Source organism: Bos indicus x Bos taurus, chromosome 15 (assembly GCF_003369695.1).
Source record: "Bos indicus x Bos taurus breed Angus x Brahman F1 hybrid chromosome 15, Bos_hybrid_MaternalHap_v2.0, whole genome shotgun sequence".
Taxonomy (NCBI): Eukaryota; Metazoa; Chordata; class Mammalia; order Artiodactyla; family Bovidae; genus Bos; species Bos indicus x Bos taurus.
In genome coordinates, this window is record NC_040090.1 from 39,042,644 (window position 1) to 39,330,055 (window position 287,412).

Genomic DNA, 287,412 nt, shown 5'->3' on the forward strand with positions numbered 1-287,412 from the left:
GCTCCTGCTGCTGCTGCGTCACTTCAGTCGTGTCCGACTCTGTGCGACCCCAGAGACGGCAGCCCACCAGGCTACCCCGTCCCTGGGATTCTCCAGGCAAGAACACTGGAGTGGGTTGCCATTTCCTTCTCCAATGCATGAAGGCTCTAGAAATCAGTAGGGTCAGTTAATATGGAGGCACCAAGCCAAAGGACCACCAGTGATGAAGATAGCAAAGAATTCCAGGAGGACTGGGAAGCTGAGTGAGATCAGCCTCAGTGGGCTGGTTAGGCTGGGCGTTGATGTGTCCAGTTCTGACTTGTCCCTTAAGGAAAAATAGCAACTCAGGGCTGGGCTTACAGGTCAAGGACTAGTGACTCAGATCCAGCCACACTGGGGACATGGTCGTAATTGTCAAGGGCTTAAGTTTCCTCTCTCAGGATACCAGGGCAGGAGAGCAGAGGATCACAAGTGTCACACACACAAGTGTTAGTCTCTCAGTCCTGCCCGACTCTTTGCAACCCCATGGACTGCAGCCCACCAGGCTCCTCTGTCCATGGGATTTTCCAGGCAAGGATACTGGAGTGGGGTGCCATTGCCTTCTCCAGGGGGTCTTCAGTTGCAAAGGAGAAAAGGGAGTCACTGTGCTTGGCCACTGTCCTTCCTAAGGAGATTGCAGCAGTGATCAAGGCCAGAGATTAAATGTAAGGGAGGCAGAAGGGCCAAATGAATGATTTTATCCCAACAGCAGGCTGAGGGCACCAGGCCATCTTTTCTTTCCATTGAGTTAAGGTCTGCTCTGAATAAGAAAGGCCACGGTTGGCCACTGTATATCAGTCAAAGCTGTGATTATCTCTGAAGTGAGTTTAATTTTCCTTTGTGAGATTTCTGGTCATAAGAACATGAGGGTTTCCATTCTGGTTCTGCCTCATGGCTCATCAATCCTAATGGGTTAGGGGTTCCAGCTGCAGACTTTACTGCCTTGGGAATCACGAGAGTAAAATCACCAAGCAAGACCAGGTGTGGGCAGTTAGAGGTCAGAGGCCAGGTGTGTCTCTATGAAGCAGGTGAATGAGGAGAGAGCGTGTGGGGCAGAGCGGGAGTGTCTGCCAGGACTGAACTAAGGGCCTCTGAGGCCAAGCTCTTTGGAGCTCCTTTCAGAGGCATGTGGACAAGGGCAGCCCTGGAAGCAGCCCAAGGACACATAGTACAATAAGGCCTCTTGCTTCGTTCTGAGTCTCCAGTAATCCTCCACATGCCATTAGTGTTGAATATATGTGTGTGCATCCATGCTCAGTCTTGTCTAACTCTTTATGGCCCCATGGACTGTAGCCCATCAGGCTCCTCTGTCCATAGTTTCCCAGGCAAAATTACTGGAGTGAGCTGCCATTTTCTACTCCAGGGGATGCTCCCAACCAGGGATCGAACCCGCATCTCTTTCATTTCCTGGATTGGCAGGCAGATTCTTTACCACTGTGCCCTCTGGAAAGCCTCTAGTATTGAATGTATGCTGCTGTTACTGCTAAGTCTCTTCAGTTGTGTCCAACTCTGTGCGACCCCATAGACGTCAGCCCTCCAGGCTCCCCCGTCCCTGGGATTCTCCAGGCAAGAACACTGGAATGGGTTGCCATTTCCTTCTCCAAATTGAATGTATATTTCATTGTAAAAATAATGTAACCATGCTATAGAAAACCAAGAAAAAGTGTACCCCAGGAAAATGCCGCCTCCTAAAAATTGTGTTTCACCTCCGCTGGATCTTATCCATCTTAGTTCACTATCTCACAGTTAGGAGTTGAGGCATTCATCAAGAAAATCAACCAGACACTGTTGACATAAAACTTTATTTTAAAAAGGCAAGTATGAGAGTTTTCCAAAAGAGCCTTCTTACTTGGGGAAGGAGGCTGAGCGGGCAGTATTTTTAATGAGAATTTAAGAGGAAGGGTGAGCAGAATTTCATCTATTTCAGAGAATTTCTTTGCCTCTTGATGTCCACAGAGAATTTGTTCTAGGACCAGCCCATTCTCTGTCCTTCATCCCAAAGACACCAAAATCCCACAGTACTCACATCCCCTTACATGATGTGACTTAGTACACTTACATCCGCAGACATAGGGGCCTGAACGTTGTCAAAGATAGTTCTTAGAAATAGGGATTGTTCTTAAGGATGAGGAACTGTTGTCTGAGATGATACCAAGAGGGTGAGGAGGGACAGTTAGGGGCTAAAGTCACTTGAAAGAGAGGTAGAGGAACAACTAATGGGAACAAGGACATGCAGGGGCAACGCTGGAAAATTCTTTTAGTGTCTCTTGCAGGGATCAAATACAAACCCAGGTCTCTGACTCCTGGTCAGAGTTCTTTTCACTTCTCAAAGATGCCCCAACCTTCTCCACTTTGGTGATTGAGAAAGAACCATGAGTATACTGGACCCAACCACAGAAGGAGAGGTTAAAATAAGTAGGCCTGAACAGAAAAGGCAAAAAATCGAAAGAATTTACCACTTTGTACTAAGAATGTGAGTTGAGTCCTTTGTATGGCTGGCTTGTTGCTTCCGGTGAAGGGAACTCTGCTACTGGAGAGTGAAAAAACTCAAGGACTTCCTCACTAAGGAAGAGTTAGTGATGGTTTGGCTCTGAAAGTGCCCCTGTATCAGCAATTGTTTGGTTCTTAATGAAACTCTTCTGAGCTTGAATTTCAGATTCCTCAGCTATCTCCCTGGGTGGCTAGGCATGTGGCCCATTGGAGCTCTCTTTCCCAAGGGGCAATGGGGCCTGTGCCCTGCCTGCTCCAAGACGGAGGTGTAAGAGAGCTTTCATTTTTTTTTCCCTTGCTGTGCCTTTAAGAGCTGCAGGAATGCAAAGAGAGTCTGGAGGCGGGGTGGGGTCTCCCATCAGGATTTCTGGGAAAAGGATCTCGGGAATTTTGGCCAGAAACTAAAATGGGAGTCCAGCTCTGAGAAGTTGGGGGTGGTGTGTATGGGGTCAGGGCTGTGATTGGACTGCAGAGTTCTCTAGGGAGGAGGAAAGCAAAAGTAAAAAGAAAAGAGCGGGGCAGAGGGGAGAAATCCTCCCGGCCCCCCTCCCCACCCCAGGCACACTCACCCATGCCTGAAGAGGGGGCAGCCACTATCTGCAGAGGGTCCCCATGTGTCAAAGGTGATGGCAGCAGATGCTGGACCCAGGGAACTCTCTACCCCGAGTTGGCCTGCAAGGCCTCCAGGGACGACTTGCCAACAGCTGGACTTGATCACCAGTTTGCAAAGTGAGATCACGCATCAGAGGGAGTAACTAGCAGACTTTGCTGTCCGGCTGTTTTTGGAGGATTTTCTCAGCAGCGGCTAGAAAGCAGGAGACCACCACCCTAACCCTTGAGTCTTCTTCAAGAAGCAGCAGCAGAAGAGATTCCCGCCCTGGGTGGTTTGCAGGATGATGCTGGCTCTTAGGCGAGCTTGCATTTTCAGGGCTCTGGTCTTCATGGCCTTCCTGCCCCCACCGCAACGCGCCCAGGACCCGGCCATGGTGCACTATATCTATCAGCGCTTTCAAGTCTTGGAGGTAGGTGGCATCCATGCCCCTGACCCAGGGAACCTGCCTCCCAGAAGTCACTTTTTCTTACCCATGCTTCCCTACCTACTGGGATGTGTTTTTCCAGATAGTGAATGATAAGACTGCTAAGGGTACACTGAATATTTTTCATTGTCTAGTGGTTTCTTGAGCAGTTTTCTCTGTTACCTGATCTGGCAGTTTCTCTCATCTGTAAAATGGGGCCATTAATAGAATTTACCTCTTACTAATATTCAGAAGGTTTAATAAATTAATTCCACTTAGAACCTTGCCTGGCATGGTGGTAAATGTCTAAAATGTTATTATTCAATTGCTCAGTTTTTAAAATAGGAAAATTAAACATTTTGGTCATGTTTTCTTCATGTTTTACTATATCAGGAGGACAGCACATTTTAGTTTTCTTTGTATCTTTTAATGGTGAGACTTTAGGTCACTGTAAATAGTCATGATATTGGCTTCCTGAGAAGCTCGTGCTTCTTTTGCTGAACTGGCTTTGGTTTTAGAAATGAGCAGGTTTCAGCAGTGTTAGAGAGGAAGTTTCAGGGCCTTTTTCCCAAGTGTTGTAGCTGCCACTTCATTAAAATTTGCAAAACCCAACATTTTTGCGGCAGGGACAGACTCCCTGGGGCAAATGTAACCCTCTGCCCTAACCTTTAACACACCCTGGCATGGACATCAGCTATTTCTTATGTCCCGCCTTGCTTTTGTACAAGTTAAATTCTGATAAATTATTTCCCTTCTCTGAAAGACACGCTTATCTCTGGTATTTAGTTTCTACATTTCCTGAAAACTCTTTAAGTCCAAACTATTTGGTTGAAATAGAACTAAGTGTTCTATTCCAGGGTAGAACACTTCCTCAGAGCAGGCTGCACTGGGTTTCTGAGGTCCTGTGATCCGAGGCCTGAGAGCCACAGATGGAATGTTCCCAGGCCAATGGCCTCTTGCCGCTGCCTCACTGGTTCTCTCCTCAGAGACCTTCCCGATCTCACTTTCTTACGTGTGCCTGAATTACGCTCAGCTGTGGTCCTTCTTCATTTGCCGCAGCCCTGCCTTGGGGTTCAGTGCCAGTCTCATCCCTGCAAGCTTTCCACAAGACTTGAGTCTGCCTGCAGACAAGGGTATTGAGTACAGATGGATATGTTCATAGCTATGAATGTGGACTGAAAAGAAGAGGGTGTGATTCATGTAGGTCTTCCCACCCTGACTGTGGTGACCTCAGGAGGAAGCCAAGCCCTGGGTGGCTCCACTGTTGGCCAGGCAAACATGTGCCAAGTGATGCGATCCCACATCCAGGGGTGTGTGGGGTGGGGGTGGGGTAAGAATAAAAGAGGATAGATTTAGGCAATTTCTCTCTCCTCTCTCTCTTTCCCTCTCATCCTCTCTGTTTCTATCTCTGTCTCTCTCCCTCCCTCTCACACACCTTTCTCTCTCTCAATCTCTCTTTCATTCTTCACTGAACAGTCTTACATCCTGCTGTCCAAAGTATATATTTTTACAGCTTTTGTGGAGAGCATTTTGGTAAACCACCAGATGGTCTTTAAGTATACATCCTGATCCAGAAACCCATCCCATTTCCTTCATTCACTTATTCCTTTTTAAAAAAATATTTTTTTAAGCTATTTATCTTTGGCTGCTCTGGATCTTTGTTGCTCTGCACGGCTTTTCTCTGGTTGGAGCTGGTGGGGACCACTCTTAGTTGCTGTGCTCGGGCTTCTTGCTGTGGTGGCTTCTCTTGTCGAGCACAGGCTCACAGTGAGCCAGCCTCAGTACTTGCCGCACGTGGGCCCAGGAGTTGCGGCTCCAGGGCTCTAGCGAGCAGGCTCAGTAGCTGTGGCACATGGGCGTAGTTGCTCCATGGCATGTGGAATCTTCCTGGACCAAGGATTGAACCTGTGTCCCTGCAATGGCAGGCAGACTCCTAACCACTGGACCACCAGGAAAGACCCCTTAACTTATTCTTTTATTCAGTAAGTTCATATTAAGTGTGACTATGTGCCAGGTGCTGGGGATGGAGCTTACATCTGGAAATGTATCCTAAGCAAATAATCAGAGAAGTATAAATGTATAAAGACAAAGATTTTCTTCACCATTGTTTGAGTGGCAGATCATTGAAAATTATGTAAATGTCTGTTATGTTTATGTGTATGTCAGTCGCCCAGTCACATCTGACTCTTTGTACCCCATGGACTGTAGCCCACCAGGCTCCTCTGTCCATGGGATCCTCCAGGCAAGAATACTAGAATGGGTTACCATTTCCTTCTCTAGGGGATCTTCCCAACCCAGGGATCGAACCTGGGTCTCCCACATTGCAGGCAGATTCTTTACCATCTGAGCCACCAGGGAAGCCCAAATGTTCATTAGAAAGACTCTAATCAATTTAATGGAATTATGTTATTAAAATTATGGTATAAATATATATTAATTTGTATTGAAATATGTTCACAATATATCAGCAAATTAAAAATATGTTATAAAACAAACATGTAGCAAAATCACATTAACATATGTTTATACGTGTATGACTAAATGCATAGGAAAACCTAAAGATGTGTACACCAAAGTTTCAATAGTTCTTTGAGTTAAGGAATTATGGGTGATTTTTTTTTTAAATTTCACCCCCTTTTAGCTGTTTGTATTTTAAAAGTCTGTTTCTATGAATAAGAGTTATTGACATTACTTGGGCAATTTAAATAACTGGAAATAATTTGAGAATTTATTTTCTGACTGAAGCAAGGACTGCAGAAATGTACCCAAGCAACGAGAGCATACATTCAAGATTTCCAAGAGTTCTCGAAAAACATCTCCATTATGTTGGGACAATGTCACACCTACACAAGTGAGTACAAGAGCGCAGTCCACAACCTGGCGCTGAGAGTGGAGCGCGCCCAGCGGGAGATCGACTACCTGGAGTACCTGCGGGAAGCTGACGCGTGTGTAGAGTCAGAGGACAAGGTGCTGGCAGAAAAGCTAGTCCAAGAGGCTGAGGAAGACCAAAGGATCCGGATGCTACTAAATGCAAGTAAGAGAGCCACATCTTTACCACCCCTTCTGGGGACTTTCAGAACACAGACCTCACATAGGTAGGGAGACCGACCAAGTAAGAACTGGGTGTGTGCTCTTGTGGGCACGTGCTGGGAGAGAAATCTTATCAAGGAACAGGTATCCAAAGGAAAATGTATTCTCAGAAAGCAGCTTTCCCTTTTTCAGAGAGTTCCTAAAACCTCCATAGAAGATCAGGGTGATGGTGTCAGAAGTCAACCCAGAAAGGGCTTAGTTTGGTAGAGGTGTGTGGTCCCATCCTTCCATGGAGAGTGGCAGGTGGGTGGATTCTCTCAGTGCCCTGGGAGTAGGGAGAGTGTGCCAAGAAGCAATATAAAATTGGAAATGGCAACAGCCAATCCTCAGGGCCAAGGACTGCTGTGAATTATTATTGTTTGTGCTGTTGGGATGCTGATATATTCAAGATATTTATCTCCAATCTTAGGATCCATCAGAATCACTTCCAGGCCATTAAGAATAAGGATTAGGAGCTCAAATGAAAATAACAAGTATCAAGCAACAAAATCATAAATGAGAAGGAAAATTTCCTGTGCATGAGTCCATCTCATTAAAAACAATGAGGGAGATAAGTCCATGCCTCAGAGGCTGTATTCTGAGATGGTTTCATTGAAAATAGAAAAACTTTATGCGCTAACTATGCCTGCCCCAAATATGAGAAAATTCCATCAGGTAAACAAGATATAAGCAGCTGAATGCCATCTTTAGGCCAAGCGTTGCATGTATCTTTTCCATGTAATCCTTGTAAAAGCTCCTTTGGTCATTTATAAGAAAGGTCTTCCCAAATGAGGTGACTTCTGATCTGAGTTTCGAACATAGTAGAGAGGATAAGCAGAGGCCGAGTCAAGCGAGAGTGGCAACAGATCAAAAGCAAGTAGCACTTGCACACACAGATCTGCAGGGACGGCTGAGTGGAGGCTGTGTGGGGCAGGAGAGTGCCGGGGGGGCAAGGCTGAAGGGTCAGTAGCACCCAGATAGTGAAAGATCTTGCTTGCCAAGTTCAGAGGGTTGAACTTGACTAAAGAAACTACTGAGAACCATTGAACAATGTTTGAAGGGTGTTTAAGATTTTCGTTTTTTTTGTTTTTTTTTTTTTTTTTATTGGAGTACAATTGCTTTACAACATTGTCTTAGTTTCTACTGTACAACATGAGAGAATCAGCTATATGTTCAGTTCAGTTCAGTCACTCAGTCGTGTCCGACTCTTTGTGACCCCATGGACTAAAGCACGCCAGGCCTTCCTGTCCATCACCAACTCCCGGAGTTTACTCAGACTCATGTCCATTGAGTCGGTGATGCCATCCAACCATCTCATCCTCTGTCGTCCCCTTCTCCTCCCAACTTCAATCTTTCCCAGCATCACGGTCTTTTCAAATGAGTCAGTTCTTTGCATCATGTAGCCAAAGTATTGGAATTTCAGCTTCAGCATCAGTCTTCCAATGAATATTCAGGACTGATTTCCTTTAGGATGGACTGGTTGGATCTTCTTGTAGTCCAAGGGACTCTCGAGAGTCTTCTCCAACACCACAGTTCAAAAGCATCAATTCTTCAGTGCACAGCTTTCTTTATAGTCCAACTCTCACATCCATACATGACTACTGGAAAAACTATAGCCTTGACTAGATGGACCTTTGTTGGCAAAGTAATGTCTCTGCTTTTTACTATGCTATCTAGGTTGGTCATAAGTTTTCTTCCAAGGAGGAAGCGTCTTTTAATTTCATGGCTGCAGTCACCATCTGCAGTGATTTTGGAGCCCACGCCCCCCCCCCAACACCAAAAAAAAAGTCTGTCACTGTTTCCCCTGTTTCCCCATCTATTTGCCATGAAGTGATGGGACCAGATGCCATGATCTTCGTTTTTTGAATGTTGAGCTTTAAGCCAACTTTTTCACTCTCCTCTTTCATTTTCATCAAGAGGCTTTTTAGTTCTTCTTCGCTTTCTGCCATGAGGATGGTGTCATCTGCATATTTGAGGTTATTGGTATTTCTTCCAGCAATCTTGATTCCAGCTTGTACTTCATCCAGCCCAGCATTTCTCATGATGTACTCTGCATATAAGTTAAATAAGCAGGGTGACAATATACAGTCTTGATGTGCTCTTTTCCCAATTTGGAACCAGTCTGTTGTTCCATGTCCAGTTCTAACTGTTGATTCCTGACCTGCACACAGATTTCTCAAGAGGCAGGTCAGGTGGTCTGGTATTCCCATCTCCTGAAGAATTTTCCACAGTTTGTTGTGATCCACACAGTCAAAGGCTTTGGCATAGTCAATAAAGCAGAAGTAGATGCTTTTCTGGAACTCTTGATTTTTCAGTAATCCAATGGATGTTGGCAATTTGGTCTCTCGTTCCTCTGTCTTTTCTAAAACCAGCTTGAACATCTGGAAGTTCACGGTTCACATATTGCTGAAGCCTGGCTTGGAGAATTTTCAGCATTACTTTACTAGCATGTGAGATGAGTGCAATTGTGTGGTAGTTTGAGCATTCTTTGGCATTGTCTTTCTTTGGGATTGGAATGAAAACTGACCTTTTCCAGTCCTGTAGCCACTGCTGAGTTTTCTGAATTTGCTGGCATATTGAGTGCAGCACTTTCACAGCATCATCTTTCAGGATTTGAAATAGCTTGACTGGAATTCCATCCCCTCCACTAGCTTTGTTCGTAGTGATGCTCCCTAAGGCCCACCTGACTTCACATTCCAGATGTCTGGCTCTAGGTGAGTGGTCATACCATCGTGATTATCTTGGTTGTGAAGATCTTTTTTGCATAGTTCTTCTGTGTATTCTTGCCACCTCTTCTTAATATCTTTGGCTTCCATTATGTCCATACTGTTTCTGTCCTATATGTATGTGAATATCTATGTGTATATACACATATGTGTGTGTTTATTTATATATATATATATACACACATACACATATATACACACACACCCTCCTTCTTATGCCTCCCTCCACTATTGAGCAATTTTAAGCAGAGCCCTGCAGAGTGGGCAATGGCACCCCACTCCAGTACTCTTGCCTAGAGAATCCCATAGACGGAGGAGTCTGGAGGGCTGCAGTCCATGGGGTCGCTGAGGGTCAGACACGACTGAGCGACTTCACTTTCACTTTTAACTTTCATGCATTGGAAAAGGAAATGGCAACCCACTCCGGTATTCTTGCCTGGAGAATCCCGGGGACGGGGGAGCCTGATGGGCTGCTGTCTATGGGGTCGCACAGAGTCGGACACGACTGAAGTGACTTAGCAGCAGCAGCAAGCAGAGCCCTGAGAGGTGGGAACAGGGCAAGACTAAAGAGACACTAATTAGGGAAATGCTGCAGTAAATGGGCAACAAGTTATCATCTCTGCATGAAGTGTCAGTGGGGTGGAGAAGGACAGATGGATTTGAGAGTCATTGAAAGTCGGCATAGGCATGGCTTTGTGACTGATAATTGAATGTGAAAAATAAGTGAGAAGGGTAAGTCCAAGATGCTTCCTAGGTTTGGTGCTTAGGCCTTTGGGTGGTTGGTCTGAAATATGTTGAGACAGGAAACCCAGGAGACATTTTGGAGCACTTACTACTTCACTCTTTTGGGGTTTTTTTTCCTGGAGCACTTTTTACTCTGAGGTCTTCTAGTTCATTTATTTGCTTGCTGTTCATTTTATGCCTCCTCATCTCATATAAGAGCCTGGATCCTGTGTTTCACATTCAGTGCTGAGTCCCAGCGCCTAGAATACTGTCGATGTTCAATAAATATTTGTCAGTGAGTAACTAAGTGAACAAATGAATGAATGGGCAGGGGGATTATTAGCATGGGCAGAGGAGTTATTAGGTTTTGGTAGATAAAAGAACATCTTATCTGTGAGTCATAAGACAGAGAGGAGAGTGCCTTATCTACAAGAAGAAGCACTTAGTCAAACTGGTCAAGTGAGTGGTCCTTTTCAGCCTTGTCTTGAGATGAACCTCCTCCTTCTGAGAGGAAGCATGCGTGCATGCTAAGTCACTTCAGTCATGTCCACCTCTGTGACTCTATGGACTATAGTCCTCCAGGCTCCTCTGTCCATGGGATTCTCCAGGCAAGAATACTGGAGTGGGTTGCCATTTCCTCCTCCAGGGGATCTTCCCAGCTCAGGGATCAAACTTGTGTCTCATAAATCTCCTGCATTGGTACACATGTTCTTTACCACTAGCACCATCTGGGAATACTCAGAGAGGGAACAGCTGAGGGAGAACATGGGTCTATGGATTAGGCATAAGGGTAAGGATGAGCCAGTGGAAAATGAACAGCTCCCTAAAATGCTGACCAGGAGGGAAGAGTGGCTGCTAATGTAGCCTGAGCTAGAATGTGCCTGAACTTTCATGCTGAGGGTCAGGGAGGACCCCAAGCCTGAACCGTGGTGCTGGATTGGATCCCTGAGACACTCTAAACCCCTCAGGCCTTGAGGTGGCCCCTTTCTATTCCACCTAGAGCTCAACAGAGGTCCTGAGTCTGGACTTTCTGTTTTTACAACCCTCTCCTCTGCCTCATCCCTCACACCCCGGATGCCTAAAATATTCCCTCTCCCAGCTCCATGGTGAGTGAAAACTCCTTCAGCGTTTTCAGAATTGCTGCTTCCATGCCCGTTGCCTTGGGAGCCCTCTTTTGATGATCTGTCCGTTTATGATTCAATAAGCACTTTTTGCCCCCTACTCTTGGGTGGGCCCTGTGCTCATAGCAGGGACAAAGGAGCAAGCGGAAACACACCTGTATCCCGCGCTGGCCTTCTCACCGCTTCTCTTGCCTCTGGTCTTACCTCCTGCTGCCGTCCGCTGTTACGTGCATCTTCCCACAACACACACAGATGCTCTCACTCCTCGGTGTAGACTGTTTTTGTTGTTTGTCATCAATTATCAACAGCAACAAACCCACTCAAATGTCAGCATTTTACATGGGGAAGGCCCATCACAAAGTGGCCTGAGCTGATGTCCCTCTTTTTCCCGCATAACTCACTCACATGCAGTAGCAATTTTTGTACATATATATATAGGGTAGCCATTCCCTTCTCCAGGGGATTTCCTTGACCCAGGGATTGAACCTGGGTCTCCTGCAGTGCTGGCAGATTCTTTACTGTCTGAGCCCCCAGGGAAGCCCTGGTGGGGAAACCACTCTAATATATATATAATAATTATATATATATATATTATATATATATAATATATATATAATTTTTCTGCCCACCCTTTATGACTCAAAATTGCTGTGGACTCTCCATGAACATTTCTGGGGCCCCCACTAGACAGGTTGGCCCCTAGTGCTCCCAGAGCACCTCATTCAGTCTTCTGAGGCAGCACTAACACTCAGCTACACACATCTGTGTGTAGTTGACACCTTAACCAGAATGTGAACATACCTGACGTCTTCATTCCTGTACTCACAGATCCAGGGTCAGGACCTGCCAAGGAGAAGTCTGTAAAAATTGTCTATAGAAGAGATGCCGATAGCGGGCCCCTCAGAGCTTGGTTTAGGGAAAGATGTAAACAATCCCAACTGTGTGGTTAGTGGGCTTCCCTGGTGGCTCAGAGGGTAAAGAGTCTGCCTGTAGTGTGGGAGACCCGGGTTCCATCCTTGGGTTGGGAAGATCCCCTGGAGAAGGAAATGGCAACCTACTCCAGTACTCTTGCCTGGAAAATTCCTTGGACTGAGGAACCTGGTGGGCCCCAGTCCATGGGGTCGCTCTGACCTATTGTTTGCAGAGGTTCTGTGCCCAGGGATGGACTTTGGGGTGCCAGTGTATTCCCCTTCCATGCACTGTTTGTGTTTTAAATATTGTCCCCTCCCCCATTCCTTGAGCTGTTTCTCTTAGTAGCTTTGCCTGTGTTAGTTGTGCTAATACTGTGTAACAAATTACCACAACTTTAGCAGTTTAAAATAGTATACATTTATTGGCTTAGAGTTTCTGTGGATTCAGGAGTCCAGGTACAGCTTATCTGGACATTTCGTTCAACAGTCTTTCGAGGGTACAGTCAAGGTGTTACCTGGACTACATTCTCACCTTGAGCTCAGGTCCCTCTTCCAAGCTCATTGATGTTGACAGAATTCACCTTCCTGGGGTTGTAGGATGGAGGCCCTCAGCTTCGAGAAGCCACACCTCTCCACAGGCAGCCCACAATGTGGTTGTTGCTCCTTCAAGGCCAGGAGGAGAGTGCTTCTCTTTGGGAAGTGCTCAGCCCCTGTTTTTTATCTGATTTAGGTCAAGCCCACCTATAATCATCTTCCTTTTGATTAACTCAAAGTCCACTGATTCGGGACCTTTAATATTTTTTGGCTGCACTGAGTCTTCGCTGTGGCACTTGGGCTTTTTCTCCAGTTGCAGCACATAGGCTTCTGATGTGGAACATGGGCTCTAGAGCATGTGGGCTCAGGAGTTGCAGTGCCTGGGCTCTGCAGTTTGTGGCACACAGGTTCTCTAGTTGGAGCATGCAGGCATGGTTGCCCTGAGACATGTGGGATTTTAGTTCTCTGACCAGAAATCAAATCCACATCCCCTGCAATGAAGGGCAGATTCTTAACCACAGCACCACCAGGGAAGTCCCTGGGACCTTAATTACATCTACAGAATTTCCTTAGTTTTGTCTTGTAATGTAACCTAGTCAAGCAGAACTATCATATTCACAGGTGCTGCCCTCACTCAAGGGGAGGAAGTTTGTAGGGCATGACCATGGGGGTGGGAGCCTTAGAATTCTGTGCATCCCAGCTGGTGCTGTTTCCTCTACCCACCTTCTTCCCAAAAGGCTCCCATCTTCCTGTCTTCTAACCTTGGCCGCTGGAACTGTGCCAACTCTGGAACTTCCACAGGAATTCTTAAGACTCAAGTCAAAACCCTTGTGTAGCCAAATATGGGATTATGGGCTAGGGAGGGTCACTAGAGGTCACATTAAGAGTTTCATTCATACATACGTGCCGTCTCAGAGAGTGTCTTTGAAAAACTTAGAAAGATAGGATATCATAACTTTCTCAGAAAGTTCAACATTATGCCTTAGGAGATTTCCTAAGAAATTTTGACCATCAGTCTAAATGGGATGCTAGGGATAGTAAATAAGGTAGAGTTGCTCTGTAATTAAGCCATTTTTTTTCTAGAGGTGTCCTCTAGTTTTAGCCTTTATTTAGAAGTAATCCTCAAATGATGTTCATGTGAGGTCTACAATTCCAGGGATGTTTGGGGATAAGGTAAAATTCTTAGAATCTTAACTCTAACTCATACAGACTCTCCTCTTTCTCTTTCTTTCTTTCCCCACCACCCCCCCTTTCTGTCTAACACACAATTTAGAATGCAGTGAGTGAAAGTTACCTGAATACAATTTAACTTACAAAGTCACTCCAAGTCTTTGGTACTATAATTGCTATAAGTAAAAAAAGAAATTTTGCATTGCACTTGGCAACTTACGGCAAAGCACCAGTGGCTCAGATGCCCAGATTAAGAATCTATCTAACTAACAGTCTTTGGCAGATTCCACAGGCTCCATTCTTGTGTGAATCAGAATAGTATTAACCTCTTTTTAACTTGTAAACAGCTTGTAAAGAAAAATTCTTGAGGCAGTCAAAACAAGTCATTATAGCATTATTTTATTTCCTGTTTTAGTCCAGCTCCTTTATTTGCAAGGGTGCTTGCAAATAACCTCCAATAACCCTCTCCCTACTGAAGTAAATAACTCATATCTTTTGTTAGATCATGTTTCAGAGAAAAAAGTGTATTGCTGCAAATTCACATGCCTCTGGGATCCACTCAGCTAGTATAAATGTGAGTGCCTCACATTCAAAACTGTTAAAAATCAAACAAAATAAAGCAAACAAGCAAAAATCCCACTGGAAGCCAAATAAAATGTATTTGTGAGCCAACTCCCAAGGTCCATTAGTTTGTGATGAGTGCAACAAAACATTGAGAGATGTATAGCTCTTAAATTGTAACAGAGAAGAATATCTCCCACAAAGGTGTATACACAGGTGTAAGTGCAAGAGAATATGAGAGTACTTGTGTTTGTGTGTGTGTGTATGTGCACACATACACACACAGCAGCTGCATTCACAAGTCCTGGGCAGCAATACCAAAAGTGTACATCCAGCTTATTCTATGCTGCCTACTGGAGAGTCCCATAGGTCACTGTGCTGCATTCAAAAAGGCCAGTCTACTTCTTGTGCACCCACCTGGAAGGCCTGTGATCTATGAGGATACCACTAGGACCATCACACAGGTATTAAAAGAAGGTCCCAAAATTGTTTTGGTTTTTTTTTAATATATTTATTTAATATTTATTTGGCTGTGCCGGGTCTCAGCTACAGCACGCAGTACCTTCAGTCTTCGTCGGGACATGCAGGTTTCTTAGTTTAGGCATGCAAACTCTTAGTTGCAGCACATGGGATCTTAGTTCCCTGACTAAGGATCGAACCTGGATTTAATCTCACATTGGAAGTGTAGAGTCTTAGCCACTAGACCACCAGGGAATCCCCCTTAAGTTGTTTTAGCTGATGGCTTTTGGCTCCAGGTGGAGTGAACCTCCCCATTCATTCTCCCTATGACTCATTCATTTATTCATTCACTCAACAGAAGTCTAACTGAATTTGAGAAATATGTTGGCATTATGCCAGGCATTTGAACTGGAACTTTGACTAGGATAACATTCTTGTCCTCAAGAGGCTTGCAGCCAAGTAGGGAAACCATCTAAACAAACCCAGAATAATAGATGGGATGATGGCTGCTCTGATGGAAGGTGTCACAGAAGCACAGGGGCAGGCATTAGTGTGTGGACACAGCAGTCGCAGGGCAAGGGCTTAGTTGCTCTGTGGCATGTGGGATCTTAATTCCTTGAACAGGAATTGAACTTGCATCCCCTGCATTGCAAGGCAGATTCTTAACCACTGGACCACCACAGAAGTCTCAAGCTGAGTTTTAATGTTGGAAAAGAACTAATTAAATGGAGAAGAGAGTAGAGGGCCTTTCAAGCAAATGACCAGCATATAGAGGTCCATAGGCCTAATCGGGCTTAGTGTTCTGCAGACGTCTAGTGTAGGGAGAAGTGGTAGAGAGGAGATGAAAGAAACAGACAAAAGCTAAACTCCTTTGTACCGAGCCTCTTCACCTTCTAGCTGTGGAGGATGAAAATACAATGAATAATAGTAGTTAATAGTGAGTGCTTATGATGTACCTTGTAATCTTTAAGTATTTAAAGGAGCCTTATTGGATTATATCAGGTAATTCTCACAACAAACCTATGTGATAAGTATTAGAATTAATCTTCATTTTATAGATGTGGAAATCAGGGTACTGCGTGAATAAATCATGTGAACTGTGAGGAGCTAATAATCCCAGAGGAGGATTCAAACAAAGACAGGCTGACTCCTACATGTACTAACCGTTCCCACCATGCTGTTTTGCTTACTCCTCTGTAAGCATGTGAGTGTCCGGACTCAGGTCGGTGTTTTCAGATCATTCTGGCCCCAGCGTTCAGAATGGACTGGCAGTAGGGGAGTTTGGGTGCTCATAAGAGGGAGGGACTGGAGCCAGGCAGGCCATCTCCAGGGCTGTCACAGAGGTCCTCAGGTAGAAGCCCTCTGCTCTGAGACTAAATGCCTGCACCCAGGGACCTCATTATTGTGGGACATGCGTGAACACCATATCACACCTCTTGGTCATTATTTGATGATTCCTACTCATAAACAAATTGCTTTAAATCATTCTTTCAAATCCTGGCCAAGAAGGGTCAACTCCCCTCTCCCTCTAACCCTTGGTTTTTAATTCCCTGCCTTTCCTTCACTTATTTTTAAGCAATGACATTCCTTTGCTTTCCCCACTGTTTGCTCAGTTAACAGAAGAGCCCCACCACACACTCCTGGGGTGGGAATCTCAGGAGCATTCCTTTGGGCCTCATCTGATAAGTCACCATATCCAATAGATTCTTCCTTCTGAATATCCCTCAACTTTATTCTTTACCTCTACCCTGCTCTCTCATCATCTCTAGTCCTGATTATTGTACAAGACTCCTAACTGATCTTCCTGTTCCAGGATTTCATCTTGTATTGCTACCAGGGTTATCATTGCTTTATCATCTTTCAAGGCAACTACATCCTACAGGGTAAAGCAAACCCCATAAAATAACATTAAGTCCTTTACAATTGACCCCAGTCTAACTTTCTTTAAATAATTTGTTTTGTTATTCTCTCTGAAAGTAATATCTGCTGATTAAATAAAAACCACGGACATAGTATATACTGTATCTATTGTATTTACCATTTTATAAAAGTAGATAATAAGCCAACAATTGAACACAGCACCTTTTTTTTCGTTTTTAAAAAAATTATTTTTTTATTGAAGTATAGGTGATTCACAGTGTTTCAGGTGTACAGCAAAGTGATTCAGTTTTATACATAGAAAAATTTGGTTATATGTATATATTCTTTTTCAGATTCTTTTTCATTATAGGTTATTACAAGATATGGAATATAGTTCCCTGTACTATAGAGTAAGTCCTTGTTTTTTATTTAATATGTATATTACTGTCATATCTATTAATCCCAAATTCCTAATTTGTCTCTCCCTCCCTTCCCCCTTTGGTAACCATAAGTTTTGAACACAGCAGCTTTGAACATTTCCCGCTTAGTCTTGTCCCAGTACTGTCTATCCCCATCTACCTGATTCTCTATGCTATGTTGAACCTGCTATTCTGAAAGCTTACTTTCATATAGTATATTGAAGTATACTCCATGCCTCTCTACACGGTGCATGCTCTTTCCCCAAGTCTAACACAGTGCCTGGCACAGAGTAGGGTTCAGTATTTTCTGACATTGAGGACCAGTTTATTGGAAAGTGGAAGCAACTATTTACCAGGGATTCCATTAAGCCTCTTTTGTCTGGTATGTTGTCCAATACCCATGACAACTCAGCTAGGTAGATACTATTATGACTTCTATTCAGATGATGAAACTGTGACTCAGAGTTTCCTGCTATGTTGAAGACTAAGCAGCACCCCCTAGATTCATCTCAGTTTCCCTATCTGCTCACAGTTCCCTTACCCTGGCCCCGCACCAGGTATCTGCCACAACAGTGCTATATGACAAACCACTTTGAAACTTAGTGGACTAAAACAATCATTGATTATTTCCCAGGAGTCCACGGGGCAGCTGCGCAGTTCTGTCAGCCTGGGCCAGTCTTAGCTGTTCCCGGCAGACTCCCTCGTGCATCCACCGTTAGTGGCACGTTCCCCAGGGGATGACCGGCTAAGGACGGCCTTGGCTGCAGTGGCTTGGTTCTTCTCCAGGTGGCATCTGATCTTTTGGAGGTGAACCTGGGCTTGTTCTCATGGTTGAGGAAGATGTCTGAGGGAGAGGGCACATGCATACCAAGATCTGGTTGCTTTCACCAAGTTTTTTTTTTTGCCAAAGCAAGTTCAAGTCTGGCTCTGGAGCCCATCCTTCCAATAGAACCTCTAATAACATCAGTATGAGACTTTTGGTCTTGCTGCTTTGGGAAAGAGGCAGTCATCAAGATGAGTTTTTAAGTATGCAAATATCTATATGAAGGCAATGGATGGAGCACCAGTGTGACTGAGGGGAGACTGAAGAACCTGTAAGAGGGCTGCTGCAAAGTTTAGGATGAGGTCAGCAAGTGCTACACCAGCCTACTTTGAGAAAGGATAGAACAGCATCAGTATGACTGATTGTATAAGAAGAATTCATGGCAAAATGTCAAAATGATTCTGTTTTCTAGCTAGATAAATGGGAGGATGGCAGTATCACACCTTGACACTGAGAAAATTTTCATCCTTTTCAGTTTAAGTAAGAATATTGAAGGAGAAAAAAAAAATAACCCACTATGCAGAAACCAAAACTCAGCTCAGTCTTTAAATAAAAATTAAATAAAAGCAGAAAGTTCATAATTATAAGCTTGAAATGCTTAAGATGTCGCAACAGTTAGATAACTAATGCAAAACAGAGGCTGTTTGATCAGAAATTCCTTGGAGGACTGCCAGTTCCATGCTTCACTTGTGCATGAGTGTTGACTAGCCTGGATCCTTTAGGACAACAATTCTCAAACTTTTATCTCAGAAACTCATTACATTTTTTAAAAAATTATTCAGGACCCTAGAGAGTTTTTGTTGATGTATGTTAACATCTCTAGATATTTAACATATTTACAATTAAAATAGAGAAATTGTAGTATGTGCCAGATGCTAATCTAGGACAGGATATCTAGCAGTGAACATAGCACATTAGGCAAAAAGCCCTGCCCTCATAGAACTAATATTCTATGCTATGCTATGCTATGCTAAGTCACTTCAGTCGTGTCCGACTCTGTGCGACCCCATAGACAGCAGCCCACCAGGCTCTGCCGTCCCTGGGATTCTCCAGGCAAGAATTCTGGAGTGGGTTGCCATTTCCTTCTCCAATGCATGAAAGAGAAAAGTGAAAGTGAAATCTCTCAGTCGTGTCCGACTCTTAGCGACCCCATGGACTGCAGCCTACCAGGCTCCTCTGTCCATGGATTTTCCAGGCTAGAGTACTGGAGTGGGGTGTTAGTGTGAAAATTTACAATATGTCAGATTGAGGTTAAATACTACAGAAGAAAACCAGCTAAGGTAAGGAGGTTATGGAAAGTTGGCCTCTTCTGAAAGGACACACATGAAGGAGGTTGGCTGTGTTGAACTCCAGCTATAGAGACCCACAGTGGAAGCTGTGCACTCACTACTGCTCACAGGTCTTCCCAGCTTCCTCACACTCCATGCTGTTGAGCAGCACATAGCCATACAAACCAACAGCCATGCATCCTCTGTTTTCTTCTCAGACTCAATGGCTAATCACCAATAAAGGAAAGCTGGCAGGGCTCTGTACTGGGTGCCATGAAATACTTCTAGAGTTGGGAACCTAGATAAACCTTTGATGTGGTTTTGCTGGGCTTCCCAGGTGGCGCTAGAGGTTAAGAACTTGCCTGCAATGCAGGAAACATAAGAGACACAGACAGGTTCAAACCTTGGGACAGGAAGATTCCCTAGACAAAGAAATGGCAACCCATTCCAGTATTCTTGCCTTAAAAATCCCATGGACAGAGGAGCCCGGCGGGCTACAGCCCACAGGGTCGCAAACAGTAAGACATGACTGAAGGGACTTAGCATGTGGTTTTGCTAAAGAGTTCTGTGCAACTCATCAGAATACATAGAGCATGTATTGTATGCCAGGCTCTGTTTAAGCACTCACCCTGGACTCACAGCCCTTCTGCAGAGCCGGATCTTCCCATGGCTCACTGAGTACCATTCCATATAAGCTGGTCCTCCTGCCCTCCTGTCTTCCATCTAATCAGGCTTTCTAGACAGTGCAATAGCACTTGCTGTTGTCCACATGTACCTCTTGTGATCTGAATCTACTTGATTTCTAAGTTGGCCTAGCATGCATTGTGGTAGCAACTGACTAATACTGCATCATCTGAACCTAACTGATTCCTGAGTTTGGTCAGTAAGCAATAAGAATTTCAATAGTGAGTGAGATATGTACCCTGTCCCAGGCCCTGTGGATAAAAAGACAAATAAAGGATAGATTCTGCCTAAAATGCTTGCAAGGAAACAGTGAGCAGGCAATTCCAATTCAGCCCAAGAATTGCCCTGGAAGAGGACTGCACAGAAAGCTTTGGACACACAAAAAAGAGCAAGTAGCTGCTTTGCAAGAGTCAGAGATTTTGTTTTGAAGGACAAGAAGATGTATCCTAAGTTAGCGAAGATGAGCTAAGGAAAAGTAGAGGCAAAGTCTCAAACTTGTGAGAGGCCATGGCAAGCTTGGTGATTACTGATTAGTCCAGTGTGGTGGGGAAGTGACAGAAGAAGTCAGCTTGGTGATTACTGATTAGTCCAGTGTGGTGGGGAAGTGACAGAAGAAGTCAGCTGAAGGACCCTGGGTACTATGCTGACATACCAGAAATGCATTCTGTGGGAAACAGACTCACAGAGCAACTTATGGTTGCTGGGGGAATGGATGCAGGGAAGGGATAGTTAGGGAGTTTGGGATGAACATATACACACTGCTGTATTTAAAATGGATAACCAACAAGGACCTACTGTATAGCACAGGGAACTCTGCTTAGTGTTATGTGGCTTCCTGGATGGTAGGGGAGTTTCAAGGGGAATGAATAAATCTATATGTATAGGTGAGTCCCTTCACTGTTTACCTGAAACTATTACAACATTGTTAATCAGCTATACCCCAATACAAAATAAAACTTAAAAGTTATATATATATATATATATATAATATGGGGGAAAAGCATAACTGCCACTAGTTTCCAGGACACAAATAACTTGAAGTTTTATTATTGACTACTCATCTGAGGGCTGTCATTTTTTACATCCTCATGTAACTGTCATTTGCTAGGTACTGACAAATGTTTATTAACATGAATACAATTCAGGTGGTTGAAGGAGTCCAGATTTATTTATTTTTGGTTGCAGTAGGTCTTCCTTGCTGTGTGAGGGCTTTCTCTAGTTGTGGTGAGCGGGGACCTCTTTTCGTTGTGGTGCACGGATTTCTCATTGCAGTGGCTTCTCTTCTTGCAAACCTCAGGCTCTAAGCACATGGGCTTCAGTAGTTGGAGCACATGGGCTCAGTAGTTGTGATTCGTGGGCTTTAGAGAGCAGGCTTTGCCGTATGTGGCATCTTCCCAGACTAGGGACCGAGCCCTTGTTGCCTGCATTGGCAGGCAAATTCTTAACCATTGGACCACCAGGGAAGTCCCAAGAAGTCAAAATGTTACCTTTTGTTGGTTGGCCTCAGCACTGTCATGGCACTGGTGGCGTGCGTTTAGCTTGCTGATGTATTACAATGAGCGTATAATGAGGATCAAGGCCTAGTGGAAGTCAAGTCTTACGCCATCTTGGGCCTGGTCGGTTCTGATCAGTTTTTGTCATGTCCTCAATGCCATTCTCTTAAAGGTTGTGCTCCGTCCCCTTCCCTCCTGTCTCACAACCTTGAGTCTGGCTTGTCACTCAGTTCCCACAAACTCATCAGTTACCTGACCTCTCTTTTTCTGTTTCTTGAATCTGTGCCCATTTTTTCATTCCCATCACTATAGATTTTTCTCATCTGGATTACGCTTACAGACTCTCCACCTGTCTCCCTGTTTCCCCTCTCCTCCACCTCTACCCCAAGTTAATTCTCTACTAATAACCAGCACAGTTTTTATTTTTTCTTTTTAAATATTTATTTGGCTGTGCCAGGCCTTTGCTGTGGCATGTGGGATCTTTAGTTATAGCATGTGGGATCCAGTTCCCTGACCAGGGATCAAACCCTGGCCCCCTGTAATAGGAGCACCAAGTCTTAGCTACTGGACCACCAGAAAGTCCCACATCACTGTTTTTAAAATATAACTCTGATTGAGTCATTCCTTATGGAGGGAAAAGTCTCACCAAGTCTAGAGAGTATTACTATTGAAAAAGGGGGAAAATATTAAGAACTTTCAAATAAGTGATATTTATAAATGAATTCACTCTGAGGCCTTGGGCCAAATTCTACCCTAATTGCTTGTCTACAGTTCTGCCTGAGGGGTAAACCACAGATTTTCATTCTCTGATTTGCAAAATGTCAGTATCTCTGTTAAATAATTTGCATCTTGGCTGGACTCAAAGGTTTTCAATTTATTTCTTAGCCTTCCTCAATCTTTTAGTCCCGCTAATTATCTCTTCTAAGAGAGGCACAACAGGGAGTTTTAACTTTCCCCATTATTCAAACATTGGAAGTATATTCTCCCCAAATTCCAAAAGAAGAGGAATTTATGAAAAAATTATAGAATATTCACCTGAATAAACTGTACAACATCCAGGCTAAACCTCTTATTTTACAGGTGGAAAAGCTAGATTGACCAAGGGACTTTTAGGGAGTCACACAGAGAACCAAATGGAGTTCAGACCACTGAGATCTCTACTCCCAGTGCCAGGTTCCAGCTACGAGCGATAGGAGAAAGCTGAAGGGAGCACACAGGGGAAACTTCTGTGCTTTCTCCCCCAGAACTGTGTTTCCATGATCAAAACCATCTAGCACTCTCGTGTTTTGCTATTTCCTCAAAGAGGAGTAGAAGGAGGAAGAAGAATGTTTGTATTAATTACTGCTGTATTATATTATTTAAAAAACTATTTATTTATTTGGCTGTGCCAGGTCTTAGTTGTGGCATGCAGGTTTAGCTGTGGCTTGTGGGATCTAGTTCCCTGATCAGGGATTGAACCCTGGCCCCCTGCATCGAGAGTGTGGAGCTTAACCAGTGGACCACCAAGAAAGTCCCATTTCTGCTGTATTTTAAATGAATATTTTATCACTGATGAGACATAGATTGTTCCTTGTTCTTAGCCACAGTCCCTCATAGCTGGCTGCAAGTCTGCTGACTTTCCTCCAAGAGGAATGGGCAGGCTGGGAGCTCCCTAGTCAGGACAGATATCTTATCACCCTGCTAATAGGCCCTGGGGAGTCCATTGCCTTCATTTCTTCCTCTCTAGGCATACCCAGGCTCACCCATTCTCCACCCCTTCCCACCATGTCCACAAGCCCATCCACCATGTCCCTTGGGCTGGCTGGGGGTGTCCGGGCTAGGGGTGTCTTGGCTGGCCCTGCCTTCCAGCTCAGATTCAGCTCAGAGGCTCCCTTAATTGGGTGATCTATCAGGTTACTTATCCAAAACTTTGCTTTTTTTGCTTGGAAGATAGAGATTAAAATATCTACCACTTAGATGAACTATAAGATCTAGATAAGCAAAGAAGTACCTAATCACAGTACCAAGCATATTACATGTATTTGTAGGTATTTATTAATTTTTCAAGCTTTTGGACTTGTTCCTCAATAGGGAACAGCTTCTGAGCTTCTCTCATGGCCCATGGGACCACCCCTTTCCCATTAAAGGTATCTGTGATCACATACAGTCCTAAATCCTTGTTCATTCATCATCTGTCATCACAGAGCTTGTGGGAAGAGGAGAGCATTCACATGAGACAGATTTAGCTGGTGAAACTGAGACAAGGCATACTGAGCCCTGGCAGAGATAGGTCCTGGTAAACAGGGCAGCCCACCCCCTCTCTTCCACACCACAGTGCATAGTCCTCAGAGTTCAGCATGGAGGGAGATCCTTCTGTTAGCTGCTCCTGCAATGCAGACAAAGGACCTTGAGTGCCATGTTGAGATATTTGAAACTTATTCTAAGGTTCCCAGCTGTCCCAGGCTTCTCTACCTTTCCTAGGGATTTGGTCTCTATAACCCAGGCCAACCAGGATGAAACTGACCCAGAGGCCATAGGGAAACAATCCCCTAGTCTGGTAAAACAGGTCAGTAATGGGGCATGGTGGAAACCATTGGCTGAGAGACTTCCATAATGATGCTGAAAAGTCAGCCTCTGTGTACAGTGTAGAATTGAATCTCAGAGACAGAGTTTTGGGTGAAGTAGAAAAGAATAGCTTTATTGGTTTGCCAGGAAAAGGGCACACAACTGACTGGTCCCCTGAAAAACTGTAGTCCTAACCTGGGAGGATTTGGTGGTTCTAGAGCAGTAGCTGACAAGGATCAAGGTGTGTGCAGGGCCTGCCCTCCTTTAATACGGCCTCAGGTGGTTTCTTGATGAGCTTCTCAACGTTATCAAACTGTGACCTTCTCTTGATTGAAGAATGCTAACATCTTCCAACCTGACCAACCTAGACAGCAGGTTAAAAAGGAGAGACATTACTTTGCCAACAAAGGTCCATCTAGTCCAAGCTATGGTTTTTCCAGTAGTCATGTATGGATGTGAGAGTTGGACTGTAAAGAAAGCTGAGCGCCGAAGAATTGATGCTTTTGAGCTGTGGTGTTGGAGAAGACTCTTGAGAGTCCCTTGGACTGCAAGGAGATCCAACCAGTCTATCCTAAAGGAAATCAGTCCTGAATATTCATTGGAAGGACTGATGCTGAAGCTGAAACTCCAGTACTTTGGCCACCTGATGCAAAGAGCTGACTCATTTGAAAAGACGCTGATGCTGGGAAAGATTGAAGGCAGGAGGAGAAGGGGATGATAGAGGATGAGATGGTTGGATGGCATCCCCGACTCAATGGACATGAGTTTGAGTAAACTCTGGGAGTTGGTGATGGACAGAGAGGCCTGGCGTGCTGCAGTCCATGGGGTCGCAAAGAGTCAGACATGACTGAGCTATTGAACTGAACTGAACTGAGTATCTTCCATTTGTTAGGGATTTTAGTTCTGCTGCTAAGTCGCTTCAGTCTTGTCTGACTCTGTGTGACCCCAGAGACGGCAGCAGGAGAGCTCAAAGATACTATTATATGCATCTCTAGAAGTCAACCAAGACCCTGCCCCAAGGCTGCACTACTGTTTCTTGACTTCGCCTCCCTCTTCCCTGGTTAGCAACTGTTCCAGTCTGCCCTTTGGAACTCAGGGAAGGTCATGGAGGCTGGAGTCTATTCCCTAGAAACAGGGGATACAGAAAGTCTTCTGAGCCTCGGAGCTCCACAGGGTTCTATTCAGTTTCAATAGCTTGCCCCAAAGTTTGGTCCTGGCCATGGTATGAAACATGCAAGTCCTCTGGGAGCAGCCACAGATGGCATGACTGTTGGAAGGACTGACTCTCTAGGACTTGGTTCTCCCTAGCCACATCCCTGCCATATGCTGCCTTGGTGACAATATTGTGTCACGTTTTTAAATTAAATAATGCATTTGAAAGTATTATAAAAACCCTAAAGTGCTTTACAAATTATTATTACTTATGACATCTGCAGTCAGAACTCTGGGTGTGCAGCACTATTTAAACCCTAGAAAAACATCTGCTTGAATGAACCTACCTTCCTTACTAATTCAATAGATGTTTGTTGAACCCACAGAGCTCTCAGGCAGTAGAGTACAATAGCAAACATGAACACAAAAGCCTTGCTTTTGTGGATCTTATAGTCTAGTGAAGGAGAAGGACAGTGCACCAGTAAATAAAACAGATAACATAATTACAAAACTCAATAAATGATCTCAAGGAAATAAGAGAGATGCTACAGAAGATCATTTTAAATTTAGATACAGTAGTCACAGGAAGCCTTTTAAGGATCTGAAATTGAAACTGAGGTTTGAAGGATGAGTAGGAACAGACTGTGGAGGATCAAAGAAAAGAACACTTCCAGCAGAAAGAATTTCAAGTGCAAGAGCCCTGAGGCAGAAACAAACTTGACAGCTCCCAGAATAGCAGGAAAGCCAATGAAATCTCCACACAGTGAGGCCAGGTACAGTGAGGCCAGGTGGGAGTATAGGGAGGGAGTGGAGGATCAAGTCTGAGAGACTGGGAGAAGCCAAATCAGATAGATGTTTTAGGCCAAGTTAGTGGTAGGGAAAAGCGTTTAGCAAGTCAGTCACATACTTCATGTTTTTATACAGATCACTCGTCCTGCTTTGTGGAGAACATTCTGTAGATAAGCAAAAGTAAACTCAGACAAATTGGTGGTAGTAGTCCAGGCAAAAGGTGAGGATTCACAGAGTGCCGGGGGAAAGGAGGGGGTGGAAAGAGGAGGATATAGAAATATAGTGAGCATTTTCAGTGTAACATCATAAGTTAAAGAGAGGTTTACTACCAGCACTTGCCAGTTTGGAGAGATGGAAAGAAAGGAATCAAAGATGACTTCTGGACAGGTAATTTGAGTGATGATTTTTGCTTGAAATGGGGAAAGGAAGAGAGTTTGGGGAATAAAAGCAAGAGTTCTGCTTTGTACAGAGAAGTTTGAAGGTAGCCAAGGAGGAACACGGAGTAGGCAGTTGGATGAAAAAGTCTGGGGCTAAATAGACATCCAGATAAGATGTCATTCCAGATAGGAATTCTTATGTATTCATTATTCAGAATTTACAGTGCTATTCAGAGCCATGGGAAAGAATGAAGTTACTTGGAAAGTTATCATAAATAGAGAAAAGAAAAAGTCTGAGGACAAAACACTTAAAGGTGGATGATAAGGGACCAGTTATGAATGCCAAGAGAAAAAAAATCCAGAAAGATGGGAGCACAAAGAAAACCAAAGGTGTTCTATAATCAAGAGAGAAAAGAGTTTCAGGGAGAAGTAGCAATCAGGTCATCAAAGTTTACTGAAAAGTTAATTAGGATGAAGACTGAGAATTGACCCTTAGATTTTGCAACATGGAGGTTGTTGGTGACCTTGAGAAAAGCTGATCCAGTGGAGCAGGCAGGGGAATTTAGACCTGTGGAGACCTGGAGCTGATCTGAGTAGCTTAGGGAGTAAGTGGAGGTGAGGAACCTCCTCTTTTAAGGAATTTTATTATAAAGTGGAGCAGAGAAATGGGGTCACACTAGAAAGCTTCTAAGATGATCTGGTAACCTGTTTGTTTACAGAGGGGGAGGAAGAGACTGTTGGGCAGGAGAACAGAGGTAATTTCAGGTGCTAAGCCCTTGTGTTGGTGAGAGGAACAAGATTCATTGCAAAAGTAAAGAGAGCAGGAGGGAAGGCAAATAGTGTGGGTTCATGTGAAATTGATTAATAGATTGGTTAGTTGGAAAACTCATCCATTCAGCAAACACTGGCTTCCTATGTGCCAGTTGCAATCCCAGGGGCAAGATACACAGCAGTGAATGAAACAGATGAGACAGTGCTCATGCCCTCATGGAGTTTATGGTCTATTGAGGGGAGCTGAACAATAAATATGTTAACAGATGAATTTATAATATATCAGAGAGAAGATGACAAGCACTAGGGAGAACGATGAGCTAGGGTAAGGGGGTTGTGCGGAGCTGGACAAGGGGGCTGCCATTTTTAATAGGGTGATCAGAGGAGACCTTGATAATGAGGGAGCATTTGTGAGCAGACCTAAATGGAGCGAGGGAGGAAGGCATGTAGTTATCTTCAGGAAAAGGGTTCCAATCAGAGGGAACAAAATGTGCCAATTTCCTGAGGCAGGAGTGTGCTTGGCACAGTCTGAGGCACAGCAGGGAGGCCAGTGTAGCTGAACAAAATGCTCAAAGTAGGGGAGTTTGCAGAAATCAAGGCAGAGAGGCAGTGGGCCGGCAGCCCCGGATGGCCAGGAAGGTAGAGCTGAGCTTTACTCTGAGTCAGATGGGAAGTCACTGGTGAGTTTTAAGCAGACAGGGAAATGATCTGACTTATATTTTTCAAAGATACCTTCGGCAGCTGTGGAGAGTGGCCTCTGAGGTCAAGGATGGAAGTGTGGGAGGCTATTGCAGTAATCCATACCAGAGATGATATTGTTCTCTGATTGCATCTGTTTTCTTAGTGAAATCAGAGGTGAGATCTTCCTAGGAGAGTGAGGAGGCTATGATGGAAGCTTGAGGAACGAAAAGAAGGTACGGTTATTGTGGGTGATGAATTGATTAAAGAACTATGGTAGGGTTCCTCACCTCCAATTATGCCCTAAGCTACTCAGATCAGCTCCAGGTCTCCACAGGTCTAAATCCCCCTGCCTGCTCCATTGGATCAGCTTTTCTCAAGGTCACCAACAACCTTCACGTTGCAAAATCTAAGAGTCAATTCTTGGTCTTCATCCTAATCAACTTCTCAATAAACTTTGATTACTTGATCGCTACTTCTCCCTGAAACTCTTTCTTCTCTTGATTGCAGAACACCTTTGCTTTTCTTTGTGCTCCCATCTTTCTGGATTTTTTTTTTTTCCTTGTCATTCATGACTGGTTCCCAAATAGCTGGCAGTACACACAGTTTGCCAAATGCTTACTCACCTCCACCTCGGGGACTTCTCTGGCCATACATCTTTCCTACTGTGTCCACTCTCTCTCCTTTCACCATATTTCTTTTCCTCTGACTCCAGTTGGCCTCCAGTTGGCCTGGAGAACCTATGTATTTATTAAGAACAAAATGACAACCCACTGACACATCCAGTTTCTTATATTGAAGCTTTTGGAAGGATTTGCGGAGGCCCTTGGAATGTTCAGTTCTTAAGAGACTGTTATACATTCGACTGTCACTCCACCACTTCACCCTATAGCAGTCAGTGAGGGAGACCTAGAGACTTCCTGTGCTTTTTTAAGACTTTCCTCTCCTACCTATGATATAGACCTCGGCAGGATTGGAGGGAGACATACAGGATTTCTCATGCTTTTAGTCAGGCCACCACACCCTGCCTCTGTGACATGCCCATCTCACAACAGACATAAACAGGGCAGTCCCAGCAACAAGCTCATGACTGGAATTGATGACCCACTTTTTCTAAAATGGCAAGTGGCATTCATCTAATCTTGACCCATATCTCTCTCTAACTTGTGAGAATCCCAAGACCCTGAGGTCTTCTTGAAGATAGCAGATGTAAGGGCCAGGTGGAAACGGCTTACACCACTTCTGTCTACATCCCACTGGACAGGACATAGATCAATGGGTACAGCTTATGTACAAAGGAGGCTGCGAACGTGTGCCTGGAGAAGAGGAAAATGAAATGGTACCTGATGAACGCAGATATTTGTCTCTGTGGTGACACAGAGATCAAGGGAGGGCTTCTCTGGTGGTTCAGTGGTAAAAAATCTGCCTGCTATGCAGGAAACGGGGGCTCGATCCCTGATCCAGGAAGATCCCACATGCCGGGAAGCAACTAGGCTTGTTCACCACAGCTATTGAGCCTGTGTTCTAGAGCCCAGGAGCCACAGCTGCTGAGCTAGTGTGCCACAACTACCAAAGCCCGTGTGCCCTAGAGCTCACGCACTGCAACCAGAGAGTAGCCTCAACTTGCTGCCTCTAGAGAAAAGCCCGCACAGCAACAAAGATCCAGCTCAGCCAAAAAATATAATAGAAATAAGTAAATATATATATATATATATGTTTAAAAGATCGAGGGAGAAAAAAACCTTTAATAAGGAGGAACTAATCAATATTGCCATTCTACAGAAAGGTCAGCTAAAATACGGACATAAAAGGTTGACATTTTCAGTTAGGAAGTCTGTGGTCATGCTTTAAAGGGTCATTTTTGTGAAGTTATGGTGAAGTGAAAGAATGGGAGGTGAAGAAATGGGTGCAGAGAGTACAAACTATAGGAGAGTCTAGTTCTATAACATGGTAGAGTGAAGGAAGTTGGAAAAGGTGTCTAATTGTGGGAGAATTGATATTTACAAGCTAAAGAACTGGTAGTGAAGGAGAAATCTGAGATGGGAAGGGGGATCATTCATGGAGGGAACTAGAAGGCAGGAAAGGATGAGACAGGAGTGTAGGTGAACTAACTAGTCTTCACAGGAGGAATGACATGGCTGCTTCTAAGATATGTGGGAGGGGAGCAAGGTTAGGAGTTGAAGAAAAAGTCTATAAGTGAGGAGCAGGAAGTCAAGGAAGTTCACGTCTAGTAGTATTTATGTTTGCAAAGGCGTTATTATGAAGGATCGGTGGGCTAGTTGTGGGGCAAAAGGAGGGCTTTAAGATAGCTGCCATGTGGAAGATGGGCTGAGCATGGAGAGCAGTATAGTATTTAGGGCTCAGTTGACGTTGGAGACCCCTTAGTGTAATGATACCAGTAGGCACCAATGTGAGATTTTTTTCACCAACACACAGCTCTCAAGGGCAGAGGCAGATCTTTGAATTGATCTAGGATCAAAGAAGGAAGGGTTTTTTGAGAGAGTAATAGTCTGAGTGGCAGTGAGGAGCTAGAGAAATATAGGCCCCTTCTTTTTACTCCATCTTCCTCCACCTAGTTTAGAGCCCTTCATCCTGTTTGGATTACAGAAATACCTTCTGCTTGGTTTCCCTGATTTTAGTCTCTTTCCCATGTGTCTACTGTACACATGACTATCAGCTTAATTAGTCTTGTAGAACAGTGGCCATGTTTCATTCTTATTCAAAAGCTTTAGTAGCTCCCTACCTTCTTGGAGAATTAAATCCATATTCCTTAGCTCCACCCTCAAGGTTCCAGGCACAGAGCAGGTTTCAACTAGTTTGTTTTATGCATCTAGTTTTATACACAAAGGATTTAGCTTATACTGGATGAAAAACTGTACTACTTCACTAAGTTTGAAGGACTTTCCCAAATGCAATTTTGTTAACTATTGGGAAAGCTTCTCCTACCCCTCTCAGAATGTCCTTCAAGGTGTCTTTCAAGGGCTAACTCAAAGGCAGGTTCTCCCCTGTATCAAATGATATGTCTCTTCTCTGTCCTCTTTTTTGAAAAAAAATTCATTTTAAGCTTTATATCTAGAGTCAGGCACCTATTAAGCAAGAACTGTGCCTAATTTATCATTGTACCCCAGCCCATTGTACCCCCAGCTCATAACACCTAGCTTAGTATCTTGCTTTTTGTTGGTATCCAGAGTCAGCTGACTAAAGGCATGCATGCATTCATGAGTAAATAAGTAATGAGTCAATGGACATGAATTTGAGCAAACTCAAATTTAGTGAGATAGTGAAGGACAGGGAAGTCTGGCATGCTGCAGTCCATGGGGTCTCAAAGATTCAGACACAACTGAGCAACTGAACAATGACAACAATGTTCTAGAAAGTTTAAGAATCAGAATCCTTCCTGGAAGGTCATCTTCTCACGTTGTAGGGTTGATATTATAATTGTTATCCTTAGTACTTAGCACTGTTCTAAGACAGTACTATAAGCTAAGTATACAGCAGAAACCTAGTAAAATCTTGGCAAACACAATTGAATTAGGTGCTTCCATACTCAGTGCGTCACCTGAAGTGCTCTGGAGAGTGAACAGGGCCTAGGACACAGCAAATAGTTGTTTATATCTTGATTTGATTAACTTAACTAATGAATGCTCTTATAACCGGACAGCAACTCCCTTCACAGACTCAGTTATTCTTTAAAATCTTTGATTCATTGAATCCTACAATCATTGACTGATCTTTATGTGATAATTTAATATTAGACACTGAAGGGAAAAAAAAAGCAATCTGTGAGAAAAGCAGACATCTCATATGTTCATAAAGTAACCTCTCCTTTTCCTCCTTTGTGGCTAGGCTGTGACAATATGCTGATGGGCATAAAGTCTCTGAAAATAGTGAAGAAGACGACTGACACAGATGGCTCTTGGATGAAAGATGCTGTCAGTGACTCTCCAAAGGTTTATGTCTTCATTGGGTCCAGAAACAACACTGTCTGGGAATTTGCCAATATTCGGGCCTTCATGGAAGATAGCATCAAGCCAGCCCCCCGGAAGCTGATTCTAACACATTCCTGGCAGGGAACAGGCCAAGTGATCTACAAAGGTTTCCTATTTTTTCACAGCCAAGGGACTCCCAATGAGATCATCAAATATAATCTGCAAAAGAGGATTGTAGAAGACCGGATGCTTCTCTTTGGAGGAGCAGGCAGAGCCCTGGCCTACCAGCACTCCCCTTCAACTTACATTGACCTGGCTGTGGATGAGCACGGGCTCTGGGCCATCCACTCAGGGCCAGGCATCCGCAGCCATTTGGTTCTCACAAAAATTGAGCCTGACACGCTGGGAGTAGAACACTCATGGGACACTCCATGCAGAAGCCAGGACGCTGAAGCCTCGTTCCTCTTGTGTGGGGTCCTCTATGTGGTCTACAGTTCTGGAGGCCATGGCCCACATCGCATCACCTGTGTCTATGATCCTCTTGGCACCATCATGGAAGAGAATCTGCCCAACTTGTTCTTTCCCAGGCGGCCAAGAAGTCACTCCATGATCCATTACAACCCCAGAGATAAGCACCTCTATGCCTGGAATGATGGAAATCAGATGATTTACAAACTCCAGACCAGGAGAAAGCAGCCTCTCCAGTGATGCATTACAGTGGGGAGGGAGATGGCCAGGGATGCTGCGCTCCAGGATGGGGGGCCAGGGCCCCTCTGCAATATACTATAGTATTAATATATTAATAGCATCCCACTAATGGCACACAGGGAGATGAGGGGCTGCAAGTGGGGATGCACATACATTCTTTTCTAGATGATGTTGCCTTTGGTATCTTCTAAAAGCTTAGATGACAGTCTGTCATTCAGGAATTTTCAGGAAGTTCCATTACCCATCCAACGCCCTGGTGCTCAAGGCCTTCCACATCCTGATCCAGCTTACTTCCAAACTTTTCTTTTTAGTAAAGCATTTTAGCATGTACTTTAATAATTCTCCCCACTCTCACCTTCTCAGCCATTAGAAATGTAGGCCACACCCTCATACTCCTGGCTTTTCTCCCCTCTGGCCTTTGCCCAAGCTCTTTCCTCTTTTACAGTTGCCTATTGATATTCTCCTATTATTCACTACCCAACTAAGGTACTATTTTTTGGATTAATTTTTATTGGAGTATACTTGCTTTCAATGTTGTGTTAGTTTCTACTGTACAACAGCAAAATGAATCAGCCCTGCATACACACTTATCCCCTCCCTTTTGGCCTTCCTTCCCATTCAGGTCACCACAGTGCATTAAGCAGAATTCCCTGTGCTACACAGTGTGTTCTCATTAGTTATCTATTCTATACATAGTATCAATAGTGTAAAGTAATATTTCTTGTTGACGTTTAATTTTGATTTCCCCTGGTACTGTCCCTACACCAAGCAAGGCGGTCGTAATAAGAAAGTGAAAATATTACCATTTGAATACCACTTTCCAGTTATAAAGTGTCTGCATCTGTGTTAGAACTCCTCTCACCCTTAGGAGATAGACAGGGACAAGCCTTTATAGACAGAGGGTTTCGGTGAGCCATTCAAAGTACCAAAGCTACAAAAGGAAAGAGCTAGAAAAGACCGCAAAGCCCATAATCTTGTCATTGTCCAAGGAAGCATCAAATATATGTTTGTTCACCCAACTTTTCTCAGCAATTTGTTAATCATTTCAGCCTAAAAATAACGGCCTGCCTCTTTAGCTAGTTTCATGCCTGCACAAGACCCTCCTGTAGGCCTTTGAAAAGCTACTTCCTCCAGAAAACCAGCCTAAGGCTGAGGACCGTTCTGTAGACTCATCTTGCCTTACCTTCCCCTGCTTCTTTCTTCCTGCCTGAAACACAATAAAAGTGACCCTAAGCAAATAAACCTCATCAGGTTCTATTTGCCTACATGCCCTCAGCATGAAAGTTTCAGGGAGTGCTGCCCGTGCCTGGATTTACAGTGAACAATCCCCAACTCACTGAGGCCTTCAGTAAGTATTCTGGAATCTGGATGGATGAAAAATAGCAGGCAAGGGACTCCCTGCCACAGCAGGCGTGCCACGTGGCACAGGGGACAGAGACCACCTGGGCCTGTCTGGAGGGGCTTCTTCAAACTTTCCCACGTAATTGTTCACTGCAGGCTGTTCAGGTCACAAGTGCAGGCTGTGGTGCCAGTCTGTGTCATGTGCTGGGGCCTCTGTCTTCCCAGGTTGGTCACATGAGAGGGTTTGCTCTGTTTGCAGCTGTTTTCCAACTCTGCCAAGCCCAGGCTGGGACCATAGGCAGTGAAGAGAGGGGTGGGGGTTTTTTTCTTTTTCTTTCCCATAGCATTTGAGTAGCTGTTTGGCAGAATGGAATTGCTAAGCCCATGGACATAGCACAGTTACCCACAGTTCTAACAGAGTGGTACAGAGAGCTCAAATCCATTGTGGAATGAGGCAGATATGAATAAATAAATGTGGTGATATTACCCATTCCATGGATTGGGGGCCATTTGCTGCCCCATGGGTAAAATAACATTACCTATTTCACAGGGAAAAGGAATGTGCCTCACAGATGAGGGTAGCAGGGGAATTAATCAGAGTGGGATTACTCATAAATCCTGCATACATGGTGGCTTTGGAGGCGCAGAGAGGCTACCTGTGTGCTGTCTACCATTCATCTGTGATAGGCTTTGCTTTGACAGTTATGCAGGGCACACCTGCCACTAACAACCCACTCTCATGCCTTAAATTTCTGTAGCTAGAATCACCTTTTAGGTTAAGACATTTTCTCCTGGAAGCCCCTGTTAACAGGGCACTTTGTTTCCTGGGAGCCAGGGGTAATCATGTAGGTCTGTGGACACTTCTTGGGCTTCTTTCAGAAGAACTTTTCAGTTCTGGCCTCTTGTTGGATTTTACTGAGGATTGAAGGTCCTAAGATCTAGACCAGTGGTTCTTAAACTTGACCGCACCTAAGAATCGCCTGAGGAGCTTTTAAAAATCCTGATGTCAAGCCATACCCTCAGACCATTCAATCAGAGCCTCTGGAGGAGGGACCAGACAGTGCTGTGATTTTTAAGTTCCCTCCCCTAAAATGGTCCCAAAGTGTGAATAAGCAGGAAAATCAGTGATTTACACCACTTAAAAAAAATTGAAGTATAGTTGATATACAATGTTGTATTAGTTTCAGGTGTACAGCAAAGTGATGCAGTATTTTCTTTTTCACATTCTTTTTATTGTAGGTTATTACAAAATATTGAATATAGTCCCCTGGGCTATACAGTAAATCCTTGTTTATCATTATATATATATATATATATATATATATATATATATATATATATATATTAGTGTGTATCTGCTAATCCCAAACTCCTAATTTATTCATCATTCCCCTTTCCCTTTCGGTAACCAGAATTTATTTTCAATGTCTGTGACTTATACCATTTTTAAAGATGATTTTTAAAAAGTAATGTATAGTTCTAAAGAACAGACTATCATTTTCTGAGGACTGCGGGTCCCCTAGGGCAATAACATGTAGGATTTGGAAACACCCATGAACTCGTGTGAACCATGGCAGCCTCCTCTATAAAAGCCTCTGAGCTGCTATTTTAAGGAAGTGAAAGTGAACTGAAGAGTGTCCTGTTGTAACACAACTCTTGTGGGCCCCAGCCTTCCTCTGCTGGCTTTGCCCTTGGCCTGCCTCTGGCCGGGTTCCTGCAGTGACCAGAGTCTCATGTTTGCCAGGGTGGCTTAAGTTTTGTTCGCATGTACAAGTCTTCTGGGCACACTGGTAATTTCAGACCTTCAGGATAATATAAAAAAAGATGTGTCTTGTGGAGTTGATGAACAATCCAGCCTGTAGAAATGTAGATAAAAACTGAGGTTAGGGAGATAGTGACTCCTGCCAGAGCTGGGGACTATGCCAGAGTCCTTGGTGTCGATGCCATCTGAGGCCCACAGGGATTTTAATCCGCTGAACTGAGCAACCAAGTCTTGTGGGCGCAGACAGGGCAACAATCTAGCAGTACCACCAAAGGGGATTCATGCCCTACACCGGCGGAAGGCCTTGGCCTAGGTCCCCAAAGGCCCAGTCCTGCCCCGATCCTACAATCCATTCCTGTGCTCAGCAAAGCTTTTGTTGTGCCTGTGGAACCCCCGCCTAAATGCTGGGCACAGGACAGGACTATTTGTCCCTAGCTGTTCACAAGAACGGGTGCCGGCGCCTTTGATTGACGCTGACCGCTAGAGGGACCTCCACTCCAGGTCGCGGGGTTCGAGAGCGGCCAGATTCTAGGGTGACTCAGTCTTCCGAACTGGGGGCGCTCAGAGACAAGAAATGAGATTGCCTTCAGGCCAACCTCAATTTGAACTAGATCGCCTGGGCCCAGAAGCTGGGACTGCCTCTAAAACATTCTTTCTATGACATCTCTTTTTGCAATTCTCGACACAAGTTCCCTTTCTGCTTTTCGCTTTTATTCCCTATGGCCAAAGAACGGTGCTCGAGGGCTGGAGAAGCCCAGGGAACCGGGAGCCCAGGACCGCCAGGCGTCAACCGGGGCCGGAAGGGTGCTGGAGAGGGAGGTGACAAGAGCAGGGGCGGGGCTCCTAGGGGCGTGGCCGCCAGAGAGAGGCGGGGCTTAAGGGAATGGTAAAGTCGTCTTAGGAGGCGGAGCTGGGGCTGGGCGGGGCTGGGGCTGGACCGGCGGGGGCTGAGCAAGTCTGAAGGGGCGGGGTTGACGAGGCAGGTCGCTAAGGAACTGGAACTCTTGGCGGTTGGGTCCCTGCGGGCTGCCACGGAGCCTAGAGGGGAGGGGGCGTGGCAGAGGGGCGGTCCCGGGGGAAGGTGGGACGGTCTGGGAGCGGGCGCTTCGGGACGAGCCTCCCGAGTCTCCCGTGGGTCCCCGCCCCCGTCACGTGGGCTCCGGACGCGGCCGCTGCCGGTCGGTCCGCTGGTTGGTCGGTTAGTTGGTCGGTGGGTCAGTGGCCTGCTACTCGTTTCTCGGCTCTCATGTTCGGAGGTTGGGGGGGACAAGTGAAAGGCCCGCACACCTGAGCTGTCCGGAGAGGAGCCCAACACTCAGGTCAGTGGGTTCTCCCCACGTCCCCCGGGCCCACTGCGCAGGCTGAACTGGGAGCCCCCGCAGGGGAATTGCCTTAGGAACCGAGATCGCCGAGTGTGTCCCAGACGCGAGGGCGGGGACCCTCCTCCCCTTCTCTTGCCAGATTGGGAGGCGAATATAACTCCTGGGGATTTGCTTCGCGTCTCCTCCCAGTCCTGTCCGAAGTCTACGGACTGTCCGCGCCCCTACAGGTGCCGGGATGGCCCTGGAGATGCGCGGGGTGGTTGGTCATCCCAGCTGTGTGTAGTGTGTCAGAGCTCTGCTCATTTGGTTGGAGCAGCGGCGTAGTCTAGAGAGATAGCCCAAGGTGGTCGGGAAGCTTACGGTCCGTTTTGCCCAAGCAAATCGGTGTTCCCCAGAGCGTGCGTCCAGCTGCAACGCCTTAGCAGAAATCAACTCTACTGTAATTGGGAAAATGCAACATGCTTTTCCAAACCTCAAGCCACTGCGTCCCAAAAGACGGCAAGACGGGGATGGTTCTGTGTTCCTCTCCTTCATGACATCCTGACTCCAGACCTTCACTTGTTCCTCAGATGAAAATAAGATTATATATTTAAAGACCAGGGCTTCCAAAGTGTGCATAAGATCAAAACAGGCACTCTAGCCAGCATTTAGTCCTCTTAAAAAACAAATCCAGAGCATTTTTACTTTTAGAGCAGCTGGATGTTTGTCTCCCTTTGTATATTTTCGTTCACTTCCTGTCTCATATCTCTTTCTCCCAGTTCCTTAATCAATTATACTACAAATCTGCAATGTTACCAAATTTTATGTTGGCATTCTATGACGTTTAATGCCTAACAAAGGCAGTTAGCTGTACACAAAATTCGTCTTCTGCGTGTTCAGTCTTTGATTGTTATTTGTACTACGTGAAAAAATACTTGATTTAGGGGTTATTTCTTTTTTACTTGAGGCTTAGGTAGTCTGTATGTAATCTGCTTAAATTCATATTTAGGTGACTTTGAAGTGGGAGATGAGGGGGACTGGTGAAATTTTACTACACTCATTCATAATTTTTACTTAATAATACATTGTTAGTATTGTTAGTAACAATAATACATTATTGTTAGTATAGTTAGTATTACTTAATACTACATTATTGTTAGTATACTTAATAATACATTATTGTTAGTAATCTAACAATAATACATATTGTTAGATTAATAATACATTATTAATCTCAAGTTCAGTATCTCACTGAACTTGAGATTCAGTGATGTGCCAGTTATTAGCATATTGCTACTACAGAGATAAACAGCATCATGGTCTCTTTACTGGGTCAGCTATGTGCTACAGGTGCCTGACAAGTAGAATGAAATAAATGCTATGAAGGAGGTATGAGCAAAGTGTTGTGGGAATTTATCTTTCATCTGATTGTGTAAAACCTGGGATAATTTCGGGAAGGCGGTGACATGTGCATGGTGGACCTTGAAGGATTTCTCCGGGCAGAGGTAGGTAGAGTGTGACCTGCCCTGTGAGAACTGTGTACGCAGGCAAGCACTTCATAGCCTGAGAAGTAGCAAGTGGCCCAGCTTGGCTGCAGCGGCAAGTGAGAGACAATAAAGCTGGTGATGAGGAAGAAACCTGTTCCCAGCGGGCCATGAAGGCCAGGTGGAGAAGTCAGGGCTTTGAAATCATGAGCCTCAATAATGGCTTTTAAGCAGGAGATTGATTGATGGTTCTCTGAATTTAAAGTCTGGGACCTTGGCCCTTGACCCTTTCAGCCTCCCAAACCTCTAGCCCGGTGGAGAAAACCCAGTAAATATTTGTGGAATGAATGATCTGGCAACACTTGGTAGCAGTGCTTTTCAACCTTTAACAAGCTTAAGAGTCACCTGGGGATCTTGTTCAAATGCAAATTCTGATTCCTAGGTCGGGGTGGAACCTGACATTCTGCTTTTCTCGGAAGTTCTCAGCAGTGCAGCCCCTTCACTTATCTATAGCAAGGATTAAAAAAAAAAAGTTTGCAAACCTGGCTGAGCCTCAGAATTGCCTAGGGAGCTTTTAAATTACTCAGATTAAGTAGGTCTGGCATGTTTTTACCAAATTCCTCTGTGATTCTGATGAAGGCCAAATGGAAACTGCTAGGTGAGAGACCCTGGGGTTGGACAAGCCCAGTGGAAGATCAATTAAGATAGAAGTGACTAGGGCCTGTGCTGGATCCCGGAGAGGATACAGGTAGGAGAGACTAGAGAGACAGAATCTGTGGGCTAGGGGGCCAGATGGAGAAGTGAGGAGGGAGGAACAGTCCTGAAAGAATTGCGCTTTGGACAAGGAATGGCGTAGCCTTTCGGCTGTCAGATTTGCGGTAATATTTGGAAGCTGTTTTTCACTTGGCTATCAATAACATTTCCTTCCTGATACATAGATTTGTTCATGACACTCCTGCTTGAAATCTGATGGATCCCCTTTTGCAAAACATGGGAAGGAATAGCTAATATGAACAGCACCGTTGAGGCATTTAAATGTTGAGGCAATAAACTTAAAGGTTTATTAAGTTCCCAGACTGAACACCCTCATTAAAGAAATATCACTCAGGGAAAAAAAAAAGATGTCACACTGTCATCACTTGGTGTGGGCACAACTAGGCTGAAACTCTTGGCAGCTTTGTGTTTTCCTGAGTCACTATTTTTCCTGCTTCCTCCTTCCTCAGAGCAGTTCCACTTGTTTTCCTAGCATCATTCTTCGGTTTCAACACTTGATGACACCTTTGTGTCTCCGTTTCTGCAGAATCCACTGCTGGTCCCAGAAGGGCGGGCTGTATCCTTTATAGACTCTGAAAGCCAGGTCTTGCAGATCTTCATGAGGGCCGTTCTTATCTCTCAAGCAGTGAGTACTCTGCTAAGAGATGCCATCTCAGAGCGTCTGTTTACCATTAGACCTAGATCGCCTCAAGGCTTTGAGAGTTCCAGGGTGCTGCTCACTCTCAGCTTTATCTTCGGGAAATTTATGATTTCTATTTAGTGCTCCTAGGTAGTCCTTACTACGGTGCTTCCTTGTAAGTCTTACTTTGATTTCCTCTCTCAGTCACAAACACATTTATGCACACAAGAACACAGCTTTCACTGTGCACAGTGCTTTTAGTCATCATGTTCCATGTTGTGTAGTAATCTTGGCTTCTGTAACACATTTGTAGATGGAAGGTATAGACAAGATGGGATAGGCTTGCCTCTGAAAGGGATAAAGTATACCATCCTTGTTTGGCATTCAGAGTTCCACAGAGGCTGGCAATAATTTGACTCATCAGCTGCATCTCCACTGTTCCCCAAACCGAGTAGCTTAACAATTTCTACATTTTGTGCCTCTCTACCTTAACATACACTATTTTCTCTTCCTGGGAAGTCCTTTTGTCTCTGTTCTGCAAGATGCATGAACTCTTGCTAATCCTTCAGGAGGCAGATCAAAGTCTTGAAACATCTCTCCCTCCCCAACCCCCAAGTCATTTTTGTTGTAGCATCCGGTTCCGATCTCTGCTGTGGTACATAATGCACATCGTTTGCATGTCTCTCTGTCCACACCGTCTCCAAACTCTGAGCTGCCCTGGGGCTGCGTCAGCCCTTATGTTCCACCCAACTCTCAGTAGATGTTGAGGAAGAGTTTGTGGCAGAGGAGGGCCTTGAGCTGGGTGGTGTTACCGTGTTGCCTTCAGTAAAAGGGGGAAAGGCAGATGGTTTTGTGCTGGAGATAAGGCAAAGAACAAGAGCAGAACCTGAAAGACTAGGACAAGCCTGATGAGTGGCCTGCAGGGCTGGAGTCATAGGGTGAGATGGGGAGAGGACTCTGGGAGAAGTGAGGCTGGAGTCTCAGGCTGGGGAGAGATCCTGGAAGGTCTTGAAAGCTGAAGTTAAAGAATTTAAATGTAATGTTGATGACCTTGAGACTAGGTGAAAGCTGTGCTTTCAGGAGGATTCCAGGCTAAGAAGGGCAGGTTGGAGAGACAGGGAGGGGTTTATGAGAATGTGCTGTTGGAATAACCCATTGCGGTAGATTAGGACCTAAATCAAGTCAATGGGTGGAGAGGAGTGAACAGAGGTGAATGAGCTTGCCAAGAAATCCTGCAGGATTTGGTGACTGATGGGATTTGAGGGAGAGAGAAAATAGTCAAACTGGACACTGACATTTTGTGCTAGTTTGCTGGGAGAAGAATGAAGCAATTGTTAGCAGCATGAAAGCATGGAGGAGCTCCTTGGAAGGGGGAAGGGAGATGAGGGTGGTTGACTCCCTTTGGAGTCAGGAGGGAGCCTTGGGTAGTTTCTCGCATGCTCCCTATATTTTTACCCGTGAGGATGATGACATCCAAAGACACCTACCCAGGGTCACCCAGCTGCTGGTGGCAGAAATCAGGCCTTCTGGCCCTCTGGCCCTGGGTTCTGTCCTATGTAGCTCAGTGGGTTTGAACAGATGAGCGCTATCGGAAAGTCCAGATGGAGACTCCATTAGGCAATGAAAAATGAGAAAGAGACCAGGTTTGGGGCAAATTCAGCCTGCAGAACAGCTAAGGCTGGAGACTTAAAGGTCAAAGACTCAGAGCGAAGTGTCTGTAGCAGCCAAAGCCACTGGGGGTGTGAAGGCTCATGAGATCTTTCTGTTTTGTGGTGATGGGAAGTAGGGAGTGCTTTATGGTATCAGCACTCTTATACTTGTTAGTGCTTAGTGCAAGTACATGGGTATTAAATGGTTTTTCTGGGAATGCAAGCATCAATCCGTCAGTTCCATGGAAAGATGTATTCTAAGGACCCAAATATCCCCCACCCTGCCCCCTCCTTACTGCCAGCAAGTTTTAGGGACACATCCAAACAGTTATGAGAGGTTGCCTGTGTAGTATTGGAGTGAGGGTGGTGGGGATGCCTATCTGGGGAAGGTGGTCAACCTTGAGAACCTTTTCTAGGCAAAGACCTATGTGTAGGGCCAGTGTCAGGGATTTAGATGGTTGAGTGAGGGACAGAGCTGTCCGTTAAGGAGGGAAGGCCTTTTCTAGAATCTACACTGCTGCCAAGAGACTCAGTGGCCCTGAGGTTGGATTTCCTCCCCTCCTTACCTTTCCCTTCCACACCTCTCTACCTGGCCAGGCTCCCCAGCCTTTCAGGATGAGTCCTACCTTTGCCCTGACACAGTGGTTACCTCGGTTTGCTAAGGCAGAGCTGGGTTAACACATGTGAAGCCTTTAGATGATTGCCTGGCATATGATACTTGCCCAATAAAAACAAAGACACAAGAAACGCTGGGATTCAACTTTGAGTCAAACTTGCAAGCCTCTTGGTTCTTTTGAGTTATGTAGCTGGGTCTGACAAGTTTCTAATTCATCTTGTTTTGAGTGTGTGTGTATTTTACTGAGACCAAAGTGTGTGCATGAGCCTGCTCACCCATGCTAAAGTATCAGTGACAGCCCTAGATTGCAGACTGGAGATTTGAGTTGTCCCTGTCTCTGAAACAGCTTATTCAGAGTCGAGTGGGTGGCAGGCCTACTAACAAACCTCCAGGAAGAGGTTGTCAAGCCGGGTGAGGCTATGGGGAACTGATCCTGTCACAGCCACTCCCTCACCTTCAGGGCTGTGCTCTTGAACACCTCTGTTTCCTCCCAGGATGAGGACAGGTGTAGGCAAGGAAGTAACCCAAATCCCAGGATTGCTCTGCTGGCTCAGGGACACCAGTGTCTGCTGGTCGCTGGGCATTTTTGGTGGGCATAGTCAGAACCCCCACCCAGACCCCAGCTAAAGACATAAATCCACAGTGCCTTGTGAGCATGGTTGGAATGGCCCACTCAGTTATGGCTGGGCAGGGAGCACTCTGACCAGGAGAACCATTCCTATGACTGCACTGGGGTGTCCTAAGAGGTCTTCTGAGCAAACGTCTCCCAACTGCTCCTGATAGAAAGGTCCAGAGAGCCCACCAGAAGGAACTCCTTGTGTTGACGGTATGTGTGTGTATATGAGAGAGAGAGAGAGATAGAGTTGTGTAGGAGCCAGGGGATCTGCTATAGGGACTAAGGGAGCAGAGAAGGGCAAAGCCACAGCTCAGGTTTGGAAGACCAAGAACAGGTTACTTTTGTTCCTTGCATGCACACGTGACAACTCCTCTCTTAGGGCAACTGTTTCCTTCCCGCAACAGGCTGTGTTTCCCCAAATCAGAGGTTTATGCATGAACAGCTAGCTTGACACTGAACTGCTTCCTGGATGAAACAGAGCTGTATGTAGACTGGCCTCAGAAAGCTGCCTCCAGAGGGAAGACAGAGAGGAACTTCTGGCTTTGGTGGCTTTTACAAAGGGCTAGTCTCCTGAGGCGGGCAGTGTTATTCCCATTTATGCGAGGGGAACAGGTGCCAGGGAAGGAAAGTGTGTGAGTGTAAGTTTCCAGAATATTCAATTTAATTTATTGTCCAAACTGGGACACAAGCGAAAGAAGGAGGCAGATGCTGAGCTGGATGTGATCCTGGGATGACCAGACTGTCTCAGGCATCCTGGGATGTGTGGTCTCAAACTCAAATTCAGTAAATAACTGGGAGAGGGGCTGGAGGAATGAGGGTTAGTGTAGGGTGGGGGCGGGGAGAAGTTAGAATTCAAATTCGGGTGAGAAAGGAGGATTCTTTTAATTCGACATTTTACCAAAGCAAAGGAGTAGTTATTGGCTCTGACACCTGACCTCGGCTGCTTGTCATGAGAAAGTTTTATTACATAAGCTCTTCCCGCAACCAGCCAAGACATCTGGTTCTTTGATGCAATGCCGCTCTCCCGGTAACAGCAGACACCACTGCCCTGTGCGGCCAGCTAGGTTTTCACTGCGTGGCTCACTGGAGCTGCACAAAGCCTCTGACAGAGGTGTTGCCCTGCTGCTGGAGATGAGGAAACTGACTCTTCACCCACCCTCCAGACAAGGGTATGGCGGGCGGTGGGTGTCTGCCACCCTGGGGACTTGGCTTATCTTGTCTCTGAGGGCTCTGCCAGCTCAGACAGTCCTTCATTTAAATCCTGGCTCTTCTCAGACCTGCTGTTGTTCCTTTGAGCCAGTCTTTCCCTCTCTGAGCTTGAAATTCCTCACCTGTCATATGGGAACAATAATAGGTCGGTTTCATTTGGATGTTGTGAGATGATGACGTGTATTAAATGTTGGCTACAGTGTTTGGCTCATCATAAGTACTAAGTGGCATTATTAGCCTCCTTGGCTCAGGAAGCCTAGCAGATCGACTCTGTCAAGAGGAGTGGGTTCCATCACCCAGAGGGTTTATAATGAAATTTCAGGGGGCAAGTAGTATCGTCTGGGCCTCCAGGTGTAACTCCTACAGTGGAGGTAAGCAGGAGGTCCAGGAGGCAAGAGTCCATGGCAGGGTGAGGGGACAGGCTGATTGCTGATGGCCAGTCACCAGCGTGCGGGACAAGGACAACAAACAGAGCTCAGAGCTCAAACCAGCTCGATGGGACGTGGCGGGGTAAAGGCAAAGTCCTGCCCTTAGGCTCCCAAAATCAATTCGTGCATTTTCACCCAGCCTCGTAGAAAAGCCCACAGAACTTGGCTTAGCTTGGCTGCCTTAATAGAAGTCCTGGCTTTAGACCTTGCTGGGGAGGGGGTCGTCCTATTTTTCCCTGAAGTGGCCAAGGCAGACCACACCTGGAGGTGGTACCCTGGGCACCACTCTTTGGGAGCAGGTAGAAGAGAGCCCCTTACTGCATCAAAACTGGAATCCCTGACTTGTAAGTCCTATAAGGTCCTGGGACAAACAGAAAATACAAGGGTTGTGACTGTGAATTTCAGCTGCCATCTCTGTGTTGCTCAGAGGGCAGGACTGAGGAGTCACGGTGGTGACGGTAGACAGGATTACAGAAGAGGCAGGTTTCAGTTTGACATGATGTAAGAGATTCCAAATAACTCAGTCTTCTCTCTAGGGCCAGGTGACTGTTTTAGAGCATGTATTGAAATCTACCTGTAGAGGGTTTTGTCCAGCCAGTATTGACTAGAGAGGAATTCGTAAAATAACAGAGGAGGCAGACTTTGCTATAAAGTTGGTTGTTGTTGTTGTTGCTAAGTCACTTCAGTCGTGTCCGACTCTGTGTGACCCCATAGACGGCAGCCCACCAGGCTCCTCCGTCCCTGGGATTCCCCAGGCAAGAACACTGGAGTGGGTTGCCATTTCCTTCTCCAATGCATGAAAGTGAAACGTGAAAGGGAAGTCGCTCAGTAAAGTTGGAGGTCTTCCTAAAAGTGCTGTATGGTCTGGAGGGATGAATGGTGTCTTCTGAGCAGAGAAGCAGTGACTTGCAGCCAGGGTAGGTGGTGGGGAACCAGGGTGGTAGGCTGGGGAAGGGTGGCCGTGAAGCTGTGAAGAAGCTTCTGCATAGGCTGAAGGTCACAGGCTGAAGTCCCACCCAGTGCAAGAGTTGAGAGACTGGAAAGGCTCTGAGGATGTGCCTTTGTGGGCTGAACTTTCGAGGCCATGATCCCAATGTGATTGCACTGCGTGTATTTCCTGCTGATGCCTTGGCCTGACCACCCAGCTGGGGCACAAAGGCTCTTACAGACTCATGGGCCCTTCCTTGAAGGTTTTGAGAACCCAGAGTCCTGGTACCTGGAGGACCAGGGCCACGTGGTCTGAGACACTGAGCTCATAGCATCCTAGAGGGAACGGCGGGTGTAGAAGGGAGAGGTCCAGGAGGGCGGTGGGCACAACCCCGGGAATTCTGACCGACTGTCTGCAGCCTGGGCCACAGAGCCAGCTCCCAGCCCCGAGAGGAGGCAGGGAAGGGCTGTGGGCAGCAGGGCCTTCTTCACGTAGGCTGAGGTTTTGGGTGGGACGTGCGGTGGGACGATGGAGAGTGCTGTGGTTAAGCAACGTGGATGCCTGACAGGCACACAGTCCCAGCCAGGGTGGCAGGGAGGGGAGCCTGGTAAGGCTGGTAGGAGGCCAAGGAAGCCCCCAAATGAGCATTGTCCCACTGGATCTAGGAAAACTCTTTTAGATGCAGAGATGGGACATAATTCCTAAGTATCCTAGAGTCAATAGACTTGTGACCTCATTTATTATTTCAGTCATTTTTTATGATTTTTTTTTTAAAATCATCTTCCATGTGGAAAACTGTTATGGTGGGAACACAAGATGAGTAAGAACATGTCCCCCACCTGGATGGAATTTAAGGAATGTACCCCCCACTCCAAGTAGACAGTAATAACCTCAAAGAAAGCACAATGGATGCTCAAGAGAAAAGAGAGGTTGGGGCACCTGGCTTGCCAAGGAGAGGGCATTTGAGGTGTGTCTTGAAGGAAGGTTGAACCAGAGACACCCCTTTCTATGGAGGTATGGGGGGGCATTTCTAGCAGAGGGAAAGGCGATGTACAAAGAAAGGCATGGATGGTGACTTAAGGGGCATGTGTGGAAAACAGCCAGTGGTTTGGTTTGGCTAGAGCTGGAGGAGCGAGGGAGGTTAGTGAGGGATCCGGGGACTAGAGACTGTCGTTTACTAAGCATGCAGCGTGCATCAGGTGGGCTCACTTACATCTCGCAGGAGCCTGTCAGGGCTCTAGCTGAGGAGGACACTGACTCAGGGTAAGTGAATTTCCCACGGTTCCCTGGCTGACGAGTGGCTGAAATAAGACTGATGCCCAGTGTACCTGATCCTCAAACCCGTGATCTTTCCACTGTATTGTGCCACCGCATTGAGAGTTCAGATTATTCAGTCTTAGGTTTATCAGGAAGATCAGCTCTTCATGTTGAGGCAGGAAGGTGGTCAGACGGCATTAGCCTGTTAGAAGCACTTGGCGGACAGGGCCAGGTTGACGTGATGTATACTGGCTCCAACGTAATATATGCACACGCTTGCATGCCCACACACATTTATAAACTAAATCTCTAAAATAGCAGGAGGTTGCACAGTAGTACATTGTGTCACAGAAACTGATGTTTCCTGAGCGCCATTGGCACTTGCTGATTTCCTGGCTGAATTCCTCTATTTTCTCTCCCACTCAAAATATAATCCAAGATAAGCCAAAATCTTTTCTAATTTATACAAAAAGATTCTTGACTTTAGCTGCCTTATCATTAGTAACAGGTTCCGTATACCCCACCTGTTAGGACCCCTATGGTGTCGGCTGTCAAGGGATGTTAAGCAAGATGGTAGGTTGGAAGAGTGGGGTCAGAGTGAGAGAGAAACCTGGGTGGTAGCCTAGGTGGAGGTGTGGAGGTGGAGAGGGAGAGGAGACTATTCTGGAAGCGTTTGCTGGGAGCCTGCCTGTGCAGGGGTGTGAGTGGGCACTGGGATACCTGCGTGAAGGGAGAGCATTGTTCGCATTGTTCCCCTAGTGTCGTGTTCAGGGTCTCAGCAGCTGGGTGCTGCTGGTGGCTGCCTGCTGCAATTGGGAGTTCTTTCTTCTCCTGTGTCCTGTGGAGTCTGCCGTCCTCACTGCTGATCAATCAGGCTTACACAGGGCCGCTTTTGTTCAGTTCAGCCTCCCTCCTGGAGCTGAGAACCCAGACCCAGCCCTGGCAGCCACACCCAGCTTTTGTCCTCAGGGCAGTCCTGGAGTCCTTCAGGCTTCTAATCAGAAGGCTTCCCTCAGCCCAGGGAGGAAGCCAGAGAAGACTGCCTAAGAAGGCTGATGTGCTAAGGAGGGTGTACGTGGGCTGCAGTGTCTTGGGATCTCGCGTTAACAGGGCACTTAAGGGGGGACAGTGCTCTACCTTCATGTCCTGTCTGCTCATCCTGAACACTTGGGAAACTGTTAGGGGCTGCTCCAGGGTCACAAATCCAGGCCTCACATGTCATGATTACTTACATTTCAAAGAAAAGTTTACTTTTAATTTTTTTGGCCATACCGTGCAGTTTGCAGGGTCTCGGTTCTCAGACCAGGGATTGAACCTGGGTCCCAGCAGTGAAAGCCTGGAATCCTAACCACTAGGCCACCAGGGAACTCTTGAAAGAGAATTTCAAATAAGCCTGGTTACAATCAAGCGAGGAATGGCATTCCCAAGAGGATTCTACAGGCCACACGAAGCACGCATCTCATTGCATCCCTGTCACACACGTGTATGGAAACTGTTCATAATGGAAACTGGGAGTGTTGCCTGTTTGACTCTAGGTGTCTGTGCGAGTGTGATGTCCACTGGGAGCAATCGTGGGCCTCTCTGGGACACCAATACAAGTTGGCTGTCTCCTTGCAAGGCCATTTCAGTGCCCGGGGCTGGGGACCTCCAGCTCCATGGATATGGTCAGGATTTGGTCTTTCCTTTTCTCGACCCCTGGAATTCAGCCTCCGTGTTTGGGATCCCCAAGTCCATCTCCCCAGCTGTGACTTCTCTGGCAGGTGCCTGCCTCCAGACGGCCCTTGAGCATCGTACACTCTGCCTCTCCCCCTGCCTAAGCTAAGTGCTGGGTGGGACTGGCAGAATGGCTGAGGACGGCGCCAAGGTGCCGTAAGAGTGAGCATGTCATCAATAGGAACCTTACCTTCTGAAGGCCTTGCTAGAGAGACTAGAAAGCCCAGAGCATGTGCACTACGTTGTATCCCAGGGTCCCCCTAATTAATTGCAGGCTGGCCTCAGGAGATTTGGCAGTTTCTTAAAGGGAGTCAATGTTGCATATGTATCTTTTCTGGATCCCAACATTTAAGCCCTGCTACGGAGTCTTGGCTAACAGAACAGTGCAGTGGGGAGACGGTCTCCAAGAGGGGCCAGGCTCTGAGCCATGTGGTCGACTCTCTGCCCACTCCTAACCCTCTGACCAGCCCTGTGTGAGACAGATGGTAATACCTCCAGTACACAGTGACCTAGAGGTTAATCTGTGTTACCCAAGGTCAGAAACTAGCCCAGCTCTAAGTAGTAGAGCCAGGATTGAACCCCAGGTCAGTCTGACTCCAAAGCCTGGACTCTTGCATTGTGCTCTGCTCCTTCAGGTGAAGGAGGAAGGAGCCACAGAGACCTGGAGCCCGTATTGGGCTGGGCGCTGGGCCTCTAGTGTCAGGACTGCCTTCCCCTTCTGTGGCCACTTTACAACACACAAGCTTCCACACCTTCCACTTTGAGACCGAGGAACTTTTCGGGTGTCTCCCATGGGGAAGTAATGGCCCTGCTTGATGGAAAAGAACGGTGGAGAAAGATGGAAGAGAGGCCCCCTGGAGCTCTTATATGTGCTCCCACTCCCCTGCCATCAGACTGACAGACTGCCAGGAGCCAGACCTCATGGATGCCCAGGGAGGCGACACCTCGTGCAGGGCAGTCCCCAGCCCACTGGCCTGTGAGTGTGTGTGCAAATAGGGGATTCCTGGATCGCTTTTCTTAGGAAAGTCCCTGAGCCACTCTGGCCTAAGTGCCCTTAAGGGAGGGAAATGATCTGAGTGGCAAGTGTCTTGTGATTGGTGAGCTGAGGTTAAGGGGACTGGCTTAGCCCCTCCCTTCACCCATCAAACGCTGGATTGTTGAATTGCCTTGAAGTGAAGAGGGCTGGGCTTAGGACTCGTGGCTCCTTGAATGCAGCTTGACAGCTGGTCAAGCTGTGAGGTCTTTGGGTTTCCTACCTACAACATACCAATGGCCTCATTGAATGGTCTTCATCCCCAGGCATGACTTGACTCAGAGCTGACTTACAAAGAAAAGAGAGAAAGGACTGCTAGAAACTGTCCTTACCTGGATGTTGTTTAAGGTCTGGAGATGCAAAGCCATCTCTCTTAGACTGAGAGGGAAGAGAAAACCAGTGGATGAGAACAGAAACCCTTGTCTCTGGAGAGGAGACTGCCTTCTTCCCATAGCTTTGCCCAGCATGCTTCCCAGATCAGATGGGGGCATGTGTTATGTACCCAAGATCAGATGGGGGAATGTGTCAGTTTGTTAGGGCTGCCTTAACAAAATAACCACAGACTAACTGGGTTAAGCAAGAGAACTTTTTCTTCTCGTGATTCTGGAAGCTAGGAGTCCAAGATCAAGGAGTCGGCAAGATTGGTCTCTTCCGAGGCCCCACTCTTTGGCTTGTGAATGGTCATCTCCTCCGTGTGTCTTCATGAGGTCTTCCCTCCATATCCGTCTGTGTCCTTATAAGGACACAGTCATATTGGATTAGGGCTCACCCTAATCATGTCATTTTAACTTAATTACCCCTTTAGAGATCTTATTTCTAAATACAGTCACATTCTGAGATCCTAGGGGTTAGGACTTGAACATCTGAGTTTGGGAGAGGGGGGCACAATCCAGGGTGTCCCCAATAACAGGGTGTTTCCCAGATTCTCAGGGAACAAGGCCAGGTGTCATGATGAGGGTTGGAGAGGCATCACTGCCAGTTCTGCCAAGGGACCAGAAGAGGCAGGTAGACTCAGCCCAGCTAGTGGAGGAAGTGTGATTGGCTTCATCCAAAGGCTCAGCCCAGAACAGTCTAGGCCAGACTATTCCCTATATTCTCTCTGGCAGCAGTGGGTTCTGCATGGTGTCTTCACCCAATTTCCATGCCCCCTCAGACCTCCAGGGAAGACAGAGTTGCTAATCCTCCACTAACACTCTAGCTGGGCCTACAGAGAGAGCCCCCTTCTCCGCTAACCGAGGCAGGAGCCAGGCTGTTGCTGGTGCACACATCCTGTCTTTAAGGGAATCTTTGGTTGTCTCCTACTGGTTTAAACTTTTTTATATACAAAAAGAAAGCTATTGCATTGTTTCAAAACTAAACTCTTTAACACATGTTGAAATGAAGGTTCAAAATACAGAATAAATGTTGATTAATTCAATTAGTATTTACCAGGAGCCTGCCAAAATTCTGGGGCCTGTGCTCCTCCCCAGGCAGCTTGGGAGGCTTGTAGGAGGTAGCTGGCTGAAGGCGAAAGTTATGCACGAGGCCCCGAAACTCTAGATGATAGAGAAAACTTGCCAGTTCAGATCTGTTTATTTCCTTGTTGCTTAGCACTCTCAAATAATAGAATCAAGAGAAATGCCTGGTTTTATCATCCATTAAGGGAAGTTACATCTTCTCCCATTGGTGCTTTGTGACTATAATTGCATTCATCAGTTAGCTCACGCCAACACCAACCATGGCCAGGTTCCTCTTATGGCACAGCTGCTTTCGCCTCTGAGTATCAGACCACAAAGAGAGGGGCTTCAGGCGTGGTGAAAGTACGGAAGTGGATACTGGTTGTGGTTCTCTGAGGAGACAAGTGAATAGCACATCCTCCTTGCTCTCAAGCATCTTAATTTGGAAGGGGAGCCAGATATATTGAGAAATCACATAAATAGAGCTGGAAGGGAGACGATAAAGGGGAGTGCAGGTGTGTCAGGAGCAGAGTGGAGGCAGTTAACACCTTGGGGCCCTGGCGGAGGGGTGTCAGGAAAGGCTTCTTCAGGTTGGTGCATTTGTATAAAGACTTAGAATGGGTGAGTTTTGAAAGTACAGATGGAGAAAAGCATCCCAAACAGAGGAAATAGAGAAACAGGAAAACCATTCTGTATTGAGGGAGTAGGAAGTGACTGAGAGGCGGCTCAGTGGTAAAGAATCCTCCTGCCAATGCAGGAGATGCAGGTTTGATCCCTGGATCTGGGAAGATCCCCTGGAGAAGGAAATGGCAACCCAGTCCAGTATTCTTGCCAGGAAAATCCCATGGGTTGGACGGACCACAGTCCCTGGGGTTGCAAAAGAGTCGGACATGACTGACTAACAACAGCAGGTGATGGAGAGCACGGTGAGAAGTGCAGCTGAGGAGGCGGGTCTTTCCCGAGAACTTTGATGGCAGAGCTTCAGCATGCAGCTTTGTTCTGAAACAGTGGAGAGCCATGAGGGGCTGAGAGCAGAGGAGGAATGTCAGGAGCTTCGGGAAACTTACCCTGCTTTCTCTGGGAAAGATGGGTTGAAGAATGGTGAACTAGAAGCAGGAAGTTGAGGGAAACAGCTTTGGAAATCAAGACGAGAGACAGTGAGGGTCTGGACGGTGGTGGGTGAGAGTTTGCTCAGATGTGAGGACTTTCAGCGAGGCTGAACGGCCCTGCAGAAGGAGCACTGTCTGCATTGTCAGGAACTTAGGTTCATATCTCCATTCTGTTGATAACCCACAAGGGAAGGTAGAATCTGGTGTCACTCTCTGGAAAAGTCTAGATCCCTAAGTGGTGGATTAAAGAAATAAGCAAACTTGTGTTGTTTTTTAAAAGGCTTCAAACATACATACAAGTGGAAGGAATAGTTTAATGAATCTGCTTACCCAGAACCCAGCTTCCACACTAACTTCTCACTGGTTCTGTTTTTTTATGGGGTGATCTTTGAGATAAGGCTTTTGAAAGTATTCAAGCTGAGTCTGCATTGCAGCATGTCTCTGAATCTGTCTACCATCAGGTCCAGGTGGTGAAATGACTTGATGTCCATTTGTTCTTCCCAGGGCCTAAAGTTGTGTGCACGTGTGTGTGTGTGTCCATTTTCTCTGCCATGAGAGGAACCGAGAGGGTAGCTGCCTTTGGACAGTGTGTGCTGGGGCTGAGGAAACACCCCCCCACCCCACCCGCCACCAGAGGCTCCTGTCAGTGGGGTAGAGTTCTGTCTGCCCCGGGGACAGGTGGGTGTGGACGGGGAGAGGACAGAGGTGAGGATGATGTGGAGGTTGGTGTGCTGGGTCAGACACCCTCATCTTCCATTCATCCGAGGCTCCTTGTGGCCTGGGGTCTGATTCATGCTGACTAGACTGACAGGGCTGGGCTATAAACCAGACACCAACAGACGTATTTACTTTGGCCAATATCATCCAGTGGCTACTACAAATGCCTGTTTTCCCACACCACCTTCCTGGCATGACCACAGCTGGGAAAGTGAATTGCAAGGTCATCTGCAGGTGGCTGGGGAGCCAGGCTCCCAGAGAGAAGGCACCCTGTGGATGGGGGCATGTCACCCCAGGCTGCCACAGGGCTGCCTTGTAGTGATCACTGCTCGTACCCCCAGAGATGGTGTATCTGTGCCACAGACCCACCCTGACCAGTCCTTCTGTGGGCACTGTTGCTTCATTCTTCACTGAAAGTGACCCTGGTTGTCAGAGTGCAGGTGTGTGTGGTAAGTGTACCACTTAAATGCCCTCAGAGTTTGGCATTAATTGAAAAATAAGACCAAGAGTCAGACAAGTGGAGACCAAGATATCAGTTCCAGGGCTAATAAAGGTGTTTAGAGAATGTGGCTAATAGCACTCTCAGTGTATCCTTTTTTTTTTTTTAATGTTAGTTTATTTGTTCATTTTTGGCTGTGCTGGGTCTTTGTTGCTGTGTGGGGCATGGTGGGAGCTGCTCTTCATTGCAAGTGCAGGCTCTAGGGCATACAGGTTTCAGTAGCCGTGGCACATGGGCTTAGTTGCTCCGCAGCATGTGGGATCTCCCTGGACCACTTCCCTCTGGCAAGGCAGCCCTGGAAACAGAGGGAAGGATAAGCCTGGGCTGCACGGCTCAGTTCCTTCTCGCATTCCCACCAACCAGATACTCAGTTGCCCTCAGTGAAAACGATTAGGATAGACAGACTGGCACGGTCTTCCCACTGGCTCTCCCCAGTGGCAACACGAAATGGAAACGGAATGAAGGTGTGAGCATGTGCTCTGGGTCTCAGCAGAAGTTCTCTTGCACAGGTAATGGTAGGAATGCTATCTTAGAGGAAGGAGACTCATGGACCTTAAAAAATTAGTCCTGTTGGACAGACTGGAGAAAGGACCTTTAGCTTGAGGGGACAACATGAAAAGGCATGGCAAAATGAGAGTGCTGTCCTGTGGCTGGAGTATCAGGAATTCAGAAAGATGTAGTTGGAAGTGACCAGGCTTGGAAAAGAAGTGCTGCAGAATGATTAAGAACATGACCTTGGAGGGAACTCTGGCAGTCCGGTGGATAGGACTCTGTGCTTCCAGTACAGGGGGTGCGGGTTCCGTCCCTGGTTGGGGAACTAAGATCCTGCATACCACATGTCATGGCCAAAAAAAAAAAGAAAATGACCTTGGGATCAGACTGCCTGGGTTCACATCCCATTTCATCTACTCCCTGGTTGTGTGATTCTCCCATCGTGGTTAGTGTCTCCAAGCTTCAGTTTCCTTGACTATAAAATTTGGAGAGTAACAGTTCTGACTATTGAGATAGGAAATAACATACACTTGCTTAACTCAAAGCAGGGTGGGTGCTCAACAAATGGCAGCCATTATTATTACTGTCCTATGTCTAGGATAATTTGGGATCAGGCTTGGATGCCAGACTGCGGAGCTTGGACTGTCATGGGAGAGGCCAGGTATTGCTCAGGTGAGAGGAGGCCCTTCAGTGTCTAGTTCTGAATACCTGAACCCCAGCTGGAGTGGGAAGGTTGAGACCGAGAAGCACACCCTTCAGAGAGCGAGGCCCAGGGACGTGGCCTCTGTGTGAAGGTGCGGGAGGCAGAGGGGAGAACCCCAAGAAGTTCAGGGTATGCAGTTCCAGGAGGCTTGGAGCTCTCAAGTCGGGGCAGGACCATGCTGAGTGTTTCCGATCATGCTGAATCTCAGGGACTGCTAAAATGTAGCCAGAAAGCTGGTGAGTCTTTGGGTATTTGGGTCTGGAGCATATAGGAACATTCTAGTGTTATATGAGTTATAACCACGGAGATGGAATATGGTCTGTCCAAGGGGGAAACCATAGAAGGAAACAAGAATCAGCCCTCTCACCCGTGCAGTGAGAGCAGCTGAAGTGCAGGGCATTCAGTGAAGGAAGGACCCCGAGAACACTTGTTCCCAAATGCCAGAGGAGGAGAGTCCCTGGGGTTTACCAAGGAAGGCAATCCCAGCTGATGCTGACTGATCACTGGTCTCATTTAACCTTCACGACCACCTTTGAGGAAGTACTTTTATTATTCTCATCTGTATGAGGAAGCGGAGGCCCAGAGAGCAGGCGTCCTACCCTAGGACTTGTGCATAGCCAGTGAGGGTAGGGAGCGGGTATTCTGACCCAGGCAGTCTGGTTCTCCAGCTTGTGCTTTAAACTCACCCTGCACGTGCTGCCCCTCAGGGAAATCAGAACTGAAAAAGCTCTGATGAGAGAGCCCTTCAGGTGTGAAAGTGGAAATCTCATCAAGGAGGGAGTGGGAGGTGAGCTCTTTGGCAGAGAAGGAGCATGAAATGGTAGCTGTGGGATGCGGGCCCAAGGAAGTGTTTTAGGGTGGCAGAGGCTTTGATGTCTGTAGGGTTTAGGAGGAAAGAGCAGAAGCGGGGTAGAGAGGGAATAATTAAATAATAAAAAGCCCAGAGAGGGAATAATTAAGAGGTTGGGCCTCAGGGGTGACAGATTAGGGGGTCAGAGGGGACGCAGGGGAGGTTTGAGGTGGAAAGAGAATTGAGGGATCCCGTTCCTAAAGATGCATGGGCATTTGCTCAAGAGGAGTCTGAGAGGAAGGAAGTTCGAGGTTAAAGATTGGGTGCAAGAGTGTCTGATGGAGCTATATGCGTGGTTTCATGTCGGTGAGCAGGAGGAAGGGGAGACACCTGCTCTCTAGCTCACTCTGCCTTTCTGACCACGACTCGTCCTGACTCCTCCCGACCGACGCCCCCTCATGTCTGGGAGGCAGAGTGAACCCTGGAGCAGGTTTGGTGCAGCTGGGGGTGTGGGAGGAGAGAGGCAGGCAGAGATTTAGGGGATGGTCCTGTATGCTGACTGCAAACGGCCCGGAATAAGAGGCCTCCATCCTCACTGTCCAAATGAGGGTGTGGTGAAAGGGGAAGGTGAGTCAGAGAAGCGGGGAGAGTGTTGGAGGATTCCTGAGGCGGGGAAGGGGAGGGAACAGGCTGCCACAGCCTGGTTTACTCCGGGAGGAGGCTTCCATTGAGCCCTGAGAGCTTCTCTGAGAAGGACCCTTCCCCCAGGTCCTTGCTTTCATTGTTGTTGTTCAGTCACTCAGTCGTGTCCGACTCTTTGTGACCCCATGGACTGCAGCACACCAGGCTCCCCTGTCCTTCACTATCTCCCAGGCCTTGCTCAAGTTCATATCCATTAAGTCGGTGATACCATCCAACCATCTCGTCCTCTGTCATCCGCTTCTCCTCCTGCCCTCAATCTTTCCCAGCATTAGGGTCTTTTCCAATGAGTTGGCCCTTCGCATCAGGTGGTCAAAGTATTGGAGCTTCAGCTTCAGCATCAGTCCTTCCAGTGAATATTCAGGGTTGATTTCCTTTAGGATTGACTGGTTTGATGATCTCCTTGCTGTCCGAGGGACTTTCAGGAGTCTTTTCCAGCACCATAATTCGAAAGCGTCAATTCTTCGGTGCTAAGTCTTCTTTATGGTCCAACTCTTACAGGCATACATGACTACTGGAAAAACCATAGCTTTGACTATACGCACCTTTGTCAGCAAAATGATGTCTCTACTTTTTAATACACTCTCTAGGTTTGTCATAGCTTTTCTCCCAAGGAGCAAGTGTCTTTTAATTTCACGGCTGCAGTTACCATCTGCAGTGATTTTGGAGCCCAAGAAAATAAAATCTGTCACTGTTTCAATTGTTCCCCCATCTATTTGCCATGAAGTGATGGGACCATATGCCATGATCTTCATTTTTTTAATGTTGAGTTTTAAGCCAGCTTTTTCATTCTCCTTTTTCACTCTCATCAAGAGGTTCTTTAGTTCCTCTTCGCTTTCTGCCATTTAGGGTGGTGTCATCTGCATATCTGAGGTTATTGATATTTCTCCCAGCATTCTTGATTCCAGCTTGTGCTTTATCCAGCCTGACATTTTGCATGATGTACTCTGCATATGAGTTAAATAAGCAGGATTGCAATATACAGTCTTGGGGTACTCCTTTCCTTGCTTCTGCATTATTGCTGAAGAAGAACAGGCAGCTTCTAGGTAGCTCCTGTCAGTGGTTCCCCGTGTCTGATGGATAAAGGCCAAGTTCTAAGGGTGAGATCCTGTGAGAGGCCCTTCACAGGCTAGTCCTGGGCTCATTTGCTGCCACTCTTTCCCAGTTGTTCTCTGGCCACAGGGAGCTCTATGTATACCCACCTCTCCCCATACCTTGAAAGTATGCTCTTTAGTCTTGCAATGTATTTGCACCAATGCCTGCAGTCCACCTGGAGAAATCTCACTTCCTCCATGAAGCCTTCTAGGATTTCCCACATTGCACTGGTCCTTCCTTCCTCCTGCTGCTGCCCTGCTCTGACTCTGCTGAACTTCCCTCTCCCAGGAGCACACCTCCTGCTGTGTTGTTGCTTTGTGCGTGTGTGTGCGTGTCTGTCTGTCTTTCTCCCTGGAAATCCCCAGGGTCTCCATGGTGCCAGGCACCCAGGAGCTTCCACTTGGATGTTGATCAGCTTGAATGAATGGATGACAAGGTGAACTTCATTGTCCATAAGATTCTCAGGAAATGGCTGATTTTCGCAATTCCACTTTTCTGAAACTAATACAAACTTACTTGTTGAGCTAGTGACATCGGAGAATTGACATCTCACAGTTAATTGCCATCTGAACTTAATTTTAGAGAGGATGGGAATTTCAGGGAAATGATGTTTTTCTTTTCACAAAAGCATACCATGGCTGCTTTAAAATTAGACCATTAATTTATGAATTTCTGAAGTCTAAGCTGGCAAAAGACAAGATTTGTTAGCTTTGGCTCACAGATCCTAGATAGAGGCCAAATTCTACACGAAGCCTTCATAGTCTAATTGACATGGATGAGAGATGAAAGATTCGTGGTCTGGGGGAGAGAAATCACAGTCTTAAATTCACTATTTTTTTTCCTCTCATAGCATCTACCACAGTGTTTCACTGATGAAAGGGGGGGAAATAGTATTTGTTAAATAGATAATCCAAAAGAAATAATATATTGATTTGCGAGGGGGTTGTACATTTTTATGAGAACTGTTTTCTGTCTGTCTTTTCTCAGGTAAGATACTGTCTTGTAACAGAGCTAGAGGCGGGCAATGGGCAGAGTCCCCATGAAAAATCGCAGAGCAGTGATTAGTCTCATGTTTGTAGCGGTTTGAGCTCTTCTGGTTTGGACATGGAAACCAACTTGGCCATCTTCCAGCTCTTTAACTGCATTGAGCAAATCAGCAGGTTAGGGCAGTATGGCTGGGAGAGCAGATGCGGACTTAGGTGAAAAACAGGACCTTGCGGGTAAACTTCAGCTGTGGGACCTTGGCGCTGTTTTAATATCTTTGTATCTCAGGTGCCTCTTTTGTTGGTGGGGCTGATAACTGTACTACATCCCTCACAGGATTCTATATTACCAAGAAGATTAAATGAGATAATGACGACAAAATCTATTTACAGGGGCTGTTGCCTCTGTAAGAGGGAGGGTGGAAACCCTCTGTGACCTTCGAGACAGGTGGCTTTTACAGCTAGATGGAGACTGCACTAGTGTGGTGGGAACTGCCATCATTTGATGGACGGTGGCTGGCCAGCTGTGGGGCTCACCACGGTCTCAGTTACATCTTCCAGTGGGGGAGATGTTTGTTGTCTGGTCTGGTCCTTCACATCCCAGCCTTGATGGGGACACCCTCAGACAGACTCTTCTGAGACTCGGCAGGAAGGAGAAGAACCTCCCATCCCGACTTCTCTGGGTGGCTGTAGTGAGGATACGGATGTACTTGTCGTAAGCACAGTGTTGAGGAGCAAACTGATGGGGGGCTTGGTGATGCTCTGCCCCATGGACACTGTCCAGCTCCCCATCCCACTCCTCCCAAAAGCTCAGATTCCTGCCTCATCACCTGGTCTCCCAATTCCTCTCCTTGATGGAGCACCTGTATCCTTTGTCCTTTGAGATCTGCCCAAGCCATTCGTTGACAGGCTCACTTTAAGGCCCATGGCCTTGATCCCTGAGATTGTTGTGGCCTCTTTACACAATAATAAATCCTTGAATTGGGGGAAAAGACCAGCTTGGGGGCGGAAAGTCAAGAGCAGAAAATGGGAAGTGAGAACAGTCAGGCAGGTAAAGCAGAAGCAGTGAAGGAAACTCAATGTCGGCTCTCCCTGTCCCTTAGCCTGGATGTCTGCTGTGCTGTCTGGGTGTGAGCCCGACAACCTCGCACCTTCTCACACCTTCTCACACCCATTTCCCAACCAGGCCCCTTGCTCCTCCTTGTGGGTGGGGCTTGTGTCTCATGCTCCTGTCTTTGGGGTGGCGTTTCTCTGAAGAAGCCTGCCATTCCAAGGAAGAGAAGCATGCCAGTCCTGCATCTGGGGAACAGCTAAGCTGAGGGGAGTCAGACTCTGGTGTCTGGAGGTGAGGTTCAGTACCCGGTGCTGTTCGTTCCTTTCTTCAGAGAATAGTGTTCAGCTTTGGGACTGAATCCCCTATGACGCATTGGTGGAAGAGCTGTTTGGGATCATGCAGCCCTATTTAAAGGGCTGTGGTTTGGTGAGAAGGGTGAGTGCTTTTGGGGTAAATGCTAAGTGGAAGCATCTGGGTTCAGACGTGCCAAAGGAGGCTGTTGGAGGAGCAGTGACGTGACAGGAGCTGGGCAGGGCTTTAAATGGAAGGGCCAGAAAGCAAAAGGACTCCTTCCTGTGGGTTCAGCAGATCCGGGCTCCAGCACAGATATTCTTAGGGATCTTTTGGAACTCGCCCAACAGGGAGTGGCTGGGAATGCCCAGCGCACATAACTCACTAACCTGGTACAGCAGGAAAAAGACACCAGGCAAGAAATATTGCATCTGTCCGTTGTTGCCAGCTTGCAACTCCAGCCTGCACCTAGGTTTTGGACCCTTTGGTGAGTCTGAGGGATCTTGGCACCCACTGGGCTCAGCTTAACTGTGTCACTAATCTGAACAGTCTGATCTGGGATGTTTAGGTGGGAATGAGAAGCCTTGTGTGTGAAAAACATTTCTGCAGCCAAAAGCTTTAAACAAATGCTTGTTATTAGAGTGACTGATACAGTGATTAGATGAGGACAAGTTAAACATGCTTGTTCACCTTAAGTGGCATTCTTTTATTTTCTTCTGTGCAGTTTTTCTTAGGCTGTTTAAGCTTCTATTCACTGACAAAAGAAATCAAGGCTCCACCTCTTTGCTTTTATTAGACTCAGAAAGGCAGTCACCAATTCTGATGGTAGCTTTCTCAGTATCCAGGTCCCTCTACCCTGCTCTAACTCCTCTGGAGTGTCCTGACAGGATGTCTCTTTGTGTCTGCCTCCTCTGTCCTGGTGGAAAAATAATGGCCGTGGCCTCGTCCTTGGGTCCTGATACTGCGTAGGTGTCTGTGGGCCCTGCCATGGCCCTGCAGCCAGGTGTGATGCTTTTCTGCACCATCAGGCCCGTCACCTTGTAGACAAAGACGTCAAGGCTGGACAGGACCTCAGCCGGCCTCAGGGTCCCGTGTGCAGACTTGCCTGCCATCCCTGGAGCCTCTCAGCTTCCAGTCAAGACTGCTGCTGCTGCTGCTAAGTTGCTTCAGTCGTGTTCAACTCTGTGTGACCCCCATAGGCGGCACCCCACCAGGCTCCCCCGTCCCTGGGATTCTCCAGGCAAGAACGCTGGAGTGGGTTGCCATTTCCTTCTCCAATGCATGAAAGTGAAAAGTGAAAGTGAAGTCACTCAGTCCTGTCAGACTCTTCGCGACCCTATGGACTGCAGCCTACCAGGCTCCTCTGTCCATGGGATTTTCCAGGCAAGAGTACTGGAGTAGGTTGCCATTGCCTTCTCCGCCAGTCAAGACTAGTGACCTTTATTCTTCCATTTTTTCCCTTCTGGAATGGGAATGTCTATCCTGTCCCTGTCCAGCTGTATTTTGGAAGGAGACAACTTGTTTCACTGATACACAGACAGAAAGGAATTTTGCTCCTGGTCAGCCTCCAGCTGCCTTCCTCAGACAAATGTGTGGTTCTCTTCATCCATCCAACAAGTGTAGCTGACTGGCTGCTATGGGCCAGGTGCTGGGCCCCACTCTGGGCTCAGAGACATGGCTCTGCCCACTAGGAGCTACTGCTCAGACAAAGGACCCCACATGGCTAGTGCTCTAGAGAGTTCTATGAGGGAGTGTGGCATGAGCAAGGAGAGGGGAACCGAGCCTGGGCAGTCACTTCTATCTGTGGGAAGAAGAGGATCCTGGAATCAGTGATGCTGGAATTGGGCCTTGAAAGAGGAGAGAGAATGGAGCAGGTGGGAAGGGGGTCTTGGCCAAAAACATTGCATCCTGAGCAAGCCTTAGAGTAAAGGCAGTGAGGGTAAAACCAGTTTGGCTGTTGTATCTAAGGAATTTTAACTGCTGTGGTTGTAAACTCTCACCCAGTTATATGCAAAGGGCTTCCACATGCATTGTCTCATGGAATGTCCACAATCCTACCACATGTATGTTTCCACCTACATTTTGTGATAGGGAAATAAGCTCAGTGTGCTAGGAACTTGTCCAAGGTCTGGCCCCTGATGGGAAAAAAGTGGCTTCAAACGGAAGCCTGGCTACAGAGCACACACTCGACTATCTCCTGGGTCCTTAACTTCCTCTCTGGGTGGTTTCCTGGGTAACAGGAAGCAGGTGAATTATTGTACAAGAGCTGAGGTACTATGGTTAGATTTGTGCAAGACTCAATGTGGAGGATGAGTTGGGCATGGGTTTTCCTGCAGGCAGGAAAACCAGCCAGGAAGCCATTGCAGCCATTCTGATGGGAGACGATGGGGCCTGAAGCCAGACAGATGAGGATGAGAGGACAGATCAGAGAGTGGGTGAGGAAGAAGACTTTACTGGGCACGGTGACCAACTGGATGTGGGTGAGGGACAGGAAGGCTAGGGCTGACCCCTGGGTTTCTGGCTTGGAGACTGTGGTGGCATCACTGAGGTGGTTTGGGGAAGACCCTATGTATTGGGGCCTGCTGAGTGTGAGGCCAAGAAGGAGGGAGGTGGGTGTCAGGTGTGGGGAAAGTGGTGGGCCACCTGCTGCCACTCCTCCTCCAAGCCCCCACAACCTTCCAGGCTTTAGTTTCCTGCTGTTTTATGTTTGTTGTTCAGTTGCTAAGTCGTGTCCGACTCTTTGCAACCCCCTGGACTATAGTCTGCCGGGCTCAGCTGTCCATGGGATTTCCCAGGCCAGGAGGGGGGATGCTCTCAGGGGCCCAGTCACAAGGAAGGCTTGCAGGGAGATGGCTGTGCCGAGCTGCTCTCGGCCTTTTCCTGCAAGATCAAAGATGGGGTGATCACATTTAGGTGAGCAGGTTAAGCATGGTGCATTTTGTAAGCCTGTAAGGCCTGTGCTTGCCCAGCTTCAAGACCAAAGAAAGAGCCCAGAGTCAATAATAGAGATACAAACATGAGTAGTTTAACAGAATTGCTTACATGTCTGAAGCAAGGTCCTGGAGCGACTCCCTACCCTGTACAGCAGACAGCAGGCAGGACATGGTGGCAGTCTTTGCTCCCGGGAGAAAGAGATTACTAATTATAGGGGGAATTGATGTCAGGTGGGCTCATTAGTTACCGGGAAACCACTAGAGGGACACGCCCCTCACCAGCCCTTTGATACACTATCATTACCTGGGGCAAGTATGCAGGAAGGTCAGTCATGTACTTAAGATAAGGGTGAAGCAAGCACTGGTTGGGCAGAGGATGTACAGAGAGCAAGAGAACAGCCATCTCAAGTGACCTGACTGTACATAGGGTTTTCTGGAAGAGTTGGCTCAAAGAGAAGATGGAAAGTTAACCAGCATGGGCATAAAAGCTGGAAAGCTCCTGGATTCAGACAGTTAATGCTTAGAATCTGCCTGCTAATGGTAAGACATTGGTTGGGATGGGGCTGAGGTTTGCCATGGTGTATGATGGACACGTAGAGCTGCAGCTGAGTAGGTTGAATCAATTTGGTAAGAATCATAATTCTACCCTGGCTGGTGGTGGGACCCTGAAACTCTCCACAAGCAGTTGAGTGCCCGGTTGGGAGCTGTGTTTGCATTCCATCAACTTTGGTCAGTCTCAGGATCACCTGAGCCTCTTGCGCCATTAACTCTCCAGGTGCTTCTAACACGAAGGTTTGAGGAGCGTTGAGTCAGTGAGCCTGCAGTGCAGGGCGAGTGGAGAGGCTGTCTGGAGGCAGGGCAGTCAGTCAGGCTCTTGCCGTCCAGGGTGTGGTAAGGCCGGGGCAGGTGAGGTTGTGGAGCAGGTGAGGTCACCCCCAGCGAGTCGCTGGAGAGAAGATGGCCTCTGGGCTGACTCAGCAGCACGTGGCACCCCTGGTTTTGTCCTCGGCTGCTAACTTTTCACATGGTTTATGCTGCACCCCTGTCTCAGTTCTCCTGGCTGTTCCTCCTCCGTCCCTTTCATTGATTCTCCTCCCTGACAGCACATTTGGAGTGTTTCAAAGAGTCCTGGAGCCTCTTTTTTTTTTTTGTCTTACACTATTTTTTAAGTTACTTCCTGTGGTTGTTCAAATACTGCCTTTATGCAAACGGTTCCCAGAATATCTCCAGTCTAGATTTCTCCAAATATCTTGAATTTCCAAATGGCTACTGTACTCAGCATCTCTCTCTAGGTGTCCCTGGGCATCTTAAACTGAATATTTCCAAAACCAACCTCCTAATTTCACACCCTTCCCACCCCACCCTCTCCAGCATTGTTGCTCCCACAGTTCTCCCCACTCTCCCAGAAGCTCAGGGCAAAAGCCTGGGGTTTCACTTTCTCCTGCCCACACCTAGCCTATCAGTAGAGCTTACAAGCTTTGTCCTCAACATATATTAAGGATCAGAACATCTACCACAAGCATTCTGGTCCAAGCTACCTTTATCTCTTGCCTAGTTTTCTTGTGTTCACTGCTGCACCCCTTCCCACTTCTTCACCCCGCTACCCCCAGTTCAAGCAGCAGCCAAAATAATCCTTTTAAAAGGTAAGTTAGACCCTCCTGTGCTCAAAGCCCTCTACTAGGTGGGTTCCTACCTCAAAGGAAAAGTGGAAGGAAGGGAGGAAAAATGGGGCGAATCCTCAGACACTTTGCTTTATCTGTCTGTAAAGGGGGAGAATAATTCCTAAGTGGCACGTGGGGATTAACTGAGAGAATGTTGGATAAACTCTCAGCAGGCAGCTACAGACACTTGCCTGATATACAGTAGCTACAAGGAGAAATGAGTACCCAGTAATCAATCAAATCTCGACTCTGTGCCAGGCACACCACACACGTTATCTCTTTTAATCCTTCTGATTGTTTTTTTTAATCACTACTATATATGCACAATATGAAGGCTCAAATAATTGTATACGATTTGTTAAAGTGGCCATCTCCCCATCTGCACACCCCTATTGCTCTTCCTGAGATGGAGCCACTTCAAACTCTTAGTATTTTTATCCATGATACTAGAAAAAATGCTTGTTCTGCTACTTTATTCTTTTTTCAGTTGTCATTATCTGGTGACTTCTGAATTCCCACCCTGGAAGATGAATCAGCTGTCCCTCCAATCTTGCTGCCATCACTCACAAGCACTTTTCCATCCCCACATCCGTCAGTGCCATTTCTGTTAAATCCATGTATATGCGGTGTTTTGGTGCAAGGACTAATGTTATTTTTGGTTTTCTCGGAGTTCTTTTGTCATTGCTTGGTTTGCATTTTCTTATCATGGAATTAAATTCTTCAACTTTATAAATTTCTTAAGCTGTTTCGATGCATTAGCTATTCCGTTAATTTCTTATTACTGAAGAAGTCTTTCAGAGCTTTTGGAAGCCCTCCCGCATGGACCCACTGCCCTTTCCTGCTTGCTGCATATCTATTGCCCTGGCATCTCCCTTGTGTCCCTTATCACATTCTCCATGTCCTTGTGGGCTTATGTCTTTCAAAATAAATTCCTCTACTATTGTTTCAGTGGTAGCTAAATTAGATGTTTGACTTCAATCTCCTGTATTTTTCTGAGCTCTGTCTCTTGTTTACTTTTGCCCATAACAATGGTGTCAGTTTTATACTGATTTTATAGATGAGACAGTTGAGGCTCAGAGAAGTTAAGTAATCTGCCTAAAGGCCCACAGTCGTCATGCAGCAGAGCCCAGGTTTTAACTCAAGACTGTCAGGCTATAAACCCTACGTTCTTTCTTATTTGTCCTTTAAAAAAGAACCTTAATCTTGGTTGATATGGGATATGATAGAAAATGTAGGCACTGCCATCAGCTGTCTTTGTATATCATCCTCCATCTTTATTGTTGTTATTTTTTAATGCTAAAAATGGCTTCTTGCTCTATTATCCCAAAGATAGAAGTTTCCCATATACTTTTAAGAAGCTGTCTCCTCAGCTTAGGAATAAAAACAGATATTCCTTTAAATGACCATTTGAAGAGCCAGCCGCTGTGGTTTATGGATGACCAGTAAATTGTGGGGAAAGTCTCCGGTTTGTGGCAACAAACCACAAAGTATGTGGTGATACTTCTTTACCACCTGTTGGCCGCTGAGGGCCGGAGAGGTCTGAGATGGATCTGAGTTCAGTGGTGGTGGGTTCTTGGCTGAGGGTTCCTCCCCGGGTCTTGCTTTGTACAGGAATGCTGGGGCGCGTCTGTCTGCTGCTGTGAGGAGTCAGCAGACGCTGGAGGGACCAGGACTGGAGACCTATTCCTGATTCCTCCAGCCAGGACACTCTGAGCCTGCCCAAAACACTTGGCATCTCTAACCACCTTTACTAAATGGAATGGCAGCTTGCATTTCAGCCTGGATGGAGACAAGTTAAGATTTACTTGCTCAAGCCTTACCTTAGTCAGCTGTTCCTGCCTACTTCTGATCCTCCTTTGCTGAACACAAAGGTAGTTAATACCGTATCTAAGTAACTGCCTTAGAGGCCACCAGGCGTTGGGTGGCTAATTGTGGCTCATTTTCTAAATGTCACCTAACCCTGCCCCTTATTCAAGTTCAAAGTGCCAAACAGCCCTCTGTGTGGTGCAGATCACTTGACTCTGGTACCTATCACAGCTGGACTCACAGCTGCACGGTGGTTTCCTCCCTGGCTGGTAGCAGAGGGGAGGGTCTGTTGAGGGGAGCCCAACATCAGGCACCATGACAGGTAGGAGGATGACAGCATCTAGAGAGGCCTGTGGGAGAAGAGAAGGATGCATGAGCAATGGACCACACCTTTCCTTAAACAACATTCCTTACCTTATCTCTGCAGCTCGGTGTGAGCCAGTTTCTTGGTGTGAGAAGACTGCCAGCTCGTCAGGGTCAAATGCAGGGCTCTGTTAATAGTCCAAGTGTCCAGAGAGAAAACAGCTTTTGGCCAGTTTAGCTACTGTCAGTAGACAGTAGATGGTGTTAAGAGCACCATGTCCTCCTCTGCCTGCACCTCTCTTTCCTGGGCTTGTGGCGGTGCCTTCAAGTCCTCAGGGCACACCATCAGTTCCTCTGCCTGAGTGGCTGCCACAGCCTGCTCTCACGGGTGACGAACACGATTTCACTTCCCCTCCCCACCACCTGCTTGGGGGCTGTCCTGGATCCTGCTCTCTTTCCCAGCCCTGGGGTTGCTGCCTTTCCCGGTGCACCCTCATCACCTTGCTTCTCTGAGGAGTCATCCTCGCAGGCAGCTGCTGGTGCTCTGTGCACTTAACCTCCACATCCCCGACGAACCCAGGTTCCTGGGGAGGTGCTGTGTCACTGTGGGGGTGAACAGACACACTGAGTTCAGCTGGATGACACGTTTGCTTCTGAGACCCCCAATTCCTTGAGAGCAGGGACTGTCCCAGGGTGCGTTACTGATGGGGAGCTCCAAACTGGTGAGGGGAGAAAATGGCTGAGGCTGCCAGAAAGGGAATGGTTGGCAAACGGAATCATGGCTTCCCTGTTCAATCAGAGTGTCCGTGTTCACAGATGGGCCTGGAGACGTCACTCCTGTGGTGTGTTTGGCCCTTCAGCGGTTCCCCCGGTACCTCACACCACTGACTCCTCACGGGCTGGCAGAGCCTGTTCTCCCTGCATCCTGCCATCACCTTAGACCCAGTACTGAGCTCATCAGTTGCCCAAAGCAGGTTCCGGCTCCTGAGCACTCCCAGTCTTACTGGCCCAGGTTCTGGACCGTAAAGATGATACACCTTTGACTCATGTTTCACTTGTTGCCAGCTCCCACGGGTCCACCCAACTTGCCATCTGCCAAGTACACACTCATCCTTAGGCAGAGGGCCTGTGGGTCGTTTTTATGGCCCTTCTGTTGCAGGTGTCCTAAAGGGCTCGGCACTTTCTAACTGATCTCTCACCTTGCACCCCAGGACTAAGACCCCCAGTGGAGCCAGTCTACTGAAATACAAGGTCCTTCTCTTAAAAAAATCTCTATCAAGTTTACACCTGAGGCCACTTGAGCTGCCCAGCACGCATACAGGTCCCTGATGCTGTGGGTGTGATTCCCAAGCTGCTCTTGTTGAATTGCCCGAGTCACGCTTACGTAAATCCCGTGGAGGGCTTTGACTCACAGTGAGCAGCTGGGTGCTCCTGTATAATCTTGCCGACCGTTTTGACGTTTGCCACCTATATCTTGTCTTTACACGCTTCCTTCCCTTTCACACACTGCCCCTCTCTGCCTGGAATCACCCTTATCTGCTGAGAAAGTTCCTCCTCAGCCCTTATGGGCCAGGGAAACTACATGCCAGCCTCTATCAGCATACCTCACATTGCATCCTAATTATTCCTAATTCTGTCTTCTCCACTACACTGCGTGGTCTGAGGGAATAGGGTTGAGGTCTGATTCATCAATGTCCCCTCCACACCAGTGCCCAGCACAGCAGGGTTTAAGCAGTGTTGCCCATACAGATCTATCATTTATTCACAACTATTTACTCTTAAGTTTCCTTGGGCCAGTCACTCTGCTGGGCACACAGCGGTGAACAAAGCAGACAGGGTCGCCAGCTTCCAGGCAGAGGGTTTGCAAGGCCAGTCAGCGAGGAAGCATAGATGGATGAGACACTTTGGAACTGCTGTGCTGCCAAGGGGCTGCTTCAGATGCAGGTGTGCAAGGAAGGCGTCTCTGAGAAGAGACTTCAGAGCTGAGGCCTGAAGGATGAGGCTGGATCAGCCGTGCAGAGACCCGGGAAGGTGATCTCAGGGCAGAGGAATGGTAGGTGCAGTTTCAGGGGAGGCAGAGGGGCTCGGAGTGCTGGGGAAGTGGACAGGGCCTGAGGCTGCCAAAGCAGGGAGGTCAGAGGGGCAGGCCTTGTGGGGTTGTCCCGGCCAGATACTGCCGAGCTGCTTCTGCAGGTCATGGTATGGACTTTGGATTTCTTCCTGGGAGTGGTTGGGGAGGCCTTGGAGGGTAGGATGGGTTTCACTCTTGTACTGTCTGTATGGCTAAGCAGGTGAAGGTGCTGAAACTGGCCCTCTTCTTTCCTTCCTTTTCCTGCTGCCTCTTCTCCAACCCCCACCCCCCAGCCTCACTTCCACTCAGACCCTGAGACCTACACTCGTGTGTGCTCTGAGCCACCTGGCTGCTCCTTGCTGCAGCCTGCCTGGCTCCTGCCATGGCCCCAAGGTGCCAGGGAGGCTCCCACCTCCTCCACGAGCCCCCATTCTCACTCCCCTGAGCTGACTGCACCCTGGTTCTTGCATTTCTGTCCCTTTTTGGCCTTTGCCCCTGTGACTCAGAGCCCTCCCCCTCCCCCCTCCAACTTGCTTACCTTGCTTTGCTGTGCCTACCTCCCCCACAGGGCCAGCCTCTTGGACATACCTAGGTTCCCCCTCCCTAAACCTGACCCACTTTAAAGTCCCTCATCCTGTGAACTATCCTGGCACAAATATGTCATTTAAAAATGGCTGTTTATTGGAACTTCCCTGGTGGCTCAATGTTTATTGAGCCCTTACTACATGGAAGGCCTGCATTTTTAATGAAATGTTAATTACTCATTTAACTGTGACATCAACTCTATGAGTTTGGTACTGTCATCCTCCCCACTTTACAGAAAAGGATACTGAGGTTCAGAGATCACACAGGAAATGGCAGAGGCAGCTTTGAACCCAGAGTATTTGACTGTTTCTGCCTGGTGCCATTCAGCATGGTTCTTTGTGGTCTGGACATCCTTATCCACACCCTCTCCAAACCACTTGCCTATGGTTGCTCACGTTCCTCTCTTCACTCTGAAGATGTAACTCTGTGGGGGAAAGGAGCAACAGATCTCGTGTTGCCTGACCTGCTCTATCCACCCTTGGATCTGGGAGCCCTGCCTCTGTTCTCCACAGCACTTATGCCCATTGGGCACACATGTGGGCTCTGCTGAATGAGCAGACAAACAATAGCACCTGCCTCCAGTTTACAGATGCGAATTAAATCTCAGAATTACAACTGCTCTTGTAAGTCTCTGCCTGACACCCAGGGAGAGGGTGGGAAGTAAGAAAAATGAGACGAGGCTGCAGGAAGACAGTCTAGCTTAAAGACCTTGCTGAGAGGCAGAGTTGTCTGGAGATGGAACCAATTGCCACCTCTCTCATTAGAAGGGAGGCCCAGCATCAGGGAAATGGCTAGACAGTGTATTTTTGGAGAAATTCTTCCGTGCTGAGAAGATGGGATTCTGCGCCTTGAATGGTCCTGGGTGGAGTAGGAAGGACTAAAATGGTAAGGGACTGTGCTCTCCCCCAACAGTGTGCCTGAAACCTTCCTAGACGGGGCCCACTGGCCCACGTGAGAAGTGAAAGTGGGAGCTGAGGCCTCTCAGCCTGGATCATACCTGCCCTAGGAGAGCACCTCAGTAGTGGGACAGATGCAGGTATAAGACCACAAATGCCTGCTGTGACCCAGGGCTGCAGGGCACGTCCCGATGGAGTCCTCGCTAGCTGTGTGCGATCTGCAGCCCTAGGGGAGCCTCGAGCCTTCCCCGGGGTGGCTGCAGCTTCTGGAGCTGGGACTGTGATGATGGTGGCAGTGGTAATCGCCACCTCGCTGCCACAGGTGACCCTGGAGAGCCCCAGTGGCTTTTCGTGACAGAAACAAGTGGGATCACCTGCTAAAGATTCATGGAGTACCCATGCTGGAAGGTGGCAGAAACCCACTGTGGGCTACTCAGATTCCTATGAGAGTGCAGTTACCGTGGTGGAATGAGAGGGCTCAGTGGTCTTGGGTATGTAACATGAAATACTCTAATTTTTCCTTTGTGCTGTGTTTGAATCTTCAGTAGAAGGAGACAAAGGAGAGACAAGGACTCATGGCTTCTGACGCCAGTCACGTGCTAGAAGCTGCCCTGGAGCAGATGGACGGAATCATCGCAGGTATGCTCAGGGGTCCTGGCGACCTCCGCACTGAGAAACCATTTTCCTCTCACTGGACTTCTCTTTTGGGTGCAGAGACAAGGCCCCTGTTGGATTTCTTTTGCGCTGTCTTTCAACAGTGCAAACTCAGACTCTTTGATAGCTGGTAAGGGTCTAGGTCTCTGCTGAGACTGCGGCTGCGCCGTATATTAGCACGTGAATAACTGTCCCACTTTGGATCCTGGCTGCAACAGGTGCAGTGGCACTGATTTTATCATGAAGTTTTCACAGTACGGCATGGTTTCAGTCAAGCTGAAACTTGCAATATTGCAGACTTTGCCCTCTAACACCGGTGTCGTTTCCCTTCCCTGGCTGGTCTCCAGTATGTCTGTCAGGAAGTGGTTTTGTATTGATTCACTTAATCACCTGAAGAATGTTCTTTATGCCATATTATTGCAACTGTTTGGCTTCATGTTTGTGTGAACCAGTTAGGAACATTCTCTTGAAAAGATCCAGCAAAGCTGTTTAATTGGAAAGGACTGCCATGGGCTGTTTGGGCTGATTAACTCATTTTTGGGGGACAACTGAAGCCCGTACTGATTGGAACGAGCCTGTCATTGGAAATTTTTCTCTGCAGGTCACAGGCCTTCTTTCTGTCCTTACTTGATACAAGTCAGTGACCTTATTTGCTGACTGGGCATTTCTTTGGGACTTTGCTCCTTGTTGTGTGGAGCTATGGCTGCAGGAGTCATGTTTGGGCTGAGTGTGACTAGAACCCAGGGCGTGCACAGGGCACCTGACATTGCCCGGTGTCTGTCCTTCCATCCTGCAGAGAGACACCCGAGGCACTGGGGGTCCTGGGTGTTTGCGCCTGGGGCAGAGGAGGTAGGTATTCCATGCCTTGAAACTTCTGCATGTTGTGGTGCACAGATGACGTGTTCCAGCTGTCATCTGTCAGGCTCTTAATTTCTCAGTGAACAGAAAGGGTCCTCAGGACGCCGACCAACATCCGGGTTTTCAGAGACTCTGGAGATTGGGATGTCTTGCTCCAGGTTAGGGTCCCGGAAGCCCTATTGAGAGGAGATGAACAACAGTGTGGGTTTCCTGGCAGTCTTTTCAGAGAGTCTCCCCCGGAAGTTTCCAGGGTCTCCTGTGCATCGAGATCATAGTCACAGAATCAGACTAGCTCAGGTGGTCAGCACTGCCGAGCCCCCAGCCCAGGGGCAAGAAGGAGACTGTGAGAGCCCCTGGAGCAGGCGGAGCTCTTAGACAGCTGGGACAGGTGAGTGGGACACCTCCTAAAGAAGGCAGCCTATGTGGGGTCACTTCCTCCTGCCTCTGAAGTTCCCCACGCAGACACCCCTGAAATGACAAAGCGTCTGGCACGGTCCCCTCCGTCTGTGAGCGAGGACTGTGGGTCTGAATACTTGGGGCCTTGGCTTGGTCAGGGACCTGCGGTGGGTGTGGTTCCTGGAGCAGAACCAGGAACTCCCCTCCTGTTCCCTTCCAGCATTGTGTGCTCCCTCCTTCTCCTGTTTCCTTAGGCCTCCACCCTGGCAGACTCCTTCTGGAAGGGCTCCCTGGGCGTCTCTGGAACAGATACAAGAGTTTTGCTGAGAGGTGGTCTAAAACATTCCAAGGAGTTCTTTGGTTGGAGGAACACCTGTAGCCAGACTGCTTGTTTCAAAACCTAGCTGTGCATCAAGTTACCTGCATGATATGTTCTTCAGCTTCCTCATATTTAAAATGGGTATAATAATAGAACCCACCTAAGAAGGTTGCTGTGCTTATACATGTAAGGGCTTAACACAGAGCCTGCCATATAGTAAGCACTGGATGGCATCACCGACTCGATGGACATGAGTTTGAGTGAACTCTGGGAGTTGGTGATGGACAGGGAGGCCTGGCGTGCTGCGATTCATGGGGTCGCAAAGAGTCGGACACGACTGAGCGACTGAACTGATAAAGTGTCAGCTCTTGATAAATTGAGTTCTCATGTATTCAGGTCCTTATTTCACCCATTTGCATGCTGTGGTTTTCATTGTCTAGCTAAGGCTTGTGCATGCCTCTTAGGCTCGCCTGGGGTCTACAAGATTAACGCAGAGTCTCTGAGTGGGCTCTGCTCTGCTCTGCTCTTGCCACCTTGTCTTCCACAGAGCAGTGGAGGAATCAGGTCACACCACTCTCCCCACAACTCTTCAGTGGCTTCGCATTTCAGGATAAGCATCTGAAGTCCCCATTATAAGCAGCAGTGCTGTATGCGCTTGGCCTTTGGCTGCCTGTGTGGCTGCACCTCCCACACCTCCCATCTGCTTGTCTTGCTTTAGCATAGGCTGTCTCAGGGCCTATGTGCTTGCTGTCCCTCTGCTGGAATGTTCTCCAAGTACACTGAGGTCAGGTCTCTGCTGAAATGTCACCATGCAGAGGCCTTCCCTGACACTCTCTCATGTAGCGTCCCTACATCCCTCCCCCCATCCTCGCATCCTGTTTTTATTTCTTTATAGAACTTACTACCATCTGACCCATTAGGTTCATATTCATCTGTTTATTATCTGCCTCCTGCACCAGGATGTAAGCTCTGTGGCAGCAGAGGCTTTGCTGGTGCATCTCCAGGGCAACACAGAACATGTGCTTAATAGATGTTTGGGTCCCATGTGTATTTGATTTACTTCTGTGAATAAGCTCCCCTTTTCATTTATTAGGTGGCAGTTACTGGTTTCTGTACCTATCCCCTGTCTGTCTGCATGCTGAACTTCATTGATTATTTTCTCTCTTGTGTCTTTGGCTCATTCTTGTGGAATAATAAATCACTAATTTTTTTTTTTTGAAGACTCTGTGGTTAGCATGTCCTGTGAGCCATCTCTTAAGCAGTAATTGGCTCACCCAGACATTTGACAGGAGCTATTTGGCAGATAATTCAACACTGAGGTTATTAGCGAGTATCTGGAGGGCATATGTTCTATGCCATTTGCGATGAAAAGAATAATAATTACTGAATGCTTTTGTATGGGATACTTTTCCTCAAGATTATTAAAGCCATCCTCATTTTCAAGTTGACTGGGCCAAAGAGCTTAGGGATTTTTGTGGTTATTAATGTAAACTGCAGTTAGACTGTTGGAGTTTGAATCCCAGCTCAGCCACTTATTACTGGCTGTGGAGTCTTTGCGCAAATTGCTTGATCCCCTTGAGCCTCAGTTTCCTCATAGTGTATAGACATTGGTAATAACAGTGCCATCTCATGTTATTGGGAGGATTAAATTAAGGTAAAGAAGGCACTCAGAATAGTGCCTGTTACCTAGTGAGTGCTCACCAGCTCTAAATTACCTTGGTTTTGTTGATATGACTACTGACAGTATTTTTGCCACCCGAGCTATAGTGCTGGTAAATGACGGAACTAAGATTTGAGTCCAGGCTATCTGAGATCCAGATGTCTTCCTGGCTCATTTCACTCCTGGGTTCATCTCATGGTGATGTGCAGCAGAGCCCCTGGGGTTCTGCAGGGCTGTCTAGGGAGTTCACTAGGAGGAGGGTCCAGTCCTGTCCTTGTCCCCAGTCTGTTGGTCACACTGGCTTTGCTCTCTTCCCTTCTACATTCAACTTCCAAGTAAGAGCTTGTTTGCTTGAGCATAGAGCAGCTAGAAGGAAGCTGAAGACTGTGGCACCAACATCATGAATCACAGATTCTGTAGGGGTTGTGTCTTTGTGTGAACATTTATATTGTCCTTTCTTTATTTCTATTCTCTCACTAATTTGAAGTCGAAGGGTGTCAAGTACTACTTCTAGCTGGTAAAGGACTCAAACCACTGCATCCTCTCACTTTATGAAAACACAGTTATGCTTATCTTAGTGAAGAAGTTTTTATGGGCTTCCTGCGTGCCCTAAATAGCAAGCATTTATGTAGGCTGTTAGCCTATTGAATTCTGAGATCTCTATGATGAGAAAGGCAGTGCTACACAACTGCAAGACCCTTGACACCTTACAGCATCTCAGGGAGATATCTGTGCTGTAACTCAAACTCAATGCTGTATTTTTGTACCTGATAAATCCTTTAATGTAACACATTTGAACCACATGAAAAATCAGATTTCTGCTGTAAGTGACCCATTTCCTAGTCTTGACAATCTTTAAAAAAAAAAAACTGGTGTGGGAGGCTCATGGCTAAAATATTTACTTTTAATTCCACTAGTGTTATTAACTATACCATTTGTATTTTGCTTGTTTCACAAGATTATTATTTCTTGTATTACCAAGTATATGACTGAGCCTTCAACGGAAATGATGACTAGACTTGAAGCAGTTGATCAGATGTATAGTTTGATATATGATCAATGATTGTAATAGTGTAACTCTAGAAGGCAATGGCACCCCACTCTAGTACTCTTGCCTGGAAAATCCCATGGACGGAAGAGCCTGGTAGGTTGCAGTCCATGGGGTCACTAAGAATTGGACACGACTGAGCATCTTAACTTTTCACTTTCATGCATTGGAGAAGGAAATGGCAACCCACTCCAGTGTTCTTGCCTGGAGAATCCCAGAGATGGGGGAGCCTCGTGGGCTTCCATCTATGGGGTCACACAGAGTCTGACACGACTGAAGTGACTTAGCAGCAGCAACATGTAGAAACAAATGGATTCCTACTCAAATGGACACAATTTCCTTCAGTAATGATTATTAATGATTATAACACTGTATAACCAGAACTTCCCCTTATTAATTACTGTACAGTATGACAGGCTACTCTTCACTTTCCAAAACTCTTTCCAAAAGAGTTTCCAGAAGAGTATACTTAGGGCATGTGATATCAATGTGTATATAATTAAGCCTTTAATGCAAAAAAAAAAAGTGCCCTCTTCTTGTGACCAATGTAAACAGTACAGATGGTGCAAGAGATGATCACTCGCAGAAGCAACCAGGCCAGGAGAACTCAGAGGACATCCTGATACACAAGTGCCCAATACGCCCCTGCAGAGGCAAGCATGGTGACCCCCATCATCAGCAGGCATTCGTCTGCTCTGGAGACATGAGACAAAGAAATGCCTTCTAAGCAGAAGTAGGAAATGAAGCAGAAACATGAAGTGAAAACAGCTGAATTCTTGAAATCTGAAGGGGTGTATCCCGAATGTGATTGTATTTAATTAGGACCCAAGAATTTTATACCAGAAAGTTAGGACAAGGTGACTTAGAAAACCCAGAACCTTTGTCCAAATGAGTTGTTTCTAATACAAAAGACCAGTATTATAAGTTCCAGTAAGATGTTAACCTTTGATCTGGTCTTCCTCTTGATTAGTCCCTGTGATTCAGCCTACAAATAATACCATAATTGAATTACAGTGTTGATGATTGAAATTGAACGCTATGCTGCTTAATTGCATCCCTGTGGATGACCCTAAGCAACAACCACATACACTAATATTGTGTAGGGCTTCATCTGTGGGCTAATGGGGTCAGTGGCTGCTCCGGGGGCTGTGTGTGTGTGTGTATGACCAGAGAACCCCTGGTCAGGACACAGAGGGCCACTTATTTCTCTTCACTGTGCGGGAGGTTACTCATGGGGTTATCTACAAGCTATACCCATCGATGGAGAACAGTTAAAAGGAATCTGTTTAATGACAGTTGAACAAAGAGGTTGCTCTGTCTGGGCCTTTCTTCCAACTGTTTCTTTTTTAAAGACTTTTTTTTGATATGGACCTTTTTCTTTTTTTAAAGTATTATTGAATTTGTTACAATATTGCTTCTGTTTTGCGTTTTGGGTTTTTGGCCTCAAGGCATGTGAGGTCTCAGCTCCCCAGGACTGGAAACTGTACCCCTTGCACTGGAAGAAGTCTTAACCACTAGACCAGCGAAATCCCTCTGCCAACTCTGATTAGTGTCCATTTTTTGGTTTTTTTGTTTGTTTTCAAGATTGTGTGAGGGCAGAGAAAGTTCTAATCAAGACTGGAATTATTCATGTGGGCCCATGAATGACTTTAGCTGTGGCATTCAAGGCTGATGATGCACCCACACTCTGAACAGTTAGTTGGCCTTATCTCCAGCCTCTCCAAGGCCAATCAGTGTGGAGTGGTCATCAGTAACAAAGCCACCTGTTTTCCAGTCAGGACTCAAGTTGAAAGTCCTCTACTTTGACACTGACCCAAGGAGAGTCGGCAGAATTTTGGAGGTGTCTAGCGGGCTGACACACGCAAAAGGCTGCCCTTTGCGTAAAGAGGTTGAGATGGCCCACAGTGGGGCCGGGAGCCCTGTTGAACAGCTACATTCTGTTTTTTACCTTTGCTGGCAGAGCCCACATCTCCAGCCTCCTTTTCTATTCTCTTAAAGTGTGTGAGTAAATTTGGAATTATCATTTGTTCATTAAATATTTGCTTATAGTTTAAATTATAGGAACTGACCTGCAAAACCATCTGGACCTTGTATTTCCTCATGTCTTTTCTTAATGGTTAGGGATAGTCAGGGTTTAATTTTTTTCTCTATTGAGTTCTGACATGCTGTATTTTTCTAGATATTTGTGTATTTTACCAGTATTTTCCATTTTGTAAGCATATGGTTGCTTATTGTGTTTTATCTTTTTAAGATCTGCTACACTTGTTATATCTGTATTTATTCCTAGTATTGCTTATTTGTTTACCTTCTCTTTATTTTTTGATCAGTCTTTCCAGAGAGTATTTTTTAATGACTGTTTTTTTTTTTTAAGTTATCTAATAGTTTTTTTTTTTTTTTTTTAAACTTTACAATATTGTATTGGTTCTGCCATATATCGAAATGTATCCGCCACAGGCATACACGTGTTCCCCATCCTGAACCCTCCTCCCTCCTCCCTCCCCATACCATCCCTCTGGGTCATCCCAGTGCACCAGCCCCAAGCATCCAGTATCGTGCATCGAACCTGGACTGGCGACTCGTTTCATATATGATATTATACATATTTCAATGCCATTCTCCCAAATCATCTCACCCTCTCCCTCTCCCACAGAGTCCAAAAGACTGTTCTATACATCAGTGTCTCTTTTGCTGTCTCGTATACAGGGTTATTGTTACCATCTTTCTAAATTCCATATATATGTGTTAGTATACTGTATTGGTATTTTTCTTTCTGGCTTACTTCACTCTGTATAATAGGCTCCAGTTTCATCCACCTCATTAGAACTGATTCAAATGTATTCTTTTTAATGGCTGAGTAATATTCCATTGTGTATATGTACCACAGCTTTCTTATCCATTCATCTGCTGATGGACATCTAGGTTGCTTCCATGTCCTGGCTATTATAAACAGTGCTGCGATGAACATTGGGGTACACGTGTCTCTTTCCCTTCTGGTTTCCTCAGTGTGTATGCCCAGCAGTGGGATTGCTGGATCATAAGGCAGTTCTATTTCCAGTTTTTTAAGGAATCTCCACACTGTTCTCCATAGTGGCTGTACTAGTTTGCATTCCCACCAACAGTGTAAGAGGGTTCCCTTTTCTCCACACCCTCTCCAGCATTTATTGCTTGTAGACTTTTGGATCGCAGCCATTCTGGCTGGCGTGAAATGGTACCTCATAGTGGTTTTGATTTGCGTTTCTCTGATAATGAGTGATGTTGAGCCTCTTTTCATGTGTTTGTTAGCCATCTGTATGTCTTCTTTGGAGAAATGTCTATTTAGTTCTTTGGCCCATTTTTTGATTGGGTCATTTATTTTTCTGGAGTTGAGCTGTAGGAGTTGCTTGTATATTTTTGAGATTAGTTGTTTGTAATGACTGTTTTCAAAGAATTATTTTTCCTGATCAGTCCCCATAGTAGGTGTGTATATTATTTATTCTATAAATAGATAAATGTGTATATGTATTAGCTCAGGTTCTTCACAGAAACAGAACCAATAGGGTGTGTGTGTGTATGTATGTATGTGGAGAGAGACAGAGCAAGAGACAGAGAGAAAGAGACATTTATTTTAAGGAATTGGCTCACATGAATGTGGAAGTTGGCAAGTTCAAAGTCTGCAGGGTAAGCCAGCAGCCTGGAAGGCCAGGAAAGAGCCAGTTTTGCAGTTCAAGTCCAAAGACCATCTGCTGGCAAATCTCCACTTCTTCCAGAGAAGTCAGTTTTTTTTTTTTCTATTAAGATCTTCCACTAATTGGGTGAGGCCCACCCATGTTATGGAGGACAGTCTGCTTTGTCAAAGTCTACTGATTTAAATGTTAATCTTACTGAAAAACATATCTTCACAGAAACATCTAGAATAATATTTGACTAAATATCTGAGTATTGTGACCTAGCCAGATCGACACATACAACTAACTATGCTTATATATATATAGACATTATGTATTTATGCTTTATATATGTACATACTTAACTTCTTTGAATATATATTCTTTATCATTTTCTGTTCTTACTTGAATCTATCTGTTCAGCTTAACAAATCAATAATATATAATATTATGTATTTAAAATTGACTAACTTAATTGTAGTGGTTAAAGCGGTTTCTGATCCTTTTTGGAACTTATTGATTCTTGCTTTGTCACTTTGACTAGAACATTGCCTGTTTCTGTTTTGTAAATAAGTTTATTTGTATCATTATTTTAGATTCCACATTTAAGTGATATATGGTTTTTGTCTTTCTCCTTCTGAACTTCACTTAGTGTGATAATCTTTAAGTCCATCCACGTTGCTGTAAATGGCGTTATTTCATTCTTTTCTGTGACTGAGTGATATTCCATTCTGTGTGTGTGTGTGTGTGTGTAGAAAATCTTCTTTATCCATTCTTTCGTCTGTTGATGGACACTTAGGTTGCTTCCATGTCTTAGCTATTGCAGATAGTGCTGCTGTGAACATTGGGGTGCCTGTATCTTTTCAAGTTACAGTTTTCATCCTTTCCAGGTATATGCCCAATAATAGGATTGCTGGATCATGTGGTAACTCTATTTTTAGTTTCTCCGTGCTGTTCTTCACAAGGGCCCCACCAATTTACATTCCTACTAACAGCACAGCAGAATTCTTTTTTCTCCACACCCTCTCCAAAATTTATATTTGTTGACTTTTGGATGATGGCCATTCTGACAGTTGTGAGATGATATCTCAAGTAGTTTTGATCTGCATTTCTCTAATAATTAGTGATGATATTGTGCATCTTTTCATGTGCCTGTTGGCCATCTGTAAGTCTTATGGATAAAAGGCTAGGTCTTTTGCCCTTTTTGGAATGGGTTGTTGCTTTTTTGTTGTTGAGTTGCATAAGCTGTTTGTATATTTTGGAAATTAATCCGTTTCAGCAGTGTCATTTGCAAATATATTCTCCTGTTCTTTAGGTTGTCTTTTTGTTGATGGTTTCCTCTGTTATGTGAAAGCTTATGTTGATTAGGTCTCATTTGTTTATCAACTATTTTATTTTTTTATTTCTGCACTTCTCTTTCTTCACTTCTCCTACCCTTCTTTTAATGTTTGAAAACATAGAATTGTTTATGTGTGTTCATATTCCAGCATCAAGGCCAAGATCAGTGGGTGATTTTTTCTGGTGATAGGCTGAGGGTATTGCCCTTTGCTTCCTGGCCTTATGCAAAGGTCTCCCATTTGACCTCTCCCTTTGCTCTGGCCCTACACTTTGTCTCCTGTCTCCTCAAGCGGCCCATTCAAGCCCAGGTGTGCCAGGAACATCAGCTCAAATGCTCTTTTTCTCCTGAGCTACTGAGCTCTGGAAATTTCCTTCAGTTCAGTTGCTTTAAAAAGTATATGTATTTGTGTTTTTAATTTTAGGGTGTCCTTTGGGATTTTTCTGAGTACAACTAGTCTGTCATGACCTGCCCTATTGTAGCTGTAATACCATCACCTTCCTTGGTTCACAACCCCTTCCTCCATCTTCAAAGCCAGCGGTGGCAGGGCGAGTCCTCATGTCACATCTCTCTGACCTATTCTTCTGCTTCCCTTTTCTAAGAGCTCATATGATTAAAAATCCAGGATAGTATCTCCATCTCATGATTCTTAATCACATGTGTAGAGTCCCTTCTGCTATATTAGGTAACAAACACACCCATACTTTCCAGGGGTGGGATGTGGACATCTTTGGGAAGGTCATTATTCTACCACAAAGGTAATAACGAACATCCCTTAAATGTTGTAAATCAACCATACTTAAATAAAAAATTTAAAAAGAATGCCATCCATTTATTCCCCTGCTTATTTGGTTCCGCTTAAGGAACAAAGGAGTCAGATAGAAAGAGATCAAAGTATCAGCTTTATCATTAGTTTAATTGACTAGGAACCTTAACTTGACCTGAAGCCACAGTCAAGATCTTGAATCCACTCATCCTACACCCTTCCTTGAATTGAATGTAATCCCAAACTTCTAACTTCCATCTTGCTGGGGGTGGAGCTGGTCTCAGAAAGCTTCCTTGGAAGATAATGCCTGCATATGGGGACAGGCATCTCTAGGGGAGAATTCCATCTTTCAGTTCTGTCATCAGAAGGGGTATTCCTCTGTTGAGGAAAAGCTGAGTGAGGGGAGATAGGTGAAACCATTCTCTCCTCCCACAGAAATATGGAGACTGGAATAGTACCCATAATAGCAATTCTTGATTTTTGCTGAGACTTTCTGGATGGCCTAGTCTATGGTCATTTTTGAAAAAAGGCTTTATATGTGCTTGAACACAATGTACCGTCTCCAGTGTTTAGCACATAGTTCTTTATATGTCTTTTGCTGTATCACCACTATAGTTTTTAATTTTGGGTCTGCTCGATCTGTCATTTCCCAAGGGAGAGGGTCTTTTTAATACACTGTGGGATTTGGTTTGTAAATTTGTATTTAGGATTTGATATGTAGGGCTTCCCTGGTGGCTCAGACAGTAAAAAATCTGCCTGCAATGTGGGAGATCCAAGGGAGAGGGTCATTTTTATACACTGTGAGGTTTAGTCTATAAATTTCTGTTTAGGATTTGATATGTAAGTTCATCAGTGAGAAGGCTTGTAATTTGCCTTTGTAAATTGTTTAGTGACAGGGGTCACCATTCACATTCTGGTTTATAAGTTGTACTGGCAGCTATCCTTACTGAAGCCGTTTGGAACAGTCCCTCTTTTTCTATACTGAACACAAGAATTAGATGAGAATCATTCACTTCATGAACACTGGCTAGAGCTAACTTGTAAAAGTATGTGGCCTGGTATTTTCGCTGTGGGAAATTATCAAATTATGGTTCAACTTTTTATAGGTTTGTTCAAATGTTTTTTTTAATCATTTTATCCAGAGATTGTGTGTATATGTGATTAGTCTTAATTTTTTTTTTGCTCAAAAGTACCTACATCAATGCACTCTCCTCTTTCACCATCATCAAGATGCTCTTCAATTCCTCTTCGTTTTGTGTCATTAGAGTTTGATTATCTGTATATTCGAGGTTGTTGATATTTCTCCTGGCAATCTTGATTCCAACTGGTGATTTATCCAGCTCAGCATTTCACATGATGTGTGTATATAAGTTAAATAAGCAGGGTGACAATATAAAGCTTTATCATACTCTTTGCCAATTTTGAACCAGTCTGTTGTTCCATATCCAGTTCTTCTGTTGCTTCTTGACTCACATACAGGTTTCTCAGGAGACATGAAGGTGGTCTGGTACTCCCATCTCTTTAAGAATTTTCATGATTTGAGAGAAGAGCATTGAAACATATACATTACCATATGTAAAACAGATAGCCAGTGGGAGTTTATTGTAAGATGCAGGGAACCCAAAGCTGGTGCTTTGTGATAACCTAGTGGGTAGGATGGGGAGGGAGATGGAAGTAGGTTTGAGAGGAAGGGGATATATGTATACCTATGGCCAATTCATGTTGATGACACAAATGACATGAATGTGATGGTATGACAAAAACATCATCATATTGGTAAGGCATTTCAGTTCAGTTGCTCAGTTGTGTCCAACTCTTTGCAACCACATGAACTGTAGCATGCCAGGCTTTCTTGTCCATCACCAACTCCTGGAGCCTACACAAACTCATGTCCACCATCAGTGATGCCATCCAACCATCTCATCCTCTGTCTTCCACTTCTCCTCCCACCTTCAATCTTTGCCAGCATCAGGATCTTTTCCAGTGAGTCAGTTCTTTGCATCGGGTGGCCAAAGTATTGGAGTTTCAGCTTCAGCATCAGTCCTTCCAACGAGTATTCAGGACTAGTTTCCTTTAAGATTGACTGGTTGGATCTCCTTGCAGTCCAAGGGACTCTCAAGAGTCTTCTCCAACACCAAGTTCAAAAGCATCAATTCTTTAGCACTCAGCCTTCTTTATAGTCCAACTCTCACATCCATACATGACTACTGGAAAAACCATAGCTTTGACTAGATTGACCTTTGTTGGTAAAGTAATGTCTTTGCTTTTTAATATGCTATCTAGGTGAGTCATAGCTTTTCTTCCAAGGAGCAAGTGTCTTTTAATTTCATGGCTGCAGTCACCATCTGCAGTGATTTTGGAGCCCCCCCCCCCCCCCCAAAAAAGTCTGTCACTGTTTGCCTTGTCATGTCATGCATGTCATGTCATTGCATTTGTCTGTCACTTATTTGCCATGAAGTGATGGGACCGGATGCCATGATCCTAGGTTTCTGAATGTTGAGTTTTAAGCCAACTTTTTCACTCTCCTCTTTCACTTTCATCAAGAGGCCCCTTAGTTCCTCTTCACTTTCTGCCTTAAGGGTGGTGTCATCTGCATATCTGAGGTTATTGATATTTCTCCCATCAATCTTGATTCCAGCTTGTGCTTCATCCAGCCCGGCATTTCACATGATGTACTCTGCATAGAAGTTAAATAAGCAGAGTGGCAGTATACAGCCTTGACGTATTCCCTTCCCCATTTGGAACCAGTCTGTTGTTCCATGTCCGGTTCTAACTGTTGCTTCTTGACCTGCATACAGATTTCTCAGAAGGCAGGTCAGGTGGTCTGGTATTCCCATCTCTTGAAGAATTTTCCACAGTTTGCTGTGATCCACACAGTCAAAGGCCTTGGTGTAGTCAATAAAGCAAAAGTAGATGTTGTTTTTTTTTTGAGTTCTCTTGCTTTTTCGATAATCCAGCGGATGTTGGCAATTTGATCTCTTGTTACTCTGCCTTTTCTAAATCCAACTTGAACATTTGGAAGTTCATGGTTCACATACTATTGAAGCCTGGCTTGGAGAATTTTGAACATTACTTTGCTAGTGTGTGAGATGAGTGCAATTGTGCGGTAGTTTGAACATTCTTTGGCATTGCCTTTCTTTGGGATTGGAGTGAAAACGGACCTTTTCCAATTCTGTGGCCACTGCTGAGTTTTCCAGATTTGCTGGCATATTGAGTACAGCACTTTCACAGCATCATCTTTTAGGATTTTAAATATTTGAGCTGGAATTCTCTCACCTTCACTAGCTTTGTTCATATTAATATTTCCTAAGGCCCACTGTGGAAAATTCTGAAAGAGATGGGAATACCAGACCACCTGACCTGCATTTTGAGAAACCTATTTGCAGGACAGGAAGCAACAGTTAGAACTGGACATGGAACAACAGACTGGTTCCAAATAGGAGGAAAAGGAGTACGTCAAGGCTGTATACTGTCACCCTGCTATTTAACTTCTATTCAGAGTACATCATGAGAAATGTTGGGCTGGAAGAAGCACAAGCTGGAATCAAGATTGCCGGGAGAAATATCAATAACCTCAGATATGCAGATGACACCACCCTTATGGCAGAAAGTGAAGAGGAACTCAAAAGCCTCTTGATGGGGAAATAGTGTCAGACTTTATTTTTTGGGGGCTCCAAAATCACTGCAGATGGTGACTGCAGCCATGAAATTAAAAGACGCTTACTCCTTGGAAGGAAGGTTATGACCAACCTAGATACCATATTGAAAAGCAGAGACATTACTTTGCCAACAAAGGTCCATCTAGTCAAGGCTATGGTTTTTCCAGTGGTCATGTATGGATGTGAGAGTTGGACTGTGAAGAAAGCTGAGCACCGAAAAATTGATGCTTTTGAACTGTGGTATTGGAGAAGACTCTTGAGAGTTCCTTGGACTGCAAGGAGATGCAACCAGTCCATTCTGAAGGAGATCAGCCCTGGGATTTCTTTGGAAGGAATGATGCTCAAGCTGAAACTCCAGTACTTTGGCCACCTCATGCGAAGAGTTGACTCATTGGAAAAGACTCTGATGCTGGGAGGGATTGGGGGCAGGAGGAAAAGGGGATGACAGAGGATGAGATGGCTGGATGGCATCACTGACTCGATGGACATGAGTCTGAGTGAACTCTGGGAGTTGGTGATGGACAGGGAGGCCTGGTGTGCTGCGATTCATGGGGTCGCAAAGAGTCGGACACGACTGAGTGACTGAACTGAACTGAACTGAAGGATCACAGTCTTGTCATGGCAAAGGGGCTTGGGTAACTGAATGAAGCTATGAGCATGCTTACAGCCACCCAAGACAGATGGGTCATAGTGAAGAGTTCTGACAAAACATGGTCCACTGGAGGAGGGAACGGCAACTAATCCCAGTGTTCTTGCCTAGAGAATCCCATGGACAGTATGAAAAGGCAAAAAGATATGACACCAGGAGATGAATCCCCTAGATTGGTAGGTGTCCAGTGTATTCCCTTGTGGCTCAGATGGTAAAGAATTCACCTGCAAAGCAGGAGACCCAGGTTCAATACTTGAGTCAGGAGGATTGCCTGGAGTAGGGAATGGGTACCCACTCCAGTATTCTTGCCTGGAGAATTTCATGGACAGAGGAGCCTGGTGAGCTATAGTCCATGGGGTTGCAAAGAGTAAACACTGGGGAAGATCAGAGGGCAATTACTAATAGCTCCAGAAAGAATGAAACCACTGGGCCAAAGTGGAAAAGATGCTCAGCTGTGTGTGTCGCTTCATTCAGTTACCCAAGCCCGTTTGCCATGACAAGACTGTGATCCTTCAGTTCAGTTCAGTTCAGTCACTCAATCATGTCCGACTCTTTGTGACCCCATGAATCGCAGCACGCCAGGCCTCCCTGTCCATCACCAACTCCCGGAGTTCACTCAGACTCATGTCCATCGAGTCAGTGATGCCATCCAGCCATCTCATCCTCTGTCGTCCCCTTCTCCTCCTGCCCCCAATCCCTCCCAGCATCAGAGTCTTTTCCAATGAGTCAACTCTTCGCATGAGGTGGCCAAAGTACTGGAGTTTCAGCTTGAGCATCATTCCTTCCAAAGAAATCCCAGGGCTGATCTCCTTCAGAATGGACTGGTTGCATCTCCTTGCAGTCCAAGGGACTCTCAAGAGTCTTCTCCAACACCACAGTTCAAAAGCATTAATTCTTCGGTGCTCAGCTTTCTTCACAGTCCAACTCTCACATCCATACATGACTACTGGAAAAACCATAGCCTTGACTAGATGGACCTTTGTTGGCAAAGTAATGTCTCTGCTTTTCAATATGCTATCTAGGTTGGTCATAACTTTCCTTCCAAGGAGTAAGCGTCTTTTAATTTCATGGCTGCAGTCACCATCTGCAGTGATTTTGGAGCCCCCAAAAATAAGTCTGACACTGTGTCCACTGTTTCCCCATCTATTTTCCATGAAGTGATGGGACCAGATGCCATGATCTTCGTTTTCTGAATGTTGAGTTTTAAGCCAACTTGTTCACTCTCCTCTTTCACCTTCATCAAGAGGCTTTTGAGTTCCTCTTCACTTTCTGCCATAAGGGTGGTGTCGTCTGCATATCTGAGGTTATTGATATTTCTCCCAGCAATCTTGATTCCAGCTTGTGCTTCTTCCAGCCCAGCGTTTCTCATGATTTACTCTGCATAGAAGTTAAATAAGCAGGATGACAATATACAGCCTGGACGTCCTCCTTTTCCTATTTGGAACCAGTCTGTTGTTCCATGTCCAGTTCTAACTGTTGCTTCCGGACCTGCATACACGTTTCTCAAAAGGCAGATCAGGTGGTCTGGTATTCCCATCTGTTTCAGAATTTTCCACAGTTTATTGTGATCCACACAGTCAAAGGCTTTGGCATAGTCAATAAAGCAGAAAATAGATGTTTTTCTGGAACTCTCTTGCTTTTTCCATGATCCAGTGGATGTTGGCAATTTGGTCTCTGGTTCCTCTGCCTTTTCTAAAACCAGCTTGAACATCTGGAAGTTCACGGTTCACATATTGCTGAAGCCTGGCTTGGAGAATTTTGAGCATTACTTTACTAGCATGTGAGATGAGTGCAATTGTGCGGTAGTTTGAGCATTCTTTGGCATAGCCTTTCTTTGGGATTGGAATGAAAACTGACCTTTTCCAGTCCTGTGGCCACTGCTGAGTTTTCCGAATTTGCTGTCATATTGAGTGCAGCATTTTCACAGCCTCATCTTTCAGGATTTGAAAGAGCTCAACTGGAATTCCATCACCTCTACTAGCTTTGTTTGTAGTGATGCTTTTAAGGCCCACTTGACTTCACATTCCAGGATATCTGGCTCTGGGTGAGTGATCACACCTTCGTGATTATCTGGGTCATGAAGATCTTTTTTGTACAGTTCTTCTGTGTATTCTTGCCACATCTTCTTAATATCTTCTGCTTCTGTTAGGTCCATACCATTTCTGTCCTTTATCGAGCCCATCTTTGCATGAAATGTTCCCTGGGTATCTCTAATTTTCTTGAAGAGATCTCTTAGTCTTTCCCATTCTGTTGTTTTCCTCTATTTCTTTGCATTGATCGCTAAGGAAGGCTTTCTTATCTCTTCTTGCTATTCTTTGGAACTCTGCATTCAGATGCTTATATCCTTCCTTTTCTCCTTTGCTTTTCGTTTCTCTTCTTTTCACAGCTATTTGTAGGGTAGTATATAGATAGGTAAGTGCTTACTTCTCCATTTTATGTTTTTGTTTCTTTTTAACTTTTTTTTTTTTAACTTGGTTTTGGTTTTGCCTTGCTGGCCTCTGTTGTATTGATCAAGTTGTTTTTATATCTCTGTTAGAAAGTCAAACATCTATTTCTGTATTTTTAATGCTCATCCTTACATTTTTAGCACAAATCCTTACCACAAAGGTGAAATACAAATATCTTTATAGAATAATTGTCTTCCTCTTCAGTAGTACGTGAGTCTTAGAATGCTTTAATTCCCATCAGTGCCCCGTCTTCCATAGTTTTGTATTCTGGTATCATCTTTATTTATAGTCCCCCAAGTATTGTGCTATTTATTATTATTCATTGAACATTTATTTTTTATCAGATATCATAATGCATTATTTGACCTAATCTTTATGAAAATTGTGAAAGATAAACAGTGTTGCTATCCCTTTTTTATAGACAGAAAATTGAGGCATAGATTAACTGGAAAGCATAATTAGGAAAAAATACTAAATCCATTGGATCTCAAAATCCAAGTTTTTTTCATCATCCCATATTTCATAAACTAGTCTTAGCTCTCAAAGAAAAATGTTGAAATAAAGACCTTAGGTCTAAGTAGTTGTTAGAGAATGTACAGGACATGTGGTCCAGTGGTCTCCATTCTGGGTCTTCAGTGGAGGTGTCTGGTGCCCGAGGGGCTGCAGATCTGTGTCTTGAGGGTGAAGCTGCAGCTTCTCTCTATTTCAAAGGCTCTGCCTAAGTAACGGCTATCTATAAATACTCCTGTCATATACATTTTGCCATACTGTATACCACTGAAGAGCATCAAGAAGAAATGGAAAATAGTTCTGGAGGCCGAAAAATCTGAGATCAAGGTGCCAGCAGGGTTGATTTCTGGTAAGACCTCTCTAACTGCTTGTGGACTGTTTTTTTCTCACTGTGTTCTCACATGGTCTTTCTTCTGCTTGTCTTGGAAGAGAGACAGGGGGCGGCTGCAGCTGGCCCTGGGGAAACAGACCCTGGGTTCAACCACTCTTCAGAGCTGCCCCTCTCCCCTGCCATGTGTGTTTTTTAAACTGACAGTGTTTATTTTGTTTAGTGAACAGTTTAAACAACTTCTCTGACAGAGTTGATTCTTCTATCCCCCTCCTTTTTAGTTGGTGCAGTTTTTCCTGCTTCATGAAGTAGATCTTTTAAAATCCCTTCAGAAATACTCTGCCAGTAATAAATTGCATGCATCATTTATGTGAAAAATGTCCTTATTTTATTCTTAAATCTTGAGTGGTAGTTTATCTTGTACAGATTATAGGTTGGTAGCTACCTGAAGATATTTTGTGGTCATCAGGACTTACTGCTGATGAGAAGTCTTTGACAGTCTAATTGTAGAATATCTTTTATCTCTGGTTGCTTTTAAATTTCTTTTATCTTTGTTCTTCAGTTTCACTGTGTTGTTGCTAGGATTTGTTTTAATGTATCCCTTTGGGGACTCAATGTGTGTCTTTAAACTGAGAAGACTGAAGGTTGTTTTTTTTTTTAATTTTATTTATTTATTTTTGGCTGTTCTGGGTCTTGCTTGCAGCGAGGGCTTTTCTCTAGTTATGTTGCACGGGCTTCTCATTGTGGTGGCCTCATGTTGCAGACCACAGGCTCTAGGGCGCTTCAGTAATTGCAGCATGTGGGCTCAGTAGTTGTGGCTCCCAGGCTCTAGAGCACAGGCTCAGTTTTTGTGGCTTAGCTGCTCTGCAGCATGTGGGGTCTTCTTGGATCAGGGATGGAACATGTATGTGTCTCCCGCTTTCGCAGGCACATTCACTATCACTGAGCCACCAGGGAAGCCCGAATGAAGATTTTATTGGTGATAAATCCATAACCATTTTCTCTTTCGCCTCTGCTTCAATAGCTTCTTCCACCTTCCATTCCAGTAATTCTCTTATCTGTTGTTTAACCTATGCACTTCATTTTCTAACCTGAGTAACTGTATTCTTTGTGTTTTGGTTTCCAGTTGGTTCTTTTTCAAAATTTTCTGTTCTTTTCTCATGCTTTCTTGTCCTTTCATTAACGTTTCTACATCTTCCTTTTTTACTTCCTTTTAGGTAAAACATATGTCCAAATATATTCCCAAATAGACAAGTACTCATAATATTGATTTAGTCACGTGTGTATTTACAGGCACTAATTTGCAAAAAATTACAAATTTTTTGTCTCACCAGTACATTTTAAATAATACTTTTATTCAACCATTTTACCTTTATCCGAACATACTATTTCTGTCATTATAAGAGCTAGTTTCTGAATAAAAGTATAGCATCCCAGAGCAGTTGAAGAGCATTTGGTGATGTTGATAAAATGTGGAGGTGGGGCCTGAGAGTCTGCATTTGCACCACACTCCCAGGTAGTCCTGGAGCTACCAACGTGCATCACGCTTTAGATGTGCAGAGTTTGAGAGTCCATATTTTTACTTTTAAGTGTTGTAAACACAGCACTTTGAAAATTCACATACAAGGCTGTCATCAATTATTTCATCTCATGTTGAAGAACCCCATTTGTATGATAAAGATCATTTTTAAAAAGTTTACCTTGTTTGTATGTACGTATTTCTGAATTGTGTAACATACATCACGTAAATGAAGACAGGCTAAGTCGTCATGCTGCAGTAACAAACAGTCCCACAATATCAGTTGCCTTGAAACAGCTTAGACCACAAGTTCCCCCACTGCCCCGGGTCTGCTTAGGGCTCTGGTCTGTGTCATCATCTCTTTGGAACATGGGTAGATTCAGTTCCCACCATTGCCAGAGGCCGGAGCAAGTGAAAGAGATAAAAGGAATTGTGTTCTTGTTCCTAATGACCTTCTTCTAAAAGTGACAATGTCACTTTTCATGTTTATTGGTCAGAGGAAGTCACGTGGCTGTGAGTAGCTTCAAGGGGCAGAAGTGTTGTCCCAGTGTGAGCTGAAGTGGAGGAGATCCAAAACATTTCTGAATAATCCTAGTAACTGCTACACATACTTAGTTGCTTTTGAACATGACCATTGAAAGGCTTTCGATAAAATCCTATACTTGCATTTTGGGTTGTTTCATCTCCCCCTAACAATTACTGAATCTGTATTAAATTTTGGTTTTAATGTGCTTCAGATAAAAATTCTCAGGAGTGTCCTTCCTAAACATCAAAACTTGGCATTGATTAATTTGATGTGCTAGTCAATGGTTTCCACTTAAACTGCACACTGGCATCACCTGGGTAGCTTTTCGTTGTCCCAGATCAGCCTCAGACCAATCAAACTAGAACCCTGGAGGTGGGACTCTGGCATCTGTAGAGGATTTCAGTATGTATATAAAACTGAAGCCCTTTGTGTTAATCTATCTTCTCCAAAGAATGCTTTATTGTTCAAGATAAAGTAATTGAGAGATTGCCCCCAAAGAGAAACTCTATTAGGGCTTGAACAGGAGGTGAGTTGCTGTTTTCTGAGAGGCACTTTAGGGATCAACATCTTGCCTTCTGTTATTGTCACTTTTGTTTTGTTAAACCAGGTATGAGGGTATGCATTTTCTTATTTGTTGCGTCTGATAGTCCTGTTTTTGTGTGTTTGCCTCTGTGATTGTAGTTTTTCCGTAGCCGTCAGTTGGCTGTAGAGAATCTGTGTGGCATGTGGAATTGAGTCTTCTGGGTAATTGTTACCTTTGCTAGTGCTAGGCCTAAGAAGTTTCACCATTTTGGACCATTTTCTGAGCCTATGTATTGATGTAAATTGTAAAGAAATAGAAATTAAAGTCTTTTATGTATGTACACATTACATGCAAAAATGGACACAGATACACATGCACTCATACACCTTTACACACACGTAAAATATTTGAAAAGTAAGAAAAAATCCCAAGGCTTTAGGGGCAGGGAGTGGCCCACAGAATGGAAGGGACTTGTCCAAGGCCTCACTGATAGAAAATGAATGAAAATCTCAGTCTTCCCACATACTTCTGGCCTGGCTTATCCTACATTTGTAAGTGTGTGTGTGTGTGTGTGTGTGTATGTGTGTGTGTGTTGGAGTGTATTCAGGATGGAGAGGCATGACTTAGCATTTGTTTAGAGATTGGGGGTCTTGCTCTACTTCTGTCCATTTTCTCTCCTGAAGGTTTTGACTGTGACCTTTCCTAGGCAACTCTTAATTGGATTTGTAGAAGCCAGAAACTGGTGAGCACACATCAGAGTGGGGGTAACGGGGCCGTCTCCTAGCTCCCCAGAGCCACGGACTTGTTTGTGGATTGTGATCCACAATTCCCTCTAACCTGCACTTTCAGAAAGCAAACCAGCAATCTAAAAGTAATTGTTTCCTTCTGTGTGGATTTCTCATTCCAAAGACTGCCATGGCAAGTAGGAAGTTGGCTTTGAAGCGAGTAGAGGAACCTGGAATTAGACGACAGGCCTGCAGTGTAACCGTGGATATGGTGGCTCTACAGCCCACATTTTCCAGCAAGAGTCCTGATTTCAAGTATTTTATTCTGTTGGCTTTATAAACAATTCAAATGCCCTGGAAATTCCACCATGAGCCATATTTTCTAAAATGTTTCTTAACTGATGAAAGAAGCACAGAAATCCTTTGTTAGACTCTGTTGCCCCAGTTTTGGTTTAGAAAATATATCACCATCTATGCAAAGAAGGCTTTTTTCCCCTTCTTTTTTAATGGTGGGGTTTAGAAAGGCAAACACAGTCCTATTTGGGACATACCAATTTAGAAAAAGCTGACCCAGTATCCCAGATCTCTGTGGAAATCAGGCATTCTTCCTCTTAGCTATTCATCCAAGCATATGTACAGACATTCAGCCAGTTCCCCTCACAGTCTACTGGGCAGGGGGCACGATAACTGTGTCAGCCACTGATGACAGGGGCTCTGCCCTCAGAGACGTCACTGTCCATGAAGGGAGATGAAATAAGGATACACACAGAGTTAAATACGAGTCAAAGGTGTGAATGTATCAGAGGACGTAGAATCGCCCAACGGGGAAGATCTAGAAAGATTTTGATTTACTCATTCTCACCAGATCCCACGCAGCATGACTTCCTCTGCATCCTGTTGATCAGAGCAAGTCACTAGACCAGCCCGGAGTGAGGATCCACCTTGGGGTGAGGGGGTGGAATGCGCACACAAGGATGCGTGGCTCTCTGTGCATACAGTTTACCACTTTAAATTCAAAGAAGACACATTTATTCATCTCACAGCTGGGGACTGGCATCTCACTGTTTCAGCACACAAGTACTTAGTCGCAGGTAAGTTCTGGCTGTGCCCTCCCACTTGTCTGAGCATGTGAGCTTCCTCCAGCCAGTCACAATGGGTACAGTCATCTCTCTCTCATGCCCAACCCAGGATGAAAGATGATTTCTGCAAAGTTCACTTTGTGAGTGATTCTGCGAGATGGAAGTGGTCATCTAGTCTTCTGATCCATCCATCTCCCTTTCCCTTTCACTAACTTTGCTCTTTACCAGTTCCTTGCCCATGGCATCCACAATTCTCACCCGGATTCCCACCTCTCTCTTGTTCCAGGAACTAAAACAGGGGCAGATATTAGTGATGGTACCTGTGAGCCCGGACCGACTTCCCCAGGCTCCTACATGAACCCCTTCCCAGTGCTCCATCTCGTCGAGGACTTGAGGCTGGCCTTGGAGATGCTGGAGCATCCTCAGGAGAGGGCAGCCCTCCTGAGCCAGATCCCGGGCCCCACAGCTGCCTACATAAAGGAATGGTTCAAGGAGAGCTCGGTGAGTAGGCCCATGGCCTGGGTAGGGGAGCACAGTCACGGAGCCCATGGAATGCCATCAGGTTTATCTGGGGTGTCCTAGCTCCTCCTCTTCAGGAGTCCGTTGATAGTCACATCTGCATGCCTTCCTCTGAACACTGATGAATTCTTTATCATGTTCATGATATGTGTTGTTCAATATTTTCGTTACATGGGCTGTCAACCTAGGGTTCTGTAACATGCCAATACCAGTGTGGTAGGGAGAATAATGATCTTCTGAAGATGCTTACATCCTGATTGCCAGAACCTGTGAATAAGTTTCCATACGTGGTGGAAGGGAAGGAATCAGGTGGAATTAAGGTTGCTAATCAGCTGAATTTAAAGTGGGAAGAGTGGCCTGAGTTATCCAGGTGGGCCCAGTGTGATCACTGGCGTCCTTGTAAAAGGAAGGCGAGGCAGAAGAGTCAGTGTTGAAGTAATGGAATGGGCGAAGGACTCACCCCCCACCCCCCCGACCGCTGCTGTCTTTGAAGGTGGAAGGACCAAGAACCAGGGAACACAGGCAGCCACCAGGAGCTGGAAAACTGGCCTCTCCTCCAGAAAGGAAAACAGTCTTACCCACACCTTGATTTTAGCCCAATAAGAACCATTTCAGACTTCTGACCTCCATAACTGTAGGATAATGAATTTGTGTCATTGCAAGTCACTGAGTTTGTGGTAATTAGTTACAGCAGCAACCAAGATTGCCCACAGAGGAAGGTGAAGGCTCCTGGGTGGGTCTTGGGTGGGCCTGTACAGTTCTGGTTTGCAGACCAGCTTCTCATCCCAACCCCCCATGAAGATGGTTCTTGGTGGTCCTCTCAGACTGATAATAGAAGCCCCAACCTGCTTCTCCACGGGCTCTTTTTATTTGTTTATTTGCTTCTTTATTTTTGGCTGTGTTGGGTCCGTTGCTGCATGTGGGCTTTCTCTAGTTGTGGTGGGCGCTAGGGCTACTCTGTAGTTGTGTATGTGGGCTTCTCATTGCAGTGGCTTCTCTTGTGGAGCACGGGCTCCAGAGGATGTGGGATCAATAGTTTTGTCTCGAAGGTTCCAGAGAGAGGGCTCAGTAGTTGTGGCTCATGGGCTTAGTTGCCCTGCAGCACGTGGGATCTTCCCAGACCAGGGCTCAAACCCATGCACTGGACTACTGGGGAAGCCCTCCACGTACTCTCTTAACTAGGTTGGAAGTTGCCGGGGAATGGCTTAGGTAGGTTAGTCCTCTTTTTCCCCAGCTAGAGGATCCCCTTAGCCTCCCTAGAGAGGCATGCTCTGGCTATTTCTGTGTTTGCTTTATGATGCTGGTCCTGGCTTCTGCCCTGCCATATCTGACCATCTTCTGCTCACCTCTTTGTGTGGCTGCAACTCTCTAGCTCACTTTATTCCTGGCATCAGCATCTATCCCTCCTTGCAATTCTGCTAGTACTGACTCAGGCTGCAGTGTTTACAGAAAATTTTATGAAGCCTCTAGAAAATGATATAGGTTCATAATTCATCAGCCTGAAATCCTTGGGTCTAGATGCATTTTGGAACTCCAAGCTTATTAAACTTTAAAAGGTGAGACGGTGCACATGTATAATATGTACCATTTCTAGCCAGTGCAGGGCAGGAAACACTGAACAGTTTTCCAGCAACACTTGTGAATATCTGCATGAAGCAGGATAAAGACAGACTATCAATACATAATTTTCAGTGACTATGTATATTTACCTTGTACAGATAGGCCTGAATTTATGTAACCATTCCTCTAATATTGAATTGAGATATTTTTTAATCTTTCACTAGTAACGTGGCATTGCTGTAGAGACTTTGTCTAGAAATATTTATCTCTAAATATTTTCTTCAGATGGACTCGTGAAAGTAGAATAATAGTTAAAGCAGGCTTAACAGATAAAATGCAGAATGTTCCATTAAGTTGGAATTTTAGATAATATTTTTTAATAAGTGTGTTTCATGCAGTTTGCTAAGTCTGGCAAACTCTGATCAAAGGTATTAATATCTTTAAGCCTTGTGACACATTTTTTCCAAACCGCTTTTCAGGAAGATTTTGCCCATTTATATTTTCTTTGGCAGGGCTTGAGGTACATCCTGATCAACAACAAGCACTAAGATTGAAAAAACAGCTAATTTCATAGGAAAGAGAGTTTCATTTTATTTTTCCATTTCTTTGTTTAGTAGAAAGGCTGAATTTTTAAATAAACTTATTTATTCTTCTGTATGGTTTCCAAACTTTTGATCTTATACCCCAATATGAAAAACAAATTCATTCTCCAAATACACATATTCATATATGGAGAATTGTCCTCATATATTAAGTTATAAAACATAGTCCCAGATAGATCCTTTTTAAAAGACCAGTTAAGAAAATAGTTTTAATATTTTCTTCACATACATAACCCAGCGATTATTTTGAGTCTCTTGGCTGTGCCTGCTATAGTCTGATCTGTTAGCATCTGTATTCTTGCCTCCCTGACCCCATTTGGGTTTTAGTGCTTTTCTTATATTTAATGACTTTTCACTAGCTCTTTGCTTTGTGGTGTTCCTTTTCCTCTCTTTTGTTTTTAAGTGTTTTTGGTGGTTTTTTTTTTTTTTTTTTTAAATTATAAAAGAATTGTAATTTTATCAGTCTTTCCTATTTGAGCTTCTTTTCTTTCTACAAAGGCCCTACCTGACCTCAGATCAAATAATATTCACCTGGATAGTCTCTCCAGTAGGTTTATAGTTTGATTTGTATTCATCTGCAGTCTTTTTAGTGTGTGGTATGAAATAAGGATCTAACTTTTATAATTTACCAAAAGAGATTCTTAAAAACTATTTTGGATCTAAAAGTAGTCATGGTGGTGGTTGGTTTTGCAAGATCCATCCCAGAAAACAGCTTGCGTTCAAGATTTGCAGATCTGTTTTGGTGGCTTTTTATAACCGTTGGGGAAATGCTTGCCTTGGGATAGATGTTTCTAAAAGTTGTTGCATTCATAAATCTTTTGGAGTAATTATGGCCGTCAGCAACCTATGAGTGGTGTACTTTGAGGGGGGCGGGGTCAAAAGTTCATATAAACATTCCAAGATACCAGGGCTGGTTGTTAAGGTTTTGATTCTGGACAGAGACCACCTGTGTGTATTTTCATTTTCCCAGATTTAAAGTCATTTTACAATCTGGTGCACACACAGTTCATAGCAGGTCTTATCTGTATGGAAATAGAATTCAAGGCAGTGAACAAACCCACAGCTCCTCTTCAGATTAATTTTAGATTGCCTTAGGTTGGTACTTCTATTTATTTATTTTTGGCTGCGCTGGGTCTTTGTTGCTGTGTGTAGGCTCTTCCTATTTATGGTGAGGGGCTACTCTCTAGTTGCCACGCGTGGTCTTCTCATCGCGGTGGCTTCTCTTCGTGCAGCCTGGGCTCAGCAGTTGTGGTGCACGGGCTTAGCTGCCCCGTGGCATACGGAATCTTCCCAGACCAGGGATCAAACCCTTGTCGCCTGCATTGGTGGGCAGATTCTTAACCACTGGACCACCAGGGAAGTCTAGATTGGTACTTTAATTAGAAGGTATTGCTGTTCAAATTGTAGTTTATGGACCAGCAGCTTTGGCATCCCCTGATAGCTTGTCTTAAAGAAAAAAAAAACGTTAGACTTTGCCTCTCCCCTCTCCAATCCACTGAACCATTTCCAGGTGATTCATATTCACTTTAAAGTTTGTAAAGCACTGCCTTAAACCACACAGACTCAGGCTAATTATTACCCTCCCCCCCCAAAAAAAAGACACACAAAAACACATGTGACTCAGAATTGGAACTAATAAGATAGCTTGAAGCCAGGCTTGTGCCTTCTCATTTCTCATTCATGGTATCTGTGCATCCCTTGGATGTTTGCACTGTTCTCCTTCGTCATAAACCTCAGTTGTCATAATCTGGCCTAGCATGACCCAGCCCTTCCTCATGACATCTGTCAGTGGGGATTCTTTCTCAATAAAATACGAACAGTAAGGAGGTTTATATGTCACTAACATTATATGTTATGTTACTAACATATAACTAATATATATGTAACTAACATATAACTAATAATACATGTATTAGTTATATGTAACTAATATATGTCCAGGGGATGGATGGTCCCAGAGTTAAATCAGTGGCTCTGGGATGACCTCAAAGACACTGACTTTTCTTATCTTTCTTCCTCCCCATGCTCAAGGGTTGGTTTTTCCTCAGATATGTCCCCTAACACAGGGGTCCCCAACCTCCAGGCTGGAGACCAGTACTTCCTGTCAGATCAGCAGTGGCATTAGGTTAGAAATAAAGGCAATGGCATCCCACTCCAGTACTCTTGCCTGGAAAATCCCATGGATGGAGGAGCCTGGTGGGCTGCCATCCATGGGGTTGCTAAGAGTCAGACACGACTGAGCGACTTGGCGGCAGCAGCAGCAAAGGGCACATAAAGGTAATGAGCTTGAATCATTCTGAAACCATTCACCCCACCCCCACCCATGGAAAAATTGTCTTCCATGAAATTGGTCCATGGTGCTGAAAAGGTTGGGGTACTGCTGCCCTAAGAAGTAGGGCAAGTTGCAAGAAGGCTACTTGCATCTCTGGGCAGCCTCCCTTCACACAGATAGATGTGTCCAGAGGTAGAACATGTCCTCCTCTTATAAACTGGGGAGGAAAACCTCTATCTGAAACCTCCCAGCAGCTTCCCATATGGTCCCAGTGGTCAGGATCTGTTCGCATGTGTGTACCCTAGCTGCAAGGGAGGCTGGCACTCTCATCACAGCAGAGGGGAACCCCTGTCAGGGAGCAACCAAGAAGTAGGGGAAACGAATGGCCCTTAGGAAGAGAGCTCATGGTGACTGCCACACTTCCTTTAGGTTTGATGTTAGTTTTCTTGTTCATTGACAAGTTCATGTTTTCTATATATGTGTGTTAACCTCCGAAGGAGAGAATCTCATTGACCTAATTCTCAATTTTTGCACTAAGTCCTCCAAGTATAAGAAGAAATGTTAAATGCAAAAGAAATAGAAATTAAAGACATTTTCACTTACACTCAGATATGGACTAGCTGCCTTTGGGTCAGGTGTCCACCCAAGGGCCAATAATTAGCTGTGGTGAGAGGGGAGAGGATCATGTGGTAGGAATCGCAGTCTTCTGTTCATTAGTAGCTGCAATGGGGATCTTCAGGCTCAGATGATGGCGACTGTAGTGCACAGAAACAGGGGCTGCTGGAGGGGCCATGGTGGGTATAGGGGAGTGGTTGGTGGTTACAGCAAACAGCAGACTCGTCCTGGGCCTCTGCCCTTACATCTTAAGTGGAGAGGGAGCTCTGGTCCTAGTACACTGTGGTCAGAAAGACTGTGTGTGGGCAGCTGTGTTTCTTTACAGTGGGGCTGGTTCCTCCTCTGCTGGGTGCTGGCAGGGGTGGGCACAGTGGCCATCAGCAAGGATCCTTGGCCTGGAAATAGTTATAAATAGGCCAGACTTGTGGTAGAAATACAAGTGGAACAGAACTGCCCAGGATTCAGGGGTAACTGGATTGTGAGCATATTTCCAGAGCTTTGGGGCCTAAAATAGGATCCTCCCTTTCTGGGCAGCCAATAGAATGAGGAAGAGTAGGCTTTAGGTCTGGAAGGGTGTGTGTGGGGGCTCTCTATGCTGGAGACCCTCTGGGGCTTCAGTGATAAAAGGAACAAAGGGCCTGGATTCCCTTGTTCTAGGATCAGTGCGTGCTCAGTCGTGTCTGACTTTTTGTGACACGTGGATTCCTCTGTCCATGGAATTCTCCAGGCAAGAATACTGGAGTGGGTTGCCATTTCCTCCTCCAGAGGATCTTGCTGACCCAGGGATTGAACCTGTGTCTCTTGCATCTCCTGCACTGGCAGGTGGATTCTTGACCACTGAACCACCTGGGAAAGGAACAGTACTGTTACCCAACCAGATCTGTTTGTCTGACACACAACAAGTCAAACACTGAGGTACCATAGTTTACAGCTAAGGAAGAGTTTATTCTCAAGATAGCTGAGAAGACAGGAGACTGTGTCTCAGATCTACCTCACTAAAGGTGAGGGAGTTGGAGTATTTATGGGATAAGCAGGGTGGTCTTAGGGGAGAGGTGACTGTGAGGAAATCGCGTTCTGTGCAGGTGCGTCTGGGTTCATGTTTCCACATATTGGAGCTGGAGACCCTTAGCATCGTCGGAGGGTGGAGTTTTCCAATCCCCTGACGTCAAAAGGCCATTCAGACATCTGCACAGACTCAGCTTTAGGCTGGTGCTAACCAGCCCCTGCCCAGCTCATGCTGGTCAGGTAATGATTCCAAGTAATTGGAAAACAGCTGGGCTGCGTGAAGCTGGAAAGATACGCTGTTAAAGGGAGGAAAATGGAAGGAAAGAAAGAAACCAAGTGAGCTTAATCAATGAGGGCAGTTTATAAGCAAGAGAGTTTTAACAAGCTACTCCCTTATCTGTTGTTCTATAAGACAAATTCAAGAATTTCTATTATTAGCTTCTGTAAACTCTGTGGGGCACAGTTTCAGTATCTGTGTCTGAACTCTGGGCTTATCCTCAAAGTTGGTGGCACACCATGGAGCTTTGGACAGGGCTTTTGTACAAGAAAGTTTCCTGAAGTCCAAGGCAAGCAGGCTTCATGGAGCCTGGCCTGCAGAGTAGCATCAGTGAGGCCACCCTTTGACAGTATAAGATTGAGCCCCTCTTTCATTGCTGGCAGACCAGGCCAAGCTCAGGGTCAGGACTTTCAGGAGATGAAGCTGAGGCCCATGCCAGAAGGCTGCAGCATCTCTGCTGTGATGGGAATGGAGCTGAGTTCCAAAAGGGGGCCACCTCTTTCCCCTCCATGCAGGTAAGCTTGTGGTGACCTGGGGGTAAAGCCCTCAGGGAGAGTGGAGCCCGTAAGGGGCTGTAAACAGCCAACTAGTAAGAAGCCAACCAGTAAGACCCTGGTGCTATGAAAGATTGAAGGCAGGAGGAGAAGGGGGCGACAGAGGATGAAATGCTTGGATAGCATTACCAACCTAATGTCCGTGAGTTTGAGCAAACTCTGGGAGTTGGTGATGGACAGGGGAGCCTGTGTGCTGCAGTCCATGGGGTTGCAAAGAGTCAGACATGACTGAGTGACTGAACTGAGTGAGAAAGGGAGGGGTGATTAGACCCAGTGAGCCTGGTTCCTGGGAGATGCCCAAGCGATACCAGAGCCAGCAGAGTCTCCAGATGGAGTGTCTCTGGGGGCTTCTCTAATAGCCAGGTACATGCATTCTTCATCCACAAGGCACCAGACTGTCCCATTGTTTAATCACTTCAGATGTGGGTCCATGGGGTATTTGGTGAAGACCTGAGGTTTCAGGGGCTAAAGTCTGAGGAAAGACAAGTAAACCCAGAAGCAGCAGAGGGGAGGGTGAGTAAGGGGAGAGCTTGGCAGAGACCCTCCAGAGGGACTGTATTCTGTGCTACTTTCTGGAAGCGGGGTTCACGGAACAGGCCTGGCCTCCTGGGGGAACCCAGACTCTCCTTGGCCAGGCTGCAGGTGTCCTGCTCGGCGTGTTCAGGCAGATGGAAGAGAATGGACCAGGTGAGGCAGTGTCCGAGGGAGGGATGAGCCAAAAGGCCAGCTCTGTGCCACCCTCATGTGGACGTGGGTGAACCTCATTTCCCTCCTCTGGGACTCAGTTTCCCTACTGGAAATAACAGCTGGTTTGACAATCCCTCTGTAGGATCTGGCCACGCATTCCAGTCCTGCAGTTAAAGGGCTTTAGAGCAGCCCCCTGGTAGCCATCAGTCCCTGCCTTCCTCAGTCTGGACTTTTGTTAAAAATATATTTATTTATTTAGCCGTGCTGGGTCTTAGTTTCGGCATGCAGGATCTAGTTCCCTGACCAGGGATTGAACCCTGGGCCCCCTGCATTGGGACTGTGGATTCTTAGCCCCTGGACCACCAGAGAAGTCCCTCAGTCTGGACCTTTAAGTTTGGAAAGTAGAGACAGGTTAGGGAACCTCTCCTGATATAGCTGCTCCATGTCAGGGCTCAGCCGAGGCCATCATCTCTGGAGCGGTGAAATGGGATGCCCTGACCAGGGAGCCTCCTCTGAGCCTGCCTGGCAGGTCCGGGGAAGTGAACCCCATCTTGGGTCTCACCTCTGTCAGTCTGTATATCAGATATTCATGTGCCCTCAGTTACCTTCTTAATCAGACTCTCCAGAAACAAGGAAATAGACCAGGCCCAGGAGGGCACATGGCCACCCCCCGCCCCCCATCCGCTCAGCCACCTTGTCACAGATGGCGGCTCCTCAGACAAAGCCCCTGCGTTCCTGCCAGAGTCAGCCTGCAGTCTTTCATTCTGACCAGAGGAGCAAATCTGTTCACCATATTGAAAAGCCAGAGTTTAGGAAGAAAAAAAAAAAAAAGCACGGGGAGAAGCTGTTTTATGAATTATAAGCCGTCAGCTTGCCCTGCAATTCTCTGTGTCTCTGTCCTCCACCTAGGGCCTGGAGTAAGAGATGGATGGGGTATTTGTGTGGCAAACACGTTCATTTTGAAAAGTTACAGGCAGGAGTTATATAGGAAAACGTTGGCTTTCTGGATGTTAGAAAAGGGGAAATTTGGTGATTATTTTTCATTAAAAAAAAAAGTGAAGGTTTTTGTGAGTCAGTTTCCAGTGTGTGTCCCTCTATAGGTGTGAACTTGAGAGCTCAGACTTGTAGGTACTTTCTCTCCTGTGCTTCTCTCTCCGGATGGACTCACGCTGGGCCGGCGTGCTGGTTGGAGGAGGGCCTTTGTCTCTGTGCAGTACTGGAAAACGCCACTAGATGGGAGTCAGGGACAAATGCTGGAAAGTCTGAAGCTCAAGGAACCCGCTTTTGTGAGAAAATAGCTGCCTGCTTCCCCTCACCCTCCGCCAGCCACGTAGAAAGAGGACATAAGCTCCTCTCATTAATGAAGTTGCTGGACAGTGTACCTGAGTCAGCTGGCAAAAACGATTCTTTTCCTTGGAAGCCAGTGGACAAAGGGTAGGCCTGGGATGCCTCCACTGCTTGAGCCCACCCTCCTTCTCCTTGGGGGAGGAGACCATAGGGATGACTGCTGGTCCTAGGAGCACAGACCTGACCTTCCATCATCAAAGCTAAGAAGCTCTCTCCAGACACCTTTAATCCCAGCGCCTTTTACTGGCACACTATTGCTTAGGATGGCTCTCCATTTCCTGACCTGTGTTTTTCAGGCCCTGTCCTAGAGAGGTTTCCTATACCTTAGGGATTTTGAAAGTATTTTTTTTTTTCCTGGCATAACGCTCCAGACTGGGGGCCTTCAGCCATTGCAAACTTAGCAGTTTTAATTTTCCTGAATTTGGGGGGGTTTTTTGTTTTTTTTGTTTGTTTGTTTGTTTTTTTGCCTCTTCCAAGTAATTGTACCTTACTAAAATTCTGGAGATCTGGATTCTTTCAGACCTGACTTGAGACTAGTTCAGTCCCTAAGAACCAATGTTTATAAATGAGCAAGAATGTGCAAACACTGGTGGAAGAGCAAATAAATCCTTCCCCACTCAATTTCCTGCTCGAGGCCCAGGGGACATGGTGGGCGATGTTGCCGGGTCAGCATGACCTGAGGTCTGAGCATGTAGACACCCGCCCACCCTCTGCCTGCAAAGAGGGCATGCCAGAGCCACAGCGCCAGGCGTCCTGCCCTTTCAGGCAGGTAGGAAGGCTCAGGAGGAGTCGTACTTAAGGCAAACTGCTCAGTAGCCTGTGCTCCAAGGAACTTCTGAAAATAGTTTCCTTTTACTCCTCAAATCGGAGAAGGCAATGGCACCCCACTCCAGTACTCTTGCCTGGAAAATCCCATGGATGGAGGAGCCTGGTAGGCTGCAGTCCATGGGGTCGCTAAGAGTCGGGCACGACTGAGTGACACGCTTTCACTTTTCACTTTCATGCATTGGAGAAGGAAATGGCAACCCACTCCAGTGTTCTTGCCTGGAGAATCCTAGGGACAGAGGAACCTAGTGGGCTGCGGTCTATGGGGTTGCAGTCGGACACGACTGAAGCGGCTTAGCAGCAGCAGCAGCACTCCTCAAATATGGTCATTAATACTGGCAGGATGAGCATCACTGGGGAGACTGTTAGTGATGCCCAGTCTTGGGCCCGATTCCCAACCTGCTGGGCCTGAATCTGCATTTTTACAAGAGTACCCTCTGTCCCTGGAGATTCATTATAGAGAGGGAGACATCATCCTCACCTGGGGGTCAGCAATCTAGGGTCTGTATTTGGCCTGCTGCCTATCTGTTATTCCCTGAAAACCAAGCATAATTTTTTGTGATTTCCAGTGATTGATGAGAAATCATAAGAAGACTAATTTGTGATGTGAAAATGATGTAAAATTTAAATCTTACTGTTCACACACACACAAAAAATGTCACTGGAACACAGCCACCCTCACTGGCTTCCACGTTAGCTGTGGCTGCTTTTGTGCTGTAAATGAGAGAGTCGACTGTAACAAACCATATGGCCCGCAAAGCCTGAAATGTTTGCCATCTGGCCCTCTATAGGCAGAGTGTGCCACCCCTTCTGTTACCCGTTTTGGAGACAGATCTTCATGCCTGGACACTGTGGGTACCTGGGCTATGGGGCCAGGATGCTGTTGCACAAGCAGGACCTTGCAGCCCAAGGACCGGGGTCTTCAGGCCATCCCTTCCTCTCCCCAGAGGTAGGCTTATGGTGCAGTGTGCCTGCTGAAGGACATAAGCCTGTATCTGACGTATCAGGGTGTCCTGGCACCTATCAACATGGCCCAGAGACCAAGGCTCAGCCCTGAGCTGGAGCTCAGGATGCAGGCCAGAGGTCAGCTGACTAGCTCATGCCCCTTCTCTGTCCACAGTTGTGCCTGATTCCTGGCTGCCAGCAGGAGGAGCAAATCTCAGAGCTCCATCCACAGTCATTCCCGCGTACATGGGATTCCAGCCAGATAAGCAGCCCTCCTGAGGTCTCCCCACTGGACCCTGGGATGAATTCACTGATGGCTCCGGCCTCGTAGGTGTGTTTTTACTCCCACAAATGATCAGGTGCCTGCTCTTTGCCCTCAGCTGGCTGCCTCATGTTCCAGACAGTAATGAGTTGTCTCACTGACCTTGAGTTGCTTTTGGGAAGGCTCTGAGGGCTATAGGGTCACTGTAATGAATCTTACTGGTGTATCCTGTATGGCTCCTGAAGACTTCTCTCTTTAGTGATGGATCCAGGGAGTCCCTGAGGCTCTGCCTCACAGGGCAGTACCGTAGAAGTGGGACCACCCCCACCATGCTTAATAAGGGCAGCCTAATCCTTTCCAAGTAACTACTTAGATGGGATAAAACCCAGGCTTTCAATCTTTGGGGAGTCATGGATCATTTTGATGATCTGATGAAAACTATTTCAGAGAAATAGTGATTTATACATACTCATAGTGCTTTGTATACATTTTATGGACGTAGTCAAGAGCCTGTCTGATCCCCCAAAGCCCCTCTGTGATTCACTGTGAGGAGCCCCTGGCTGGGTGGCCTTCTGAGTGAGGGGGCGCAGCTATGGGTTTGATCCTATGCCTTTAGCGTGCTATTTGTGGATTGAGTTAATTACAATATAAAATTTAGGGTTTCAAAGGAAAACAAAAAAGGACTGAGGTAAGAATTACTACTTGAGGGTACCATAAAAATGTCAAGAATTTAGCTGCAATTTATCTGGATTTCCTCCCTCTTCCTCTCCGCCCTCCTCTCCTCTCTCTTCCCCTCCTGCCTCCTGTCTGTCTCTTCTCCTCCCGTTCCCTCCTTCCCTCCTTCACTCCCCTTCTCTATGTCCCCTCCCATTCCACGCTTCCCCTCCCTCCCCTTCCCTTCCTCCTCCCCTCCCTCTTCTCTTTCCCCCTTCTCCCCCTTTCTTGCCCCCCAACCTCCAATTCATCACACATGAATTGAGCTAATAGATGAAGCTGACCCTATCTCTCCTTTCTGAGTCAAGCATCTTTACCTCTGGGAAACTCATTCCCTCCAAGTAATTTCAGGCTTATCTTGCCAGTTTCACCATTTGAGCCTTATTCTTTCATTCAGAGATCATTGAAGTTGTTACTGTGTGCTAAGAATTGTGCTAGGTGTAGAAACGAGAGCTGTGAATCAGAGCTCAGACACATGTCCTCCTGTCTGAAGTGGGAACAGGTGTGGTTGAGTACCTGAGTGATGTGGGGAGGGGCATGGGTACCAGGGAGCCAGCCCACGTGCAGTGGAAGGCAGCTACATTGCTGCCCAGTCCCCTTTTCTCCTCTCACACTGGAACCTTCCAAAGGATACCAGTCTTTCTCCAAGGGTGTACAGGCCTTTCCCCATACAGACCCTCAAGTTGACTTTGCTTCTTCCTCCACAGCACCCCAGAAATACCTTTATTATGTGACACGTGGAAATTCTTCGTTTGCCCAGAGCAGGAAGTTGGTTTCAGTTGCTTTGGATACTGGGCAAATATGTATTGACCAAAATGAAGACTTTTCCAGGTTTTTAGACAGGAAAAAAAAAAAAAAAAAAAAGGTCTAGCTACCCCTGCAAACTTAGGGATCTGGACTAGCACATTCTGCCCTAGTCCAGGTCAGGGGACCTCGGCGAGTCGGGCCTGCACTGCACTCTGGAACTGGGCCAGAGGCCAGAATAAGGCTATAGAGCTCAGGGCATGGGCAGCTGAGCCTGCTTTTTCTTCCTGGCCTCTGATCTGGGTGTGTCTCCAGGAATCTACTCCTCGCCCTCGGGCCAGCTGCTGGCCAGAGCCCTCCTCCTGCCGCCTCTGTGTTCTCTGTGGACGGGGCCAGCCTGTGGGGGACTGTGCGTGTTTGCTGCTTTGTCCTCAGGCCCTGCTTCTGGGTTGTGGACAGCGAAGATACCATGATAAGTGGCATGCCTTCTCTTCAGGCTGGGAGCTCCAGGAAACTCCCTGCTGACCCCCAAGGTGCGCCGGGAAGGCCCACACAGTCACAAGATGTGTGTCTGCAAGTCATTTATGGCAGCGGAGCTCAGAGCCCTTGCATGTAACCACAGTTCCCCTTGCACCCACATCAAAGACCGCTTTCATAACCAGTCAGAGCCAACGGCCACACGTTGCGGGCTGGGCAAGGGAGAAAAGCTGTTTTAAAGAGAGCTCTCAAAGGAGGTGGGAATGTGAAGAGGAGGGGGTCAACATGTGGGGAGTGCTGGGGAGACCACCCTGGAAAGCCAGCATGGGACCTGCCAGTAGGAAGGCAGGCCCAGCTCCCCGTTTCTTCAGGCTGCTGCCTTCCCAGAGCTCCTACCCAGAGCGCTCCCTAGACCTCACGGACACACATCTGGGGTGGGGACCAACAGCGAGGCATGCCTGGGACTCGCTCTTTCCCACCTGTCCCTGTGCAGAATGCGGCCTCAGGGAGCCCTGGAGCGACGGCTGGCAGCAGAGCTCTCCAAGGCGGCAACACCGGATGGTGCCGCCAGCGCCCAGGATGGCAAACCCCCAGCCGGGCCAAGAAGCCGAACTGGAGCTGGTTCTGAATCTGTTCATTTTTGGAAACAATCAGCTTCCCTCAGGGCACAGCCCGACGCCGGCCTGGAAGAGAAGGGGTAGGCGTGGGCTGCTGGGTGGGGGTCAGGCTATGTGTGGGAACCAGCAGTCCTCCAAGAGCTGCACTTATTTTTAGTCCTCTCCCCAGTCCCAGATAAACCAAGAGCAGCTGGGAGCCTGTGGGTAAATGCAGAATGGAGCAGAGACAGGAAACCGGGGTCTCTCCCTAATGAGTTCCAGCCACTCCAGAAGGGGGAAGCCAGACGAGGAATTTTCTTCAGGACTGTTTCCCTCTGGCAGCCTCTGGTATTATCACCAAAAAGAATGTTCCTGTGCGTGTGTGTGCGTGTGCGTGTGTGTGTGTGTGTTTACAACTCTTGTCCAAGTCTGTCTTTCTCCCCCACCTTTTGCTAGGTTCCCTCACTCTGCAGGCTCTGCGTCCCAGAGCTGGTGCCTGTGTGCGTCTGTGGGGGCGGATACGGGAGCAGCGCGGTCTGGTCTGAGCTGCTGTGTCTCTGAAACCTCTCAGGGCAAGGCTGAAGGACGCAGGCCAGGGACGTGGGGAAATCTGAACAGGGCTTGACGTTCCTGAGGGGGAGGGGGCAGAGACAAGAAAGAGGAGCGAATTTGGTATCCAGCCAGAAATAGGGCTTTTTCAACCAAGGAATCTAACTGCTGACATGGGTGCCCAGCATGGATGGGGACATTGATGTTTACAAGCATTTCACGTGGCTGAAGCGGGTAAGTGACTGACTGCTTTGTGTGGGTCTCCGTCGAGATGAGTGAGCAGAGAGACTGTGTGTGTGTGTGTGTGTGTGTGTGTATTGAGGGAGGAGGTATTTGTCCAGCGAAGCCCTGTTGCCGCCAAGTTCTCCATGAGAATCTAATTATAGATACTAGGGGAGAAAACAGTCAGCTGTCTTTGTTTCTCCTCTGACATTCTAGTGAATGAGCCTCTGTGCAGAAAGGCAACAATGAAGTGAGAAAAGTTCCTTATTTTTGACTCTGGCACTTGAACAGTTGGAGGGTCCAAACACCGTGGTCAGAAAAAGGCATCTGCCGCTTTTTGGTGTGAGGACTCGGAGAGGAAGCCGCTGCCTTTCAACCGCACAGGGTTCACAAGATACCGGGCTTCTCTCCTGCTCGGAAGTTATCCGGCGTGGAGATTAGTCAGCTGTCAGCCGAAAGAGCTGCCGCGTTTCCGGGGGAGGCCCTCAGGAGTTCTGCATGTTTTCCAGAGGCCAAGGGTTTGGGTTTCAAGTTGCTCCTGTCGACTCTTTAGGGGTGAGCATGAGTGTGTGGGGTGAGTGACAGTGGGCGAATGTTGGGGGCTGGAGTTGCATCCACGTTCACAGAAGCCATGCTCTTGCTTTTTTTTGTCACCATCTCTGAACTGGCAATGGCAGCCCACTCCAGTATCCTTGCCTGGAGACCACATGGACAGAGGAGCCTGATGTCGGCTACAGTCCATAGGGCCGCAAAAGTGTCGGGCACAACTTAGCAACTAAACAACAACTGAACTGGCAAAGATGGGTATCCATTAATTTTCACATGGAGGCAGGATGTTTCCAGAAGCAGGAAGGGCAAAAGCAGCTGACAGATAAGAGATCTGACACTGTAGAACAGGAGGGACACGAAGTGCCCGGCTTGGAAGGTCCCTGACCTCCACACTCCAACACTAGGCCTGCTGGCTTTTGTGGGCATCCTCTGCACCTCTCACTCAGCAAATACTTACCCAGTTCTGGGTACTGGGTGTCCAATCGTAAGCAAAAAAGTAGAACCAGTCTCTGCTCTTGTGGATTTTCCATACAGTGCTTGGGAGAAGGCAGTTAAACAGTCCCCAGGAAATAAGCTTGAAATTTACAAGTTGATAGAAAAGGCCAAGAAGAGGAACTATTAAGTGGCCATCCCAAAGGACTATTACTGATTGAGAAAGAGTGATCAGGATCCTCTTTGTGGAAGTAACACTTCATTGAAAAGTGAAGGGAGAAGTAGGAGTGAGTCTGGTGAAAAATGCGGTAAAGAACACATGTCTGAACTCAGTGATGGAGGGGAGACGTGGGCGGGTCCCGGAGCACACAGCACAGGGAGGACAGTGGGCAGGGTTGTGGGGGACAGGGTTTGTATAATGGGAGACTTGCTGCTTGGAAGTGGCATGAGATATGTTGAGGGATATAATTTGTATTTTAAGAAAATTACTCTAGCTATGATGTGGTGTATGGTAAGCTGTGCTGCGAAAAGCAAGGCAAATGAACCAAATTAGCTCAAGGGTTTGTTGGGATCAACTAGTACAAACCCCTCATTTAAAAAAGTCCAAGAGGCTAAGAACCTCATGGCTATTAGTGGTGCAGCCTGATCTTCGACCCTGTTCTGTCTCCCAGTCCAGTTCTCAACCCTCATTTCTTCGACCAAGTATGTAGAAAATTATGGGTTTAGAACCCAGCAGGAATCCTGTTTGTGCTCAGCCTCTGTCCAGCTTTGGAATGGGGTCATTGCAGTCACCAAAGAGTGCTGAGGTGACCAGATATTTTGGCAAAGATTCACATCATTGTCTTAAGAATTGTAAAAACGTCACTGAAGAGGTTTTGGAGGAGATAAGAAGTGCTGTTCCCATCACTTCGTCTTTATTGTCCTGTATCCAACTGAAGTTCTTTAACCAGGAGGTCTTGGGACCAGCAGCTATGATATGCTTGGGATTACGCAGTGTCCTAGCTGCTGGGATAGATGTTGTGCAGAAGTTCTGTCTGCAGAGAAATGAATCCTGCATGTGAGGCAATGTAAGAAGGCTCTTTCTGTCCTGAGGCCCAGGTTGGCAGCTCTGGCTCCCGTGGAAGGAAGGGAAGCGCTAGGTGAGGAGACTTCAGACCCCCTGTAGGTAACTCATAGCAAAACATATTTTTCTTCTAGTTTTAAGGAGCATTAAAAAAAGCGCACAAAATATTAGATATGTCATAGGCAGTATAATTGATATCTTTCCTATTTTGTAGCTGAAACACTACTGTCAGATTCTTCTTTTTAAAATCCCCTTAAAAAACAAAAAACAAATTCCCTTTCATCCTGTGACCCTGATCAGAAGCCTAGGACTTGCCCTTAGTCTGAATGAGAATGCTCAGAATTTTCTGCCTGGTGGGATTTAAGACACTTTTTTAACCTGGCCTCAACTTACCTTTCAGTTTCACCTTTTATATCTACTCCCATGAGCTCCCAGGTATACTCCCTGCCTTCTGTGTCCTTTGCTGACCTCGTCCCTGTACTGCACCTACTGGACTCCGGCCCGAGTCTCTAGTACTTTCCATTTGCCTGGCTCACCCACAGCTTCTCACATGCTTTCTTAAGCCTCAGTGGCTTAGAGAGCAGGTTTCTCTTAGCCCAGGTTTTTTTTTTTTTCTATTTGGCTGCGCTGGGTCTTCATTGCTTTGTTGTTGTTGTTGTGTGGGCTTTCTCTAGTTGCAGTGAGTAGGGGCTACTCCTCTCGTGGTTCTCGGGCTTCTCATTGTGGTGGCTTTTCTCGTGGAGCACAGGCTCTAGGCGTGCAGGCATCAGTAGCTGTGGCATGCAGCTTAGTTGCTTTGTGGCACGTGGAATCTTCCCAGACCAGGGATTGAACCTGCATCCCCTGCGTTGGCCGGTGGATTCCTATTCCCTGCGCCATCAGGGAAGTCCTTAGCCCAGGTTTTTGAAGATGGAAACCTGCTCTTTCGTGTTCCTGTGCAGAGGGGGTGGTTGTGGCAGAATTGTGACCTGGTAGCGTAGGAACACTTGCTCTTGCACCAGTCCAAGAGGGTAATGCCTCGGAGCAAGACAATCTTTGAATTTGGAAGCTGTAAGGGAGATGTTTATGGCCAAGAATGCACTGAGATAGAGGAAAGCATTTGTGAGAAAAGAGACATTGTTTTGTGGCCTTTAGGGGATGGGATACTACATGTTGTTTTAGTTAAGAACATGCAGTTTGAAGTAAAGCCTAGGTTGGGCTCTTGGCTTTGCTGTGTGATTTTAGGCAGATTACCTCAAATCTTGGATTTCTCCATCTATAAAATAAGGAAGATAAAAGTGCCTGCCACATACAGGTTTTATGAGGGTCAAGTAAGATAATGCATGTCAAATGCTTAGCAGAGTACCATGCACGAGGGAACATTCAATAAAAGTTAACTGCTACTGGCCATAACCAGGAAGGGAGATCTTGAGCAGATGGTATGTTCTCTTCTCTCCTTGGAGTGAAGAGGCCATCATTCCTTCCACTTAGGGCCCCTTTCCACATTGTAGGTCAAAGTTTCAAACCAAAGCCCTATGGGATACAGCTGGGACCTGGCCCACTCTGAGTAGCCAGAGGCCCCAGTGGCTACTGTTCTGGCCAGCTTGGCTATGGCTACTGAGAGAAGGCTGACCAGGGCTGGTCCTCCAGCTCCTTCCCCAATAGGCAGAGCCCTGAGATAAGGTAATCTGCCACAAGCATCCAGAGGGCCTCCGCTGTTCAGCTATCTGGTTCCTGACTGACTCACAAACAGTTAACACCTGCCCTGCTTTGAGATCCAAGTGGCTCTAACCCACATAGTCCTGAAAGGGCCTCTTAAAATAGCTAGAAGCAGGGTCTGTGGGGTTCACTCACTGCTCCCTGAGCAGGAGCTATTTCCCAGGAGCAGAAACCCCAGCATTTGTCAGCATCTTGATACTGCTGCTGGCTTCTAGAACTCTGCTGAAACTGAATTCCAAACTAAAGTCATAACCCTGTCCACCACCCCTCCCCCCTGAAAAAAAAAAGTCAAAAATGGAATCACCATGACTCCTCCATGCAATTGTCTTGGGTTCTGTAGTAGAATGTGGAATGAGGTCAGACTGTTAATGTAAGCCTTATACTGTGTCATCTGGTGCTCAAATGGTTGATCCAGTAGCCTGGCCACTTGGGCCAGAAGAGCTGGGAAGACATCCTGGCCCCAGACATTGACTTGTCTTGCTCTCAAGTCAGACTGCAGTGAAATTGAAGTAGGCAGCGGCTTCTGTGACAGCTGTTCCTACTGGCTAAGAGCACAGATCCCTGCGTCCAACTCCTTGGGTTCGTATCTCAGCTCTGTGTGACCTTGGACAATTGATTAATCTCCCTGATATTCAGCTCTCTTGTTTGTAAAATGTGGATAAGTAATTCAATGTCTGTAAAGTGCTTAGAAAATGCTTCCTAGGTGTTACGATGATGATCACCTTGACCACAACTGACAGCCTCTGGTTATTCCAGAGTCATGTGACCAACCTTGATTCTGGACAGAGGTATTTTCAGACCAGAAGGAGGGTGACAGTGGGTATGGCTACCCAAAGGTTCTTCTGTGCTGTGCTTAGTGTCTCAGTGTCCAACTCTTTGTGACCCCATGGACTATAGCCCTCCAGATTCCTCTGTCCATGGGGATTCTCCAGGCAAGACTACTGGAGTGGGTTGCCATGCCTTCCTCCAGGGAAAGGCATGTCCCCTGTTCTAGCTGTCCCCAGTTTCCCAAGAGTACATCCCATTTTTAGCCAATGCACCCAGTGTACCTACCCATCATATTCCCCAATATAATCTAGGAGCTCAGATTCTGCCATCTCTGACCACCAGCACCTGTGACTCCCGTGTACCAGCTGCTTGAAGAGGGCCTCATGCCTCTTTCCCAGCAGGGTTTAACAAAGTGGCATCATACCAGGGTCATTTGCTGAGCAGCTTGCAGGTTCTCTAGAGCAGTTCAGCCACTGGTAGTTCTGTGAGCGGGCAACAGCACAGTGGTGGCGGTGGTGGTGGTGGTGGTGGTGGGTGAGTAGGTGGGTGGGGCTGGGCGGGGCGGGGGGTGATCATTTGACTCCTCCCTGCATTCTCTGTCCACCTCATCCCAGTATCAGCTCTTTCATACTTTTCCATGGGTCCCCAACTTTGACCCCCTCTCACTTGATGTTACCACCTACTAAGAAATTTGCCACATATAGATGAGTATCTCATCTTCCCTCCCCTTCACCACAAAATGTAACAGTGTTCACAACCATTATTTTTTAGCTTCCTTTGATTTCGTAGGTCAAGAGTCCCTTCTCTCTGCCAAGGCTGTCCTGGTATCCTGTCCTCCTGACCCAAAGCCGTTCCACACCCTCTTGTTCTGTGATTGTTTCTTCTATTTATTTACTCGGCCCTGCCTACTTGTCCCTTGTCCTTGGCAGAAAATACCTCTGTAATTCTTAGAGAAAAACAAAACTCTGACTATGTTCTCTCTCTATGCTGCCTTATAGAACTTAACGTTCCTTTCACCATTGGGAATCTTGAAATCGAAAGCAGGCTAAAAACTCACCATCTGCACTCCTTCCTGGTTACTTACCCCCAAACCCACTTCACACTGGCTTTGTCCCTAAGAAAGCTTTCAAAGTTCTTCTGTAATGTTATCACCTCTAGTTCCCAAGCAACATTTCTCATTCATTTCCCCTAGAATTCATTCCCATTTGGGCATCTTGTAGGGCTAATAAAATTCTTATGACCAAAGGACCAGCCCCTTACTTTGGCCTTTACCTACTCACATATTTTCCACCTATGGATCTTTCATGCCTGTTTGATTCTTGGATTGTCTGACCCGAGCCAAGAAGCATCAGAAAGTTTGCTTCTAATGATTCCAAGTGAATCATTAAAACAATCACAGTGCCCCTGCTATCCCCAACCCTGACACCTGATGCTGCCCATCTCTGATGGGTGTTTTTAATAATCATGAATTAAGTTTGGAGTTGGCAAGATGAGGAAAGAGCACTACTCAAAGAGGCTCCTGTTTTTACTGTGCTCCTGGCTTTAATATAATCCCTTTGCAAGATACCAACACACTTATAAATACCACTTCTATAGTCAAGTGTTGTAGGTTCCTTATGCGTCCAGCCATGTGATCAAGAGAATTGAGCAGAGACTAAGCTCATGCAAGGCTATTATTTTGGAACAAGATCTTGGTTAATCAAATGCATTCCTCTCTCTTCCTCATTCTACTTTCCAGGATGATCAATTACAAGCCTTCATGTACATCACACCAGCTCCTTGGTTGGAAAGCTTACAGACAGTCTTCAAGACATCCTTTGTTTTCTGTGTTCTTGGAGACCAGAGTAGTGAAGGGTGGCAATTGTCATGGTTTCATGGATAGCCTAGCTGTATCAGGAAGACTCTTTCCAAAGGTGCTGGTCTCTCTTCTCCTGGGGGAATTCCTTCATTGTTTTCAAGACAGTCTTTCAAGTGAGGACTCCACTATAAATCCTCTCCACTCCCTTGAAAGTATTATTGATTCGTCCATCCCCTGTGCCACTCCTGCTGCCTTATGACATCTAACTGTACAACTACTGAGCTTTTTCAAGGCAGGGACTGCCTAGCACAGAGCGTGGCACCTCATAGGTGTTCAGGAATATTTGAGTCACTGAATAGATAAATGAATGAAACATGATCGCATAAACATTGGTTGACCCCATATTTAATTTTCTATTTGTGAACTTTGTTTTGCTCTTCCCTAATGGTGAAATATTTGATAGTGATGACCCCACTAGCAACCCTCAGTCACCTCTTACAAAATTGCAACCAAGGGCATAAGGAGGTCAAAGTCAGGATAAGATCTCTCTTGTTGGAGTCCTGGTAGCTAAGGATTTGATTGTGCTCTGTTCACACTGCATTTCAAAGAAGCTCTGTGCCAAAGATAGTGGATTGGCTTAGCTGTTCCTTATCTAGAAAAAGTGGCTTTATAATAACTGCCAGAAGGCCCTTAAACTCCTTAACCAGAATATTGAGGAAAGGCTTTCCTTTTTACAAGCACCTTCCTGCACTCATTCCATTTGGCTTCCTTGCCTGTTACACCTGAACCATGTAATAGGAATTGTAGCTTTTATGATCTACTTTTTATTTTTAAATTTTTTGGTTTCCCCCTTTTTAATGTGTAATTTTATTATTTTTTAATTTATTTATTTTTGGCTGCACTGGGTCTTCATTGCTGCACGCATGGGCTTTCTCTAGTTGAGGTGAGCGAGAGCTACTCTCTAGCTGTATGCAGGCTTCTCATTGTGGTGGCTTCTCTTGTTGCAGAGCACAGGCTCTAGGGTGCCACAGGCTCTAGGGTGTCCGGGCTTCAGTAGTTGTGGCACATGGGCTCTGTAGTTGCAGCTCCCAAGCTCCAGAGCACAGGTTCAGTAGTTGTGGCACATGGGCTTAGTTGCCCCGTGGCACGTGGGATCTTCCCAGACCAAGGATTGAACCAATGTCCCATGCGTTGCAAGGCAGATTATTATCTACTGGACAAGGGAAGCCCCCTCACCCTTATTTTTTAAGGTCTACATTTTCCTAGTTTCTAAAAAGCTTGATATGTGAGTGGTGGTCCTAAGCTTAAAGTATAGCCTTAGTGACTTGGACATCTCCCTGGGCCTGGCAGCCATGGCTCCCTTGAGATGGGTTTTCTGGATTTGATATGATCCCCTTGACTAGGCAGCCTGGAAACATGACTGGAGCTGTCTCACTGGGGAGCTGACTGCTTTAGACTTTTCCCACACTCATGCCCGCATACCAAATGACACCCCCATGCGACCTCTCCTTCACCCCACTTGACTGTTCTGGAACCAGCTCTTTCCTCATATTCAGTGAGGTGCCATGCTGACAGGAGGTCCCCTAGGACACGCCCCCAAAGGAATGCTGCAGAACTGCCCTCACTCAACACCCCTGAGGATGTACCAGAGCACAGGAAGAAGGCTCACCCTCCCAGCAGAGGCCAGCCAGCCCATGAAAGAGTCAGATTCCTGGGGATTCCTCATGGCCTGCATCTGTGGCACTCACCCGCTCCAGAACTCTGCAGAGACCTAATATGGCCATCCGTTGGCCAAGCTACTCAGTACAATGGAGGGACCAGGCCAAGAGTGAGCAAGCATTGGGGAATCTGACTGTCCACTAGAGTCAGAGGGTGATGACTCTGAGGAGGCTGCCAGGGGCCTCGGTGGGGGTTCAGCTGGAAAACTCATGTTTAACTAATTGACCTGAGTTTCAGATTGGAACAGAAAAAAAATTTAAGTATTTATGGTCAGTCATTATTAACTATTGAAATTCTCTTTGTGGTGATCATAAGCATGTATGTAGCACGGAGGACTTATAGTATGGTAGGACATGACTGAAGTGACTTAGCATAGCGTAGCATAGGATGCTCATAGAAAAGAAAGACTGTGGCCATGTAGATATGACTCTGAACATGGGCATGTTTTCAGGGACAATGGAAAGAACAGGTTCTCAGCTGTTGGCACCGCAGGCATGAATCCAGAGCTCTTAGCTAACAGTGGGTTCTGTTGTTCCTTAGGCACTTTGTTTCTTTCCAGCCCCAACGCATTTGGGTTATTGTTCCCTTGGGTTGTTCAAATCTTTAGATACTTCATAGGTGTCTATGGGAAATGTTGCCTTTTTTTTGTTCTCTTGCACAAAAAGAATGAGTTAATTAAAGCCGACAGTACAAGGGATGAGCTGTATCTAACTATGTTTTGGTCTTTTAGCTTAAACAAAGCCATTTAAGTGAGTTCCATGTTTCCACGATCATTCAAAAACTGTTTATATTACACAAAGGAAGCATTAGAGCAGCATCTTGCTCTGAAGAGCACTGTGTGCATTTATTCCCACACGTCTTTGTGTTTAATGACCTAATTGACCCTCTGGGCCCCTCTGTGAGGTATGACTTCCTCTATTTAAGCTTGAGATGAGGTGACCTACCTGAGCTTGTGCATGGTTAATGCAGCCTCGCCTCCTGATTATTCTCAGCTGTCATTCTGCACAGGAGGTTCTGCATTTTGGAGGAGGAGGCTGTAGGAATTCTGTACATGAATATGGAAGCCCCCTCCCAACAATCTCCCCGGGGACCCCCTGCCTTGAAGTCCAGATTAGCAAAGGATGGGAGCAGGGAAGCTGCAGCTTTCAGACCTGGCATTTGTACAGCTATATAGGGCATGTTATTCTTTCAACATAACTTCTTTTTTTTTTTTTCAACATACCTTCTTAAACATGTTGTTAGGTATTTTGTGTTCTTTTTTTTTGGCTGTGCTGGGTCTTTGTGGTGGTGCGTGGGCTTTTCTAGTTGCAGCACATAGATTCTGCAGTGTGCAGGCTTGGTAGTTGCTCCGCAGCACGTGGGATCTTAGTTTCCCGACCAGGGATCGAACCCATGTCTCCTGCATTGGAAGGCTGATTCTTAACCACTGGACCACCAAGAAAGTCCCCGTTTTTGTAGTCTTATTGCCCTTCATTTATTCATTACCCATCCACCCTGTGTCTTTTAGCCCTAGTTTAGATTCCTGTTCCTTTTTTTTGTGCTTTAACCTATTTTTCTTTATTTCATCTCTCCTCTACACACATCTAGTTGATGCCCACGGGCTTAATGCATCTTGTATTATTCCCTTCTTAACCTTCTTGCTCTACTGGAGAAGTAAGAATGGAGGCAAACAGGTAGTGGAAGTAAAGTCACCTGTTTCACACACAAAGGAGAATGGGTGCCTCTTTCATCCCCATGCATCCCACACAGACACACCCTGTGCCACAAAGCAGATCCCTGTTAGCCCTTGATGATAATCCTGGTTTTAACTATACTTGGCTCTGAACTGACAATTCTTTCTTAACAATTGCCAGTTCAAGCAATTCAGGAAACAGTAGGCAGAATCCCTTTGTAATTCAGTACTATATCCAAGTAGCAGGAATGCTTTCTAGTAAGTGTGTTTCCACAGGAGTAAATTTCACTTACTGGACTGATCACCATTTGAGACAAATGCTTTAGCCAGGACTTTGGTTGCATGTAACTGAAACTTGGTTTGAGCCACTATAGCCCAACAGGGGACCGACAGGAGACCAACAGGAAGGGCAGGGTTATATCATTGTCTTTGGACAGCAAGAACCAGGGTGAGAATGCCATCAATCTCTTTCGTGGCTTTCATTTGTGTTTCCATGAACGCTGGCTTCATAGCTGACTCCTGTCGCAAACCAACTTCCTCCATGTGGAAAAAGACATGGCCACGGACAACCTCAGAGCCTTCTAGCACAACTGCCACCATTTTCTGTTCCTCAGTTTAAAAATTCAGAGGAAGGGTTCAACCATCCAAGCTTCGCATCAGAGGCTGGGAAAGGTGAGAAAATCTCCAAGAAGATGGCAGCCCTCACTTGTGCCAAATAGTTACAGCGAAGGTAATGATCCCAGCCTGTGGTTTTCTCTCCGCAAGAAAGCAAGAGGGAAACTGAGGAAACAGCTAATGATGAGGGTTTGAGGGGGCATCTTAAATGTTCTCTGATAACTTAAATAGCCCATCCCAAATAAAAATGCAACACCCCCAAGATATGGAAAACCTGTGTTATTTCTCAAGTCTGCTAACATCCAGCTCTTGGTGCATGAGGAACTTCACCAAGGGTAAACCCCATATTCACTGACCCATGGAAGAGGTAGGGGGCAGGACTCAGATTAAGCTTTGTGTAGCCCCAAATGCCCTTCCTATAGAGACTCTGCTCATGCTGGAATCTTGGTGGTCAGTCCTATGCTTCCTGGGCCCGTACAGCCCTCTCTCCACCCTCCCACTTCTCTCCTAATGACTGAGGCTGATGAGCTACCGTGCTCAACTCCATGACCCCCAGCCATAGATCACCTGCATGCCTGCTCCCTTGTCGTGAAGCCGCTCTCTTCCGTTTAGAGATGGCTTAGAACACAACCCCACTCTAGGCTGTTGACTGCTGGAGCTGTACATTAGGCCTGCCCAGTCCCAGCATCAACAGCATGTTGGGTCTTCTAGAAAGAGAGCCACGGCCTGTAGGAGTCAAGATGCTGTATTGTCTCTGTTCCTGAGGACTCACCAATATCATTCTCAAGGCCTGGGAAATAATTTTTTTTTTTAATTGAAGTATAGTTGATTTTATAATGTGTTTCTGTTATACAGCAAAGTGATTCAGTTATATAGACACAAATATTCTTTTTCAGATTCTTTTATAGTTATTACAAGATTTTGAACATAGTTCCCTGTGCTATACAGTAGGATCTTGCTGTTTATTGGTTTTATGTACACTAGTGTGTGTATGTTAATCCCCAATTCCTAATTTATTCCTTCCCTCCCCCCTTCCCCTTGGTAACCATAAGTTTGTTTCTGTGTCTGTTCAGTTGCTCAGTCATGTCCAACTCTTTTCAACCCCATGAACTGCAGCCGTGCCAGGCTTCCCTGTCCTTCACTGTCTCCCAGAGCTTGCTCAAACTTATGTTCATTGAGTCAGTGATGCCATCCAACCATCTCATCCTCTGTCACCCCCTTCTCCTCCTGCCCTCAATCTTTCCCAGCATCAGGGTCTTTTCCAATAAGTTAGCTCTTCACATTAGGTGGCCAAAGTGAGTCTGTTTATGTTTTATAAATAGGTTCATTGGTATATTTTAGATCCATAAGTAAGTGATATTATATGATATTTGTCTTTGACTTGCTTAACATGATAATCTCTATGTCCATCCATGTTGCTGCAAATGGCATTATTTCTATCTTTTTACGGCTGAGTAAGACTCCATTATAAGAATATGTCACATTGGAACCTCCATACTGTTAGTGGCTGCAGCAGGTTACACTCCTATCAGTAGAATCGGCAGATTTCTTTTTCTCCACACCCTCTCCAGCATTTATTATTTGTAGACTTTTTGGTGATGGTCATTCTGACCAGTGTAAGGTGGTGCCTCATTGTTTTTTTCTTTTTAAATTTTATTGATTTATTTAAGCCTGTGCTGGGTCTTTGTTGCTGTGCCCAGGTTTTCTCTAGTTACGGTGAGCCAGGGCTACTCTCCAGTTGCAGTGCATGGACTTCTCATTGCAGCAGCTTCACTTGCTGAGGGCACGGGGACTCGGTAGTTGTGGCACACGAGCTTAGTTGCCCCGTGGTATGTGGGATCTTCCCAGAGCAGGAATCAAATCCATGTCCCCTGCATTGGCAAAAAGATTCTTAACCACTGAACCACTAGGGAAGTCCTCATTGTAATTTTGATTTGCATTTCTCTGTTAGAGATGTTGAGCATCTGGGGAAGATGTGGTATTCCTGAGTTGTATTTTATATTTCCCTTGGAGAGATCTGGGTTTTACAGGATGGATTCCTTTATCCAAGACTTTGCTGAGCTTCTTGATAGCAAAGCTTTGATAGAAGCAAAGGTGGCTTGGCTTCAATAGTCTTGGCTAAAGTTTCTGTACTATTGACAATATACACACAAGAACACCCGTGCTGATTCATTGCTGTGATATGAGAGGGTGTATATGTCACTGTGGCATCCCTCAGTAAGAGATGCGAGAGGAATGGCAGCGGCAATCTGCAGTTGCCGCCTCGCTTCCGCAGGATACACAGGCCCCGTGCCTTCACGATATCTCTTGGTCCCACAAAACATTATATCAGGTAACTAACATGAATTGTAGTTTTAAGAATAGCTATAGTCATGGAAAGTTTGGATGAGAAGATTCAGTTTTCCCCTCTGTCACATTTGTAGAAATAACCATCAAAAGAGAAGAGGAGAAAATTTGATCAAATATATGTGTAGTACACCTTAGTACATCAGAATTTCATTGTATAGATCCAGCCTAGGGGCTAACAATGAGTTGAACAATGACCTCTTTTTTTAAAAAAATTATATTCATCAATGGGATGAGCATCCTTAATAGGATAGAACTGTACAGAACTCTCTTTAGATCACTTGCTGTCCCAGATGGGGAGAAATAGAAACTTAGCATTTTCTATTAGATTCCTTCAGAATTCAGTGTGACTTTCTCCTCCTCACTGGAATGTTGACATGGTTCTCTCTCTCTGACTTCATGCATGGAGAGCTGGGCAACTGCTCTACCACCGATTTACCTAATAGAGAATATGGACCAGACTTTTCAGAGACTCCCAAACCTTGGAATCACTCAGGGATCCAGTTGATGATCTCAGTATTGATCCAAACCTTCTACCACAATGCCACTGTTATAATTAAGGAAGCAGGTGTACCCTCGGACAAGCAAGCTCTTCTTAAAGTGTGGCAAAACAGAGTTGTGTCCCAACTCTGTCTTTTTAATTGTTTTTCAATAATTTTCATAGCCATCTGGCTTTTTAATGCCCTGATGGTACTGACATTTTATAATCCAAGAATGATGCCAACAAGTGACTGAACTTATTGCTTAATTATTGGAAGGCAGAATGCATTTATTCACTAAAGCTCAAATCCACACCTTTGGCTGATAAGTGTTGGCATTCAATAAGGTGATTCTAAAGTAATCTTCTTGGCCCTGTTTTCTGATGCTTTCCAGGTTCTTCAAGTAGAAGTGGTATTTTATCCTGGTCTGTGCCTGGTTAAGGTTTGTGTGCAGTTTTTCTGAGAGCTGTCAACCTTATGTGGAAGAGAAAACATAGGACTTTGAACTTTACCAAAAGCAAAGGATGATAATACAGCAGACTTCTGTCTGGGACATTGTCTCACTGCTGTTTATTTAATACCTTTTAAAAACTTGCTGGAGAAGAACAGTGACTTTTGCATACTATATGAGAGAAAGATGCCCTGTTCCTCTAGAATGGTGACTTGGGTCGAGGGAAGGACTTTCCTGCCATGAGCAGCAGTTACACGGGCAGGCTGCCAGCAGAGGACATGCCCCTCAGGTCCGCTGTGTGTGTGCTCAGTTGCTTCAGTCGAGTCCAGCTCTGAGACCCTATGGACTATAGCCTGCCAGGCTCCTCTGATGGGATTCTCCAGGCAAGAATAGTGGTTGCCATTTCCTCCTTCAGGATATCTTCCTGACCCAGGGATTGAACCAGTGGTTCTTAGGTCTCCTGCATTGGCAGGTAGGTTCTTTACCACTGTGCCACCTGGGAAGCCACTCAAGTCTGTTGGGGGAGGAAAAAAGCTCCTAGAACTACTCTTCTAGTTTCTCAAACAGTGCTTCTAGCTTTTGAAATGTATTTTAATTACTTGTGTAAATATATTTTTGTAAAAAGCTCAATTATTGTGGTTAAAGTAAAAACCAATCTTGACCAAACCTCCCAGTCTTAGCTATTCATAGCCCAGAAATTTCCCCAGAAGAGAGCACTGTTAAGGGTTGTTCTGTAACCTTCCAGACAGTTGATTTCTTTTCATACATATATCAGTACTTATGGAACTGGATAGTATTTTTTTTAATATTTATTTTATTTGGCTGTGCCTGGTCTTAGTTGCAGCATGTGGGATCTAATTCCCTGCCCAGAGATCGAACCTGGGCCCCCTGCATTGGGAGCCCAGAGTTTCAGCCACTGAACCACCAGGGAAGTCCCTGCATAGTATTTTTTCTAGTATCACACTGTATGATTCTTTGAATCTCGCTACTTTCACTATCCAGTATGTCTTTTATTTGTAGGATGGTTCATAAATACCTGCCTCATATGTTAAGATGCTACAAGTTGTACATAATATGGGTGAACTGTAGTTTTTTTTTTTTTTAATCCACTTCTCTATTAAAGAATATTTAGGTTCATAGAGCATTTTTAAATATTATACTTTAAGTGAACTTTCATACAATCCCAATGTATGAAACAAAATTTATACTGATCTGCTCCTCAATTAAGCTATAACAGAGAGCTTACTTATTTAATATGTAGTAACTTAGACAAATAATCCATTTGTGCCTTGTCCATACATTTTGCACGGCAGTTTCTTTCAGTGTAAAATTAGAATAAAAATAGCACCCTGTTAGCAGAGTTGTGAGGAGCCCTGCTCTGCGGTTCCACGGTGATCTCATACGGCTTATGGCAGAAACCTGTCGCGGGTTTATACTGACCTGCCAACGCCAAGAGGCACCCAATGTCTCCTTCTGGAACTGACCAGAAATGGGCAAAGTATGTGGACCGAACTCTCTTTTCTCGGTTAAACTTTTCAGTCTCTTTGACCACTTCATAACTCCTTGGGAATTAGAATTACTAACCTAATCTATCGGAGAAGGCAATGGCACCCCACTCCAGTACTCTTGCCTGGAAAATCCCATGGATGGAGGAGCCTGGAGGGCTGCAGTCCATGGGGTCGCTGAGGGTCGGACACGACTAAGCGACTTCACTTTCACTTTTTGCTTTCATGCATTGGAGAAGGAAATGGCAACCCACTCCAGTGTTCTTGTCTGGAGAATCCTGGGGATGGCGGAGCCTGGCGGGCTGCCGTCTATGGGGTCACACAGAGTCGGACATGACTGAAGCGACTTAGCAGCAGCAGCAGAGTTGTGGGAAGGATTAAATGAATTAGTAAGTGTAAAGTGGTCTCAACAGTGCCTGGCACATGGTGATCTCTGCCTTACTGCCTGCTTTGGGTCTAGAGCACAGTGCTTGGACCACATTGTATTGGTTTCCATGGAATTGTTTCGATCTCTGGCCCATGAATTTACTAACCTTTGACCTATTTGAGAGCATCGTAGGAGAGCAGTGAGTTCTGCTTGGCTCTGTTTATTGTGAGGCTATCACCATGAATATTATTTATCCCACTACACAGAGTCTCTCTGTGAAAAGAAGGGAAGTTTCTCCCTTCCTTAGGAAGAGTTGCTCTTCTCCTAGAGTCACCTGGAATTTCTCATACTAATCTGTGCATCTTTTAAGTCAATTGTGCTTCCCTTTTCCCATTGGCTGCTAGAGTGGATTCAGATCTTTTTTTTTAAATCTACTTCTATGACTCTGTGCATGCAGTTTGTGTATTAACTGAATTTACGATGTCAACTTCCTGACTTTTTTTTTTGTCAACTAGCTGCTTCTCTGGGTGATTGTGTGTAGATCTTTTACTGCATGAACACACCACTGCATCTGACAGAGGCCCGGGTGGTGAGGTAGTTTACTGGAGTCTTGTGGAAGGAGCCTTCTCTTCACCTCCTGCGGGACAAGTGGCAGGTGCCAGTGCTGGTGGCCCTGTGCACGTGCTGACTTTGGCACTGGGTTTGGACATGCACAGCTTCACTTGGATGCCTTGGGTCCTTCCCGTTTTCTCTCTCCTCTGAAAATCGCCATCATGTGAGTTCTTGGACATAGAAGCAATTGCCCTGCTGTTAAGAACTATTTTCCTCTCTCGTTAGGTTCTGAGAAAAAGTTGGTTATAATTATATCTTTGGATACTAGTCAGTGTTTGACCATGTGATGACTGGAATATGGATTAATGGAATAATAATAAACTGCTGTCAACACAGAGAAGCCTTTGGTGATTGTCAAGGCCCTTTGTTTATGATATGAAAGAGCGTCCGTAACAATGGACAAGACGCAGACTGGAGAGGAGCTGGAGGAAGAGGCAATGGCAGGGGTGCCCTGTCTGTCTGGCCTGTGTCTGGCACAGCCGCCCTGGGAAATGGCCCCTGAGCTCGCCCGCCCACTGTACCTTCAACAAACAGCTGGTGCTTCTCTCACAAGTGACACTCCAAGGCTTGAATAAAGAATTCTTGTTCCCTGTTTCTTTTTTAGAGCCAGGCCTGGCTCCACCACCTGCCATCACCTAGGCAGTGCACTGGGGAAGGGACAGGACAAGGGAAGGAAGGTGATGTCTTTTCTTAATGAAAGAGGATTGGAAAGTGCAGTCTGAAGGTTGGAATGTGGTTCTGATTTGGGCCTTAAATTCATTGTGAAGGAAGGGTGTGTGGGAGATGCTGGTCCACTTTAGTTCCATTAGCAGCCACCTCCCTCCTCCCTGCCTACAACCAGGGCAGACACACCCAGAAAGTGACTGCAGCTCCTGTCTCTAGCTCAAGACATTTTATTAGATTTGCCTCTCCTTTGCTGTATCAAACCTCCCTCACCTCTGATTTCCATGGTTTCTGGCTTCTTTGTATTTCCTGTGTTTTCCTTCTGCTTGGCCCTGGAGATCCCTCTGGCTGTCATTTGGGTTCTTCTCAGGATGTTTCATCTTGGCTTACTCTTCTCAGCTCTAGCACTGCAGCAACTCCATGTGCTACCCTGGCTGTCACAGCCCTTATTGAGGGGTGGGATTGTCCATTCCCAGAAGGGAACATGTGAGTGGATGAAGAGCCTTGCAGTTGACATCCCTCATCCTTCATGCTCTCTGCAATGTTCAGGATGGATCTGCATGCTGTAAGGTGTGTCTCGGCTTTGGAGAACCCTGGCAGGAGAGTCAGGAGAGGAGGTCTGTTCCGGAGTTGTTCCCATATGGTTCCTTGGTGAATGGTATTAGCTTACTGGTCTCCTCAAAGAGGCAGACCCTTATTGCTGTTGGTGCAGCTGGCAGGCTGTGCCTCCAACCAAGCCAGACCCAACACGCCCAGTCATGTCAAGCACCGCCGAGTCTGGAGTTCATGAAAGCCTCTCTAGCCAAAGGTGAGGTCATCCAGGGGGTGGTTTTGCCAACTTTCATGGCACACCTATCGCTGGCATCTAGTCTGGTCCTCGTTGAAGTGGTTTCGACATCTTGTGGTTTCCTGTTGAGGTGGGTTGTTTTGCATAGATAATCAGTGAAACTGTCTTCACCAGTTGCATACATCATTTGGAAGTTGGTAAGATGTTTTGCCAGCCTTTTAAGTGTGTATTTTTTCCTTTTCCCCTTTAGTCCCAGGTAAATCACCACAGTGCTGCCGGTAGTGAAACGTATCAGGAACGCTTAGCACGCCTAGAAGGAGATAAGGAGTCCCTCATATTACAGGTGAGTCCTTTCTGGTGGGAATCACTTTGTTCTGTTACCTCCAACTCCTGCATTGCAGTAGCTGCTTTAAGTGGGAGGGAAGTACTAAGGGTTTTCTCTGTGGGGTATCTCCTGTTCCCAGAGTGTATGTTTCTCAAAAGACTTTTCCTGAAACAAAGCAGAAAGTAACTGGGGACACAGTTTAACTCTGACCTTGGCTTTGGGAGGCTGTGAATGGATTCATTTATTTATCACAGACGGGGAGGCCTGGCGTGCTGCGATTCAGGGGGTCGCAAAGAGTCGGACACGACTGAGTGACTGATCTGATCTGATCTGATCTGATGAGAGTACTTGCCTCTATGCACTGGAAGCTCTATGACCAGGCTGATTAAATGGGGCCCTGTCCTCCAGGAGTCTTGCAAAGGAGATAAGATGTGTCTCCATGGCATTAGTAAAATAAAGCCTCTTTAAAAGCCCAAGGATGGATGTGTACAGGATCAGTCTCAACTCATCTGAAGTTGGATCCAAACTGATCACTTTGAGCCCAACCCCCCTGGAGCTGTTAACATGGGTTAATAAGCCTTTGGTGACTCTCTTACTTTGAAGAAAAGTGAAAGTGAAAGTCACTCAGTCATGCCTGACTCTTTGCAACCCTATGAACTATAGTCCGTGGAATTCTCCAGGCCAGAATACTGGAGTGGGTAGATGTTCCCTTCTCCAGGGGATCCTCCCAACCCAGGGATAGAACCCAGGTCTCCCGAATTGCAGGCGGATTCTTTACTTTGAAGAAAGGAACTACACAACTTTTCAGAAACAGAGTCAAAGATAGTTTCGGGTCTGAAAACTTGCTTCGCATTCTGAAAAGCTGAGTGCTGTTCACGCATCAGACACTGTGACTGATGATTTGGAGAATAATAAGACTAATATCCTAATCCCAGCTCCTAAAAAGCTTGGAGGGTGGTGGTTAAGACTGATAGTGGAACAGAAGGGAGGAGGCAGGTGTAGGATTCTGGGCCTCTCCCTAGACTGTGGGCCTTAGCTTAGAGTTCGTACTAGTGTTTAGAGGCTACAGTATGTTTGGCTTTTTCCCTTCTATTTTACCTTATTTCTTTATTCATTTCACTTTATTTTATGAATGGAAGTATTGATAGAATATACGATTATTTTAGAAACTTTGGGACATCAAAAAGAATTTAACACGTTGGCTTTTTCTTCCAATCTTTTTATTTCTCCTGTCCCCCTATTTTAAAAAATTAAGCTCAGGCCAAATATACAACTACACAATTTTGCATCCAAGGATTTTTTTTCTTCACTTCATTGATTTGTTTATTAAAAAGTATTTGCATGCCCACAACTCAGTAGACACTGGTTTTAGGTGCTGGGGAGGTAGCTGTGAAGAATATAGACAAAGTCCTTGTCTCGAGCTTCCATGCACGTGTGTGTGTGTATGTGTTCACAATATATTTCCGGTGATGATAAATACCATGGAAGAAAATAAAGAAGGATAAGGACTGTGTAGTCAGGGAAGACTTCCCTGAGAGGAGGAGACCTAAGGAACTGGGGAGGGAGCCCCATGGAGACTGGGAGAAGCACATTCCAGGCAGAGGAGGTGGTCTATCCCGTGCACACCCTGAGGTGGGAGTGATCTTGGTGTGTGCGAAGAACAGGAAGGGCCTGTGTGGCTGGAGCTGGTGACCATGAAGAAGCCTGGGAAATGCCTTCAGAGAGGTAGCTGGGGCCAGCTTATATAGAGCGTAGAGTGCAGATGTTTTGAGGGGTGTGTAATTTTAACCTCCATCCCAATGACATGACTAATGAAAGTGTCCAATTTAGAATTTTGCTACAAACAGCATGAAATTGCAAGCTATTGAACCAGGAACCTTCATGGCTGAAATAAGACATTCCTATTTAGAGTACCTAGAGAAGGAAATGGTAATCCAATTCAGTATTCTTGCCTGGAAAATCCCACGGCCAGGAGGAGCCTGGCGGGCTTCATAGGGTTACAAGAGAGTCAGACACGACTTAGCAACTAAACAACCACAGCGGTTTAGAGGACTACAGTTTAACACAGAAGTACTCTCGTTGATAGTTTTAAAATCCCAAATTCTTGAATAATCCTTATTAAAATAATTCTAGCATAGTCGGGAAGCTGCTTACAAGAAAAGTCAGAAGTGGATTGTTGTTGTTCAGTCCCTAAGTTGTGTCCAACTCTTTGTGACCCCATGGACTGTAGGGTGTCAGGTTCCTTCTGGCCATTGTAGTGGTTTCTATCCCTCCAGGAGCTTGTGGACAGGCTGTCAGAGTTGCTCTTACGTGCTCACCCCTGTCTCTAGAGGCTCCATGGAAGGGGCATGACCCCCAGCATGGGAGAGCCTTGCTTAATTCACAAGGCAGCTCAGCCAGACCCAACTCATTGGAGCCCTTGGTCCAGAACGTTCTCCTGGGTTTACCTGCAGAAGAACAAGGGGAATCAGACAGGACAAAATTTGCTGCCTCCAGAATTAAAAGCAAATAAAACCGAAGTCTTTTATTAATATATCTTCATTAGAATGTACCTTCTGAATGCAAGGATTGTCGTCATTTTTTTTTCCCCTTCTTCTTCTTTTATATCCCCTCAGTTTCTAAAATTATTTCTAGCATGTAGTAGGGGCTCAAAAAATATTTTTCTTGAATAAAGGTCACATTTAGAATCTACATATTTCGTCCCAATTTTCTACACCTTTCCGTTCATAACTTAGACTGAATATTCATGTTCAGAGTATTTGTAGCCCTGTGTATCTTGAGTCATATGAGTAGTTGGCCTATAAGCTATAGGAGGCCAGAGACCATGCATTGTTCTTCTGGGTACCCCAGTGCATGACCCCACAGTTGGTACAGACTCTTTAGGTGTCAGTCTTCACAGTCAGATTAATCACAGCATATCCTTCCCAAACAGAAACTCTGGGACCCAAGGAGCAAAGGCCACCCCTGGAATGCTACTGTTTTGAAAGTAGAGTAAGTAGTTGGAAAGGCCCAGACTGCTGATCACGTTAGGCAGCAAGGATAATGTGCCATTTTGGGATTATAATCGAAATGTTAGCACACCATGCATCAGCTCCAGGAATGTTTCAGTGATTCATTAATCACTTAGGAACATAAAAATGAAAGACTTAAAGCAGCCATATTCATTAAGATTAGTTCCTCTGTAAAAGGGAGCCTTATAATTCATAAATTTTGTCTAAACACTCATAAAGGAATTCACACTAAGGCTCATGCTCCAGCTATCTTTCCTTTACAGACTGAGAAATAATTTACCATCATGTATATGTAAATAGCGATGAGTCAACCATTGGTTAAAAACAAGAAGGCTATAGAGGATTTCAGTTTACCAGTACTTGATTTCTTTATTTTGGCAGAGGTTTCTCAGGCGCTTTCTTCCTCTTTCTGCTCTGAGTCACCTTTTAATAACAAACAAGGAAAAGGGTCCTGAGGCTGTTTGCTGATAGAAAAGGCTATGAAAATCCTCTCAATCTGTATTTCGGGTGCAGTTTAAATGACTTATTGTAAATGGATTTTTATGAACTAACAATTCTAATAGACAGTCTCACTGTTCTTCAGAAAGACAGTTGTTTTCCTGCCACTGTCTATGCAGTGTGGCTTGTATATATTTATGACTTAGAGTCATGTTTTGGCCTGTGAAGCGCAAAAACCTCTCTGCAGCCAAGTGTTGTCAGTGCTAATACATGCCCTTTACATCCCACATTCCTTAATTGCTTCAGAAGCCTTGCCTGATAGGTGAGCGGTCCTCACACCCTGATGAGAGGGGGAAGGTCATTGGCTCATCTGCACAGAAGTTTGGATTGTGCTTCCACGTGAAGTGGCAGAAGCCCTGGCAAGCCAGCCGAGAGAGCCCTTGGAGGCACAGGGAGCCAGAGTCTAGCCTGGAGGCCACTCTTGTGGCTGCTGGGTGTTTTCCCCCTGAGTCTGTCAAGAGCCGGAAATGTGACCGACCTTGTCAGGGTGGTGGCTGAGACTTCCCGGCCAGGTAAGAAAATAACCTGGGTTTCCTTCATCTAGGACATTTCCACCACCTGCCACCCGCCAAAAAGAACGGTCATTCTTCTCGCATCCAGAGTCAGTGGTGTGTGGGGAGCCAGTCCTGATCTTCAACCTGTGCTTTATCTCTTGGGACAGGTGAGTGTCCTCACAGACCAAGTGGAAGCCCAGGGAGAGAAGATTCGGGACCTGGAAGTGTGTCTGGAAGGGCACCAGGTGAAACTCAATGCTGCCGAAGAGATGCTTCAGCAGGTACGGGCGGGTGAGGCCCAGGGCCTTGGGTCCTGCCGCTGCTCGTGTGGGTGAGCCCCTTTCTGGGTCCAGCTTGAAGAGCTCCCTGCTTCCTTTCCAGTCCTGCCCGCAGGGACGGTTGGACGCCCAGCTTGCGGTGTTTACACAGCAGGTGAAACCAGAGGGGGAGGGCGGGGAAGGGCAGGCCTGAGAGGAATAACCTGTCGGGCTGGTTCCACAGATCCCCAAGGTACTTTCTCCAGGCCTGGTTTAGTGAGGAGCTCTCGGCTGGCAATTCCCCCTCATCTTATCACGCCAACCACATGGGACACGTTGGCTAACTCCTCGTGACCAAGTAGCCCACGGTCCTGGCACAGCCCTGCTACCGCCTTTGCCCTATGAGTGGCATCTGGGGTTTCTGAAAGTCAGTGAGCTTATTTTGCGCCTCTTTCCACCCTCACTCTTCCCCTACTTGCTCTGTGTGCCTTTCTTTGATAAAATTGATCACATTATTACATAAATAATATTTGAATATAGTTTAATATGTATCAAAATGAAAAAAAAAATTAGCTGTTCTTTTACCATTCAAAAAGATCTCTTAAATGTCTTCTTGTTTCTCATTGGTCCTTTTAGCTATGTGTACATATGATATACAAAACATATTTGTACCAGAGATATGATTTAGTTCTCAGATTTTCTATGCTTAACATCATAGAGGGAGTGTTTTTTTTTTTCCCATTTTTAAATGTTGCTGTTGTTGTCTTTACTATCACTTAAAGATTTTTTTTTGGTAAAAATATTATAGTTAATTGACTTCCTGAACAATCTGACCCCATTGTAAATAATGAGCAACAATTTTTAGGAAGAGGTGTTGAATTTTTGTCAAGTGTTTTTAGAATCTGTTGAGATGCTAATTAGAAGTTGTATTTTATGAACTAATGTGATATATCTAGTTAATAGGTTTCCTTAACTTGCATTATTTTTGCATTTCAGTTATTTTGAAAAATAAACCATTACTGAAGTTTATGTGTGTATACTTTGTAGCTCTTGGTATAGTACCTGGCACATAAAATGTGCTCACTAGTTATTTAAAGAATGAAAGTCTTTATTTTAAAATGAGTGGGTTCAATTAGAGGACTGCTTATAATCCTTTCCCCCAAGTTCTAACTTTTTTTTTTACTGGTCAGCATAAAATTCAAATTATTTCTCTACAGAATAGTAATGAACACAGGCTTTGACTATAACGTCTGGTCTTATTTCCCAGGTATTAGCTTTGAGTGCATTTGAGGAACTTTAAAAAAAAAAAAAATCAGTATTTTTATGCAAATGTCTTTGTAGAAACTAGTTCCAACAGCTCTGAAACTGTTTTTAGTTTATCCTTTCACTGCTGATTAATAAGTTACCATGTTCTTGGCTTCATTTGATTTTCTGTTTAAATTGTGTGCCATTTCTCTTGCTCATCATATTCCCTGGAAATCTGAATAGCAATAGGAGTTCTTTTTATTTTTAAAAGTTGAATCTTCCTTTTGAAGACTCAGGAAAAAAAAAAATAGCCTGGTGGAAAAATCTCAAATAGCAGAAAAGCGTTTTCACAGGAGTGCATGGGACAACCCACGAGATTATATTTTCAAGAAGGCAGAAGGTGCACTTCTGGGACGAGCACCAGGGAGGAAGATGACGGAATGCTGTTAAAAAAAAAAAAAAAAAAAAGAACCTAGACAGACGTAGACCAGGAAAACTTGCGTGTGGAAAGGAACGTGTCAGAAAAATGGCAAAAGGCTGATGCTTCAGGAAAGTTGTGCCTGGTGAGCAACCAGTCACATAATCAGAGGTCACAACATGGTCCATTGTGGTACCTGAGCTCTCTGACCACCGTCCTTCTGCTCTTCCAGGGCCCCCCTACGCCCCTCTCATGACAACGTTTCTGCTTCCTTGTTGAGTCTCTGTACCAAGAAGTTCAATGTTGGCTACCAGCCCCACCTCAGGGAGGTTGCCTTGTCCTCCTAAGCATTATCCCATAGACTGGATTTTAGATGTTTAAAAAAAATTGTTGTTTTTCATTTTTGGCTGTGCTGGGTCTTCATTGGTGCACAAGGGCTTTCTCTGGTTGCAGCGAACAGAGGCTACTCACTAGCTGTGGTGCTCAGGCTCTGCGTGCTGGTCGCCTCTCTTGTTGCACAGCACAGGCTCTAGGGCGCAGACTCAGTAGTTGTGGTGCACGGGCTTAGTTGCCCTGTGGCATGTGGAATCTTCCCAGACCAGGGATCAAACCCTTGTCCCCTGCATTAGCAGGCAGATTCTTATCCACTGGACCACCAGAGAAGTTCGGATTCTAGACTTTTTAAAAAACTTGTAAGTTCAACTACCCCTTTCATCGTGTTTATATTCTAAATCTTCTTTCTTGTGTGCTGTGGGTGAGGTGGCAGTCATGTGGTTTGCATGTACCATAGGTGGATGTCTTGGCTTGGTAGATTTTAGAGGGTAGTAGGTCTTATTTGCTCCCTTAGGGCTGAAAGATCTTCCTGAACTTAACCAAGTTATTTTTACGCCCATAACTTTGACCATGTTCTCTCAGCCTTTAAGGGTAAAATGAAAGCAGTGTGCTACTGCACTCCTCTCCTGGAGGATTCTGAGTTCAGTTCTTATGGGGCCTCTGAGGCACCGCTCCCACTCATGTTTGCTGGGCTTGGTGGTGCCTGAACTGGAGATGGTTGGGTTGCCAGCTCTAAGTCCCACATTGAATGTTCTGCATGTGCTAATGCTTCTCGGAAATCTGCTTGATGCTGTTTGAAAAGATGCTAATTCTTGCACCACAGTGCTGATGTAATGCCATCTATAGCTTGGAGTGTGTACATAAGTGTCCTCTTAATTGGGGACAGGCAGAGACTTGCTTGATCTGACTGTGATATCTTGGGCCCCGGGCTCATGGTAGAAGCAGGCATGACTCATGTCATTGAGGCAGAAAATGGACACAAACAATTGCTTCTTTCTGCCAGCCCTCAAGACCAATCTTGCCTGAGCCAACCTGGCCTCTTGTTAAAGGCCCAGGAGCTCTGAAGGAGCATGGGGCTGCTGACTGCACAGGGACACTGCTTCCCTTGGGGATGCGTTCCTAGCAGCCCTGCCCTTTGCACACATCCTGTCTGAAGTGGCAGCTGACCGCCCATGGATGCCCAGTATTGCTAGATATTCTAGTTTTCACAAGAAGCTGGGAATTCACATATAAGGATTTAAAGATTGGTCTTTCTATTTTAACATCTTACCGACCAGAGATATATTAATATGTCTTTTGTTACCTGAATGCTATTGACTCGAGTGTTTCAATATTATTCACTAACATAACAAATCAGCTGCAACAGGTATTAGTGTCTGTAAAAATTCCCAATAATGTGTTAAAAAAAAAATTGGCAACCAATTTAATGGCAACCAATGGGAAAAAGAAAAAAAGTTTGAAACACACAATATTTACCATCAGGCTAAACCTGGCCCATGGACCTCTGATCTTGATTCCAGACTTGGCCCCTTGGGCCAGCTGGAAGACCACTGTTGAGGCAGGGTAGACTTAAGGAAACTCATACTCAACCACTTAACCCAAACCCCGTGCATCCATGGGCTCCAAACCCCACTGTGCTGTCTCTCCCCACAACTGTTCTCCTGACCAATGTCAGCTTCCCTCCAGGACCCCAAGAGAGAGGAAGTTAGTTTCACACCCGACTTGTGAGCCAAGGACCCCTCAGCCTGGTTTGGCCTGCCCCCTCTCCTAAGTGCTGATCTCTTTGTTGTTCAGTCACTAAGTTGTGTCTAGTTCCTTATGACCCCATAAACTGCAGCATGCCAGGCTTCCTTGTCCTTTATTATCTCCCAGAGTTTCCTCAAACTCACGTCCATTGAGTCGCTGATGCCATCCAATCATCTCATCCTCTGTTATCCCCTTCTCCTGCGCTCAATCTTTCCTAGCATCAGGGTCTTTTCCAATGAGTCAGCTCTTCCCATCAGGTGGCCAAAGTATTGGAGCTTCAGCTTCAGCATCAGTCCTTCCAGTGAATATTCAGGGTTGATTTCCTTTAAGATTGACTAGTTTGATCTCCTTGCTGTCCAGAGACTCTCTCCAGCACCACAAATTGAAAGTATCAAATTTTCATCGCTCAACCTCCTTTATGGTCCAACTCACATCTATACATGACTACTGATGTCTTAGCTCTCATCTGTTTTCTTCTACACACTTAACCATCTGGTCTCCAGAAAGGGAGAGCATGAAGACCTATAGGGATAGACAGGTGAACCAGGACCAAACAGAATCAGCACAGAGACAGGGCTACGTGAGATACACATAGATTATGGATACGTTTGAGGGCAAAATACTTCTTATCTGTAGTCTGTTGCAGAACATAGGGTGGGAACAGAGCATCCATAAGTACCCCTTAGGACTGACTGTGGTAACACCTACTCTGGTATGGTCTCTGGCTCACTGAGCATGTCTAGATTCCCCAGGGAACCTTCCTCATTAGGAAGAGACATTTCCCAGGAAATGTACAAGTGGGTCTTGTACAACTGGTCTGAATATGGAGCCCACAGGGCTGAAATTTGCCCCTTGGTTCCTTAAGCAGGTCATGAAGTCCCTGGTGGCTTTTTCTAGAGCAGCCTCCGTTGGTTCTCTGGGAGGTTCCTCTGCCTCTGATTGCTGACCCTTCTCCAGAGGGTGATGATTTCAGGGAAGAAGCCAGTGCATTCAGTGGAGAAGAGCTTTCATACAGAGCTGGCAGCCAAAGGGAGTACTTTCCAGAGACTGGCCGTCAGCAGATGTAATCAATGTCAAGAACAGAAGCCATGTTTAGTGCCAAGAAGAAGAAAGGATAAGGAATCTGAGGTGGGAGGAGGAAAGGCTGCTGAGCTCCTTGGAAGACACAGTCCAGCTTTGGAGAAACTGGGAAGGACCCCTGGCTCTATTTCAGTCCTCCTACCTGACCTGGAGCTCCAGGCATCAGGTAACCTCATTTGTGTTGGCTGCCTTTTAGGTGAGGTGTGTGCTATGCTTAGTCACCTAGTCATGTCCAACTCTTTGCGACCCCACGGACTGTAGCCCTCCAGGCTCCCATGTCCATGGGGATTCTCCAGGCAAGAATACCGGAGTGGGTTGCCATGCAACTGATTTAAATCAAATTTAACCCAGGGATCGAACCCAGGTTTCCTGCAGGTGGGAATCTGCAGGCAGATTCTCTACCCTGTGAGCCACCAGGGAAGGTGACGGGTGGAGAATGACAAATGGAGGGGATTTGGAGTCTGCAGACATGACTTTGTACAGATTTAACACTTGAGATTGATCTGGATAAGTCAGTGAACCTATGTTCTTATTTATAGAGAATGAGGATGACAGTGTGGACTCTGTCCACCTCTTAGAGCTGTAGTACAGTTCTTCCAGTTTTGTAAAAACTGGACCATCGCATAACGGCCAGGAGAGTGCAGGACCTAGGCTCAGCTCCAGCCCCTGAGTCGAGTGAGGGACCAGTGTGCCCAGATGTGTGAACACAGCAAAGTGTCGTCAGCACCCAGTTCATAAATTCCTAAAGAGCACCTTAAGGAAGGTATTTCTGCCTCAGAAAGGACATTAAACAGAGCTATGCACATGCTCCTGTGGAACACAAATCTGTCCAGGGAGACAAGGGCACTTGAGTCATGAGTGAAGAAAACAGGGATTTGCCAGTTATTCCCTAAAACTCCCCATGGGAGATTCATGAGGCAGATAACTGCTTTCCTCAGGTTTATCTCATTTGCTGTTGAATTTCCAGACCACAATGCGAAGTAGGTGCTTTGTCCCTTTTTACAGATAAAGTAGAGGGTCTGAGGTTCAGGGAGATGATTTAGTGGGGACTGAGTCAAATCCAGCTTGAGTACGAGCCCCTCTCCCTGAAAGAGACTTCCCGGCAAGGCCTCGGCCTCTTACCTCAAAGGGCAAAGGGACACATTTTTCCTTTCAAGTCTTTCTGTGGCCCATACTCTCATTCTGGTTTCAGGTTGCCAGTCTGGCTACAGCCCTCCATCATTGGCCAGTAACTCCCTGGGTCAGGTTCCACACTTAAAGATGGAGGTAATTGCTTCAAGATGTGGCCCTTTAAGGAGAGCCTAGTTGAAAGGCAAGCTCTTTTTATCAGCCCCACTCAGACTCTGAGCTTTGGAAAAAGGAAATGACCGTTTGCTCTGAGAGGGAAGCTTTTTTTTTTTTTTCATCTCCAAGAAGGGAGATGTATTTGCCCTTCTGGAAGAGATTACTGATTGTGGTGAAGTGAGGGGGGTGGGTGATAATTTTATTTATTGGTTTTCTTCCTAAAGTTTCATTATCCAGTTTCATGGCCCTTCATAGAAAGAAACACAAACCACCCTCGTCTCATACCACCCTCTATTTATCCCCTGCCTTCTCTCATTTATACAGGCAGCCTTGAAACAATCAGAACAGACGTTATGAAACCGTTGCCTCTCATCTCCAGCCCCCTGCCTGCTCATACTGCCCCCACCCCCACACATTATAGTAGCTGTGTGATTGGGATAGATCCCAGCAGGATCCCACCCCGTGGGGCTGAGTAGGTGCCCAACCTTCTAGACAAAGAGGCTGAATCCAGAAATCACTCCAGTCTTGGGGATGGGCGCTCAGGATCCAAGAATGTCATTCTTAAAGGATAACCAGGATAAAAGAAGCTAGCAAATGACAGGAAAAAGAAAAAAAGAAAGGTCAGGGGAATGGAAAGGGAGGATGGGGTTATACTGATGAGAGGATTCAGGGTGAGTCAGTGAGTTGAGAGCTGAGAAGTGGAAGTGTGGGCATTGGTCCCCGGAGCCAGGACAGTTTCTGTGTTCTGCCCGCTGAAGGCAGAGGCCACGTTACAGGCATGCAGATTCTTGAAAAGTAACAGGAAGATGAGGAAGAGGCGGCAAGAGTAGATTATTCTGTTCAGGGCTTGGCTGAGAGGGGAAGAAGGGACTGGAGAGAGAAAGAGAGCTAGTGTTCACACTCACACCACACACAGAGTATGCCTGCCCAGTCCAAGAGCTAGGGAGCTGATGGTGGTCGCTGGAGGGGAAGGAGGTCAAGAGGGAAGGTTCTTTCAAATGTCAGAAATTTGATCATGTTTATAGCCTGAGGGATGGAAGCTGATGGTGAGGGAGAGATTAAATGCCTGTCAGATCGCATGATTAATGGCCCTACCCTAGAGTAGCCCAGACTTGGTGGGAACTTCCTCTAAGGCAGTACAGAGGTGAGGGAGGGCCCAGGTCCCTGTGAGCAGGCTTCACTCTGCTCTACCAGCTAGAGGGAGAAACAGGACTAGGACTCAGAACAAAGCCCAGCGCTACTACTGATTAACCAGGGAGTAACCTGAGTCTTCATTCAAGCTGAGTGAGGATGGCGTGGAGGACTGTTCAGCCACAGGAAGGTGGGTCAGGTGGGGCAGTTCAGAAGAAAACTCTGGAATCTATGTATCTTTTAACATATGCTTTTACTGTGCAACCTGAAGACTTACTGGGCTCGGGAGCAGTTCTTTTTTTTTTTTTTTTTAATTGAAAGATGATTGCTTTACAGAATTTTGTTGTTTTCTGTCAAACTCGGGAACAGTTCTTAAGATGGTAGAACCTCACAGAGGTTCTGACGGTTGCATTCAGTCGTGTCAGGCTAGCCTCAGAAAGGAGGTGTGGGCTTGCTTTCTCTTAGACATGATTCAAGAGAGACAAATAAGGGATGATTCCAGGAAACTTTGAAACAGAAGGATGTAAGTTCAATGACTGATCAGATGATCTTTAAAAATCTTTTCAGTAAATATGAGGAGAGGTTATTTGAGGAGAAGAGGGGAATAGGGTGGGGTTTAGAGCTCAAAGAGAATGGAAAAGATTTGGAACAATCTCCGAAAGAAACCAGCCAGAGATGAATACAAGTTTTGCCAGGCAGTGTTGGAACATCAGCTGTAATTAGATAGAGTAAATTTGTGTGGAAACAAATTGGCATCATTAAGTGACTTTTACCAGCAGTTCTCAGGCCGTGGGGAGTAGAAACATAGGCAAAAGTCTTTGAGGTTTGGCACGGACTGGGCACTGGTGAAGCAAACACACTTCAGACCTAGGGGCAAGAATGAGTTGGAGGGAGAAATTTCTGGTGCAGAAATGGTACAATGGAAATGATAAGCCTTAAGGTATACGGCGGCTATGGAGGCAAATACTGCATAAAGGAAGTTGATAAACTAGGAAAATAGGGAGTTATTAAGTAACTGGTAGCCGCAGAAGTTGAAATTAAAGATGTTTTGAGTAAGTAAAAGTGCTAGTTGAAAGGTCAGAGGATTGTGGCTAGAGGAGAGAATTTCAGAGTTGAAGATTTTAGAAGCAAAACACATACATTCTGGATCAAGATGAGGGTCAGGTAGTAGATGGTAAAGAATCTGCCTGCAATGCAGGAGACCCAGGTTCAGTCCCTGGGTTGGGAAGATCTCCAGGAGAAAGGAATGGATACCCACTCCAGTATTCTTGCCTGGAGAATCCCATGGACAGAGGAGCCTGGTGGGCTGTAGTCCATGAGGTTGTAGAGAGTCGTACATGACTGGGTGACTAAGCACACACATGGGAACTAGGATAGTGGTCGTAGTACACGACAATGGCTGGAGACTGCTGGGCCTGGAGATGAGGAGGTGGAGCTGGGCTGGGATAAGACTGGCGAAGGCTGATTTTGAGTTCAGGGACTAGGATGGTACTTCTCAATATTAATGACAAAGACTGGGGTGATGATAATGAAAGGGGGAAGCACATGCTAATAGATGCAAGCTAGGAGATAGTAGGTAGAAGTTTTACTAACAGTAGGCTAAGTGAAATTAAGCAACTCCAGGTTTCTAATTAAGACGTTGGTGTGTCTAGTTGAAATGTCCACTTGGAAGGTTAGTATGACCAATCAGAGCCCTGGTATTATCAATTGGAATGCTATTGGAACTTTAATGCAACCAATTTGAACATTATCTTTGTCAACTTTAACATTGGTATGACCAGTTACAACCTGGCAGTTAAAACAGCCAGAGGGATTCTGGCAATAAAGGAAGCAGAGTAGATTCTTATCTTCAAGAGAGATACCTTCTGAAGCTTTTTTGAATCCCACCTGTCTTGGTAGGATTGGGTCAAGATATTGTATATTGGGTCAATATCTAGGTCAGGATATTGTCTTATATCTTGACCACTAGACAATAGATGACTGCATAAATACCATCTTAAAAGACTCAAGTACTCCACAGGAGCTGTGTTTTTAACTCTCCTGTCCCTAGGCCTTGGCATCTGATAGTTGAACAAATGATTGAAGTCTCATGGAAGAAAATTTTCTCAGTTCTCAGCACTCCAAAGCAATTGTTACTATCCTATGGACTATGGATAGGATTATCCTATCCTATCCTGGAGTTCTAGAATCATCCCTTTTTCCTTTTGCACTCATTGTATTCAATTTGCACACATTGTACTCAATCTCTAGCTGTGAATAGAACTTTCAGTTCAGTTCAGTCGCTCAGTCATGTCTGACTCTTTGCGACCCCATGGACTGCAGCACACCAGGCATCCCTGTCCATCACCAACTCCCAGAGTTTACTCAAACTCATGTCCATCAGGTCGGTGATGCCATCCAACCATCTCATCCTCTGTCGTCCCCTTCTCCTGCCTTCAGTCTTTCCCATCATCAGGGTCTTTTCCAATGAGTCAGCTCTTCACATCAGGTGGCAAAAGTATTGGAGTTTCAGCTTCAGGATCAATCCTTCAATGAATCTTCAGGACTGATTTCCTTTAGGATGGACTGGTTGGATCTTCTTGCACTCCAAGGGACTCTCAAGAGTCTTCTCCAACACCCCAGTTCAAAAGCATCAATATAGATAATATTGATCACCAATAAAGAATAGAACTTTAGGGTCTGAGTTTTATGCCAAAAATCACTCTGGCTTCATCTTCTTTCCTTACCTGCTTTAATTTTTACAACTTATTTTTTAACTTGAATTGTCTATTTGCAGATTGCCTCAAGTAGATGAAAGGACCAATAAATCTTGGGCCTGTTTCTTCATCTTGAAATAGGGGTGATAATGTTGACTGCTTAGTCCCTGGGTGGGGGTTTATTGAGATAGTATATGTAAAGCACCCAGCAGTGTTGAGCACAGAGGAGGTACTCAGTGAATCTGTGTCCACCCACCCCTGCTCTCAACACTGGGCTCCCTTATCTGGCTAACTCCTCATGACCAAGCAGCCCCACCTTTGCCCTGTAAGCCATCTTCACATCTGGCTGGCTCAGGAAGAGCTGGCCTCCTCAGCCTAGTGAAAAGCTCATTTTGCTGAATTCTCTGGGTTCTAGATACTTACTCCCTCAGGTTAGCAAATGGACGGTTTGAAGCCTGGCTTTCAGCGATACTGACGGCCTTTGGCCTAGGAAATCATCTTGTCCAAGTTAAAATCTGTGTCTCATGTGGTTTGGTTTTATGAGTTGAAGACGGTTCAGAACACATGAAATTGTGGCTGTAGGGTCAGATTGTTGATATCACCATTCTTGTACTAGGGTTGGGTTGCTTAAGATGACACAGAAAGTTCAGACCATGGCAGGATGTCCTTTCCACCTGCTCACATCAGGGGTTACCTTCCTAGGGCCTCTGAGGACCATATCATAGTCTCCTTGCCCGGACTTGTGTGTCCAGTGTCTGTTGGGTGGCAGGATTTGGGATCTCGTGGAACATTGCCTTTTTGCCCATGGAGAAATGTTACCCCTGGACGACGGGACGTCCGCCTGGCTTTTGAGATCCTTCATAATTCCTAGTAGTGCTGAGCAGGTGTTTCACCTATCACCTTTGTTTCTCATCTTATTTATGCTTATTAAGTGCATTAATGGCAGGTTGTTGTCTGCTACTATTTTAGGCTTGGCAGGACTACTGGGAAAGATACATATCACAGAAGATTATACTATAACTATTCAGTAAATAATAACCGAATATCTGCTTTATGTCCTAGCTCCCTTCTAGGTTCATTGCAGTGAGGTCTTACAGTGAGATGTGTGGAAGACTGGGCTGAATATTGAACTAAGCCCAGGAGATGATATGGAGACTTTGGTTTTGAAACATATATTATTAACATTAGCTTGTTTTTTGTTTGTTTATTTTGGTGCAGAGAATCTGCTGCCTTTGCTTTAAAAATAGACATGGAGAAATTTTGTTCTCTGAGCCAACCCATCTATTTTTCTCTAACCTGGAAATAATGAATAATGGTTTCTATGGACAAATGTGTTTTCTTGAGAAACGTAGCTCACATTGACTCTCAGAGCACAGAGGATAGGATCAGGAACTGTGCAATCCCTGAGTGACCCACCATCAACACAGGCCTGTCCCAGAGAGAAGTGTGACTCACATGTAACAGTTTCAATGTACAATGTAGAGACTGCCTTAAGTGCTATGAATGGAATTACAGTTGTTCCTACTGCCATGGAGGTTTATGATTTTGAGATCTGTTTTTGCCTGCAGGAGCTACTAAGTCGTACATCTCTTGAGACCCAGAAGCTCAATTTGATGACCGAAGTGTCTGAGCTGAAGCTCAAGCTGGTGGGCATGGAGAAGGAACAGAAAGAGCAGGAGGAGAAGCAGAAAAAAGCAGAGGTGAGTGCGATAAACCACATTCTGGGGAGGACCCATACTACCCTAAACTCAGATCAGGGGAAGCTATCCTAGTGTGGCCTCCCAACTCAGATCAGGGGAAGCTATCCTAGTGTGGCCTCAGGCCATCTGGTCAACCCCACGCCTGACAGCCACTGAGTGCCAGAAACATCTATACATCAGAGACCCAGTGATCTGTTAATACCAAGTTATCGGGTTTTGCTGTGGCTGCAGATTTCAGCAGTGCCCAAACCACCCCATTTTGGCTCTAGGTTTTATCCTCCCTCAGGCTGCTGGCAAGGATGGAAAGGAGCAGACAAGACTCAGAGGGACACAAGAGGTCTCCTGCGAGAGATGACCATGTGCTGGGATGGCCACTGTCATTGTTCATGGAGCCTGGAGACATTCTTTAATATGCATTTCAGTGACCCAGTTGTGGCCCATAGATTTTGTGTTTCTTTTCTCCTGATGGCTCCTGTGGGTGAGCCTGTAAACAGGCTTTCTCTTAGAGAATGTTTTCCTGTGACTTGTTTTGGTTTATGTTTTCTCAGGCTTCATACGCCATTGACTGGAGCATGCCAGATAGTTTTTTTTTTTTTTGATAAATGTTTTGAATAAAGTTCAGGCTCAGCTCAGAACAGTCTGCTTTAACTTAATATAACCACCTTCTGTGTGTTTCTACCCACAAGCCTCTCCTTTTGTATACTGTGCATTCTGAGATGTGGCATTGTGAGATGTGACAAGAAGAGCAGCCTTTAGGGTTAGAAATTCCTTGGCTCAATTAACTGACCTAACTGGTTAATACCTCTTTGAATTTCAGCAAGTTAACTACTTAATCTCTCTGAACTTCCATTTCTTTATCTGTAAAATGGGTAATTGTGTTATGAAATCAGAAAAAAAAATAACAAAAGTTAAGTCTCTATCGTATGATCTGGCATCCTTGCTTCCATTCAGGCATATCTAAAATCTAAAGATGGACATTGTTCCTTTCAATTAAGCACAAACATCATTGTCCTCTGAAACCTGGCACATTTGTGTTTACTGGGTAAATGCTGGCGATGGAGACACTGCTAATATGTGGGGCATATTCCTTGTGTTGCTTTTGAGAACATGCTTGTTAGTAAGAGGTATAGTTGCCAAAATAAAATTTATCTCCATTAAGCTGAGGACACCATCTTCCAGGGATTAAGAGTGCACGCTCTTGAATCAGATCTCTTGGCTGTAATCCAAGCTCAGCTACTCAGTAGCTCTGTGATCTTAGAAAAGTAATTGAACCCTGCCCCCGCAAACCTCTGTTTCTTCTTCTGTGAAATGGAGATTAGCAATACTTGCTATTTGCTCAGTTGTTCTGAGGAAGGAAGGACATCATGTGTATGTATAGTCCTTAGCATAGTGCTGGATAGCAAGCTTTTATTAGTTATTACTGATTGTGTTGTTGAGCATGCAAGAAATGGAAATGTAGACCTAGCTACATTATTGACCGACTGCAGAGTTCACACAGACTGAAAGCTTATCTGTGTGAAGTGTCAATTGAATAGACTATACTTCTTCAATGTTCAGAGAGAAGCAACTGGATTTTCTCCAGATGTAGAGTTCTTTTACCAATATTTCAAGACATGTGAATATACATTTAGGCTTAGGGGCGGAAGACTTAAAACCATAGAGATCAAAACCACGGAAAGAAGGAAGGAAAAGAAAGAGGGGGGACTATTAAGTCACACAACTGGAACAGTCTAGGGTTTTAAAAGCTGATCTCACTAGATCCAGTTGGCTTCACCATGTCATTAGAAATCAGGTTTAATGTCTCATTTGGTTCTGTTCCATCCTTGTTCTTGGCTTCCCAGATGGCTCAGTGGTAAAGAATCCACCTGCCAATGCATGAGGCATAAGAGATGCCAGTTAGATCCCTGGGTTAGGAAGATTGCCTGGAGAAGGAAATGGCAACCTGCTCTAGTGTTCTTGCCTGGAAAATTCTGTGGACAGAGGAGCCTGGTGGGCTACAGTCCATGGTGTCGCAAAGAGTCAGACATGAGCATGCACGCACCAGCCTTATTCTCAGGAAGGCTCTCCCACGTGTGACGAAGGTGGCCAGAGGTAGCCTTAGAGCCTACTATAGTGGCATAGTGCATAGAGAGATTCTCTCTTTCAAAGGTTCCCCAGGATTGCATCTCATTGGGCTAATTTGGCTCAAGTGCTTTGTTCTGAACCAGTCACTGTAGTGGGTGTGGGCCCACATATGGGTGTGTGTGCGTGAGCCTTAGAGTCAGTTCATGGCAGCAGAATGCTGGGTTAGCACTGAGCTGGATCAGTTCAGCTCCTTTTTGGATAAGGAAGGGGAGCCCCCACTTCTAGGCCGAGTACCACTAATGCAGTCATTTTACTGTTTGCTTTATTTTTTCTTTTCTGAAGGATTATTTTTCAGTCTGTGAGTTTTTGTTTTTGTTTTCCATTAGGCTGTTCATGTATGGGGCACCATAAGCCCTAAGCCCCTGGCCTCAGTTCTACCAGATAACAGCCCTTCCCAGCTGCTAGTACAAGCATTAGGTTTCCTTCCACGTGGAGGAATTTTTTAGGCTGTTGAAACTTGTGAAATTCAGCGACCAGCCCCCTGACCTGAAACAACTTTCTCATTCTTGTAATTGAACAGGATCTTTGCTGGTATGTTGAGACCCAACACTCCTGTCTGTAACTCTCTGGAGCATCTGAGGCTCAGAGCCATGCGGAGGACTGCTTAAGCTGCACTATTGTCCTGTGTGTGAAGGTGTTTGTTTTGTGTGAGATGTTTGGCCAGCTCAGGTCACTGAGGGCGTAGGAGCATGATTAAAGGGAATGTTGCTTCTCATCCTGTGCTGCTGCTGTTTTTCTAGTGAATGCACTTAGCTTAAGGTTCAGCTGATTGCTTACAGTTTGAAAGAGGCAAGACTTTTTTCTTTTTTTCTTTTGAGGTCTTTTGAGCCAGATCTGAACAAACTTTCTCTGTGTAGCTCAGGATTTATCCTAAGCCAGTATCCTGCTGCCCTATAGTCAGTATCAAAGTGATTACAAATATTCATATATAAACCCGAGGACTTTGAGGTGTAGGTTTCCTGTTAGACGAATACAATCCTGACAGCCAGCTCACTCAGGAGTCACTGGTGACCCTTGTGAGACATGGGTGAATACTGGGTTTCCTGTTTACTGTACCTTTTCTTCTGAGCCTTTTGCAGTGGTTCTGGGTCATTTCAGGGGACCCATGTTTGGGTCTGTTAGGTTTATGCCTGAAAAGTAGGATGATAGGAAAAGTGACCAGTGCGAAAAGTGATACCACATTTAGGAGGATGGGACATGAAAGAAAGTGATCCAGAGACAAAGGAAAACCTCTGGGTGGCGCACTTATCAAAGTCACAGCCCTTGGAGAGATCTTCCTTGGAGAAGGGCATCTGGCTTCCAGCACTGGGTATGCAGCGAGGCCTGCAGCTGCATCCCCTTCTGCGTGTAGTACCAAAGCAGCCTTCCAAAAGGGGACCAGGGGCCTGGCGTGTGCTGGGAAATGGAGTCAGCCCGATGGGTCAGGAATATCTCAAAGAGAACCAGAAGCAGTCTCTAGGATTTCCTGGCAGAAAATGGAATGTCTTGTAGCCCAGATGCTGTTGTCATGCTTACTTTCTTCCTATGGGTGGGACTTTGGAAAGGAAGGGTTCTGATTTCTGAACTGGGGCAATCAGAATGATGGACTTGGAGTACAGAGCACAGGCTGGGATCATTGTGTTTGCTCTGAGAGGTGCTAGCCTGACTTAGGAAAGTTTTACTATTCTTGTTTTTATTTTCTGTATTTTATTTTATTTACTCATTTTTATTTGTATAGGAATTATACTCCAACAACTCACATAAGTTAGTTCAGAAAGGTAACGCAGCAAAATCTCCTCTTCCATGGCCTTTCCCCGGCCAGCAGGCAGGTGCCAGTGTTGTCAGTTTGTTTTGTATGCTTCAGAGTTATCCTATGTATGGATGAGCAAATTTAGGTGGATTAATTATTTTCCTCATTTTTGCACAGATACACATTACTTTAGATCTTTCTCTTTTTTAATGAGCAGTCAGAGTTTGTTTCATATCAAGCACATTAAATTTTTTTTTCCTCATTTGTATTTATGTTTATATATTATTTCACTCTCTACCCTCATTTAGCCATTTCTCTCTTTTTGGGTGGACATTTGTTTCCAAGTGTTTGCTCTTATAAGTAATGCAGTTGTGAATAAATTTGTAAATGTGTGAAGATATTGAAGTGAAATTGAAGGGTCAAAGGGTACATGCATTTGACCTTTTGACAGGTGTGGAGGTGGTATTCCCACCCTGATGTGTCAGAGTGCCAGGATGGTCCTAAACTGAGCATGAAGTAAGAGGGAGAAAAACAGCTAAGTAAAACTGTGAACAAGTTTAACAGGTAGGGTAGCATAGGAAAGACTGATTATGGGAGCTGCCCAGTAGTCTCACACAGAAAAGTGCCATTAAAAAAAAGAAATTTGATGGTTAGCAAAGCAGGAGGAATAAATAAAATGAGCTGAGATTACAGAACAGTGATTAGAACCTCATAAATGTCACCTGGACTTCATGACATGAGGCCTGAGAACGGAAACACTGAGACAAAAGGCTCCACCGAATGGGAGAGAGACAGACCTGTTGAGAGAAGAGATGGGCTGGCTCTGAAAGTAAGGATTTTAAAGTACACTGAAGTGGCAGGCCTGAGGATGCACACACTGGAGAGCAGCACTGCCACATGGATAGGAGGTTGAGAGGAGAGTGTTCAGAATTGCTGGGCTGCACCACGTGGTTACAGGAAGCAGAGGAGGAAAATGGGTGCACTCCTAATACAGATCCCCAGCCTGATGGAGGCAGACAAAGGACAGGAATGGGAGGGAGTGGCAATTTGGAGAGTTCCTAAAAAGACTACTCCAGGCTTCCCTAGTGGTTCAGACAGTAAAGAATCTGCCTGCAATGCAGGACAACCACATTCAGTCTCTAGGTTGGGAAGATTCCCTGGAGAAAGGAATGGCGATGCACTCCAGCATTCTTGCTTGGGAAATCTCCTGAACAGAGGAGCCTGGCGGGCTACAGTCCACAGGGTTTCAAAGAGTCGGACACGACTGAGCGACTCACGCTTTTACTTTCAAAAGATTCCTTCAGCTAAACACCTAAGTATCGAAAGGCTGCTTTTTGTTTTTGTTTCTTCCCTACCCTCTTGTTTTTAGTTTCTGCCCTGAATGTAGATAAACCAGGAAAACTCCCACTCTGGCTCTAAAGCTAAAGCAAAGCTAGAAACTAGTTTATGAAGTAGAAGTGAAGAGTATCTTGGGAGTGAGTGGCCATTGCTATTTTGAGAATTCATGACAGTGGAGGAGGGGAAACTCACCATAGACTGCCATGCACTGTAGACTTTGGTAAAGCTTACCTTTGAAAGTTCAGACAAAGAAGAGATGACTCAAAAATATTGAACTACTTAGAAATATAATTATTTCTGACTATGTAACCTCACAAATAATACCAATAAAAAGGAGAAGCTTAGAGATACCTGAAAGAAACTATAGTTTTCAAAGGGGCTTGTACCAAAGGTCGAAAAGACAAATGAAAGTGCACCTGTATGAACAGTAATCAGGAAGGGCAAACCCCACTCAAAGGGCCAGTGCCTAGGGCGATAGGGAGGTTTCCCTTTAAAGTCACACGCTCAGCGAGAAGGTCAGAAGAAAGAATGGGCTTGGTTCCGCTGATGCTTCTCACAGGTGCACAAGTGCTTGCTGTGAGTGAATTTTAAGGAATCTGAGAAATCAGTGAGTTGCTAAAAAAACTGGAAGTAACCATTTTCTACTCCTCTTTTTTTCAAAATGGCAAAGAAAGAAGGGTTCTACAAAATTCATTCTGCTGAGTTTGAAGTCAACCCTGTGATGGTTTGTGAGAAGCTAGAAGACTAAGTAGGGGTCTGTGTCTCTTAAGAGTGAGTCATGTCTGTTGGGCCTCACTGGTTTCGCCAGGAGTACATCTTGCAGCATTAGGCCCGGAAAATCCCCACTTTAGTGAGGCATCACATGTGGAAACACTGCTTGGGATAAGTCTTGTGGATAAGATATAGGAATTTAGGATGAATGCCAAAATAGGCACCAGTTCAGTTGCTCAGTCGTGTTCGACTCTTTGCGACCCCATGGACTACAGCACACCAGGCCTCCCTGTCCATCACCAACTCCCAGAGTTCACTCAAACTCATGTCCATTGAGTTGGTGATGCCATCCAACCATCTCATCTTCTTTCGTCCCCTTCTCCCACTTTCAATCTTTCCCAGCATCGGGGTCTTTTCAAATGAGTCAGTTCTTTACATCAGGTGGTCAAAGTATTGGAGCTTCAGCTTCAGCATCAGTTTTTCCAATGAATATTCAGTACTTATGTCCTTTAAGATGGACTGGTTGGGTGTCCTTGCTGTCCAAGGGACTCTCAAGAGTCTTCTCCAACACCACAGTTCAAAAGCATCAATTCTTCGGTGCTCAGCTTTCCAACTCTCACATCCATACATGACTACTGGAGAAACCATAGCTTTGACTAGACGGAGCTTTGTTGGCAAAGTAATGCCTCTGCTTTTTAATAAGCTGTCTAGGTTGGTCATAACTTTTCTTCCAAGGAGCAAGCATCTTATTGGTACCGAAATGATAATGAACAGTGCCGTAAGATTCCTGCTAGGAAGATTTTTTTGTAGAGGGTCATGTCATCTGCTCTTAGTCCTCCTGCCTGGTGAGCATTTTTAGTCCATAATTTGGATGCTGAAATAGAAGGACTTGAAGTTGTGATGACAGGAAGCCAAATAAAAACTAAACGAGTCAGTTGACATTGGGATTCATGAAGACCCACAGGCTGGAGTGATGGATAGGTTGGCAGAAAAAGAGTAAAAGAGAGGCCAGAAGAACCTGAGTAGTTCAGAGTTGCTGAAGGTAAGGAGTAAAAAGAGGGAGCCACACAGCTTGAGGACAGAGAACACATGTGTGGATCTGACGAGGAGGCCGGTACTGACCCCTTGTGTGGTGGAGACAGAGCTCCAGCTCATTTGCCTGGAGACGAGGTGGGGATGAGGTGATGAAAATCAGGGTCAGTGGGTCTAGACCCCTCACTTGAGAGAGATACCAATGAAGGGAACAAGAGAAGAGTGAGGGCAGCAAAGTTCTTGAAACTTACATAAGCGAGAGAAGAACAGGTCTGATGACAGGCAGGGCCAGTGACTAGGAAAGACTAAAGGTTCTGGAAGACTGACCTGTATGGGACGCATGCCTGGGCTTTTGTTGTCAGTGATCAATGTCACGTAGGTCTTCACTACGTCCTGTGACCTTGAGATGTTTTTGATTGCTCTCCCAGTTTCTCTCCTTCATTCCTTACGGGTCAAGTACTTGGTGGCAAAAGGAGAAGCACTGGGGGAAAGTGAACTCCCATTTATTGAAGGCTCCTGTGTGCCAGGCACCATGCAAGCTGTTTACCAAAGTCAGCTGAGTCAAGGGCGGCCCACCTTCTGACGCTGATTCTGGGTTAAGACAGGGTGGGGCCATCTCCAGGCTGATTTAGGTGAGCTGGCTCCAGGGCAGAGTGGCCAGGAGGCCAGGGGCCCGCTTACAACAGCCATGCCTGCCGCTCAGCTCCCCAGGTTCAAGTGGAGTGGCTGGCGTAGGGCCCAAGCCCAGTGTCCTCTCAGCCCCAAGCTGCCACCTGGACCCAACAAGGTTTAGCAGGGAGGAGCTTTTCTTTTTAAACAAAACACAATTTCTACTGGGGATGGAAAACGTTGCATGCCTGGGCAGGTACCAGGGGGCAGACCCCTCAGCACGGTGCTTAGAACATCAGTAAAGGTGGGCAGAAAGGGGCTAACCACTGTGATTGGCTGCCACCCTGACCACCCTGGGCTCTGTTTAGATCTATTGGCAGCCATCTCCTTCACTCTGCCCACAGTCTTCCCCAGCCTCTCGGGTATCTTGTTGATGTGAGCAGTACCGTCATCTACCATATCACCCAGTCCCTGACTCCTCGTCTCCTTTACCCCCACCCAGGTGAGGGGTCTAGAATGTGCCTACTTGACATCACTGAGACTCGTCCCATCTCTGACCTGACCCAGGCAGAATTAGTCCCTCTCCACTCTCTGAAAGCCCCGCCGTCTTCCTGGCATAGCACTTATAACCATTTGTGATTTTTATTTGTGTGTTTCTCCTCACTCACCCATGAGTGACGCTGCTTACTGTGGCCTTGGGTCCCTGAAGAATGGCACTAAATGTCTGTGGAGTAGATAAAGAAAAGCCCAGTGGAGCTGCTAGTCCAAGAGATTCAGAACTAAGTAGGTATAAATTCTAAAAGTTGCAGTATTTTTCTGAAGTTGACATAAAAGGCCAAAATGTTCTTGAGGCTTCAGAGGAGTCAGGTGTGGTGTTGGGCGTGAGGGAGTGCTTAGGGTTGGGGACCTGTGAACATGTGTGCTGTATGTCTCTGGTACTCAGGTGTTGGTATGTTTGGGGAAGGAGTTGGTGTGTGTAGAAGGGGTGTGTCCACATGTATGCCCATCTCTGCTGTTGCTGGACTCTGCATCTTGGACCCGGACAGGTAATGATGGCCCCCAGTATGGCACGAAGGCATTGCTGAGGGGGTTGTTCAAATTGCAAGACAGTCCTGCGGATGGGACAGGTGAGGGAAAACACTGCATCTTTTGGTTCCTGTGAAGAGAGCAGGTGGTCGTGGACAGTGACCCCCGGGTGCCCCGCTGCACACTTCCGTCCTTCTGTTCTGCTTTCCCAGGGAGTTCCGCGTGTGAGTGCAGACTGACGCTGAGTGCTTTTTTCTCCTCTCTCTTCCTTCCTACAGTCGGTTCTGAATGTGATCAGTGAGCTGCAGGAGCAGATGTGTAGGCTGCAGCTGGACATCCACAGGCAGATGCAAGAGCGCCTCTCTCTCAGTAGGGACTACCCTGAGGAGGTGGCGGCCGGCGACGGTGCGGCCCGGCCCCAGCCCTGCGGCCAGGACTGTGCCCACGGGGAGGGGTCACCTGTAGGCACCACACTTAAGTATATGGGCGCATGTGTGTGTGGGGCGTCTCATGGCGGAGGGACCGGGGTATCTCCTAACCAGAACCGTGTGCGCTAGCTTAACATGGATCTGCAGTCACCTCTGGGCAGAGCTTGGGACTCCCCCTGGGGGATGTGAGCTGAACACTGTGACACTCCCCCAGCAGCATCTGAGCAGGAGAGGCCAGCCCTCTGACGGCGACTGCACTTATCTGCCTCAGGGCTGGGAGTGAGCTGTGTCAGGTGCCCCAAATGATGGGGCATTGGTATAAAAGGAAGCTTCAGGAGTTCCCGTCCCAGGTCTGACCAGCTCTTCCTCCTGGGCTGGGAGATTAAATGAAGTTTTGTCTCACGTGATTTTTTTTTTTTTTTTTAATTTAAGAAAAAAATAGCATCATGAAAGAATCCTTTCAAGTTTATACTTAAAGGGATTTATCCCCAGTGAGAAAATAGAACACAAGTTTCCGTATATTTGACAACTGTCATCGTCTCAGTTTCTGGGGGAAATTCTCCCACATGATCACGTTTGCGGGATCTCACCACCTCTGGGCCTGTGGAGTGTATCTGACTGGGATTCTAGACTTGACCCCTCACACTGGTGTCACCAGTGTTTTGTGATGGCAGCTGCACAGCCATGATCCTGTGCCTCCAGTGCTCCCTACTGAAGAGGACCGGGAAGGTCAAGGTCACGATAGCCACGTCTGTAGGAAGTTGCCGTGATGTTATATTCAACTATGAGACGTGTTGAAAAATCTCTACTCTGACTTGGGCATGAGAGGACAGGGCTCGGTGGGGAAGAAAATGAGAGTCAAGATGAGGTGCAGATTTGGAAAGGGGAGCTCTGACAGGGTGCTGGCCCCATGGAGAGCGGGTCACCCCAGAAAGACTTGTGAGAGAAATGAGAGTGGGCACCAGTGCTAATAGCTCATGATGGGCAACAAATAGTTGAGAAGGAAGAGGCTGGGCCCCAGAGGTCCCCAAGCCTAGAGATGGTCCTGCTTGGTGTCCCCATAATGGCTGCTCCTCAGCAGTAACCTGCACACTTTGGGTTCTGCCATCAGCAGGCTTGGAATCCCCCTCAAGCACAGCTAGACTCAGAAAATGATCTTGGATCTGCTACAAGTCACGACAGGCCTTAAAGTCTAATGTTGCAGATCAAGGAGGCAATAATCTTAGCTTGGAAGACTTTTTTTTAAGGGCAGCAACAAATGTTCACCTCATTTATAAAAAAAAATCTTAGTAAAGATTTTTAGTAAAAAAAAAATTTTAGTTAAAAAAAAAATCTTAGTAAAACCTACACAGTTCAAGTGGAAGCGATGTCACTTTCCGGTGGATTGTCTCAGAATGCAAAGAGCTCCAGGCCAGTTAATAGATGGCTTGAGTTGCATGTGTTCATTCATCAAGAAATAATGCATACTTGACTATGTGCCAGAGGTTAGCAAAGCTCATGGAGTTCACAATATAGGAGGATAACTAGCCACTAGCAGTCACACCGGTAAATGTTTAATTGCAAATGATGTAAAAGATGATACAGATACCACAAGAGTATAGAAGGGAGATCTGAGGAAGTGTGGAGGTTGGGATAGCTTTGCTCAAGGCAGTCTGAAGGATGGGCAGGGATTAACCTGGCAGACAACTCCAGACTGAGGGAGCTGCAGGTGCAAGGGCCCAAGTCAGATGGAACTAACAAGTACGGGTGTGGCTGGAGTAGACCTGGGGAGAGCTAGTAATACAAGAGTCAGGGCGCAGGGTCAGGCCCAGCTGTGTTGGTCACGGGTTACATTTCATGATCTTTGAAGAGCAGGGAAGGCCAAGATCAGACTTGTGCTTCAATCGTATTGTTCCCCTGGATACCATGGGGCCAGTGGATTCAAGAAGGGCAAGACGACAGAGGACCAGCCAGCAGAGAGACTGTCCAGGCTGTCAGCACTGACTGCTGGATCAGAGTAGCCACAGTGGGGTTGGAGTTAAACAAGAGGCTCAGGCAGTTTCCTTGAAGGTAGAATTTACAAGGCTCTGTAGATTACGTATGTTGGGGGGAAAGACCAAAGAGATGCCAAGGAGGGATCCTGGGTTTCTGACACAAGATGGAGATGTCATTTAGTGAGACAAGGATATCTAAAAACGGGAACTGAGAGTTCCGCTTGGGCCATGACAGTTGGAAGAGGCCCAGATGCCATCCATGTGGAGATGTTAAGTGGAAAGTTACATGAGTCTGGAGTTCAGAAAGTCTGTGGAAGTAATCACTTTTATGCTAATTTTTCTGAATGAAACCAGTCAACAGGACCATTTGTCTGTTAAAGGACCCTAGATTTGGGACAGTGGTGTCTGTACTAAGGGGTACTGTAGAAAGCAGGGGCCCTGGGGTCAGAAGATAACAGGCCTGATTTCCAGCTCCACCATCAGCAAGTTGTTTAAATGTCACCTTCCCACTCAGCAACCTTCAATGGCTTCCTATAATACGATCTAAAGAATGGCTTCAGAATTCTTTATATTCTCATCCAACAGCCTTTACAGTAAGGTTCCACCTTATCTCCTGACCTTATTCCCACTGAAGGCTGCCCATCCCCTGCTCCAGCCCAACAGGCTGTCTGCCTTCATGCTTCCTGTCTGCCCTCTCCCTAGATGCCTCCCCCCTTCCTCCTTTCTTCAAGCCAACTCCCTCCTCAGAGCTAGAACACCCAGGCCAGCCTTTACATTTCACACTTGAGCATTTGACCTTGCAGTGTTTGATTTCTATCCTCCTGGCTTGTCACTTCCTCCCTGACCCTCCCTTTAGGCTCCTCAACTCCCCAGGCAGAGAGATGCTCCCACTTAGCATGCTTCCTGTCCCTTTGTCTATAAGAAGCTGCCTTGTTTTTGTTTGTTTTTTGCATCTCTGTTTCTCTTGCTCCCAAACCCTACCTCTCCTGTCCTTTACACGTGTGTGCATGGTTTGGGTACCCCCTACAGGGAATGCAGATGCTAGAAAGGTGGAGGGGAACAGGTTCTAAAAGAAAAAATGTTCTCTTCCTTATGTCTGAAACTCCAGGCCTTTGTTTTGTAATAGGCACACAGCTCTTCCTGAAGCAAGAACCGGCCATCTTTAAAGATCGGAGCCAGCCGCAGTGCGGAGCCTGATGTGGTGGCTCCTGCCTTGGCGTCATCCTCTGTGCATGTGCTTATTATGCAGGATTGTAGATCCTGGCAACACCCTGCTCTTTAACCATCAGAACTCTGTCTTGCTCACTCGTCTAGGAGTTGCTTCAGGAGCTCCGGCACCTCAAAATCAAGGTGGAAGAGTTGGAAAATGAACGGAATCAGTATGAATGGAAACTGAAGGCCACCAAGGTAAGAGGCAGTCCTGCTGTTTATGGAGAGGCTTTGAGCCCCGTGGGGAGGGTCTGTGTCCGAGCCTGGGGGGTGCAGTAGCCTTAGCTTGAGAAATGTGAATTGACCCCATTGTATGCATAGGTAACAGTGTGCAGATTGTGTGAGCAGATGGATCTAATCCAGGAGGGCTCTTCCCCTGGAGAAAGCCCCCGAGATTATGAGTTGCTGAAGTCACAGTCTCTGCGTCCCACAGCAACCCCCAGGCTGAGGTGCTAGATGAAGGCCAACATTATCTTGGCTGCATTGTTTTAAATGCAGCAGTCCTTCTGCTGTAGTAATCAGTTTCTAAAAAGAGGCATGCTTTATTTTTAGCAATTCCTAAAAATATGTACTTGTCTTTTTTTTTTTTTCCCAACCAAACCATATTTCTATTGAACTGAGGAGCTTGCTGTTTAAAGGATACCAGTGATATATTATTTTTGCAAAATAAGTGTTATCCTTCCCTCTTTTGTTTCTTCTTTCATTTTCTCTACTAGTTGAAATGGATTCAACCCACACATTTATTGTCTTGGCCAGAACACTGTATTTTAAAACTTTAAATTAGCTTGCACTTAAGCAATAGGAAATTTCACATTAAAATACAGAGTTAGACTTCCTTGGGAGCAGAGGAAGGACGATCTGGGGTTAAGGGAAGGAAACCTTAAAACCTGAAGCAACTTTTCCTGCCTGAGGAACTGGCCTGGGCTACCTAGGGTGCACACACGCCTGCCTTTCCGCCAAGAGCTCTGCAGCGCCACCCACAGGCGTCACCAGGTAGTCCCGTAGGCATTTTCATCTTACTGCTAAGCGAAAGTCTCTCAGTCCTGTCCGACTCTTGGCGACCCCATGGGCTATACAGTCCATGGAATTCTCCAGGCCAGAATAACGGAAATGGGTAGGGTAGCCTGTCCCTTCTCCAGGGGATCTTCCCAACCCAGGTATCGAACTCAGGTCTCCCGCACTGCGGGTGGATTCTTGACCAGCTGAACCACAACGGAAGTCCAAAATACTAGAGTGGGGAGCCTATCCCTTCTCCAACAGATCTTCCCAACCCAGGGATCATACTGGGGTCTCCTGCATTACAGGAGGATTCTTTACCAACTTAGCTATCAGGGAAGCCCATTTTCATCTTAGAATTTTTTTTTTCCAACATCTAGTTTATACTTTATTTTTCTATAACTTTAAGTGATTATAAAAACAATAATGATCATTAGATATAAGTTTTAAATCACAAAAATTTAAAGGAGTAAAAATCACTCGTATACCACCCAGGAGATAACCACTATTAATATTTCCTTCCAGGCATCTCTCTTTTTTTGGAGGATGGGGGTCTCTCTGTTAATTTTTGGTGTTGATAATTTATTCACAATTTTATACCATATTGTTAAAAAAAAAAACTCTGCGATGTTGATGTATATATAAGTGTAAATAATTTTCTTAACTACTTTATTGATGAGGAAGCTGAGGCACAGAGCAGTTAGGTAACTTTCCCCAGATCTTATAGCTATTCAGCAGCAGCGCTGGAGAATCTGCTTGTTCACTTACTGCTCTGTCTTTATCTAAGTGTCCCCTTGTATGCTCTATGCGGCCCAGGCCCCAGTTCTAGGAACACTGTTTCTCTAACATCTCGGAACCTTCCATCACTATGATCCACTCAAGCAAGTCCTGTCTTGGTGAAACCTTTAAAGTTATACACACCGCCTTCTATTATAAAACCAAGTAGCTCTTAAATCACCAAAGCGCTCTGCCTTGGCACATAGACCTTTGAGATACTAAGGGTTATTTAATAACCACCAGGTCTGAAACCCCTCTTTGTGCCAGGATGTGTCAAGCCCTTTGCACACGTTTTCTCATTTGGGCCATAAAGTAACCCAGCGAGGTCGGTTGATTTATTATCTTCATTTTTCTGCTGAGGAAACAGGCTCAGAGTGGCCAAGGTGAGGTTTTGATCTGGGTCTGTGTCATTCCGTCATCCTAATTTCCTGCGATTGAAACCTGTCTTGTTTGTTAAAGTTCTTTAGTTTTCTGTGCAAAGCTTCTTAGTCCCTAAATGTGGCAGTGCAGTGGCTATAGGGCCTGGTCCCTGGGTTTAATTAAGGGAGATGGAGCACCCCGTCTCTGCTTGGCACCGGTCTGCATGACTTTGTCCCAAACCTCTTGCCACACAACTCCAGTCTCAGTGGCCATGGAAGTACCATACTTTTTCTGATGGTCAGATGCAGGGCCTCTGCGCTGTTGTAGACTTCCCAGCTTTGGAACAGACACCTCTCTGAGCATAAGAGAGCACCTGTCATTTCTGGCCTATTCTGTGAAAATTGGCATACAGGAAGGGGCACCCAGCCAGTTGGTCTGTAGAGTTGTAAATAAATGACCTCACCCGGGCGCAGGCCTCAGAGAGAAGAGCCTGGGTTCTGCCTTGATAGATCGGCCCCTGGACGTCACTGGTGTCCACTGTGAGGCCTGCAGACAAGAATCAGGTATGCGGATTCCTAGCAGAAACTAGATTTCGCCCTATCTGCAAAGAAGGGGAGAAATGGGTGTAGAAGTTGCAAGAAACGTTAAGAGACTATCTTCCAAGATTAGTCTGGCCCTTACAGAAATGAGACAGTGAAGAATCTGCCTGCAATGCAGGAGACCCCAGGCTCACTCCCTGGTTCAGGAAGATCCCCTGGAGAAGGGAGAGAATGGCTACTCACTCCAGTATTCTTCCTGGAGAACTCCATGGACAGAGGAACCTGGCAGGCTACAGTCCATGGGGTCACAAAGAGTTGGACACGACTGAGCTAATACTTTCATTTTTCACTATAGAAATGAGAGGCATTTGGATCGAGTCTCAGAGCTAAGGGGTTTCCCGGGTGGTGCTTGTGATAAAGAACTCACTTGCCAATGCAGGAGACGTAAGAGATGCAGGTTCAATCCCTGGGTCAGGAAGATCCCCCTGGAGGAGGGCATGGCAACCCACTCCAGTATTCTTGCCTGCAGTATCCCATGGACAGAGGAGCCTGGTGGGCTGCAGTCCATAGGGTCGCACAGAGTCAGACACTACTGGAGAGACAGCATGCACACAGACAATGCTAATGTTTTCTGAAGCCACTGTCACCATTAATTATAAGCCCATGGGCTCCACGGCCCTGAGTTAGCTGTGAGAAGGTGCCACCTAACTGCAAGTCTCCACAAACCGTTTGGCACATCTGGCCCCGGCTCTCCGTACTCTGTGGGTGGAAGCCAGGCAGAGGGACAGTGCTCTGTAGGGACTTCAGGTAAGGAAACCCACTCCTTGCCACCTCTTTGTTTTTACCTGGTCCCAATTAGGGGACATTAAGGAAGGTTTGTCCAGACCCTTGGAGGAAGGCTCTGGGTGCCCTAGCCCCATAAGAGCAGCCCTCATCTGTCTATCCTCAGTCAAATCCTTCACTGCTCCTGCTTTCTCCCCAGTGATGTACAGGGATAGTTCTTCATCCCTTGGTTTCCTGTGAGGATTGAGTAAGGGTTGATGTAAGAATGCAATGTGCACTCCATCCATGTGTCCTGAAACTGAACACAGGAAAAGCCACCAACAGGCCAGTGCTCATTTGGTTACTTGAGTTGTTCAAAGATGACCTCATGAAAGGACAAGTCCATACCATAACCTTGCAGAATTAAGGTGGGACACCACTGGGCTACCATGGGGGAGGGGTGCTCAGAGTAGAAGCTGTTGCTGTGTGTGCTGTTGTCTGGCTGGGAGTCAGTTCTCACCCCCTTTCTTAGTCTGGCTTGATGCTCAGAGAACTAACTAGCTATCCATAAGGGAAGGAATAGGATGAGAACAACAATAGAAGTAGCACTGATTGAGGCCTTACTGCCTACAGAGCATGAGGCTAAGTTGTTTGTAACTACTATCATATTTACTCCTCACTACAGCTCATGAGCTAAATGCTATGCTCCTGGCTTTGTAGATGAACCAAGACTCAGAAAAGCTAAACCACTTACCCAACTAGGAAATGAGAGAATCCAAGTTTGTTTGACTCCAAAGCCAGTGTATCTCTTAGGATGGCACCCACCCAGTTCTGATTTTCTTATGAGTATGAAAGGCAGGGACAACCTCATGTGTGCCTGCATGCTCGGTCATATTCGACTCTTTGTGACCCCATGGACTGCAGACTGCTAGGCTCCTCTGTCCATGGGATTCTCCAGGCAAGATTATTGGAGTGGGTTGCCATGTCCTCCTCCAGGGGATCTCCTTGACCTGGGGACTGAACCCGTGTCTGCCTGCGTCTCCTGCATTGCAGGCGGATTCTTTACCCACTGAGCCACTTGGGAAGCCCCAGGAACAACCTCACCTCCTATTACGTGTGAAATTTAATCTGCTGTACTCGGTAGACATTTGGGTACCACCCAGTGCAGCTGCCTATATGAATGTGTGCACACCTGTGTTGTACTCACATGCTTGATTTACACAAGTATGTCCACTCAGCATACCTGAGTGCTTTATGTAATTACATTTGAGGAAAGGAGCATCGGTGCCTGAGGTTGGGCTGAGGCAGTGACTGTGCATTCAGGGTGGGAGAGTTTGAGGGAGGGAACTCGGCTCACGCATTATCTACTTGTGGTGATTTGCTTTCCACTGTATTTCCTGTATGGGGTGGAAAAATGAAAGATGCACGTACTTATTACAGTGGTGTACATACATGCTGTCGCAGGAGTATCTTGGGAGGAAGAAGACCATGTCCAGAAAGAGAATTCATCTTTGGACCAAGGGCAGCCCTCCAATTACACACACTCGCACCTCCTCAGGCCTCAGTGGTGTGTGGACTACAGAAGGCAGGGGAGGGAAAGAGTTCAGTCCAGTCAGGGAGGAAGAAGCAGGAGAAAGAGCAGCTAGGATGGTCAGAGCAGGGTGGGGAAGTGGAGAGGGGAGGGCCAGTGTCCAGAATGGCCAGGAAGAGCATGTTTATTCCCCAGAGCGCCACCTTGTGGGGAGGGCGGTAAACACCTCTCACTGCTCGCCTCTTCCTACTTTGCTCTGACCTGTTAACTTCCTAACGGGTCCTAGGACCCATGGGCTCTGGACTCTGACTGGAATTGCTTTCTTATGGTCTGGTGGTCCCTCTGAGCTGGTTGGATGCCTTTTTCTCTTCCAGGCTGAGGTAGCCCAGCTGCAAGAGCAGGTGGCCCTGAAGGATGCAGAAATTGAGCGTCTGCACAGCCAGCTCTCCAGGTCAGCAGCTCTGCACAGTGACCACGCAGAAAAAGGTAACTGGCTCGGCCGTGACAGAGTGCAGTCGCCCCTCAGCCTGGGTTCTCTCTTATAAGTGGGCTTGTGAGTCTCTGGGTATGTGAACAGCTGTGTGAGCAGGCACGTGGTGTGCACATACATGTGTGTATGTTCGTGTGTGCACGCATGGGTCTGTAAAGCCCAGCTCTCTTGTTGAGCCATGGCCGTGAACTCTTCCCTGTTCGAGGCCTCACCTCTGGAGGCTTTCCTCAGATGTGCCGTCACCACTGGAGCTCTCTGGGCCTCTTCCTCTGGAGTGTTTACTCCCCCTTCAGTGCAAGGACTTGTCTTTGTGTCATCGCCACAGAAGAGGCTTTAGCAATTCATTTGGTCATGGAATGGTTCCCCGCCTGATACACACTCAAGGGCCAGAGTGACGAAACAAATCCATCATTTCTCGTCCTTTGGATCTCAACTTAAGTGTTAGCTCTCGGAAAGACCTAACCTGGCCATCCTACCTCAACTAGGTGCCCCTACTTTTCTCAGAATCATCATTCCTGTTGTTTCTCTCATAGCATTTACTATAACCAGTGCTGTGTTTTTTAAAGTCCCTTTGAATAGACTGTCATCCTTCCTTGGTGGCAGGGACTGTGACTGTCTTACCTGAGAGCATATCCACAGAGCCTCACACAGCATTCAGCCCATAGCTGCCAAGGAATATTTTTTGAATAAATGAAAGGATAGTGAATGGTCCCTAGGGAGTTCAAGTCTTGCTGATTAAAAATAGAGGCTAAATCCTCAAATATTCTTATTAATGTGTATTTAATATTTGCAGTTGTTTGCCTTACATACAAAATGATCACACACCTTCCACCTTCTCCTCTTGCCCTCAAGCTTCAGCGTGTTGCTGGAGAAGGTCATGTGGCCCTGTGAACTGGCTCCACTACTAAGTCTCCTCCGGGCCTCAACACCACTTAGCTTGGATCCCTGGCAGGGGTGGGCAGCCATGCAGCCCTGAAACAGTGGCTTAGGCTGGAGAAGGAAATAGTGACACATATGCTCATCCCTCCACCAGCCTTTCTCAGTGTTTTCACCAGCCATTGAGTGTGTCATCTATCTCCCATGGTCTAATGTGGAGGATGCAGACCCCTAAGATACTCTAGACTATCTATGATGCTAAATTTGGATAGAGAACTCCCCAGGCCATGATTTCAGGTCAGGCAGGTTTCCCCCTGCACCCTGTGCCTCCCCACAGACCACACTTTCCAGGGCCTGCCTCGGGTACCTCTTGGAGCTGATCTTTAGAGCCTTGTTCCGGTTAGGCCCTGCCCAAAACATCAAGGTTTGCAGTCTTCATCTGGAGCTTACCACCCTTCACTCCACAAACCACCAAGAGCCTAAGACACCAAGCAGCACTCTATACGTTCCTCTGAAAAATGAATCCCTACGTCTATTTACACAAAGTCTGTCAATCCATTCTTCCTGCTCTTGTTGGCTGTAGCAGGCAGCCCGAGGAGATGGGGTGCCCATTCGTGCTTTTGTCCCCTTGTCTCCTGAACTTTACTTACACTGACATACTTATTCTCTGTAGGATCCAGTTTGGGATGGGTATGGGGCTTTGTTTTGGAAAAACTATGTGCTAATTCCTCAGTTCGGTTCAGTCACTCAGTCATGTCCCACTCTTTGCGACCCCATGAATCGCAGCACGCCAGGGCTCCCTGTCCATCACCAACTCCTGGAGTTGACTCAAACTCATGTCCATCGAGTTGGTGATGCCATCCAGCCATCTCATGCTCTGTTGTCTCCCCTTCTCCTCCTGCCGCTAATCCTTCCCAGCATCAGAGTCTTTTCCAATGAGTCAGCTCTTCGCATGAGGTGGCCAAAGTACTGGACTTTCAGCTTTAGCATCAGTCCTTCCAATGAACACCCAGGACTGATCTTTAGAATGGACTGGTTGGATCTCCTTGCAGTCCAAGGGACTCTCAAGAGTCTTCTCCAACACCACAGTTCAAAAGCATCAATTCTTCAGCGCTCAGCTTTCTTCACAGTCCAACTCTCGCATCCATACATGACCACTGGAAAAACCATAGCCTTGACTAGACAGATCTTTGTTGGCAAAGTAATGTCTCTGCTTTTTAATATGCTCTCTAGGTTGGTCATAACTTTCCTTCCAAGGAATAAGTGTCTTTTAATTTCATGGCTGCAGTCACCATCTGCAGTGATTTTGGAGACCCAAAAAATAAAGTCTGCCACTGTTTCCCCATTTATTTCCCATGAAGTGATGGGACCAGATGCTATGATCTTTGTTTTCTGAATGTGGAGCTTTAAGCCAACTTTTTCACTCTCCTCTTCCACTTTGCTCAAGAGGCTTTTGAGTTCCTCTTCACTTTCTGCCATAAGGGTGGTGTCATCTGCATATCTGATGTTATTGATATTTCTCCTGGCAATCTTGATTCCAGCTTGTGCTTCTTCCAGCCCAGCGTTTCTCATGATGTACTCTGCATAGAAGTTAAATAGGCAGGGTGACAATATACAGCCTTGATGTACTCCTTTTCCTATTTGGAACCAGTCTGTTGTTCCATGTCCAGTTCTAACTGTTGCTTCCTGACCTGCATACAGATTTCTCAAGAGGCAGGTCAGGTGGTCTGGTATTCCCATCTCTTTCAGAATTTTCCACGGTTTATTGGGATCCACACAGTCAAAGGCTTTGGCATAGTCAGTAAAGCAGAAATAGATGTTTTTCTGGAACTCTCTTGCTTTTTTGATGATCCAGTGGATGTTGGCAGTTTGATCTCTGGTTCCTCTGCCTGTTCTAAATCCAGCTTGAATATCTGGAAGTTCACGGTTCATGTATTGCTGAAGCCTGGCTTGGAGAATTTTGAGTATTACTTTACTAGCGTGTGAGATGAGTGCAATTGTGTGGTAGTTTGAGCATTCTTTGGCATTGCCTTTCTTTGGGATTGGAATGAAAACTGACCTTTTCCAGTCCTGTGGCCACTGCTGAGTTTCCCAAATGTGCTGGCATATTGAGTGCAGCACTTTCACAGCATCATCTTTCAGGATTTGAAATAGCTAATTCCTAGACCTCCACCTGTTTGGCGGAATGACTCCCAGCCCATTTAGGCCTTGTCCTTTGACCTGGCTCTCCAGACTAGTTTGTGAAGAATTCCAAAGAGTCTCTGTTGGGTCCAGAGTGGGAGAAGGACAACTGTCATCTACCACAGACTGACAAAGACCCCTGGGCCCATAGGGAAATTCTGTAGGTTTATGATGAACTAAGACTGTTTTCCTTGACTGTAGAGTTTGTTTCAATATATTTATAGATCCAATTAAACATTGTTAGTCAATTCTGACTATGCCTTTCCTAATTGAGCCAGGTACCTGGCTCTTTTTACATAATCATTCTTTCCCTGTCTCTCTTTGGCTGGAGACTCTTTCTTCCCATTTTAAATTCTCCTCTGGTATAATCCATGGGACTGTGTGATTTTTGATTCTCTCTGAAACTAGTTAGCAGCCCAAGTACCTGCTTACTCAAGTTATAAAGAATAAATGTCAATTTTCTTCTGGGATATCAATTGTAGAAAGTTTGGGGGTTCTTCTACGACACCCTTGAGTAAATGACATTTTGTTCCCCCCCAAAAAAGTGTCTATAAAGAGAAGACAAAATACCAGGTTAATTGGTTGAATTATCCAATAAATATTTAATGAGACTGACTGTGTGCCAGACACCATCCTGGGCTCTTTGAAGAAGTAAGGAGTGATGTATAATTTATTCACACAGAAAGTTGTAGCATGTTAGCAGGTAGAACTAGTTGTCTGCATTTTATGTAAATAATTCTTCCTACACTTAAATTCTTTTAGACCAAGAAATTCAACGTCTGAAAATGGGGATGGAAACTTTGCTTGTTGCCAATGAAGACAAGGTAAGATGGCCACTGAGCCGCCCTGTCCTTTCCCTGCAGACCTTCCTGGTTCTGTTTGCTCCCTTCTGGTCTCTGATACTTTGGGCAGGGCTGTGCCCATCAGGACACTGACTCAGGGAAGTGTCAGGAGATCCACCTCTGCTTCCTGGAGACTCAGCTCAGTTACCTGCTTTTGATTTTGATGCCTGGGAATTTTGCCTAAATGGAATCTCTCAAAGGCAGAGTAAAGCCATGTCTGTTCAGGCTGGTTTGGGGGAAAAAAAATACACTAGGGTTACTGCCTATGTCATAGCTGTTGCTCAGACTCCTAACAAAACTTTAGAGCCATCCACCAATCAATCCCCCATGTTCATGATCTGGTGATAGACCCTTCATAAAACTGGGACAGACCCATCAGCCTTCTTTGTTCTTCACGTTGAATCCCTGTACAATCGTAACATAGCCACCTCCATACTACAGAGCACCTATCTGGCACAAAGGTCAGCTCTAAGGATCACAGCCCTGCATTTTACAGACCAGGAAACCGAGATTCAAAGTGCTTGAGTAGTGTTGCCCAATGGTCAGGTAACAGCAGATAGCGGAGCCAAGGTCATACCCACGTTTATCTAACTCTGAAATTCGTGTGTCGTCCCAAGTCCCCAGCCTTTGCTGGGGAAGAATTGATCCCCTCCGGAAATTTCCTCTGTTATGTAAGGAACCTCAGACTCCTTAGGTATTGAGATAAATATGACAGCTTTATTTTAGTCTTTTTTTTTTTTTTTTTGGCATGTAGCTTCAGAGGACAATGGGCTTCCCATGTGGCTCAGTGGTAAAGAATGTCACCTGCCAAGCAGGAGGCCCAGGTTCAGTCCCTGAGTTGGAAAGATACGCTAGAGAAGGAAATGGCAACTGACTCTAGTATTCTTCCTGGGCAATCCCATGGACAGAAGGAGCCTGGCAGGGCTACAGTCCATCGGGTCGCAAAGAGTCAGACATGACCGAGCGACTAAGCAATGGCAAATAGAGGACAGTACTTGGGTCAGGAGGCAGGTTTCAGTGGCTACATCAGGGGGGTAGGGAGACAGTTTCTTGCTTCAGGAAACGTTTGAGACGTTTGAAGGCTGTGTCAAATGGGGGTTGTTTTATAAGTAGAGATTGGACTCATAGCCTTCAGGGAGAGCAGGAGTGTTTACGACGGCCAAGGAGGCAGACCACTGAGAACCCAGGGCCTGGGCACTCTGTCTCCCTTTGAGGTGTTCTAGAGGTTCCACCCAGCTTTTCCTTTCTGTGTGCACAGAACGTAGCCTGGGCCCCACATGAAATCGCCTCAGGTGCCAGTGTTGCTGTTTACATGATAATCTGTTTTGCCCTGTGACAGGACCGTCGGATAGAGGAGCTTACGGGGCTGTTAAACCAGTACCGAAGGGTGAATGAGATCGTGATGGCAACCCAAGGTAAGAGCAGCGGGGAGCTTACCATCTTCTCCCCAAGGTATTCCATCTCCACTGTGTTAAATGCCGGGCAGTCCTGCCAGAAGAGTCTTCATTTTCATTTGCAAAAATGCTCTGCAGGAAGATGGAGCTGGTTAGACTGCCCTGGATGGTGGGAAACTGGCAGCTCTTGATTTCCAGAAATTTTGTCAAATGGCAGACAGTTCAGTACTTCCAGGGACTAAACTTTCCAGACCATCAAGAGAAGAAAGCCTTCAACTTGAACCACTGGGAATCCCCACCCTCAGGAGATCTGTGCATCTGCCTGGCATACTTCTTAGAGGCAGTGAGTGTAGCCAAACCTGGATCCGAAGGCAATTTAGTACCCTCACTGGGAATTAGAGCCTATCCACCTCCTGGAGAGTCTAAAAGCATCCCTAGCAGTGGCCAGGACACTCGGGGAGCCTTCTTTGAGTTTCTGGGTGCTCGGGTTCCCATAGGAAGTCACAGGGCAGGGAGAGCTGTTTGTGTTTCATACTTGCTGCCCAGGCAGCATCCGTGTTGTGTGGGCACCCTGGGGCAGATGCCCGATGGCTGCCTTGTTGATCACGCTGTTGACCCGGGCTCCCATTACAGATCCCGAGAAAGCAGCTGTTTCACAGGAGAGGGCTGCTATGAGGGTGCTCAGGAACCTCTCATTCGGGCTGAGCTGCTGCTGCCTCTTGGGGAAGAGCCAACCCCTAGTTTGGGTTGTGGCTGCCGGTTGTCACCCAGGGCCACTGCCAGCCCTGCACGCATGTCACAGGCTAATTTCCTCTAATCCTTCTGGAACTTGGGTTAGGTGACGGCCTGAATGCCTGTGGCCAAGGAATGAGAAGATTGGAGAGGAATAATTGGGGGGTGGGGACTTCTCTTGGTTCCCCCAGCTTGAGCTTTGACCTTGAAACGGCCTCCTGGAAGCCCTTGCTTAGATGCTCCAATGAATATTCTGAATCACACTTTTAATGTCCCTTAATGTTTTTCTTTATCCCTCTTAATGAAGGAGAGACTGTGTTAGAATTTTGTGGTACAATTATAGGTTTCTAAATAAGCCATGTCATGGTAATGATCTGCATTAATGCTTCCAGGGCCTTCAGAAAGAACTCTCCCCATCAATGAGGAAGACCTGGAGGGAGGTTTCAGGAACTGGAACACTGCGAATAAAGGCCCCGAAGACCTATTTAAATCAGAGGTACTGTGTTTCCATTAATGATGTGGGGTTTCAGCAGGCCCCGGGAGCTTGCCCTGAACCTGGGGGAGGATCAGGAACCTGCCAGGTATAAATCTTGACAGGTAAAAAAATTAAATCAGTGGAGTCACCGCAGAGGCTTTGGGGAGACACTGAGGGTGGAAGGAGCCAGGGCATAGGCCTGTGTTCCTGTTGGGGAGAACAGCAGAGTGGATACTAGACTTCTGAGGATGGGAATTTTCTCTTTTCTAAGCTTTGTTTTGGCCATGCTGGGTCTTGGTTGCTGTGAGGGCTTTTCTCTAGTTGCAGCCAGCGTGGGCTGCTCTCTAGCTGTGGGGTGCGGACTTCTCTTGTCGCGGGGCACAGGCTCTAGAGCGCATGGGCTTCAGTAGTTGCAGTTCCCGGGCTCTAGAGCACAGGCTCAGTAGTTGTGGTGCACAGGCTTCGTGGCTCCGTGGCATGTGCAGTCTTCCCAGACCAGGGATAGAACCCATGTCTTCTGCATTGACAGGCAGATTCTTTACCACTGAGCCACCAGGGAAGCCCCAACTTTTCTTTTTCAATTGGTTTCCTTGTTTATTTTTGCCTTTACTCTCTGGAATTTGAGCATAGACCAAAGGGGTATTTTTATTTACCACTGCCTCTCCAGGATCTGCAGTGATGCCTGATACCCAGTTGTATTCAACAAATATTTCTTAATGAATGCATCTTGCACATTTGGAGGGATAATGAACTTTTGAAGTGATAGATTCCTGTTTCATAGACAACCTCTCTTCCCTGTAGCCAGCATCCAGATTTCCTTTTCTCTTGTTTACAATTTGGTCCAGTTCTATGGCTGCCTCTGGACTTAGTCTAGATACACTGGGCAAATAAACTTGTAGTTACAGATCTCAGATGGAGGAGGGACTTCAGCCCAGAATTTAAAAGGTTCTTAAAACTCCAGAACAGTCACACTGAGGAGGCTTAGTCCAGCTAAACCCTTTTAATTAAGGGAGGGGCAAATGTGTCACCTGGTGGCCCAGTTAGGTAGTCAGAGCAAGCACCCCAGATTGCTGGCAATGGTGGCAGTAACTGATATCCAGTACTGGTGTGATTAGCACTGTACATGACTCACCTCATTTATGCCTCATGACACCCCGTAAAAGATTCTTCTTTTATTGTGCCGTAGCTGAGGCTCAGAGAGGGTAAGTAATCTGCTCTAGGTCACATAGCAAGTGGGTAGCAGAACTTAGACTTGAACCCAAAAGCCCAGGCTTTTAACAACATTACATACTATAATGCCAGAGTTCTTTCTAAATAGACCAGGAAGATACCAGGCTCTAAAGAAGACAGCCATTAAGTCAGTGAAGACATTAAATTGCGTCCTTGTCTACCACCATTAGCTTGCGTTCATTCCACCTGTGAGACCCTTGCTTTTCTGACCTTGCTAAGCCCATTCTCATCTCTCAAGATTCAGCTTAAGTTTCTCCCCTCTGAAGCCTCCCTGACCTTCCCACCAATGAGAAGGGTCCCTTCCGTTCCCATACTATTAATATATTATAGGAGTGTTGCATTGATCTTTCATCCTAATTAACTTACCCACCTCCCTGATGGCCTGTCAGGCAGTGGATGCTGCTCCTGTTTGTTGACTGACTGTATGAATTACAGTGTTGCTCATTGCAAGCAGAAATCCACTCTGGCTAAGTTACAACAAGGTGCACAGTGGCTCACTGAATGAAAGGAAAAGCTCAGAACCAAGCTCAAAGAGGACAGGGCGCAGGGATTCGGGTGTCAGGACTAACTGGTCAGGACTCTACTGCAAGGATGTGAGCTTGGGCCCTAGAAGGAGAGGCAAGTTGGCCATGGCTTTCAATATATCTTGCTTGTTGGCATCTTAAAAAAGCAAGGCACCAGTGTTGCTGTACCCCCCGTGGCTATACCCAGGGCGGGAGACGTGCCTCCCCAGGAGGAATTGTCCAAACAAGGGGAAAGGATGGAGGCCGGTCTCCAGGCAGCGACTGTTCTTTCCAGTGACTCTGGTTCCCATGCAGGTGTCTCCAAGAGGCAGCCCTCCCACGGCGGGGCCACCCCCACTACCGCAGAAATCACTGGAAACCAGGTAGGAGGCCCAAGCGTTTCCGTGAAGCTGCTGTGCTCTCAGGCCCCTCTCAGGGCTCCAGACGAGGCGGTGATCACAGCCACCCTGTCCTGGGCCCACCTGCCCTCCCGTAGTCAGGGCAGCACTCCAGGCCCAGCAGTGGTCACAGCAGGGCCAAAAAGGTGGTGCAGTCATGAACCATGCCCATGTCCCCTGCTGCAGAAGGGCTTCCCTCCCCACAGGCCGAGGGGCCGGGTTCTTGTCACTGAGAGGAGTTCTGGCCAGGGCCTGGGGCCTCGGGGAGGGGGCTGCATCTTCTCTGTGCCCCCAGGGGCTCCTCAGAGCAGAGAGTGCCCTGCGCCATGAGCCTGTCATTGCTGCCAGCCGCTCTGGCATGGCCTTCCTGCTCTCAGAGGGAGGCCAGCCCTGTGACAACACTCCACTCTCTCTCCAGGGAGGGCCTTTTCTCCTCACAGGGAGGTTGGTCCAGTTGCTTTGAGGAAGCTTCAGATAGCAATGAGCTTATTGTGGGCTGGCCTATGTGGTCACCAACTGCCTCCTGACTGATACCTTCGAAAATCAACCTACTTCTAGTTACTGATGTCAGCTCTTGAGAACACGTTTCCAAGGAACAGGGATCTGGAGCTCCACTGCCAAGGGCAGGCTGTCCTTCAGCCAAGTGACAGGAGTTTCCCCAGAAGGGCACTGAGTCTCCAGAGCCTAGGCACTCAGAACCCCCCATTTTCCATAAAGCCATTGTTACTGAGCTTTTAGCCTCAGAGGAAAGCAGTCATGCCACGGATGGCGACTGGCCAATTCTTAGTTTTGCAGAATAAGAAATTTGCTTGATGAGTTCACTCAGAATGAAGTCAACATTGAGTGACTCGCACTGACTAGACTCATAAGAGACTAATGTAGCAACAGATGCTGATTTATTCATATGAACTGAGAAGTATCACTGCCAAGGAGACTTGTCACAGGTAACCCTTGTGACCATGGGTGGTGGTGCCGCTTCTCTATCCAGTTGGTTCCCTTCTCTGCAAAATAGTGCCCGAGAAAGCTGATTCCTCTGAGCAGACTGCTCAGGGCTCACAGAGTTGGAGCAGAGGGACAGAGGACCCCAGCGGGTGATGCTTTGAGCTGTGGCCGACGTGCTCATCTCCACTCGCAGGTGGCACGGCCTCCCTCCCTGGATTTCTCTCACACTCACAGACCAGGCAGTATTGGCCCCTTTTCCTCTCTTTTGACTCCACAGACATTGGCTTTCTCTTATGACCACACAATAGCCAGTGCCCACTGATGCCACTGAATTGTGTATTCTTGGTTTTTGAGGACTGTCAAGGACTTTTGATTTGGATTTCAGTGATGCTCTCATGCATTACCAACACATGGTCAGACCAGACCATCCCCAGAGTGGGCCAGACTCATCTTACATGTAACAGTTATGATGAGAGGGTGTTGAGTTTTTTCCTGACCTTGACTCTGAGCCCAGGATGGAATACCAGTTAAATGTTGAAATATCCTCTGTACGAATGATACTACGTTCCTCCTCCTCCAGTAACTGTTTCCTTTTTTATTTTCTTTTGTGTTTTTCCAGGACTCAGAAAAAACTCTCCTGTAGTCTCGAAGACTTGAGAAGTGAATCTGTGGACAAGGTCAGTCCGTCAGTCTATCCATAAAGATGACTGAGTTATTTCTTTGAGGTCAGCACAGTGCCAGGACATGCAGGCCAGGCGCTGTCCCTACCTGATGGAGGCTTTTATCAAGTTGTTGAGGAGGCAGGAATTTTATGAACATTTTGAGAAAACTGGTCAGCTATGGCCCAAGGCATCCTAGAGGCACGGTGAGTCAGAACACACTGCCTGGAGTTGATGAGAAAAGATGTTGAGGTGGGCATGGGTAGGTTTGGAGAAATGGTTTGGGGAGCAGGAGGCGGTAAGGTCAGAGGCGGGAGTCAGATGGAGCCAGAGTTCTTAAATCCTGGCCCTATTTCCCCAGGGCACTTGGAATGTTGCAGAGGTTTTGAATGAGGATATAATGTGGATAAAGATGCCCCTGGGAGTGGGTTATGGAATAAAGTAGAAGATTGGAGAGGAAGCTTCTTAAAGAGTCTAAAAAGACAGGAGGAGGGCTTTGTGGTTCCTTATATGGGGCTAGCCCTTGACCACGTGGGTGCCCCTGTGCTGGAGAGGAGGGTCACGGATTCTTGGGCAGCGAGGTCGTTGGATACACAGGGGTGCTGCCCTGTAGAGCACCCCAGTGACCTTACTGCGTAGATCCCTTGGGGTCCAGCAGTGGGCCAGGCTCCCTGGTGATACAGTGGGAAACCAGGAAGGCAGGAGCCTGCAGTGGCTTTGTTCCATCACGTGCCTCAGGCTCCCTGCGGTCTGTCCAGGCCGTTAGACAGTGACCTTCCACCGATTGTGTTGATCTGACATAGAGATGGGGAGGGAGCGAGGGGTGAACCTTGCAGATCCAGGCCAGCGGGTGGCCCTGAGTTGCTGCCATGACTAACGCGGGTCTCTTTCTCTCCACATAACTGAAATGCTCCTTGCCGTCCCCTAGTGTGTCGGTGGGAACCAGCCCTCCCCTGTGGTAGAACCCAAGGTATTATACATTAACCGCATGTCCCTGTTGTCTGTATGAGGCTGCGCTGTTTGCTGGTCTTTTCATTTAGCAAGTTACAGCTTTAGTAACCTTAAAATATGTTACCTGTAAGGGGTAAAAGAAAAGATGAAACCTCCTCTCCTGCTTTCTTCTTCCATGCCCTCAGCTGGATCCTGTGCTTTCATCTCCCTTATCTGTGCAATAGGACTTCTTATCTCCCCCATCTTACAGGCTCTGAGAAATCCGTTTTTAAGGCAGAGTTGTTCTGATCTCTGGGGAGGGAGAAGTTATGATCTCAGCACACAAGCAGAGGAGTGAGACCGCTCTCGTCCTTTCTGTGGTGATAAGTCACGGTTAAACACCCAGGGGCACACTCAGCGCAGGCGCACGGATCCTTCTGCAGTGTCCCCACATGTGGATGTCTGGCCTTTGCTTTCTAGGACTAAGAACTCATGACATTGTAAGACACCCTCTGTATTCTTCTCCAGCCCCGTTAGATGCACGTCTGGACTTCCCTAGAATGTGCCTCCACTGATGGGCTCTCCCTGTGGAGTCCACGCAATGAGTCAGTCTCCCCTGCTCCTGACAGCTCTGGAAGTGGAGTCCCTCAGGCCCTCTCTCAGTTATCATCTCCTGTGCACATTCACAGGCCCTTAAAGGTCCTAGTCCATATCCTTGGAGCGAGCAGTGAGTCCTCTCTGTTGTGCCGGGACCACACTTGAGCCTGGTGTAGGTGGGGTCTGCCCGCTGCCTTCCTCGCTCCAGGGACTGATCTTGTCGTTAACTGCTGTTACTGTAGACCTCGGGTGTATGATATTCTCTGTGCTTCTATGTCCTCATGTGCTAGGCCAGGGGCAGAAATTGTTATTCTCTGTTTAGAAACAATAAAATGGAGGTTATGAGGGGCTAAAGAGAAAGAACTTGGCCCAAGTTGGTCTGACTCCCAGCGTTGGGTCTCCTGCTCAAGGGCGCTGCCTCTGTGCCCTTTCAGGGCAGCGCCGTCTTCAGCCGTCTGCTGCTCCTTGCCTGGGATTTCCATCCCCTGACCAGGGTCATTCTTCTCAGAGACTGCAGTGCAGTTCTGGCTTCGGGCACTTCCGTTTCCCCTGTGTGTGTGCTGATGTTGCATTGCCTTCTCCAGCAATGAGTGCTTCCTTCCCAGCGTCTCTTTTGGCTGAGCAGAGCTGAGAGCCCTTTCCAGTGCCCTTGGTTCTTTCACTGTCTTTTTCATGTGCCTGAGCTGCCTCTGAAGCCTTCTTCCACAAGGCTCTGCCCTCTGTAAGTCTCAGCTCTCCAGCGAGCTCCTAGGGCAGCCCTCGGGGGTAGCCTCGGCTGTCTCTGCCCTGTCTTAGAGGAGTGTGTATGATGGTACGGCAGGATGTGTTTCTGAACCCTTCTCCACTCCCATATTTCCTGTATAAAATGGAACTTTGGAGCCATGCCCTTTAGCTGTCAAAAATTTGTGAATGCTGCCTTCCCCACAGTCAGTGGTTCCTGGGTCTGACTGTGCGTCAGAGCAATCTGAGACGCATGTTAAAAACACAGACTCCCAGGGTGCACTCCCACAGGGGCTGATTCATGGGTGCAGTGGGACCTGGGTTTTTATATTACAAGTGTCCCAGGTGATTATAAACCAGCCCGTGTCGGGGCTGGTGTTTGGAAACTGTTGCTGTTGATCATAAATCTTAACAGGTCCCATCTGTCCCTCATGGATCATCATGAACTTAAAGACTGTGTGGTGTCCATCTCTTCAAGTTCCAGTTATTTCTCCCTTACCAGCCAGTTCCTTCAGAACCCCTTGAAAATTTAGCCCACTATTCTCATCTCTCTCCTTTCTGAGCTGATTTATATAGGATTAGTATTCAGTTTTCAATGACTAAATTGAGTTTCAAACAATTTCCAAGGCATGCCTTTATAAGGAAAGTAAATTCAGAAATTTACTGGGCACTTGGCTTTTAACTAAATGAAAGAATCGCAGTCACTGAAGTCTCCCACTACTCTTCTGACTTGTTCGTTTTGAAATCGGTTTCATCTTTCTTCTTTTCTACTTCTGTGTCCGATCAAGTGATCCACAATTGATTCCCTTGGTTACATTGCTTTAATTTCTCTTTTCTTTTCACTCAAATGAATTTACTACTGTGTTTCCCTCGGGTTTGTGGGTTTAGGGCCCATTAAATCCTTCTTGACCAAATAAGTGCAATTCTTTTTTTTTTTAAGTGCAATTCTTCTTCATCTCGAATCACCTTTTCTTTTGGGGACCCTTTCCATGGCCAGAGTCAGCACAGGGCCCACTGCCCTGGACTGAACCTCACGCAGACTGTGACCCCAAGTTCCCGGGGAACTTCGTGCTGGCAGGCGGCCCTCTGACCCACTTTCTGTTGACACCTCCCCTGACTGTGTTCTTACCTTCTCGCTTCACCTTAACCTGCTGCTTTCAAAATAACTATTATTGTAATATATAAATACGATCAATAGATAATATTATCTATAGGGTAAAGCAATAGGTATAACATTTATTGGAATTCTGGTTTGTATGCTCAGAGAGCTTGAAAGGTAATTCTCGTCTGTTGATTCCTTAACCTCTGAGCACAAGGCCAGACAGCAAAGGCTTCGCCTTCTGTTCAGACATGGCTTCTGTCAGCCCTCGATTTGAGCTCGACTCTGTCCCCATCTCGCTATGCGGCTTTGGGCAAGTTTCTTTCTCGGAGCTCTGGTCCTATTGCCTGGCCTAGAGTAAATGACCTTTGAGGGGTCTTCGAGTTGGCCTCAGTTTACAGATGGTTCTTGAAGAAAAGCGAGTTGTTCCTGCATCCAGAGATTTCCTAACTGGGTTTGAGCTGGAGAGTGACAGCTAATTGAACATCTCCCTCCCTCTCCTTCCCTTAGGATGGCCCTTTCCTGGCGGAGCACAAGTACCCCACATTACCTGGGAAGCTTCCAGGATCCACGCCCAACGGAGAGGCTGCCAAGTCTCCACCCACCGCCTCCCCACTGGACCCCGCAGGGAGCAGCCCGCTGAGGCTGAGTGAGTGTCCAGACCCCAGGCTGGTGGCTTCTGGTGCCTCGGCCTTGGCACTTCCATTGTTGCACGAGGTCCCTGCACCCTCCCCACCACAGCCCACAGCTGGAGAGCAGTGGGGGTGGGCGGACGGGGCAAGTCGTACCTCAGGGTGGTCCCATGTCCAGAGACTATGGCTGTCTTTCTGGGCTCACTGTTCCCTTCCAGAGCCCAGAGAATCAGGGTGTGTGCCCACCTTCTTTCCACCTGTGATTATTCTACCCCCATTTTCTCTTCTCCTCTGTTCCTCCTCTCTCGACTCCTTCCTGACCTTCCTATTTTTCCTCTTTCCCTCCCTGCTAGATACCACACTCCACCCTCCCTGGCCCTCCCCATTCCTCCTCTGCCTCCTGATCTCTTTCCTGTCTCTGCCTTCCTCTCTGCAGCCTCTCTCTTACCAGTAGGGTGATATTATGTGCTCTTCCAAGGAAGAGCATTTCCTTAGAGAAGTGGAGTCAGTGGGCAAGGATGCCAGTCCACCAGTAGCCTTTTGGTGCTTAGGATCTGATGGAGGTCTTTGCACAATAGGCTGTATTTCTCCAATAGCAGCAGCAGATTGGTAGCGGGGCGGGGTGGGTGGGTGCTAGAAGACCAGAGCATTCTGGTCCTGACAGAGCTTTCCCCACCCTTGACTCCTCATCTCTGGCTGTTTCCGAGCCAGCCAATGTACAGGCTTCTGCCCTTGGCCAGTACTGCCTTTGGCTGCAGAAACTCCAGATAAGCCCTTGAATGAATGTGTCCTAGCGACACTCAGACTGGACTTTCCTGCAGCTTCGGATCATTGTAGTTTGATCTGAGTGAGCTCTGGCATGTGCACAAGAGCAGTGGGCGGCCTGGCATATTCGGCCCTCACAGCTGCCCCTCTCCCTCCATGTGTGTGGATGCCTTACCTGCCAGGAAGTGGCACCAGGAGCATTTGGTCCCCTCACTGCATGACCCTGCAGGTCAGGCTCAGTCACCCTTCACCCCCACCCTTCCTTGTGGGATTATTTTTCTTCCTGTTTGAGTTTTTCCCTCTTGCTCGATGACTCTTGTTTATTTCTTTGCTTCCCTATAACTCTGTTGGGCTGGACTTTGGCCTCTCTTGCTTCTTCATGTGGCTTCTCTGCTTCTTGGTTGGCTGGAGACCGTGGCCGGAGTGTCAGTGCCCCCGTATTAGGTACTGTACCCTTCCAGGTGAGGTGGAGAGTGAGATGCCCTTGCTTGCCTCCTGGGACACCCTCCCTTTTCCAAACATTCAGCCAGGTCCCCCTGCTGCCTGCACTCCCGCGTCTCCCTGGGGGGAGAGAGAGGAAGCTCCTTGCTGGAGTTATCCTGCAAGTACTGGGGCCCCGTTTGAAGACATTGCTCACCCAGATTTGAAGCCTTAAGCTCACTAACTCCCCAGAGAGAAAACCTGGAATGTGCCTGAGCCCCTACTGGTCTCCGAGATCTTGCTGTAAAGTTCTGCCCTGAAAGCAGGGCTGGGCAGACTATTCTCGACTCCCACTGAGGGAATGGCCCAGGCTTGGGGATAAGGTTTGCAGAGGTCAGGTTCCTTCTTGTCATTCACATGTCATTTCATTCTTTCAATCTCAGGAGACACAGAAAGTGGCTGGGATGACACTGCCATGGCCAATGACTCATCCATGTCATCGGGCACCGAGTCCAGCCCCCAGTCTCCCCTGACACCAGATGGTAAACGGAGCCCCAAAGGCATCAAGAAGTTCTGGGGAAAGTAAGTTGGTGGTGATGATCATTAATTACATTGTTCAGAATTAATATTCTTGGCTGAGCAAAGTGTCTCCATAACCCTCCTGTTTAATTAGATTTTGGAACAGCAGTAAGCACAGAGTGGTTACATGTAGAGAGAAGACTTTGAATTATTTTTTAAGGCCCAGAGAAGGAGAACTATGAAAGGCACCCCTTAAGTATAGCCAGTTGCCTTACATGTCATTCATTTTAGGCATCAGTCCATCCCACAGACCCTGAGAACATCCTCTGCAGCTTATGCCTCATGTGCTTTGGAGAGATGCATGGGTGAGACCAATTTCTTCCTCCTTAGGGCTCAATCTGTGTCTTAAGCGATCTTTGAAGATAGAGTGCTGAGTCTTTGCTGGCCTTGGTGACCCAGTCTGCAAAATAAGGCAGAAACTGGGGCCTCCTCCCAGGCAGCAACCTGCACTTTGACCCCTCAGGGAGAGGGACCCCATCCTAGAAGCAGGGTTAGAATTGAGGCTGGGTCTTGATGCTGGCCCTCAGGGGAGGCACTGGGAAGCAGGGCCATCCAGAGCCCTGGGTGTGGCTTGTGAGGCCCTATGTAGGGGGAGTGCACTGACCTCAGGCTTCCAGTCTGCCCTCTGATGGTCTCCATGGATTCCTGTCCACACAGGATCCGAAGGACTCAGTCAGGAAACTTTAACACCGATGCTCCAGGGGTGGCCGAGTTTCGACGAGGTGGGCTCCGGGCAACTGCAGGGCCAAGACTGTCCAGGACCAGAGACCCCAAGGCTCAGAAAAGGTAAGGCTCCCTCCAGTCCATCTGCAAAGAACCATGTAAAATCCTGCCCAGGATGGAGTGGGGATGGGGGCTGGATGCCCCAGAGCCTCCAGAGATGGAAGGCAGGAGCCCCTAGGCCAGAGCTCTATCCCTTTGACACGTGTGGACATTGCTCATGCTTATTTCTAGGTGCACTGAGGCAAAGGCAGGGGCTGCCTACAGCCAGGGAGGCGGCACTCCAGCCCCACGAGTAAACCTCAGTCTCAGAAGTGTGGGGTCAAAAACAAGTGCTTGTGAAAGTTCTTATGAGGCTCACGTGAGCTCCTCCAATTTAACCCTGGCGTCAGCTGGCCACATTCAAGGGTCCCCTTCCCCCGGGAGACCGGTGGAAAGAGCACGGCCTGCTTCTGGGGAAGCCCCTCCTTTCACACAGACCTGCAAAAGGCTGTGGGGGCAGCAGGCAGATCTGCCCTGATCCCTCATGACACACGGTACCAAACCCTCCTGCAGGGGCAGCTTGGAAGGGCTTATCAGGGGATCAGAATGGGAGGTTTTCATACAACTGTTCCCCTCACACCCTAATAAAAAAGCATTAAAAAAAAAAAAACAAAAAACTTTTCCAAAGATCGCCCTGGTGGACACCCTCTTGCCACCAGCTTTATCCCCCCGCTTTCCCCAAATCTCCCTACTCTGAGAAGAGCCTCTCCCTTCTGACCTGCCCAGGTGAACCTTTAGTCCTGTGTCTTAGGGAAACCCTTTTCCATAACCTCTGCTCCCATCAGATGATCCCCACGATATATCATCTCCAGCGGAATATCTCCTACTAAAGTCTGAGTTTCTTAGCCATGAACAGGCTCTGGGGGGCCTTTCTCAAGATTGGACTGTGACATTTTAAATTTAACCAAACAGTAAAAAGTAAGGATTTTTTTGTTTTTTGGCTGCGCTGGGTCTTCATTGCTGCGCGTGGGCTTTCTCTAGTTGCGGTGAGTGAGGGACTACTCTTCATTGCGGTGCTCAGGCTTCTCATGGTGGCTTCTCTTGTTTGCTGAGCACAGGCTGTAGGTACACAGGCTTCAGGAGTTGCAGCACATGGACTCAGGAGTTGCGGCGTGTGGGCTTTTAGGGTACACAGGCTTCAGTAATTGTGGTGCATGAACACAGTTGCTCCATGGCCTGTGGGCTCTTCCCAGACTAGGGATCAAACCTGTGTTCCCGGCATTGGCAGGCGGATTCTCATCCTCTGTACCATCAGGGAATTCCAAAATGTAAGGTTTAACCCTCTTAATTTTCATCCTCCTGAGACTGCCAGACACCAGTGGCAAGTGCACGTAGGACTAAGATGTGCACAACTTGCAGACTAATTCTAGTTACAACAGTCCAGACCTTGGTGAGGGGGGAGTGATGTTTCCCTGGTATGGCATGCTGTTCACAGACCTGCACCCCTGCGGAAGGGAGCATGTGTGGACATAGCCTGCTTCCCCACCCAGCCCCCTCAGGTTCCCAGGCCTTGCCAGGCTCTCCCATGTACACTCTCAGGACCTTCGGTGAGTGTCCCCAGACCCATCCTCCAGATGTCTTGCAGAGAAAACCCGAGGATGCGTAGCCCTCCTGGTCCTGCTCTGCGAGGGTTGTGGATCCGTGTTTACCTTTCTATTCAGAAATGTAAATGCTCAGCAAATGTTAGTTTTTAGAGACTAGAGAATCTAAGGATATGGTCTAAGAAGGCAGAGACCAGTTCAGAGCCATTAGAAAATAAGCCACAGGAAGCCTTTCCATATATTCCATGAGTATTCTAATCTACTTGGCAGTCTTCTGACCTTAGACATTAATGGTTCTGGGATGAAAAAATAAAGCCATCATAAGTTTGAATGATGAAATTTTGTTCCACTTCTGGCTTTCCTTTGGATTTATTTTTGAAGAGGGGATCATTGGTTGGGTGTAAGAACTTCTCTAAGACCCTTAGGCGTTTTTCCTTAGAGCAGGACTGCCTGGTTAAGGGGCCCATTCACCGTCTGCCAAGTCACTTGGGTGTGGGGCGGCCAGGGTGGGGAACTTTCTCTGCCAAAGGCAGAACTGCAGTTCTAACCACAGAGTTGCTTTGTTTGGATGTCTTTGTGCTTTGTTAACAGTAACAATGGATGACAAGGAGAATGGGAATGAAGGCCTGATAAGACTGTATGTTTATCACAGCTGTGCTTGTGGTAACAAAAATGAGCTTGCTGGTGGGAAAGAAAGGCCTTTATTACTCTTTAACAGAAGTGTGATATAATTATATGCTAATACTCTCTGGTATTTATAGTTTATAGATATTTAGGTGTAGCCTTTAAAAAATATTGTCACCAATATTCGTATAGGAAAAGTTCATTGTTACTGAAAGTCTCCAACCCTAATCCTTTCTTTTTTTTTTTTTCCAGTGGAACAGTTGTTTGCTAATATAGTATTTGATAATGACGTTTTATAGGAACTCTCAGGTTATAGAAGAATCCATGTTTAAAAATTTTCCTGTTTTGCTGATTTACGTTCCAATGGACAGAGGAGCCTGACTGGCCACAGTCCATGGGATCGCAGTCAGACATGACTGAGTCATACACACACACACACACACACACACACACACACACACAGAGCACTGCTGTACAGTGAGTGCTTGTTGCACCTACAGCCTTCTCAGCATTAACTACTTGCAGCTTTTCTTTGTTTAAACTTCTAGTTTTATAGGCCTCCTCAAATTATATTCTTATTGTTAATTTTGTTTACATGTTTATTTCTTTTGTGAATTGTGAGCATTTTTGCCCATTTTTATTTAGTTATGAATATCTTTTAGTTAATTTCTATTTGTTCTCTATACAGTATATTAAGATATTAAGCCACATCTAAAAATTGTGATAGATCATTTTTCAGGTTTGTTGCAGACTTTTCTTTGATATATGAAATTTTTAGGTTTGTGTACAATAAGTTACCAACTTTTCCTTTGTGATGTCTTTCATTATTTTGTTTTAAAAATTTTCAATAATGTTTTTTAAACTGGTTTTAAACAATGAATTTTTTAAAAGTAATTTTTAAAAACTTCAAAAGTCATCTATTTAGAGATTTATTTTGACGTGCAGTGACAGTTTTTTTTTCCCCAAGAGAAAGTAGAGTGTAAATGTTTAAGTCAGCCAGACTTTAAAGCCACACGTTTGGCCCCCATCTCTGGAGGGGTTTTCTGAGTTCGTCTACAGAGTGTATTGTCTTAGTGACTCTAGCTTATGAGGAGTCTCTGATCAGAGTGCTTCCCTGCCTCAGACCCCATCTCACTGCCTTTGTCCCAGGGTCATTTACTTGTCTGGGCCCCTTCCACAGTCCAGAGAGGGTCCACCCAATGTACTGACAAAGCCCTGTGTTGAAATTTTTTCATAAGTAAGACATTTCAAACACAGTTTTGAGACTGCTGACTCTTTACTCCAACTTCCCCTTGGTCTATGCTTAGACTAATATCAGATGACACTGGAATAGCCGTGGGCATTCTTGAGAGCTGACTTAGGGGAAGTTGAGTTGGGAATCCATTTAGTTTGGGTTTGGTGGAATTATGTTGATGTGGTTTGCAGTCCCTTCGTGTTTAGCTTACTAAGGTTTCATTAATTAGCTGTCCTACTATAAAAATGGCTGCCAGTGTGCCAGTGTGCCCAGCGCTCTGACGCAGAGACTCAAAGTCAGAGATCTTGTTCCAAAACGAACTTGTCCTCTGGCATTTGGTTTCAGAAGTATGAGGTAGTGGGAAAAGAAAGAACATTTGAAATATACAAAACCAGAAGCTAGTCTGTGGGAAGTCTTTCCAGTCATCAGATTTGCATAATCCCAAACAGGAGATTTGGTTCTCTTGGTGCTTATTCAAAACAGAAGTCCTCTCTTTTCAGAAAAGGACTAATGAAATACGTGCAATGGTAAGGGCACCCTGTGTTCTCCATCCACCATGGGAATGGCCTGTTTGATAAATTGCACGTACATCATTTTAACTGCAATTTGGAAAGATGTTTTGGAGCATGTTAGTAAAACAAGTGGTTTGGCTGTATACGAAAGGTACTTTTCTCTGTCATCTCTAAATCACTTAACACCATGTTCAGCCCCGGACCAGAGTATGGGAGACCCTGGCACTGACAGAACCCCAGGAGGTGGGAAGGTTGGGTTTGCTATTGTGGGAATACCACAGGCTTAGGAGAGCAGAGACCATTCACAAAGCGAGAAATGGGAATATGATTAAGAATAGAGGAGTATGTCAAAGCTCTAGGATGTTTTGAAAAGGTCTACAGGACAGAGGCATTCAAATTACAGTCTCAAAAACACTATTTCACCTCAGAACTAAAATGTCTCTCTGATATGTAGAACATTTGTTTCTTCCCAATTCCCAGAAACTTAGAAACTAAAATTAAAAGCTAATAGAATGTGAAATAAAAGTGATAAAGTGAGCACTGAAATTAAAAGAAACTAGTCTGATATTAAGAAAAATATATACACAAAAAATCCCAGATCAAACCAAATGCAATAATTCACCAAGAGCAACAGATAAATTCCAAACAAAAATAGTGAATTTGTGGTTGTTGTTCAGTTGCTAAGTCATGTCTGACTCTCTGCGACCCCATGAACTGCAGTACGCCAGGCTTCCCTGTCCTTCACCGTCTCCCTGAGTTTGCTCAAACTCATGTCCATTGAGTCAGTGATGCCATCCAACCATTTCATCCTCTGTCACCCCCTTCTCTCGCCTTCAATCTTTCTCAGCATCAGGGTCTTTTCCAGTGAGTCAGCTCTTTGCCTCAGGTGGCCCAAGTATTGGAGCTTCAGCATCAGCATAAGTCCTTCCAGTGAATATTCAGGGTTGATTTCCTTTAGGATTGACTGCTTTGATCTCTCTGCTGTCTAAGGAACTCTCAAGAGTCTTCTCCAGCACCACAGTTTGAAAGAATCAGTTCTTTGGCGCTCAGCCTTCTTTATGATCTCTCACATCTGTACATGACTACTGGAAAAACCATAGCTTTGACTAGACAGACCTTTGTCAGCACTGAAATTAAAAGAAACTCTCTTTTAAATAAATGTAATTAAATAAGTGATGTCTCTTTCTAATACGCTGTCTAGGTTTGTCAGCTTTTCTTCCAAGGAGCAAGTGTCTTTTAATTTCATGGCTGCAGTCATTGTCGGCAGTGATTTTGGAGACCATGAAAATAAAGTCGGCCTCTGTTTCCATTGTTTCCCCATCTGTTTGCCATGAAGTGATGAGACCAGATGCCATGATTTGCGGTTTTTTGGTGTTGAGTTTGAAGCCAGTGTTTTCACTTTCCTCTTTCACTTTCATCAAGAGGCTCTTTAGCTCCTCCTCGCTTTCTGCCATTAGTGTGGTATCATCTGCCTGTCTGAAGTTGTTGATATTTCTCCCAGCAATCTTGATTCCAGCTTGTGCTTTATCCACCCCCACACTTGCATGATATACTCAAAATAGTGAGTAGGTTCCTTGATTGTTGTTCAATAAAGTGAATCAAATTTCTTGATGATTTTACATGATATACTAACTTTGACCAAGATGATGTTGCCTAATATGCAACAGCCACAGGGACGTTAAATAAATGTCAATTCAAAAAATATTTAAGAAACACCAGAAAGCTTGAATGCTGTGGAATTTTACAGCTTGTATCTAAAGGACACTTGATAGTTTTCCTAAATTTAATGATTCTAAAATTGTATTTAACAATACCATTTTTAAATTGTGAAGCTGAAAGGATTTTTTAAAAAACTATCAAAATAACAAACATTGGTCCATTGTGCTAGAAGGAAGGTGGAATTAAGCTTCTCACAGAAAATACAGCCCTGCCCTACCCACAGATTCAAATAACCACATATCAGATTTCTACTGGTTGAATCCATGGATGCAGAACTCACAAATACAGAGGGCTGAATGAACTATGCCATTTTATCTAAAGGGCTTGAGCATCCCTGGATTTTGGTGTCTTTGGGGTCCTGGAACCAATCCCCCAGCAGATACAGAGGGACAGCTGTGTTATTGAGTTGTTGACATATGAAGCAAGCAGAGTTACCAAATATGAAGGTAAAGCACTATAGAAGTGTATTTGGAATTAATAAAAACATTATTTTTCTGGATTCCATGATACTTTTACGTTTTTGTTAGATTTGTAACTTTTGTGATTTTTTAAATTCTAAATACACCTTTTGTTCTTAATTTTGTATTCAAATTGTGTATTCACATAATCCATCTGCACTCAATTCTTAAAGAGGTCCCCCGCCCCAAATTTTATAAGTTCCAGGTCTCAAAAAACCTAGATCTGCACTTATTCATGATTTGTTAGAAACCTAGGCTCCAGGCTGAGTGACCAGCACCTGCTCTAAGGCACACATCATCTCCTGCATTAGTTCTAACATGGTGCTTCCTGGTCATCCTGACTCTTTAAGAAATCCTCTCACTTTCAAGGAATTTTTTAATGCCTCATTCAGGCATAAAAAAAATTTTTATTTTAACCAGCATTTTAGAAGTACTTCCTTAGAAGCAGTCTTTTGGAATAGCCAGTCTTCTACATTCCATGAATCCACCTTTATTTAAAAAAAAAAAGGATGTAAAGTTGCTTTGTCAACCTCCCCCCACCCCCCACAACTCAACTGGGATTTGAGTGTGCCATTATATTCAGACTTTAAATGAAAAATTGATGTCTTTAAGAATTGATGGCTTTGTAAAGCCCAGGCTTCCTGTCTAGGAACATGATCTAGCTCTTCATTTATTCATATCCTTTTTATGCTGCTCAGTTGAGTGTCATCATTACCACCTCCCCCATCTCCACACACAAGGACCCACTCAATTCTCGTAAAGGCAGCACTTAGACATTTTATAATTTTGGTTGCTATCAGTGGGATTTAAAATTATTTTAACAACAATATTAGTGTCTGTGCATTGGTATATAGAAAATCATGTATGTCATGTAAATATTAGGAATATGTGTATTTTATAACTAGCCACCTTACTGAGTTCTCTTGGGGTTTCTAGGTAGACAATCATGTCTTTCTGAAAAGAGTGGCTTTATTTCTACCTTTCTAATAGCTATATTTTTGCTTTTTATTTTATCTCTTCTTATACTCACTGCAACTCTGACCAGTGTTACTAGTGTGATAAAAGTCTTTTTATTGCCTTTAATGTGAATGCTCCTAGTATTTCATCAGTAAATAAGATTTTAACTACTGATAATTGGAGTTTTTTTTAATGTTTGAGTACTGATACTCTTTCTCTAGCTTTCTAAGCATTTTGGTAAAAATGATATTAAACATTATGTAAAACATGATTCAGGTGTGGATCTAAATCCTAATCGGCTTTGGTTCAAGTGTGTATGTATGTGGACTGCGTGTTCGTGTGAGCACAGCTTCCTGTGTATGTGTGTGTTAAGTACCTCAGTCGTGTCTGACTCTTTGCGACACCATGGACTGTAGCCCTCCAGGCTCCTCTGTCCATGGGATTTTCCAGGTAAGAATACTGGAATGGGTTGTCATTTCCTATTCCAGGGGATCTTCCCAACATCAAACCCATGTCTCCTGTGTCCCCTGCATTGGCAGGCAGATTCTTTACCACTGCGCCATCAGTGACGCTCTTGAGCACAGCTTCCTGAGGCACATATAACTGCCCCAAGCTGTGAGCAGCTGCAGATCTGAGATTCCCACCAGGTGTTATCCCAGGACACTCAAGAGTCTATCTTGAATGAGTATGTTGTGGTTCAACTGGATCCCATTATGGGGGTTGTGTGTTTAAACCTGGTCCTTTTTTGTGAGGCACTGTTCAGATGGAGCCCAGGCGCTCATGCTCACAGGGTCATTTCCTGCTTCCAGTGACGCCAACGCCCCCTTTGCCCAGTGGAGCACAGAGCGTGTATGCACGTGGCTGGAGGACTTCGGCCTGGCTCAGTATGTGATCTTTGCGAGGCAATGGGTGACTTCTGGCCACACTTTACTGACAGCTACCCCTCAGGACATGGAAAAGGTATGAGCCCTGGGTGAGGAGGCTCCTATTTCTCCCCAAACCAATGCATGGGAAGATGAATTCCCCCCATTCCTTCCCACCTACCACCCCGACAACATGCCCACACGTAGGAAGATGGGCAAAGGAGGCCAAGATTCTGTTGCTGCAGGTTGATCCCAGGGCGGTGGGCAGAGGTCTGCTGTTATGCTCCACCCAGTGGAGGATCTCCACCCAGACACAGGAGCCTCTGAGAGCTGGGCTGCCTGCTGAGATTTCACAGCCGTCTCCATCTTTCACTTTCAGGAGCTGGGAATTAAGCACCCCCTTCACAGGAAAAAGCTGGTTTTAGCAGTGAAAGCCATCAACACCAAGCAGGAGGAGAAGTCTGCACTGCTGGACCACATTTGGGTAACACGTAAGGACAGGCAGATGTGTGTATGTTTCTGGCAGCTCCCTGGGAATGTGTGCCTCAAAGGCAGCTGTCTCCTTGGGATAGGCAGACAGATTACTAAACTTTAGGGGAAACACAGCTGGAACTTGAATGATAATTTGCTGCTGCTTTCTTTTTATGTGTTTTTTGCATCCACAGTCTCTGATTTTCACAAGTCTTACTTCCCCATTTGTGTAGGTTGGCTCGATGATATTGGCTTACCCCAGTACAAAGACCAGTTTCATGAATCCAGAGTCGACGGGCGGATGCTGCAGTACCTGACGGTGGTGAGGGCTCTTCCTCCAGTGTTTCAGTCCCTATGAGCACCCAGCTCAACGTGGGCGTCCCCAGGGAGGTTATTTTACACTTGATTCCACCACCTCCAGCATATCCTTAAGGTCTTAAAACAGTGTCATTTGTCACATAAGATGCCCCAAGTAGCGAAGTACAAACTATTGTGCCAAGGAGAACTGTTGCTGTGTCCATGTTGTATTGTATGGTCTGGAAAGGATCCTCATGGGGTGTTTGTCACTTCAGAAGCTCTGGTTCATGCACCAAAACTTTGTTCTTCCAGAATGATCTCCTCTTCCTAAAAGTCACCAGCCAACTACATCATCTCAGCATCAAATGTGCCATTCACGTGCTGCACGTCAACAAGTTCAACCCTCATTGCCTGCACCGGCGGCCGGCTGATGAGGTAAGGGCAGGGCGCTACCTGTCCAGGTAGCCCTGAGCCAGGACACCTGTAAGATAGGGAGTTAGAAAGCCGGGACATTATCGTCACTAAGTGGCTGCGTTTGGGACCATGGTGCTATGGATTCTTCCCTTTGCTAGGGCTTCATGATGCCCCAACATGCCTGTGGCCTGGACTCTGTGTCCCATCGCAGCCACTATACCTCCAACGTCCATCTCCCTGGGGGCGATACATGCTATGGGCTGGAGGGCAGTGGCAGCAAGTCTTTTAAAGGTGTATAACGATTAAAGGGGACGAGGAGGTGAAGCAAAGGAGAGAGAGGGGAGAGTGGTGAGACAAAATGGAAAGATGGTGTCAGAGTATGCAGAGGAGTGGAAAAGAGCCTATGAGGAAACCAGGTGTTTCAGAATCTCTGGGTAGGTAGAACATTAACTGACCTGCAGCTCCAGATTCACAGGGAATCCATGAGCAGGTTTTGCTAGAGAAGAAATAGTAGCGGTAAACACAGCAACCCACAGCCTGGGGAATTCCCTCATAATCTTCCATGAACCTCAGAGTTCTTCTACAAGGTTGTCGGTAACACCCTGCCTCCTGTGTTCTGGGAACTGAGTCCAACCCTGCTTTAAGAGTATGGTCTGGAAAGGATCCTCATGGGGTGTTTGTCACTTCCCAGGGGATTGAAAACTCCTATTTGTACTCTCCATCCCCTCTTTTCTTCCTGTTCAACAAAGCACATTTTGAATGCCTTCTATATGTCAGGCACAGTGCTGGGCATTTTGAAGACCCAGATGCCACTTGAGGGCACTTAGGTCTAAGTATCTTAATGTGTATTCTCCAAAAACATTTGGCCACGCCAGTGAGATCTTTATTCTATAAAACACTCAGCTCATCATTGGTAGTCCTCTTTTAAAGTGCTTCTGCATCACTGAATGAATAACTCCATGCCTTCATGTGTTAGTCTTGAAGTAATCAGAGAGTCAGGGAGTAACGGGATTCTGGAATTCGATATCTCAGAGTAAGAAGATCCTGCAGGTTGAGCGAGAGCTTAATTTCTTGGAAACTAGGCAGGCTCTCAGGCAGCTTGCATGGAGGCCCGGGTCTGTAGGCATAAGGGAAGGCCTGGGTGAGGCGTCTAGGGCTGACTGACTCATAGGGGCTGGCTCCACAGAGGAGCCTGGTAGGACCTGTAGGCCTAACTTCTCCACTCTCCTTCTCCCCTCTCACAGAGTAACCTCTCTCCTTCAGAAGTTGTGCAGTGGTCCAACCACAGGGTGATGGAGTGGTTGCGGTCCGTGGACCTGGCGGAATACGCGCCCAACCTTCGTGGGAGTGGCGTCCACGGAGGGCTCATTGTGAGTGGCTCTTTGAGCTGGTCCACTTGCCTCAGTGCTCCTGGGGTATTCAGGAACTGACGTCTAAGGGCTGGACATGCATCCCAGTAAGAAAGTTGATACTTCATCGGAACTCCTTGCATAAATTGAAATTTCAAAGTAGAATTTGGTCTGTTGTGGCTGAGATTTAATAGGCTTCATGGAAATAAGATGGGCTCTGGAAAGACTTTCTCTGCTACAGGCCCAGAGGAGTGCAGGACAAGGGGTCTGCATGAAAACTGCCCATTAACGAGGCAGCTCCACCTGCTGCTAGAGGAACACGGGGCTGGGCAGGGAGAGGGCACCTAGGTGTCACCTCTTGCTTGTCATGGGACGATCTGTCTCAGCACTCAGCGCCATCAAGAGGCAAAGCTAGCAGAGAAATGAGGAAGGGGTGGCTTGGCCATCATCCGGAGTGGACCCTGGATGACAAAGGATGAGAAGGGAGACAGCCTTGGCTAAGAGGGCACAGCTCTCCATTGGCACAGTCGGGCCCGTGCCGGGAAGCAAGCAGGGTGGGGACACAGGACAAGTGCCCTCAAGGCACCTGGGTCGATGGGGGCCTGTTTCTCAGTGTCATCACCTGCAAGCGCTGGTGGTCATCACTGGCTGACTTGTCTTGTTTCTTCTTAGATCCTAGAGCCACGCTTCACAGGGGACACCCTGGCCATGCTTCTCAACATCCCACCACAAAAGACGCTCCTCAGACGTCACCTGACCACCAAATTCAATGCCTTGATTGGCCCTGAGGCTGAGCAGGAGAAGCGAGAGAAAATGACCTCACCTGCTTACACACCACTGACCACCACAGCCAAAGTCCGGGTGAGTTGCCAGACCCTTTCTGGGGTGGCCACAGGGACCTGCTTTCTGCCCCTTAACTTGGGCAGCAGATAAGCCCGGACCTGGTGCCAAACCCAAGTGGGCTGCCTGGACGAGGAGGCTCTCGTGACTTCTGCTTTGGCTTCTACCTTTGGTTTGATTTTATGTTACTCTTTGTTAGGCCAGTTCCCAGCCACCCTTGAGTCCAAGGGTGTGCAGGTTTCTTTATACAGAAATGATGTGCAGGCAGCATCCAGTCCTCTTTCCTGATGTTACCTTGACTCGTTTTGCAAAGCAGACAAGTTCCCAAGTGTGGGTGCCCTGTGCCAATTAGAGCTGTCTTGCCAACTCAATGAGTGGCCCCGTCGGCAGCCAGCCCTGAAGGTGGCCAGCACACAGCTAGCAGAGGTCCCGAGGTCATCTAAGCACCAGCACCACTCAGTGGGGCTCTGAATCTCACACATCCCCCCTGCCTGAGCTGTCCTGCCAACTCAGCACAGCTCCGGTGCTGGAGCAGGCAGGAAGGGTTATCTGTGTGGCTGCCCTAGGTGCTGTGAGAAGGTGGGCAGTGCTCCCCGTGTGGTGCCAAGTCCTGTGAGCTTGACCTCTGTACAGACTGCAGCATCTTCAGGGAGCCCCGACTCCTCCCAGGGAATGTCAACATCACAGGGCAAGAGTTTTGGGCACCGAGCCTTGGAGGAGCAGCTCTGCTTGCTCAGGACGATTGATCTGTTGGCCTCTCCCCAGCAAGCCAGTTCTTTCCAGGAGTGCTGTTTTGTGAAGAGAGTTTTCTAGAAGCAGTGTGCCATATTCCTTCCCTCACAGGCCTGCTCTAAAGTGTATTGTCAGGGTAGCTGCATACCAGCTCAGTCATCTCTTTCTTATCACTTTGCATCTGCTGTGTTTTAGCCAAGGAAGCTGGGATTTTCACATTTTGGAAACATAAGAAAAAAGAAGTTTGATGAATCGACGGACTACATTTGCCCAATGGAGCCCAGCAACAGTGTTGGTGATGGTCACAGGGCCTACAGTGGCACCCGGGGCCTCAGCACACTTGATGCCCCTGAACTGGACGGGTTGGACCAGGTGGGACCGATTAGCTGATGCCCCTGTCACCTGTACTGTCTGTGCGTCCTGAGAGCTCACAGTAACTCCGTGTGTGTCACCATGTAACTCACCTCACCCCCGCGTGTGCGCATGACCCGCAGAGAACATTCCAGCCATTGCGCACCCCTGGGCGTCTTTCTCCGAACCCTGCGGGTGGCCAGGTATGGAGCTGCATCCTTGCTAAGGGCCCAGACTTGGGGACTCAGAAGGAAAGACACTTTAGGATGCTTGTACATTTTCGGTAAGTCTGAATGTCCAGCTATAGCACTGGTGGCCACGCCTGAGCTTGGACACACGTGCCAAGACTGCAGACAACCCCGAGGGGCTCAGCTCTCAGGCCCCTCAGCTGCTCCCCCATGGAGGGCAGTCCCAAGTGCCTTGGGCCTGTGGCCAGAGTTTTGGCTGCAGGGACAGAGCAGGGCCTTCTGCTGTGGGGACAACGGAACTGTCGTGACTTCATTCAGAGGTGGTCTCTTCTTTCGGTAATAAAACCCGTATTTATGTAGAAAGCGAGCAGCACAGCCTATCTCTAAGCGTGTCCAGGGGAGTGAGGTGGGCACATTGACAGCTGGAGTGCTGCTCAAGAGCCCACACTGCTGAGCTGGGCTGTGATTTGCAAGTGTCCTGAGCAAGGGGGATGGGGCAAGGAGGTACCCCCTCCCAGCCTTTGGAGGAGCCTGTGGCCTCACTTCAGGGTGCACCGCTCAGTGGGAAGCCCAGAGGCATTTTGCATCTCACATTCTGCTGTCGTGCAGACCCCGAAGCTGGTTTCCATTCTGGTGAGGGGAAGCCAGCCTGCCTTGCTGGCAGGCCTGTGTTCTTGCGTGCGTTGTGCGGGCTCTGCTGTGACTGCCCTCCCTGGGCCTGTGTAGGGGTTGCTCTGTCTTGGCAGAGCTGGAACAGACCTGGCCTCCTGATTTAGAGGCTGACTGACTGAAAGTGGGTCTTCCAGCCGGGCCTGGTCTGGCCAAGGACAGGGGAGGGACGCACCTGCCAGTCTGGGCTCCTGCTCATGAAATCCCAATTGGGCCCAGTGCAGCTTTTGGCTCCATTGTGTCCCCTGGGCCTTGTCTGCAGAATCCGGACAGCAGCCTCATAACTGGTGGCCGCGGCAGGGCCTCACGAGCCCAGTTTGAACTCTGGTTCTGTTCCAGATGGAGGCAATGCAAAGTACCAGCAGCCTCAGGCCATGGCCTCCCGGCCTCCTTTGAAGTCCAGTTAGCAAGGAATGTGGGCACCGGCTTGGAAGTTGTTAGCACGGCTGCTGTTTGATCCCAGGGCCGGGACTACGAGAGGTGCTCCCCGGGGCTGATAGCTGGGCACGGCAGTTCAGAGCTGTAGTCAGGGCAGGCTTTACCCCTTGTTCCTTTCTTACGTCCTGGTGGGAGACTCTCTGCATGTGCCTGCTTTCAAACCCTGCATGGGACTGTGATGTCACTAACTCTGTGCGGCCTGTGCAAGTCCTGAATCTCTTGGTGGGGCCCAGTTTTCCCACCTGTAAAATGATGGGTTATATGCAGTGCCCTCAAAGGGCAAATCTGTGATGTCCACAAAGGTTTAGGGGAGGAGGAGCAGACCGGCATTGCCTGAGCAAGTGGGGCCGGAGGTTCCTGGCAGTGAGGATACTTGGCTATGCCTACACTGGGGCATCAGTGTCTGAGGTCCTGCTGGTGCCAGAAACTGTCGGTATGTTCAGCATCAGAAAGGCCTTCATCCCACTCTCCCTGCTCCTGTGTCCCCTCAGCTGGCACTGAAGTGGGAACGCGGGAGTGTATGTGACGGTGTGGGACAGTGGAAGCTCTGCCTCTCCCCGCTCCTGTGTCCCCTCAGAGCTGGCACTGAAGTGGGAACGTGGGAGTGTATGTGACGGTGTGGGACAGTGGAAGCTCTGCCTCTCCCCAGGGACGAGCAGTGCATGCTTCGCCCATGTGTCGCTCCCTAGGGCCTGGCCCACTCCTTGCCCATTCTCCCGGGGAGCAGGCCCAGGCAGGATAGGACTTGCAAGCCACCTCTGCGAATCCCGAGCTTAGTCCACGAGCACTGACCAGGCCACTACCCGTTTTACAGATGGCACCTTCGGAAGGCACCGTGACGCAGATAGGGCTCCTCTCCCAAGACATTCACCGCCTCACGGTAGGACTCTGGCCCTCTCTCTATAGTAGGACCCGTGCTGGGGAGGCCCCGGGAGTTTGGTGTGGGGCTGGCTTAGCCCCCCTGCCTAATCCAGAGCCTGTAGTGCCAGCGCCCCTGCTGGGGGAGAGCAGACGGGACTGGGGGCTGGTGCTGGAGGTGAGCCAGCCCTGAGGCAGATAGAGGCCCAGAGGCCTTCTCCACTGACCTGTCTTGAGCCGAAACCAGCTAGTGTCCTAGGTCTCAGGCCCTCTGTCCAGGCCTAGGGCTGGTGAGGAGACCAAGATACTCAGCAGTTCTGGGTCACCTGCCTCGTCAGCCCAAAGCCCAGGCCTCACCCCTGCCTGATGGACAGGGCTCTGCCCTCTCTGCTCATGAGACACACATTTCCTGTCACGCCTCTGACTTTACGGACTTCACAGGCACGAGCCCATCCTGGCATGTCCACTTGGGACAAACTGTACCATGTGAAGCAGCTCAGACCCAGGGGAGAGGAGCCACTCTGGAGGGAGACTGACTGTCCCTGTCTGCGACCTTGGGCAAGTCACTGTCTGTCAAGCAGGGCTGATAACATCCTCCTTTCCAGGCCGGCAGGCAGACCAGAGCTGGCAGAAAAAGACCAGAGAACAGAATCGCATTGGTGAGGCCCAGTGCCTCCCAGCGCCTCTCAGTTCTGGACTGCCCCAGCATCAGCCCACTGGCCACAGCGTCCACCTCGCTGAGGCCTTTGCTGGTTTACTGAGCAGATTATAAAGGCCGAACCCAAGACAAGACTGGGGGTCGGGGGGGCTCTCCCTGAGTCCAATCAGGATCACTTTTGTCAATTTGTTTTTTCTTGGCTCGCACACTGAAATGAACCCACCCAGCCTTGTCCTTCTCACAGACCTTTGGTGGCCATGAACTGGCACCTTTAAAGGTAGGAGCAATCTATTGTTGATAGTGTTGGTGTCCCTGGGACACCATGAACCTACAGGGCGCTGGTGTCAGGGCCAACCCAGGACCCTGCTGCTCCCCATGGAGCAGCCGCAGGGCAGCCTTGACCTGTTGAACGCTGTTGAGCGGGGTCTTCGGCCGTGTCCTTTCAGACGATGCTGAGCCAGGACCAGCTGCTGACCGACTCCTGCCTGGCCACTCCCAGATCTGAGGACTGGAGATGACTCTCTTCATGGCTGGCAGCCCAGTGAGGCACGTGTGTGGGTCCCAACTCTGCTTCGATGGGAAGCTGGCCCACGGCCACCCACAGAGCCCAGACTGGGCCCCAGGGCGTCTCTGACGTGGGTGCTGACAGGACAACGCGAGGCTGTGGAACAGATGTCCACGAGGTGGCCCACAGGTTTCCAGCTGTGCTGTGCTCTCCACCACAGCTTTTGTACTTTTGTAAGTGCACTGTAGAGCGCTTTTGCAGGGAGGGCAGTGAGATGCCCACGCACACTCAATGACTCACGCCATCCCTAGCGACAGCCGGGGGCTCTTACACCAAAGGGGAAGGGCTATGAGTCACAAAAGCTTTGCTGGAAAAAAAAATATGGAATGTTCTGAGCTGACGGAAGGGGTAGGAAGCCCCCTCCTGGGATGCTTCCGTATGAAAGCTTGTAGTGCATTTCCGTTCCCAGGAATCTGGCGGGAGTGACTGACAGCAAGGAAGGAGGAATGGACTTCCTTGACAAGGCTGCCCTTTTCTGCAGTGGTGTCTCAGGTTCTCAGGGCTGCGGGGCCTCCCAGCACCTGAGCAGACATCTCTACTTCCCTTCCCTCGTCAGCCTAAGAAGCAATTTATCTGATCAAACAGCTCCCTCGAGTGGAAGGCCCTTTCCACTGCAAGACATCTCAAGTATGTCCTACCTCAGGGAGAGGCGCCTGCTCAGCAGCCATACCTCACCCTCCCAACCAGCCTTCTCCCCCCACCACCCCCACCCCTGAGCAATGGCCCTAACTCCTCCCTGTGGCGGCTCTAGCTCTGGCCTCATCTCTCTAACTTCCTCGGCAGGGGGTCTCCCACTTGGTCCCCTCCGGGTGTTCTCTGCACCATCCCTGCAGGTACTGTTTTCATCCTGCCAAGAACTCAGTTCTGCAACCACCACAGATTAGCATTCAAAAGCCTTAGCACCCAAGACCCCTCTGAATCATCAGCATTCATGAACCCATGCTCTAGCCATGGCTCCTACTGTTCCCTCTCCGAAATGTATTTTTCTCCTCCGCCCTGTCACGAGGCTGAATCCTGTCTGCCGAGGTTCAGATCAGCCCAGCCTCTTTCAGGAGGCTTTCACTGAGGGTTGGAGGTCCACACGCCATGGTGCTGTCTGACCTGAGCACCTCCTGGCTCTCCTTGAAGTGGTGTGGCACCTTTCTGCACCCGTGCGCAGCACAAGCTCACTGAGCATCTGCTACGGACAGGCCCCTGCAGACAAGAGTAAGAGCCTTCCGCATCGTCTCATTCCCTCACACGTGCAGGTTAAATACCTTCCATTCTGGGCCAAGGAGCACTGGGGATACAGGGGTGAATGCCAAGGTCTTTGCCTGAGGGTGTGGATGGTCCAGTGTGGGAGTACAGGTCTGTTTCAGACAAGAGCGTGTGCTGAGCGTTACAGAGGCTCCAATAGAAGTGTCTACAGCCCCAAACAGCAAATTGTCATTTTTAACGGAGCACTGGGGAGGGGGACTGAAAAGGCTCCAAGGAAGAGGTGATCCTTGAATTTTTGAAAGATGAGTCAGGGCCAAGTATGCCAGAGGGGAAAGGCACTCCAGGCGGATGGACCCGAACCATCCCAGCATGCCCAAAGAGGTACCTGAAGTTGGTATGACAAGAGCAGAGCTTCTTGACCCCTGCACCGCGGTCTGGCAAGTCACTGTGCTGGGGCCATCCCGTGTGCTCTAGGATGTTTAGCAGCATCCTTGGTCTCTCCCTCCAGATGCCAATAGCTCCCTTCTAGTTGATGACCACTGGGCCAGAGAAGGAGGCCCAAGGAAGGAAGGAAGGATCTGGTGAGGTCAGCTGGAGCCCAGATCAAGAAAGGCTTTGTAAGCCAGCCTCCTGGAATTGACCTTGGAGACACACGGTGTCCAGGGAGGGAGTACTGAAAGCAATGAGAGGCTTAAAGCAGGGGACAGGCATGGTAATTTGTGTTTAAAAGAAACGTCTGAAGGGAGGACCTACCTTACTCATCGTGCAGTGCCCAGCACTGTGTCTTTCTCTGAGTAGGGACCTCACTGAGGATGAGTTCAACAGGTGGATGGATGAAAGCTAAGCTGCCACCATCTCCCCCAGCCCCCACTGGCCCTCTGAGAGACTGACCTGTGTTACGCCACCTATGAATACTGCACCACTGTACTTCAGAGAATTCTCTTGAGCTGTCTTCCTCTCTCTCTCTCTCCTGTATCCCTTCACTCTGCCCTGCTACCCACATATACACGTGCATAAGAAATCCAGTGGCATAAGAAATCCAGTGACATCAAGTTCAAACAATGTTACTACTATGCCAGTTTTTGCAAAAAGTGAACAACTTGGAGTTAAACTTAAGTTTGAAGCCCAGCTCTGCCACCTACTGGCTGAATGACCTAGGGACAACAGCTTCATGTCTAAGTTGCCACGTCTGTAACTTGGAGAACAAAATCCGCATGGGATTTATGGCTCAGCAGAGGGGAGCGCAGCCAAGATGTCAGAGTAACAAGACCCAGAACTCACCTGCTTTCACGAGCACACCAAAATCACATCTATCTGCAGAACAGCCATCGATTTAAAAAAAAGACCGTAGAGACTTTCTACAGTTAACAACATAAAGAAGGAACCATGACAAAACAGGTAGGAAGGATGGACTTGCAGTACAATCAAATCCCATACCACCTCCCCAGGGTGGGTGACCCACAGACTAGGGAATAATTATGTTGGATTCTCCCACAAGAGCAAGAGTTCTGAGCCCCACGTCAGGCCCCCAAGCCCAGGGCTCTGGTCAGATCTCTTCAGAGCAGCTGTTTCTGAAGCCAGTGGGGCTTAACTGCAGAAGCCCCACAAGCCTGGGGCAAACAGAGACTCCATTCTTAAAGGCACATACAAAACTCCATGTACACAGGGCAAAGGAAGTAGTTTGTTAAGAGCCTGGGCCAGACCTACCTGCTGGTCTTGGAGAGTCTCCTGGAGAGGAAGGGAGCGGGTGTGGCTCATGCTGGGGACAGAGACACGAGTGGCAGCCATACCCGGGAGCATTAGGGAGCTTGAACATGGTTGACGGTGGCAGCTGACAGCTTGGCATAGTAGCTCAAGGACCACACCCTGCCCAGTGGCCTACAGGCAACATTACTGGGCCACCTCAGGCCAAAGAACTGGGTGGGGACACAGCCTTACCCATCAGCAAACAGGCTATCTAAAGACTAAAGAGCCCACAACTGCCTCTGGGTTTATCCTTCAACACAGCCCAACTCACCAGAGGGCTAAGACCTGGCTTGTAAAGCAAGAAAAGTACAATTCCCCAATGCAGGCCAGACTATACCCTGGGACCAGGTGGGCCCTGAACACTAATAGACCAACACAACCTTTCAGGACACCCCAGGTCCCATGCCCAACTGTGTGAGGAACCAATGATCTCAAGCTCTAGGGTCCTTGGCCTTCCAGTCAGACTTCAGGAACTAGCTCTGCCTGCTAGTAGTCTGGCCCTAACCCCAGGAACTGGTTTCATCTGTCACCAGGTGGGCAACAGCCCCAGGGTCTTTGTGACCCTGATTCTGCCCACCAGTGAGCCAGCACTAGCCCTGGGGCCTCCTTGGGTTAAGCCACACCCAACCAGACCAGGAGGGCATCCAAGCCCAATGCACCACAACATAAAGACCCATGCTGCCCTCTTGGGGGAGCCCTAGAACATAGAGCTTGGGTAAGGAGAGGAATACACTGCTAGGATGCTGCCTACACAAGGCCACTTCTCCAAGGTCAAGAAATGTAACTAACCTACCGCTTACATACGAATAGTAATTCAGATAGAATGAGGTGGCAGAGGAAACCACCACTGCTGAAAAGAATGAAAAGAAATGAGGTGAGTTTAAGAGAACTCTGGGACAACATCAAGCACACTAATATTTGCATTACTGGGGTCCCAAAAAGAGAAGAGAGAAAGGGCTCGAGAAAATATTTGAAGAGATAATAGCTGAAAACCTCCCTAACCTGGGAAAAGAAATAGTCACTCAAGTCCAGGAAATGCAGAGAACCCCAAAGAGAAACATAGCAAGTCACACTGTAATCAAAATGACAAAAATTAAAGCTAAAGAGAGAATACTAAAAGCAGCAAATAACATTAAAGGGAACGCCCATAAAACTACTAGCTAATTTTTCAGCAGGAACTCTGCAGGTCAGAAGGGAGTGGCATGATATATTTAAAGTGTGAAAGGGAAAATGCAACCAAGAATACTCTACCCACCAAGGCTGTCATTCAGATTTGAAGGAGAAGTCAAAAACTTTAAAGACAAGCGAAAGCTAAAAGAATTCATCACCAAACTAGCTTTACAACAAATGTTAAAGGAACGTGTCTAGTGGAAAAAGAAAAGGCTGCCAGTGTAAATAAGAAAATTATGGAATGAAAAACTCACCAGTAAAGGCAAACATACAGCAAAGGTATGAAATCAGCCTCCCGCAAAGCTAGTAGGGAAGATAAAAACAGAAGTAGTAAAGTCATCGCTATCCACAATGAGCAATTAAGGGATATACCAAACAACTAGATGTAAAATGTCAAAAAGAGTAATTGTGAGGGTGGGGAAAGTACAAATGCAGGGTATTTAAAATGCAGTTGAAAGAGATCAACAACTTAATCATATATACATACAGACTGCTGTACAAAAACTTCAAGGTAACTGCAAACCAAAAATCTATAATATAAATACAAAGGACTCCAAACGTAACACTTAAGATAGTCATCAAGTCACAAGAAAACAAAAGGGGGGAAAAAGACCTTCAAAAACAAATCCAAAACAACACAATGGCAGTAAGAAAATATATATTGATAATTAAGTGTAAATGGTCTAAAGAAAAGACACAGACTGGCTGAATGGACACAAAAAAATCCATGTATTTGCTGCCTACAAGAGGTTCCTTTCAAATCTAGGGACACTTATAGACTGAAAGCGAGAGGAGGAGAAAAGACATACCATGCAAATGGAAATCAAAAGAAAACTGGAGTAGCAATACTTAGAGACGAAATAGACTTAAAGACTGTTAAAAGAGACAACCAATGAATCACTGAAGAAATCAAAGAGGAAGTAGATACCTAGAGACAAATATGAAAACACAATGTTCCAAAACCCCGAGATGCAGCAAACGCAGTTTTAAGAGGGAAGTTTATAGTGATACAGGCTTACGCAGCAAACAAAAGTTCTCAAACAACCTTACACCTAAAGCAGCTAACGAAAGAAGAAGGAACAAAACACAAAGTTAGCAGAAGGAAAGAGCATAAAGATGAGAGCAGGAACAAATGAAATAGAGACTACAAAAAAATAGAAAATATCAATGAAACTAAAAGCTGGTTCTTTGAAAAGATACACAAAAATTGCTAAACCTTTACCAAGATTCATCAAGAAAAAAAAAGAGAGGCCTAAACCAGTGAAGTCAGAAATGAAAGTTACAACTGACACCACAGAAATGCGAAGGATTACAAGAGGCTATTTCAAGCAGCTATGCACCAACAAAGTGGACAATCTGGAAGGAATGAACAAAGTTAGAGAGGTCTGATCTCTCGAGACTGAACCAGGAAGAAAGAAGATATGAACAGACCAATTACCAGTACTGAAATTTGAATTAGTAACTTTAACTCTCCCCCAACAAACAAAAGTTACACATGAATTCTATCAAACATTAGAGAAGAGATAACACCCTTCTGAAACTATTCCAAAAAACTGGAGGGAAAGAAACACATCCAAACTCATTATATGAGGCAACCGTTATCCTGATAATGAAAATCAGACAAAATTATAATAAAAAAGAAAATTAAAAACACTTATCACTGATGAGCATAGATGCAAAAGTCCTCAGCAAAATACTAGCAAACCTACTCATAACAGTACGTTAAAAGGATTGTACACCATGATGAAGTGGGAATATCCAAGGGCTGCAGAGATTTTTTTTCAATATCTACAAATCAATCAGTGTGATACACCATATTCATAAACTGAAGAATAAAACCCACAGGATCATCTCAACAGATGCACAAAAAGATTTTTATAAAATTGAACATCCATTTGATAAAAATTCTCCAGAAAGTGGGCATAAAAGGAATATACATCAATATAATAAAGGCTATACATAGCTTTTCATGGCTAGGTATAGCTAACATCATACTCAACAGTGAAAAGCTGACAGCATTCCCTCAAAGATCAGGAACAAAACAAAGTTGTCCATTCTCACTTTTTTTATCCAACTGTTTTGGAAGTCCCAGCTGCAGCAATCAAAGAAAAAGGAAATGAATCCAAATTGAAAAAGAATTAAAAACTGTCACTGTTGCAGATGACTATATATAGAAAGTACTAAAGGCAGGACCAGAAAGTTACTGGGGGTCATCAGTGAATTCAGTAAAGTTGCAGGATACAAAGTTAATACACAGGTATTTGTAATAACCACCCCTAACCCACCGCACTCCAGAATAGGACTTGGCATTTAGAGGACGCTAACAAAGACGCACCTCTTACCTCCATTTGTTGTGCCGAGTACAAGCAATCTAGTATTCCCGGGGCCCACCTTGACTATTGCCCTGATGTGTATTTTAAACACTGTTCACATTTCAAGGGTCTCCTACAAGAGAGGAAAGAGTGCATGTGGAGGGCGCCTGAGCACTCTAATAGGTCTGACCTTAAAAACTGCACTGTAGAAAAAAGGGGGTCAAGAGAAATGATCACAAGTTGACGTGACCCCGCTTGGATTCTGCTGGAGTTCTGCCCCAGCATTTTTGACAGTTCTGACCTCCCAAGGCACAAGATGCCAGTTCAGATGTGGAGCAAGCCAAGGCCTTCTACCTGTCCAGCGGGTCACCCTCAGACCCACACTAATGGGCTATCTGCCTTGCACTGAATTTTATCTCACTAAACTATGGGAAAAGACACTGAAAGGGAGTGCCTTCAAACCTCACCAGGCAAGGAGGCCCCAGAAGCCCCTTTATCTCCTGCCTCTCGAACCACACCAAAAGAGGAGTGCCAGCGTACCCGAGGGTACATGACAAGGGTCTTTGGATACTTCCCAGTTTAACGTGGTGAAGCTGAGCTCACTGTGAACTATGAACAGGACCGGGCAAATTTGGAAAGAGCAAGAGAGGCTTTAGTAGGTGAAAATCATGTCCTTGGTATAACCCAGTTTCTTCAGGTTAGGGTGCGCAGCTGTCTGGATCAGGGGCAGTGGGCCACACACCAGGATGAGCGTGGACTTTCCAGGAGGAGGGAGGTGCTCCTTGATCATGTCCTTGGTAATGAAGCCTGAGCTGTACTTCCAGTCTGAGGTTAAGCATAAAAAAACTGTTGGAGGAGCCAGTTTGCATCCTTGACCCCAGGCCTCCTACCCTCCCTCCCTTAAGCCTGGGAGCTTTGTTGGCCAAAGCTTAGACATCTGTCCTACTGGTTTCTGCAGAAACTTGAGAGAGTAGAGGATGTGGGTGGGTCCAGGCAGCCCTCGTAAGTATTTACCCCAGATCCCAGGCTCACTGCTGGGATTCTGAGTCCTTGGCTGGTGTCTGCCGGCTGTAAGCACTGACAGGGTGAACAGTGCAGTGAGACAGATGCACCCATGTGTAGTGTGAATCCAGGCAGAGAGCGGGAACTGTGCCCGGCAGAGGACGCGGTGGTGTTTGGGAGCCGGCGCAGTTGGGTGGCGCCCTCTGCTGGCCAGAGGGCTCTATGACAAGACAGGCATAACAGCGCTGTGTGGGAGAGGCCACCTGCCAGCAGTGTGAGGGCTCTGTGGGGTGCGGTGTGCACTGCGGCGGCTGGGTGCTGGCTGGGGCTGCGGCCACTGTCTGTGGTTCAACTTGCGAGGACTGCTGTCCTAGGTGAGGTGAACGGTGCCAGGTGAAGGGCTAAGTGGCCATACTGGATGCAGTGAGTGATGACTCTATGGGATGCTGTGTGGAGTGGGTGTTCAATGTGACCCAGGGATCCCTCTGTCACAGGGCAGTGTGTGGAGTGCCGCTGAGATGCAGACACCTACTCTCTCCTTGCCCTTACAAACAAGTCAGCCCAAATCGTCTGTCCCTCAAATTCCCAGTAGGGACATAGCCCAAGGTTTCAGCCACCAAGCTCACAACCAATCAACCACCCCAGGGACTGGCTCCTGGCTGGGTCCAAGGTTGGAGCTGACCCCTGGTGGGGACAAAGGGGCCATACCAACAGGAGGCCTGTCCAGCGTGTACCACAGGTTGAACTGCGTTGGATGAGTTCTGGCAACTTCTTCCAGCTCGTTTCTCATCAAGATATCCTCCTCTGTCTTGGAAAAATAAAAAAAAGCAGCATGAGCCGAGCTCCTCCAGGGCATCCTACTTGTCCCCCACACTAAGCACGTGGGTCCGCACACTCCTGTGCCAGTCCTCCAGTTCTAGCTCAAGTGCTACCTGCAGACTCTGGGGCAACAAGTTCTGCTGAGGCTCCGGCACCACAAACACCCTCTGGTGGAGGGAAGCGGTGGGTGACTGCCCTCCACCTGGAAGGCTGTGTCTGAGCACTGGGCATCCCGGCCCAGCTCCTGCATCCACCCTGAGTGCCAGGCAAGGCAAACTCCAATGACCCAGGATTTCCTGCAGGGAATGCAAGGGGCTAAGGCAGTGATATAGGACACTATATGTAATCTACAGCACTGGAGAGCTACTGCAGAGGAAGACAGAGGCTGTAGCCCCCACTAGGGAAAGTGAGCAAAGCCAGAAGATCTGTTGCAGGCTCAGAGATTTGCTGCACACGAGTCCTGGACCTTAAAACTTGTCACAATCATTGTCCTAACAATCTCACGTCTAGGATTCTGTTTAAGAAAATAATCCAACTGTGATCAAGCTTAGGCACAGTTATTCATCACTGTATCATGTATAACCATGAAAACTGAGAATAGCCTGGAAAAGGAGACTTAGTAAATGATGGTACAACTTGATATAGACTGAGAAGAAAATGCCTGTGAGGTAATGTTGAGTGGAAAAAAATGAAAAACTAATTGTGACTATACAGCACGTATAGGACAAAGACAAGAAAATGAAGTAAATTATTTATATGCTTCTGTATTTCCCGAAATTTCCACTAAAGGCATCTATGATTTTATATTGGGGAAAAGCACAGAACTATGTATTAAAGAAGGAAAGCTTAGTGCCTAGACTCAGTTTCTCTGGCTGCCAGCAGCCCTCCTTGAGCCCAGTAAGCCCTTCCACAGCCACAGGCACAGATCAGCATGAGCTCGGTGAGCAGGGAAGGGCCACAACAGTGGGACATTATTTCCCTGCTCAGGGCTGATTTAGCAGAACTGACCTGGTTGGCGAAGATGAGGGACATCACGGTCTTGTCACTGGGCTTCCTGGCGATGCAGCGGATGAGCTGCAGCATAGGCGTGATCCCTGGAACACAGAGAGCAGGCAGGCTGGCTTCCCCTCCCCCTGATGCCCATAGTCTCTGCTCTGCAGCAGCTTCACAGGTTGCCTTGATCTCAATTACTTTTCTCACTTCTGTGCCCAAAACTCAAAGTGCAGAACTACCCTTCATCTTGGTTTTCTCTTCTAATGCAATAGTCCATCAAAAGCCCTTCTCATTTTCACATGGCAGCATCGGCTTTGAAACTGGACTGCATGTTCCGTCCAGCTCCCTCACTGAGCTTTTTAGTGTCTTCGTTTGTAAAAGAGAACCAATGACAAGTAAATGTGGTAGTTTTTTTAAAATGCCCATTATGGTGCCTGGCGCGTAGTAGTTCACATTACATGATTGTTCTCCTCTTTCAGGCATTCATTTTCAAGGGATAGGGAGCATTGGGCTTGAATAGGATCCAGGAGCCCTTGGGAGCCCACGTGTGGGCCAGCCCAGCCTGCCCCCCAAACTCACCTTAGAAGCTCCAGGGGCCCCTGCTGTAGCCCCCATGTTGGTTAAGGGGAGCAGGGCATCCAGGGTCAGAGTCAAGAACTGTCATTGATTTTGTATCCCCATTTCAAACAGCCAGGGAAAGAATCTCTTCCATCGCCTCTTCCAGGACCATGACTCCAAAGTGAGAGAGGTCTCAGGGTTCACCCTGGATGAAGCCCCCAGCTCCCTCTTACCTGTGCCCCCAGCAATCATTCCCAGGTGATGCACCAGTTTAGTTTCGGGCTCACTCGTTTTGTATGGCTTGAATACAAACTTCCCTGAAATCACAAGAGGGTACTTCTCATGTCTACAACTTGCACAAAGATCATCTTGGGCCTCCTCAGCCAGCCCTGGCCCACCAGGGCCCAAAGCGGGAATAGAGCGGGGGCATTCTTGGGGAATAACTGTATCTTTTCTCCTGAGGAAGGAGGAAGGCACGCTGAAGTTAACATGGAGCCTCACAGAGCACTCTCACCCGTGCTAGTGAATGAGTAAGTGATGAGTGTGTGAGTAAATGGATGAGTGTGCATTCCTTCCATCCATCAACCCTTTATCCATTTTTTCAGCGATAGCCAAGTGCCTTTTGTGTATCAGGCATTGTGCTGGAGATACAGTGATGAGGAAATACCAAATCACCGCCTTACCTTCATGAACTCTCATAAAGTGGGTATGTGAATGAATGTATGACTTCAAGGACAAGAGCATGTGACTCAAATCTTAGGAGTTTTCTAGAATGATGCAACAAGAGTGGGGATATTCCTCCCAGCTGGAGGCCTAGTGTGAAGCTCCCAGTACCTGACCCATGATAGAACAGGCACCCAGATGGCCCTTGAAAAAGGATGGTGTCCCCAATTTTCATGTTCTCCAAGTACTGAGTCATCTTCCCCCCTTCTGGGTAATTAGGATGTACATTTTTGAAGTAGATCTGAAAAATAAAGCAGCACAGTTTTCACACCTTTAGACCCGAGACTGCAGCCACATACAACTCAGGAATATATTTGCTACCAGAAACTGTGAAGAGCAAATCCACTGTGCTCACGGTTGCTCTGAGCAACCCCTGAAGACTTCACTAGGAAACAGCTTCACTGTTAAATGACACTGCCAGGAAGCCCTATCCAGGGCATGCACCCCTTCTCCACCCACTACCCTGAACAGGCTTGTGACAGTGAGGCAGCTGGGCGTGGCAGGCATCCTTTACCTTGATGATTAAGTCCACAAAGCCTAGGTCGTCATCACTGGACACAGGCGTGTAAGCCCTGACCACCAGAACACCGTCAATTTCGGCCAAGAGATGAACATAGTTACCTACAGAAAAGACACCAAATGTTAAGACTGAGCAGGGCCAGCCTAAACAGGACCAAGGGTTTCTCTAAAGCAGCGGCCCCAGGGACCAGGGACCGGTTTCGTGGAAGACAAATTTTCCACAGACCAGGGCAGGAGAGTGGTCTGGGGAGGATTCGAGGACATTACGTTTATTCTGCACTTTATTTCCATTTCATGGCAATCTCAGGATGTTCCACTGTGACTTTAGGGCTAGGATTTGGGCTCCTATGGGAATCCAATGCTGCTGCTGATCTGACAGGAGGCGGAGCTCAGGCAATAGTGTGAGCGATGGGGAGCAGCTGTAAATATAGATAAAGCGCCACTCACTGGCCTACCGCTCACCTCCTGCTGTGCAGCCCGGGTCCTAACAGGCCACGGACCAGTACCTGATCATGGCTGGGGACTCCTGCTCTAAAGAGTTGAGCTTCGAGGGGTGAGGGGGTGCATATTGTGGCAGGGCGCATGGGAGGAGGACCAAGAAGGAGTGGAGTCCAAGTCCTGGATGCCTGGATCCTAGGCCTGCCCTTATCACATGTGCAACCCTGAACAAGTCACTTCACCCCATACATCTGCCCTGACTCCGTCATAGTGCAGTTGTGAGTTTCACTGACTAGAAACCTACTGTTGTGTGCTTACTGTGTCCAAGTACTCTGTGGAGCAGGAAGAGCTAACTAAAGTTGGAGGCTGAGTATTAAGAATTACAGAAAAGTATTTCCTTTTTAAAGCAAAACATGCTGCCTTAATAAGTCATTGCTTCCTTTATCACTGGGGTCTATGAATGAATCACAGCCCCCTCATCTGTATCCTGCTGCCTGGGATGGAGCAGGCCTGGGCTCACAGGTATGTGCAGCCTCAGGATTTACATATCCATAGACCATGAGTTCCAGCAGAAGCACTGTGTCTCCCTGGCCCATGGCTCTGCTGAAGGGCAGAGTGAAGTTTTGAACCATGTAATTCTGCCTCTCAAGGGTAGACATGAGCGGACCACGGTGGCCAGAGTCTTATGGATCCAACATCACATGATGAGCTGGGCCACTCAGGTTTCTGTTGGATCCAACCTGGGAGACTTAAGTGACTAAGGCAATAGTGGTGAGGTCAAAAGCTGCAATTAAGAGATGGCAAGAGGAAGTTCTGTGCCAGAGTATCTGAGGGAGAAGCTGTGTGTGCACAGGACAGAGAGCATATGCAGACAGAAGCAGAGATCCAGGGAGAAGGAGGAGAAGGGAAGGAGGAAAAGGATGGAGGGGGCATAAACCAAAGTCTTTGAGGGGCTCTGAAGCCTGACTATGGGTTAAGAAAGAACAGGCTTAGGATGGATAGACAACAAGGTCTTAACTGTATAGCACAGCCAACTATACTTAATATCCTGTGATAAACCATCATGCGAAAGAATATGAAGAAGAAGATATAAAACTGTGTCACTTTGAAATTAACAGAACATTGTAAATCAACTTTACTTCAATAAAATTTTAAAAAGGACAGGCTCAATGTCTCTGGCTATGGCCTGGTTGGACACCAGGGATACCCAGGAATAAACACCTGCAGCAGCTTCCTGCTGAGAGCTCATTTGATGCTGGAAACCTCAGAAAGGCTCTTTCAGATGCAGACAACCTGGGCCTGGCGTGGTGGCAACCTCAGAGAAAATGGGTCCGCACAACTGGTCCCAAGCCCCCATCTCTGACCAGCTTTATTTCAGCAGAGCTGGGACGCATGAGCACTCTGAGTCTTCATAGCCGACTCTCCCAGAAGCCTCTAAACTACTTTTCCCACTAACTGTGCCCTGCCCACACCAGGACTGAGGAGAGTGGGTCATGGCAGTTTCTATTCATTCTTTAGTTTTCTTGCCAATAGGACTGGCCTCAGAGGCCAGGCAGCGGGCTGGAAAGCAAGCTGACACTCAGCTCTTAGGGCTGAAGAAGAGAGGAAGCAGCAAGGAGGCTCAGCGGCCAGGCTGGCTGCCTGGTGGGTCGTTTCCTCACTTGAAGAGATGACGTCAACGTCTGTCCCCTGCACACAGGACAAGCAGGCTCTGGATGAGGACCTCCACCAGGAAGGCAAACAGCACTAGCAGTCTGTACAAAGTTTCAGGCTCTGGGCCTAGCAGAGACTAAGACTGACTCAGCCATCTGGTGGTGGTACAGATTGGCGTTGCTGTGCTCAGTTGCTCGGTCATGTCCGATTCTGTGTGACCCTATGGACTGTAGCCCGCCAAGCTCCTCTGTCCATGGAATTTTCCAGGCAAGAATACTGGAGTGGGTTGCCATTTCCTACTCCAAGGGATCTTCCTGACCCAGGGATCAAACCTGCATCTCCTGCATTGGCAGGTGACTTCTTTACCGCTGTGCCACCCGGGAAGCCTGGTGGTACAGATTAGAAATGGCATTAACTCGGAACTCTAGGACTGTTGAGGCTTGTACCCACAACGGGTATCTCTGTGTGCATGGGTCTGAAGCCCCCGCTGAGAATCCATGTAGTGGGCTGGGGGGAGGACACCAGTTCCTCCTGCCTCTCCAAACATTCAGGACCTTTCTCCCTACATAGGGGAACATCAATTCCTCCCATCCCTCCCAAGTGCACAGCACTTTACAGTTTGAATTTCACATCCATCCGTCCCTTCTCACAATACCACCAGTAGCAGACAGGCCTGGGAAACCCCATATTATAGACAGAGGCTCAGAGAGGTGAGGGACTTGCCTAGAGTTGCACAGCAAGGAGCTGACAATGGGATCTTAGACATTCTGACTCTAGAGGTGCTTCTTTTCAATGCTTATTACAGTATCAGTTTTGTGTCAGCCCAAATGGAACAATGAGAGAGGGAATGGACCGTCCCCAAGCCCATCTCCCCACCTCTCAGAGCTTATGTGGCTCAAGCAAGGTAGCAGGGTAACCTCTGCACCTCAGCCAAGTTTCTGATGGGAGCAGAGTGCTCCCGGTGGTGACAAAAGCCCACTCACCTACAGGAAGCCCTAAGGCATGGTCCAGGGAGGGCAGTCCAAAGCGGAACCTCCGAGTGTTGTGGCTGATTTGCTGATAAAGTAGAGACAGGCTCTGTCAGCTTTCTGGAAGTCTTGCTGGGCAGCTCAGATGCCTGGGAAAGGAGCTCTCCACACGCATACACAGACGTGTGTGCTCTGGGGAGCAAACCAGAGGCCACGAGGGCCCACCCCACTGCCCTGGCCTCCCCAGCCACCGCATGCCCTACACCTTGTCTTCCTCTCGCATCACCCCACCCCCATCCCTGACAGCAGACGGGGAGGGCTGCCCCATCACCTCTTTCTCAATCAAAGGCAGCGGGTACTTGGTATCAGAGTTCTGTAAGGTGATGTGACGACTCTTCATCACGTTCTTGCTCTTCCGGGCAAACAGGAGCACGGTGATCCCAATAACAGTGACAGCGAAGAGCAGGGACGGGTCCTCCTGGACACAGTGTGAGCAGGCCCCTCAGGTCCTGCCTGCCCTAGGCAGGACAGCCCTCAGGCACGGCGGAATCCTCTCCACACCAAAGACACGTGTGAAGCTGGACTGTGCCTGAAAGAAGCTAGGCAGAGGTAAAGGTACCAGAATGGAAGGCAGGCTGAGCCTCGGGTGGACCTGGAGTGTGGGAAGAGGCCAGCTGCAGATCAGACTAGCTGGGAGGTTCTAAACTCCCAGCCAGATGGCCCAGAAGTGCTAATGTCACCAGGCCTTTCAAGCCCATCTGTCTCGATTTTGGCTGCAGTCTAGGGTGCAAGCCCTGGAAGTCTCTCCCTTGAGGTGGAGGGGGTGCTTCTAATACGCAATTTGGAATGAAAGCCTCAATCCTCAGGGACAGAGCTAAAGAGGGGGGATTAGTTGTTGACATCTAAGAGGTATAGGGCTCCCCTCCCCTACTCCCTCCTTCCAGGTCTGGCTAAGGCAGAGGTAGGGGTGGGGTGAGTACCCCTGGTGCCAGAGCTGCTCCAGGTCTTTGCTCAGAATCCACCAACTCCCACCCTTAGCAAGAGTGTCCTTGCTCACAACCTGCCAACTCCCACCCCACCCACCCTTAGCAGGAGTGGACATAAATCTTTAAGTTGAAGAGTTCAGAGATAAAGGAAGTTATACGCACACACAAAAGGAAAAAAGAAAAAAACAGATGGAACCAGTTGAGACCACAATGGCAATGAATCTGAACTCCAGCAGACCCTGAGTCCTCATTTTACTATATGAGCATATTAAATGACACACCTATTAGTAGCTGGGCTTCCCTGGTAGCTCAGCTGGTAAAGAATCCACCTGCAGTGCAGAGATCACTGTTTGATTCCTGGGTCAGGAAGATCCCCTGGAGAAGGGGGGATAGGCTACCCACTCCAGTATGCTTGGGCTTCCCTGGTGGCTCAGAGAGTAAAGAATCTGCCTGCAATGCGGGAGACTGGGTTTGATTCCTGGGTTGGGAAGTTCCCCTGGAGGAGGGCATGGCAACCCACTCCAGTATTCTTGCCTGGAGAATCCCCATGGACAGAGGAGCCTAGTGGACTATAGTCCATGGGGTCACAAAGAGTAGGACATGACTGAGCGACTAAGCACAGCACAGCATTAGTAGCCAGGACCAGACATTAGGACCAAAAATGGATAAAAAGGGGGTAGCACCCCACTCCCTCAAAAAAAGCCCTGCCCCTTCCCCATAGACTAATGCATTTTATCCTTGTTACTCTAAATACATACTGCCAGGTGGGCAAGGAGTTGATCTGTGAACTTAGTTCCCTCTTCTCCATTCTTTGGCCACTGAATCAAGCTTGTGCCTTATACTCTCCTACGCAAACCCGAGTGGAAAAGGCACTCTCCCTGCCACCAAGCGAGGGCCCCAACTGAATTCTGTAACAGCTGATTTGGGATACTCCATTACCTTAGCACCCAGGATACACCCACACCCTTCGAGGCAGGCCAGTGAGGCCTTGGCACTCACCTGCCAGGGACTCCGCGGGGCTCCTGCATCCGCCCCCCACCCTGCCACCCCTCCAGCGAGAGGCCCGCCGGCGGGTGGATTTGGGAAAGGTCCTCCCGGCCCTCTTCTCAGGCTGGGAGATCCCCGCCCCACACTGGGCCTTCTCAGGCTCCGCCCGCCCAGTGCCGGCCCCTCCCAGGCCGGCCGGGATAACACCGTCCCCGGGCTCCTCAAGGCCTGCGGGGGTCCCGGGGACTCTGCCCGGCTCCCGCCCTGGCTTCTCTGGCCGCTTCCTGCCAGGCCCCCGGCTACTGGGAACCCACCCGGAACCAGCCGCTGAACATGTCGAAGGGGCGCTGTCTGGGAGGCCGGGAGGACTCCAACAGAAGCTAGGCCTGGAAACGGGCACCCGGGACGGGCGGTGGGCCCCTCCGTCGTCCCCACCATGAGGGCCAGGGTTCCGAAGCTTCTTTCTCACGGGATTCCGGATCTGCTCCAGCCCTGTCCCCAGGACCCCAATCCAGGGGCTTCCAGGGCGGAGCTGAGGCCCCGCGCTGGGATCTGGGGGCTGCCTCGCTTCTCGTTTAACATCCCTTGTTTATTACGTGGCTGCCTCCGTATCCCGGTCCTCTCGCCGGACACGCTGAGCAGCTCTGGTGGAGAACTTCCTCTACTTGCTTGTTTACACCTGTGGCAAGGCTGGAGGAAGGCTCTGCTGGTCAAAGAAATGGGAATCCACTCCAATTCAGAAAGCACAGAAATATATACAGCAGACATCCATAATGAGCTCCTACTCTGAGCCTAGTCCTTGACCAGGTGTTTGGACGGGGCGGGTGGTGATTGAGTTAAAGAGAACAAAGCATTCATTCATTCTCTGTTGGGAGAGATGATAGGTACCCAACACAAGCCCAAAGAGGGTGCAGAATGGCAGGCGTAGATAGCTTTGGGGGGACTTCACAGCAAATTTCAGAACTTTGGTGATCCCCTCCCCCATCAATTCTCCCATCGCCAGTGGCAAGGGTGAATCCCTGCCTCCCGGCCTGAGTAAGACAGAGAAGCCAAGAAATGGACTCCACTCCCAGCCCCACACACCACCACAGGCACATGCATAATGGAAGCCCCCCACCCCACCACCGGCAGGTGCCAGGATATCACTGTCAGACACTTTTCTGACTACTTATTAATTGTAACATGATGGCTTGTGAACTAATTTTATTACCTAATTACTAAGGAGGTTGAACATCCTACGTTTTTCTCATGGAGTTTCTTTCTTTGGAAAAAAAAAAGTGCTTGCTTATGACTTTTGCCCATCTTTGTATTGAGTTGTCTTTTTCTCACCGATTTTTAGGAGTCATATATATTTTAGAGATTGCTTCTTTGCCAATTATATCAGTTACAAATGTTTCCTCCTAGTTGGCAACTACTCTTCCTTCTTTTCTTTGGTAGTGTTTTTTCTTTCTCCCTCCCTCTTTGGATAGAAGTTTGTCCTCTTAGTGTGGTCAAATGTATCAATCTTCAATCTTTTTCCCTTTATGGTTAGTGCTTTTTGTGACTTATTTATTCCTAGAACCGTCAACCGTTCAATTTCAGCTTCTTCAACGTTACTGGTTGGGGCATAGGCTTGGATTACCATGATACTGAATGGTTTGCCTTGGAAATGAACAGAGATCATTCTGTCGCTTTTGAGATTGCATCTAAGTACTGCATTTCGGACTCTTCTGTTGACCATGATGGCTATTCCATTTCTTCTGAGGGATTCCTGCCCACAGTGATTACGGTGAAGATCACTCAGTCGTGTCCGACTCTTTGCAACCCTACCAGGCACCTCTGTCCATGAGATTTTCCAGGCAATAGTACTGGAGTGGATTGCCATTTCCTTCTCCAGGGAACTTCCCTACCCAAGGATCGAACCTGGGTCTCCCACATTGTAGACAGATGCTTAACCGTCTGAGCCACCAGGGAAGTCCTGCCCACAATTATCTATTCCTACCCAAGGTCAAGATATTCTATATTTTCTCTGGCAAGACTTCAAGTTTTTTCCTTTTAAGTTTTTCAATCACCCAGAATTGATTTCTGTGTACGATGTGAAGTAGGGATCCAGTTCAACTTTTTCTATATGGATTATGCATTGTCTTGGTAACATTTATTGTGTTGCTCACACCTGATCACTAACCTGCAATGCCACCGCTGTCATATATCAGTTGTTACCTATTTATGAGTCCAGTTCTGGCCTCCCTGTTCTCTTACATTGATCTAGTTGCCCATCTCCTGTAACAATGCCATAGTTCTCTAATTGCAATAGTTTATAACAACTGTTTATATCTTTTACTCTTATTTGGGTCTTAGTTCCAATATTACTTCCTTAGAGATGCCTGTTCCAATGCCCCAATTTAAGGAGATGTACATATTACATTCTATTCATAGCTGTTACTTTGGTTTGTAGCTGCTATTTCTGAGTATTTAATTGTTAAATGTCTGACTCACATTAGTCTGGAAATCCCACTATGGCAGAGATTTTGTGTCCCCAGGGCTTAGTACAGTGACTGTCATGTAGATAACATTTATAAATATTTAACAAAGGAGTGAATGCATTCATCTCTGCCCCGTAGCATTTAGCACACTGGCTGACACAGAGTAGATACTTATAAATACAATGCACGGTAGATGCTCCAGAAATACTGAAGAAAGAACCAATCCTTTCTGAAAGTACTCTGTATGCCTTGCTTGCTTAATTTGTCTCTGTAAGATGTATCACCAGATGATAAACTGCATATCTTACCTACTAGCCTACTGTCTTTCTCTTCCTGCCAGGATATAAGCTCCATGAGGACAGGATTTACTTTGTTTTAACTCCTAGAAAGGTGCCTAGGATTTATTGCATGCATGAATGAATGAACTTTATTTTTTCCCTTTGATTCAATTAAAAGTCTTTATTGACTTTGGAATCTAAAGATGCCTCACTTTGTTCTATGGCTTTCTTAGTATTTTGCCTTTATCCTCTATCCTCTCTTCTCATGTTCCCTGCATAGCATGGTCCCTCTGTGTGACTAGAGGGCCAGATGGCACATCTTGCTTTCCTTAATCTTGGGGCAGGATGAAAGGGAAAGTGTTAGTCACTCAGTCGTGTCTGACTCTTTGCAACTCTATGGACTATAGCCTGCCAAGCTCCTCTCCAGGCAAGAATACTCGAGTTGGTAGCTATTCCCTTCTCCAGGGGATCTTCCAGACCCAGGAATCGAACCCGGGTCTCCTCCATTGCAGGCAAATTCTTTACTGTCTGAGCCACAAAGGCAGGCATTTATCTGGCCACCCAGTAATTTCAAGAGGGTGATGATTCCCCTATCTCTTCAGCTCTTCTACACACTTTATATGTGTCCCTCAGATGCTTGTGTGTGGCCAGATTTTGGTTTATCTTCTACTCATTTCCTGAAATAGACCATGAGCATATGTCTCACTCCCCACATCCCCAGCTTGGTAAGAGAGCCCAGCAAAGAGAAGCCCCTCAGCAAGTGTTTGCTGGAAAAAGAAGAAAGAAAGAATGAACATCTGTTGTCACTATTTGAGCCCATATAACAGTACCGAGCCTCTCTCATTGTTGAGAATTCCCTGGGGTAAACTGGTGCGCTAAGTTGATGTTTGGAGTATGTGCTTCTTAAACCACCAGCTTGTTGTGGGCTTTTCACTAGCTTTTAACTTTGAAAATGATTTATTTCTATTTTATCCTTTGAACAAATGAGCAACTCCGGCCATTTTAAGCTTAAATTGTGGTAGGCTCAGTAAGAGTCACCCAAATGTACCACATCCCAGTCCTACCTAATGCTGCCTTATAGCTGCAGTGAAGTTAAAGATTTTGGGTTAAGACTGTCCTGGACTGTCTCATGGGCCCACACAATCATGATATTCTTTATAAGAAGGATACAGGAGGGAATTCCCTGGTGGTTCAGTGGCTAAGACTCCATGCTTCCAATGCAGGTCTGGGTTTGATCCCTGGTCAGGGAATTAGGTCCCACATCCTGCAACCAGGGTCCTGCATGTCACAACTAAAAGATCTCGTATGCCACAACTAAGACCCGGCACAGCCAAATAAATAAATATATATATATATTTTTTTTTTAAATAGAAGGACATAGGAAGGGACAGATAAGAAGGTGATGTGATGCCAGAAGCAGCAATTGAAATGACATATTTTGAAGATGGGGGAATGGGCCAGAAATCAAAGAACACAGGCACCACTAGAAGATGAAAAGGGAAAGGGAAAGGATTTTCCCCTTGAGCCCTTTGAAGGAAGTATCTTTACTGATACCTTGACTTTAGCCCAGTGAAACTGATTTTATAACTCTGGCTTCTAGAACTGTAAGGGAGGGACTTCCCTGGTAGCAGAGTGGTTAAGAATCTGCCTTTCAACACAGAGGACGCTGTTAGGATCCCACGTGCCATGGGGCAACTACACCTGAGCACTGCAGCTAGAGAGGTCACATGCTCAAGAGCCCACATGCCACAATGGTCGAGCCCACACATCGCAGCTACTGAGCCCTCAGGCTTCAGTGAAGGTCCTGTGTGCTGCAACTAAGACCCAATGCGGCCAAATGAGTATTAAAAAAAAGAACTATAGGAGGATAAACTTGTGCTGCTTAAAGCCAGTAGATTTGTGGTAATTTGTTACAGCAGCAATGGGAAACTAATACACTGAATGAACAATTGGTTTTGTCTCTTGTTATTCAGTTGCCAAGTTGTGTTCGACTCTTTGCGACTTCACGTACTGCAGCATGCCAGGCTTCCCTGTCACTCACCATCTCCCAAAGTTTGCCCAAGTTAATGTCCATTGAATCAGTGATGCCATCCAACCATCTCATCCTCTGTCCCCCTCTTCTTCTGTCTTCAATATTTCCCAGCATTGGGGTCTTTTCCAATGTGTCAGCTGGCCAAAGTATTGGAGTTTAAGCTTCAGTCCTTCCAAAAAGTATTCAGGGTTGATTTCTTTTAAGATTAACTGGCTAGATCTCCTTGCTTTCCAAGCACTCCGAAGAGTCTTCTCCAGCACCACAGTTCAAAAGCATCAATTCTTCAGCGCTCTGCCTTCTTTATTGTGCAGCTCTCATATTTGTACGTGAGTACTGGAAAGACCATAGCCTTGACTATATGAACCTTTGTCCACAAGTCTCTTAGGACTTGTTCATTTATACTTAGATTTACTTAAAAATATATTTCCTGTAATTTGGATAAGAGAAGGCAGGAAGTGGCACTGGCCTCTGATCTTGATGTTCTCCTTGCTCTAAGTACGGGTATCTTTTTTTAGTCTTAGCAGCCTCCTGCTGCCTGGCCACAACTTCAACTTGTCTCTGCCAGGCCACGTGAGCAGCTCACCCACTCTACCACTTCTGCACCCTGGCTCTCTCCTGTCCTCTGTGCATTGTCCAAAAGTGTCATCCTGAACAAAGGACCTTGGTAGGCAAATTTAGTTGATTAGGGTGAAATTTATAAGAGAACACAGATGGAGAACTCAAGCAATCAACCATGACCTAGGCAGAATATTACTTGAATTGGAGTTTCCTTGGTTTTCCTCTTCAAGGATTTTAAACTAAAGTATATTGATGCTGGGCTTCCCTGGTGGAGCTGTGGTAAAGAATCCACCTGCCAAGCAGGAGGCCTGGGTTCAATCACTGGGTGAGGAAGATCGCCTGGCAAAGGAAATGGCAACCCATTCCAGTATTCTTGCCTGGGAAATCCCCTGGACAGAGGAGCCCGGTGGGCTATAGTCCATGGAGTCGCTAAAGAGTTGGATATGACTGAACAACCAAACAGCAACAATATTTATGCTACCTGATCAGAATTCAACACTGAGCCCTGCAAATGGACATAAAGCAATAGTAACGCCTTGCTTTCTGGAATGTTTCAACCTGGACTTGTAGAACAGAAATGTGGCATGAAAAACTTTTGGCAAGCTCCTGGCAATTTGGGGCTGACACAGGCCTGATGGGATAAGACTTTATAAAGACAAAAGGCTTGAGACCCTGGGAGTGACCAGAACTTGCCAAAAACAGTTATCTTTGGGAGGAATCAAAAGAATAGCTTGAGACAGTGTCATTAAATAGAAACAATCATGGACATAGAGAACAGATACGTGGTTGCCAAGCGGGAGGGGGTTGGGGGTAGGATGGAGTGGGAGGTTGGGGTTAGCAGATGTAAATGTTTATACGTAAAATGGATAAACAACGAGGTCTTAGCATATAGCACAGAAAACTATATTCAATATCCTATGATAAACCATAACTGGAAAAGAATATAAAAAAGAATGTATGCATATATGTAAAACTGAATCACTTTGCCATATCGCAGAGAGTAGCACAACACTGTATATCAACTATATACTTCAGTTAAAAATATATATATATAAAGAGAGAGAAAATAAAAACATTCCAAAAAAGGAGACTAGCTTGAGGAGTCCTGTGCCCGTTGTCCCTCCCACACCCAGAAGAATCCTCCCTGAGCAGCTTTGTGGGCAGAGCTTCACCAGTGATGCTAGTTGAGTTCCCCTCAATGTTTATAGCAGTTGCTTCAACTCTTCCCAAACAGCATCTGCTGTGCCGGGGCTGGGGTAGAGCCTCCAGAAGGTAGTGTGTAATTGTGAGTTCACAGCTTGGGCTGTGGAGACAATAGGGAGTAACCAGGACAGCAAATGAAGCTTCCAGGGGTGGAGTTCCACCTACACAGGCAGTTGTGGCTGCCTGCCTGGTCTGGGAGCCTCAGACCTATATTAGGAGAAAGGCTGGTCTCCAGCAAGGGAGAAGGGGGAAATGTCCCAAAGAAAGATATGGAAGAAGGCATTCCTATCTCCTAGTTGCATACAATCAGCAATTTCTGTTTTTTTTCTTTTTTTGAAAGCAATAACAAGTGAAGATGGAACAAACCAGGCTAAAGCTTCCGTTCTGAGAATCGTGATAGAACATTCTTTCTCATGGAACTGCAGGGTTTACAAAGCACTTCCCAGAGTAGAAGATATCTCTCTGAAACTATTGTGATCCTTTTACGACCACTTTAGTTTGGAATAAAGAACCTCCAAGAGATTCCATGTCTTGTGCAAGGTCACAAAGCTAAGACACAGGGCCATGTTCCTGAATGTAGGTCTTTCTCCTATACCACGGCAATACATGATACAGTCAATGCATAAAAAACATTTTGTTCGTGAGCCATACAAACTTAAACTCAATTCCTGACTTCAAATTTAAAGAAACCTTCCATTTTTCAGCTGCCAAACCGAAGCCCAGAAATGTCAAATGATGCTTTTGGAGAAAGGACTGTAATTGGGTCATTAGTACTGAGATTTCAGGCTCTTTCAGAGCCTGCAGTTTGATGAATAGCAAGTGTAAGCTTCTTCCATTGTGGAAGAGAACTCAGATGGTATAGAAGTGTAGAAAGGCGTCTTTTTTCTCTGCCTTCCCTCCTGTTACTGTGTATCACCTGCCATAGTCCCATCTAAGTTCTCTTCCCCTCTGATCTGCTAAGGAACATTGCCCCAGCAATTCTTCCATCTTTTCCTTTCAATATCAGTTCCGTCTCTCTGCTTGACAGTTCCTGGCAGAGTACATGTGTTCTGTAATTTTTCTCATGTTAAAAAAAGTTGGTGGTCCAGCGGTTGAGAATCCACCTGCCAAGGCAGGGGACACACCTCTAGAGCCCTCAAGCTAAAAATACTGTGTTCACATGCTACAATTGCTGAAGCCCATGCCTAGAGCCCGTGCTCAGCAACAAAAGAAGCCATGCAAGGAGAACCCTGTGCACCCCAATAAAGAGTAGCTCTCACTCTCTGAAACTAGAAAAAACCCATAGGCATCAATAAAGACCCAACATAGCCAAAAATAAATAAATAAAAAATTTAAAAAGTTATAAAACCTTCTCTTGACTTCCATACCTACATTGAGATGCTATTCCATTTCTGAGTTTCCAGTTACAATAAAATTTCTTGAAGGAGTTACCTGTACACATCATCTTCAAATCTGTCTATCCCATTCTGTCTTGAGTCTACTCCAAAAAAGCTTTCACTCTCACCACCATTGTTGAAATTTCAATATGCCAATGGTGCAAAACCTACTGATCAGTTCTCCATCAATTCCTTCTCGTTTCTACCCCCTGTAAACATTGAAGTGCTCCAGATCGCAGATCTCAGCTTCCTTGGCAATTTTGTCCTATGACAGTTTAAATATCAACCTATTCTACATAATGCAGGCTGGATCTTTTCCCCTGAACTCCATGTTCATATATTCAACTGTCTACTTGATATTTCCTCTTGAGTGGCAATAGGCAATTCAGACTTAAGGTTATCAGATACAAAGTCACAATTCTCCCCCAGAATCCTGTGCCTTATAGCCATCTAAGGAAGTCATCTCAGGAGGAGAATACCCGAGATCAATATAGTCATATGTAAATAGTTCAGATCCTTTCTTTGCCATGTTGGTTAGTATACATTGTTCAAAACATCTCATTTCAGGAAATGGCAGCATTGTACTTCCAGTTGCTCAGGTCAAAACCACTGGGGTCATTTTTTACTTCTCCTTTCATACCTTAATTCAATCTTGTCATGTTGGCTCTTAGTTCAATGTCTATCTGCTTCTCACCACGTCCACTGCTTCTACTCAGATGTCAGTGTTTTACCCTGGTTATTGCAATAGTCTCCCAACTGATCTTGCTTTGTCCCATGCCTTCTCCCAGCAGTCTAGTTTCAACATAGGAGCAAGAGTGAACTTGTTTAGATGGGTTGAGGCCCTGCTTCTCCACTTGATGTCTTTTCACTTGGAGGAAAACCCAATGTCTTTCCACTAGCCCATAAGGTCCCACACAAGCTGCCTTCCCACCCAGCTTCTCTGATCTCCCTGTGTTCATGCCTCTCCTGGCATACTGGCCTTCTGGTGGGTTTTGGTATCTCAGACATGCTCCCACCTCAGGTCTTTAGCACTTGCCATTCTCTGTGGCTAGAATGCTTTAGTCTCCAGATATCTGCCTAGCCTTCACCCTCACCACCTTCAGATCTTTTCTCAGATGTCTCCTTATCAGTTTTCCCTGGACCATAGTTTTTTTTAAATTGCAAACATCCTTCTATTTGGCATTCACTATCGCTCATCCCTGATTTATTTCACTCTATCATTTATTACTAACTGCTGTATTTTTTTTACTTCTTTATTATCTGCCTCCCCATCTCCACTAGATTTTTGTCCATTTTGCTCACTGAAGTATCCCTTGTGACTAGATACCTGATTCAGATAGAGCCACTTACAAATGTTTGTTGATTAAATGAAGAGAGAAATCTAATAAGAGCCTAAAGAGCACCCATATCCCATCAAAAAGAAAAGCCCTACTAGCCCCTTGCAATACATCATTTTAGAGTTCTTATTCTGGATATTTATATTATGACCTGAGCAGGAATTAGTGGCATAAAAGCAAGTCAGCCTCCCCCACCCCTTAAGTTAGGGGGAAAAAAAAAAACACCAAAACTTTTTCAAGATGTGAAAAGGTGTATAAAATACTCCAGAGTGTATTAAAATTATTGATAAACGGCAGTGGTTCAAAATACTTATTTTTGAGAAAACATTATTTCAACTACACTGTCATGTTCGTAATCTTGTTTCAAGTCAATCTGATTTCATTCAGAACTATTTGGAACCACAGTCTTGTTGGAATGGGTTTTCAGGACGCCAACAACAGTACAGTCGTGTAACAGTAGTTCAAATCTTCCCGACTCCACTTTTGTTAATGTATAGTGTTCAAAGCAAATATTATTCTAAGAAAACTAGAATGCCTACTATGTGTGTTGATTGTCTACAAGGGCAAATTCATGTGGCCCTAGAACTCCCAAGGATGACCTGAATTGACGCATAATGAGCGAGACTAGCTTGCCTGGAAAATCCCATGGATGGAGGAGCCTGGGAGGCTGCAGTCCATGGGGTCGCTAGTAGTCAGACATGACTGAGTGATTTCAGTTTCACTTTTCACTTTCATGCATTGGAGAAGGAAATGGCACCCCACTCCGGTGTTCTTGCCTGGAGAATCCCAGGGACGGAGGAGCCTGGTGGGCTGCAGTCCACGGGGTCGCTAGTAGTCAGACACGACTGAGCGACTTCACTTTCACTTTTCACTTTCATGCACTGGAGAAGGAAATGGCAACCCACTCCAGTGTTCTTGCCTGAGAATCCCAGGGACGGTGGAGCCTGGTGGGCTGCCGTCTATGGGGTCGCACAGAGTCTGACATGACTGAAGCGACTTAGCAGCAGCAGCTTTCTGTAACAGGTGGCACTTTATTAACCATCATTGAATGTCTACTATATGCAGGCACTGGGCTAGTCTCATTACAATCCAGGACATTGCTTATAAATAGATGATGGTGGATATTAGGGAATACCTGAATCTGATCACACTGTTTAGGGTGCAGTATACTGTGCATAGCACTACTATGTGTCTATGGTTAAGAAATCTATGCCCTGAGTCATTGTATTACAGTCTATCCTGAAGACAGACTGTTAACATGAGATGGGTATTCATGGAACCTGAGAGAAGGGAAGTCAGAGAGCAGGGCTCAGCTCCGGTGTTTGCTACCCTGTTTGGCATCAGAGCGTTCTGCTTACTGGAAGAGTGACGGGGCTGCCCCTGAGGGTGATGCCTGGTCCCTGTTTGTCCTTCAAAAAAGTGTGGCAGCAGAAGTTAGGAAGAGTGGATGTACATATCCCATATCACATATTCCGTTCACTAGAAGTGCACTGCCCAGCCCTGCATTAAAACACCCACCTTTGTGTTTATATATCCTCCCGCTGATCCTGGGACTTGTTTCCAGGAGCCTCCTCACTGAGAAAATCTTGACACAGTTGAGTTTCTGGTCTGACAGGGCTGAGGACCTGGACTCGTTGGGCACCTCCAGGACTTCGTTTGAGGAGCCAGACACCGTCCCTGAAACAGAAACATTTTTTTCATTGGCTCTTAAATCAAGCTTCAACAAGCGTTAAGAGCTTATTTCTTACTTCTTTCTTCTTACTTTTTGATCTTGTGCCCAGAATCTTATGTGTAACACAGAAATTAACCCCAATAATTATGGTGTATGGACTTATAGTCCATAGTTAATTTTCTATAGGACATAGTTAATTTTCTTATGTAGGAATGGGTTTCAGCTTGAGTCCAAGTGGTTTCAGACTCTTCCAGGGATGTTTGAACAGGGATGGGATGGAATTAGCAGATGTGTATTTGCTTAGGGCTAAAGAGATTCCTGAGAAAGAATTTATAGTGAGGGAGAATGATCCAGGTATAAAAAGTCTGAGGAGATGACAAAAACTTAATCATTTTAAGGGGGTCAATTCTGAGAACATCATGGTGTCTTCTGTTCTTTTTTTCCAATTAAAAAAATGTAATAAAATACATGTAACATAAAACTTACCATCCTAACCATTTCAACTGTATAGTTCAGTGGTATTAAATACATTATTATTGTGCAACCAATATCACCATCCTTCTCCATAACTTTTTTTCATCTTGAAAAACTGAAACTATGTAATTTTTAAATAATAACTCGCCGTCCCTCCCTCCCTGCTTCCAGCTCCAGTAAGCTGACCCAGGGATAGAACCTGCATCTCTTGCGTCTCCTGCATTGGAAGGTGGATTCTTTTACCACTGCACCACCTGGGAAACCTCAATTATTAACACACAAAATTTACATGTGTTAATAATAAGTCTTGTGAGAACTGAGGAGGAACAACGAATGCATGATTTATTGACTACAGTCTACCTGTCCAAATAGGATGAAATAGATCTTTTGAAGCCATAGAGTTGGCTGCCCTACTCTATGCTGCAATCAGTAGTGATCTGATTCTGGAAGCAAGGAGAAAGGAAACTGAACCCTGAAAATGTAAAAGGAAGATCCTTTTCCTTATTTCCTATCTGGAGTGGGATGCTTCTGAAAAATCCAAAAACAGTGCTTTTATAAAGGACTATTCCAATCTCAAAAGAAGGTCCTTAAAACTGTCTACAGAGGGTCCCTGAGCATCCTGGAGATTCTAACCTCCCATTGTTCCAGCAGCTCCACTAGAGGCCCCCTTACCAAGCCACCAGGTGACAACTAGAGTCTTTCCCACAGGCTGCCAACTCCCCAGTCCCCCATGAGCATTGTGAGAGAGGAGAGAGACGGTGGGTGGAGAGTGTACCAGCAGGAATCTGTGCCTCCCGAGAAGGGAAGCCACAGCGCTGTCCACAGCGTTCATGGAGAGAGGGACGCGCTAGGACCTGGCAGCTTCAGAGGCAAGGATGACGATGCTGAGCTGCAGTAACTTGTTGGACTTCTCTCCACCTTGAAGGCAAGAAATCTCTTTGTTAAGGTCAATTAATGTCTAGGAAAAAAATGGCATATATTTTTAAGGGATATTTGGGCATTTTATTTGTAAAGACAAAGGGAAAGAGGATTCTACTGTGTGAATTAAAAGGTGTGTGATGTTTCTTGGCAAGCTGTCAAAGAAAATTATATTACCCGAAACATTTATAAGAAGTGATGGCTGTGAGAATAAGAAAGAGGGCCTACTACATGATTTTAATACAGTCCCTTCAAAGACTAAGGCTGAGAAATAAGTGGTTATCAGGATCATGCTGGTGTATTAGTCTACATCCGTGAATCCTGAAGCCAGGAGCATCAGCAGCCCAGAAACAAGCCACTGTACTTGGAGACCATTCTTCAGAAAGGGAAGTCTATCTCTCTTGTGGCTTCTTTGTCAGCTCCTCTTTATTCTCCTTCTTGAGCCATCAGACATGGAATCTTGACTTACTGAGATTACCCACAAGCTGCCAACGGCCAAATCAAAAGACCTCTTTCCCCATTCTTACAGGACTAGATTTTGTCCAGCATTTTACATTATTGACCATCCTTTTTCTTGAAACCTAAGCTCTCTCCCCAGCTTCCATGCTCTGTCCTGCTTCTCCCCCTCCCCTTCTGCTCACTCCTTCAGCCTTTCCTCAGCTTCTCCTCTCTCCCTTTGCTCCTTTTCCTCTGAAAATAGCCTTTTCCAAGGCTGCAACCCTCACCCTCACCCATATCTGCCACCTCTCAAATCACATCACCCCTGGCTGTTTTCCTAATCCCTAGACATCTGTAGCTGGACATCCCACAAGTATCTCTAAAGTTACCTGATACAAACTTAATTCATCTGTACCCCTCACACCCTCCCCACATCTGCTTCTGCTATGATATTTCTTTTTTGGGCCAAGAGCACATGCAGAGGCAGTATAGTATAGTGGTTAGGAGCACCAAGTTCTGATTTCAGACAGTCCTGGCTTGGAATCCCTATAGGCCACTTGCTGGAGCAAAGAAATTGATCACTGAGCTTCAGTCTCTTCATCTGTAAAATTAGGGTTAAGAATAGTACCAGTTTCTCAGGTTTACTGAGAGTATTATATGCACATAAAGGGTTTGGCCCAGAGTAAGGAATAAATGTCAACTATTATTATGGTTTGAGCTTCCTGGGTGGTACTAGTGGTAAAAAACGATTAGCTTTTATCTACTCAGTCACTTGAGTCAGGTACCTGGAAGCTATTTGCATATGTGTGTGACTTTTTCTTTCCTCCATTTTAAGCATTATTGGTCATCAAATCTTATTGAATCTGTGGACACAATGTTTTTTGAAACTACTTTTTCCTTTTTGTCACCCTTATAGTCCTTAGCATATTTTATTTGGGCTCTTACATCTATGCATCTTCTCTACTGTCAGAGTAGTTTTTCTTTAATACAGGTCTTCTTTCCCCCCTGTGCTAGAAGGGCAATAGTTCCCATCTGTTGGCTACAAGATAGAGTCTAACATTTTTAGCACCAACATAAGACCCTTTACAACTGGAACTCAGGCTGTAATTTAGGGTAATCTCCACTCAATTCCCCCTGTCAAAGCACCAGATTCATAGGACTGCCCCCTTTGCCCTGACTATCCCTCTGCACAGCCTTTCTGATCCCTTGTTCGTGCCAGTCCCTCTGCATGGAAAGCCTTCCCTTCTGTTTCCCTAAATATTTTCTGATTCTTTTAAGACCCAGCATAAGTGTCTAATCCTTAGTTAAGCCTTCCCTGATAGTTCTAGGAAGTCACTCCCTTCTCTTCGTTCCCTCTGAACACAGTTCTCACGTATGTCAGTGTTTATCACCTTGTACTGAGGACAGCGGCACACCCTTCGTAAACCCTATGCTAGAAATCATGGGTTGTTTTATTTGCTTTGGTGTCTCCAGAGCCTAACTGAGAGTCTGGCAAAAAGATGGCACTCAGTGAAGACTTGCACGTGACCATGGAAAATAATGAATGAACAAGGGATCAACTGTGGGCTGGGAAGGGTGGCACAGCACCAGAGCAGTGTGGAATTCGTCCCAAAGCAGGGCCGTGCAAGGATGGCTGGGCTTAAGCTGAGTCTCGTGCAGGCTCTGTCTCTGCAGTTGTCTGACTGTCACTTCAGCTTTATCAGCCTCAGTTTCTTTTCGTGAACACAGGGTAAGGGTCCTCACCTGTTCACACGTCAGGGGCAGTGTGAGAGATGCTGAGAGCAGGTGTGCAAGTCAGGAGTCTGTGAAGGGCTGTGGGGATGGAAGGTTCCCGGGACACTCGTGTGAGGCTGATCGCAGACCTGGATGGGGGCCCCTATCCTGTGGCTGTGCCCCATGCTGGAAGCAGCTGCCCATCACCTCTCACAGGCACTCGGGCTGGAAGAAGGTGGTGATTCAAGTGAAGCAAGTCTACCGGCTGCGGTGGTGCCAAGTGGTAGTCCGCAGGGGTGCCGCAGGACGCAGGGTAGCTTGCGAGTTAGGTGATGGACCTTTTCTAATAAGACAAAAGGAGTGGTAAATAAGCCCATGGAAGAAGGGAGGCTCATGGAGCCTGAGTGCTTGAACTCCCTCTGAAGAGGAAACAGCATGAAGTGAGGGCACCTGGTCACCGTGTGGGATGCTGTCAGACTGCCCCTTGTAAGTGCCCGCGTGGCTCCAGGCAGAAAAGGGCGTCAGGGAGGGATTCCTAAATGACTGTAGCTTGTTCTACAGTCTTGCGGGGCGGGAAACAAGGGAAAGCTGGCCTGTGGGCAGTAGAGGGTTCCCAGGAGAGGAAGAGGGCCTCGACTGTGAAGCTAGACACAATCGACAAACTTGGAATTGGCTCTTAAATCCTGTTTCTCTTTTTATAAAGAGAAGGGAGACTCAGTCCAAATCCTGTACTCTGGGCCAGAGACATCTACGAATGACCAGCCTCTGGTCAATGCTGTGGGAGGCCCACGATCTGTGGGGCTGCGGCAGTCACAGTGGTGCTGGTGACCAGGCAGGCTGGAGAGAAGGGACGCACCCAGGTCTCTTACCTGAGGGGAGCCATTGGCCAAATCATGGATGCTTGCTTTCACCACCCAGGTAACTAGAAAGTGAGAAGAAAAGAAATCACAGATACGGTGTTTGCTTCGGCAGCACATATACTAAACCTGGAACGAAACAGAGAAGATTAGCATGGCTTCTGTGCAAGGCTGACACACAAATTTGTGAAGCGTTCCATATTTTTATGTAAAATAGATGACCAGTGCAAGTCGGATACATGAAGCAGGGAACCCAAAGCCAATGCTCTGGGACAACCCAGAGGGATAGGGTGGAGAGGGAGGTGGGAGGGGGGTTCAGAATAGGGGGACACAAGTGTACCCGTGGCTGACTCATGTTGATGTATGGAAAAAACCATCACAATATTGTAAAGTAATTATCCTCCAATTAAAATAATAATAAAAAAATCACAGATATGGCCTCATTAAGAAAATATGGGGTTAGGGGACTTCTCTAGTGGTTCAATGGCTCAGAAACCATGCTTCCAATGCAGGGGCCCTGGGTTTACTCCCTGGTCAAGGAACTAGATCTCACATGCCATGACTGAGTTCACATGCCACAACTAAGACCCAGCACAGTGAAATAAATATATACATATTAAAAAATCTGGGGTTAGGAGGTGGCTCTCCAAGGAGCCCTAGAATCAGAGGGAAAGCAAGGCCACCATCTTGACCACTGCAGTAAAGGCAGCAGCCATTCCTTCCAGAAGCCCAGCGAGGCTCTAGAGACTGCTCTCTTCTCTATGTATATAGATGATCCTAGGGCTCAGGAACATGAAGCAGTCTGTTTGACATCATTTGATGAGTTAAAAGCTCTAACAGGAGCATAATCAAGACTTGCAGCTTCATTCTAAAGGTTATAGCTATGCATGTTCATCATCTGCAGGAAATAACTCAGAGCCACGGTCTCAAGGCCCTGGTTAGCCTGCCTGTCTGGGTCAGCTGAAGAGACTCAAGAGGGTGCAGCCAGAGGAAATAGGTTAATTACCAAACAGTTTTCTGAAATAAAAATAAAATTTCTATAAAATGAGAAGATACTAGGCTAGTCTAATTTTTTTTAAAGATTTTGAAAATATCCAAGGAAAGTAGAAAATATCACAAGGTATCATGGGGAAATATTTTGTACAACACAAAGCAATTAGTAGGAAAATCTGAGTGTTATAGCTGTTACTAGATGATAAAAGATCAAAATTGAGTGAAGGTGACATTTTTAAACCTAAAAACTAGTAACCAGGAAAGAAATTGAGAAAGTTACTGTTGGCATCTTCAAGGAGTAGATGGCTAGTATATTTAATCACATGACATCATTATTTATTATTCTCCCGTTGTAAGTTTATGCACAGCATAGAGCAAGAAGGAAAGTGCTAAGAGAAAGTTGCTAAAAGAACAGATCTTAAAAGTTTTTATCACAAGGAAAAACAATTGTAATCATGCAGGGTGGTGGAAATTGACTACATTTACTGCAGAGATCATTTTGCAAAAATACAAATATCAAATGATTATATTTTATACTGGAAACTAATATGTTACATGTCAATTATACCTCAGTTAAATCAAAGGAGTGTTCTCCAGTTCTTTCCATGAAGAATGGTGATACCAAAATCTGACAAAGGCAGATGATAGAAAAGTATAGCCAGTGGTTCTCAAACGTTTTGGTCTCAGGTCACCTTTACACTTTGAAAAATATCACTGAAAATCCTAAAGAGCTTTTGTTTATGGAAGTAATATTTATCAATAGTTAACATGTTAGAAATTAAAGCAGAAATTGTTTAGATTATGCCTTTTTAAAGATAACTACAATAGAACTATTAGGTGTTAACATAAATAACATGTACTCAAAGAACCAAATCTTCCAAAACAAAAAAAATTTACATTAAACTGGCATTGTTTCCCATTTCTTCAAAACTGTTTAACATCTGACTAAACAGAAGACAGATGGAACTTCCTATCTGCTTTTTACATGCAGTCTGTTGAGATATCACACATTATGTAGTCTCTAGAAAACTCTATGACACATTCCTGAGAGAATGGGAGTGAAAGGGGATAGTATGTCTTAACATTACTATGAAAGTGTTAGGTCCTCAGTCATGTCTGACTCTTTGTGAAGCCATGGACTGTAGCCTGCCAGGCTCCTCTGTCCATGGAATTCTCCAGGCAAAAATACTGAAATGGGTAGCCATTGCCTTCTCCAGGGGATCTTCCCAACCCAGGGATTGAACACGTGTCTCCTGCACTGCAGGCAGATTATTTACCATCTGAGCCACCAGGGAATGCTGGGAAAGATTGAGGGCAGGAGGGAAAGAGGGTGACAAAGGATGAGATGGTTGGATGGCATTACCGACTCAGTGGACATAAGTTTGAGCAAACTCCAGGAAACAGTGAATTACAGGGAAGCCTGGCATGCTGCAGTTCACAGGGTGGCAAAGAGTTGGACACAACTTAGCAACTGAATAGCAATTACTATGAAAAGCATTTTGACCTTGCAGACCCCCTAAAAGGATCTTGGAGATCCCTGTCGGTCTCCAGACCACATTTTGAGAACCTCTACTGTAAGTCAATTTCAATTATGAATGTTGATGCAAAAATCTGAATGAAACATTAGTAACAGAGCCCAACAGTACATTGAAAGATGAATGTATCATGTCCAAGTGGGATTCAGAACTGTAGGAATGTTAACTCTGCCAGGCTTCTCCATCCATGGGATTCTCCAGGCAAGAATACTGGAGTGGGTTGCCATTTCCTTCTCCAGAAGAACTTCCAGATCCAAGGATTGAACCCAAGTCTCCTGCTTTGCAGGCCAGTTCTTTACCATATGAGCCGTCAGGGAAGCCCTTAGTAAACCTATTAACATAGATTTAATATACTAATAAGTCAAAGGAGAGAATCACTCAGTCATTACAATAGATGCTAAAAGTATTTCAAAAAATTCAATATTCATTTCTGGTTTAAAGATCTTAGGAAGAGAGGTATAATAAAATATATCTCCAAAAACCAGCCTTCTGTTTAAATATACTAGAAGCATATTTTAGTGTGAAATAGTGTGAAGGGGCAGAAATTTCCCAAGCACTCGGGAACTCAAGTTCTGCTGGGGAAGCAGATTGCCTGTGATGGTGGTGAATGGGAAAGCAGCAGCAGACCCTAGTGGATGTCAGAGATGGTAGCTGAAAAGTTAATGATCAGTCAAGTTAAACCACGTGCTTCCACCATGCTCCATTCCCCAGGTGTACTTACATATTGGTGAAGCAACAAGCAAGGGTGACTACCTGGTCTTCCCAGCAATGCTTGGTGGCAATCTGCACACTGACCTGCTATGGCCAAGAACTGACCATGGCCTCCTGCCTCCCACAATCTGCCTGGGAAGGGACCTGGAAAGGGGGAGAGAGAGCGGTGCTGCAAAGCCCACTTGGAAGGGGGCCAATGAGACACAACTTAGCTACCCATGAAACCTCCTCATCATCAAGTCCAGGTCTGAGCATCTCCCTTGGACTGGGAACTCTAATGATACCTGGAAATAATGAGAAATGCTTATTGAATTCTAGAAATTATATATATATATATATATATATATATATATATATATATATATATATATATATACACACACACACACATATATATATACAAACACACACACACACACACATAACTTATATATAACTAGAAATGACGTTTTACCCAAGAGTAAAACATCAAGCTCTCTCTTGCCTTTTTTTTTTGGTACCACTTATCAAGTCTCCAAACACTTTAGATCCTATATTCACAGTATATCTTGAATCCATCTTTTGTCTTTGAGCTTGGATCTTCAACATTGCTCACCTGGACTACTCTCCCTGGGGTTAATCTCTCCCTGTCCTCTCACTCCCAAATTAACCATTGAAGAGTGCTTTTTTGATTATATCACTCCCCTGATTATAACAATCCAAGGTTCCCCACAGTGTATGGAATAAAGTTCACATCCTATTTTTCTTCATCAAATAGCCCCAAACAGCAGTGTCCTAATTTTCTCAGAAGTTATTTCTTGTATTTTCTGGCATTCAGGATTTTCTTGTATTGTGGTTTTTGGTGCACATTTCCCAATTTGTTGTCAACTTTACAGCAACCCACTCCAGTACTCTTGCCTGGAAAATCCCATGGATGGAGGAGCCTGGTAGGCTATATAGTCCATGGCGTCATAAAGAGTCGGACACGACTGAGTGACTTCACTTTCTTTCACTTTGTCAACTTTATTAAAGTAACATCCACACAGAAAAATACTCAAATAATAAAACACTTTAAATGAATTTCTAAGAAGTACAGCTGGAACCCAGATCAAGATTTAGACTATTAGAATCTCTAAAGACATTTCAGGAGTCCAGTCCAGTCAGTATGCCTCCAAAGCATAACTGCTATCCTGACATCTAACACCATCTATGTTTCCGATGCTTTTAGTTTTACATAGCAACCCACTGCAGTACTCTTGCCTGGAAAATCCCATGGGCAGAGGAGCCTGGTAGGCTGCAGTCCATGGGGTCACTAGGAGTCAGACACGACTGAATGACTTCACTTTCACTTTTATGCACTGTAGAAGGAAATGGCAACCCACTCCAGTGTTCTTGCCTGGAGAATCCCAGGGATAGGGGAGCCTGGTGGGCTGCCGTCTATGGGGTCTCATAGAGTCGGACACGACTGAAGCAACTTAGCAGCAGCAGCAGCAGCAGCAACTATATTCCCTGGCATAGGAAATGGCAACCCACTCCACTGTGCTTGCTGGAAAACTCCATGGACAGAGGAGCCTGGTGGACTACAGTCCATGGGGTTGCAGAGTCGGGTATGAATGAGCACACACGCAGTCTCTCTCTGTACGTGTAACTTTCATTATCAGGATATAAATCCCTTTACGACATCTAGGTTAGTACCTATGTAGTTCTCTGTACCTATCTCCCCCATGCCCTGGGCTCTGGTACAGAGATTTATCCAAAGAGGACACCAAATCAGGGCACCGTATCAAGACAACGTGACAGAATGTCAACAGTTGAGGAATATATACAGGAGTTCATTGTATTATTCTTCTATCTGTTCTGTAGATTTGGAAATTTTCAAAATAAAAGTGAAAGACAAAATAGCTTATTGGACGACTTATGCAATCCAGTTTAGGTGTGCTATTTAAAACAGGACACATGTAAACTCTTTATCTTATCCTTTATAAGTTTTTGTGTATTTGTATAAGGGAAGAAACCCCTAAATGTAGGTGGGAGTTCAGTGAGAGGGAATCAGGAAAGCCTCCCTTACTGGAGCTATTTGTGGATTATTTACTTTTATTCATCAAATATTTATTTGGCATTTCCTGTGTCCTGGGCACTGTGATAGGTGCTGGGAATAAAATGATGAATAAAATCTAGCCGAGAGTAGTAATGAGACTCCTTGGCAGATACCCTGTGTAGGTCAGGCTGAGAGAAGACTTTGTTGACTATATCTCCCCCTGGTGGCCAAGAGCAGGAACCGCTGCAGACACACCACAAAGAGGTTCCACCCGGGGTTTCTATGACTCATGCCGTCCAAGCCAAAAAACAAAACCCAGAAAATTCAGACTGCTTCTATCCCTCCTCACTAAAAGAAATACTTACCCACCAGACTCTGTTTTTCTGTGCTCCACGTGTCAGATAATTTATAAAATTAAAAAAATTTAGTTAAAAATAAGGTGATTTTTCTTTAGACAAAATATCAAAATGGCAATTGGAAAGTTCCCTTACCCTCAGCCTCTACTGCCCCTTCATCATGTTTCCCACAGGGACCTGGATGCCACACGTGGATGTCAGTGATGTTACAGGGGAAACAAGGAAAAGAGAAAGCCCAGCTTCTCAATGCTTACCTGCATACAGACATAGCAGTTCACTCACTTTGTTTGCAGCGGATGGATCTTGTAAGTCAGATCAGATCTGGCCAACTATTTACCCAACCCTACTGAATGAATCATTTGGATTGGGAATTTGATTCTGTGATTTCAGTGCTGCTTTGAGCAAAGGGACAGTGACCGCATCCCATCCAGCTCTATGTGACGGCTTTTTTGATGTGGCAGCTTGGCCAGGCTACAGCCTCCAGTTATTCAATAAAACATTAGTCTAGATGTTGCTATGAAGGGATTTTGCAGATGTAATTAAAGTCCCTAATCAGTTGACTTTAGGTAGGGAAGACTGTCTTGGATTGTCTGAGTGGGCCTGACATCATTAGTTGGAAAGGCCTTAACACAGAAGGCTCCCCAGAAGAGAGAAGACACTCAGCTTGTGGAGAATGGCCTCAGCCCACATCTGTGAAATTCCAGAGTCCTGTGATCTTCCCTTTCTGCCTGCCTGCCTTATAAACAGACTTGCTTAGTCAGCCCCCAAATATCCCGTAAGCCGGTTCCTAGCAAATAAACTTGCTAGATCTACCATAATAAAATATCACAGACAGGGTGACTTAGACAAAAATTTATTGCGTCACAGTTCTGGAGCCTAGAGGTCTGAGAGGAAGGTGTTGGGAAGGTTGAGTCCTTCTGAGGATGAAGATGATGATGATGGACAGCCTGCTCCAGGCCTCTCCTCTAGCTTCTGGCGTTTTGCTGGCCATCTTCAGCATCCTTTGGTTCGTAAAAGACGCATCACTCCAGTCTCTGCCTTCATGTCCGCGTGGCCTTCTCCATATGCGCATGTCTCTCTCTCCAAATTACCCCTTTTATAAGGATATCAGTCATATTGGATTAGGGCCCATACTAATGATATCATTTTAACTTGATTGCCTCTGTAAACACACTGTCTCCAAATAAGGTCATAAAACGTGTCCTTAGATACTGGACATTAGAATTCCAATATTATCTTGTGGGTGTTCTTGGTTGAACCCTGGACTAATACACTGCATGTGCTTCTCATGGTCATGTTCTCCAAAACAGCTTACCAGAATCAATGGATTCTTTCAGGTGGTACATTCCATGTCTCCAGAAACACGGATTCATTCTCTAATCCAGAGATGTTGAAATCTGGGTATAAGCATAATACAAGTGCTCAGATCATGCAAACAAGGTCAGTGTTTAGGGTTTATCAGAAAATTATTATTGTTAGAATTCTGGGGGCATCTCGTCAGTTAGATTTTATGGGTATTTGAACTGGAAAGTGGAGTGTTTTAACTATAACCTGGGTTTGCCATAAGCAGCTATTTATCACTTAAAAAGAATGAACATCTTGAGAAGCCTAACTAGCTTTCTAGGATTTGGACAGAGTGCTCATGGGTGAGAGAGCTTGGAAGGAAGCTGAATCTTCTGGTGTCCAGGGACCAGGGGTCGGTGACAATACTTCATGTCTCTGAACCTCCCTCGTGTGTCACACACCCTGGCTCCTGACCAGCCATATCTTGTCTGATTTAATCCTTGCTACATTCTTGTCATGTGTTTATTACTCTCCCATAATAAGACTGAGGAGGACGAATCTTAGGGGACACTTAGGTCACACATCTAGTAAGGAAAGGCCAACATTCAGACATACAGTTGATCTTCATTCTTTGTGGATTCCGAATTTTCAAATTCACCCACTTGCTAACATTTATTTGTTAATTCAAAACCAATCCCCCTGGCACTTTCACAGGCATTCACGGACATGTGCAGAGCATGAAAAATTTGAGTTACTTGAAGCATGTGTCCTGGCTGAGGTCTCAGCCACACTCCATTGTCTTGTTTCAGCTCTCGCAGTGTAAACAAGTGTGCTTTCATGGGTCTGCTAGCACCATTTTCTGTTTTGTCTTGCTTTTTGTAGTTTTGTACTTTTGTTTTTTCATTTTCAGGCATGCTGCTGTTTTTTATCACCTTAATTATTTACCTTTTAAAAATGTTTTACTTACTTTTAAATGAATTTTTATTGCATTATAGTTGCTTTACAATGTTGTACTAGTTTCTGCTGTACAGAAAAGTGAATCAGCTATCTATATCTATCTATAATATATATACATATATAAGTGAGAGTTGGACTATGAAGAAAGCTGAGCACCGAAGAATTGACACTTTTGAACTGTGGTGTTGGAGAAGACTCTTGAGAGTCCCCTGGACAGCAAGGAGATCCAACCAGTCCATCCTAAAGGAAATCAGTCCTGAATATGCATTGGAAGGACTGATGTTGAAGGTGAAACTCCAATACTTTGGCCACCTCATGCGAAGAGCTGACTCATTGGAAAAGACACTGATGCTGGGAAAGATTGAAGGCAGGAGCAGAAAGGGATAACAGAGGATGAGATGGTTGGATGGCATCACCGACCCAATGGACATGAGTTTGAGTAAATTCCAGGAGTTGGTGATGGACAGGGAGGCCTGGCGTGCTGCAGTCCATGGGGTCACAAATAGTCGGACACACTGAGTGACTGAACTGAACTGAACACATATATATTTCTTCTTTTTTGGACTTCCTTTCCGTTTAGGTCATCACAGAGCATTGAGTAGAGTTCCCTGTGCTACACAGTAGGTTCTCAATTAGTTATCTAGTTTATACATAGTATCAATGGTGTGTATATGTCAATCCCAATCTCCCAATTCATCCCACCCCATCCCCCTTCCCCTCTTGGTATTCATACATCTGTTTTCTCCATCTATGTCACTATTTCTGCTTTGCAAGTAAGATAATCTGTACCATTCTCTAGATTCCCCTTATATGCATTAATCTATATTTGTTTTTCTCTTTCTGACTTGCTTCACTCTTAGTCACTAGTACGCGTCTCTGCATTTTCGTGCTTTTTTTGGTGGTTGAAATGGCCCTAAACATAGTGCTCCAGTGCCATCTAGTGTTCGTAAGTGCAAAAAGGCTGGGTCGTGCCTTACAGAGAAAATACCTGTGATGGATAAGCTTTGTTCAGGCACAGGTTACAGTGGTATTGGCTGTGAGTGAGTTCAGTGTTAATGAATCAGCAATGTATATTAAATAAGGTGACCTGAAACAGAAATACAAACAAAACCAGAGGCTGATAGGAACCTAGCTCCTCCGCATTACCCCAGGAGCAGTGGTTCAGGGTTCACAGATTCGGTGAATAAAGAGTTGACTGTACCCAGGCCGAGCTCTAAAGCTTGCTCTATTTACCACATCAGGAGGATGAGACTCAGAGTTGGTACCTCCGTCCTCTTACCTGTTTCATGAATGAAGGAAACTGTAGCCTGGAAGCCTCTGAAGTTCGCGTTTTCATTGGACTGGAAGCTGATGGACATTACCCTGGTGACGCTCACCACGGGGGTGGGGACAACAAAGCCACACAGCCGAGCTGGTTCAAGCCCAGCCCAGGCACGACCGGATCAAGGGCCCAGCAAATAGACATGGCAGTGGATAGAAGAAAAAAGATTGTCCTTCAGGTAACTGTTAAGAAATAAACTTTTCCGGTGGATGTCACAATTCATCTTCAAAATGGAAAAGGCATACTGCTTCTTTGTACTACATATTTAACCCTGCTAACATTTCAATTCTGTTTGTCTCCCAAATACCCCCATTGGGAATGCCACTAGGAGAGCTGATTCCAGCCACAGGGCTTATTTCAATGGCACTTTCCCCTCTGACCCCTAGTCTACGTGGGCCTTCCATTCAAATGGTTCTCTGATTTTCCCTGAAGCTCTCCCCACCCTCGCTCCATGCCTCCCCCCACAACTGGGGAGAAGGAGGAGAGGTGATGAGAGCACAGGGAAGGATGGAGATGATGCAGGGAAAGGAACACTGAGCCACATCCTGTTTATTCCCTAAAAGGATTCCCAAGAGGGACCAGATCCAGATGCAAACTGGAGGTTCCCAGGGAACACAAACCTATTTCTTTGTTTTTTAAAATTTATTTATTTTTTTAATTGAAGGATAATTGCTTTCCAGAATTTTGTTGTTTTATGTCACACCTCAACATGAATCAGCCACAGGTAGGCATATATCCCTTCCCTTTTGAACCTCCCTTCCATCCCCTCCCCATCCCACCCCTCTAGATTGATACAGAGCCCCTGCACAAACCTATTTCTTTCTTCCTTTCTACATCCCTGTGCACGCTCACATAGTCGGAAGTGCAGTCTCCATTTTCTTCTATTTTTAGGTCCTGAAATGAAAGCTGAGAAGGCTCCACTTTACATTTAGAGTTGACAATATGAATACATTAACTGATTTTGATCAAGCAGAAGAATTTCAGTTGTTCAGCTTGCTCTGGAGCAAGATGAGAAAGGTAATGGGCATTCGTGAATGAGTTATATTACTTAGGAAAAGATGCTAAACCACAGGCTCCCAAACCTCTCGAAACATGTAAGCACCCCACTATGGGCCAAATGTAAGGGTGGGAAAACGCGCAAATATTTGAGCTCCCCAGCTGCCTCCTTAGAGGAGCAAAGAAACTTCAAAGAACAATGTTCAAGCAATCTGATATCCCTAACCAATTGAGTTTAAAGAGAGGAGCAGTGGGAGATAGAAATGATGGGGTAGCAGTCTAGATTTTATACACGCATGTGACGGGGATTCAATGGATTCTAAACACTCGGCAAAAGACACAGAGGCCTGTATGTCTGGGACAAAAATGGAGCCAAATGATGATTCATGGTCACAAGACATGGGATCAAGGAGACATGTCAGAAATAGGATTCACTCAAACATTTCTTAAATCCTTCCTGGAATTCTTTCTGGAAACAGATACTTTCAGTTACTCTGACCATTCTGTCTTATGGAAAGAGGTTTTAAAAAAGGAGGAAAATTACATAAATCTTTTTTAAACCAGAAATTTCCCACACAGGGGATCTATAATCCCTATAATAAATAAAGAAAGTTAAAAATATTTTTTAAAGTGAGGGGGTTGCAGAGGCTGAGATGGTTAGTTAGCATCACTGACTCAGTGAACACGAGTCTGAGCAAACTCCAGGAGATAGTGAAGGACAGGGAAGACTGCTGTGCTGCAGTCCATGGGGCTGCAAAAAGTTGGACATGACTTAGCGACTGAGCAATAACAACAAACCTGTTTTGTTTAATATCAATAATATTTAAAATTTAGAATTTAAAATGTTCAAAGTTGGTGAACAGGACATGCAGAGCCATAAAACTTATGATGAATAATAAAAATAGACTCTTTTCCCTTTGAGTCAAATGGTGTGCACATAGTCATGACCCGTCACAGCAACTTACAAATGGCTGTCTCAAATGGGTCCTGCAGGGTGATGCTGCCGCTGGCGGATGTGAGCGCAGCTTTTCACTGACGCGGCACTCAGCATACTGGCTGCACAGGTGTTTTTGAATCACTTCTAGCTCTTGTATGTTTAGACTTTCAACTAAATTTTGTCTTCTTCCTCTTTTTGGAAATATGCTCACACTTCATCTTTTCTCCTCGGTCACTATAAGGTGGTAGTGGTCTAGTTACTAAGTCATGTCTGACTCTTGCGACCCCATGGACTGTAGCCTGCCAGGCTCCTCTGTCCAGGGGATTCTCCAGGCAACAATACTGGAGTGGGTTGCCATGCCCTTCTCCAGGGGATCTTCCCAACCCAGGGATCGAACCCGGGTCTCCTGCATTGTAGGCAGATTCTTTACCAACTGAGCTACGAGGGAAGCCCTGCCACCACATAGCTTCCCTTAATCTCACTGCTTCTTGAACTGTCTGCCTGACTCCGCTTGGGTTTCAGGAACTTTTAGAAAGACAACAGCTATATTTGCCTTACTTCCTCTGTGTCTTCTCACATTTAAAACCTGTGTGATTTCATTCTACTACTGACATCTGACCTCACCTGACCTTTCAGATGCCACCACCTCTACCTCCTTTCAATTGTCCATCTCAATTATTCTACCTTCTTTATGAGGGGTGACGTGGGGACTGGATAATGCGCTCAGTCCTCCTTATGTTTTAAAAAAGTTCTGTCTTTTTACTTTGTTAACATTTAAATGCACGTTTGAAAAGAACAAAAGGTTTCAGAGCTGTACAATGGTTTCTCTGTGGAAGGAAGAGAGAAAAGAGGGAAGGAGATCAAGATATATCAAGAGAAGAGGTGGTGGAGGGAGGGAGGGAGATGAAGGAGAGCCAAGGAAGGGAGGAGTCCTCCTTCTCTTCAAATTCTAACTTTGTGTGGGAAATTCAAGCTATTAGCCATACCTCTTTCTTTGTTTTGTTTTTTGTTTTAAAAGCTCTCTTCTCTGGACTGTCATAACACTGCACCAATTTGGTTTTTCCTAGGTCAGATCTTTTTTTTTTTTTGGCCTCAAATATACAAGAACTTCTAGGTCTTGTTCACCCTTGCTGCTTCCCCATTGTTTTATAATCTACTTTGTCTCCTTCATATACTTTCTTGCTTTCAATAATTAAAGAGAAAATGTTCTAAGTAAATGCTAATTCCACCCTTCCCCTGACTGCAGCACCATCTTCCTGAAGGCATGTCTGCAGACAGCGCACTAGTGTTAAGTGAACAAGCATGCAAACAGAAGGCTGAAACACCACCGCCGAAGGCTGAATACTTTCTGTATCCTGACATTTAAAGCCCTCCACACCTTGATCTCAGCCTCGCCTTCTGTCACCCCTCCTGCAACACATTATGCTAGTCCCTGAACCTGTTCTGCTCTGCACTTTTGTTATCTACGTCCCACAGCATGTTTGGTAACAGTTTAATTAATAAGGAAGAAATACTTATTTCTTGAAAGGACTAGACATTGATGGAACAAGTTAACCTGGTACAAAGGTAAAGGCAGCTTTTCAACAAAAAGTAAAGTGCACAGTTGCCTCTGCAACTCAAAAATGACAAAAAGTAAAGTGCACAGTTGGACAAAATGGCAAAAAGTAAAGAACACAGTTGCCTCTGATCTAAAAAATGAAAGAATGATCTCTGTTCGTTTCCAAGGCAAACCATTCAATTTCACAGTAATCCAAGTCTATGCCCCAACCAGTAATGCTGAAGAAGCTGAGTTGAATGGTTCTATGAAGACCTACAAGACCTTTTAGAACTAACTCCCCAAAAAGACATCCTTCTCATTATAGGGGACTGGAATGCAAAAGTAGGAAGTCAAGAGATACCTGGAGTAACAGGCAAATTTGGCCTTGGAGTACAAAATGAAGCAGGGCAAAGGCTAACAGGGTTTTGCCAAGAGAACACATTGGTCATGGCAAACACCCTCTTCCAAAAACACAAGAGAAGACTCTACACATGGACATCATCAGATGGCCAACACCAAAATCAGATTGATTATATTCTTTGCAGCCAAAGATGGAGAAGCTCTATACAGTCAGCAAAAATAAGACCAGGAGCTGACTGTGGCCCAGATCATGAACTGCTTATTGCAAAATTCAGATTTAAATTGAAGAAAGTGGGGAAAACCACTAGACCATTCAGGTATGACCTAAATCAAATCCCTTATGATTTTACAGTGGAAGTGAGAAATAGATTCAAGGGATTAGATCTGATAGAGTGCCTGAAGATCTATGGACGGAGGTTCGTGACATTGTACAGGAGACAAGGATCAAGACCATCCCCAAGGAAAAGAAAAGAAAAAGGCAAAATTGTTGTCTGAGGAGGCCTTAGAAATAGCTGTGAAAAGAAGAGACGTGAAAGGCAAAGGAGAAAAGGAAAAAAATACCCATTTGAGTGCAGAGTTCCAAAGAACAGCAAGGAGAGATAAGAAAGCCTTCCTCAGCGATCAATGCAAAGAAATAGAGGTAAACAATAGAATGGGAAAGACTAGAGATCTCTTCAAGAAAATTAGAGATACCAAGGGAAGATTTCATGCAAAGATGGGCACAATAAAGGACAGAAATGGTATGGATCTAACAGAAGCAGAAGATATTAAGAAGAGGTAGAAAGAATACACAAAAGAACTATACAAAAAAAGATCTTTATGACCCAGATAACCACGATGGTGTGATCACTCACCTAGAGTCAGACATCGTGGAATGTGAAGTCAAGTGGGCCTTAGGAAGCATCACTACGAACAAAGCTAGTGGAGGTGATGGAATTCCAGTTGAGCTATTTCAAATCCTGGAAGATGATGCTGTGAAAGTGCTGCACTCAATAAACCAGGAAAATTTGGAAAACTCAGCAGTGGCCACAGGACTGGATCCCAAAGAAAGGCAATGCCAAAGAATGTTCAAACTATCACACAATTGCACTCATCTCACATGCTAGTAAAGTAATGCTCAAAATTCTCCAAGCCAGACTTCAACAGTACATGAACAATGAAGTTCCAGATGTTTAAGCTGGATTTAGAAAAGGCAGAGGAACCAGAGATCAAATTGCCAACATCCTTTGGCTCATTAAAAAAGCAAGAGAATTCCAGAAAAACATCTATTTCTGCTTTATTGACTATGCTAAAGCTTTTGACTGTGTGGATCACAACAAACTGGAAATTTCTTGAAGAGATGGCAATACCAGACCACTTGACCTGCCTCCTGAGAAATCTGTATGCAGGTCAAGAAGCAACAGTTAGAACTGGACATGGAACACCAAACTGGTTCCAGATTGGGAAAGGAGTATACAAGGCTGTATATTGTCACCCTGCTTATTTAAATTTTTTGCAAAGTACACCATGGGAAATGCTGGGCTGGAAGAAGCACAAGCTGGAATCAAGATTGCCACAAGAAATATCAGTAACCTCAGATATGCAGATGATACCATGTTTATGGCAGAAAGCGAAGAACTAAAGAGCCTCTTGATGAAATTGAAAGAGGAGAGTGACAAAGTTGGCTTAAAACTCAACATTCTAAAAGACAAAAAAAGAAAGGAAAAAAAAGAAAAAAAAAGAGAAACAACAACAACAAAACTCAACATTCAGAAAACTAAGATCATGGCATCTGGTCCCATCACTTCATGGCAAATAGATGGGGAAACAATGGAAACAGTGAGAAACTATTTTGAGGGGCTCCAAAATCACTGCAGATGGTGACTGCAACCATGAAATTGAAAGACGCTTGCTCCTTTGAAGAAAAACTATGACCAACCTAGATAGCATATTCAAAAGCAGAGACATTACTTTGCCAACAAAGGTCGGTCTAATCAAGGCTATGGTTTTTCCCGTGATCATGTATGGATGTGAGAGTTGGACTATGAAGAAAGCTGAGCGCCAAAGAATTGATGCTTTTGAACTGTGGTGTTGGAGAAGACTCTTGAGAGTCCCTTGGACTGCAAGGAGATCCAGCGAGTCAATCCTAATGGAAATCAGTCCTGAATATTCTTTAGAAGGACTGATGCTGAAGCTGAAACTTCAATACTCTGGTCACCTGGTGTGAAGAACTGACATTTGAAAAGACCCTGATGATGGGAAAGATTGAAGGCAAGAGGAGAAGGGGGTGACAGAGGACGAGATAATTGGATGGCATCACCGATGAACACAAGTTTGAGTCAGCTCCGGGAGTTGGTGATGGACAGAGAAGCAGCTGTGCTGCAGTTTATGAGGTGGCAAAGAGTCGGAGACGACTGAGCGACTGAACTGAACTGAAAGCGCACAGTTGCCATCTAGTGGCAAGTGTGGGTAGTTGCAGGACAGAATACGCCGGTCTGATACCAAGTATTTATCAAGAGATTTGTGTGCCAGGTGCTAGGTTCTAGGTACAAGGAATACAGCAGCAAATGCATCAGATAAAAGCCTCTGCCCTCATGGTGTCCATGTAAGCGATTCTGTGGAGATCCACAGCCAAGTAAGGGTACCTTAACTAGATAATGTTTGGGGGCTTGAAAGACCCAGTTGCAGCTGGCCATGTTGCTGTAGTCTTCAGGATAGTGAGGACTCTGTATGAGGCCTTCTTCAAACAGGATCGTTAAGGAGTCACAGCCAGAATCTGCAATACAAAGGAGAAGGTCCAAGCAGTGGCATCACCGTGGACAGAGGGGACCTCTTTGTTCTCACCCTTGTGTGCCCCACGAAAGATGCCTGAACTGGCTCTTCAGGCAGAGCCATCAAGAAGGGGGAGGTCTGTGCACTGGTTCTGGAGAAGTCATCAAGCTCTCTTGGCTCATGTGGGTGGGCAACAAGCATGCATTTGCAAGACTGCACGAAGAGCCCCCGTACCCCGTGTCTCACTGACCTAGGGCTCTTCTTTGCTGTGGAGCTCAGTGGGCCTTGGTGGTTTCCCCACCCATCATCTAATTCCTATGGGGCCTCAACTTCTGCAAAAGGTCAGCATAGTGTATGATAAGAGTAAACAGTTTTACCAGGAAGGTAGTTTGGTTTAACAGCTTTATAGGTGAGATTGAACCCAACAGCATTATCTGTGTTATCAGAGATGAAGCTCAGCCTTATAGCGTTGGAGCCAACAAGAACTGATGAAGCCAGTCTCTCTCCACAGAATTTCGCTGCAAAATAAGAAAGGAGAGTCTTTGCTCAGAGCCTAGAAAACAGCACCCATTAAAAGACTTACAGGTTCCTGAACATTCATGAGAGGGCAGGCTTGTCTGAATCAGGGCTTCTCAACCTTGGCACTACTGATGTTCTGAACTGGAACGTTCTGTGTGTTCAGGCTGTTCTGCACATTGTAGGATGTTTTGCGGCATCCTGGCTGCAAAATTGTTTTGCAACGTTCCCTCTAGTTGTGACCACCAAAAATTGCTCCTGAGACATTGTTAAAGGTCTCCTGGGGGAAAGCGGGGACGGACCATACCATCTCTAGTTTAGAACCACAGGAATGCGCCTCCATTTCTGTTTCTTACATAAGTAACTTTTGTCTCCGACTTGTGGTTATCTGTTGCTGTCTTCCTTCTGAGCTGGATGAGGCAGGTAAAGGTTATTTTCATGCTCAGGAGAGCAGCATTCTGCCCGAGAGGCCCTGAGAGGCACAGCTGTAGATCTGCATTTTACTCCCGATGGGTACCAGGTCTGGCAAATGAGTCTAGGAAGCCTGGTTCCATGGGAAGCAAAGGCAGTAAGTGAAATGCACTGTGGCCTTCCAGCCCTCACACAGGCTCAGATTGCGTTCCTTTCCACCATCAATTCTAAGTCTCAACAGTGGAGACAGGAAGTGTGCTGTTTATAAATGCCTTGGGGCTAGACATATTATAACCAGGCCCCGTTAAGTAATAGCATAGTGTCCATTTGACAATGTGAAAATCCACTCACCAATAAGTGTGTCTTCTAAAGAATATATCGACAGGTAATTATGGTCACAAGACTCTGCATCAAAGTGGGAAAAACTGAGGAGCACATGCATTTCCTCTGGTACCAACAGGGTCCAGGCACACTGTCTGCAGGTAGACACATTGAGAGGGTATTATTTTCAGGTAGAAAGTGGCTGTCACAGTCCAATGAGTGGGGCAGAGTCAAACTGGAGGTGGGACAAAGGAATGGATAAAGAAGATACAGTACATATTTTTGATGGAGTATTACTCAGCCATTGAAAAGAATGAAATAATGCCATTTGCAGCAATGTGGATGGACCCAGAGATTGTCATACTGAGTGAAGTCAGAGAAGAATATTGTATGGCATCCCTTATATGTGGAATCTAAAAAGAAATGATACAAATGAACTTATTTACAAAACAGATTCACAGACTTAGAGAACAAACTTATGGTTGCTGGGTGGTGGGGGGAGAATGGAGGAGAGGGATAGTTAGGGAGTTTGGGATGGACATGTACACACTGCTAAGTTTAAAATGAATAACCAAGAAGATCTTACTATATAAGCACAGGGAACTCTGTTCAATGTTATGTGGCAGCCTAGATGAGAAGGGAGTTTGGGGGACAATGGATACATGTATACGTATGGCTGAGTCCCTTTGCTGTCCACCTGAAATGATCACAGCATTAGTAATTGGCTCTATTCCGATATAAAACAAGTTAAAAAAAAAAACTGGAGGTGGGAGTTGGGGCAGGGGTGGCAGTGGGGGCTACTCACTGCTTGCTCTCATAATATAGGAAGGGGCTTTCTGGGAAGTGCAGCTCCCCCTCCGATGCTCTGACCACACGGTCCTGCTCACTGCATGTGGCTGGGAGGGAAAGCCATGAGAATTAGGACTAACAGTGATGGCTAGCCGCAGTAGCCCTCTCCCTCCAGAATACATGCAGACACTGGGACCCCTTGCCTCTTCTTCATGCACGCTTCCTTTCTCCATGAAATCTTTTCCTGTCTTGGCTTCTGTGACACTTTATTCTTTTTTTGTTCCTTGTAGATTTTGCTTAACTTTGAGATTCTATGATTTCTTCTCCTTTACTATTCTTTCTCTGACCCCAGAAATCCACTCTGCAGATGCAGGTATTTCCTAGGTTTTGTTCTGAGTTTTCATTTCTCTCTACATGAGCCTTCTGACCTAGTTCATTCACACTCTCAGTTTTAATTATTATGTCTACCTAAACTTCTGATTTTTCAACCCCCTCATAGGTCTCTTCCTCTTAAACTTGCTGCTGCTGTTGCTGCTAAGTCACCTCAGTCATGTCCAACTCTGTGTGACCCCATAGACGGCAGCCCACCAGGCTCCGCCATCCCTGGGATTCTCAGGCAATAACACTGGAGTGGGTTGCCATTGCCTTCTCCATTGTGTGAAAGTGAAAAGTGAAAGTGAAGTCACTCAGTTGCATCCGACTTGTAGCGACCCCATGGACTGCAGCCTACCAGGCTCCTCCATCCATGGGATTTTCTAGGCAAGAGTACACAAATAGAATTCCTTTGGGTCTTCAAAACTGCATGTACTCCTGATTTGAATACTTTTTGTGTTCTTAGCTTTTCATGCTCAGAGATTTGGTGTCATCCTCCACTCCTTTTTTCTCACCATCCTTAACTTTAGTGACTATCCAGTCCTAGTTCATCCTATTTCTATGCCCCCCTTTTCATTCTGTGGCCATTGCCCTAAATAAAGCCTTATTTTCTTATCTCTTGAACTAATGCATAATCTCATAATTCTACTATGCATTATTTCTCCTCCAGTTTATTCCCTATGTACAGTTCTTATAGCAATTCAGTATAGCTCTAATCTATTTATCTAGTTAGTCAACTCCTATTACTCAATAAAATCTAAATTTTTTTGACTGGTGTTCAAAGTTTCCATAATTTGGTCTCAAGTTATATGTTTAATCTTCTGTCTCATAAAATCCCTCACATATCCTACACTTTAGCTGCTTTGACTTACTGGGTCTCTGCTGCTGCTGCTAAGTCGCTTCAGTCATGTCAGACTCTGTGCGACCCCATTGACAGCAGCCCACCAGGCTCCCCCGACCCTGGGATTCTCCAGGCAAGAACACTGGAGTGGGTTGCCATTTCCTTCTCCAATGCATGAAAGTGAAAAGTGAAAGTGAAGTCGCGCAGTCGTGTCCGACTCTTAGCGACCCCATGGACTGCAGCCCACCAGGCTCCTCCATCCATGGGATTTTCCAGGCAAGATTACACCCTAAATTTTCCTATCTTCATCTTTTAGTACCCATCTTCTGATAAGAATGATTCCTTGAGCTGGAATATTTTTCTTTACCTGTATCCCATCCCCACCTGACAAAATTTTATTCATCCTTTATTCTCTAAGGTTCAGGTTAAAAGATGTCTGTGCTCCAAAGCCTCCCGTGTCTTTTTGTCTTTTTCCAGCTAGAAGCAGCCATTCTCTCCACTGAGCTCTCAGGGTACTCTTTTCCCACTTTGCTCTTTGGAGTTGGTTCCACAGGCTCACAGAACTGCTGAGCTAAAGATGCCTTTGAGACCATCTGGTCCAAACTGCTTCCTTTTCGGATAAGGAGACTCAGGTTCAGAGGCAGAAAGGAGCTTGCGCCAAATCAGAGTGAATTCACTGAAGACTTGCAATGTAACCCTGGGGTGGCTTCCCTGTGCTTTCTGAACAAGCTGAGCTCAGAAACCTGACCACTATCCACTTCACCTCCTCCCTCATGTCTGAGATCCAAACTGAGAATTTGACAACTGTTTGTTGACTTGAGCTGGAGCTCTGGATTGACAAGAAGTGAACTGGGAGGGAGTGTGGGCTCCTGCTGGTGAGGGTGCGCCCTCACTGGCTGGGGATGAATGACCGAGTATGCCCAGTGGTGTTGTCATGCATAGTCAGTATGGAGAACTCTTGCAGAGGAAGACTTCTGATTATAAAGGGAACTGATATTCAGAAATAGTAGAGATTAATTCATGCTCCCAGAAGAGCAGGCGATGAAAAATACCCACCTCTGGAGCTCTTTCTCTGCTTCCCTGGGAAAGAAAAAGAAAGATGGGATTCAAGGTTTGTGGTATCTTGAACAATATTTCAAGAAGTTAGCATCTCCCTGGCCCAAAAGTGCAGAGGTTTTTAAGTCAGTTTGCAACTAATGAAAATATAATCTGTGGAGAGAACAGAAGGGATAAATTGACAAAGCAGCAGAGGAGCCTTTGTGTTTTAAGAAAATGGTTCACTCTCTTTATTAAGTGTGTTCATTGGCTTGGGGATTATGCAAAGCAAGAAGAGGTCATCTGGGCTACCCTTCTAATTTTTCATGAAAAGAAAGGCTGGAGATGGAAATAACGTACCCATAATCACAAAAGAGATGCTGAGGTAGCTATGACTTGAACTGAGGACTCAAATACCTGTGAGTGTTCCATAAACGTGAACACAATCACAAGTTTTTCCTGAACTAGTTTGAATTAACCCCTTTGGGAAGAACATAAGTCCTATCGAGGTTGGAAGCCACCAGTTAAGTTGGATTTGGAGGCAAAAAAATGAAGTTTCAATTAACTCATTGGTCAGTCTAGTAGAAGGATGTATATAGACCTTGGCCTTTTCAGATTTACTGTACCTGGCTCTAGGTCAGGCCTTCTCAGCCACAGCATTATTAACATTTGGGGCTGAATCCTTCTTTGCTGGGTGGGAGTGGGGGTGCTCTCCTGTGCCTTGTAGGATGCTTAGCAGCATCCATGGCCCCCTACCCACTAGACACCAGTGGTTCCTCTCTCTCCTGTTGTGACAACCAAAAATGTCTCCAGTCATTGTCCCCTGAAGGGGCAAAATTCCCCCTGGTTGATAACCACCAACCTATGCTACAGCTTGCTGAATCTTGCTAGCACAGTAAGTGAGAAGTAAGTGGTGGAAACATATCACCAGCTGAGACAGTTTCAATTAAATGCAAATTTGACAAAGTCTAGGATGGATGTACTCATGTTTCATTGAATAGCTGTATGCTGTGTGAATCATAGTTGGTCCTTTTTTTAGACTCAGTAAATACCACAATCCTTATGCGACACACTCAGAATGAAAGCAGAGTCCGTTTGCTCAATGATCTTGACTTGCCTAGACTCTGCTGATGTTCTCTCCTTCCCTAGCTTCTTGACCTTATGTTTTAGCTTGATTACCAATTCGGATGTGTTTGTGGATCCACGAAAGCACTTTAGTAAGATCTGTGAAGATCCCAGGGGATCCTTGATCATCTTTCTGCAGATTGTTTTTCCAGCCTCGACCACAGCCCAAACCCCAGGAAGTCACACCAGCCATAGTCCAAGTCCCTTTCTTATTCCGGCACATGAGGGAACCTCCCGAGTCTCCCTGTAGGGAGAAAAGATCTCTGTTACCATCGTTGTCAGTGTCTATGCCCCACAAAGATGCTGGACAAAGGTCAATAAATTGATCAATGAATTTCTTCGCTTCTAATACTTTGGACTCAAGGACCTGAGAGAACAGGCAAGTACAATTCATATTCGCTCCTGAAATACCACTGGAGTCCACCAAATCCACCTCCTCCTTCCCCATCTGGGGCTTTCATCAGACATCACATTGTTTCCCTCTCCTGTCTCATCCTACAGACTCAGAGAAGTTTTGTCCAGTAGTCATATTGACCTTAGTTCCTGGTTGGCAGGAGGGACGGAGAGAAAGAAAAGCTCCCATTATACACAAACCAGAAATCTCTAAGTAGGAAGGAGCCACCTGTCCTTCAGGCTGGAGAACTCTGAGTTCATTGTTGGCATCATTTTCAATGTTTGGTCTTTTGGAAAGAGCACAAGACCTCCTCTGAAATCACAGTCCTTGCTAAAAACAGGTTGTTTAAACTGTCCCTTTAATTTTGTCTTTTCAAATCAGTTATTTATTGGTAATAAATAACCAAGAGATATCATTGACAGTCACCAAAAAGTTTAGAAACTAGGTATTTGATAACATACACACATTGGAAATATCATTATGATGTCACTAATAATTATGAATACTTTTGATATTTTAAACAGATTTATACTCTTTCTGGAGCCTGAAGCTTTTTCTTTTTTTGAACTTTTTATCTTGTATTGAGGTATGAAAGTGAAAGTCACTCAGTGTGTCCGACTCTTTGGACCCCATGGACTATACAGTGACTAGTCATGGAATTCTCCAGGCCAGAGTACTGGAGTGAGTAGCCTTTCCCTTCTCCAGGGAATCTTTCCAACCCAGGGATCAAACCCAGGTCGCTGATTAAACATGCTGTGATAATTTCAGGTGAACAGTGAAGGAAATTGTCCCTTTATTTTGACTTGACCTCCCTTCTCACTCCTGATCCTTCTTCCCAGAGTCTAGTCTTTCCTATAGCCTTATTTCAGCCTCTCATCTGATGACAAATCTGAGGGAAGCTCTGTCTGGGACCTGTCAGCCCGACCACTCCCACCTACCTGACATGCATCTCTTCCTCCATCTGGGAAGCCTGTGCAGAGAAAGGTCCGCCCACTGATGGGTTTCTCTAGGGTCAACAGAGCTGTAATACACTCATCCTGGGTCAAAATGGGCAGGTTCACTTCCTGCAAGACTTGCGGAGAGATGCCATCTAGAAAACACAGAACCCCAGCAGGGTACTCTTTCACCTCCCTGCATTGAAGATGCCCCATTCAGGCTTGTGTCTTTTGGAAAGATTTGAATTTTTAAGTACAATGTGGCATTCTCTATTTTTAAAAATGTTTACACATGGTCTTTTACAAATAGGTTAAAAATTCTATTTTCTGATTACCTACCAGAAAGTTCTGATATCAGATTAAGAGCAGAATACGGAAGTTCTTACTTTCACTCAAGCGGCCCCAGCCTGCGGTTGTACAAATGAATCCAGGCTTAAATCGTTCCCCTGGCTCTGGAAGACACATGGGCCCCACAAACTGATCTGAAGAAAAAGAGCAAGGCAGGGCTCGTTTCATTCATGGGGGAGAGACACCACAAGCCACTCACCAGTGGGCATCTAGGTGGATCCCCCAAGGCCTTGTGATGTCTCTGGCACCTCCAGGGGTCTCTTATCAAAGAAAGACAGACTCTTTCTTGACTCCACTTAATTGTATCTCTAAAGTCACAAGCAAAATGAGTTTCAGGTAGGGGAACCCCACCTTGATTTTCTGTCTCAAAGTCCATGATCCAGAAATTTTGGGCACATGCTACATAATTTATACTTTAGTAACTGTGCTATGGAACAGAAGTTCTGGAGAACATGGGGTGGACAATTCAGAGTAAACTTCAAATGTTTACCAAAACGGAAAGCTCCAGCCATCTTCAAAAGAGCGATATCATAATCCATTGGTTTCTTGGTAGAGAAGTGTGGGTGTATGATGATGGTCTCAATGGTGAGGGTTTGCTCTCCTGGCTCCACATATCTCAAGTCATATTCACCAGCAGTAACATTGAAAGTTGATACAGTATTTCTATGAGGAGGAAAGAGTAAAAGGGATGGATTTCACTGAAGCTGAGTACAGTTGTAATGGTTGACAAACTGACCTCTTCAAAATGAGCTGGATGGAGAATGCATGTGTGCAGCTACTGAACAGAAAAATGATTCCAAATGTAGAGGTTCCCAGTGTGAGTGGGGGACTAGTGAAAGTGGCCTCATGGGGAACTAGTAATAAGATAAACTGAATACTTTGCAATGTTATTTGTTAAGCATCCAAGGGTTTGTGTATACACTGTAATTCAGAGATCTGAAGCTACCCCAGATGGTTGATTTGGTCTCTCTCTTTTTTTAAAATATAAATTTATTTATTTTAATTGAAGGCTAATTACTTTACAATATTGTAGTGGTTTTGCCATACATTGACATGAATCCACCATGGGTGTACATGTGTTCCCCATCCTGAACCCCTCTCCCACCTCCCTCCCCATCCCATCCCTCTGGGTCATCCAAGTGCACCAGCCCCGAGCACCCTGTCTTATGCATCGAACCTGGACTGGCGATTCGTTTCACATATGATAATATACATGTTTCAATGCCATTCTCCCATATCATCCACCCTCACCCTCTCCCACAGAGTCCAAAAGACTGTTCTATACATCTGTGTCTCTTTTGCTGTCTTGCATACAGGGTATCACTGATATCCTTTGGGAGTATTTGGTGATTCTCATCAAGAAGGCTGCTTTAATGCCAGAGATCTAATACATAATGCATACCATGAAAGACATAATAGCATCATAACTCTGATATCCCAGAGAGTATGCACACTCAGAGCTTTGGGACTGATTGCAGTAATGGGAAGAGGGGATCTTCCCTTACTTCCTTCGTGTTTGTATTTTAGAGATCTAACATGGGAAAGACTGAAGACCTATATTACTTCTACCTGCTGCAAAGGTATCTGAAAGGAACTTGACAGCATGCATTGAGGTGGATTAAGACCTTAGGGATCTAGAAGGGGATCTCTGGGGATCCAGAAAAGATGATTTAATACAACATTGGAAAAGGCATCATTTTCTTTTGGCATACTTCCCTAGCATCTTTCTAGCCTAACCACATGCCACACTGCAGTGAAATTATCAGTTGACTCTTCTTTAAACAATCAACTCTCGGAGGGCAGGGTTCACCTCTGAGTCATCTTTGTATCTTTGATAGCTATTAGTGTACAGCTTTAAGGAAATATCCAGGAGATGTTTGCAGACATGAAATGAAAGAGGGAAAATAGGGGGACGCGATCTTGAGTGCTGCTTTATGCGTATCAAGAACACTGGCAACAATAGAACATTTGGAGCACACAAGAGAATGGATAAAAATGGAAATTGTTAAAGTTCAGAGAACCAGGATCAATAGGAAGGAAGACACAGAAGCCTTCTTCATGTTTTATTGGCCTCCTTTTGTTTTCTTTTATTCATTTATTAAGATGCATAATGAGCTGGATGGTTTTTTCATTGGAATTTAAGAAAACTAGGGGAGAACTTTCACAAATCTATCTTTGTGATGCTTTTTTTTCTCACTTGGATATTATTCTTTATTAATCCAGTCATTTTAAATATCAAAGTATTCACTCCTATAAGGAATGCATGTTTTCTATCAAGTTTAGAGCCCTTGACAAGGTCTTTGAGCCCTATGTATATTATGCAACCAGCATGTCTTCCCTTAAGCAATCATTGCACCATCCCATATTTTAAGAGAGTTATTGCTGCTGATTCCCAGGAAGAAGAAAGGTAATCTGACCTTTATCAATCGGCTGGACTTTCCTTACCTGTTTGCAACGCAGTGAGCAGCCGTGATCACCCACTGTGGAGAGATGATGGTCCCACCACAGACATGCTTCTGCCTTTGTTTCAGAGACACCTGAGTTACAAAGACCTTAAATGGGAGCAAGTTAATGCCCTGGGATCCCCCCAGATCTGGAGACTGAGCATATTCTGAAAAAGAGACCCAGATATCTTACTCATAAATATCAGAAATCATGAACTGTGAAGGGGTAGACCAAGCACACTATAGTTCAGAAAGAAGGGCAAAGCCAGACTCAGAATATTCCCACCCCTGGTCCACAAGAGAGGTAGTTCACTGGAGGCTTTAGCAAGCTGGTAGCAAAAATTAGGGTTATTTATTTATATGATAATGCTCAGCCAGTCTGTTACTCTAACAATGTGAATGATATCTGTGAATGGAGAGAGAGAGAGAGGGACATAAGATACAGCATAGACCAGATGAAAAAGTCTGGGATAAAGACAAAGGTGAGGGCTAAGGGAGTCTTCCAAAGTCTGTTCCAATTCCTCTAGGTATCCCAGAGAAATAGTTTGGATTTATTGCTTTCTTAACAGTCTAACTATTTAACCTTTACAATTTCTTCAATCTTATTTTTAGATCAATCTCTGCAGTAAATTTTTTTTTTTTTGCTTTTTTTTAAAAAATTAATTTTATTTTATTTTTAAACCTTACATAATTAGTTTTGCCAAATATCAAAATGAATCCACCACAGGTATACATGTGTTCCCCATCCTGAACCCTCCTCCCTCCTCCCTCCCCATACCATCCCTCTGGGTCATCCCAGTGCACCAGCCCCAAGCATCCAGCATCGTGCATTGAACCTGGACTGGCATCTCGTTTCATACATGACATTTCACATGTTTCAATGCCATTCTCCCAAATCTTCCCACCCTCTCCCTCTCCCTATCATATCCTATCCTGCTCATGATACTTGGCTTGACTCCAACATGACTTAGAGGGTACAATAAATACTTTTACTTCCATTGTTGGAATTAGAAAAAAGCAATTTTTTAGAATTGTCTCCTTTTTGATCAAAATTTTTTCTATGAGCAATTAAAACAAATAGTACAGAGAAAAGGCTAAGAATAGAATAAAGCACAAGTAAGTAAAAGTCTGTGAATCTGTGACTATGATTTAAATGTGAACTTCTGAAATGACTGGCCAACTAATTGACCAAGTAAGAAACTGATAAACCAACTCTTCAACCAAATAATTAATTCATCAGTTAATCAAATAACAATGATTCAGCCATTCCATCACCCACTGAACAAAAATTCAATCAACCAATCGTTGCTAAATATCCACTGATAAAAGTTAATATGACTGACTCAGAGAAGTGAAAATAAAAAACTATCTCTCTACTTACAAAATGAAGAGACAAGATGGGTCCCAGGGTAAAGAAAATTGGGAGACTTTCAAAGATGATAAATGAGAAAACCATAGTCTAGGGGCAGAAGCAGAAACTTGTTTCTATAGGCACAGAAGGACCAGGAAATTACATTGACACAGAATTCTGAGGACACCAACTGTATACTAAGGAGACTAACTATATACTATAAACTCTTGATTGTTCTCTGAAGGGCCCTATGGTATAGGTATGAACCTTACACCCCAAACATAAAGTAGACCCATGGATATGACACCTTTGACTTCCCTCATCATCTTTAACGATAACAAGATAGGTATATTTTAAATATGTTTATTGAATCAGAAAATTATTTTTTAAATTACAAATTTGAAGCGGGATTTTTGTCTTAGGGACTGAAAGTTTGGGATGGCATTTCTAAATTTTGGAGTCAGAGAATAGTGCTTGTAACTATTCTGAACACATCTTTTCTAGAAGTCAACTAACGAACATCAGGAGGCTCTTGGATCCTTGTACACACTCATGAGATCTCTGGTGATGAACTAAGCAGAACGGAGCATACTGATGAGTAGCATGGGATTCTGAGAGATCCAATTGAGGCAGCTCATAATCCCACCAGAGAAGGTTTCCTGAGACTCACCTGCCAAGGGTAGGAACCCTTTGCCACTTGCCTTCCCCCAACGATGCGACTGAAAATGTTCAGGTAATTCAAAGGCTGTGACTTCACTGGACTCTGCCCACAAGTGGAAACTGGGGAGGGCAAAGACAAAAATTTGGAGATTAGATAGCTCTTAGTTCTGAGGTATACAGGAAACTCTTCCGAGCAAGAAATACTGGAAGACATAGAGCAGGTAGAAATAGTACAAAATGGCTTTAAATTACTTGTGGGATTTACTGTGATTTGCAGTATAAGCAATTGTTCAGCTTTTTCACATAGAACCTGCATATTGTGAAGATCTACGTTTCAGATATGAAGATTTAGGGCCTTAGAGGTAGATCTCCACCAGGTTAGCACGAATGCAGTCCCCTTTTGATTCTAAGCCATTTGGCCCCTTACAGGCTCCTCAGAGCGCTCTGTGCTTCTGTGTCACTTATTACATTCCATTGTGGTTATTCTTTCAAATCCACTAGACTGATGCCCAGATGTTGCTCAATTAATTGGTTGAATGGGTGATACTACAATTTGCCTTAAACTTTTTAAAAAAGTAATTTTATTTATTTATGTATTTCTTTGGCTGTGCTGGGTCTTTGCTGCTCTGTGGGCTTTTCTCTAGTTGCGACAAGCGGGGCACTGTATCTCTGGTTGCAGTGCACAGACTTCTCATTGCAATGGTTCTCTTGTTGTGGAGCACGGGCTCTAGGGCTTGCAGGCTTCAGTAGCTGGGGCACATGGGCTCAGTGGTTGTGTCTTCCAGACTCCGGAGCAGAGGCTCAGTAGATGTGGTGCATGGGCCTAGTTGCTCCATGGCCTGTGGGATCTTCCTGGATCAGGGATCAAATCCATGTCTCCTGTATTGGCAGGCAGATTCTTTACCACTGAGCCACCAGAGAAGCCCCTGTAGTCTGCCTTTCACTGTATTTGTGTTAGCATCTTTCCCTCTGCTTGACCCAGGAGATGAAGTCTCTGATCATGGTCAGTAGTGCCTGGCACAGTCAAATATTAGATTTAATTCTAAGAGTGGAAAGTAACAGATTGTTTAATGATAGTGGACTAGAAAGGAGACGGTACGTTAATTCACATACTAGAATGGTGTTAGGGTAGAAGGGTTACTGCTGCTGCCGCTAAGTTGCTTCAATCGTGTCCGACCGACTCTGTGCGACCCCAGAGATGGTAGCCCACCAGGCTTCGCCATCCCTGGGATTCTCCAGGCAAGAACACTGGAGTGGGTTGCCATTTCCTTCTCCAATGCATGAAAGTGAAAAGTGAAAGTGAAGTCGCTCAGTCGTGTCCGACTCTTTTCGACCCCATGGACTGCAGCCTACAAGGCTCCTCCAGCCTTGGGATTCTCCAGGCAAGAGTACTGGAGTGGGTTCCCATTGCCTTCTCTGGAGAAGGATTACTAGGTAATGGGAAAAAGAACCCTTTCCTTTTTATGGAAAAAACATTTTATCCTTGAAAAATCTGCATTTAGTTACTCTCAAATGTTTGTTCTGCCTTTTTTTGTTTGTTTTATTTTGGACTCCTCAGCTAAGAGATGGACTAGATTAAGATGCTTAAAATGCATTGTTAATTTTTAGTTTGCCTAATTATCGGTGACATCAAATTTTTCAAATTTATTTACTAGTAACTAGTGTTTATTTTTCCATGTATTGAAGTTTTATATCTTTGCTCCTATTTCTACTTGGTTGTTTATGCTTTTACCTTTTTGTGATGGAAAAGTGAAAATCTCTCCAAAAGTAGAGAGAACAGTATAAGTGAACCTCCATGTACTTATCATTCTGCTTGGTAATCAGGGAAGATCCACCTTCTGTCCCTACTGCAGGTCATTCTTCTCCACATGTTCTCTTGGAAGGCCTGAATGCCCTGCCTCACATTTGCCCCACTTCTTTACCTAGTTGAATCCTCTAATCCCTATTCTTCAGCTTGGAGATCACTTCAATTGAGGCGTCTTTCTTGATTTCCTCAAACTGTCTTAAGTGTCTCTCCTGTGTAAAACCCTTTCCTCTCCCTTTTTATAGTTTTCACCATGAAATAGTGGGATAGAAAATTCTTTTCCTGTATCCTCATTTACTATGAAAATGAAAAAAATCTGTTTTATTCATCTCTGTATTTCCAACACTTAGCACATTCCTAGCATACAGTGGACACTTAGAAAAATTGGAAGGATGGACAAATGACTTTTCTTGAGAAAATATCTGTGAAAGCATAGCTATTTAGATCAATATGTTAAAATATCCAAAACTTTTTCAAATAGCTTCTCATTTAATTTCCATTCTCTGACTATAAATCAAGCACTATTATCCCCACAGTACAGATGGGAAAATGAAGAATCAAAGAGATGCACAGTTAATTAATGACAAAGCACGGATGTAACCCTGTCTTTTGATTCTGAATCCAGAGCAGGCATAATGCTGAATCAAAAGCTTATTTTCTAGCTGTTTCAGTTAACTGAATCATAAATACCTTTGTATACATAACATTTAGTATTTCCTGAACCCATTGAAGGAAAAATAAAAAAATACGATGATTCTTGAAGTACAAATCTGACTATGAAGAAGATTGCCAAGAACTGTTCTTAGCTTATGTTACTTGAAGAAAAAAACATCATTTATATACAAAATATACTGCAGTAAACAGGCTTCACACCTTCTATTTATAGCAGTATATTGTATAAAGTACAGTAAGTGCAAGTTGCTCAGTTGTGTCTGACTCTTTGTGACTCTATGGACTATACGCTCCGTGGAATTCTCCAGGCCAAAATACTGGAGTGGGTAGCCTTTCCCTTCTCCAAGGGATCTTCCCAATCCAGGGATTGAACCCAGGTCTCCTGCATTGCAGGTGGATTCTTTACCAGCTGAGCCACCAGGGAAGACCAAACTACAGTAAAAAGTATAATTTTTTAAAAGATTACAAATGCTTCCAAATTTATGCTCATTTCTCGAATTTGTTCCATTAAAGGAGATGGGATTGTAGAATGTGTTCAAATAAATGAATAATTCCAGTCTTTTCCAGATCAGTGCAACTTATCCAAGTTGTATTTTGTATTCCATAAATTTTCTATTCACTTTAATATGATGATTGCAGGCTGCTGCTGCTGCTGCTAAGTTGCTTCAGTCATGTCTGACTCTGTGCGACCCCATAGACGGCAGCCCACCAGGCTCCCCTGTCCCTGGGATTCTCCAGGCAATAACACTGGAGTGGGTTGCCATTTCCTTCTCCAATGATGATTGCAGGAGAGAAGTCCAAATTAATTACATGAAATCTAATTAGATCTCCAGAATATATTTGCTTCTCCTGTTCTCCCAAAGGAATATGGAGTGAAACTGTAATACCCACTGCCAGCAAAGGTTATTTCTTCAAAGATAGTGATAGACTTCCTAGAACTTACCTTTGGGGAGAGAGAGAGTTGCAGATTTACTCTGTTCCAAAAAGATTATTCCAAATAGTAAAATGAGCTTCTTCTTGCTTATATGCATTTTGAAACTCAGAATTTTTCCCTGAAATTTTAGAGAGACTGAAGAGAACCAAAATAGAAAGCTTTGTGAGAGCAGAAATATACCAACTTAAAAGAAGGTTACTCATTAACCAAGACATGAGGCATTCAACCATGTCCAAATGATGTTTCTGAATGTGGTTTCTTGCAAAGATCTTTGAAAGATGTGGGGAGTCAACCACAGAAGCATAGTCTTGATCAAGCAATAGTACATGTCCCTTTACACCCACATCAATTCATTGCTTCCCCCAGAGTTTATCTGGCAAGCCAAGAGGTTGGTGACTTAAGGCTTCCATTTGCAAACAGTACTTGCTTCTTAGGACAGGTTACCATGTTCTACAAGAGGATTGAATATCAAAGTTGTCCTCATTTGCAATGATAGACTCTCCTACATGCTTGCAAATAACCTATCAGAATATCCTGAAACATCTGTCTTTCTCTTGTTTTCCAAATGTAAATGGATGGTTATAGCCATGTGTTAGAGGAAAGATAATTTGGTAGCACACTCAGGAAATCAATTTAGGATACTATTCATTGAGGTATTGGTGAACTGCATTCTTTCACCATTTTTTGAATTTGTGGAAGGCAAAATTAAATTACCTTGATTTCTATACCTGGTAGATGATGTGGCACAGGGAGGAAGCTCTGATTATACCTGTCTTCCTTTTCCTTGGCTGAGTTTTTGGGATGCAGTCACTGTGTAAGAGGCACCTGTGGATTGGCCAATGCCCTATGTGACCACATAGCAATATGAAAAATTTTCTATCAACTCTTACAAATTACCTGCCCAAAACAGAAATGTCAAACTAGAAGTCTCTTTCATGTGCCAACTTATACCCCTCTACAAAATAAGTCTATAAAAATATAACACAGACAACTAATACACATGCAAACAAAGACGTTTTAAAACCTAAAGTTTGTGAGACCTGCAAATTTAGGGAAGAGTCAAGACTTCCTTATGAAAAGAAGGATACTCGAACATCATTTGAGGCTTTATCCACAAACAGAAAGAAAATAATATTTTCAAAGAGCTGAGGATTAACCTAGAGTTTTATGCCCAACTAAGTGATGCTTTAAGAATAAGAGTAAAATAAAGATATTTTTTGGGGGAAAAGAAAACCACTTAAGAGGGTTTAATATCAGCAATCATTGATAAGAGATCCAATAAATGAAGAAAGTATATCAGAAGAAACTAAGTCCAGAAGGAAGGAGAGAGATGTAAGAGGCCATGATGAATAAAGAAAAAAATATCTATAATATATATAAAATAAATATAAAAAGTATAAAGAAAAATATAAAAATATAAATATATATATAAATATAACCAAGCACAAAGTAACAATAGTAATGACTAATCTGAAATTATAGGGTGAAGTTTTCTGGTTGTATATCCTATGTATATTCACCCCTTTTTTCTTGGTAATAGAACCCTGATTTTGTTGGGTTCTTCAAAGTGCCTAATTTAAACACAAAACAAATGACATTTTCCAGCTTCCTCTGTATATGAACAGGCCTTGTTACTGAGCTCTTTTTGTTGACTTAGGGTTCAAGGGATACTCTAAAAAAGTTTAGATGGACTCAGCTGACATAAATCTTTTGGCTCTGGACTTCTCCCCTTCCTCCTTCCTGAAAAATGAACAAAATGGTCAAAGCTGGAGCAATCATTCTGTGGCCCCAAAGCAAGGTAAGGATCACTGAGTGAAAAGACAGAAGTCTAGGAACCTAATACATTGTAGAGTTGATGTATCAACTTTCTCATTATGTGCAAAGATATAACCTGTACCATACGTCCTGTTGTTAATTTTTAGTTTGCCTAATTATTGGTGACATCAAATATTTCAGATGTATTTAGTGGTAATTAGTATTTGTTTTTCCAGTTATTATAGTTTTGTATCCCCTGCTCATATTTCTACTTGATTGTTTATCCTTTTAACTTTTTGTGTTAAATCTCTTTAACAGAAGAGAGAATAGTGTAACAAACCTCCATGTACCTATCACTTTTCTTCAACAATAACTTATATTTGGCCCATTTTATATCTTTTACAACTCTATAATTTTATATGTATTTTTGAAGTATAGTTGACTCACTATACTATATTAGTTTCAGATGTACAACACAGTGATTAAAATTTTTATAGGTTATGCTCCATTTAAAGTTACTATAAAATATCGGTTATATTGCTTGTGCTGCACAATATATCCTTCTAGTTTATTTTATACATAGTAGCTGTACCCCTAAATTCCCTATCATGCCCCTTCTATTTTCCCTTTCCCCACTAGTAACCACTAGTTTATTCTTCATATCTGTGGGTCTGTTTCTGTTTTGTGATATTCATTTATTTTTTAGATTCCACATATAAGTGATAACACACAGTATTTGTCTTTCTCTGTCTGGCTTATTTCACTAAGCATCAGTTCAGTTCAGTTCAGTCACTCAGTCGTGTCCGAATCTTTGTGACCCCATGAATCACAGCACACCAGGCCTCCCTGTCCATCACCAACTCCCAGAGTTCACTCAAACTCATGAACGTCAAGTCGGTGATGCCATCCAGCCATCTCATCCTCTGTCGTCCCCTTCTCCTCCTGCCCCCAATCCCTCCTAGCATTGGGGTCTTTTCCAATGAGTCAGCTCTTTGCACGAGGTGGCCAAAGTATTGGAGTTTCAGCCTCAGCATCAGTCTTTCCAATGAACACCCAGGACTGGTTTCCTTTAGGATGGACTGGTTGGATCTCCTTGCAATCTAAGGGACTCTCAAGAGTCTTCTCCAACACCACAGTTCAAAAGCATCAATTCTTCGGCGCTCAGCTTTCTTCACAGTCCAACTCTCACATCCACACATGACCACTGGAAAAACCATAGCCTTGACTAGATGGACCTTTGTTGGCAAAGTAGTCTCTGCTTTTCAATATGCTGTCTAGGTTGGTCATAACTTTCCTTCCAAGGAGTGTTTTTTAATTTCATGACTGCAGTCACCATCTGCAGTGATGTTAGAGCCCCCCAGAATAAAGTCTGACACTGTTTCCACTGTTTCCCCATCTATTTCCCATGAAGTGATGGGACCAGATGCCATGATCTTAGTTTTCTGAATGTTGAGCTTTAAGCCAACTTTTTCACTCTCCACTTTCACTTTCATCAAGAGGCTTTTTAGTTCCTCTTCACTTTCTGCCATAAGGGTGGTGTCATCTGCATATCTGAGGTTATTGATATTTCTCCCGGCAATCTTGATTCCAGCTTGTGCTTCTTCCAGCCCAGCGTTTCTCATGATGTACTCTGCATAGAAGTTAAATAAGCAGGGTGACAATATACAGCCTTGACGTACTCCTTTTCCTATTTGGAACCAGTCTGTTGTTCCATGTCCAGTTCTAACTGTTGCTTCCTGACCTGCATATAGGTTTCTCAAGAGGCAGGTCAGGTGGTCTGGTATTCCCATCTCTTTCAGAATTTTCCACAGTTTATTGCGATCCACACAGTCAAAGGCTTTGGCATAGTCAATAAAGCAGAAATAGATGTCTTTCTGGAACTCTTTTGCTTTTTCCATGATCCAGCAGATGTCGGCAATTTGATGTCTGGTTCCTCTGCCTTTTCTAAAACCAGCTTGAACATCTGGAAGTTCACGGTTCACGTATTACTGAAGCCTGGCTTGGAGAATTTTGAGCATTACTTTACTAGCATGTGAGATGGGTGCAATTGTGCAGTAGTTTGATCATTCTTTGGCATTGCCCATCCTCCAAGTCCATTCATATAGTTGCAAATGGCAAAATTTATTTTTTTATGGCTAAGTAATATTTCATAGTATATATATATACCACTTCTTCTTTATCCATTCACCTACTGATGGGCACTTAGATTGCTTCCATATCTTGGCTGTTGTAAATACTGCTGCTGTGAACACTGGGATTCATGTACCTTTGTGAGTTAGTATTTTCATTTTCTTTGGACATATACCCAGGAGTGGAATTGCTGGATCATAGAGTAGTTCTATTTTTAGTTTTTATAGAAACCTCCAAACTATTTCCACTGTAAATTGACTGCACCAATTTACATTCCCTCCAACAAAGGCTTCCTTTCTCCACATCCTTGCTGCAATTTGTTAAGAGTGGTCTTTTTGACTATATCCATTCTGACAGATATGAGGTCTTGATTTGAATTTATCCGATGAGTAGCAAAGTTGAACATCTTTTCATGTGCCTATAGGCAACCTATATACATTTGGAAAAACGTTTATCCAGGTCTTCTGCTCATTTTTCAGTTAGGTTTTTTTTTTTTTTTTTTTTTATGTTGAGCTGTATCAGCTGCTTACATATTTTGGATATTAACCCCTATCAGTCATATATTTCCCACCATTCAGTTGGTTGTCTTTTAATTTTGCTGATGGTTTCCTTTGCTGTACAAAAGCTTTTCAGTTCACTTAGTTCCCCTTTGTTTAATTTTGCTTTTGTTTCCTTTGCCTTAGGAGATAGATCAAAAAAAACAACGCTATAATTTATATCAAAGAGTGTTCTGCCTATGTTTTCTTCTACTAACTTTATGGTTTTCAGTCTTCATTTAGTTCTTTAGTCCATCTGAGTTTATTTTTGTATACAGTGTGAGAGAATGTTTTAGTTCTCTCGTATGCAGCTATCCAGTTTTTCCAGCATCATTTACCGAAGAGACCATCTCTTCCTCATTGTACTGTCTTGCCTCCTTTGTTGTAGATTAAATGACCATGAGTGAGTGGGTTTCTGAACTATTTATACTGTTCTGTCTATCTGTGTGTCTGTTTTTGTGCCAATATCATACCGTTTTGATGACAGTAGATTTGTGGTACAGTCTGAAACCAAGGAGCATCTATATCTCCACCTCAGTTTGTCTTTCTCAAGATTGTTTTCTCTGCTTGGGTCTTTTTGTTTAAATACAAATTTTAGAATTATTTATTCTCAGTTCAGTCACTCAGTCATGTTTGATTCTGCAACCCCATGGACTGTAGCTTGCCAGGCCTGCCTGTCCATCACCAACTCCTGGAGTTTACTCAAACTCATGTCCATTGTGTCGGTGATGCCATCCAACCGTCTCATCCTCTGTTGTCCCCTTCTCCTCCTGCCTTCTCTCTTTCCCAGCATCAGGGTCTTTTCAAATGCCACTGGCATTTTAATAGGGATTAAATTCAATCTATATATTGCTTTGGGTAACATGATCATTTAAAAATATTAATTCTTCTAACACATGAACAAGGTATATCTTCCATATGTTTGTATTGTCTTCAGTTTTTTTGTCAGTGTTCTATCATTTTCAGAGTATAGGTCTTTAAATTCCACAGAGATTTATTCCAAGTTATTTTATTCTTTTTGATGCAATGGTCAATGGGATTATTTTCTTAATTTCTCTAATAGTTCATAGCTATAGAACTGCAACAGATTTCTATATATTAATTTTGTATTGTGAAACTTTACCAAATTCATTGATGAGTGCATTTTGGTGTGTCTTAAGCATTTCTATCTACAATCTTAATTTGAATTATTTTATTTCATCTACAAACAATTCAGTATACACCTTATGCTGCTGCTGCTGCTAAGTCACTTCTGTCGTGCCCGCCTCTGTGCAACCCCATAGACAGCCTCCCACCAGGCTCCCCCATCCCTGGGATTCTCCAGGCAAGAACACTGGAGTGGGTTGCCTTATAAGGACTCATAAAAACATGATCAAAATAGCATTGGTGGTGGTGGTTTCATTGCTCAGTTGTGTCCAACTCTTTGTGACATCATGGACTGTAGTCCACCAGGCTCCTCTGTCCGTGGAATTTTCCAGGCAAGAATACTGAAATGAGTTGCCATTTCCTCCTCCAGGAGATCTTTCCAACCCAGGGATCAAACCCGCATCTCCTGCATTGGTGAGCAGATTCTTTACCACTGAGACCCTGGGAAACCAATATCATTATTAACCCCCAAACTGATAATTCTTTAATATAAAATATCTGGTGTTTGAGGGACTTCCCTGTGGTCTAGTGGTTAAGAATCCACTGTCAATGCAGGGGACACGGGTTTGATCCCTGGTCTGGGAAGATCCCACATGTTGTGGAGCAACTAAGCCTGTGTGCAACAACTGCTGAGCCCACAGTCTAGAGCCCGTGCTCCGAAAGAAGAGAAGCCAGTGCAATGAGAAGACCAGGCACCACAATGTAGTCCTTGCTTGCTGCAACTAGAGAAAGCCTGTGCACAGCAATGAAGACCCCCTGCAGCCATAAATAAATGTTTGTTTTTTTTTTAATTTGGTGTTTGAATTTCCCCAATTGTCTTAGAATTTTTTTTTACAATTGTGTTATTAAAATTTAAAAGTGCTCTACTCATTTCATTTAGTTGTTATATGTCATGTATTTTAAAGCTATAACTTCCTTTTCTCTTGTTCATACAATTATTTTTGTTGAAGAAATTGGCTATTTAGTCCTCTAGAATTTTCTACATTATGTGTTTCACTGATTACATAACTATTTCCTCTAATGTGTTCCTATGACCTCTGTGTGACCTGTGAGCTGATAGCCACATCCAGATAGAGTCTTAATCAGATTGAGGTTAGATTTTTTTGGCAAGAAATTTTATAGTAAGTTTGTATACTTCCTATTGCATCATATCATGAGGCACATAATGTCTGATTGTCCTTTCTATGACTTTAAAATTAGTAAGTGGGTTCAGACTCATTCAGTACAAAGTTCCTCATATTTTTTCATTTAATGATTTTAAATAGCCCTTGATAATGATTGCCTAGATCCACTGTTTAATTAATGGTTATAAAATGATGATGTTCTAATTTTATTTTTTCTTCTGTGTTTATCAACTAGAACTATTTTATAAAGATTTTTTTTTCATCAACTCTCTAAGTACCTCACAGTATATTTGATATTGGAAAGATAAGACAAATACTTGTTTCTTTTTCTTTATCAGTCATTTTGAAGAATAATGAGTCATTTTCTGGCATCCTCTAAAGATGATCAACTAATATTTCTAGTATCATTGTGAAGTAATGTAACATAGTACAATCTAAATAATCCTTGTAGCATATTATCCCACTAGATATTCAAGAAAATCCCAATCTGGTTTTATCCATATTTTACAAATATGGAATATAAGATTCAAATAGACTTTCCCAAGGTTAGACAATTACTAAATATTGGAGTGTTGATTTCAATTTATGCCTTTTGATTCCTCATCCTCATACTGTAATCATACTATTATGTCAACTAAGTCCATGAAAGTTTCCTTATGTACCTTTTCTGTTTTTCTCTGGCAGACCAGGAGGATTCAATCTCCTTTCTATTTTCTTTCCTTCCTTCCTCCCTCCCTCCCCTTTCTTTCTTTCTCTCTCTTTTCTTCCTTCCCTTTTCTTTCTTTTTTGGCTTTCATTAATCACTTGTCTCAAAATTTGCACAAAATAAAGATGCATTTGCACAATTTCTCTCTTAAACCAGATTTCTATGGAAAAATAATACAACCTCCTTTCTCATTTTATGCTTGTGAGACTTTTTGTTGTTGTTGTTGTTGTTCTAAACTACTCTTTCTCTGGCTTTCTCACTAACCTCCATATTCCTTGATCCTCTTCCTCTATTGCACTACCAAAGTTTGGTGTTCATAAACACTAGTATCTAGGAGAAAGCTTTCTGAGTTAGAAGTGTAACGCATAAAGTTTTCATCTTGAATTTTGGAGCTAGTTATGTCTCTTCTACTTGCAAACACAATCTCTGTCCAACTTCCTTTCCTCTACCTTCTTTCCAGTGTGTGAAATTTTGCTTTTCAGCCTTGCCTTGGGCAAATCCATGTGCCATTTCCCCCTTTCTTCTCATACTTCTGACTTCCTCACTTTTGCCCGAGTTTGTTTCTCTGCTATACATCCCCTATGTCTACTACCTCTGGGAACACCCGTCCCACTCTTCCTTTCCCCAATATTCCTGAAATTCCTGGACATAATTAAACCTCTCTCCTCCCTGGAATCCTCTTATTTGTATTTTAAAACTCACAGTGTGAAAAGAGGGATGCACGTATTCCTTTTTACAGTTTCTCTCCATTAACACCTCTTATTTCCAAATCATCTCTTCCTTTTTAGACTGGATGTTTTGAAATAACAGCCTCATTGTTTTTGATTGCTCTCATTGCATTCTCTGCTTGCCCTTAATTATTTTACAATTTGTCTCACAATCTCCCTTTTTCACTTGGCTTCAGGGTCAAGTGTGCTTTCTCCTGTCCAACAGGGATTAAACAAGACATCTATAAAGACAGAGTCCATGACTCCCACCTAGAGATTGGATTAAAGTGACAACCTGAGAGCATATTGTAACTTCTTGTTCCTGATCCAAATTCATGATAAGAAATGTATATGAAATCAGTGAACTAATAGCAATTCTAGAAAACCAGAAAAGGATATTTAATGGGTCCAAATTACTAGTATTCCTAGAAAGATAAAAAGCAGATGAAACTGAATTGAAGCAAAGTTAAAGGAGAAAACTACTGAGAAAGTTCTAGAATGATAGTGCTTTGGAAGCAGTAGTAAGGTGAGAAGAAGAAATCTACTGGACAATAAATAGGGTCATTTTCTGAGATATCCCAATAGAGAAATTAGGCACTTTAATTTGTTTCACTCTAACTTACTTCAAACAGGAATCTGTTTCAGGCCTTTTCCCTGGGAGGGAAATGCAAAGGATTATTTGGGTCCAAGTAGCAAAGGTAGCATTCCAAACGGCTGGCAGCATCCAGAGAGAATAAGAATAGGAAAAAATTCAGAAGCCCAGCCCCTTGGAATTCCTATCTGACAGTACATCTTGTCTCAGAGGCACTGAGGTAGCGTTGGTAAATGTTTATGGCATCCATATAAAGGCTAATAGATAACTGAAAACATAAAGTTGACCAAATAACAAGAAAGAGTTAATCATCAAGAAAAAAATAAAACAAAACCCAGTGCTATGAAAGAAAACACTAAATGTAATCATCAGAAGATCCAATGCCTAAGGGAAGGAGTTAATAAAATAACTAGAATGAAGACTTTAGAGTAAGTATAATTAATATACTCAGAGGAAAATAAGAATATATTACATGCATAAAAATCAACTTGAGATGTTGGAGAAGTTTATTGTTGAAATAAAAAAAAACAAACCCTCAACAGATGAGTTAAACATCCAAATGGACATAGGAAGGGAGGACTCTATTAGTGAGACAAAAAACAAAACTGAAGAATATGCCCAAGATGTAGCACAAAAGGTCAAAGAGGTGTAGAAGAAAGAAAAGAAAAGGTAAAAGCTGAGGAAGACAGATCAAGAAGCTTCAACATTTATCTAGTGGGAGTCACAGAGACAGAGTGAAAATGGAGAAGTGAGAGATGAGAAGTAATGCATAATGACATAATTAAAGAAAACATTTTAGTGCTGACCAGACAAGAGTCTGCAATGAGAAAGATCTCCTTCAGTACCAAGTATGAGGAGTGACACAAAAGTGCTATCTTTAAAATTGTGTGATTAAACATAGAAAACACTCTGAACGTTTCTATAAGTAGCAATGTCTATCTCCAGAAGGACAGAATATTGATATCAGACTTTTCATCAGCAATGTAGGAGGCAAGAAGATAGGAAGCAACTTTAAGTTGTGAGGTGGGAAATTCTTATCTATACAAAATTCTATGTTTTAAAACTATATGATTCAAGCAAGAGGGAATCTAGAGACATTTTCATATCATGGAAACACACCAACATTTTTATTTCTCACAATCCATATTTTTCTGGATGAAGAGAGAGAGAAACTAAGGAAACACAAAAACACAAGAAGATGGAATGAACAAACAAAATTATAGAAACAAAATAATTCCAGACCTTGGTAGATAATGTCAACAAAGCATTAAAATTTGCGATGTGAATGAACAGAAATAGGATGTATACATGGACAAGTTTGACAATACCAATGGTTAATTAAGGAGTGAGGGAATGTATATGCTCAGATACTGCAGATGAGGGAGGAGGGTTCAGGATGGGGAACACATGTATACCTGTGGCGGATTCATTTTGATATTTGGCAAAACTAATACAATTATGTAAAGTTTAAAAATAAAATAAAATTAGAAAAAAAAAACAAATCAACACAGATATTTTTAAAGGGTTTATAAAAACAAAAGGCCTAATTTGCATGGAATTTAGGGTAGTGTTAAATATTTATATAACTGATAATACAGTGTCTAAATATTTAAAGCAAAATCTGAAAAGACTATGAAACACTGAAAAATCTACAATCATAATATAAGACTTTCAGAACTTAGTAGATAAAATAAACAACTAAAAATTTAATCTAATAGATTATTAATGTAAAACATTATTTTAAAATGATACAATTTTTTAAAAGTTTAATTTGGCAGTATCTATTTGAATTTAAACTGTATAAACCTTTTGACCCAGTAATTCTACTTCTTAGAGTACATCCAGGTAGGAGGGGCAAAATCGTGTTTAGAAACAAACCCCATACCTGCCAGAGATGCTCAGAGGGCTCAAACAAACCTTGTGCACACCAGGACCCATAGACCCCACAGAGACTGAGCCAGAACTGTGTCTGAGTGTCTCCTGTAGAGGTACGGGCCAGCAGTGGACTGCTGCAGGGGCAGGGGCTCTGGGTGCAGTAGACCTGGGTATAGCATAAGCCCTCTTGGAGGAGGTTTCCATTAACCCCATCATAGAGCCACCAGAACTTACACAGGACTGAGGAAACAGACTCTTGGAGGGCACAAACAAAAGCTTGCATACACTAGGACCCAGGAGAAGGGAGCAGACCCCACAAGAGACTGACCCAGGCTTGCCTGTGTGTGTCCAGGAGCCTGTGGCACAAGAGAAGACTCTACCCATGGATAACACCAGATGGCCAATACCAAAATCAGATTGATTATTTTCTTTGCAGCCAAAGATGGAGAAGATCTATACAGTCAGCAAAAACAAGACCAGGAGCTGACTGTGGCTCAAATCATGAACTCCTTACTGCCTAATTCAGACTTATATTGAAGAAAGTAGGGAAATCCATTGGACCATTCAGGTATGATCTAAATCAAATCCCTTATGCTTATACAATGGAAGTGAGAATATAGATTCAAGGGATTAGATCTGATAGAGTGCCTGAAGAACTATAGATGGAGGTTTATGACATGTACAGGAGGCAGTGATCAAGATCATCCCCAAGAAAAAGAAATGCAAAAAGGGAAAATTGTTATCTAAGGAGGCCTTACAAATAGCTGAGAAAAAAAGAGAAGTGAAAGGCAAAAGGAGAAAAGGAAAGATATATCCATCTGAATGGAGTTCCAAAGAATAGCAAGGAGAGATAAGAAAGCCTTCCACAGCGATCAATGCAAAGAAATTGAGGAAAACAATAGAATGGGAAAGACTAGAGATCTCTCCAAGAAAATTAGAGATACCAAGGGAACATTTCATGCATAGATGGGCACAATAAAGGACAGAAATGGTATGGACCTAACAGAAGCAGAAGCTATTAAGAAGAGGTGGCAAGAATACACAGAAGAATTATACAAAAAAGATCTTCACGACCCAGATAATCATAATGGTGTGATCATTCACCTAGAGCCAGACATCCTGGAATGTCAAGTGGGCAAAGTCAAGTGGGCCTTAGGAAGCAGCACTACAAACAAAGCTAGTGGAGGTGATGGAATTGCAGTTGAGCTATTTCAAATCCCAAAAGACGATGCTGTGAAAGTGTTGCAATCAATATGCCAGCAAATTTGGAAAGCTCAGCAGTGGCCACAGGACTGGAAAAGGTCAGTTTTCATTCCAATCCCAAAGAAAGGCAATGCCAAAGAATGTTCAAACTACTACATAATTGCACTCATCTCACATGCTAGTAAAGTAATGCTCAAAATTACTTGAAGCCCAAAATTGTTGAAGCCCAAGCTAGGCTTCAACAGTATGTGAGCTGTGAACTTCTAGATGTTTAAGCTGGATTTAGAAAAGGCAGAGGAACCAGAGATCAAATTGCCAACATCTGCTGGATCATCGAAAAAGCAAGAGAGTTCCAGAAAAACATCTACTTCTGCTTTATTGACTACACCAAAGCCTTTGACTGTGTAGATCACAACAGACTGTGGAAAATTCTTGAAAAGATGGGAACACCAGACAACCTGACCTGCCTCCTGAGAAATCTGTATGCAGGTCAAGAAGCAACAGTTAGAACCGGACATGGAACAACAGACTGGCTCCAAATTGGGAAAGGAATATGTCAAGGCTGTATATTGTCACCTCTTTATTTAACTTATATGCAGAGTACATCATGAGAAATACTGGACTGGATGAAGCACAAGCTGGAATCAAGATTGCCAGAAAAAATATCAATAACCTCAGATATGCAGTTGACAGAAAGCAAAGAAGATCTAAAGAGCCTCTTGATGAAAGTGAAAGAGGAGAGTGAATAAATTGGCTTAAATAACATGGTCTGTCCAAGACCCGAGAGCTGTGACACGCCGAGGGCTTTAATGTCCGTCACTCCAAATCTTTGTTGTGATGAGACAGAACTGAGGAGTATACACTCGCCTGACAGTACAATATCATATACAGGTATATAATACAGTAATTCACATTTTTAAAGGTTATATTCCATTTACAGTTATTATAAAATATTGGCTATATTCCATGTGTAGTACAATATATCCTTATAGCTTATTTTATACCTAATAGTTTTTACCTGTACTCCTCTACCCTTGTATTGCCCCTCCCTGCTTCCCTCTCTCCACTGGTAACTACTAGTTTGTTCTTTATGAGTCTGCTTCCTTTTTATTATGGGAAATAAGTATTTTTGATAATTCGGCATCTATCTCAAGAATTCAGGATTTGAGGAAACCCTATGATAAGTGGGAAATGCCAAGTCTGAATTAAATTGTGGGTCATTTTGACACAGAGAAAAGCATCTGACTCTTCCTGCACTTTCCCAGGTAGGCCTAAACAGGAACCATAGGACCGAGCTCAAGAAAATAGTTCTAGGTACCTAGTCAGGATTGCTTCTCAGAAATGTCACAGATGATCACAGCATAGCCTATGTTAATTATATTGGTCCAAATCAAGTTTCAAACCTAATTAGATCTTTGTAGTTATAATGTGTATGTAAATAATGAAGAGAATAAATGAAGCCCTTGAGACCTTAATAAATATCTTAGCAAGCATAATCATGTAGGAACATGAAGACACATCTAATTTTCTCAATCTCATTAGATTTTCTCCCACTGGATTTTCAATAGGATATTAACAAACCTGTGTATGTCTGATGCTGAGGCATTTATGGTCTTTCTTGTACTCTAATGCTCCTAAATCCTACAAAAATAAGCCCTGCTATACACGAGTGATTCCTCAAGTCTGTCTCCATCATAACGGTAGACAAGTAGGTAACATTCATCCACTGTTGTTGATTTATAAATGTCCTTTTGCACTGGTAGTGGAAGCTTATACTTACTTACTTCACATGATTCTCATTTATGAATTATTCATTCATTGTCATCCATTGCTAGGTGTGTTAACCTATACCATTTAACACGGTGACCATGTGAAATAAGTATTATTATTTTCTCAATTTTTAAAATAAGGACATTGCATCTTAGAAAGATTTTGTAACTTTTACAAGATCACCTAGTTAGTAAGTGGCAGACCTGGATTTTATCCCTAGATCTTTTGGCTCTGAAATCTTCTCTTTTCATTGCAGCCCTGTATGTCATGCTTTCTATATCATACCAGCATTCGTATCATATTTTGAATTCAACTGAGTCTTTCATGTATATATTTTCTTACACAAATATAAGATTTATTATAGATTTGTGTCTTTTGAGCCTCTGACACAATCCTGAGACTAATTAATGAAACCAGAGGTTTAGCTTGTGTCCTTAGTCACTCGGTCATGTCTGACTCTTAGCCTGCCAGGCTTCTCTATCCAGGCAATAACACTGGAGTGGGTTACCTTTTCCTACTCTAGGGGATCTTCCAGACTCAGGGATCAAACCTGAGTCTCCTGTGTCTCCTACATTACAGGTGGATTCTTTACCCATTGAGCCATAAGGGAAGCCCAGAGATATAGCATTCTTACATTATTATTATGAAGTTAATTAATATAAATATTTGATTAATTGCATTGATTTTAATTATCGCTTCATAGAGTATGAAGTTTTCATAGCTGACTAAGAATCAGGTGAAAATAAAGTACTGATAGTTATTTATGTGTGTATTTAGTGGAAGATTTCAATGTTGAGGTTTTTTTTTTTTTAAGTAGGAAATGTTCCAATTGGCAGTTCAGGAGTCTACACATGATCAACTCTGTTCCTTTCAAAATTGATGACATTTCTTGTCCCTCCAGTAGCAGGTTTTGATATTTGATAGTAGTGCTTCTGATGTACTATTTGATATTTAGTAGTACTTGCTGATTTTTTTCATTGTTTTGTATTTGCTTTTTCAAGTGGTCTGGCTTGTTTCTTCCTGGGATCCTGGAACAACCTCAAAACTATAGGTAGCTGCAGTTTAGTTGAGCTTCTTCTCTTTTAAAAAAATTCTTATATTGGCATTGTCTTCACATTTCTCTTGACCCAACAACAAATTACTCTTTAACACATCAATTATTTCTCTAATCTGCCCACTGTTCTCATTCCTTATTACTGCCACCCAAGCCAGCATCATACTGCACTTGGACTACTATTGATAAAACATTCTAGCAAGGTTTTCTGCTAATTCTCTTACTCCTCTACAGTTTAGTCTCCCTAGATTTGCCGGAATATTTTATTATTAAGTAAATTAGAGTATGACTTTCTGTTTAAAACTTTTTATTGTTCCCATTGCACTCAGAATATTCAAACTTCATCATCACTTGTGTCATTTATATTTTACTTTAAATGTTCCCTCTGCTGCTGCTAAGTTGCTTCAGTCATGTCTGACTCTGTGCAACCCCATAGACGGCAGCCCACCAGGCTCCTCTGTCCCTGGGATTCTCCAGGCAAGAATACTGGAGTGGGTTGCCATTTCCCTCTCCATAAATGTTCCCTCTACACAGAGGTTTCTCCTGATAAATTTATTTTATTTTTATTATTTATTTACTTTTGACCACATCAGGTCTTAGTTGTGGTGTGTGGATCTTTTGTTGCAGTGTGTGGGCTCTTTGCTGTGGCACGGGGCTCTTTAGTTGAGATGTGTGGGCTCAGTAGTTGCGGAATTTGGGCTTAGTTGCCCTGCAACATGTAGGATCTTAGTTCCCCAACCAGAGATGGAACTGGAGTCCCCTGAATTGGAAGGTGGATTCTTAACCACTGGACCACCTGGGAAGTCCCTTGACCAAATTAAAATCAGCCACAAATTCATTATCAAATCACCATACTTTAATTCTCTGCATTGTCTAAAATTTCTTAGCATTGTCTAAAATTTCTTGCTTACTTACTCTTATTTTTTCCTCTTTTCAAATTGTTTGCCCTCCACAATAGAATCTACAATGTAAGAGGGCAGTGCTCTTGTTTCTTTAGTGAAGCTCAAGAAGCTCACAAATACCTAGATGAGCATTTGATAAATAGAAAGCGCTCAGTAAATATTTTTAAATGAAAAAATAATTTGTGCCCCTTTAGATATTTTCCCAGATATAATAAATCCAGTATGAATTATGATATTTGATTTTCTTGTTTGGATGATTGCATGGGAACTATGTGCTTTCAGCTGTAGTCAACAAGTAGGGAATGGAATATAGGTTCTAGTTTTGAGCTTAGTTAACAATAATATCGGAGAAGGCGATGGCACCCCACTCCAGTATTCTTGTCTGGAAAGTCCCATGGATGGGGGAGCCTGGTAGGCTGCAGTCCATGGGGTCGCTAAGAGTCGGATATGACTGAGCGATTTCACTTTCACTTTTCATTTTCATGCATTGGAGAAGGAAATGGCAGCCCACTCCAGTGTTCTTGCCTGGAGAATCCCAGGGACGGGGGAGCCTGATGGCCTGGCATCTATGGGGTCGCACAGAGTCGGACACAACTGAAGTGACTTAGCAGCAGCAGCAGCAACAATAATAAGTATGAAAATGATAAACTTTTCAAATCTCTATAGACCACAGTTTACTCACTCTTTATGAGACGTAAGGATGGAATGGAAGGTTTAAAAATGAATTTACTAGGAAAATATAGTATATCTGGGCATCTATGTAGGCAAACTTAAAGATTGCTGTCATAACCTAAAGTGATACTAGTCAACGTATTTGGTTTTTCTCAAGACACAGTTTGATATTAGAGTATAGGTGTACATAAGATGAAAAGTGCTTTCAACCACAAGTTACTTTTCTTAGATGAGAATAAAGAGAAGGGCAGCAAGGAAATTGAGATGTAAGCATAGGAATGCTTATAATGATGATCTGTGGAATCTAACTAGGTCAGAAGGGATGTAGAAACAGAACAGAGGGCAAAGTCTGGACTTGGAAAATATAGATGCATCAGTGATTGGTGCTTTCAGTGGAATCAAAAAAATTTTGCATAATGGACCTAGAGTTGATACTGAAAGAATGGGATGTTTGAAATTACTATCATGGAATTGATAAAATTATTGGTAATGACAAAATCTATAATCATATGGCATAATCATATGAATTGCTATGAAAAGTAGAAGTCTTTTTCTCTTTATGTCTCTTTAGTCTCCCTGTTAATTATACAATTATTTTAAGTATTTCTTCTACATATTTTAAGAACCATATCGGATAGCTTTATAAGTTTTGCTATGATCATCATAGTTCATAAAACTTAGGAGAAGGAACATGTATTCTGTTTATCCATATTTTTTACTTATCATGTTTTATTTTCTTGCTTTTTGATGTTTCAATATTCTTTCTTTTATTAGTTATTTTATGTTTAAGAAATTTCTTCTAGCCATTCATTTAGGATATGTCTGTTGGTAATCAGTTCTCTTACTTTCCTTTCATCTGAGTATGTCTCAATTTTCTCCTTACTCCTGAAAAACACTTTTGGTGGATATAGAATTCATGGTTGACAGTTTCTTTCATTAGCACTTAATTTTTTTCATTCTAACCTCTATAGTTTATGATAATAAATTGGCTATCACTTGAATTGGTTTTCTGCTATAGGTAAGGTGCCATTCCTCTCTCACTACTTTCAAATTTTTTTCTTTGTTCTTAGTTTTCAGAAATTTGATTATTATATATGTTGGTGCAGATGTCTTTGGGACTATCCTCTTTGATGTTTTCTCAAACACTTCTGGAATGTATAGGTTTGAGTCTTTTGCCAAATTTGAAAAAGTTTAAGTCAGTATTCCTTCAAATATTTTTTCAATACCACCTTTTTTCTCCTTTACTTCTAAGACTCTGACTATACAAATGTTAGATCTTTGATTACAGTTCCATAGCTCCTGAGTCGCTACTCATTTTTTTTAGTCCATTCTTTCTCACTGTTTGAATGTTTTTTCTTTTGTTTTAGCCACACTTTTAGTGATTTTTCACATATCCCCTCCATTCTACTGTTGAGCTGATTTACTGAGTTTATTTGGGGTGTATTTTTCAATTCAAGATTTCCGTTTGTTTCTTCCTTGTATCTTCTATTTCTTTGCTGAGACTTTCTATTTAAAAAAAATTTCAACTACATTTTTGATTGCTTGTTGAAGCATTTTTATGGTGATTGCCTTAAAATCCTTGTCAGATAATTCCAAACCTCCAACATCTCTGTCATTTTGGCACTGGTGACTATTATTTGTTTTTTCTCAAATTGATATTTTTCTGGTTCTTGTTATGATGAGTGACTTTTTAATTGAATCCTTGACTTTGGGGTATTCCATTATGAGACTCTGTATCTTCCTTAAATCTTCTGTGTTGCTGGCTTTCTCCAAAACTGCTCTGTTGGGTAAAGGAGAATGGTGAGGGTGCTACCTTATTATTGTCAGATGGGGACTGGCACTGACAGAGTGGCCTAAAGGGGAGTGGCAGAGATGAAGGTTTCAGTTTCCTACTCAGACTTTCCTGACACAATCTTAGTAGAGGGCTGAGATACCTCATTATGTCCTGGTGAGTATGAATGTCTAGGCTCCTCATTCATCCTTTTCTGATGGGAACGGAACTCCGTTGTGTGTATGTGATGCTTACCTGTAATAGAATATCCTTTTTTGGTAGTGTGGGGTGTGTGTGTGTGTGTGTGTGATGTTAGGCTGGAGTAGAACAGTTATTGTCCAAAAGTTTTCAGTTTTGCTAGGTTTCCCCCACCCTAGTCTTTTGGTTAGAAAGAACTAAAGTTTGTTGGAGCTATTTTTTGGTCTTCACCTGTTGGTGTTTCTAAGTTGCTGGCTTTGCCAGCCCCGTGTCTGGGATAAAAGAGACAAAAAGAAAACCCTGGGAACTCATTTCCATGTCATTCTTTTGATCCTAAGGTTTCTAGAAGTTTGTATTTCATTCTCCACTTTCAGAGTCTCTTTATGCTTGTTTCATATATGATATCCAGAGTTTTAAATTATGCTTAATAAGCAGAATAGGGAAATGTACTTCTCCTCCATCCTTCTGGAAGTGGAATTTTGTCATTTATTTTTGTTTTGATCTTATATATCAAAACATTGCCAGGCTCGTTAAACACAGTAATTAATGTATATACTCTTTTGAATTTTCTTACGTATCAGACTATGATACTACCTACGTATTATGAGAGTTTTATTTTTGTCTCCCAGATCATGTTTGTTCAACCACTTCTAGAATATGTAGATCTGTGTCTTATATTTTGTGGGATTCAATTTACTAATGCTTTGTTGAGTATTTTTGCATCTCTATTCTTGAGAAATATTATTCTATAGGTTTTTTACTTGTGTTTGTCTAGCGATAATGTTGTTCTCATAAATGAATTAGGAAGTATTCCCTCTGATTTCATCTTCTGGAAGAGATTGTAAATAAATGGTATAATTTCTTCTATAAGTGCTTGATAGAACTCATCAGTGAGGCAATCTGGACATGGTGTCTTCTGTTTTGGAAGATTATTAATTTTAATTCCATATCTTCAATAGATATAAGCCTATTTAGATAATCTATTTCTTCTTGTGTGAGTTTTAGTAGATTGTATACTCAAGGGATTTGTTCATTTTATCTGGGTTATCAAATTTACAGGCATAAAATCATTGATAGTGTTTCTTAATTACCATTTTGATATCTATGGGATCTGTAGGGACATCTCTGGTCTGATAATTACATTTCTAGTCTGCTAATGCCAACATTCCTGCCATATCTGACTCTGGACCTGATGATTTTTTGCCTTTCAGCATGCTTTGAAAACAAATTTTTTAATGGCAAACATAATATACTGGGTAAAAGAAACTTCAGTAAACAGGACTTTAGTAATGTCATGGTAAGGTGTGGGGGATGAGGAAGTGTTCTACAGTCCTATGCTGCTGCTAAGTCACTTCAGTCGTGTCCAGCTCTGTGCGACCCCATAGATGGCAGCCTATCAGGCTCCCCCGTCCCTGGGATTCTCCAGGCAAGAACACTGGAGTGGGTTGCCATTTCCTTCTCCAATGCATGAAAGTGAAAAGTGAAAGTGAAGTCGCTCAGTCGTCTCTGACTCTTGGCGACCCCATGGACTGCAGCCCACCAGGCTCCTCCGTCCATGGGATTTTCCAGGCAAGAGTACTGGAGTGGGGTGCCATCGCCTTCTCTGACAGTCCTATAACTGGTTTCAGTTTTTGTTGAGTCTATGCCCTGGACTGTGAATTTCACCAGTGCTTCTCAGTTTTTTCTCCTCAGAGTGACAGAATGACTAGAAGGGGCTGGAGTTGTGTATTTTCCTTATCGCAAGTAGCTTAGGCTCTGGTTGAATAGTTTCTCCTGAGGATAGACCCCGTAAAGAAGGACAGAACTCGCTGGCATATTTCAGAATGCTTCCTTTCTTTCCTTCCCCTGTTGGAAGTCTGAGGGGATTTTTCTGTGATGCTTGCTATCAGGATATGGTAAGAGCTCCTGGAAGTAAAACACTTAAGTGAGGTACCCCACATGACTGAGCCCCTTGGAGTTTTTATTTCTTAAATTTGTCTACACTGAGCCTCCAGAAATTCATCAGTTACATTTAAGGGTTTCCTAACCGAGTAGTGATTCCTTAGGAGATTTCTACTCATGAATTTCTGTTCCACTAAGGTGTGATCCTCTGTAGCTACCTGTCTGTCTTTCCAACTTAGGGGGCAGTGTGTTGCCCTGTAATGTCACTTCTCTTATGGACTGAGAAAAGTTGTTATTTTGTCAGTTTATTCAGCTTTATATTGTTGTTAAGAAGGAATGATGATTTCTAAACTCCTATATGCTGTTCTACAATCCAGAAGTCTAGCTTTACTATTACTTTTATCTCCAAAGTAAGCATAATCCTTGCTTTATTAACTCAGTGTTTGTTTGTACTTATTCAAATATTTGTCATATATTTATACAACATTCTATCCTGTGTATTAAGACCTTCCTTCTGGTTCATTTTCTTTCTTTCTTCACTGATTTGAAAACCCTTATTGATGTTCTGTTGTGATGTATATTGCAATTTTTCTTTCTATTTATTTTCTTTAAGCTACCTCTAGTTATTGATTTACAGATTGAAAAATGTCTCCAGACAATTGTAGTTCTGCCTTAGATTATCTTGTTGGCCATTGTTTTCTCTCAAGCTTTTGAAGTTATTACTTCAGTGTCTTAGAGTTTCATTGCTACCGATGAAGAGTTAGTCTGGACTGGATAGGTGTTGTTCAGCCATTAAGTTGTGTCTGGTGTTTTGTGACACCATGGACTGCAGAACTGCAGGCTTCCCTGTCCTTCACTATCCCCCAGAGTTTGCTCAAATTCATGTCTATTGAGTCGGTGATGCCATCCAACCATCTTATCCACTGTTTCCCCCTTCTCCTCTGCCCTCAATCTTTCCCAGCATCAGGATCTTCTCCAGTGAGTCAGCTCTTTGCATCAGGTGGCCAAAGTATTGGAGTTTCAGCTTCAGTATCAGTCTTTCCAATGAATATTCAGAGTTGATTTCCTTTAGGATTGATTGGTTTGATCTCCTTGCAGTCCAAGGGACTCTCAAGAGTTTTCTCCAATACCACAATTCAGAAGCATCAATTTTACAAGGCTCAGCCTTCTTTATGGTCCAATTCTTACATCCATACACGACTACTGAAAAAACTAGGGTCTTGATTAGACAGATCTATGTCAGCAATGGACAGGGAGGCCTGGCGTGCTGCGATTCATGGGGTCACAAAGAGTCGGACACGACTGAGCGACTGATCTGATCTGATCTGATGTCAGCAAAGTGGTGTCTCTGCTTTTTAATATGCTGTCTAGGTTTGTCAGAGTTTTCCTTCCAAGGAGCAAGAATCTCTTAATTTTGTGGCTGTAGTCATCATCCACAATGGTTTTGGAGCCCAAGAAAATAAAATCTATTACTTTTTCTACTTTCGCCCCATCTATTTGCCATGAAGTGATGGGACTGGATACCATGATCTTATTTTTTTGAATGTTGAAGTTTAAGCCAGCTTTTTCACTGTCTTCTTTCACCCTCATCAAGAGGCTCTTTAGTTCCTCTATGATTTCTGCCATTAGAGTGGTATCATCTGCATATCTGAGGTTGTTGATATTTCTCCTGGCAATCTTGATTCCAGCTTGAGCTTCATCCAGCCCATCATTTCATTTGAATGTACTCTGCACAGAAGTTAAATAAACACGATGACAATATCCAGCCTTTAACATACTCATTTCCCAATTTTGAACCAGTCTGTTGTTCCATGTCTTGTTCTAACTGTTGCTTCTTGACCTACATGCAGGTTTCTCAGAAAGCAGGTAGGGTGGTCCAGTATTCCCATCTCTTGAAGCATTTCAAGAGTTTGCTGTGAACCACACAATCAAAGGTTTTAGCATAGCCAAGCAGAAATAGATGTTCTTTGGGAATTCCCTTGTTTTTTCTAGTTGTTAATGTTAGCTATCTGCTGGGAGTGCAGCTGTATGTAGCTATCAACTGGAGCAACTAACTATACATTGTCACTCCAGGTGGGTGCTTAGGCTTCTTACAACATGACGTTGGGCTCCCAGAGGGATGAAGATGAATATTCCAAGAATCCTAAAAAAAATCTGCAAGAGGTCCCAGCTTCAGAGCTCCCAGTATTCTGGGAGTGATATTTCACTTCAGCTTGTCAAACAAGTTACTAAGTCCTAATTAAACTGAGTAGTAGGGAATTTGACTCCCTCTTCAATGGGAGTAGAAGCACAATACTTGCATTCATCTTTAATCTACTGCAGATATATCACATCTTTAATGAATTACAGTAATCTGTTTTACATTACTGCCTATGCATGACTTATGATAACTCAACTTGGGGTTTTACACTTTACACTAAACAAAGAATGTAAAGTCAGATCCCAAACCTGTATCAGGATAAACCAATTCAATTACTTCCTAGATAGGAGTTTGTTGCTTTTATTTCTCCAAAGGTCAAAGAAGAGACAGAAAATTCTCCTTCTCATCCACTTGGCTAGTAAGAGGATATTACTATTACCAGTTAACTATCATTACAGTGAGGCTGAAGGAAAAGATCCTTGAATTATGAGTACAAATGTGGAGAAGGGTGTCAAAGTCTCAGTTTAAACTCTCCAACTTGCAGTCTTACCAATCCCTTATTTCCAAAGTCTGCACAGCTATTAAAGCATTTGGTTCTAAGTTGTGGAGATTAGCATGTGTGTCCAGATAGCTGCATTTCTGCTTCATCTTATTTTGCTGATTATCAGCTCTCACAACATTTTTGGCTACAATTAAAAAGATTTAACAATTTAATTTAACAATTAAAAAGATTTAACAGCTTATCCAAGTATTTTGTTGAAAAAATTTTCAGATATTTCATATACACAGTGTTGCTTAAACTGAAAGCTTGATTTAATTTTTGCATTATCATGATTAAACCATTAACTTTTGATTAATGGTTTCATAATCATGAGTAATAAACTCATGATTACTCATTAACTTTTTTAGGTGAAAAGACTTCTTGATTTTTTTTACATTTGTGTATTACTCTTTTGATCTCATGTGACTGGTATAATATACATATGTAGGCATTTTTCCAACATATTCTAATATATACCTTATTAATGTATGACTATGAAATGTCTTCTTTATTAGGTCTGTACAGTACCTAAAATACAATTAACAATACAAAGTGGGTTTATTTCTCATGTTGCTCTCAGGATTAAACTCTATACACAATTTCATTTCCTGCCAATATACAATTAATATATTAATCAGATTAGGTGATGTTATGCTCTAACAAATTAACCCTGGAAACTCAGTGTGGCCGAACACAACACATGTTTCTCTCTCATTTCCAGTATATTTCTGGTATATTCTCTGTTCTCTATATTCCCTCAAATTGCAGGCTAACAGGAGACACCACTATCTTATTGTATTATATTTAATCAGTTCAGTCACTCAGTCATGTCCTATTCTTTGAGACTTCATGGACTGCAGCATGCCAGGCTTCCCTGTTCATCACCAATTCCAGGAGCTTGTTCAAACTAGTGTTCATCCAGTCGGTGATGCCATCCAACCATCTCATCCTCTGTCATCCCCTTCTCCTCCCACCTCCAATCTTTCCCAACATCAGAGTCCTTTCCAATGAGTCAGTTCTTCACATCAGGTGGCCAAAGTATTGGAGTTTCAGCTTCAGCATCAATCCTTCCAATGAATATTCAGGACTGATCTCCTTTAGAATGGACTGGTTGGATCTCCTTGCAGTCCAAGGAACTCTCAAGAGTCTTCTCCAACACCACAATGCAAAAGCATCAGTTCTTCAGTACTCAGCTTTCCTTATAGTCCAACTCTCACAACCATACGTGACTACTGGAAAAACCATAGCCTTGACTAGATGGACCTTTATCAGCAAAGTAATGTCTCTGCTTTTAAATATGGTGTCTGGGTTGGTTATAGCTTTTCTTCCAAGGAGCAAGCGTCTTTTAATTTCATGGCTACAGTCACCATCTGCAGTGATTTTGGAGTCCAGGAAAATAGTCTGTCACTGTTTCCATTGTTTCCCCATCTATTTTCCATGAAGCGATGGGACCAGATGCCATGATCTTAGTTTTCTGAATGTTGAGCTTTAAGGCAACTTTTTCACTCTCCTCTTTCAATTTCATCAAGAGGCTTTTTAGTTCCTCTTCACTTTCTGCCATAAGGGTGGTGTCATCTGCATATCTGAGGTTATTGACATTTCTTCTGGTGATCTTGATTCTAGCTTGTGCTCATCCAGCCTGCGTTTCACATGATGTACTCTGCATATAAGTTAAAAAAGCAGGGTGACAATATACAGCCTTGATGTACTCTTTTCCCAATTTGGAACCAGTCTGTTGTTCCACGTTTGAGCATTCTTTGGCATTGCCTTTCTTTGGGATTGGAATGAAAACTGACCTTTTCCAGTCCTTGTGGCCACTGTTGAGTTTTCCAAATTTGCTTGCATATTGAGTGTAGCACTTTCACAGCATCATCTTTTAGGATTTGAAATAGCTCAACTGGAATTCCATCACCTCCACTATCTTTGTTCGTAGTGATGCTTCCTTCACTTCAAAGTGAAGTGAAGCCCACTTCACTTTGCATTCCAGGATGTCTGGCTCTAGGTAAGTGATCACACCATCGTGGTTATCTGGGTCTTGAAGATCTTTTTTGTATAGTCCCTCTGTGTATTCTTGCCACCTCTTCTTAATAACTTCTGCTTCTGTTAGGTCCATACCATTTTTGTCCTTTATTGTGCCCATCTTTGCATGAAATCTTCCCTTGGTATCTCTAATTTTCTTGGAGAGATCTCTAGTCTTTCCCATTCTATTGTTTTCCTCAATTTCTTTGCATTGATCACTGAGGAAGGCTTTCTTATCTCTCCTTGCAATTCTTTGGAACTCTGCATTCAGATGGGTATAGCTTTCCTTTTCTCCTTTGCCTTTAGCTTTTTTTCACAGCTATTTGTAAGGCCTCCTCAGACAATTATTTTGCCTTTTTGCATTTCTTTTTCTTGGGGATGGTCTTGATCCTTGCCTCCTGTACAATGTCACAAACTTCCATCCATAGTTTTTCAGGCACTCTATCAGATCTAATCCCTTGAATCTATTTCTCACTTCCTCTATATAATCATAAGGAATTTGATTTGTATCATACCTGAATGGTACAGTGAATTTCCGTACTTTCATTATAAGTCTGAATTTGGCAATAAGGAGTTCATGATCTGAGGCCACAGTTAGCTTCAGGTCTTGTTTTTGCTGACTGTATAGAGCTTCTCCATCTTTGGCTGCAAAGAATATAATCAATCTGATTTTGGTATCGACCATCTGGTGATGTTCATGTGTAGAGTCATCGCGTGTTGTTGGAAGAGTGTGTTTGCTATGAGTAGTGCATTCTCTTGGCAAACTCTGCTAGGCTTTGTCCTGCTTCATTTTTTTTCCCAAGGCCAAACTTGTCTGTTACTCCAGGTATCTCTTGACTTCCTACTTTTGCATTTCAGTCCCCTATAATGAAAAGAACATCTTTTTTTGGTGTTAGTCTGGAAGGTCTTGTAGGCCTTTATAGAATGGTTCAACTTCAGCTTCTTAAGCATTTGTGACTGGGCTATAGACTTGGATTACTATGATATTGAATGGTTTGCCTTGGAAACAAACAACAATCTTTCTGTCATTTTTGAGATTGCCCCCAAGTACTGCATTTCAGACTCTTGTTGACTATGAAGCCTTCTCCATTTCTTCTAAGGGATTCTTGCCCACAGTAGTAGATATAATGATCAGCTGAATTACATTAACCCATCCCAGACCATTTTATTTACTGATTGCTAAAATGTCGATGTTCACTTTTGCCATCTCCTTTTGACCACTTCTAATTTGCCTTGATTCATGGACCTAACATTCCATGTTCCTATGCAATAGTGTTCTTCACAGCATTGGACTTCACTTTCATCACCAGTCAAATCCACAAGTGGGAGTTGTTTTTGCTTTGGCTCCATCTCTTCATTCTGGAGTTATTCCTCCACCAATCTCCAGTAGCATATTGGGCACCTACTAACCTGGGGAGTTCATCTTTCAGTGTCCTATCTTTTTGCCTTTTCATACTGTTCATGGGGTTCTCAAGGCAGGAATACTGAAGTGGTTTGCTATTTCCATCTCTAGTCGACCACATTTTGTCATAACTCTCCACCATGACCCATCCATCTTGGGTGGCCCTACACATCTTGGGTGGCTCATAGTTTCATTGAGTTAGACAATTCTGTCGTCCATGTAATCAGTTTGATTAGTTTTATGTTATTGTGGTTTTCTGAGGATTCTGTCTGTCTTCTGAGGGATAAGGATAGGAGGCTTATGGAAGCTTCCTTATGGGAGAGACTGACTGTGGGGGAGACTGGTTCTTGTTCTGATGGGCAGGGCTATGCTCAATACATCTTTAATCCAATTTTCTGTTGATGGGCAGGGTTGTGTTCCCTCCCTGTTATTTGACCTGAGACCAAACCATGGCAGAGGTAATGAAGTTAATGGTGACCTCCTTCAAAATGTATTATGCTAATATATCTCTTAATGAAAGAGAGAGACTGACCCACTGGTAATTTAATTTGATTCAGAAGAGAGACAGGGCATTTCCTTCCATCATGCATTGGCATGTACTGTTCACAGTCTCACCTGTGTTGGGGCTGGAGAGTGACCAATGTGACCAAGAAACAGATATTATTTAAACAATATTACATTCTATTAATTATACTATAATATAATTGTAATACAAATATGGATATAGTTAAATACTAGCAAAGTGATTATGTTTCACCTCTGACTCTCATCAAATTTCCAAACATCATTGCTTTGATCAAATGATACAAATGTGAGTGCCCAGTGTGTTCTGATCTGAGCCACTGGTACTTTGAGAGTATCTTTGGACTAAGATAGTGTACATTAATATCGTCAAATCATGAATAATGTAAATATATTTGGGAACATTTTGTAAAGTATTAGCATTAGGCTAAATTGAGATCAATGTTCTAACTTTTTTGATAGGTTGTCTGGTAAAGTAAATATGTGAATTATGAGATCTTTCCATTTAATTTAATATCCACTGATTTTCATTTCAAAAGGCATCATTCCAAGTAAGATGGAGATTGGAAACCACACAATGGTGACAGAATTCGTTATTTTGGGGTTAACAGACCATCCTACACTTTGCTCCATCTTCTTTTTGGTTTTTCTAGGAATCTATGTTGCTACCATATTGGGCAATATCAGCATCATCACATTAATTCACAGAAGCCCTCAGCTTCACACCCCAATGTATCTATTCCTCAGCCATCTGGCCTTTGTGGACATTGGTTACTCCTCATCAGTCACACCTATTATGATTGTGAGTTTCCTAGAAGTAAGAACTACTATCCCAGTTGCTGGCTGTATAGTTCAGCTTGGCTCTGATGTTATCTTTGGAACAGCTGAGTGCTTCCTTTTGGCTGCCATGGCCTATGATCGCTACGTGGCCATCTGTTCGCCACTTCTATACTCTACACACATGTCTCCCAGGGTCTGCGTCATCTTACTGATTGCTTCCTACCTGGGAGGATGTGTGAATGCTTCATCATTTATCGGATGTTTACTGAGCCTGACGTTCTGTGGACCAAATAAAATCAACCATTTCTTCTGTGACCTGCCACCACTAGTGAAGCTCTCTTGTACCCATGTTTATGTTGCCGAAATATCTCCTGCCATCTCAGCTGGGTCAATAATTGTAATCACACTGTTTACCATAATTGTTTCATATCTATACATCCTCCACTCAATTCTGAAGATGTGCTCTACAGAGGGAAGGTCCAAGGCCTTCTCTACTTGCACTTCCCACCTCACTGCAGTCACTTTGTTTTATGGGACAGTCACATTTGTTTATGTCATACCGAAGTCAAGCTACTCACCTGACCATATCAAAGTGGTATCTGTCTTCTACACAGTGGTGATCCCCATGTTGAACCCTCTGATCTACAGTCTGAGGAACAAAGAGGTGAAAGAGGCCATGAGAAAACTGATGACTAAAATACATCAGTCATTTTGAAACAAATGCAATGTGAATCCAGAAACTGCAAAAAAATAATTTCAAGAACTTTGGATGGGGACTTCTATGGTGATCCAGTGGCTAAGACCCCACACTCCCAATGCAGGAGGACCTGGTTAGGGAATGATCCCACATGCTGCAACCAAATATCCTGCATGCTGCAATGAAGATCAAAGATCCTGCGTGCTGCAATTAAGACCCAGCAAATAAATAAAAATAAATATTAAAAAACATACACGATGAGTGTTTATGTTGTCCATTAGTCTTATCATTTTATGTGAAGACCTATCTTAAACATAAAATGCCCAAATATTGATTAATGCCAATTTTAACTTATAATTTTCTAGATTCACAGAGTACAGCATTTTTGTGAAAATCTGCTAGGTTCAAATGAAATGTGTGTATTTCAGGATGAGGATATCTAGAGAATATATTTTTACTTCTTCTCTTCTCTGTTCATTATTTAGAGAGTTTGACTAGAGGATGTTTTTTTTTTTTCTTCTGTTAAATTATACAGTTTAAAAAGTCATCTTATAAATTAACATCTCAAAAGGCATCATATACGCAACTAGAAATGCAACTGATGGTGGTGTGGGCAGTGCAGATTACTTTCTATGGAAGACTTGGTTTCTCTCATACAGGGTTATTATTTTCTTTGGGAATAGTGATGCTGAAGTCTAGAAAAGCTTCATTCCCATCTAATCTAAGCCAGACCAAAAGAATTTGTTCTACACTTTTGCCACCAGAAGACTCAGTCAGATAATAAAGAAATCCTGAAGGCTTAGCCTTTGAGAGTTCCCTTAAGTTTCTCCTACTTTTCAAAGGTTGGTTTGCAAAGCTTGTTTTGCAAAGTTCAGCTTGAACCTTTGCCGACAAGCCTTTGAGTAGTAGGAAAAACTACTGGGGAGTAGTGGGCAGGAATGGAGGTTAAGACATAGTGGAGCTTTCTTTTAGCAAGCTAGTTGGCATTTTCAGAGTATAAAATTACAGATTAAGACCCTTGGCTGATGCAGACATAGAATATACCTGCCATCCCTCTTTGTAATATGTCTCAAGAAGATGTTTATTGCCACTACTTCTGTTACCATTTTTACATTTGGGTTTCTTCTAAATTTCTATTTGTGCAGACAATTTATACTGTCATCAAGAATTGGCTGATGCCTTTTCTTCCCTTCAAAGTGTCTCTGTAAGGCAGACGAGACTATGCACTTGTCCTTAGGTGTGCAATCTGCTCACCTATATAGATGTCATTTCATGAAGGCTTTCTTGAATCCTCTGCTCCTAGTTCATCGAATACATAAATATGATCTTCATTTCTTTGAGTTTTTTCTTGTTACCATATGATCAAATGTTTTTCATATCCTTGTACATTCTAACTCAGATATGAAAGTATCACTTTGACTTATGAATATTAAAGCAATCTAGAATTGCTGAAATAAACCCAACTTTGGTTGCATTTTTATTCATCTTATTATCATTGGCTTTGATTTCCTAATATTTGGTTTAGGATGTTTGCATCTTTGTTTGTGAGAGAAATTGGCATATCATTTTCCATTCTTGAAATTTACAAGTGGGCATATCAAAATATAAAAATGATTTGGAAAGGATTTCTTTGTTTTCTGTTCTCAGAAGAACTTTTTATAGGATCAGTGATATTTATACCTATAATATTTGTAAGACTTCAATGGTGAAGCCATTTGGGCTTTCCATTTTTATAGAAAACATTTTTACTATAAGTCTCATTTTCATTAATGAATAAAGAAATATCTAGTTCCTCAATTTATTTATCATTTTTGATAACATATTCTTCAAAATAGTTTTCCAATTTATTTATATTTCAAAATTATATTTTATTTTTATTTTCCATAAGATATGTAATGTTCTATTTTCAATATTGTATTTTCTATACATATTATTAATAAATCTTGCTAGTCTTTTATCAATTTTATCAGTATTTTCAAAGGATAAAATTTTGATTTGTGCTTTTTTGCACTGTACATTAATTTTCTATTTCATAATTTATATTCAACTTTTACTATTTTCTTCTTTATTTCTTGGGGTTTGTATAATTTAAAGTTTTTTATTTAAATTCTTGAGAAGCCTTGAGAAAGACATTTTGATAACAGTTTTCCATCTTTTTTGCAATATACCATGTAAAAAATCAAGAAACTCACTTTAGTGGCTCTGCTAACATCAAAGAAGACTTTAAGTTATAAAGACTTTTGTCTCTAGAAACAAAGAAGATCATTACATAGCGATAAAAAGATCAATTCAACAGGAAAATATAACAATTGTAAATATATTTGCACTCAACAGGGGCTTCCCTGGTGGCTCAGGTGGTAAAAGAGTCTGCCTGCAATGTGGGAGACCCAGGTTTGATCCCTGGGTCAGGAAGATCCCCTGGAGAAAGGAATGGCTACCCACTGCAGTATTCTTGCCTGGAGAATTCCATGGACAGAGGAGCCTAGCAGACTATAGTCCATGGGGTCACAAAGAGCCGGACGTGACTAAGCAACTAACTCTTTCACTTTTTATGCACTCAATATCAAAACACCTAAATGAAACAAATATTGATAAACCTGAAAGGATAAATTGACAATACAATCATAGTATTTTTAAATAGTCCAGTTTCAATAATGTACAGAACACCTGGACAGAAAATTAGTAAAGAAATGACAGATTTGGACAACATTATAGACCAAAGAGGGGCTTCCTTGGTGGCTCAGTCGGTAAAGAATCCACCTATAATTCAGGAGGCCTCTTGCAGTGCAGTAGACCCGGGTTCATCCCTGGGTCAGGAAGATCCCCTGGAGAAGGAAATGACAACCCACTCCAGTGTTCTTACCTGGGAAATCCCATGGACAGAGGAGCCTGGAGGGCTAGAGTCCATGGGGTCCAAAGAGTCAGACATGACTTAGCAACTAAACCAACCAACCAAATAGACCAAGTGAGCCTAACAGACATACACAGGACTTTTCACCCAATGGCAGAAGGAAACACATTCTTCTCAAGCACACATTTCAGGACTGACCACATATGAGATCACAAAATAGTTCTTAACAAAATTAAGAAAATTGAAATTATACTAGTTATATATAAGTATCTTTTCCAACAGCAATGGAATGAAACTTGAAATCAATGACATCGAGAAAAGGAAAAAACTCACAAATACATGGAAGCTAAATAACACACTCTTGAACAAACACTGAGTCACAGAATATCAAAAGAAAATGTATAAATATCTTGAGATAAATGAAGAGGGAAATGAAACTAATAAAACTGATGATATGCAGCTAATGTAGTACCAAAAGGGAAGCTCATAGTGATAAATGTCTACATTTAAAAGGAAGAAAAATTTAAAATAAAGAACTGAACTTTATATCTCAAGGGACTAGGAAAAGAAGAAAAAACCCAGCATTAGCAGAGGGAAGGAAATAGTAAAGATTACAGCAGAAACAAATCAAATAGAGAACAGAAAAATAATTTTAAAAATCTATAAAGTTAAGACTGAATTTTAAAAAATAAACCAAGTAGACAAATCTATAGTTGGACTAAGGAAAAAAGAGGGCTCAATAAATAAAATCATAAGTGAAAGAAGAAACATTAAAGGGATGCCTCAGAAATAAAAAAGTATCATAAGGGATTAATATAAATGTATGTGAACAAATTGGATAACCTAGAAACATGCATAAATCCTAGAAGCAAACAACTATTAAGACTGAATCAAGAATAAATAGAAAGTTAAAATGAAATTACCATATGATTCAACAATACCACTTCTGGATATATATCTGAAGGAAACGAAAACATTATCTCAAAGGAGATACATGTGTTCCCATGTTTACTGCAGCATTATTCACCATATCCAAGACATAGAAATAACCTAAGTGTCCATCAACATATAAATGGATAAAGAAAATGTAATATATATGCCACAGTGCACACATACAGTGTAAGACAATTGACAATTGTATTGGTCTATACAAAAGAATCAACTCAAAGTGGATTAAAGACTTAAATGTAAGACCTAAAACTGTAAGAATAAAACCCCTAGAAGAAAACATAGGGGAAAAAGATTCATGTCATTGGCTTTGGCAGTGATTTCTTTAATACCAAATGGAAAGCACAGCAATAAAAATAAAAATGGACACATGAGACTGCGTCAAACTAAAAAGCTTCTGCACAGCATGGAAATAAGAGTGAAAAGACAACTATTGAATAGGAGAAAATGTTTGCAAACTATGCATCTGATAAGGAGTTGATTTCCAAAATATGTAAGGAATTAATACAACTCTACAGCATACAAACTAATAACTCGATTCAAAAATGGGCTAAAAACTCGAATAGACTTATCCAAAGAATACATAGAGGTAGCTACCAGGTATATGAAAAGGTGCTGAACGTCACTAATCATCAAGTAAATACAAATCAAAACCAGGATGAGATATCACCACACAAATATCAGGATAGCTGTTACAAAGTAAAACAAAACCAAGACAACAAGTATTGGCGAGGATATGGAGAAGGAGGAAACTCTTGTACAATTTTGTGGGAAATGAAAAATGATGCAGTTGGTATGGTAAACAGTGGGACGGTCCCTCAAATAATTAAAAATAGAACTACCATATAATCTACTAATCCCACCTCTAGATATTTACCTAAAACAAAACTGAAATCAGTATCTCAGATATTAGCACTCTCATGTTCACTGTGGCACTATTAACAGCAGCCAAAAATATGGAAGCAATGTAAATATCCACCAACAGAGAAATAGATAAAGAAATTTTGGTAGACATGGAATAATAATGGAATATTATTGTCTTAAAAAGAAAGGCATTCTGCAGTAGTGATAACATAGATGAACCTGGAGAACATTATGCTAAGTGAAATAAGCCAGTCATAGGACAGGACTGCATGATTCTAATTTATAAAGTATCTGAAAGAGTCAAGTTCACAGGAGAAGCTGCAACAAGATGGCATGATGATTCTCAGGGGATGAGGTTCAAGTGAAATGAGGAGACATAAATCAATAGACATAAAGTTTCAGTTAAGCAACATGAATAAGTTGTAGAGATCTGCTATAAACTATTTTATCTATACAACAATATTATACTGTATACTTTAAAACCCATTAAGAGAATAAGTCTCATGCTAACTGTTCTTATCACAATAAAATAAACATTAAAAATAGATTATTTATTCACTCATTCATTCATTCATTTAGTACTGCTATGTACCAGGTAAGGTGCAATATTCTAAATATAGAGTGTTGACCAAGGTAGATAGGACCCCTTCCTCATGGAAGTTGTAGGACAGTGGGTAAAAAAGACATCATGCAATTATTCACTACAGTACCTATACAATTAAAAGTGTGCAAGTGTAAAACATATTTCAGAATTCTATGAAATTGTTTGCCAGGAGAATATGACTTAGTCTAAGGTATCAGGGGAGGTTTCAGTAGTGAAATAAATTTATTTAAACCTGAGATCTAAGGTGACTAGAAGTTAGTCTTTCACTGGAAGGGGTTGAGTGATGGATACAATTATAAAATGGTTTGTAGTTGGGTAAAGAGAGAGATGTGGGAGTATCTATCTTTAGGTCATAGCACAGTGTATGACAGACAGAAAGACTGTTTTAAAAATTGTTGAACACTAAATTAATAAATATCTATTTACTGCCACCTATATTCCCAAATCAAATCCAAGATGGTGGAGTAGAAGGATGTGTACTCATCTTCCCCTGTGAGAACTCCAAGATTGCAATGAGCTGCTGAACAACTACTGACAGGAGAATGTTGAAACCCACCAAGAAAAGATACCCCATGACCGAGGGCAAAGAAGAAGCTGCAGCGAGATGGTGGGAAGGGGGTTCAAAATCAAACCTCATAGCCACCAGAGCTGCTTGGAGGGCACAAACAAACCATGTGCACACCAGGACCAAGGGAAAGGAGCAGTGACCCCCAGAGAGACCGAGACAGACCTGCTTTTGAGTGTTTTAGGGTCTCCTGCAGAGGCATGAGTGAGCAGCAGCCTGCTGCGGAGACAGAGGCTCCAGCAATAGCAGTCCTGGGAGGTGTAGTGTGTAGCACAAATCCTTTTGAAGGAGGTGGCCATTAGTTCTACTATAGAGCTGCTAGGTAGGCGACTCACAAACTGAAGAACAATCATACCAAAGAAGTTCTCACACTGCTGCTGAAGTTCTAGGCCACACAAGAGACTCCCCAATCTGGAGATCTGGTAGAGGGACTGAGTATAGCCAGGGACTTTGACTTTGATGGTCAGCAGGATTTAATTACAGAACTTCCAATGAACTGGGGAAACACAGACTCTTGGAGGACACAAACAAAACCTTGTGTGCACCAGGACCCAGGAGAAAGGAACAATGACCCCACAAGAGACTGAGCCAGACTTGCCTGTGTGTGCTTGGGAGTCTGTGGCGGAGGCATGAGTTGACAGTGGCCTGCTGCAGGGTCAGGGGCACTGACTATAGCAGTCTTGGGAGGCGCAGCATGCTGGCATAAGTCCTTTTGGAGTAGGTCACCATTACCACCATTGCCCCTACCAAAGTTTGGCCTCAGGCCAATCTACAGGGAGGGAACACAGCCCCACCCATCAGCAGAAAATTGGACTAAAGACTTAGTGAGCATGGCTTTGCCAACCAGAACAAGACCCGGTTTTCCCCACAGCCAGTTCCTCCCATCAGGAAGCTTGCACCAACCTCTTATTCTAATCCATCAGAGGGCAGACAAAATGAAAACCACA

At 44.9% G+C, this 287,412-nt stretch overlaps 5 protein-coding genes, 1 long non-coding RNA gene and 1 other non-coding gene across 21 annotated transcripts; 5 read left to right on the forward strand and 2 right to left on the reverse strand.

Annotated features, from left to right (window-relative positions):
* Window positions 1–2,944: 2,944 nt before the first annotated feature.
* OLFML1 (olfactomedin like 1) lies at window positions 2,945–33,535 on the forward strand. Its single transcript, XM_027563176.1, has 3 exons — window positions 2,945–3,530; window positions 6,270–6,558; window positions 31,503–33,535. Exons 1-3 carry the CDS (start codon window positions 3,402–3,404, stop codon window positions 32,291–32,293), a joined length of 1,209 nt encoding a protein of 402 aa, XP_027418977.1. The 5' UTR covers window positions 2,945–3,401; the 3' UTR covers window positions 32,294–33,535.
* A 2,983-nt stretch (window positions 33,536–36,518) lies between these two features.
* On the forward strand, window positions 36,519–195,251 carry PPFIBP2 (PPFIA binding protein 2). 12 transcript variants are annotated; one of them, XM_027563177.1, is made up of 28 exons: window positions 36,519–36,715; window positions 69,692–69,785; window positions 92,079–92,293; window positions 124,339–124,431; window positions 128,584–128,697; window positions 140,175–140,306; window positions 149,154–149,336; window positions 152,591–152,683; window positions 157,825–157,936; window positions 161,760–161,821; window positions 163,179–163,254; window positions 164,358–164,461; window positions 166,489–166,556; window positions 168,133–168,190; window positions 169,101–169,142; window positions 172,029–172,167; window positions 173,327–173,359; window positions 173,779–173,917; window positions 174,572–174,700; window positions 182,531–182,681; window positions 182,964–183,075; window positions 183,289–183,377; window positions 183,665–183,787; window positions 185,011–185,136; window positions 185,788–185,976; window positions 186,883–187,059; window positions 189,148–189,213; window positions 190,296–195,251. In XM_027563177.1, the coding sequence occupies exons 2-28, from the start codon at window positions 69,722–69,724 to the stop codon at window positions 190,365–190,367; spliced, it is 2,961 nt and encodes a 986-aa protein (XP_027418978.1). In that variant the 5' UTR covers window positions 36,519–36,715; window positions 69,692–69,721; the 3' UTR covers window positions 190,368–195,251. The 12 variants fall into 12 exon arrangements, with proteins under 12 accessions (XP_027418978.1, XP_027418979.1, XP_027418982.1 ...); XM_027563178.1 differs by having other exon boundaries at window positions 69,695–69,785; XM_027563181.1 differs by lacking the exon at window positions 169,101–169,142.
* Window positions 195,252–196,380: 1,129 nt separating this feature from the next.
* Window positions 196,381–208,077, reverse strand: LOC113905634 (NADH-cytochrome b5 reductase 2). Of its 4 annotated transcripts, none has more exons than XM_027563191.1 (10): window positions 206,800–208,077; window positions 204,844–204,990; window positions 204,528–204,600; window positions 201,449–201,555; window positions 201,046–201,175; window positions 200,445–200,528; window positions 199,669–199,754; window positions 198,550–198,649; window positions 197,582–197,664; window positions 196,388–196,972 (listed from the first exon to the last, which is right to left on the reverse strand). In XM_027563191.1, exons 1-10 carry the CDS (start codon window positions 206,818–206,820, stop codon window positions 196,955–196,957), a joined length of 849 nt encoding a protein of 282 aa, XP_027418992.1. In that variant the 5' UTR covers window positions 206,821–208,077; the 3' UTR covers window positions 196,388–196,954. The 4 variants fall into 4 exon arrangements, 3 of the variants coding, with proteins under 3 accessions (XP_027418991.1, XP_027418992.1, XP_027418993.1); XR_003514694.1 differs by having other exon boundaries at window positions 196,410–196,619; window positions 196,870–197,664; window positions 206,800–208,072; XM_027563190.1 differs by having other exon boundaries at window positions 196,381–197,664; window positions 206,800–208,072.
* A 13,825-nt stretch (window positions 208,078–221,902) lies between these two features.
* Window positions 221,903–222,009, forward strand: LOC113906096. Its single transcript, XR_003514785.1, has one exon. It is a non-coding gene; the product is annotated as a U6 spliceosomal RNA (small nuclear RNA).
* Window positions 222,010–230,862: 8,853 nt separating this feature from the next.
* Window positions 230,863–252,861, reverse strand: OVCH2 (ovochymase 2). Its single transcript, XM_027563193.1, has 14 exons — window positions 252,520–252,861; window positions 249,111–249,220; window positions 247,091–247,182; window positions 245,136–245,308; window positions 244,684–244,779; window positions 244,301–244,452; window positions 243,015–243,212; window positions 241,865–241,880; window positions 239,612–239,702; window positions 238,837–238,961; window positions 237,936–238,076; window positions 237,432–237,562; window positions 231,790–231,883; window positions 230,863–231,067 (listed from the first exon to the last, which is right to left on the reverse strand). Exons 1-14 carry the CDS (start codon window positions 252,605–252,607, stop codon window positions 230,886–230,888), a joined length of 1,689 nt encoding a protein of 562 aa, XP_027418994.1. The 5' UTR covers window positions 252,608–252,861; the 3' UTR covers window positions 230,863–230,885.
* LOC113905636 lies at window positions 231,061–249,125 on the forward strand. Its single transcript, XR_003514696.1, has 3 exons — window positions 231,061–231,155; window positions 231,869–231,994; window positions 248,945–249,125. It is a non-coding gene; the product is annotated as an uncharacterized LOC113905636 (long non-coding RNA).
* A 26,214-nt stretch (window positions 252,862–279,075) lies between the features above and the next one.
* Window positions 279,076–280,793, forward strand: LOC113904859 (olfactory receptor 481-like). The gene has a single exon (XM_027561946.1). The coding sequence runs from the start codon at window positions 279,713–279,715 to the stop codon at window positions 280,649–280,651; it is 939 nt and encodes a 312-aa protein (XP_027417747.1). The 5' UTR covers window positions 279,076–279,712; the 3' UTR covers window positions 280,652–280,793.
* The last annotated feature ends 6,619 nt before the right edge of the window (window positions 280,794–287,412 follow it).

What these genes read in the sequence shown, in the direction of transcription:
- LOC113905634 (XM_027563190.1), bottom strand. Translation starts at nt 206,820, where the DNA reads ATGTTCAGCGGCTGGTTCCGG. An exon ending in TGCCTTTGATTGAGAAAGAG is followed by an intron (nt 204,601 to 204,843) that starts GTGATGGGGCAG and finishes CTACTTTATCAG; the next exon opens with CAAATCAGCCACAACACTCG. An exon ending in CCCTCATCTTCGCCAACCAG is followed by an intron (nt 198,650 to 199,668) that starts GTCAGTTCTGCT and finishes TATTTTTCCAAG; the next exon opens with ACAGAGGAGGATATCTTGAT.
- PPFIBP2 (XM_027563177.1), top strand. Translation starts at nt 69,722, where the DNA reads ATGGCTTCTGACGCCAGTCACGTGCTAGAAGCTGCCCTGGAGCAGATG. An exon ending in TTGTTGCCAATGAAGACAAG is followed by an intron (nt 161,822 to 163,178) that starts GTAAGATGGCCA and finishes GCCCTGTGACAG; the next exon opens with GACCGTCGGATAGAGGAGCT. An exon ending in TGTCAGTGCCCCCGTATTAG is followed by an intron (nt 173,360 to 173,778) that starts GTACTGTACCCT and finishes TTTCAATCTCAG; the next exon opens with GAGACACAGAAAGTGGCTGG.
- OVCH2 (XM_027563193.1), bottom strand. Translation starts at nt 252,607, where the DNA reads ATGCATATAAGCAAGAAGAAGCTCATTTTACTATTTGGAATAATCTTT. An exon ending in AACTCTCTCTCTCCCCAAAG is followed by an intron (nt 249,221 to 252,519) that starts GTAAGTTCTAGG and finishes TGCCCTCCCCAG; the next exon opens with TTTCCACTTGTGGGCAGAGT. An exon ending in CCAAACATTATCTAGTTAAG is followed by an intron (nt 231,884 to 237,431) that starts GTACCCTTACTT and finishes GAGCCTTCTCAG; the next exon opens with CTTTCATTTCAGGACCTAAA.
- OLFML1 (XM_027563176.1), top strand. Translation starts at nt 3,402, where the DNA reads ATGATGCTGGCTCTTAGGCGAGCTTGCATTTTCAGGGCTCTGGTCTTC. An exon ending in AGCGCTTTCAAGTCTTGGAG is followed by an intron (nt 3,531 to 6,269) that starts GTAGGTGGCATC and finishes TTCTGACTGAAG; the next exon opens with CAAGGACTGCAGAAATGTAC. An exon ending in CCGGATGCTACTAAATGCAA is followed by an intron (nt 6,559 to 31,502) that starts GTAAGAGAGCCA and finishes CTTTGTGGCTAG; the next exon opens with GCTGTGACAATATGCTGATG.
- LOC113904859 (XM_027561946.1), top strand. Translation starts at nt 279,713, where the DNA reads ATGGAGATTGGAAACCACACAATGGTGACAGAATTCGTTATTTTGGGG.